Source organism: Colius striatus, chromosome 4 (assembly GCF_028858725.1).
Source record: "Colius striatus isolate bColStr4 chromosome 4, bColStr4.1.hap1, whole genome shotgun sequence".
In the NCBI taxonomy this organism is placed as follows: domain Eukaryota; kingdom Metazoa; phylum Chordata; class Aves; order Coliiformes; family Coliidae; genus Colius; species Colius striatus.
The window spans coordinates 26,322,855-26,611,212 of record NC_084762.1 but is presented as its reverse complement, the minus strand read 5'-3'; positions in this window follow the sequence as shown (position 1 = coordinate 26,611,212).

Genomic DNA, 288,358 nt, shown 5'->3' with positions numbered 1-288,358 from the left:
TACTACCAGATTCAGTTGGAGATAATGTTATTTAAAGGCCAGAGATTATTTCATTATCAAGGTTCAAGGACAAAAGTGGCCTGTGTTTTAAGATGGAATGGAATAATCATTTTATTCTTGATTCAAAACAACTTCTTTACTTTGTACTCAAAGGAAAAAAAACTCGGAAAAAAATGAAAGCATATTATGATATAAAAGCATTAATAAGTGCTCTATTTAGGAGACAATTTACAGCTTTGAGATTCAAGGATGTTAGTAAAAATATTTCTTTGGTAATCCAATAACCTAAGATTGTATAAGTCTTTACTTTTGTTTGAAATACCCTTTGCATGATTTTTAAAGAGAATAACACTAAGAAAAGGACAATATTCCTGCCAGCTTCTGGGTTAAGAAAAAAAGTCTGAGAGGAGAAACATAGTCATTAAGATCATCTTGATAGCTAACTGTTGTGAAAAAATCAAGAGGAAATTGGGGACGTGGATGTTCATTTTGTTAGGAATTTACTTTTTCAAATTGAGCAAGAAAATTGAAATCTATAGTGGAAAATTAAAATGAAAGTGTAACTTCTGACATGGACTGTTTCTGGGCATGGACAAGCAAGGTCCAGAATGGGAAAACTCACCAAACAGTTCACCACCAGCTGCTCCACCAGTGACAGGCTGTGGGCACTGTAAAAAGAAGGGAGGGGGTGCTCATTGTGGGCAACTCACTGTTAAGAGACCCAGAGAGACTCATCTGTCTATTGGATAAGGAGCCACATGATGTGTGCTGCTTGCAGGGAGACAAGATCCCTGATGTGGCTCTGAGAGAGTGTCACGGCTCATCAGGGACGTGGGATTTCCAGGTTCAAGAAGGATTTTAAAACCCTGGGGGAACAAGTTATTTTCTCTAGAGCAAGTTATTTTCTAAGAGGTTGGTGCTGGCAGGAAGGTTTTGTATTTTATGACAATGGAATCTTCTTTGGGGACTGTAATTTGATAGGGCAGAATGGAATACACCTCTCTTACAAGGGCACGGGAATATTTGGGAATAGGCTGGCCAACTTGATCAAGAGGGCTTTAAATTGAAGGACTTGGGGAGCAGGGGGCAAAATGGCAAAGAACGAGCCATCCCATCTAACAAGGAAACGGCAGGGCAGGAAATGCAATGATGAGTGCTCCTCAGACTCACACTAAGATTAGAAGCAGAAGGATGATCATCCTGAGAGAGTATCAAATCTGGGAGGATCCTCTTGTATCTATCCAGGGAAACCTGTATGTTTGAGTAAACCCCTGCATTGCCTATATATCAATGCACACAGCCTGGGGAATAAGCATGAGGAACTGGAGATGTGAGTGCAGATGCAGGGCCATGAGCTTATTGCAGTTACTGAGATGTGGTGGGACAGCTCACATGTCTGGAGCACAGCCATGGAGGCCTATGTATTGTTCAGGAGAGACAAGCTGACAAGATGAGAAGGTGGAGTTGCTCTCTATGTGAGAGAGTGCATTCAGATCTCTCTGGATAAGGATAAGGGGCAGGTTGAATATTTGTGGTTGAAAATTAAGGGGCAGGGTAAGGTAGGTGATGTTGTGGGCGTTTACTACAAGCCACCTGATTAGGAGGAGAAAGTGGATAAGGCCTTCTACAAACAGCTGAGAGCTGCCTCACAATCACAGTCCTCATGTTTTCGGTTGTTGGTGGATTAACCAAAGTTTTCTTTCCCAAGTCAAGTAATCCAGTCATTTTGGCCTGAGGAGCATAATTGGCAAGTGACCTCTGCCTTTCCTTATGTTACTTTTCTCTTCCCTGCACTGCCAAGAGTGGGAGGAGTGAGTGAGTGGCTACACAGTCCTTGTGTCCGGCTGGGACAAAACCACGACACTTCTTCTGGAAAAAAGCTTTCTAATTGTAAGAGTGGGTCTTTAGTTAATACAACCTAGTGTAGAAACTTGCATTTCTGACCTCTTACTGATGGTTTTCAATTGTAAAAATTCCCATTATGAAGTAAATGTAGATTTGCAATGAAATATCATAACACTGATTTTTCCCTTCCTATACTTTGGAATTTAGTATAATGCTTTTTTTCCTGTATATATATGTTCTTGCATTATCTTGGGTAATATTCAAAGAACCTGATATGCCAAGGTTGAAGCTCTAATATAAAACATGCAAATGCACATAGCTTATAATAGTGTTATAGCTCAATCTCTTATACTGGTGCTGGAAGATGAGAGGAAAAAATCAAAAGCAAGTTGGCAGCGTCTCTGGCACTATGGATATCCAGTGGTAGAGCAGCCTTCTAGTGTTTGTCTGCCAGAGAAGCAACAGCTGCTGCTGGTACCACCTGTAGCTTCTGCCCAACCCACGGTCTAGCTGCTGTGGCTCATCTCAGCTGGGGCAAGGGACAGGTAAGGTGGGACAAGTGCTGCCTCTCTCTGTAGTGGGATGCTGGTGCTAACATAAATGAAGTCAAGTTATCCTATCTGAATTGAGATTTGTAAAATGCCTCCTTAAGCTTTTGAGGGGTATTTATGAATGGAATTGTATGACATAGTGTACATTGTAAAACAGAAAATCCCTTTTACCCTTGTGTGACCTTAGTGAAAAACCTAGGGCATTTCAGTCATGTCTGAGTATGGTATGATTTGTACACTTGGCTTCAGTTCCAGTTTACTCCATGGAAAGGCAGTGACTCTGAGGGCTAGCAACCCAGCAGACTTTTTCAGAAGATGCATCATTTAAGGACTGGCAAGGCAGGCTTTGATAGTTTAAGTTGCTTGTGTCATTCACCAGGCATGGGGAATAATTGGCTATTATGCCACTTGGCCTTCCGAAACCCTCAACTCATCAGCAGCAATGTCCTCATTTCTTCCCTTTTACATCACCTGAGGACCCCACACTGGAGCAGGTGGATGTCCAAGGGAGGCTGTGACCCTGTGGGAAGCCCATGCTGGAGCAAGTTCCTGGCAGGACCTGGGAACCTGTGGAGAGAGGAGCCTACGCTGGACCAGATTTTCTGACAGGACTTGTGACACCATGGGGGACCCATGGTGGAGCAGTTTGTTCCTGAAGGACAGTTTTCCCTTTGGATGAGACCCACATTGGAGCAGTTTGTGAAGAACTGCAGTTCATGGGAAGGACCTATGTTGGAGAGGTTCATGAGGGACTGTCTCTCGTGGGGAGGGACCCCACACTGTAACACTGGGAAGTGTGAGGAGGCCTCCCCCTGAGAAGAAGCAGCAGCAAAGTCCATTTGTAATGAACTGACCCACAACCCGGGTCCAGTCAGCTTCTTGATGTCTTTACAGCCCTGTGCCCCTCCATTCCACAGGCTCCTGTTTCATTTGCCAAGGCTGTGTGTTTCATTGCTACCCTGGTAGCTCAACTCTGTCACAGGGCCAGGTTTTGGGAATTACAGGGAGAAGAAATAAACAGAAATGATTATAATAAAGAAAAAAACTCCCCCAAAGGGGCTTTTGTTTATAGAGACTTTACAATTTGACCATATGGTGCATTTTGTATGTAGCAAATACTTTTTTTCCGTGCAATAAATGTTGCTTAAAATCACTAAGATTCAACCTGAGATCTGCCACAATTGCATTATCTTTTCCCATTAAAAATAATTCAGAAAAAGTAAAGACATGGAGCTGCATGAATTTCCCCTGGCAATGAATATATACAGCACAGAGATGCTCTGTGTATGTATCTTGTTGATCTGATGGCTGCTTCTTTACAGTTAAAGCCACTAACAGGCTCACAAAACCTGAAGAAAATATTCCCCAGATCTCCTATCACAATATCATTAGATTTAGTTGTGTGGAAACAACTCCCTGCTAGACTTTGCTATTGGGTCTTTGTTAAAATACTTCAATTTTTATTTCCCCTTCTTCCCCTTGATTTGTTTATTCATTTGTTATTTTGTTAACTTACAGGATTTAACAACTTCCAGTGAATATATAGGACTGACTTGAAGTGATTATTTTTCAAATGAGTTTTCATGCTTGAATGATCCCCTCTTGTCAAGAAGTTCCTTTAGTGCTAAACTTTGTTACTTAAAACGCATTAGAAAAACAACTGGCAAGAAATGACTGCACCCTTCCAAACTGCCGTTGCAAAAATTCTCTTGGCAAATTTGTCGTGGAGTGAAAATGTTAGTATATTTGTGAAAGAATTAAAATGTATAAACCAAACAGGCTCTCTTTTTTTGATGAGTAGGGAAGGATAACATTTAAGACCCTTGTGTCCTGCTAAAGGCCTCCAGGGAGTGAATCCTGTAGCCACCGTTGCATGAGCAACAGGACCTGAATGTGGGAGGGGGAATGCCTCCAAGGAAAAGATGGGGCCAGAACCAGCAGTCATCTCTTTGATTATAAGCAACTAAGAATGGGTCAAGGGAAAAAAAAAAAAAATCCTCTTAATTCTAGAGGTGTAATAGAAGGCAGGAGCACCTAGGCCTTCATTTTCTAGATGCTCAAGCATCTAGTGAGCTCTGTCCACAGGAGGTTGAAGAGGGATGCCAAGGACCCACTGCAATGCCTCAGGGAAAGGATTCTATAAACTATAGAACCACATAAAAATGTAAATGCATTTTGCCTTTTTTTGCCCTTTCACAGTTTCTGGTATTAAACCTTGATATTCAGAGAACTTTTAAAGTGTCTAAAATTAAAAAAAATAAATCAGTGAGTAAGCTTTCCTCTTTTCCCTTCAAAATATGTAAGTTCTTTCAGATCAGCTTCTTTGAGGCCAAAGGCTGAAGCTATTAATATTAGAGGTTTCTTTACACGTAAGATGTTGCACAGGTAAAAATGATTCTGCAAGATTTCTAATGCTAAAGCAAGGAATATTTTACTTTTGAAAGGGAAAACTCTAGCTTAGTGGTGGGATTTGCTACTTGATTCTAATTGTGGCAACAATCATGTTGAAGATACTTTTATTATGGAAATGTTTGAATTTGTGCTTAAAGTTATTTTCTGACTTTTTGACCATCTCTGACATGATTCTTTGTACAATAACACAGGCACCAAAAGTAACTGAAGAAAACAAGAAACAGTTCTAGAAATGACCTTAAGCACCTGAGCCTTTACTGTTGGGGTTTTTTTGCATATTCAGTGTTTATGCACAGAAATATTAATACATTTAACTTGAAATTATTAATGTTTAAAATTAAGTTAATAGTACAAATATACCTTTGGCAATTGTCTCAGAGTAAGATGCTCACAGGTCCTACCTTTTGTTTTCGTCATGGTGGAGATATATAAACATATGAACACACACTTGGTTTCAATATCATGTCTAGTCTTCACCATTTAATTTTTTACCCAGTATGGCAAAACAGAGAGTCGCTGAAGTGCAGAGACATTCCTGCATTCAGAGCATGACCTGCTTAGAAATGTAGTGGCAGGTAGTGCTGGCAGGCTCCCTCTGCAGTAGCCCAGCATTGTCAAAGAAACAGTCATTTTGAGGGTCATTAAACAACCTGGAGATTTGTGCCTTTAGGTGAGACATTATTCTTGATTTCATATCACCTACCTCTAGGTGAATTTGCAAGTTTCCTACTTTGGGCTTTTTAAGAAGAAGACTTCTGTAGGGGCAGACCTAAAGGTCTATCTTGGGAGCTAGATGTTGGCTGCATGGACGTTCTTTCCAACTTTGCTGATGAAGTCAGTCTATGGAAGTAGCAATGATGCACAGTTTTACTGAGAGATCTATATATGGACCCATGTGATGCCTTGAAATATTTTCTGTTTCCGTCCTTATGATCTGAGCATAAAATGTATGTGTGAATATGTACAAGGAAATTAGAAAAAACATTGGAGATGATTGATTGTAAGAGGAAACTGTTATTTGTTCACTGTACAAACTAGAAATTGGAAAGAACAATAGTAACTAAATGAAAAAGGAGTCTGAAGTTTCAAAATGTGTAGTGGGAGATGAGCTTGCTTTTGGTTAAATCTATTTTGTCCATTGTAGCCAAAAAGGCCAGTAATAAAATCTTGAATTATTTGGGGAATTAATCTTCAGCAGAAGTATTAGTTTTGACCAGACATTTGATAGGCTGTAAAATGGTCCTTAATTAAAAAGTGAGGAAACCATAGTAGTGACAATAGGTGGCAGTGTCGCCTTAGAAAAATTCCTCTCTTATTTTTTTCACCTTTGCCTGGATTTTCCACTTTTAAGGGGATGGGAGGGAATAATAACCCACTTTCACTGGGGAGACAGCATCGGAAGTCAGAAGTCAAGACTATTACTAGCTTTTATCTGAGGTTAATTTTCTTCCCAGCTTTTTTTGCTATCATCTTGAGGATTTGTGTGAAGATTTCATACTGGGAATTGACCTTGAATCCTACAATTACCAACACAGACCAAAAAGCAGTTCTTTAATATTTGGTCTGTATGCTGGGATTTGAAAACCCAAGGAGCCCAATCAGCTAGAAATCAATTCAATTGATTAAGGGATGAGTTGAAGTGGTTCAGGATGATCTGCCTGTCTGTCAGCTCTCCTGATGATTCCGTAAGGTTTCATATTTTCTGCTTTGCAAACAGCATTCTTTTCTCCCTTGCTGCAGTGTGAGACCCTTGCAAGCAGCAGCAGTGGGAAATGTCACTAGGCAGATGAACAAAACTACTCACAAAAGTGATAAAACCTGAGAAACAGCCTGCCTTCCAGGCTCACAGGCTTTCACCATCCTTTCAGTTATAAGGCTAAAGAAAAGCAATGGATGCAGTGCTGAACAGGGTTCAAGGTGTCTTGCCTCCTTATGCTACAGCAGATGTTTTCCTGCGTGACCTCTGGCAACTTGCCTAATCTCCCCCTCTGCTGCTTGTTCTGTGCAATGGAGATAGCGGTTTAATTTGCCTGTCTTCAGGCTGAAGCTTGTCTTTCACTCTGCTGTCCTCTGCTAGAGGAGTTCTGGTACTGAATCTGACTTGTTAGTTGTGTAATATGGATAAAATAAGCAGTATTTGCTTAAGAGTTTCCAGGTTTGTGGGGAGCAACAGAAGCAGAGTATAAGTAGCACATGGGTGAAGTCTCTGAATATGAACTGCTTCTGTGGACCAGGACCAGAGATGCCCTGATCCTAAACAGGAAGTCAGCATTTAGATCTCTGACCTAGAATATGGAAAGAGCTAGATTAATTTTTCTCCTCTGCTAGTAAGCATTTGAAGCTTCTAGCTAACAGGAAGGAACAATAATTTCCAGGAAACAGGATATTTGTGGGAAATCACGGCTTGAAATCTACTCATTTTTTGTGTGCAAGAATAACAACTATAATTTACTTCCATGCTTAGGGCACTCAGATGAGCAATAAAAATTGCAGCACAGGTCTTGCCTGCTCAGGCTGATGTAAGGAGTGTCTAGGTAGCAAAAACACCTAGACAGGGTTTAAACTCCTCTTTGTTATTTCTTCTGAGGCAAAGAACTTGGCCTTGGTTGACTTTCCCTGCTAGTTCACAGCATAAGGCTGTATTAGGCTAAGTCCCTTTTTTTTCTTCCAAAACAATGTATGTACTCAAATTCTGCATAGATTGTTTTTCAAAGCTTTTCTATTTTACCACTGGAACAACTGGTACCTTTTTTTTTAGGTACCTCCCAGGTCGGAGGTAGGATCAAGGTACAGTCTCCAACATTACCTTTCAAGTATATGTGAGGCTTTGCTTTCAGTGGGCCACCAGTAATGTATTCTTGGTCCCAGAGCTGTAGTCAGCCCAGATATGGATGCTGCTATAATGGCTGATGCTTGACTACTAGTGAACACCAGCATATTTGGATTTTGAATCCTATGGTGAATTTAGGTGAAAGAGGTCTTGCTCCACTGACTGACCTGAAAGCTGTGAAACGCCACTCCTCCCCTACTGTGAGAAAACCTTTCCTACGTTCCCCTCTCAGGGTCTTGAAGCTGCTCAGTGTGCAAAGAGTCAACAGTCTCACTGTTGACATGATTGGAAATATCACCCTGTGGAAACTTATTTGCTATGCAGCTAGATGAATTCTGGGGAAAAAAATGAGCTTTTCTCTTGCTGAAAAGTAACACTTATTACTTTTGTACTTACAGTTAACCGTGAAAATGCTTGATGTGGCAGATTGGTGTGCCTTGGTGGGGCAAGCTGACACTCTTGTCATGCCCTCTGGAGCTTCTGCCCTCTGGATCCTGCATCATTGATTGTGCTCTGCTCTGTAGGAAAGAAGTATGTATGAATGTCATTGCCTTTAAAATTGTTGCAAAGGTGGCTCATTGGTAGCTCACTGAGGCATGCAAAGAAGAGAAGTCAAGCGTGTCAGCTCTCTGACAGATAACCTAGGATAACAAACACATAACAGATACGGAGAATAAATTTATCTAGCAACTTTGAACAGCAGTGAAATATAGGATGTTGTTAGAAGAAAAGAAACACTTCTTAGCTCAGGAATTTGGGGCAGCAATGTGATATTTTAGATTCAGTATGATCACTATCCAGACTATCAAATTTTTCTCCATGCTTATGAAAACTGCATGTCCTACAGATGGGCCTCCTAACTGTTTACTTTCCTTGTATGTGCCTCCTGTGAAGTCTCCAGAGAGTCTCCAGGGTGATCACTATTGTCAAGAGTCCCTGAAATATGAAAATGTTTAAATCCTACAACACTGAATGCAGCAGGAACTAAGTACCTAAATGTATGCTGGGTATCCAGGTTCTCAGAAGACTATTTTTAAATTAAAAATCCCAGGTATAAATATTCAGGTTTTAATTAGTAGGATAGTACTGTGCAATCTAGTATTATAGTATGGAGTATTATAGTATATAACTCAGGAAATATCAATCTATCACAATTCATACCTTTATTATAATTATATATCAAATATGAATATAGTATGGTATTAATTAATATGAAATATATGGTGAAATTTGCACCAAGCTCCACTAAGTCAGGTAACTGTAAAAATAAGAGATGTCTTCCCTCTATTCCAACCTCAAAAAAGAGGTAGCATAAGATAAACCATGAAAATGGTTAGTCTCTGGATCTTATTTCCTCATTTGCTGCTGTTCAGTCTGTGCTGCTACGTGTTACACTGTGGAGTAGCTACTTGCAGAAGATGAGATTTTTTTCTGAGCTGTGTTCTTGTACAAAACTGCCCCATATGGCTCCTTCTACAGAAATGTTGTCAGCTCTTGAGATGAGTTAGGTACTTGAGCTGGCTGCAGGAAGCTGGATATCTACTTGCATATTCCTGCGGCATGGTACTATGAACAATTTTGTGGTTTTTATTGGACAAGAATCGTGGAATCTTTTTGGTTAGTAATGAACTTTAAGATCACGATGTCCAACCACCTCACACTGCCAAGCCCATCTCTAAACCATGTCTCTCAACATCTCATCTATACAGTTTTTAAATATCTCCAGGGATGGGGACTACATCACCTCCCTGGGCAGCCTGTCCCAGTGTCAATACTCTCAGTGAAAAAGTCTTTCTTAATATCCAATCTAAACCTTCCCTGATGCAACTTGAGGCCATTTTCTCTTGTATTACTTTATTACTTGTTAAGTGGGAGAAGAGATCAACCCCCACCTCAATACAACCTCCTTTCAGATAGTTGTAGAGAGTGATCATGTCTCCCCTCAGCCTCTTCTTCTCTAGGCTAAATATCTCCAGCTCCCTCAGCTGTTTATTCTGTTTGTTTTGTTCTCCAAAACCTTCTCCAGCTTTGTTGCCCATCTCTGGACATGCTCCAGCACCTCATTGTCTTTCTTGTAGTGAGGGGTCCAGAACTTAACACAGTATTGGAGGTGTGGCCTCACCAGCTCCAAGTACAGAACAATCACTTCCCTGGTCTTGCTGGTCACACTGTTTCTGATACAAGCCAGGATGCCATTGGCCTTCTTGGCCACCTGGGTACACTACTGGCTCAAGTTCACCCAGCTGTAGATTAACACCCCCAGGTCCTTTTCTGCCAGCCACTTTTCTATCCAGCTACTCTGCCCCAAGCCTGTAGCATTTCATGGAGTTGTTGTGGCCCAAGTGCAGGACCTGGGCACTTGGTTAACTCAGCCTTGTTAAACCATGAAAAACTCCATGTTAAACTCCTAAAAAAACAGGAGTACAACAGCACAAAGGAGAACTGGCTGAAAAACCTCAGCTCACAACTTTTAGCAATGTGACTGCAAAGAGTAGAAATTATCTGATGATCTGACACTAAACAAATGAGTTATTCCTTCAGTGTTCAGCTCAGTCCTTTATGCCTTCATTCTTTCGCATTATTTTTAAAGAAGAGATTATTCTGGGTTTTTTTTCTTCATAAGAAGTCTGAATTTGTGTTTATCATATCTGTCAGAGCTACCCTGGAGCACTTCTAGCTCTAAAATCTTTTTATATAAAGAAGAACATAACTTTGTTATACTTTCTTCAGTGATATAAACCCCATTGTATGTTTTCTTGCTTTTCTTGTTCTTTTTAAGCTGGAGGAGGAGAATATGGAGAAGCAAACTTTTAATAAAAGGTTACTGAAAACACAAGTATTTTGAGTGCTAGGTAAAAGTATTCATAATACTTTCTTGGCCTAATACTTAGGATGCTGATAAGTGATAGAAGTGTTCCCTCATATAGTTTGTACTGCTAGTTGATAAAGCTTGGAAATCTCCTAAATCTTTTCCTACTTTTAAGAGAAATAGTTTTGTACTTAATGTTTTATTTAAAGCCATGTGCCTTCATCTGTCATCTTCCTTCATTTATCCCTCACTGTGGCCACTGTTACACCATGCTAACTTACTCTACTTGGAGAAGTGAAATAAGGCCAGTATATTCCTGCCTATGTGAAATTACTCCATTGATGTGATTAGTCAACAAAACTATAGACAGTAAACTTTTAACTTATCTATCCATGCATAAAACTTCAGTGACAGATTTGTATATGCTCCTGTATTTCAATAAATTAATGAGGAATAAGATGTTATTAAAAACTAAGTGAATTTTTCCAAAATTGATGTGTAGTATTTTAGCTTACTCTAAGCAAAAGCACAGCTAAACATATAAGCCAAACATAGCCTGTCAAGCTCAGATACTGATTCTTTCAGATCTCCACATATCCCCTTGATTTTCCTCTAATCATCAGGAAATGTGCTTGTAAAATCACTTTCTGCTTAGTATCTGCTTAGCAAAGGTTCTTTCTGTATTAGATTTGTCGATCTCAGGTATTGATTGGCTGTATTCCATAGAAATCTGCCTACAAGGCCTTGCTGTGAGAATTAAAGGAGAGCCTGAGTGCTGGAATAGACATGTCCATTAATATTTAAGAATATTTTCTTCAAGTCCATTATGGCTATATGAAGTAAATAGCTAAAGCTATAATTTGAAGCCTGAAATACAGAATCACAGAATGGTAGGGGTTGGAAGTGGCTTCAAGAGATCACGTAGTCCAACCCCTCTGCTAAAGCAGGTCCACCTAGATCAGGTCACACAGGAATGCAAATATAGTTTCAGGAGTTTCAAATACATTTTAATACAGTTTCAGAAGAAACTGCTATCAAAGCTGAAATGAGTGTACAAGCCAAGTTATGTTGTCTGTCTTCTGCAAACACAATCTTTTCCCTTTCCATGACATCGCTGGGTCCTACTTCTTGTTTGCTTGTGAGATGACATAGGGTGTAATTTCAATCCAAGAAGCTTTTCACATACGATAATCTTCAACATTTTGTAAAAGCAGTGGTGGTAACATTGCAATTGAATTAGCCTGCGTCTAAAAGATAAAATTTAACTAAAAGAGAAATACTGGCTTCTAGTAATTGCCAGCTCAGGCCAAAACTACCAGGAAGTCTTTTCAATTGTTAAATGCAGTATTTGCATATAAAGACAGGGAGGATTTTTTTATTGTTTTGGACAGGCGAACTATTTTCCTGCAACCTAGACCCCATTCTTCTGAATGCTTTTGAAGAAGTAATGGATTATTGTTTCTTTTCCCCCTGCCCCCTATTGGCTGAGAAGAAAACCTGATTTTCTAATGGGCTAAAGTGAGAAAAAAAGAAAGAAACATGATTCAGAAACCAATCTTGCTGTCTGTCAAGCTTGGTAAAACCGTTTAAAGTGGCTTCGTATATGAATGGATGCAGATATCAAATTACTGTTTTGCTCAAAACTTGTTTTTTTTCGCCACCATGTTTTGGAACACTGTAGGGGAGACTTGAATTGATTCTGTAAGCTACATGCAGAACTGGTATAGTAAGTGTAATGGAGTTAATTATACTGTAGTGTACATGCAGTCATTTCAGTTCCACATGTGACCAAGAGGTGAGGTAGTGAAAATGAGTGCTTTATTTTGCAGGATTATTTTAATTTCCTTATTGTAAGTCCAGCTCTCGATATGAGAGTAGGGTTCTTACGTGTTTTCAAAGGCTACTCTCTCCTACAGTTTCCTAAACAACTATTCTTTGAGGCCTTTCTTGAGTACCCATGCAGAAGCAAGGGAAAGCTGATATGAAGTTTAGTTTCCTGTTCAGTAGGGAATAGGAAGGTCAGGATTGGAGGAAGAAGGAGGGATTAGTCGTTGTCACTGTGGCATGAAAGTCCGCTTCTCCATGAAAGAAACTTTTTCTGCTTTGAAGTCATTGGAAGGACTAATGACATGAAGGAGCTGACTGGTGATGTGTAACACCATGCAAATTCCTGTATTTTCAGTTTTACACTGAAGTAATTAATGTATTCCATCACTTCCAGGGAGATGGCAGAATATAGTTGGATATCAGAATGGGATGCATTGGGAACAATAGAACAATTGGATATTGTTCCCAATGCATCCCAAGTACACATAACATTTCATGACGACATCAAGCCCTTTGGTCTGAGCATCGTCTCTGCAGGCCTAAATTCTAGTATGTGTGACTCTTCTTACAGAAGAGTTTGGATGAGGATAACAGTCTACTGGAAGGAATATTTCTGAAGGAGCACATTTTAAGAGTGTTGTGTGTTTATTTTCTCTTTTGTGGAGATAACTGACATCAGTCAGGTAGTTTAAAATCTGCCAGGATCACTTGTGAAGGTAAAAAAAAAAAAAAAAAAAAAGGAAAAGGTCTTTCCCACACCAGTTTTGAGGAAAATCATCTCAAGTGAAAAGTAAAAAGAGACACGACAAGGTAAAGCACACTAGTGATGCTTCTGGCACACCATGATGCTGTAACCAAAGAGATGGATATGCCTGCTGATTGTCACTTTAGTGAGTACAGCCTCTGTTCCCTTCACCTTTTCCTTCTCCATTGAAATGACTGTGTAGTTTACTCCATTTTTATTTTAGAGGTACCAGGAATACTTCACTCTAAACTTTTTGTTGAACAATTTTACTACATATCTGTATGCCTTCTCTTTTGTTTAGGGATGAGACTTTTTTAAATCTCCTAGAGACCACTGCTTCTGGTTTCCTTAAAGTGTGAACTTCTGAACTTACTTTCTCTGAAAGCCTCGCTTCCTTTTCTCTTTAGTACAAATTCCAAATAATTCTTTATTGAATTTAAACTCTTAGTTGGGCCTAAGTTCAAGCAGGCTTATGAGACTGTGCTTCTCATATAAAAGGCTTTAGCAAGGTTTTAGAGGGTTTAAACTTAGCCTACAACAGGGAAAGAAGAATGAATTCTGAAATCCTAATTGCCTCAGCTAAAATTGAGCAGCCAAAGAGTATTTTGAGGGTAAAGCAATCAAAGAAAGATGTCCCTTTGTCTTAAAGAACCATGGATCTGATGGGAACTATAAAAAGATGGCTGCAGTTTCATAAGTTTTTGCTGTTTTTTGCTGACTGATTTTGCCTATCTTTTTGGTTTGTCTGTCTCTTCTGCAGTAGACAAATGCTTCAACTGTTATTGATGATTATTCTTTAAATTCTATTTTCTTCTGCATTTTAATATGTGTTTTAAATAAGGACAGTTCTAATATTTCATCTGAAGCTGCTTTATGCCAATTTGTGCACGAAAATGTTTGCTCCTTCTAGCCCCTGAAACATCCCTTCTTCTGAAATAGAAATATTTCCACTTGATATCTTACTGGAAGTACTTTACCAGTCTTTAGCTATTACCCTATGTTTATCCAGGACACTTTCTGGCAAGACCTGTGAGAGGAATTGCTGATTCTCTGAAGCTTCCAGCAGCCTCATTCTGAGCTCATTGTTCCTGCCTGCAGTGCTCAGCTCTGAGGTATATAGAAGCAGATCTATTGTTCCCAGCACAAGAGAGAACTTTATGAATTGCTCTTGTACCTGGAAACTGGGGTGCTGCACTTGAGAACAAGTCAAGTTTGTACTCAGCAGCTGATCTCTGTCTGGGGGCCATGTCGAAGGTGCCTTTGAACTACTTTCCCATCATTCAGCTGCTAGTTAAACCGGCAAAACTGAAGTATATTTCCTACTGTTGGCACCTTTGCACTCACAATGGCTTTTGAGGCAGAATACTCCTGTTTTCTCTAGTTCTGTTTCCAAATGTATCAGACCAAACTAATTTGCTTTGCTGGGAAATCTTAGCACTGGTTACAAACAGATGTGATGCATGGAACAGACCATAGCTGGGTTATAAGAAGGAATGTAATCTCCTGCTGCTGTCATGATTCCTCAGACTTAATGTTTAGCAATCCAATTACAGCATGTATTCATGCCGATTGCAACTTTATGATTACAAACCATGTCCACAGGCAGAGAGAAACTGAAGTTTTAATGCTGTCCCACTCACTCCCGTAAACGTCAAATATCTTAAAATGTTTGTGTAGCTGCCTAACAAATTGAAAATCTGCAGAACTTTACATTTTTCACTCTGGCTGCCATTGAGTAGATTGTGAATGTGAGATTGAGTTCAGATCCTTCTTACACCTGTTGTGAAGACAGGGGTGATGAGAAGAGATTCCAGAGCTGCACTGGGAATGGTGACACTGTGGGCAGCAGTGACTAATGTGAACACTTCAAAAAGCAAACCTTCTTATCGACACCTGTTATACAGTTCATACCTGCCTAGCATCACTAAGATAATCTTCAACAGAGATGTCTATCCAAAGGCTTCTTCTTTTGCTCCTTCTGAAGGATTTTTTTCCCTGCAGAAAAATTTAATTGTTGGATGGAGAAGACACCTTCATGCAGCATGTGTGTTCCTGGTTGCTGGGGGTGATGAGTCTTGAATCTTGTCCAGTCCCAAGGTTTACTACTGAACCTTGTGTGTGCTGTAGGGTGCCAAATGGGAGTTAGAACATGAACTTTATCAAGGCTACTCTCTAAGTCATCACAGATGCCAAAAAAATCACTTCCTAACCTGGTTTTAGTGAAATCAGCATGGCAAAAGCTGTGAGAATAAAAATTTTTCATTTGAGCTTCATGAGAGCCCCACTTTAGCAAATCCATAACATATTTTCTGCTTCAATAGCATTTTAGGCATGCAATTTATAAGATTTGCTCAATGTATTTAAATTGTTCCCTCAACTAGTTCTAGTACATGAAAGCCAGTGAGGCTAAGATTATGCAAACAAAGCAAGCAATGTATTTGAGTTCCAAGTTATAGAAAAACATGGAAAGAAACTGAAGGAACTATAGAGTGTCTGACTGAAACAAGAGGTCTTTATTTGCTTTCTGGTGTTGATTACCCTTGTACTTTTCTATTTAACCTCTTGTATAGTAACATCAACTGACAGTCTCCCAGTTTTAGGAGATGATATAAGGGCACAGACTGAGTTTATCACACTCTCACTGCCCAAAATCAGGTATCTTTATTTTGTGTGAATCCACTTGTGGGTCAATGTTGGATCAGAGAGAAGCTATGGATGTATGGGAACAAGAGTAAATGAAAAACTGAAGCAAACCATCAAATCTGATTTCTAAGCTGTAACTGATCTTTAATACATGCCTCACCTGTGCTCCTTACTTTTACTGTGAAGTGTCTCACTGTCACTGGTGAATACCCTTTAAATGCAACATATGAACTGGAGTGATGATCACCTCTCCTAGTGATGCTGGCAAAAGGCAAGACTTGCAGGGTGACAAAGTCTTCGTGTAGTCTTTGGTGAAAGCCTCCATTTTCTTTACACTTTGATTCTTTCCCTTTTTTCTCTTCCCAGTCCCTTTTATTGCATTTGAGGATGACAGGAAGAAATAGTACTCTTGGAGCTGCATTTTCCAGTACTTTTGTGAATTAAGAGCTATACAGAGTGGGTAAAAGGAACTGAATCCCAATCTTCCGTCACCTTTATACCCTTTGTAGAGTCACTTTGCACAGGAATCATCAATCTAGATACAGCAACAAGAGACCAGAGTGATGTATTTACAATGTTGCTAATGGGCCTGTGCTGTAATCCCATGGAACTGCTGCTGTACACATTTCCAACATGGCAGTACTGCAGACCTGTTTGCTGGGGTACCTGCTTGATTACCTGCCTTCCCTCTGGGGGCGAGTTTATATCCTGCTGCCTGTTTGTAACATGACAGTTTGGAAATGCCAGAGACTGAAAATTGGATTGAATATGCCAGTCACAGAGTTACAAAAGGGAACCATTTAAAGCTCAAAACATCTCCTGCTTTTCTTCCCCTCTCTCTTTTCTAAAGGTCAAGCTATTTGTGTAGAAACATTAAGCCAGCTGTAGAGAGGTTGCAAGACCATTCCAGCTACACCAAGATGTGATTTTTATCTCCCAGCCTAACAGGCACTGTCAGTCATAATTAGAGCTATATAAATTCCTCGCTGGGATGCAGGCTTCACATGATTAGGAGCTAAACTATGTAGAGTGCTGCTCTTGTCACTCTGTAGTTTCAATTAACAGATTCAGGGATGAAAAACCACAGTGAGAGATGATGACTGAGGTCAAAGAGGTTATCTGTTTTATAGCGGTTGTCATCTTAAAGAAGAAAACACAAACGAAAGCGGCTTTCATTAACCTGACTAGGGAAATGACACAGATAGTATGTCAGCGGGAAAAGCGTGGTCAGGCCACAATCCTTTCCATGACCTTGATTGCTGTTCTAATCGTCCTAATCCCCACTGGGTATGGTAACTATGTGCAGCACAAGCCTGCTATAGCCTAGCTCTGTTTCAGCGGTGAAGTGTGTAAGCACATTATTACTGAGCTGATCAGTGCTCTTGCCAATCAAGAAACTTGTTATTTTAGAGCAAAGCACAAAAAAAGCCAGAAGATGAAATAAATACTGCACAGTGCTATGCAGGGACACAAGTCCACCATTTTAGTCCAGGAAACTGACCCTGGATTTTTTCGTTTTCTTTTAAGGGGCTTTTAAGTTTTGAAGTCTCATCCTGAGAAACTTTCAAGAGATAGAAGGAGGAAAAATAAATAAAAAACATTTACATGTTGGCATTAACTTTGGCAAAATAGGACTGCCTGGAGACTGTCAGCAGTGGCAAGGCACCTATGGACATGCTCTACATTTGGTCTGTTCCTGAGTTCTGGGGAGCTGGGTGAGGTGATGGTCACAGAGAGATGTTATGATGGAACTGGCACACTTTTGGAAACAACACTTGCCATCTTTTTCCTCAGGCTGCCAATAGCAATGGGGCTCTTCGCTGTTCCTCCGGCCCAGTGGTGCTCATTTAGTGCCTGATTACCACACTGCAGCCCCTCAGTCTAAGGGGAAGACTGAGATCATGAAGACATGGGACAGCAACTAGCTTGCCTCCATTTCTGAGCAGAGTTGAGCCAACCTTAGGCTCATAAAGATCTTTCTTCACAAACTTGTACCTTTCTCCTGCAAAACATTAATAATTTTTATCAAAAGGAAAAGGGAGGACATCTAAAAATGCATAGGATGCCATCTCTTATTGCAAACATAATCTGCTGACTCAGTGCTTCTTGCCATAGTTGACTGAAAACACCAGGGCTCATGCAGGAAAAGGAGCCTGTTTCAGAGAATGACTGATTTGAGAGATATAGATCTTCTCCTTGCATTGGAGGGAAAAATAGCACACACCTGAAGTGACATGCTAATTTGTCTATCTTGGTGTGCATACTTGGCCCACATTAGTATAAATTGCTGTACCATGTAAAAAGTCTAAGATTTGAAGGATAATTTCAAGCTGGAGCGCAGAACACATTAAGAGAAATGAGACTGTTGCCCTTGCACAACATGTTGTTAAGTGAGGAAGTTCTCTATATGCAGAGTGCTCTTCAGAAACAGCAATAGTACCTCTTCTGGCCTATGTTCTCTTTGTTTGCTGCTTGCAAGGGTGCATAGAGGAAGACGCAGTTAAGGATTTGGAAATACTTTATAAAAGTCTCAGAATAGATATCTGTTTTTTTTTTTTTCCTCCCTGCCAGCTTGGAAATAAAGTTAGAGAGCTGGCATTCATTATCTACTCTTGCAAACATAAATCTAAGTGTAACTTATCTCAGATGAGAAATCCTAATAAAAGTGGAAAGTGAATGGACTGCTTAGTCAGTAAAATTGCTTTTATAAATATTTACTGAATTGGAGATTAAAAGTGCAGTTGCTACTGTGACCATAGGGGCAGGCAGATAATTCCGAAAATAATCATTCTGTCAGCTTGGGGAATACTTCTAAACTGTTATAGAAGTAATATTTGTAAAATTGTATGCACAATATCTGTGGGGGGAGCATGGAAGGAAGGGTTTTAGCTGGGTTCATGGACCAAGAGGTCCATGGACATAAAGGAATGTACCCTAATATCTTTGATATGACAGTTTGGAATGCTGGGCACACAGACAGTGGCCACGTCTATATGCTTTCCCTGAATGGTGTTTCACAGGATCTCAGGACCATTTGAGTTGGAAAGACCTTTGGAGGTCTCTAATTCAACCTCTTGCTCCCCAGCAGGGTCAGCTCTGAAGTCAGACCAGATTGATCAGGGCTTTATCAAGTTGGGTCTTGAAAACCTCCAAAGATAGACCTTGCACAATCTCAGTGGGCAACCTTTTCCACCTTGTCTGTCTTTTTTGTGAGAAAGTAATTCTGTATCCAGCTGGGCTCTCTCCCGGTACAACTGATGCCCTTTGCCTCTCATCCTCCTACTGTATGCCACTGAAGAGCTTGGCTCCATCTTAATGCCTTCCTTGTAGGTGCTGTGGGATGCCATGAGGTCTCCCCCTCTCTCCAAGCTGTATATGCCTCATTCCTTCAGCCTTTCCCTGCTGGACAAGTCCTCAGCTTCCAGTCCACACCATCTTGGTGGCCTCTGCTGAACTTACTGCAGCTTATCTATACCACTGGAGTCCTGCAAATTGGACACAATGTCTGGATGCAGCCTATTGAGTGCTGTGTAAGAGGAGACAATGATTTTACTCTAAAGTCTCTAGACTCTAGTCTAGGGGCTCTACTCCTCTTAATACAGTCCTGGATACTTTGCTGACCATCTTTGCTGCCAAGGCATGTTGCTGATTCATGTTCAGCCAGGTCAACAGGTGAGTTTTGAAAACCTCTAGAGAAGGAGACTCCACACTCTCTCTCTGGGCAACCTGTGCCAGGGCTCTCTCACTGTCAGAGTAAAGTAGTTTTTCCTTATGTTAAGTTGAATTTATTGTGTTCCAACTTTTGTTCATTACCACTGGACGCTACTCCAAGGTCTTTCCAAAAGAGCTACTCCCCAGCTTGTCTATCCCCAGCCCAAAGTGTTGCAAGGGACTCTTGCTTCCCAAGGGCAGGACTTTGCATCTGTCCTTACTAAATTTCATCCAGTTAGTGTGGTCTCATTCCTCCAGCCTGTCCAGATCCCTCTGAATGGCAGCCTTGCCCTTGGCATTATCAGCAGTTTGATGGCAGACAAATTTAGTGGCTTGTCTGACACATAGGACAGTATTTACATTCTTTTATTCCTATTTATTAAACTTAATTTATTACATTTTTGTGCTGCTGGCTTTCTTACAGTTTCTTTTGAAAGTAATAAATACCAGTGTCCTGGTTTGGGCCAGGATAGGGTTAACTTTGATGAGGAAGTAGGAAGGGGCACAGCATGGGCAGCTGACCCAGGCTGGCCAACAGGTATTTGATACCATACTGACTGTCATGCCCAGTACATATAGACAGGGAGCTAGTCGGGGGCGGGGCTGTGGAACCACAGGTTCAGCTGCCAGTCAAGAGCAGTCATGTCGGTCTGGGGCGGTGAGCAGCTGCGGCACACACCATTCCTTTTGTATATCCCCTCATTTACTGTTAAAACTGTTTTTTCCTGAACTTGTCTTTTCTTATTGTTGTTCTATTAAACTGTTCTATTTCAACCTACACGGGTTTTTCTCCTTTTTCTCTGGTTCCCTTCCTTGTTCTGCTAGGAGAGGGAGGAGTGAACGAGCACTCTCGTGGCTCTTTGTCCCCGTCTGGACAAAACCACGACAACCAGCAAGTTTTCTTGGTGTTACATTATGCGGATGCTACTCCATTACAGAAAAGGAACACAGAGCTGCAATAAGAATTCCTACTTAGGCCCATTGTGGCATGTTGAACTCCTCAAGGCTACTGTCTGAATTGCTTTTCCTTTATTCTCTCTGCTACAAAAGAATCTTCCAGTGAATACAAAACTTCCAAGGAAGGATCAGTCAACATGCTTCTTGGGCATAAAGGTGCAGATAACAGCCTGATCTTATAGAGGAACAAATGCATTCTACTTCTCATGACTGTTTGCATAGCATGGAGCTTCTCTATGGGTAAGGATCTTATGCCTGTCATTTTTACTTCTCTCTTTTTCTTAGCAGACGAGGTGGGAAGGGATGTTCATGTCTTCCAGGAACTGCTTGACTTAAGTATGTGAGCGACAAGGCTATTGCAAATGTCATGCAGTCGGATGCTGTCTGTCTGCTATTTGAGTTGACCTTACAACAGCAAGGAAAAGTAGGTAGTAGTTTCCTGTTCAACAGATTCCTTGCTACACACACAATAACGCTTTGGATATCTCCACATTCAGAAACCACTTGTGGGTTGAATGCCACAGTAGATACGGAGAAGAGCACAGTCCCATCTTCCCCTCAATCTTTTGCTCACTGATATACACTGATCTACATTTAGTGCCATCTCATGCTGTCACAGAGTGACCTTCATGTATGCAGATAGCTCAGAACTTGATTTGTTCACATCTTTCAGTATTAGAGCTCACCTGCATCTATACATGTTAACTTCGCTCCCTGTCACGTGCTTAGAGTGGCCTGGAGTTCCCAGTCTGCACCTCTTTCCTCTGATTGATCTTTAGGGCTATATCCAAGCAGAATGCCTATGAGATAAGGTTATAAAATGAAAGATCCATCTGCTTTCAACATGAATGTTATATCTAAACCACAGTGAGTTTTGATTTCTGTTTTGATTTTTAATGGCAACTAATAACTGAATAAGAAAAATTATTAAAAAAATATATAATTGCTTGCGATTTAAGGGAAGAAATGAGCTGTTCTCTAACAACTTGTCTCTGAACACCTTTACTCCTCCTTTAGTTCTTATTAACAGCTATTCTGTAAAGCCTGTCAGTGCCTAAAGCACCCACTAGTACACAATCCACTTCATGGAATTAACCAGGTCTCCCTGGATATAGTGAGATCTAGATGTATTTTTTCATAAATCTGGTCTTCTTGTGGGGCAATGCAGGGGAAGTGTTAAAACCAAATGATTTAACTGTAGCCTTCTTGGCTGTTAGGAAGGATCAACCATAATATGGGAGAATAGAACTGAAGTTAGAGGTAGAGAGCTGCTTTCATTTCACAAACAGCATCATTAAAAAAAGGAAAAAAAAAAACAACCTAAACATCTGAATTTCATTTTTAGAAAGCTAGAAATATATGTGGCTTTTCTAGCACATTTGCAAGGAATTATATCAAAGAAACACTTTCAAGCAGACAACACAATGGCCTATTAGAGAAACACAATGTCATTTGTAGGTGGCTAGAAGTACAAAGTAGGAAAATGATAACATCACTAAATGCTTTTTGTAAATGGCAAGGATGAGTGTTCACTGAAATGTTTTCTGGCTGAGTAGAGATATAAGTACAGATAGAGGGGGAAGGAGGAGGCAAGAAGACTGTTTTCCCATCAATCCTTTGATCTTTATTCTGACTCAAGCATCCACTATTTGTGGATTTTTTACTGAGGCTTTAACATCATTCAGCTGTGAAAAGATACTAAATGAACACAAGGACAAGTGTCCATATCAGTTTCTCTCCCCCTTCAAAGCAATATTAAAAATGCTATAATCTTACTGTCATTATGGGGGAGAAAAAACCCCAACAGACTCTGTTTTCTGTTGAGCAGTGAGAACATTTTTAGTTGTTATATTCTGATGGCACTATAGCAAATCAAGCACATCTACAAGCTGTGCTGCAAAATGCAGCGTAGCTTGGGGATGTGTCTGCTAATTTTTTTGATTGAAAAATCAAGAGTTATCTGTCATTTTACAGTGCTCTGCACTGACTTATATAGCTGTGGTGTTTAGACAAATGTCTCATCAAGAGTTAACTTGATAAGTGCATCACCTTAGCAACCAGAATATTAACATACTACAGCAGCGAAGTATAGCCAGCTTATATTTTGATTTCAGGCATAGGAGACTGGGATGGTGATATAGGTGGTGTAGTGCTGTGCAGGATGGGGATCAGACGTAATAGTAAAGCTAAAGAAGAACCAAATGTAGTATTTATTGTGTACCTTGGCACTTGTAGTGGCTGGAGTGATTTCCAAGTTAAAAAATAAAAAGATTTCCAAAATTAAAACTAGCATGAGCCAGAATATATGGGCAGATCACTCCACATTCTCTTTCCACATTTTGCCTCACTTTCCTTAATTTTATATTTTATTTCTTCTGGAGGAAAACCTTTTCAGTACTCCTTCTCTTTTTCCTGTCATTTGTGCATTTCATCCAGTATGCAAAACACTACATAAACAGAAAACACTTTTAAAGCAGTAAACATGTAGTAAATGATAGATACCTGGCAGAGTGTAACCTAAGAGAATAATTACAGTACTTCATCTGACTGACTGAAAAATTCTAGTTTAACTTTTAGATGGCTTAGGATTTTTCTACATAAAGATCTGAAATAGTGAGAACACAACTATGAAGTGCAACGTTTTCATCCAGAACAGCCTTGATTCAGTTTGGTTTACTGCTTGATGCAACTGTAAGTGCACTTTTCATTACTTCCTGAATTCCAAAATACCTAAAAAGTATATTAAATGAGATACTGTCTGAACTTAGTTGTACAACTGGATTCCAATGCTAGGCAGACTTTTACTTCCAGTGCAGGTGACCTGTTGTTACCATCTTCAGTTTTGGGCCAGAGATGTGAATGATACCAACCTCCACTTGGTAGCTCCACAGAAAGCTACTTTTACGTCAAATTATTATCTCTAATTTCTAATTCAGATGCAAAACAGCATAAGCATGAGCAAACTCTAGCGTATCTGAGTGTCTGCTCTAAAGCTATATGGAATAGCTCCATAGAACTCCTCTGCTGATCTGTTGTGAAACAGCTTTATGTTTCAGTTTACTTTTGCCCAGATCCTCAGAGCTACTTTGTAAAAAATTCACTCTGGTGTTATATGGTCACAAAATAAAGTCTTTATTTTCCTCTTACAAAACAGGTCTTTGTTTATCCAGACATTATATTCCTTGAGGCTGGAATCATGCCTGTGATTTAATTTAAAGAAAAGGGAAAATGTAACTATATTTTTTTACATTATTGCTTGTTCACTCCAGTCTTAGAGGCAAAAGGCAAGTCTTGAATTCTGTTATTTGAAGTCTGTCTTGGTGCATGCAATAGGCACCTAAACAAAAACTCTGCTAAACAATTATCTTGCGTATGATGGTTACGACATATATTTAATGCTTTTTTGACAGCCTCTTTAATATTGTGTTTAGTGATACCCATAGCACTCCAGTCAGTTTAACAAACCTTCACAAGATTATCAACGAGTTGCAGGTTTTCACACACAAAAGCAGATGGCAAACCAACTAGCAGTTCAAGAGAAAGGCATTGAGAAACTACAGCATTTGCAGAAAGTAAACTTAGTGCAAATGGCCCAGTTTCTCAAGTGATGCAAAGTTCATTGGTCATTGTACTACAAAAAAAATTTAAAGAAGGGAAAAGGACTAGTAACTGTATGGTACAATTGTGATTTAAAAATAAACTGTTCACTATGCACTAAATATCACAAATCTCTACAACAACATCTCTCAGAGTAGTTAAAATGAAAAAAAAAACCCACCAATATCCAAATCTAGATTCTGGTATTTTTTTCTTTAAAACTTTCTGTGCCATAGACTTTCACTTTTTCATAAAGGTGACTTGCCACTTTGCTACCTTTAAAAGCACTGAATGCGAGATCCAGAGGGGCTGCCTGGGTGAGAGAAGTTAGAATAAGGAAGTTTTCACAGTGTGACAGAGAAGCAGCTTGACAGAGAAGGAAATTACTGCTCCTACCAGCATAAAATATCTGGAGACAGATCATAAATTAAGAGTAAAGAAATGTTTTACACAGGTTTTCCAGCTCACCTGATGTCCTAAGACATTTGTAACAACAAACATTTCATTCTGAAAGTAACATAGGCAGATCCTAGAGAAGGCAGTTGAGAGAGAACAGCAAAGTAAGAAAACTCCTCTCATGTTCCTATTTTAAGCAGCCAGGCCACAGCCCTTGGCTATCTTTCCATGTGTCATGGTTTAGGCCCATCTGGGAACAAAAGACCCTGATCAGCCTCAAGTACCAAGAGCCCTTGGAGTGCCCTAAGGACAGGGAGTACTCAGTTGCCACTTAAAATCTGGGGCAAAACAGACAAGACTACTCAATTTGGGGAAGAATGTAGACATTTATTTAATCCATCACCAAACAAAATCACAAACTCTCAAACCATGACAAACAGAAAACATAGCAAAGTGATACAAAGATGAAGAGCACGACCAGCCCTTTAAGACTACCTTTCCCCTATCCCTCCCCTCTTCCTGGGCTCAGGCACCTGATCCCAGTGTCTTTACCTCCTCCTGCCCTGAGTGGCACAGCAAGATGGGGAATGGGGGTTTCAGTCAGTCTTTTCACAATGGCTCCTTTTCACAATGCCACTTGTCTCTCCTCAAGGCAGATGGACTCCTCCCTGCTCCAGCGCAGGGTCCTGCACAGGCCGGGTAGCCCTGCACGGGCTGCTCTGACGTGCATTATCCTGAGGGCTGCAGCTCCTCTCCATCTCCTGTGTGCCTCTCGGTGGCCCGCAGGCTCTCCAGCACGGCCTGCACCATAGTTGCTTCCTCACACAGTCACCTGCCCATATGGGTGCACTCACATGGAGCTGCTGGTGGCTCTCAGTCCTGCCATTGCCCTCCATGCAGGGCACAACCTGTGTTCTTGCCATGGATTGCAGAGGGATCTCTGATCTGGAGCTCCTCTTTCCTTCCTCCTCTGACTGTGGGGTCTATGTGGTCCCCTCTATCCTGTACCACTCCTCTTCTGCTGCAAATTTCCCTTCTTAAATAGTGATGGCAGAAGCACCAGACTGGCCTGGCCAGGCTGGAGGTGAGTCCACCCCAGAGCCAGGGAATGTTTCAGGAACTGCTTACTGGGACCAGCATTGCAGTCCCCTCCCTCTGTTACTAGGCAAAAAATTACTCCACACAAATCCATGACAACGTTATATACATGTAACTTTCTCCATGTAGGGCAAAGTACTATTTGGCATCTGTTGATGTGCAGTGTCTCTGTGAAGCAGTGGCTGTGCTGACTTGTACACTCTGGTAGCAATTTTCCTGGAAGAAAGCTCTCCTGTTTTCATTAGGGTAAAAATAAAGACTAGGGAGAAAAGACCTGAGGGCGTGTAAGGGGTGGATGAAGACAATTGCATTTACCCGCTTGTCAGGATAGGAAGAAGGAGTAGAATTTGAAGGACTGTTGTCTTCAGATTTGAGACTGGCCTTCTGATTTTTAATTCTGGAATCAGTAGTAGTCTTCAGCTAGCCCAGATGCTTTATCTAGTGACAATCAGAACACTAATCTGACAGAAATTCTTTGTCTTATGCTAATGCTGCGAAAATCAGGCAAAGACTAATTGAACCTTTTATTTTGGCTTCAGTTGAAGGCAAATTCCCAGACGTCTTGCACTTTGCATAAAATCAAACAAGGCTGCATTGCTGTTTAAATGGGATAGTTCCTACAAGCATGATGGCACTGTTTTGGGTTTATTTAGAACTTTATTTCATCAATGTAGACACCTTAATCTTCTTTTTCATTTTCTCACCCAATACTCATACCAGAACAGAATAACTGTTTCATTGTTTCTGAAAAACAACAATCTTAATTCTGAGGTTCTAAACAACTGTTCTGCGCATGACCTTTAAATAGGAACAAAATACAGACCAGGATAACTGTGGTTTTATTGGTTTCAGTTTTACAGAAACATTGCAATGGATAGCCTGATATGTTCCTACTATTACACTTCTGTCTTGTAGGAATGTCTGGCTTGCTATGAACCCTGATTCCACATTCTAAAAAGAGCAACTCTTGTTGGAATATCTCACAAGCCAACAGCACAGCTAAATAATGATAAAGAACTGCTGCTGCTCTGTGAGTGTCACTTAGACCTTTTGACAAAGACATATGATAGCTGTCAGAAACTCCTTAGGAGAATAGCATCAGTTCAGAAAACAATGCTGTTGGTTATTTGAAATAGTTTGCTTTACAAAGAAACTGTATGAAGAAGTACTAAAGGCTAAGTGTGCTTTAAATTAGTATATTCTGTTAAATATTATCCCAACATTTCTTGATTGTGAAGTAAAAGAAATTATGGGTCTATATCAAGTTAACTCTGCTGCGAATAGTTGTCTATAAATATAGAATGATGCTCAGGGGAAAGTGAGATAGAAAGGTGCAGAAAATCCTCTTCATTTTATGATAGACTTAAATGTTTTGTTTCCCTAACAAGAAGGAGAATAATTTCTGCAGAATTAGGTGTTACGTAATCAAAGCCAAAATTTAGGAAGTGCCTATAGTTGAAAAAACCCCAGTAGACTAGGTAAGTTGCATAGAACACTGACTGAGTTAATCAGAATTAACAGGACAGTTTGACTGTGTTCTCCTCTTTGTTCAGTAACAGACATACTCTGGAACTGTGGGTGTATATGCTAAAAGCATACCCTGCTGAAATTCATAGCTCTAAACTGATTCATGGATTTTTGATTGCTACTGGTATGGATTTATGAATTTATTATCTGCATTTAATCATACACAAAGAAAGCTTGATCTCTGTGATTCAGAGCTTCAACTTTTCATCATAAATTAAGACTGATACCAAGAATACAAAGCTAAAATTATTGAAATAATAATCTTTTGAGTGTTTGCAAATGATAATGGTTTCCACTCAGATTATCAGCTTTACCAAACATGCTGCTGTGTTAGGTTAATATTTAGTAAAAGAGAATGCTACTTTATATGTCCTTAGTAAACTAGTTTCTTTCAAAAGTGATTTTGCTTATTCTTATTGCCTCCAATTTTATTAATGTCATGGTTTAGCAAGGAGCCACTTCTGTTTGGTAACAGGGGGAGCAGGTTGCAGTGAAGACCCAGTAAAGAGTTTTTGGACTCTGCCCCAGCTCCTGGGTTCAGATCCACCTCCAGCCTGACTGGGCCAATCTGGCGCCTCTGTGATCACTGTCTAGGGACGGGAATTTGAAGTTCTGGCAGGAGGTGGAAGAGTTATGCAAGATGGAGATGACCACACGGATGGACTCCACAGTCAGAGAAGGAGGAAGGAAGGAGGAGCACCCGACCAGAGATCCCTCTGCAAGCCATGGTGAGAATGCAGGCTGTACCCCTGCAACCCATGCAGGGCAATGGAAGGACTGAGAGCCACCAGCAGCTCTGTGTGAGTGCACCCGGATGGGCAGGAGACTGTGTGAGAAGGCGGCCATGGAGCAGACCATGCTGGAGAGCCTGCGTGCTGCAGAGCAGACCCACACGAGAGGCAGAAAGGAGCTGCAGCTTTTGGGATGAATGCATATTGGAGCAGCCTGTGCAGGGCTGCCATGTGTGTGAGGTACCCTGTGGACTTGCAGGGAGGACTGGTGCAGAGCCCACCTGCCCTGAGGAGAGACAAATGGCAGAAGCTATCAGGAATAGACTGAATGAAACCCCCACTTCCTGCCCCCCTGGGCCATTCAAGGGGGGAGGAGGTAAAACACCAGGATCAGGGCTCTGAGCCTGGGAAGAGGGGAGGAGTGGGGAGAAGGTGGTCTTAAAGGAGTGGTCAGACTCTTCATTGTTGTACCACTCTGTGTTGTTTTATTTTGGTTATGTTTTAGGGTTTTAAGGTTATGTTTTAGTTGATATTGCATTAAATTACTTTCTATTTTCTTCCCCAAGTTGAGTAGCCTGGTCTGTTTTGTCCTGGACCTTAAGTGGCAATTAAGCTCTTCCTGCCCTTGGGCAATCCTCAAGTCTTTGGTACTTGAGGCTAATCATGGTCTTTTGTTCCCTGATGGGCCTAAACCATGACAATTGAAAAGAAATAAAAGATATTCTGTCTAATCAGACAGCTATTTCTGGAAATAGTTCTGTTTTCACATCTACTTTCATCTCTAAATGCATGCAGTTGCCACCTAAAGTTCTCATGCATATGACATGGAAGGTGTGTTTGCCCTTCTAAGATATAAGTCTGTAACTGAAAAATATAGTTATGAGTCAAAAAACCATACATTTGGGGCCTAATAACATTCATATTTTCCCTAGAAAAAAATAAATCATTTGCACACACCTTTTATATTTACCATTGCTCTGATTCTCTCTTGTTCTCTCTACAGCATAAGGGAGGTCTCTGTAGTTCTCACTGAATGGAAGAACAGAGGTTTCAATCTTTTTTGCAGTCCAGCTGTGGTGGCAGTAGGTACCTGCCTAAGCTATGGGGACCTCTGCACACAATAGCAGGGAATCAAACAGAGCCAGACCAAGGTTCTGTTTGGTCCCAGTCTGACAGGGCTAAATTGTCAGAGAATAGGACCAAAATAAGCTCAACCTTAAAACATTTTACAAGCATCAATGGTGAATACAGCAGGATAATCCCCTCTTTTGCCCAGCTGGTTATGCTGAGTTTGATGGACTCAGGATGCTCTTTGCCCTCTTGGCTGCCCGGGTACTGCTGACTCATGTTGGGCCTGCTGCTGACCAGTACCCCCAGATCCCTTTCTGCAGCACGGCTCTCCAGCCACTCCTCCTTGCTTCTCCATCCTATCTATGAGATCTGGAATTTGGATTTGTTAAATTTCATCCCATAAATCATAGCCCAGTGCTCCCATCTATATACATCCCTCTGCAAGCTGATTATCAAACTGTGGTTTAGTGTTAGTGCGGTCTCACCTTGAGTACTATGAGCAGCCTGGGACTCATAATCCAAGAAGGTTCTTGAATGCATCCAGAGGAGGGCAATAAAGCTGGTGGAAGGGCTGAAAGGAATGTTCTGTGAGGAGTAACTGAGGACTCTGTCTTGTTAGAGAAAAGGAGGCTGATGGGCAACCTTGTTGCCTCTCTACAGCCTCCTCAGGAGCAGACATAGATAGAGAGATGTTGATCTCTCTGGGATCCAGTGACAGGACATGTGGGAATGGTTCAAAGCTGTGCCAAAGGATGTTTAGACTGGACATTAGGAAGCATTTCCTTACCAAGAAGGTGATCAAACAGTGGAACAAGCTTCCTAGAGAGGTGGTTGATGTCCCAAGCCAATGTTTGAAAGGCATTTGGACACTGCCCTCAATAGCATGCTTTAACTTTTGGTCAGCCCTGAATTGGTGAGGCAGCTGGACTAAGTTGATCATTGTAGGTCTCTTCCAATCAAAATAGTCAACTCTAGTTTAGCCTGACATTTTAGCTTAGGGATTCTATGCATTTATTGTGTCTCAAAGGATTTACCCATGAATTTGCCCATTCATTTCTTTTACATGTGTTGTAAAATTTTAACATCTGCCACATATTATGGTAAATTCTACAGTTTATCTACATGCTATGTGAAGAATCAGGCCATTCTTATTCTCAATTAGGCAACTGATGTCTTTACTGAAGACTTGCAGCCTGTCTATTGGGAGGAGCAGGGAGCAATTGATTCCTATCTATCTATTCCTATCACTATACACTCACTTTACAGACCTGTTATGTCCTTCCACACTTGTCTCTTTTCACAGAATGACAAGTCGAAATTTGTTCCTTTTTTTTTTTTTCATTTGGAAGCTATTACATGTCCATTGTCCTTCTCTGAACCTCCTCTGAAGGAAAAAGGAAGGCCAGTACTGTATATGGTGTTCAGTCATGACCATGTACAATTTGAGAATGATAGTATCCATTTTGCTATTTAATCCTTTCCTAACAATACCTAACATTCCACTCGCTTTTGTGATGACTACTGAATGTTGAGTTGATATTAAACCCAAAAGCACATTCTGATAGCTGGAACCCCATTGTTCTGTATATGAATATAGGACTGACTGTTTTCCTCATGTTGCTTTAACTGTATTAAGCTACTTTATTTCTCAGCAATTTCATGAGTAAGCTCAAACGTGCTTGCTTTTGTTTCAAGACTGAAAGTCAACTGTAGGAGAAAATCAGAGAGGAATCCTTAAGGGCAAAAGAACTGAATTTAAGCTGGTTTTATATTCTGTAATCTCTAAGGGGTGTCATATTAGAAACTCTGCTTTTTATTTTGCCTTTTTTTTTCCTCCCCTCTTAAAACTCTGAACTTTTGTTATGCATCCGTGACACTAAATGATGCCTATGGGTAGCTGTTAATCTTTTGCTGCATATTCATGCATTAAATTTTATGTACTGTTAGAGGTGAAATAGTGTCATTAAGAGTTAGCAGTCTTCCTTTCCAGTGTATTGGATACAAAACACTGAAAAACAAGGAAGGAAAACGAGTATTTGAAAAAGACACAGGATTTAGGCTGTGTTAGCAAAATATCTGCTGAGTATTCAACCTCATCTGCCTCCATCTCCACTCTTTTATAACAACTAGGCCTTCAAAAGTGAGCTCCTATTTGTGTTGAGCCATGCTTTGTAGGACAGCTCTTGTCTAAATGACAAATTTTGTGCCTGTCATGCCAACAAATCTGGAAAAGAAGCTATCATTTTGAGGAAGACAGACATATGAAGTTGCCAAGTGTGTTACTGGGAGTATTCCTACTGTTCTAGAAACTGACCTGTTTTATCAAAGCCCCATCCATGTGTACTTTCAAAGTCTGGGGGAATAAGTGAAAAAGATAAGGAAAGGTAAAATGATTTATTGGCCTCTGGCAGCAGACACATTTTTATAAAATCTCATAAATAGCATACAGACTTTTTTCCCTATTCCTGCTTACAGACATCTGTTCACATTTCCTGGTGGGAATTCTGGGATTTAAATGGCCATCTGTTTCCCACTGTAGAGCTCAACAACAAAGGGAATTTTCTCAACTAACAAATAAGAATCTTTGAGTAAAATAAAGGTACTGTTAGGAACATATGCTACTTTTAACTTTTAACCTTAGTCAATATATTTTTCAGTTTATTTAGATTACACTAATTTACCAAACCAAACTGAATAAAGTGTTCAGCATCTCATGCAGGGAGTTGAAACTCTAAATAAAACTTCAGGTGTACTGCCACTGTGTACATCTGCAGCAACATCTTGCTGAATTCTCCAACCTAGTAAAGACAAAGAAATTCAGTGAAATTGTACTATAGACTTATTTGTTTGAAGAAGACATGGGGAAAAGCACACATGACTTTTTCAGTAGAAAGCAAACCAGGTCCAACCTACCTAGGAAGCAGGAGGCATCTGGAAGCTGTATAGCTGTCTGTGTGTACTGTTCCACTTAAACCTACTGGTCAACATGAAGCATGAGGCTAACAAGGCTAAAGAGTTCCTGACATGTGAGCTTGTCTCTGCAATAATGAGAGTAGACCTCCTTTATGGATACATTTATAGGCACTGTATTGTGTATTAACTTTCCATAACTAGTATGTACTAAATACAATGTTAAAAGGGTCAGTTTTTCCCCCTTCCCCCTCCACACCACAGGCATTCAGAATATTATTGACAGTGCTTCGTGTTGTGTGAATATTACACTTCCAAGATATAATCATTCCCTGAGCACTACTTCAAGGATTAATTCTGGGACTGATCTCCATTTAAAGTATGTAGCATATGCATTTTATGTATTTTTAATGAACTGAAATGAAGTTGGAAATAACTGTCAATACAGAGGAGATTAAACCAGAGAAGATGATCTAGAAGAACTCAAAGTGATAAAAATGGGACATAATACAAGTTCATGAATAAGAATTTCTGACATACAGGAGGCACTTAGTAAATAGACGCTATGTATATACTCATTAAATGGTTAAATGCAATTTGAAGTTCTACCCAGACATTTATTTCCACTAGTCACCTACAAGACACCTGTGAGCCTTGTACTGCATCCTATATTGGGTTTGTTACTGCAATGGAAAAAGATATTCTGAACAAACTAAAGAAGAGATAGAAGGTGAGTCAGAAGAGTGGAGCCTCTGATTTATAGGTGAGACTTAAAATTGAGTGAATATTGGATAAAAGGAGGTTAAGAAGAGATGAGAATGTTGTCCATAAATTCATCAGGAAATAAGAAGCAGGGAGAGTAAGTGGTGAAGTAGTCTGGAAGGTAATGTTGACACAAGAGGAGGTGCAAGGTATTAGGTAACAGGTATAAGGTAGCGATGCAAATAATTTATAAAAGACATTAGCTTCTGGAATAGCTTTTTAGTGAGAGTGGTATGGATAACTTTTGAGAGATTTCAATCAATTTATGAATAGGATTAAATAATGCATTTAATGTCAATGTCCTACAGCAGTTTTATCATGGTTTAATGAAGAGCCACTTTTGCTTGGTAACGGGGAAAATTTGCAGTAAAGACTTGGTAAAGAGTTCTTGGACTCTCTCCCAGCTCTTGGGTTCAGTTCCACCTCTGGCCTGGCTGGGCCAATCTCGTGCCTCTGCCATCACTATTTAGGGATGGGAATTTGAAGTGCTTGGGAAGAAGTGTAGGAATGGTACAACATGGAGGCGACCATGTGGACCCCATAGTCAGAGAAGGAGAAAGGAAGGAGGAGCACTAGACCAGAGACCCCTCTGAAATCCATGGTGAGAACTCAGCTGTACCCCTGTAACCCATGGAGGGCCATGGCAGGACTGAGAGCCACCAGCAGCTCCATGTGAGTGCACCCAGATGGGCAGGAGACTGTGTGAGGAGGTGGCCATGGTGAAGACCATGCTGGACAGCCTGCGCGCCGCAGAGCAGAACCACACGAGAGGCAGAAAGGAGCAGCAGCTTTTGGGATGAACGCATATTGGAGCAGCCTGTGCAGGGCTGCTGTGTGTGTGAGGTACCCTGTGGAGATGCAGGGAGGGTTGGTGCGGAGCCCACCTGCTCTGAAGAGAGACAAATGGCAGAAACTATCAGGAATAGATTGACTGAAACCCTCATTCCCTGTCCCTCTGAGCCATTCAGTGGCGGGGGATGGAGGAGATAAACACACTGGGATCAGGGCTCTGAGCCTGGGAAGAGGGGAGGAGTGGGGAGAAGCTGGTCTTAAAGGGCTGGTTGTGCTCTTCATCGTTGTACCACTCTGTGTTGTGTTGTGTTTGATTGAGATTTGTGTTATCCCTCCAAAGCACCCTGTTGGTAGAAATTTCTGCGTATGGTCTTGTCTCCAGATCTGCTTCAGTTACTGCAGATGCTAGTTCTACCATGATTAAAGGACCACCTTAGAGAAGGGATGTGCCTATTCTACTTGCAAATTGGCATATACCCTAGAGTTTTGAAAGTAGCTATTGACTTCTGAGAAGATAGCTGGGATTTTTTAAAGGCACTGACTCCTTCAAAGATCTGCTTTTTTCTTATGCACAAGACTACTGAGAAATGATTATTCATTTTTAAAACTTGAGCACTGTTATTAATAACTTATTTTCCTCTGTGTTCACACAAAACCTTATTAAAGTACTGAATTATGGCAACTGGTGCCGCTTGTCAAGTCAGAAGACTGTTCATGCTAGTCACTTAAAATCAGTGGATGCTGGCCAGAGGGTCTTGAGAATACACAAAAGACCCTTTAATACCAGTGAATAGAGGATCTTTTGTGTATTCTCAAGACCCTCTGGCCAGCATCCACTGATTTTAAGTAACTGGTATTGGGGCTAGACAATTAGGCACATCCTCTGTCTAGGCTTTTTGATGTTGGGCCTTGGGAAAGGAAATAGGAAAAGTGACCTTTTTACTGCACAGACAACAAACAAAAATATCTAGGAAAGGAAACAGTATGCATCTGTTTCAATAACCAAAACAAGACAATTAGAAAGGAATAAAAAGGCCCAAAAGAATCAAGAGTACCATTAGACGAGACAAGTCCAAGATGCTGCTGGGATCCATGTACATGCACACAGACCCTGACACTGAATTCTGAGTGTTTGCTAGAGATTAACTGTCATTTCAAAACCACTAAAGTTGTCCATGCAAATCCACATTTACTATCCTACTGAGATGCATTTAAAACCCATTAGCAAGATAATATTCATATGCCTCATAGAAAGGACATGAAAAGAGTAGATTTTTAAGGAGATCAGTCCTCACTGATTTTGCTGGGATCTTGCCTAAAAGGAAGGTTAGAGAAAACATTTCACCATCTCAGTCAGTACTGGAGGATGAGGCCAAAAGGATGATCTTTTTGTCAACCAAGACTTGGCAAAGAAGCAAGCCCTTGAATTCCTTCCTCTTGGGGGGACCTAGAAAGCTGCTGCCCCTAGTCAGTTAAGTAGCTTTTTCATTGGAAACCCATTTACTTAGATTTCCAATGCTGGAACGGTGTAGACAAGGACTGTTTCAGGAACAGGTCGGAATATGAAGTCACATGTCTTCACTTAGTTGTGCTTGAAGGCTTCCTAGTATGTTCTGCTGAAATGTCTAGGGCCTGATCTGTTGCTGGTGATCAAAATCTTTTCATTAGTCCAAGTAAGGGAGATTTTACTCTCTCTTACTGGTTTTTTTTTTTTTTGATGCTTCAACTCAACAGAGAGGGAGAGAGAACCTTTTACACTTGTACCAATTTATTTGCTATCACAGTAAGGCCGACCTGTCTCCTTAAACCCAAAGACAGCTTGCCCTCTGCTTTGTGTGTGTGTTCTTTTCAGTACATCACTCGGTATCCTCTGCTCCTAACTACAGTAGTCAGGTTCTATAGGAAACATAGTTTTGTATCTCATTTACCTATTTTATTCTTACGTTCCTTCAGTACTCTTAAGTATGATGCTATCTCAGTGTTATGGTCTCATTTACTTCATATAAACAGCATTTTTGTCCCACTGCTTTAACACTTCTCTGAGAGGAAGTTATTTTATCCATTCAGATATCTTTCTTCCAATTCTTCTTGCTTAGCTGAGTTTCTGATATAAGAAAAAAACCAAACTTTTTTCCCTCAGCCAAACTAAAATCAACTTCAGGAGACATCTGGGCTTTAGTTTTACAAAAATACAAATCACTGTTGGCAGGGCAGCCTGAAAAGCCTCAATTTTTAAGCCTGTAGTTGCCCTGAGCTCAACTTCAGTATGACATCTCCCTCCTCCTTCTCCTCCTTCTCCTCTTCTTCTACCCCTTGGCTGCCACAGCACTCTCTCCAGCCCCTCCGGTGAAGGAATGGGTGGCAGTTTTCTTCTTCCATGACCTGCTTCTTATTGAATGTTGTTTTTTTCTCTCCCATGCTACTTCTTTGCTGGTCTTCTGGCCAGGCATGCCCAGCAGTAAACACTGGCATGCTCATCGCTCAAGGGACAGTGTGCCAAATGGGGTGTCCTTGGTCACTGGAGTCAGAGCCTTTCCTTCACGGTCCAGAGAATATCATGTGATCTGAGAGAAGCTGAGGGGATTAACAAGAGAAACTGCTCAATGCCCTCAGTCAGCAGTGGTGTAGAGTGAGGTACAGAAGGCCCTCACAGAAAGGTAAAGCATAGTACAGAGAACTATGTATGCAGCAATTCCATTTCAAGGGTCCAGTGGAGTGAAAAGAGAATAGCCAGCAGTAAAATGAGTGGGGGAACACTAATGATTTTTTTAAAAAATTAAAATAGTAACAAATCTTGAGGTTTTCTCTCCAGAAATCACTTGTATTTTCCTCTTGCCAATTTGTAAAATTATTTTTGTTACAGTTTCCAGATGGCAACATACTTTTTCTCACTAGTCCTATGTGTTGTTGAAAGCTCCTAAGCTGAGCTAGCAGCTAAGCAGACCACATAGCTGCTCACTCATTCCACCATCTTGGGATAGGGGGCAGAATCTTAAGGCTAAAAGTGAGAAAACCTATTGGTTGAGATACAGGCAATTTAATAGGTGAAGTAAAAGCCATGCACACAAGCAAAACAAAATGAGTTCATTTACCACTTCTCATCGCCAGGCAGATGTTCAGCCATTCCCAGGAGAGCAGGGCTCCATCACACATAACAGTTACTTGGGAAAACAACCACCACTGCTCTGAATATCCCTCTGTATTGGATCTGGGGTGGTGGTGATTTTCCACAGCAGCCCTTGTAGCACTGTGCCTTCTGTTGGTAACTAAAAACATGTACTGATAGCACATCAATGTTTTGGCTACTGCTCGTGCAGCACCAAGGCTGTCCCTCCAGCATTCCTGCCCCTACCTTCACCAGTAGCCATGGGTGGGCAGGATCCTGGGAGAGGCCATGGCCGGGACAGCTGACCCAGGCTGACCAAGGAGATGTTCCATACTGTATGACATCAGCTCAGCAGTGTAAACTCGGGGAGAGGAGCAGCAAGGGGGAGGCATTTGTGATTGATTTTTCCCTTTCAAAGCTACTGTTATGCATATCGAAGACCTGCTTCTCGGGAAGCGGCCGGACATCGCTGTTGATGGGTGTCCTGGGTCAGGCGGGGACAGGACTAATACTCCCAGCCGCCGCCAGGGGGCGTGGCCAGGCTCTCAGGGCAGCGGCCGGGCCGCGGCGGCACTGCGGCAAGCGCGGGAGCTGCAGCTGCCGTTGGGCTGCGCGTTGGGCTGCGGGCGGGGAGCAGCGACACGGGGAAGCGCTCGCTTGCTGGGTCACCTGGCCGGCACTCTAACTACCTACTCCTTGTGGTCTTCTGTTAAATTGTCCTTATCTCAGCCCACAAGGTTCTAGAACTGTGTTGATTTACCTCCTCATCTTGCTGAGGCTGGGAGGAGTGAGTAACTGTGTGGTTTGGTTATTCAGCCAGGGCCAAACCACTACAATGGGAAGTAGAAAGTAACAGCTTTATTTGCATTGCTTTGCTTCTCACATGAGTAGCTTTACTATTTCTGTATTAAACTGCTTCTACCTCAACCCACAAGGCTTCCATCTTATTTTCTCTCCTCCCTGGCTTGTTGAGGAAGAGGTTGCTAGAGCAGTGTGGTGGGCACCTGGTGTCGTCCTCCTTCCCCTGATTTTATATGCTTACCATGATGTCATGTGGTATGAGATAAACCTTTGGTCATTGACATCTACTGTGTCCCCTCTCATCCTCTTGTGTTACCCCAGTGTAAGAAGCAGAGAAAGCATTGATTTCTCAGCATTAACTAAAGCAACCTTGATTTATCAGCACTTGTTTCCAGCACAAATCCAAAATACGGCCCCATACTAGCTACTGAGAAGAAGTTCTGTGCAATTTCATTCCCTATCTTGGCTGTTTGAGAAGCAATGACAAACAGTTTTCTTGGCTTGACTGGCAACAGAATTGGATCTCTGCTTACCAAGAGTGATGTAGTATTTTAAGTTTCACTTGTATTGACCCTATTAATTTTCTTAGCAATTCATAAATATTTATGCCAACATACAAGCTACACAGTTCACTTGGTTCCTTTATAGACAAAGCTGTATTAAATTGGACATGGTTCAGTGATTTGCAGACATCAAATATGCATGTTTTTAACCTCATGTATTTTTGCTGAATAAGTCTCCAAGTAAATATACAAGTGGTTTGCTTTAGCATCTTCCACTTTCTGTTTTCAGTTTAGCAGACTGGCTAGATGTGGACTTGCTGTGGTGTGAACCTTAGTCAAATTCTGATTTGCTTAATGAGAAAATCTGTGCTGTTCCATAGGGAGTCTCCAAGGATTGGAAATGGAACAAATTTTAGGCCTGCAGCAGTTTTTTGCTACTGTTGGAACAGATTACTTCTTTAATCCTATTATCTGTTTATGAGAGGATTTCAGTTGTTTGAAGTCTCATGGAAATATCCAAATTGGGGGCTAGATCCTTAAACACATGAGCAAATGCCACATGTAACCAACTGAGGGTAAGGGTTGTGAATGTGACTCAAAACCTGCACGTGCCTTATCTTTGTTCATTTTAGAATTTAAATCATTGACACTGATCTGAAGAGTTCCTCGTTTATGCAGCACTTGGATTAATATGCCATTCTCACTATCAATAACTTGCTTGATTTGCATGCAGCTTTAGAAAATAATGTAACTTCTCACATATGTGAGCTGCAGACACTGGCTTGTAAAGTGTGTCAAACAGACTTGAAGCTATGTTACAGATGTCATTTTTGGTACTGAGGATAGTATTCTGCATATATACTGCAAAAACAGCAACAGCAGTTCACAGCATCTGCACTCCAGTGGCCTTTCTGCTGTTAGACATGCCTTTATATCTACTCAAACACTTCTTCCATCAGTGATTTTTGCTGGGCTGTGCTCTCACAGACAGGTTTCTGCCACAGATGGTGCTGAGGAATAGCCTTATGAGTTGTACTTTAGAGATTTTTGTTTGGTGTAGGAATCTTGTGCTTACCTACTGGGGCTGAGCTGAAGTGATTAAAACTACACAAAAAGAAGGTGTATCTGGGAATGCAACCCACAGAAACTAGCCTGCTACTGCAGTGGTTTCACAGCTGGCTGCATAAGTGGATATCTTACACAACAAATGTTGCTTTGAGCTCTGTTCCCTGCTGAGCCATGGCATTGATTCCATGGAGACTTGCTTGTGGGTCTGTATTATTAAAGACTTCTGATTAGAAAAATTAAAACAGTAATGTTTTGACTACTTAGAATGTGCCTTTGCAGAAACGAAGGAAATAACAAGGTGAAGGCTAACAGGGAGGGGTAATATACTGGGGACTGCTGTGGTGATCGTTTCTTAGCCAGCTCACGAACTCTGTTATTCTCCTGCTCTGTAAGAGGGATGAAATCCTAAAAAGCAGGGAATTTTGAGAGTGTTTGTCAAGTCTGTGTTTCATAGATTAAAAGTGCTCTTCAGGGGTGGAACTGTGAAATGACTACCCAAAGAAGGCAAAAAAACCCCAAAACGGGGCGGGGGGGGGGGGGTGGGGGGTGGGGTGTAGAAAAAAAGGGGAAAAAAATAGACAAATCTCTTTTCAGGAGCTCAAACTTGCAAACTGTAAGGTGACTGGTGAATATGTCAAAGTCTGTCCATTAAAATTAAATTTTGCAAGATTTCTGTGTAATTATACAGAAGATTTAGGAGAGGCTAGGCTAACAATGAAATTCAGTACAGAGCCTGAAGGAGGCATTAGCCAGGGAAGATGAAGGAGTGAGAACTGATGGTGTATGCTGACTGTCTGATGGACAAGTAAAGAATCAGACACTGCAGATCACTTCAAAACATGAAAATTCAATTTATTTGACTTGTTCATTTTCTTTTACTTGATGTTACTGTGGTGTTATTATAAATAAATTTTAATCTTGTCATTTCCAAGGTCACACATAAAGGCATCATTAGTCTTGACAAGAATCCAGGTCCAGGCATTGAAATGTTTTCTACTTCTCCTTTCACAGATGTTATAGGATGACTTTACAATGGACCATTGCAGAGTGTAGTGGATTCAAATAATTCACTACACCACAACAGATGAAAAACCCAGAAGATTTTCTGACTGTAATCGATAGCAGCTTACATACACTGTTGTCTGAGAGACTGCAGTGCTGTTTTGATATTAACATGAGAAATACTGGGGCTATCAACCTGAGAAAAGACTTCTTGTCAGCCTGCTGCAGAAAAGAACATTATAGACAAAAGAAAAGCTGTCATTTTACAGGGAAACAATCCAATGTTGTTCTTGTTTCTTTTGCACTTGTCATGGTTTAACCTCAGCCAGTAACTAAGCACCATGGAGCCTCTTGCTCACTCCCCTGCTCCCAGTGGGTTGTGGAAGAGAATCAAGGGAAAGAAAATAAAGCTTGTGGGCTGAGATTGAAACAATTTAATATCTAAGAAGAAATACCGTATAATAATTACAATAGTAATATTTAATAATAATAGTAATGAAAAGGAATGTAATAACAATAGGAGAGAAAAATAAAACACAAGGAAAAAAAACCCAACCTAGAACCAATTGCTGCACAATGCAGTTGCTCACCTCCTGTTGACTAATGCCTGAGCAGCAATCTATCGCTCTGGACCAACATCCTCTAGTTTATATACTGGGCATGATGTTCTATGGTATAGAATAGCTCTTTTGGCTAGTTGAGGTCAGCTATCCTGGCAATTCTTCCTCCCAGCTTCTTGTGCCACCTCCAGCCCACTCACTGACAGGTCAGGGGGAGGAATAGAATAGGTCTTGATGCTGTGCAAGCACTGCTCAGCAATAACCAAAGTATCCCTGTGTTATCAACACACTTCTCAACACAAATCTGTACCACAGCCCTGTTCCAGCTACTAAGAAGAAAATGAACTTGATCCTAGCTGAAGCCAGGACAGTAGTGAAGTAGTGAGTTAGTCAGTTTGCCTCTTTTAAGTCATTATTGCCCTTGAACCTATTCTTACTTATGTGTTTAGAACTTGTAAATCTGAAGAACATTGAAACTGTCACTTCCATTAGTGGCAGCTGAAACTTATGCTACTTTCACAGTCAACCTACTTCAGTATTAATTCAGAAAGAATTTTGCACTTTTGGCAGGGGAGATATGGAAAACTTTGAAGGCAGAATTTTAGTAGCTTAGTGTGTCCGGGTTGCTCCTATTCTGTCAGCACAGTGAATGCCTGAAAGTGTAATATAGTAGTTTCTCCTGTCACACATACATATATTCACAAAAGGACATCTGAGTGAAACGGTGAGAGGAAAAGTAGTGGCAATCTATTTGAAAGTGTCATGGTTTAACCTCAGGCAGCAACTGAGCACCATAGACAGTCCATGACTTGGTGGAGTTTGGTAGGGAAGTGATGACATGAATGCTGCATTTGGCCTCTGATCTTTTAATGCAAGCCCCTCTAGACAGACTTCAGCTGTCTTCTGTTCCTTTTCAGTGTGTGTATTTATGTGTGTTTTACTCTTCTTTTACGGTGACTTAGAGAGTTTTTCCTCCCAGGAATGGCAGTCATTACTTCATCCCAGAAAGCCTGAAGGAAGATCCATTGCCATGAATTTCTAGATTTACATACGTGATGCAAGAAAAATCAGATCTAAGGAGAGGAGAGGGAACTCAGAACTAATTAGCTTTTTCTAAAAAGTGTCTTCCAAGGATTCTTAAACTGGATGTACAAAATGATCCATTTTTTGAAAAATGAGGCTTCTGTGAATAGTTACGGCTGGTTGGGGTCTCTAAGCAGTATCGGCCACACTCTTTGATCTTAGAGATGGAGCAACTGGGAAGCCTTGCCAGCTGGAACACAGGGCAAGTGAAGTCCTTCTTTTCCCTGCACTGGGAAGTGGTCTGAGGCAGTAGAGAGGAGCACTTAGACAAAGAAAGACTTAGCATTGCACTTAAGATAGGATTTTTTCCTTTAATTTTCCTGGCAAAACTGAAGCCAGCACATCAAAATATTATTTTTCTGACAGTTTTGGGGCTAATTCACAACTATAGCTCCAATCTTATGACAGTGTAACTTAACTGATGATTTCCAGCAGTATGATAGTAGAAGAGTCTAAGTCATTAAGTGATGTGCTAATAGCATATAATTATGTTTACTTAAGTTTTCAAAAATGTTATGATTCTTTCAGGTAGATGGAGATTCTGGAGTGAGAGTTGCCTGAACATTTTGTACTCTTGTTGTAGATGGTATGATGTACAGTTGAATAATATAATCTACCTACTCTGGTTTGTTTATTACAAATTTCTTTCTCCATACATTGCTGGTTTTAATGCAGTCTCAAGAACTACTTTTTTTTCTCGGTGTTGTGCTCATTGGCTTATGTGCTTTGACTAACTTGTTTGTATCTCTGATCTTGTAATCTGAATGTTTTCCAGTGCAGCCATTTGAATTTAAATTTCCTGAAAGGTCAAGGGTGTGAGGAGTTGCTTCATGGAGAGCAACACAGACTAGCACAGGCTCAGGGTACCTTAGCCTACTGCAGCCTTTGTGTGATTCTGTGTAGAGCAAGATGAATGTGATGTTTCTTGATAGTGTTTCTGACAGTGTACTTCTGATTTTTTTTCTACTTTGGAATCAGAGTTGTGAATATAGGTGTCTGACATTGTTTCTTTTGTGTTTTCTGTTCTTTCTATTCTGCTATCATTTTCAGACTGTTTTGGTTATTCAATCTGTTGAGTTTTCTCTCGCTGACTGAGTCATCCAGGGATTTTAGTTTGAGGAAAATGCTTCAAAACAGCCAGCAATTCTGTAAGGCTTTGAGAGAAGCTGAGGCTTTTTTTGTCCTATCAGAAGAATTTAACATCTCCTGTAGATTGGACTAGAAGCACTGGGATATCCTAGCAAAGGTCGACCTTGACGATAGCAAGCTGGTTGGTATCCCTGTTCCTTCAGCTCTTCCTTAGGGCTCTCACAAAGAGAGAAAACAGTTTGTTGGAAAAAAAGAAAAAGCACAAACAAATCAAAGCAGCTCATCCTAGGAACATGCTGTGTGTGAGTAGGACCACAATCTAGTGGAGATTTTAGTTTTGCTGTTGGGAAGATTTAAACCATTCTTTCCTAAGGAAGCTTATGCTTTCACCTGGATATTACCAGGAATAATTAAGCTAATGATGGATTGCCTTTAAATGGCAGCCATAAATCTGTTGTGAAGCACTCCCCACAGATACAGTAAGATATCTGGTATCTTTTGTAATGAATCCTTTCTTTTTGGTCTCCTTCTGAAACAATTTGTTACACCCTTCATAGCACAACTATCTCTTTGTGGAGCCCAGTCAATATTGTGTAATTTGAGCTATTAACAGTGTAACACAATTTTGTGTTTTCCGTTTACTACTGTGTTAATGTAAACCCAGGAAAATGTGGATTTTCTAAGGGCAGCAGGTTGTTATCCCCACCTTCAGCCTATTTTTTCAAACGTTACAATATTTTTAGCTGCTTCAGATTTCACAGATGATGGTAGCAACAAGGCTTGGTAGGTAGATGGTGAAAAAGCACCCTTCTCCTCATGACTGCCTTTCCCTTTGTTCCTTCCTTCATTAAAAGCAGTTGTGTACATTTTTGTATCCACCTTTTGGTTCTAGGGAAGTAGTTTTTGAATTAATACAAACCAATATTTTCGTAGCTAATGGATTGAGCACTAGACTGAAATTCAACGAATGTGAAGTGGTTTACAGAGAAGCTTTATAATCAGAAGTGGTAAAAATGTTTATTCATTCCTTCTTTCTTGTGTTTGATTTTAGGGAAAATGTGCTCTGCTTTAAAGCAGAGAGAAAGTAAGTGAGTGAATTAGTCATCCCAAGAACTCCCTTTGGGTCCTGGAGGTCAAACTGGTGCATTAATTTACTCATTGTTGCCAACACCAGAAATTTCCACTGGCAAAGTTGTGTGGTTGTCCCCTGTCTTCCAACTGTATAGCCCTGATTATACAAATGAAAGCATTAGCTTTGTAGTATACATGGCTTTATCCATGATGTTTATTTATGCTGTGTGCAATGCTTCCATGTTTTGAAGATTTATCTGCCTATAGGCCTAGGCAGAGAAAGACAGAGATCAAGGAGTATCAGAGGCACACTGTTCCTAAACTGGGACTTCTGATACCTTCAGTAGCTACTGTGAGTACTTACAGGTTTAAATTAGTGCTGAAAAGCTAAATTCAATGCAGTTGGGGTGTCGTTAAAATGTACTAATGGATTTTGGTTTTCATTATGTGGCACCCAGGTGAATGGCTACAGTTCCTATGACCTGTCTTATGTCCTATGTCAGGACAGAGGAGACACAACTTTTTATTTTAACATAATTTATTTGAGCTAGAGCTTGGGATAAAACTTTAATCTCTATCTGCAAAAAGACATCTTGTGAAAAGCAGCTGTTAACTGTTCACATGGGAAGGCCTGTCAGGGTGGAATAGCCTATTTTGAAGTTCTGTTCTGTTACACTTGTGACTACAACTGTGAGTCTGCACAAATACACTTAATTGTTTTCAGTGGGACTGGGGTTTATGGAGAGTAATTTGGCTCAGCAAGTGAAACCGAGGCAATGCAGTGATGTGACAGAATTTATATATACAAACACACCATGCTTCCCTCATCTGTAGCTGTGTTGGCTTTGCAGTGCACACAGGAGCAGAAAGGACTTCAATGAGTCAATTCAGCAAAGATGATTCTGAATAGGACAAAAGGAAATGGGCTCAAGCTGTGCCACGGGAGGCTTAGTTTGGAAATTTGGAATCACTTTTTCACTGAGATAGTTGTTAAGCACTGGAACAGGCTGCCCAGGGAGGTGGTGGAGTCACCATCCCTGTAGGTATTTAAAAGACACATAGATGATATGAGTACTGGAGCATCTTTCTTCTGAGGAAAGGCTGAGGGATCTGGGGCTGTTCAGCCTGGAGAAGACTGAGGGGGAACCTCATTAACACTTACAAGTATTTGAAAGGTATATGTCATGAGGATGAGGTGATGCTTCTTTCTGTAGTGTCCAGTGACAGGAAGAGGGGTAATGGATAAAAGCTGGAACACAAGAAATTCCACCTAAATGTAAGAAAAATCTGTTTCACTGTGAGGGTAAGGGAGCCCTGACACATGCTGCCCAGGGAGGATGTGGAGTATCCTTCTCTGGAGGTTTTCAAAACCCATCTGGAAGCGTTCCTGTGTGACCTGATCTCGGTGAACCTGCTTTAGCAGAGGGGTTGGACTAGATGTTCTTTCAAGGTCCTTTCCAGCCCTTACCATTCTGTGTGTGATTCTGTGTGTATGAGGTGTTGAGGGACCTGTGGTGGACTTGGCAGTGGTTATTGATTGGACTTGATCATCTTAAAGGACTTTTCCAGCTAAAATGATCCTGTGATTCTGTGAATGCTCTTGGAAAGTAGATATGCACAGTGAGCAGATGCCATCTTTACATAGTACAATTGTCTTTCATGGAGATTGAAAGGAAGGTTTACTGACGGAGAAGGTACAGCTAAGTTTTCAGACTGCTTCAGCATTTGTATTTATGCTGTGGAATAAATAATAAAGGGAATGTGCAGGCTGCTGGCACTTCAAGAGGGCAGGAGGTCTCATCCATTTCACACTAGGCACCCTGGGTTTTTGTACTTGCATGTATGGAGTTCAGTTAGAAGCAAAAGTGTATGTGTGATGCTGCTTGTTGTGACTGCAAAGGACAGGTAACATGTTTGTGCTTAAGGGTTCTTTTGGTTGGAGAACTAAGATGAGTTTAGAGTGAAGTGGGAAGGACTCTCTGGGAGCTTACTTTGGAGGAGAGACATGAGGATGATGTTTGTAACTTGTTTTCATGAGCAAGACATTAATTAAGAGTTAAAACGTTGGTACGCAGAAGAAAGCAAATAATATCTTGCTGTTATAGTCTCCAAACTACTATATCTGGAAACTTAAGCATAATTGAGTATTTGGTGGTTTTTATGTTTGTCTGTAGAGGAATTTAACTCAAGAATGTCCTTTCTCTTTTGAAAGTCCTATCAGCTGGCTTCATGCAGAATCTGTAGCTCTCTGTGTTGCTATTTCTTGAAAACTGTCATTGTTGCAGGAAGGATTGTTCTCTGCTTAGACATGGTAGAACAACCAATGGCTGTAGAAATGAGAGGATGTCATCTGCTAACAGTGATTTCTGTAGTATAAGCAGAGTAGTATTTTGAGGGGAAGAATACAGATAGAAAAAAGAAATTCAAGAATGTTATTTCACAAATATTCTGTGGACTCAAAAACACTCTGAAAACATAATAAGTGAAACAATGATTCTTTTTTTACCTTTTCTCAGTTAATACATCCTAGAGTGCTGAGGGAGCTGGCTGATGTGATTGCTAAGCCTCTCTCCATCATTTTTGAACAATCATGGAGGACAGCTGAGGTGCCTGAGGACTGGAGAAAGGCCAATGTCACGCCAGTCTTCAAAAACGGCAGGAAGGACTACCCAGGAAACTACAGGCTGGTCAGCCTCACCTCCATCCCTGGAAAAGTGATGGAACAACTCATCCTGAATGTCATCACTGAATATATGAAGGATAAGATGGTCATCAGGGAAAGTCAACATGGATTCACCAAGGGGAAATCCTGTTTCACTAACCTGATAGCCTTCTATGAGTGCATAACCGGCTGGCTAGATGAGGGGAGAGCAGCGGATGTCATCTGCCTTGACTTCAGCAAGGCTTTTGACACTGTCTCCCATAACATCCTCATCAGAAAGCTCAGGCAGTGTGGCTTGGATGAGTGGACAGTGAGGTGGATCGAGAGCTGGCTGAATGACAGAGCCCAGAGGGTGGTGTTCTGTGGTACAGAGTCGAGTTGGAGGCCTGTGGCCAGTGGAGTTCCACAGGGATCGATTCTGGGGCCAGTCTTGTTCAACATCTTCATCAACGGCCTGAGTGAGGGGACAGAATGTACCCTGAGCAAGTTTGCTGATGACACCAAACTGGGAGGACTGGCTGATTCCCCAGAAGGCTGTGCTGCCATTCAGTGGGATCTCGACTGGCTTGAGAGTTGGTCAGAGAGGAACCTCATGAGGTTCAACAAGGACAAGTTCAGAGTCCTGCATCTGGGAAGGAACAACCCCATGCACCAGCACAGGCTGGGGGTATTGACCTGCTGGAGAGCAGCTCTGCAGAGAGAGACCTGGGAGTCCTCATTGATAAGAAGCTAAACATGAGCCAGCAATGTGCCCTCATGGCCAAGAAGGCCAATGGCATCCTGGGATGCGTCAAGAAGAGTGTGGCCAGCGGGTCAAGGGAGATTCTTCTCCCCCTGTACTCTGCCCTGGTGAGGCCTCATCTGGAGTACTGTGTCTAGTTCTGGGCTTCTCAGCTCAAGAGGGACAGGGAACTGCTGGACAGAGTCCAGCACAGGGCCATCAAGATGATCAGGGGTATAGAACATCTTTCATACGAGGAAAGACTGCAGGACCCGGGGCTGTTTAGTCTGGAGAAGAGGAGACTGAGGGGTGATGTTATTAACATTTATAAATATCTAAAGGGTGGGTGTCAGGAGGTTGGGACATCCCTCTTTTCTATAGTAAATAGTAACCAGCCAGAGGTAATGGGATGAAGCTGGAACACAAAAAGTTCTGCTTAAACATAAGAAAAAACTATTTCACTGTGAGAGTGATGGAGCAGTGGCACAGGCTGCCCAGGGGGGTTGTGGAGTCTCCTTCCTTGGAAGCCTTCAAGACCCGCGTGGACATGTTCCTATGCGACCTGATCTAGGTGAACCTGCTTCTGCAGGGGGTGTAGACTAGATGATCTCTAAAGGTCCCTTCCAACCCCTACTATTCTATGATTCTATGATTCTAAGTAACTCTGGACTTTGAAACTATATGAGAGACAGGTCACAGGCCTTACCTGGCACCAACAACAGTAACCACTTTGTGACGGAGACCACTAGATGAAAGAAGCACAACGGAAGAAGCTCTTCTCTGTCAAAATCCTGCCATATCTTGAGTGGAAGGTATTCCTTCTGTACTGGGGGATGGGCTGGCTAGTTGGAAATGAAAAAGAAGGAACATACTGGTTTGGAATGCTTAGCTCTTGAGGACACTGATGGTGAGACTGGCTTGGTAACCTAATAGTTGGGGCATTCAACAAAAATGAGTGCCTAATATTTGAAATCTTGGAGATTTTCTTGTTTAAATGGTGTAGATCAGAGTCTGTAGAGCTGATTGACTCTGGATTGATAAGGTATCGTACTATTTCCTGTGTTAAAGGAGATTAGATGTTGCTTACTAATTCTATAGAATGTGCAAAGGAAAACAGATTTGCTGTGGTTAAGCTCCAGCCTTGCTTTTATTGAGTCAGATGTCTCTCAACTAACGTTACATTTAATTTAGACTACTGCTGATAATTTCTGTATAGTTTTAATGAACTGTTATGTAGCTGTCTCCTCCCAGTCTATAGTGAAGCTTGCTTGTTTTCTTTTGCACTGAAACAGCAGATGAATGCTCAGGGAAGCACAGAGAGCAATTCACTGGTGTGTTGCCAAAGTATCTGTACAGTTTACAGTTCTTGGTGCATAAAGGAGGAGCTCAGGCTTCCCTGGCAACCTGACACACCCTTTGTATTCTGTTTCAAGAAGATTTACAGATATTGTAGGAAGAGAACAAAACATCTGGAAAGGATGGGAGAAATGGTCTGAAAATTAAAGCTCAGATTGTAACAAAAATTTTTCTTGCTGAGCAAATATGCCCGATGTTAATTTATTTAGAATCCTCTTGCATTTATATACTCCTGAACCGAATTAATTGTAGATGAAAGGTAAATGAATGTAAGCATGTTGAATTTAGAAGTTAATTTAAACAGCATTACACGCATTACTGGGCATAGACAAATGTTTATATTCTGCAAAACTGTGACAGAGTTATTTTATATGAACTGTCAACATTTGTCAGTGTTTAACGTCTGTGCTTTTGCAAACTATAGTCCCTTAAAAGGAGTCAGAAATATGTCTTTTAAAATCTCTGTATGTGAGTACATGTACAAATGTACACGTGTGGTAGGTTTAAGTTAACAAGTCTGCATATGACTTACCTGGTTTTGTTTGGACTGGAGTTAATTTTATTCCTAGTAGCTGGTACAGGCATGTGGTTTGGATTTGTGCTGAGAACAATGTTGATAACACAGGGATGTTTTGTTTATTGCTGAGCAGTGCTTTCACAGAGTCAAGGCTTTTTCTGCTTCTCATCGGTGAGTGGGCTGGAGTGGCACAAGAATCTGGGATGGAGTATGGTTAGGATAGCTGATCCCAAATATCCAAAGGGCTATTCCATACCATAGGGTGTCATGCCCAGTATATAAACTGGGGGAGCTGGCCAGAAGGGTCAGACTGCTGCTCAGGAATCAGTCAGCGAGCAGTGAGTAACAGCATTGTACAGTACTTGGTTTTACATTTTGTTTTGGTGGGGGTTTTTTTGTTTGTTTATCAGTTTTCCTTGGATTTTAGTTATCTCTCTGTTTTTATTATGTTCCTTTTCATTACAGGTATTATTATTATTACATAGTTTGTTATTATTATTGTTATAATCTTTATTTCATTTTAGTTAGTAAACTGTTCTTAGTTCAACCCATGAGTTCTACTTTTTTCCTGATTCTCCTCCATATCCTATTGTAGGGAGAGAGGCCAGGGTCAGCGACTTTTGTAGGGTCAGTGACTGCATGGTGCTCAGTTGCTGGCTGGGGTTAAACCATGACAATGACTAATAATTTAGCGATGAGATTATAGACTTACTTTGCATGTGTAAATAAATGTATTGGTGGATAGCTTTCGTGAAACTCAAGAAGATTGTTGTTACTGTGCTTTGTGCCTAAGCTGGTTTTAGCTATTCCTAGAATCTAGCAGCTGTTTACTGCTTCTTGAAGAAAACAGGAAGCTTTTCTTTTGAAAGTTCAACCTTAATTAGTTCTTCATCCTGAATCATTCAGGGAAATTTGTGACGATTTATCAGATGTACACAGAAAACTGAAAAACTGGAAAAACCTTATTGAACAGAACTTTAAGTATAAAGAGGTGTTATTGAAATGAGACTATACACCATAAATGCAATCTGGTTAAAGCAGTTGATACACAGAAGGTTTGTGAGGTGAGAGAGTGCTTTGTAGTTGGGCCTGCGGCAGTCTGCAGCAGTAATGTCACTCTTCTGCTCAATACAGTCTCAGTAAGTGAATGGGTTTTAGAAGTTATAAAAGTTGCCTCTTTTCCCTAAGTTCTACCTCCTACTTTTAAGAGAAGTTGGGGAAACTGGGAGTTTTAATTCTTTTTGTGCTGCATACATCTTTATTTATGCTCATTAGCTGAACATGACACAAATAAATGTTACAACTTGCATTTTATATCAATTTCTGTTGAAAGAATGATGGTATACAAGCGTGTAGATGTGTGGACGATGCCAAGCACATGAGACTTTTCTGATACTCAAGAACGATGGAGCTGCACAGAATTGTTTTTTAAGTATTATGACTGGTACTTGAAATAGTTCTCTTGCAAAAGAGAAAGTTTATGTATCCAAGAGATACACGGGACTTCTTTATCAAACTGATGCTCTCCGTGTGTATGTGTAGGTTGGAAGAAAGATGATCAGTGGTGACATACTGATGTGGAGCTTTATACTGACATGTATTAATAAACTTTATACTAACTTATTGCAGTAGTATAAAGTTTAACTGTTAAAGCTTCTATCTTTTACAGACAAAACTATCTACACACGCAGCGGTAAAAAGGTCATATTTATCTTCTTATACAATATCTCCGGGGTCCCCCAACTTCCTTGGAGGCAGAAAAGTGAGTGAAACCAGTTCTGCAAGGGACCAAGTGATATTTGAAGTTGTGGAAAGATCAAGGATGAGAAAGACTCAAGGTTTATCAGCCTGAAAGACCATCACCAACTATCACTGGGAGACATCACGCAAATGAAAGGAAGAGAAGGCCTAATTTACATGCGAAATCGGGGACAGGTTGTGTCTTTGTCTAGGCGGATAATATAATCATGTGATTTTGTAACTTTGTATCAAATATAAGTCGAGCAAGTTGCCGAGTCGGGTGCGCACGTTTGTGGTGGAGCGATCCCCCATGCGCCTGGCGCTGAATAAACACACCTTCTTTGTAACTCTTCGAGTTATAGAGTCTGTTGCCGCAAGTCAATACATACAAATCTCAAATCATCACCAGATTTTTTCTAGTGTTATGTAGAGTTAAGATGGATGAACATACGATAATTTAGAATGTTTAAAGAAAACTGTGTATAGTGCAGCAGCATACTTTGCTTGGAGGTTATTTATATAGAACAAAGGCAAAGAGCTCAGCAGTACAAGGGACAGAAAATCTGTAGTGTTGCTGAACGAAACTTGTGAAAAGGAAGCCTCACTAATGCTGAACAAAGCAGTGAATACCAGAGGATTCTAAAAAGTGATCTTGATGACAGAGCCAATGTGCAGCATGAATGTCACTATCAAAAGCTTCTCTCTAAGGTTTTTTCTTTATGCTCTGTTAATGTTTTTCAAGGGCATGATAGTAAAACTTCTGAAGTCATTGCCTGTAATGAAGACTTTGGATCCTGTCTAAATGCTACATTTTATTTCTATGTATTGCATAAGATTTCTTGTACATCCATTTGTTCTTTTGCAGACTTTCAATATTACATGTTTGATTAGGCCTCTAGTTACTGTCTCTGGCTCTTTGAGATGGGGTTGTCTTCTTGGCCTTATGTTGTTTTTGTTGTCAGTTCACAAAGCTGTGTCTAAAATAATTCTGCATTCTTCCAAGATGTTTCATAGACAGAGTAGTCACATGTATTAGAGATCAGATGCTAATTCATTTAGCAAGTGTCTCTTATTTCAAAATGGTAATGAAATCATGTGTCTCTTGGGAGTAAATAAAAAAAAAAGTATTTTCTTCCTGTCACCTCCAAGCCATCCAGCTCTCACCTGCTTCCACTAAATATTTAGAGCTGATACACGTTATTAGAGAGACACATTGACAGACTTGTCAACTGTAGAGTGGAAAGGAGCAGTGTCTAATGCGGTAGACTTTACAACGTAGGAATATCCAAGTTTCTCTTAATTACGACTCATGACATATAGTGTAAAGAATACAGGACATCCAAACCTTCTAGAGTGTAGGAAGATCATAGTGTGCAGCCAGAAAGAAGGTCATGTTTGTAACAAGGTTGGATAAGCCTGAAAGAGTCAAAGACCCCAATATTGTAACAGAGATTACTATAAGTGAATGTTGGTTTTCTACAAGACTGTTCTGGTATCTACTATTAATGGCTGATTTTGGTAATGCTCTGCATGGGCAGAGCAGTTTAACTATTTGTACATTTTTCTAAGACTGGAAGGGAAGTGTTTATTTCTGACATAGAAAAGTGTAAAGTTCAGTTTAAGATGATGACAGCAATTGTAACAAGCAAATCCTGGGTCCAACTTTTCTTTCTTTCCTACCCTATAAAAGCATTCACAGATTGACAAGACATTCCTTCTTCAGATGCTCTTTTACTTACAATGGTGTTAGCTTAGTTATCAAGACCATCAAGACCATCAAGACCATCAAGATAGCTGTTCTCTTTGCTACTTAATGACACTTAGAGTGAGGCCACCCCCCCCACCCCCCTCATGTAAACAATAATAATGTGAGCACAAGTGAACAAGAAAATGGCAGAGCTGACATTTATAATCATAGTAGAGGACCTTTGTCAAGAAGCCCGTTATGAGGTAAAAACAATGATGGTCAAAACAAATTGAAATTATCAGTATCAAAATAAATTGAACTTTCAACCAGATCTTTGAATTGCTGCATCACAAAGTTGAAAAAAATAATGGATCATATTTGATCACATAACTATTCTTAAAAAAAGTTTAAAAAAATTAAAAGTATTTTGTTTGGAGGGCAAAAAGTGGTTTTTTTACTTTTAGTAAGTAAAAAAACCATTAAAATATTCAGTATTTCATCTTTCATACTTTTTAAATATTTTTTTGAATGTGTTTTAAAAACTACTTGACGTATTAGTTCAGTAGTAGATATATGTAATTTTTAAAGAAATACATATATTGAGGCTGCATGCTCAGATTTTTTTACCCATAGATGTATATGATAAAAAAGTTTGGAGCTTGCTGATCTGGAGAACAGACACTGAAACAGTAAATAACAGAAAAGATCATTTGCCTTTATTCATTTGATGTCCTACAACACTCTAGACTGTTGGAGTGGTAGGGGAATTTAAATTTTCCTGTGGTTGACAAATTTGTTTTATGTGGTATGCTTCAGAGTTGAATCAGTTCTGTCATATACAGAACACAGTGTCCTGTGAGGCTGCTGTGACTTAGACATATGTTGTGCAGTGTCTGAGGAATGAATTTAGCTAAAAGCCTACATATGAACTGCTGATCTTAACATCCTTTCTTAGGCTTCAGATTTTCAATGCTAATGGAGAGATTAGTAGTAACCTTGGTGCCTGGGGCAAGGTTGAAATTACCTAAAATGTTTTGGAACACAAACTTTGTCAAGGTCCTCATTATGTTAAACACCACAGTGTAAGTTGGCCAAGGACCCTTGATTAGTCTGTAATGTCCTTCTATTAACAGCTGCTTTTTTCCCCCCAATGATAGATATTTAGCAATACAAAGTATATAATGAAGATTTATTCCTTCTAGAGAGCTATATATGTTCTCTTGTATTTCTGACTATATAGAAATTTTGAACCAATGGTAAGAGGCTAATGACTTGAGAGAGGACTTGTGGAAATTCAAGACTTTGCCAGCTTGAATGTATAATATGGTACTTTTTATTTTGTTTCTACTTGAATTAATGTATAATCATGTATTTAAATGATATCAAACAGTACTCTGTGATAATGAGCTAGCACATTATATTTTGAAAGCATTCAACAAAGAAATGCAATCGAAGTTTTATGTTAACTGAAATAAGTTAACATTTCTGTTTTCATAGTCTTATTTCTGTCTCTTTCTCTATAAAAGTCTAATGCTATTTTTCTGTCTGTGTGAAGTAAATCTAAACTCACATTTATTAAAGGCACAACTTTACATGCACCTAATTTCTATAATTTGAACTGTAGATGCGCAAGTTAGGGCCTGAGATACTAGATTTCCTTGATGCAGTTATAGTTCCAGTGTCTTGAGATACCTTTACCATGAATAATAACGACAAGAACGGGAAACACTGTATTTAGTGATTTTTTTCCTTCTTTTTATATTTGAATGTTTTTTTTCTAACAGTTTCCATCATACTTGATATGCTCTATTCAGAGGAAGTAAGAACACAGACAGAATTCATATCCATAGATAACCACTACTTCAAAAGGAGCTTATTTTAATTAGTATGAATCGAAACTGGGTAAATGGACCAAGAGAATTATGCAAAAACTGTTCTGTACATCAAGTCTTCCATTTTTTTTTCCTCTGTTTAATTTTGGGAGTTACTTTTCCTTATTTGGAATTTCATCTTTGTGTGATCTTCCTGTGTATTTTTCCTCTGGTTGATTGTAAAGGTTATTTACACTGTAAAGAATAAACCCCTTTCCACTTGGTTAGTTATAAATGTGAAATACTTTTCCCTATATCATCGTGATTTAGGTCCATCTGGCAACGAAGCACCATGAAGGTGATGTCACTCCCCTCCACCCCCCCATCCCATATACCCCTACCTTCTGTAGGATGGCAAAGGCCACAGTAAGATGGGAAGAGAAGGGATAACCAAGGGCCCTGTGGATCAAGAAAGGGCAGGAAGGGCTCATTGCCAATTAAGGACTCCAGGCAAAACAGACTCCACTGCTTGACTTAGAGAAGAAAGTAAGTACAGTCTATTCTACTAGCTCTTGGAAACAGAACAGACAGAAAGCAGAAACAGAGCAGGATGATGAGAAAATACAACCATTCCTTTAAGATCTTCCCCCACCACTCCCTTTTTCCTGGGCTCAGCTCACTGCTCCCGATACCTCTACCTCCTCCCACCTCAATGATGAAGGGGGGTAGGGAGTGGGGGATGTGATCACTCTCACAAGGTCTCTGCTGTTTCTCTCTTCTCAGGACAACTTTTTACATTCTTCCCCTCTTCCAATGTGGAGTCTATCCATTGTTACCATTGGTAACAATTCTACATATGAATGCATCATGGGTTTCTATCCACTGTATCCACTTCTTCCATGCAAATGACCTAATATTAATCTCCAGTGGTAGAGGCTGAGGATGGGGTGTGTGTGTCTAGAAAATGTTGCATTGCTGGACTCACTCAGCTTGTCCTAAAAATAATTCAGGTCTTTTCCTGAAAGTAGGAGGAAACCAGAGGAAAAATTGTTGCTATAGTTTACTTGTGTATCACGGAGGTAACTGGTGGGACACTGCTGATTCTGTTGCCTGGAAAATGCACTACCAATATCTTCATCAAGATCTACTGGAGAGTGGAGAGAGAGCAGGAATGAGTATCGGAGGATGTTATAGCTCAACAGCAACCTGGAAGGTTATTTACTTGCCACTCAAACAGTCATTATGTCAAGGAAGATTTTCTACTTGTTAAAAAATCCACTGCTTCCAGCTTTTTAGAAATAGTTATGTATTTTTCAAAGCTGTAGTGAAATTTTTTCTCTGTTGTTATTTGGAAGAAATTGAATCCATTCTTTATTTCAAGACTCATTCTTGTCTCATAATGACTTAGTTTTATTAAGAAACTTTTATTCTACTCTCTTTTGGGGTAAGTTTCTAACAACTTTTTTACAATTGTATGTTCTATTCTATTTTGCTTCAGTTCCTGAAACCACATCTACTTCAAATTTAATTGCAATTTTGAGAGGAGTTTTTCCTAGTTTTGTTGTGGTATTTATATCTAATAAAGGCAAATAGTGGAAGAAACACACAATCAGTTATAGTTACCTAGTGGTACTGTGGAGATGCAATAAAAAAGTTAAACGTTTAGTAGGAAAGAGTGATCAATTTCATTTCTACATCCTTAGAATCTTTGTATAATCAAGTGATTTTTCTGCAGTTAGCATAAAATGACAGTAGTGTCAATGTATTTGTTATAAACATTTTAATTTTACAGGTGATGTTAAATTATTGAGTGTTGAGGAAGGAAATTATAACTCTTTTTTCCCTCCGCTTCTGTGAATTCTCACAGCTACATCAGGAGTGTGGAAGCATGAATATGACTTATTAATGAAATATATTTATTATTAAAGTAACATAGTGCTCAGCTTTTAAGGGAAAGATTATCTGGTTCTCCTTTTCAATATAAAATCCAATTTTTTAAAGCATTGAGATGTAACTTTGGGTTTAAAAGTGAAACAAATCTAGGATGTGTCCTGTATTTTATCCTAATCTTGTGAACCCTTATTTTTACTCAAAATGAAGTGCCACTGAACTGTAATACTGAGTCCTTCACTCTTGCTGTTTCTTTCAGCTTGATTTTCTTCTAATCCATCAGTTCTGTAGTAACTGGGTGTGTTTTTTAAAATTCTTTGCGTTGAAGCAGCAGAATAGGAGCAGATTATCTTTCTTTGGCTCCAGTCTGTTGTTAAGGTTCATGGACTGAAATAATATGAAATTTGGAATAAGAGCAGAGGAGGTACCTCTTACAGAAAATTAAGTCTCATTTATATGGCTTTTAATTTAGTTAAACAAAGCTTTGCTACTAATTCCGAAACAAACTAAAAATTGGGCAGAAAACCATCTTGACACAGATTGTTTGGGATATGGTTTTAGTAAGGTCCACCTGCTGTTGCTTTCTGTCTTGCCTGGTCAAAGAACAAGAGGTTCCGCCTCGAGGATTAACATCCCAAACTGTGTTAATTTTCATTCCCCGAAACTCCCTTCAGCAGTCAAGGCTTCAGACTGCTTCTTGAGAAGCTTTTTGATTAGACCTTCTATGAGGAGCTAGTTAAATATTTTATCTCATCAGAAAAATACCTGAATTGAACAAAAAGTCTGATTTTTGTGGGTAACCGTGGACAGTGACATACCAAACTTTTCAGTTGTACCTCATCATCTGCAAATGAACGATCCTTCTATCAACTGGATGCAAAATTTCTGCCATTATTACCTTACTCTTGACACAGTGGCACAGTTTGATTGTTGTAACTGAGTGGTTGTTAGCAATATCGTTGCCATAGTGACTTGCGGAAACAGGCTCTATAACTCAAAGAGTTATAAAGAAGATGTGCTTATTCAGCGCCGGGCACAGGGGGTGGGGAGGGAGGGGGGTGGGGCTGATAGCTCCACCACAAACGTGCACACCCGACTCAGCAACTTGCTTGACTTATATTTGTTACAAAGTTACAAAATCATATGATGACATTATCCGCCTAGACAAAAGACACAACCTGTCCCCGATTTGGCATGTAAATTAGGTCATCTCTTACTTTCACTTGCGTGGTGTCTCCCGGTGATGGTCTTTGCGGCCTTGGGAGATGAAGGCTGATAAGTCCTGAGGCTTTCTCACCCCTGATCTTTGCACAACTTTAAGATTTCACTTGGTCCCTTGCAGAACCGGTTTCTGCCCTCAAGGAAGTTGGAGGACCCCGGAGGTATTGTGTGAGGAGAGAAGCAGGGCCTTTTTACAGCTTGTGTGAATTTTGTCCTGTCTGATAAATAAGCTTTATACTAATGGGATAAGTTAGTATAAGGTTTATTAGTACATGTTAGTATAAAGCTCTACATCAATCCCCCCTTTTTTATAAAATTAGTAAATTCTTTTACTAGTGATACAGTGATTCCTTATTAAGCATTATACTAAAGTACTTATTCGATTCAAGCTTGTCTTAGCTGGTGTTCTTTCCACTTAAGAGTATGCATCTCCGGTGCTCTGACAACAAAAGAAACATCTGATACAGATAACAAATAGCACAATTATAATAATCAGAATTATTACAACAAAAGTTGTTTCAATCCAGCAAAGTTAGGTAACCATGAAGTTAATTTACTCCATAACTCTGGTCACTTCTCAGGCTTTTTCTGTTCTTGTGGCAAATGCCTTTGGCCAACCTGAAAAGGTGTCAGCACTAACAGGTCCCTTTTCTCTGCCAATTTGATCCATCTCTGGTTTAGGAGTGTCCTTTGGATTAGTTTGGAAACAAAGATCGCATTGGCAAGTTACTTGTTTTACAGTACTGTATAGTATTCCTGGCTATAATTTGCCTAATTAGATGTCTGTGCAGAGCCTCTGCCCCCCAAGTGTCCCATTTTGTTCTTCACTCACTAAAGGCCATAGTAAATAAGTGGGAATGACTAATTTTCCTTGTGGGATAACAGCCCACAATCCTTCCTCATTATATGTGCCCTCTAGATCTGTGATCAATTTCTTATCCTCTTTAGTATAATTTGGCTTACCTTCAAGAGAGATTTGTCCATCTGGAACCAAGGCTCCCTCAAACCTTACCTCTCCTTTTTCAGCCTGTTTTGCCTTTCTGTCCACCAACTCATTTCCTCTTTCCAACTCTGAGCTTACTTTTTGGTGCGCCCTCATATGCATAATAGCCACCTTCTCAGGGAGTTGTATGGCATCAAGTAGTTTTAAAATTTCTTCAGCATGTTTAATGTGCTTCCCTTGAGAGGTTAAAAGACCTCTTTCCTTCTAAATTGCTCCGTGAGCATGGACAACTCCAAAGGCATACTTTGAGTCTGTATAAATGTCAATAGCTCTGCCTTGTGCTAACTCCAAAGCACGAGTAAGGGCTTTTTGTGCCGAGGTTCCTGTAGGTAGTGATCCCAATTCTATTACCTCTTGACTGGTCGTGACTGCATACCCGGCATGTCTTCTCCCTTGTAGAACGTAGCTGCTTCCATCTGTAAACCAGCTTTCCACGTTGTCCAGAGGGGTCTCCTTCAGGTCCAGGTGACTTGAATATACTGCTTCGATGGTCTCTAGGCAATCATGCTGCACTGGTTCTCCTGAGTTTCTGCTAAGAAATGAAGCTGGACTGATAATGTTAGTGACCACAATTTCCGCATCATCCTGTTCCACTGTTATGGCTTGATATTTTAGGAACCTTTAGGGAGAGAGCCAATGTCCCCCTTTTGCTTCTAAAACTGGCAATACTGTGTGAGACGCCAACACTGTCATCTTCTGGCCCAGAGTAAATTTCCAGAGCTGTTTGGAAAAATAAGCAACCGCCCGATGATATGGGCCCAAATCCTGGGTTTTTGTGTGAGAAGAGAAAAAATGGTTTACTCACATCTGGAAGTCCTAAGGCTGGGGCAGGCATCAGAGCCTTCTTTAGCTGATCAAATGTCCGTGCAGCTTCCTTATTCCATTGTAGATATTTTTGCTCTGTGTTCACCATCGCGTATAAAGGCTTAACCAACAGTCCATAATTATAGATCCACAATCGACACCACCCAGTCATTCCCAAAAAGGTTTGCAGTTCCTTTACTGTTTGTGGCCTGGGTGTTTGACAGATGACTTCTTTCCTAGCTTGTCCAAATGTCCTTTGTCCTGCAGTAATTTCATGGCCCAAATAGGTTACTTTCTGTTGGATTGTCTGGGCCTTTTTCTTGGATACTCGATACCCCTGGAGCCCCAAAAAATTTAAAAGACTCACCATCCAGGATAGACAGGCATCCTTTGTTTTGGTAGCGATTAATATATTGTCCACATACTGCAGGAGTTTTCCTTCTTCAGATGGGGCTTCCCATGATTTGAGATCTTTGGCTAGCTGGTTGCCAAATAGCTGGTAGGGCTATTTTTGAATCCTTGAGGTAGCACCATCTGAGGAAGCTGAGTTTTACATCCACTTTTAGGACTTTCCCATTCGAATGCAAATACTTTCTGTCTGGCTTCATGGAGAGGGAGACAAAAGAAGGCATCCTTTAAATCTAAAACAGTAAAACAAGTTAAGTCAGGTGTTAGCACAGTTAACAGGGTGTAAGGATTTGCTACTATGGTGTAGAGGTCCTCAGTTATTCTATCGATTGCCCGCAAATCTTGGACTATCAAATCTTGGATAAGACCCATCCATGGTAATATGGGAGTGTTAAAGCTGGACTCACACTCTCTTAATAGTCCTAACTGTAAGAATTTTTCTATTATCGGTTTAATCCCCTCTCTGTCCTCCCTCCTCAAGGGATACTGTTTAATCCTTACCGGCTGTTGTCCTTTAAGTTTTACCTCCACTGGTAGGGCATTCTTCGCCCTTTCGGGTACATCTGTGGCCCATACTCCTGGATATACTTGGTTCATGATGTCTTTGTTAATATTTCCTTCTGTATCGATATTAGTAACAGGCTCATAATTTGTGTATAATTTTGATCATTCACCTCCAAGCTAATGTGACCATTTTCAAATTTAATCGTGGCTTGTAACTGCTCCAGCAAATCTCTTCCCAAAAGAGCTTTTGGGTCATTAGGTATATACAAAAACCTGTGAATTCCTACTTTCTTTCCCAATTTGTACTTTAAGGGCTCATAAAAGTATGACTTTTCACATTGGCCAGTGGCTCCCATCACCATAACATAATCATTACTTAGTGGTAACAGTTCTTGGTTTAAGACTGAAAATGTCGCCCCTGTATCTATTAGAAATTCTACTTGTTTTTCATTTTTCCCTAGCTTTAGTGTAACCAGTGGATCTGCTAGGGTAGACTCCCCAGGTCCCTGTCAATCGTCCTCTTTTAAGTGGGCTATCGCAGATCTCCCTCTTCGTCCTTCGTAGCTCCCCTTGGACCCCTTAGGGCATTCTTTTTTCCAATGTCCCTTTTTTTTTTACAGTACGCACACTGATCCCTATCCAATCTCAGTAGCTCTCTTCTTTGTGGTCTCTGTTCCAGAGCTGCCACAGTTGCTATTATTCTTTGTTCCATTCTCCTGTCCTTGTCTCCTTCCCTATTCCCAAAGACCTTCCATGTTTCTTTGATTAACCTTTCTATATCCTACATGTCTGCCCCTCTTAATTTTTGCAGTTTTCTTCGGATATCGTCACGACTCCCCTGTGAACAAGGATATTAGCTGTTGCTGGCCTACTTCAGCCGACAGGTCCAGAGGAGTATATTTGCACATAGCAAGTCTTATTCTATCTAAAAATTCTGAAGGGGTTTCAAAAGGACCTTGTCTTATGGCATATAACATTGACCAATTTATAGTTTTAGGAATCGCATTTTCCAACCCATATTTTATCCACTGTTGATATTGTTGCAACTGCTGGTAATCATCACGATCATTTGGATCCCACCCTGGGTCTGTCAAAGGTATACGCTGATCAACTGCCCGTCCCACTAATGTCCCTCCCGTAATTTGGGCCTGTAGTTGTGTTTTTGCAGTTTTCAATACCAACAGCCTTTCTGTTTCGGTCAGTGCATCCAACATGCATCTATGTCTCGCCAGTCTGGATCTAAGGTTTTAAGAATCATATCAAACCTTTTAGTGATGCCTATAGGGTCCTCTCGGTACTCTCTTACTGTTTCTTTCCAGGAATTTAAGTCATTAGTGGTAAAGGGAACCTTTATTTTTGCGGGTCCCATTGGACTCATTGCCTGTCTCAGTGGGACTTGAATTATTGGACCCACTTTACTCCGAGTCCTTGATGTAATGGGGCTGAATCCAAGGCCTTGTGGCTCATTTTTCACTGTTCCTTTATCTGGTATCAGTGGTGTTCCCATATTTATAGTCCCTTCTGGTCCCATGGAAGGACCAGGACCCATTGCTGGGCTAGGTAAAGTTCCTCTGTCATTCATATTTATAATCATTGTTGAAGGAGGGCCCTGGTTGCCAGTAAGCATGCCCATGTTCACTGTCCCATGAGGACCCATATATTCCATTCTCATTTTCTGTTTTATTACTTCTGCCCTTCTTTCATTAGGAGGGGGCATGGAGGGAGGTATATAGCCTTCCAGGCTTTCCAAATCATTTGCCTGATACACCTTATCTCTATTGGTGCAGCGTTGTCTGACACTACAGGACGAACAGCATGTTTTTATTTTTCCCCTGTTTTATCATTCTAGGGCCAGTATCAGGGGATCTTGGGAAGGAGTTAACCCAAAATCCTACTGCCACTCTGGGTAATTTCTCAGAGTGAAAAACATATCCGCATAAGAAGCCTCATCCCATTTTTCTTTCCCTCCTTAAAAACAATATTAACTGTAGGAGGGTATTATAATTCAGAGTTCCATTTTGAGGCCACTTCTCTCCATCTAATTTATAAAGCGGCCACCATTGGTTGCAGTATTTTATAAGTGTTTTTTTACTTTCTGTACCCCTAGTCCCCACAAGATCTTTCCAATGTGCCAATATGCATCCTAATGGACTTTTCTTGACTCTCACACTCTGAGTGCTTTCCATTATTTTCCTATATTCTCAAATTACTCTTTGTAACTCTTTCTCTGAAATGTTTCTCAAAATAGATAATCCAAACTCCCAACCACTAAACACAGTTGTAATCTCAGCTATGTGTTCTTCACACTCAGGACACCAGCATAGATGCTTATCGTAGTCACCACCTCTTCCAATGCTATTACAGTTATATATTTTGGCAAGAAGTACACTTCAGTTTTACCCACCCAGCATGTTCCAAATGGGGGTGTTTTAAACAGGGAATTTCTAATGGGGCAGTGGACGGAGTTCTTCTCCGCTGTATAACTCACACACAAAAGTTAAGTATATTCCCTGTTATTTATATAGTCCCGATCCTCCTGTTTGGGGCGGGATCCTGTCCCCCACCCCCGTGGGAAATATAAAGTTCTCGTTAATGCATTAACACCAGGAAGCTGAAACCACTGGCAAACTTCTCATTCCCATTCCTTATCTCTACCTTGATAGTGTAAAATAGTACTATTAAAATATATTTCTTGGCTCCCTTAGTTCACATAAAAACATATGTAGACAAGTTAACAAACACTACAATTACTTTACACGCTTCATCCATCTCTGGCCGGTCTCCTCGTGGAGATATGGAACCGCGGATAAGGATTCCGCACTTACTTCGCAGTCAGACTGCGTCTCATTCATTCAAACACTCAATTCACACACACATCACAACTTTAACCACGATAATATCCGTTTATCTTAAATACAAATAAGCCCAGGTACTTTGAATGCCACAATACTATTATTATACCAGTTGTTATCCCTTCCTCGGCTGCAAACTAAAACCAAGATGTCATGCGAATTCACCCTGTAACCATCCGAATCTCGACTGGGGCCTCTGAGTTACGAATACCAAGTAACGCCCACCACCAATGCTGACTGGGGCCTCTGAGTTACGAAAAAGCAAGTAACCCCCCCAATGCCGAGATTTTTCCCCACTTATACCTACACAGGGACTCTGTCATGCACCAGACGTCTCTGTGTGACTTACCGATCACCCCAACCACCATCCCTTTTCCCTCTTTCACATACCTTGTCCGCAGGGTAAATGGTCGTTGCCTGCTCCTGCAGTGAGCGGCTGGGAGCGGAGTTCCTCCGAAGAAAAAGACTTGGGCCGTGGCTAGGACATCCGTTCGTCAGTCGCTCCTGCAGCCGAGCAAAGCGCGTCCCATCTGGGGTGCCAAAATGACTTGCGGAAACAGACTCTATAACTCAAAGAGTTATAAAGAAGATATGTTTATTCGGCGCCGGGCGCACGGGGATCGCTTCACCACAAACGTGCACACCCGACTCGGCAACTTGCTTGACTTATATTTGTTACAAAGTTACAAAATCATATGATGACATTATCTGCCTAGACAAAGACACAGCCTGTCCCTGATTTCGCATGTAAATTAAGTATTTTCTTCTTTCTTCTTCCAAAGAAGAAAGGCTATGGTCCCGAAAGAGATTAGAGAAGAATAATATCATATGCAGAGGGACTGTCATTTGCAAATAAGCTAGGGAAATGTCTTACTTCTCTGGACTTGAGAAAGTAAACTCTACTCTTAAAGCAATAGAGAATGCTACTTTTGAAATCTTGATGGATTGCTGTGCTACTATTTGTATTTTCTTAATGCAAATTTTTCCTGGCTAGTATCTACTAACAAAGAGCTGATGTTGATGTCTAGAAGTCTAATTCACAGCCGTTAGTAGCTATCTGAACTCACTGATGGTCAGGAAGAAAGATATTTCTGTTACAAGCCCTGGAAAATCTACACCACAGGAGTATATGTACTGGGTCCAATCAAATCAATGTATACTCAAATCCATTCCCCTCATAAATGACAAGGAGATAATAAATAAGCTGAGTGAGTAGCTACGAAGAGTAAGTAGCTACAAAAAATAAAATAGCAGGGCAAGTGTCTACAATACATATTCCTACTTCCTGTTCATTTGAACTTGTATTTTCTCAGGACATTCCTGAGCCACTTGTGGCTTCTGCATACTTAGACAATCCTTAGTGGATTTCCTTGCATGAATGTGTCCAGACTCTTCTTGGACTTGCATAAATTTTTAATATGCACTGCATCTTTTGCAAGGAGTTCTTCAACTTCTCTCCAATTTAAGAAGTAGATGACTGGGACTGTGAAGATGGATGTGTACCATTTTCAGAGGTGTCCATTTACTGAAAGCCTGAAAAAGTCACTAGTTTAGTGGAAGAACATTCACTTTGCCTTCTGCATACTGCTGACATATATTTTATGTCCAGTATTATGCTCATGTAACACACTAAAGCATCTTTATGCTTTGCATTTCTTTGCTTTCTATAGAGACAGCAGCATATTGTACCATTGAAATAATATTTGGGGCTATTCTTGGTTATGGATAGTGCATATGGATGTTTGAGTCCAAATCTAAGCTAGTTATAAATGCATGCATTTTCTGTTGTCCCATTATGGTGGGAGTGCTCACCTTAATATTTTTTTAAAGTAGTCTCTCTAGTTTGATGAAACAGGTGGTATTTTATTGTGGTTATAATACCAGAAATTAAACTTGAAATATCCCTGGATGATTTAGGTTTTTTTTTTTTTGTTTGTAAGTCATGATTATATCTGAAAATACACAACGAAGCTCTTTGTGAAAAAAAAAAAACAAACCAGACTTATTTCAATTGGAGAAGAACTGCTAAGTATTGCATCTATAATAACAATAAAAATACCTCTTTAAACTGTTCTCTATCATTCAACAAGTGCCCATGCAAGAAGGTGTTATTTCAGAAGTTCCTTTAAAACATGCTGAAATATGCAATAGAATTGTATACTTAGGATTGCTCTAAGTAATTTTTCTGTAGAATTTCTCCTCTTCTCTTCTCTTCTCTTCTCTTCTCTTCTCTTCTCTTCTCTTCTCTTCTCTTCTCTTCTCTTCTCTTCTCTTCTCTTCTTTTTCTGAAGACAGGTCTAACAGTTCATTGCTTCTTAACTGAGCTGAGTTTCTTAACTGAGTTTCTTAACTGTTTCTTAACTCCCTTTCAGGCAGCTGCAGAGAGTGATCATATCTTCTCTCAGCCTCCTGTTCTCTAGACTAAACATCTCCAGCTTCCTTAGCTACTGCTTATTAGACTTGTTTTCCAGACTCTTCACCAGCTTTGTTGCCCGTCTCTGAACATACTCCAGCACCTCTATGTCCTTCTTGTAGTGAAGGGCCCAGAACCAAACACAGTATTTGACATTCTGGCCTCACCAGTATGAACTATAGGTGGGCAATGACTTCCTTGGTCTTGCTAGCTCCACTATTTCTGATACAAGCCAGGATGCCGTTGGCCTTCTTGGCCAGCTGGGCCACACACTGCTGCCTCATGTTCAGTCGGCTGTTGATTAATGCCCCCAGGTCCATTTCTGCTAGATAGCTTTCCAGCCACACTCTGACCCAAGCCTGTAGTGTTGCATCTGGTTGTTGTGGCCCAAGTGCAGGACCCAGCACTCAGCCTTATTGAACCTCATACAATTGCACTTGGCATATTGAGACTGTCCATGTCCCTCTGAAGAGCCTTCCTGCCCTCAAGCAGGTCTACACACCTGCTCGGTTTAGTGTTGTCTGTGAATTTACTGAGGGTGCACTCGATCCTCTCATCCAGTTTATGAATAAAGATGTTAAACAGAACAGGCCCCAACATTGGGCCCTGGGGAACACCACTGATGACCAGCCACCAACTGGATTTAACTCCATTCACCACCACTCTCTGGAACTGGCCATCCAGGCAGTTTTCCAGCTATTTCAGAGTAGATCCATCCAAGCCATGGACAGCGAGTTTCTCCAGAAGGATGCTGTGTGAGACTGTGTCAAAAGCCTTACTAAAGTCCAGGTAGACCACATCCACTTTTTTGCTCATCCATTAAGTGAGTCACCTTGTTATAGAAGGAGATGAGACTGGTCAAGAGGGACCTGTCTTTCATGAATTCATGTTGACTGGGCCTGAACCCTTGGTTATCCTGCATGTGCCTCAGGATGGTGCTCAGGATAATCTGTTCCATAACCTTCTCTGACACTGATGTCAGGCTGACAGGTCTGTGATTCCCAGGTTCCTCTTTCCAGACCTTCTTGTAGATGGGTGTCACATTTGTCATCCTCCAGTCTGCTAGGACCTCTCCAGTGACCCAGAACTGCTGGTAGATGATGGAGATGATTGGCGAGCAATTCTACCACCTCTCTTGGGTGGATTCCATCTGGCCCTATGGACTTGTGTGCATCAGGGTGGAGCAGCTGGTCAAGTATCCCCTTGAACTAAGGAGGTTCTGTTCCCTGTCCCTGTTTTCCAGCACAGGGGGATGGGTGCCCAGAGAACAAATGATTTTGGTGCTGAAGACTGAGGCAAAGAAGTCATTTAGTACCTCAGCCTTTTCCTTAACCTTGTTCACGAAGGTTTACCCTTCATCCATTAAAGGATGAAGATTCCCTTTAGTCCTTCTTTTGTTACTGTTATATTTATAGAAAGTTTTCTTATTATCTTTTACAGCAGTGGCCAGCTTAAGTTCTAGTTGAGCCTGGACTCTTCTAATTTTCTCCCTACATGACCTCACAGCACCCTTGTAGTCTTCTTGGGCCACCTGACCTTTCTTCCAAAGATCGTAAATTCTCTTTTTCCTCCTGAGCTCCAGCAGAAATTCTCTGTTCAGCCAAGACAACCTTCCTTAGTCATCTGCTACTGGGAGTTGTCCAAGTCCCCAGATGCACATGGAAAACTGGCTTCTCAGTTTGAACAGTTTTCAGTTTTAAATGAGGATTTTTCAGTAGTTCATGAAGTTCTCTGGCTAATATTTAGTGACATTTGTTACTGGAAAGACAGTTGAAGCTCAAAGCAGATATTTGCAAAACTAGGTACAATATAACAACGCAGAAGTTGAAGCAGAAAAGAGTTGCGTGGTAATTTTGGTAGTATTTACAGCTTATAGTTGCATGGTAATTTTGGCAGTATTTACAGCTTATAGATACCTGTCATTAAACTGTAGTGAACTCCTTATGCTGCTTTCCCATCAAGAGCTTCTGAAATAGGGATCGGTTAGACTTTCAGTTTGGGTGTTTATTGAGTTTATTTTTATTTAAGAATCTCTACTTTCTTGTGAAAAACTTGGTGATTGGACTGGGTAGTCTCTCTGTACCTCCAAAGTTGTCAGCGTTTCAGGAGGAGTACAGGCTTGAATTCCTTCTGAGAAGACGTTTTGAGGCTTTCTCCCATGACAGAATTAATATCTAAGATGTATAGGAATTGCCATTTATAGGCTGCAAGATTTACCTGCTCGTGGGTTTCCTTTTCTAGCCATCTGTGCTAGAATAAGGCTGTGTCTATCTTTGCAAGTAGTGCAGCAGGTAAAATAATGGACCAAGGAGAGCTTAACTCTTGTCTCTAAGAATAATTAAAAAAAGATTATTTCCTCCAACATTTGTTATTAAAATAATTTCAGAACAATTGACCAACTGAATGAATCTACTGTAAGATAAACAATTTCTGTTGCTGCTAACCATATGACTAGATACTTTCTAGCTTAGAAAGTCACTTCAGTTTTACATTTTTTCTTTTCTGTATGTCCTTTTACATTATTTCTGACTGTTTATCTGCGTTCATTTTTTACAGATGTATTCCCTTCCACATTATAGTTTTTCGACTAGTAATATATATTTGTTCTGTGTTTCTATTTGTGAAGAAATGATCAAAGCATATTCCTTTAAGGACACAAGCTCAATGTTGTCATTTTTCTTTCATGGGATGAGTGTGATGAGGAAAAGAAATCTCTTCACATCCTGCTGTATTCCTTTATGCAAACTTTCTTCTCTTGTTAATAGTTTTTAGTTGTCTCAACAGATGTTGTAGAAAGAAATCAATAAAATAAATGAAATAAAATCGGAACCTTTGTTTTTGAATGGAATAGTGTATATTTCCAAGATTATGTCTTTACATCCACTATTTAGATGATTACATTTAGGCATGTGTCTTCTATATGCGTGGTTGATGAAAACCTTTCTATTATGGGGAGTCTTTCAGACATGAAGCTACTTCAGAGCAGAATAGCACAGTTCTTCAGCTGTATGTGTTCCTTGCATGGTTAGATGTTGGATTTTTTTTAACTTTCCTCTCCATCTCACTCTAAATGATTTGTGGAAAGCTTTACTTGACCTTTTTTCCAGAAGAAAAAAAAGTTGCGTTTTCTTAGTGTTCCTAGGTTACAATGCCTGGTATGTGGAGTACGGTAAAAAGTGAAACAAAGTGTTGTCTTGAAATTGCTTTCCTGTAGTTTGAATTGGCTTCTATGAGGCTTTCAGATTTCTCTTTACTTCTGTTCTGACTGCTGTAAAAGATCATGAAGAACCGAGTGAGAAGATAACTGATGGATTTGTGATCTGCAGTTGTCTGAAGAGCTCCAATTTCTAGCACTGTGTTGTGATGCTAGAGGGATGGATTATTTTTCTTTTTTTTTTCTGTTTCGTTTTTGTCAAAGCACAGATTTCCTTAAAATAAAATGGAATAATATAGTTGTAAGCTCACAAATGACCTATTCCTGAGAATGGGAAAATATGAACTCTTCTTATTTTAGCTCTGGAAATCGTAGACACTCAATCCATATTTCTAAGACAGAAAGTGCTATTAACATTAAAATGCTAGCATCTGATACTACTCAGAGAACTGACTACCTAAAGTGCTCTGGGTTATAAAAAGTGAACAGCATTGCTTCTTGTTGGAGTAATAAATATAAACTGTACTGTGGTTGTCAGAATTCATTGTTATGGACACACTGGACAATTGAATCTGCTCATGTTGACCACTTAGGAGTATATAGAATTATTAAACTGTGAAAAACAATTGTTGTGTTGTGAGTGTTGTCCTGTCACCTCTGTTGTTACTATTTTTTTCTAATATGAGAGCCTCTGTCTTTGTTTTCAAGATAAATCAAGGACTGCAGAAGCACAAGCTCCTAGGGCTCCATGAGGCACTGAAATCCTCAAACAGATATTCCTCACTTTGCTTTGGGGTAGTAGCTAGTAAAATAAATGGCTATTGAGCTATCAATAACAACCTTTCAAAATGCTGTAGTTGGAACAGTTAACATACAAGATCAGTGGAAATGTATTGGAAATCATTCAGAATTCAGCAGATCTGGAGAACCAGAGCTCTGAACAACATAAGCTACTCTAGCGGCTCAACAGAGTTCCTCTGGTGACCAAATGCCCTATTGACCTAGCTAAGGATAGTGCAGGGAAGGAACTAGGTTTCAGGGAGCTTTTATTCCCATGGGTTTTTCTGGTGTGGGAGTTTTCTCTGTTTCCCTGAACACTTTCTATATCTCAGAGAAAACTTGTATCTGGCCATAATTTTACCAGAAAGGAGACACAAGGAAGTAACCTGATATTCAAGGAGTGAATCTGCTATGTTTGGCTATCTGTTATAACAGGTAACAGCAAGGTATTCACTAGCAATGCATCTCTTCGTCAGAAGAACACCCCTAAAAAATTATCTTTTCCAATTCAAGAACTTGTCTTAATTCCAAAGCAGATGTTAGAGGCATAACTAGAACGCCTAGACTTATTTTAGGTACACTGAAGTGGTAGAATAGGTTGAAAGTGTGTAGTATGACACTTTTTAATACTTGTTGAGTTACAACTTGAGGAATGAGCGATGATTGTGGAGGTCTACAGAGAAGTAATAAAGGTGGTAGGATGTCTGAGGAGAATGTGAAGGAGAACAAGATAAAAACACACTTGGAGAAAGCTCAAAATTGGAATGGGGTAAAACCAGAGTAAAAGAAATTACTTTACCTTTATAGTTATATAAAACTGCATGTGAAATATCACAAGGAAGAAGATGATCTTGCTAATCTGGAGATAACAAATACATTTATTTAAAATACATAAAAATTCAAATATTCAAAGACGTATCAACAGCGTTTGTGGAAACGTTGGTCTGTCTGAATTACATTACAGTCTTTAATACTTGAAAGAGAACTAAATCCCCACAGTAGAAAGCTGTTTAAATTCTCTAGGATAGGATTTTAGAAGTTCTGTCAAACTTTATTTTCATCCTAATTAGAACCTGAAGTTAAGAAATATTTTCTAACCTCAACATTTTGACAGTTAAACACCCTTGTGATCTGCTCACATGAAAAATACTCAATGTTTTGTGTTTGTATGCTGTTGGTTATACTGACTACAGTGTCTTATTATCATCTGCTACTATTGCTGCAAAAAGGAGAAGGTTAAGATCATTTTATAAGTATTTACACAGGGAAGAAAACTCAGAAGAGTATTTCAGGAAGCTCTTGGAAGTGTAACAGGAGTCAATATTTCAAAACTAAAACAGAATTGGGTAAAAAGTAAATAAACAGCAGAACAGTAAACTCTTGGAGAAAACAGGGAGACTCATGAAATTTAGTGTCATCCTGACTTACTAATATTTCCTAAACAAAGAACAAGTTACTGGTTAGAATAAAGAAGAATTCAGGAGAAGATTTTCACCTAGTTGTGCAGGATATGTGTGTATCCTTTTATCTGGATAAGAGAAAATCTATCTCAGATACAGTATTTGAGATTTGTAAAACTGATTATATTCCTAGTTCTAATGTGCAAAGAAGGGTGAGAGTGAGGAGAAGGAAAACCAAAGTGAATCTCTGAGATGGCTGACAGACATCCTACTTTAATCTTTAGCTTGTAGGTGAGAGATGGTAACTTAGAGTAGTTTTATATTGATATATTTCTTCAGTGATATTTTCTATCATTGCTAGGTTAAAGATGATCACCTCTGCCCATAGGATTTTAATAAATCTTGTGACTGGAATGAAGTCTTAGCTGTTAATCCCTTGCTTTCCCCTATCTCCTTCCTAAGAGATGCAATATAAACACTGTTGGTTTGCAGTTATCTTGACTTGCTTTCCAGAGACAGATGTTTTTATTTTATTTCTCAGATGTTTAATCCACAGTGTATTAATACTGGTTAGATGTAACAAGACTAAAATTATGCAACCATATTGACATCATTGGAGTGGAAACAACACAAATTTATATACCATAGCTATGTTTAGGTTGAAGAAATCCTTTGTGCTTGAAATATTAAAAGCTTTACTAAGACAAGCTAACCAATCAAGTTCAAGATTTGAACACAATACTAAACAGTTTTATTTTTGTGTGAAACAGCACCTATTTGCATCTTTTAGTTATGCAAAACTATCGTCAATGTTCATTCAAAAATAAGGGAATATTTCTCTGGAAAATATCACTCTACAACACTAACTAATACTCAGGTAATTGAAGGCTGTGGTGTGAGATCATCAAGGATCTAAGAAAACAATGCTTTTTAGTCACTGATGTTCTGCAACTGATGTATGGCACTGCTGCCTAGAAGTGAGGTGATCAGATGTGGGTGGTGCTGTGCTAATGACTGAGTGGGATTTGAGTCTTTTTAGGCCTACAGGATAAGATAAGGAAGGAATGCCGAAGGACAGTGGAAAATTATAGATATGAAGAAGTACATGTGGTGAAGCGGGGATATGGCAAGAGAACAAGGGAGCTGTGGTGGCGGAACAAGAACAGCCTGCTCACTAACAGGATGTTATGACCTTGAGAAACAAATCTTGAGGCTTGTCTTGTCTTATAGATTAATGATCTTTTTGTTAAAAATCAGCTAATTAAGTCAACCTATAAGGAGCTCAGTTTTTGCAATATGTATGTGATGATAATTTTAGTAGCCAATCATTTTGTTACGCGTTGACAGTAAAAAGTATAAATGTCTCGAACATGTACAATAAAATTGGACATTTGCTTGCATCAAGCTATGTCTCCGTCTCTCAATCGCGGCAAATGGTGACCCCGACGTGATTCATGTGAAGACGCTGTCGGAGACAGATTAACGCCTTTACGGTGCCGGCTGCGAGTCCTGCAGAACTGGAGGAGCTGCTGAAACGAAGCGGGAGAGGCCGGCCAATCACCCCCGTCTGGAACGAGAGGTGAGCTGCGGGAAACTGGGAAATGGGGAATCAGATGAGCTCCCCAGAAAGAGACGTATATGACTTGATGAAAGCCCTGCTTGAAAAGCATGGCAAAAAGACTATTTCAGGCCAGGACCTTAAGCTAATTCTAAAGTGGGTCCAGGTAAAAATTCCTACTATTACGGCCTCCTCGATCTTTACCCAAGACGCTTGGGATGAGGTGGGAGTGAAACTTTGGGATGCAGCCACCTCTGGAAACGAGGAGGCTCAGCGGATGCTCCCACGATGGAGGCTAATTTATGAAACGATAAAAGCACAGAGTCAAGAAAAGGAAAAGCCCCCCACGCCCTCTGCACCACCAGCTTCGCAGTCTGTAGCTGTGCCGATTCCGCAAGTCTCCTCACCACCAGTTGCCTGTGCTGTGGGTTGCCCGCCTGAGGATGACCCTCTTGACCCCGGACCCATAGACCCTGAAAAGGAGCCTGATCTATTTCCCCCCGATCCTCATGACGTCTGGGGAGAAATCAAGCGCCAGGCGCTGAAAGAGGGGGAATTAGAAATAGCTCAGACTATAGTGGCTCCTGTAGTCTATCAGGGAAGAGGGGGAGCAGCTCAATGGGAACCCTTATCTTTCTCGGTCATAAAGGAACTGCGCCGTACGATTACGGAGCATGGGCTCTCTTCTCCTTATTTTGTAAGCTTGCTGTCCTCTGTGTTTGATACGTATGTTATGACCCCGCATGACTTGAAATCTCTTGTACGGTTGCTGTTAACTCCAACACAATATACTATGTGGGAATCTCAATGGAGAACGGCATTACAAACGCTATTAGGGGAGTATGTGGGAAATGCTAATGCTGCTCTAGCTGCTTTGACTATGGAACACCTTACTGGGACAGGGCAACACGCAGACCCGGCCGCTCAGGCAAGAAATATTCCCCGAGATGCCTTAGAAGCAATTCGAGAAAGGGCGAGAAGGGCTTTAATGAAAATCCCTGACTCTGAGAAACCTCAAAAGGTTTTTACTAACATTACTCAAGAACCCCGAGAGCCATACATGCAATTTATTGATAGGTTGAAACAGGCTCTAGATCGGCAAATAGATAATGCCGAAGCTCGGGAGATCCTATTGCTGAAATTAGCGGTAGAAAACGCTAACGCTGATTGCAAAAAACTTTTAAAATCGCTCCCGAATCAAAACCCCACGATAGTTGAAATGATAGAGGCTTGTAACAGGATTGGCACGATGGACCATAAATATGAGGCTATGGCCGCCGCTTTTGCAGCTATGCAGGGACCTGGGGGAGGTGAAAAACGAAACTGTTTTGGTTGTGGACAACCAGGGCATATCAAAAGGGATTGTCGTAATAACGGCAGTGGAAAGAAACCCTCAGTGCCTAATGTTTGCCCTAAGTGTCAAAAGGGTCGGCATTTTGCTAATCAGTGTAAATCTAAGTTTGATGTGAATGGGCGTCCCATACAGGGAAACCGGCAGCTGAACACGAATCCGCGGCGCGTGCAGACACAAATTCCGCGACCAGCTCCGGCGCCCTTTCATATGCAGGGGAGAGAGCAGGAGACCGGAGGGTTTCTGACCTCTGCCCAGCAACCACAGGGAGTGCCGGCTTGGACCTGGCAACCTCCCACACAGTAACTTTACTTGATTCCTCTGTTCATCTGTTGTCTACTGAAGTTACTGGCCCTTTACCACCACAGACTCAAGCATTATTAATAGGAAGGTCGTCTGCTACCCTGTCGGGTCTTTTTGTATTGCCAGGAGTAATTGACTCTGATAGTGAATTGGAAATTAAAATCATGGTTTGGACTCCGTTTCCACCTTGTACCGTACCAAAAGATAGTAAAATAGCACAACTGATTTTAATCCCTAAAGTAACTAGCCCTCGGTCTGATGGCCAGCCGAAACAAAGACAGGGAGCTTTTGGCTCTACAGGAGTGCCTGAGATTTTATGGGTCCAATCTATCACCCAGAAGCGCCCCATGTGTCGCTGTACTTTAGTTCGCGGAAATCACCGAGTGGTGTTAAGTGGGATCATTGATACAGGGGCGGATGTTACAGTCATTTCCCAAGCTAAGTGGCCCCCACAGTGGCCACTAGCAAATGTTTCTCAGGCGCTGGCTGGGATAGGGGGCTATGGAACTAGCCGACAAAGCTCTGATTTGATTCAGATTCAGGATTCGAATGGTCAAACAGCTTCTGTTAAACCGTTTGTTTTGCCTGTCCCTATGGTTTTATGGGGACGCGATGTGTTATCTCAATGGGGAATGTTTATTCAAACTACCCAAAAGCCTTTTTAGGTGGGGCCATTGCAGGGCGTGAAACCCTAAAATTAACTTGGAAAACTGATTCTCCTGTTTGGGTCGATCAATGGCCCCTGCCTATAGAAAAACTTCACGCCCTCCAAGAATTAGTTGCAGAACAGCTCTCTGAGGGACATATTGTTCCCTCTACGAGTCCTTGGAATTCACCAATTTTTGTTATCCGAAAACAGACTGGCAAGTGGCGCTTGCTCCATGACTTGAGAAAAATTAATGATGCTATGGAGGACATGGGAGCCCTACAGCCCGGGCTACCATCACCAACCATGATTCCTCGTGATTGGCATTTAACTGTCATTGATCTAAAAGATTGTTTTTTTAATATCCCACTGCATCCAGACGATGCCCCTAAATTTGCCTTTTCAGTCCCTAGCATCAATATGCAAGCTCCTTTACAGAGATACCACTGGGTTGTGCTGCCACAAGGAATGAAAAATAGTCCCACAATATGTCAATGGTTTGTAGCAAAAGTGCTTAGCCCTGTTCGAACTGTAATGCCTGAAGTATTAATGTATCATTATATGGATGATATTCTAGTGGCCGCTCAGCGCCAGGAAATCATGGAGGAAGCCGTAGCCCTTGTCATGGCTGCTGTAAAATCAGCAGACCTCTGTGTCGCGCCAGAAAAGGTACAAAAGTTACCACCTTGGAAATATTTAGGATGGCGTATTAGGGCACAGACTGTTGTTCCCCAGCCTTTGCAGATACGAGCTAATGTAAAAAATTTACACGATATACAGAAGTTGTTGGGAACAATTAATTGGGTGCGGCCTTTACTTGGTATTACAAATGCAGATTTGAATCCGTTGTTCCAACTGCTTAAAGGGGACACAAACTTGTGCGCTCCACGAAGCCTTGACAGTGCAGCTATGGATGCGTTACAAAAGGTTGCCACAGCAATTACCAGCAGACAAGCGCAGCGGTATGCACCTGAGTTGCCTTTTCAACTCATCATTCTAAACCCTGTGCAGCAACCTCATGCGTTAATCTTTCAGTGGGACAACCAGAAACCGGACCCTTTGTTAATTATTGAGTGGATTTTTCTACCCAACCAAGCTACAAAAACTATTTCGACACAGCATGAAATGTTTGCATCCCTTGTTATCAAGGCTCGACAGAGACTGTTAACTTTGACAGGGTCAGATTTTACCCTTATTTGCTTACCAGTAACAGCAGTTTATTTGCAATGGTTATTGCAACAATCGGATGCTTTGGGGACAGCCTTAGTCAACTATGCAGGTCAACTTACTTCGCATCCACCTTCTCATAAACTGTTACACGCTGATTTTCACCTATTGCCGATGCCAAAAAGAAGTGATCAGCCTCTGCAGGCTTTTACTGTTTTTACAGATGGATCGGGAAAAACCCACAAGTCTGTCATTCTTTGGTGGGATGATAAGTCTGGACGTTGGGACTCTGATGTAGAAACTGTACAGGGCTCTCCTCAAATAACAGAATTGTCGGCTGTGGTTCGTGTTTTTCGGAAATGGTCTATTCCTCTCAATGTAATTACTGACTCTGCTTATGTTGCAGGAATTGTTCAACGAGCAGAGGCCTCGGTACTCCGTGATGTCTCTCATGTCGCCTTATTCACTTTGTTACAAGAACTTATCTTTCTTTTGAACTCTCGTCATCATCCTTATTTTATTATGCATGTTAGGTCCCATACCTCCTTACCTGGGTTTATTGCAGAAGGAAACCGACAAGCTGATGTGCTTACGTTACCTGTACAGGTGTTACCTGACCGTTTAGCGCAAGCTCGACTTAGCCATTCTTTTTTTCACCAAAATGCCGGAGGCCTAAAACGACAGTTTAACCTTACGCCTCAGCAGGCTAATAGCATTATTGCCACTTGTCCCGACTGTCAAAGACACTCTTTTCCCTCTATAGCAGGAGGGGTTAATCCCAGGGGTTTGCAAAGCCTTCAATTATGGCAAACAGATGTTACCCATTTTGCTGAATTTGGGCGTTTGAAGTATATTCACTGTTCTATTGATACATTTTCTGGGATGCTGTTTGCTTCTTGTCATGCTGGAGAAAAGACACGAGATGTACGCAAACATCTAATGCGTGCTTTTGCTACCCTGGGAGTACCCTCCCAGATAAAAACAGACGATGGTCCTGCATATATCTCTAAATCTTTGACTGACTTTTTTGTATCCTGGGGAGTTTCACATACCACTGGCATTCCTCACTCCCCCACGGGTCAAGCTCTGATAGAGCGTTCCCATCAAACCCTCAAACGACTTTTACAAAAACAAAAAGGGGGAGTAGGAACTGACACTCCAGAGGAGAGATTACAAAAAGCCTTATACGTTTTTAATTTTTTGAATTGTTCTTTGTTAGATAATAATCCCCCGGTAGTTCGACATTTTAGCACAAACAACCTTTTTGAGCCCAGGGTGAAACCTCCAGTTTTGGTTCGAGATCCAGAATCAGGTAAGATAATGGGACCCTATCCCCTTATTACATGGGGCAGAGGTTATGCTTGTGTCTCCACAGAAAGAGGTCCTCGTTGGATTCCAGCAAAAAGTGTGAGACCCTTCAAAGAGACATTGCAGCAGCAACCGTCAGAAGAAACCTCAGAATTGATGAACAAAGATGAGAACATCACCCCTGAGTAACGGCAGTTTTGGAGGTTATTAAGCATAAAGCCTAGCATTCTGTTTTGATATCATGTTTAAAATGTATAGAAGAATAATTGGGCTTGTTGTGAGTATGGCTGTAAACATTGTGACAGGATTTGATCTGCATGATATTGACCCTCGTACCAATGTGTGGCTTACATGGGCCAATCGCACTGGTACTACAGACTTTTGCCTGTCCCTAGCACAGGTTGGTGATCCATTTAGAACATGCTTAATTGGTTACCCTTATGTAAACTTGGATGATTTTTTAGGTTATGTAAACGACTCTGATTTATCGAATAACCTTAATAACGCCTATCGGCAATGGCGAAGAAACAATGATCAGGGAGAATGTATAAAGAGTAATTATTGGCCTGTGATACAGGGAGCTATGTTTCAACAAGGATTGATCCAGATGCTTAATGTCTCTAACCCATTGCCGTTTCAAGAACTTGCACTTTGGGGATCCTTCCCTCCTCAAGGAGAATGGGAAGACATTTCAAATCGTACAAACTGTACCGGTATGCGCCCCACAATTCTACCTGTAAATGGGACTGGAGTAGTTTATTTTGGTGATGGATGGAAAAGATTTTTAATCCAGAGTGGCGATAAGAAAACATTGGACTCATTAATATATTATCAGAACATCACAGGCAAGTGTGACCATTGGAACATCTCTAGGAATGTAGGGTTTGGGTTTAGTGACGTATCTAATATTCCCGGACAGGTGCGATTGCCAAAAGGGTATTTTTTAATTTGTGGAGATAGAGCCTGGCCGGGAATCCCTGCCCGACCTGTAGGTGGACCATGTTATATTGGGAAACTCACCCTGTTTGCACCTCGTATGAGAGATTTGATTAACCGTTCTCATGATAGAACGAAAAGAGAGCTTCGGTATTTACGACCAGACTGTGATGACCGTGTCCAACTTGGAACTTTGGGAGCAACTGTGGCTCTATCTCTTTTTATGCCTGGTGCTCAGGCTACCGGAAATTGGAATAACATAAGAAAATTGGCGTGTTGGGCTGTTAAGGAATTCAATACGACTTCTGACATTTTGTCAGGATTAGCTCAAGATGTAGATAGTCTGCGACACGCCGTGTTGCAAAATCGGGCCGCTATAGATTTTCTTTTGCTAGCTCACGGACATGGGTGTCAGGAATTTGAAGGAATGTGCTGTATGAATCTGTCCGATCATTCTGTGAGTATCCACAAGCAAATTGCTGAATTAAGGGACAGAATTCATGATGTACAGGAAGGGATAGATGGATTTGATGGATGGCTAGCTTCCTGGGGAATCACGGGATGGCTGAAAGATTTGCTTAAGCAAGGAATTGTAATAGTTATAATTGTTTGTGTAATAATAATCATGATTCCATGTATCTTGCAATGTTTGCAGAAATCATTAACCGCCTCTGTTAATAAGATTTTTTTTGTACGACAAGATTCGACGAAAGGTCCTGATGTGGAGAAGCAGGCTGATTTTAAACCTTGGAAGATGGCTGAAGATTAAAACAAAAAGGGGGAGATGTGGGTGGTGCTGTGCTAATGACTGAGTGGGATTTGAGTCTTTTTAGGCCTACAGGATAAGATAAGGAAGGAATGCCGAAGGACAGTGGAAAATTATAGATATGAAGAAGTACATGTGGTGAAGCGGGGATATGGCAAGAGAACAAGGGAGCTGTGGTGGCGGAACAAGAACAGCCTGCTCACTAACAGGATGTTATGACCTTGAGAAACAAATCTTGAGGCTTGTCTTGTCTTATAGATTAATGATCTTTTTGTTAAAAATCAGCTAATTAAGTCAACCTATAAGGAGCTCAGTTTTTGCAATATGTATGTGATGATAATTTTAGTAGCCAATCATTTTGTTACGCGTTGACAGTAAAAAGTATAAATGTCTCGAACATGTACAATAAAATTGGACATTTGCTTGCATCAAGCTATGTCTCCGTCTCTCAATCGCGGCAATCAGAAGTTCTGTATTCTAACTTGGATATTTTTTCTTCTTCCTCTCTCCTTTCAGATTAAATCCTGCAATAAATTTTTATTGATGTCATTAGTTCTGGTATTACTTGTTAAAACCTTCACGAAAGGTGAACTTGTTCTGAAGTCTGAATTATCTGAATACATATTTCCAATCATTCATCTGATTTAATGTCTGTAATAAACTAAACTTAGTGTTTGTCTTTACAATTCTGGTATTAATGTTTAATTTTCAAGTTTGATTCCTTGACTCCTTGTGCATTTGGTTTCGGCATAGTAATGTTTTGCATTTAGACATCAGCATGGAAGAGTTTACAAGAACTCAATGTTTGCCAGTCAGCTCTTTTTATTTAATTTCTGCCTTCTCTTGTTGTACCTAGTAGATGGAAGTACTTCCTTGCTGCACAATGGTAGCAGGAAGCTACTGTGGTACATGGTAGCAATTCAACCAGTATAGGTGGTCTCTCACAGGAAATATCAGTAGGCCACTCATAATGGGGAAAAAAGAAATATCATGATCGATCTCTACCAAAAGACTATTAATTTTTTTTTCTGCTGAATACTCAGTTTGCTAATTTATGATGCCAGGAGGCAGTGATCATCAGTCTCTTTTGTTGCATACCTACCTCTGCTGTGTTCATTCCCTCCTCTTTTGGACTCAGGTATCTAGCTATAAAACTGAGCTTCCACTAGTGCAGCAGCTTTGCACCTCACTGTGGAACCTGCCCTGAAGAAGAGCAGCAGTGCCGTTCTTGACAGAGGGACTACACTAAACTCAGAATGACGCCGATAGGAAACTTCATACCCCACTGATATTCCAACTTCGATCCAAAGCTATCTTAATGTTTTTTTGAAATTGAAAGGCACACTTGCCATATGTTGAACAGTTAAAAAACCCCGATAAACTGGTGTGGGAGGGTGAGTGGGAAATGAAGGTTGTATAGATAGGGGTTTTTTTAAGCGGTTAACACTGGATTTTGGCACCTTTCACTTACTCATCGAAATGCATTTCACACTTGAAGTACCTACTGACAAAGGTTACTGTATTTGGCACTTTTACTGTACTGTCTTCTGCTTTCTCTGCACTAAGATAGTATAGACTCATTTCTACGCTTCCCTGCATCACTCTACTAGAAATCAAGGCTTAAACTGAATTTCAGGTTTTTAGTTGCTACATCTGGTGTTAGGGAATCTAATGGTTACTAGTTTTTCCTTTTCTCTAAGTAAGTTAACAGCAGCCCTATGCTTTGAATTTATTTTTCTTTAAGAATAGCTGAATTGAACTTATATTTAAGTTTGTATTTCCTCATAGGAAAATATAGGAAGTGTGAGATAGATGAGTAAATGGTGAGCTGGATTGAGAACTGTCTGAATGACAGAGCCTAGAGAGTGCTCCTCTTTCCTATGGGAAGGAGCCATGCTGGAGCAATTCATGAAGAACTGTACCTGTGGGAAGGACCCTGTTGGAGAAGTTCATGGAGGACTGTCTCCCATGGGAAGGAACCCACAGTGTAGCAGTGGGAAGTGTGATGAGACCTCTCCCTGAGAAGAAGCAACAGCAAAGTTCATCTGTAATGAACTGACCCCAACCCCCATCCCCCATCTTCTGTGCCACTTGGGGGGAAGAAAGAGGGGTAGAGGGAGATGTTTTAAGATTTCTCATCTCCCTGCTCAGTTCTAGTTTTTTATTAGTAAATCAAACCATTTCTCCCCAAGTTGAGTCTGTTTTGCCTGTGACACTAATTGCTGAGTGATCTCACTGTCCTTAACTCATGAAACTCTCATTATATTTCTCCCTTGTCCAATTTAGGAGGGGGAGTGATAGAATAACTTGGTGGTCATCTGGCATCCAGCCAGTGCTAAACCATCATAAACATAAATACTTAAAGGGTAAGTGTTGAGAGTCTGGGGCAAGTATTTTTTCTGCAGTGCCCAGTGAATGGACAAGTGGTAACAAGCTGGGATACAGGAAGTTCCCCTTGTACATTGGGAAAACATTCCAATAAGGATTAGAGAGCCCTGGAACAGGCTGCCTGGGGATATTGTGGAATATCCTTCTCTGGAGATTTTAAAAACCCACTTGGATGTGTTCTTGTGCAGCCTGATGGAACAACACATCCAGAGTGTTATCACTGAACATATGAAGGATAAGATGGTTATCAGGGGGAGTCAAGATGTCTTCACCAAGGGGAAATCCTGTTTCACTAACCTGATAGCCTTCTATGAGTGCATAACCGGCTGGCTAGGTGAGGGGAGGGCAACGGATGTCATCTACCTTGACTTCAGCAAGGCTTTTGACACTGTCTCCCATAACATCCTCATCAGAAAGCTCAGGCAGTGTGGCTTGGATGAGTGGACAGTGAGATGGATCGAGAGTTGGCTGAATGACAGAGCCCAGAGGGTGGTGATCAATGGCACAGAATCAAGTGGGAGGCCTGTGGCCGGTGGAGTTCCACAGGGATCGATTCTGGGGCCAGTCTTGTTCAATATCTTCATCAACGACCTGGATGAGGGGACAGAGTGTACCCTGAGCAAGTTTGCTGATGACACCAAACTGGGAGGACTGGCTGATTCCCCAGAAGGCTGTGCTGCCATTCAGTGGGATCTCGACTGGCTTGAGAGTTGGTCAGAGAGGAACCTCAGGAGGTTTAACAAAGACAAGTGTAGAATCCTGCAATTGGGAAGGAAGAGGTCGAACAGGCTGGAGGTCGAAATGCTGAAGAATCCTGATTGATAATAAACTAAATATGAGTCAGCAATGTGCCGGCATGGCCAAGAAGGCCAATGGCATCCTTGGATGCATTGAGTGTGGTCAACAGGTCGAGAGGTTATTCTCCCCCTCTACTCTGCCCTGGTGAGGCCTCATATGGAGTACTGTGTCCAGTTCTGGGCTTCTCAGCTCAAGAGGGACAGGGAACTGCTGGAGAGAGTCCAGCGCAGGGCCACCAAGATGATCAGGGGAATGGAACATCTTTCATATGAGGAAAGGCTGGGGGAACTGGGGCTGTTTAGTCTGGAGAAGAGGAGATTGAGGGGTGAGTGTCAGGAGGTTGGAACATCCCTTTTTTCTATAACAGCTAGTAACAGGACAAGGGGTAATATGATGAAGCTGGAACACAAAAAGTTCCACTTAAACATGAGAAAAAACTATTTCACTGTGAGAGTGATGGAGCAGTGGAACAGGCTGCCCAGGGGGGTTGTGGAGTCTCCTTCCTTGGAAGCCTTCAAGACCCGCGTCGATATGTTCCGATGCGACCTGATCTAGGTGAACCTACTTCTGCAGAGGGGTTGAACTAGATGATCTCTAAAGGTCCCTTCCAACCCCTACCATTCTATGATTCTATGATCAAGGTGAACCTGCTTTAGAAAGGGGATTGGATGAGATGATCTCAAGAAGTCCTTTCCAATCCCTACCATTCTGTGATTCTGTGATGTTTAATTCTTTATCTTGTCCCCTTTTAGCTCTCCCTGAACATGGTCCTTCATATTTTATTCCCACTTGTTACCAAGTAACAGTCAGCTTGTCTTAAACAGGAGGATGTTGCATGTTGTTTGACTGAAGATATTTCCTTTTTTAAAGTTTCTTTCTTGCTAATTATTTCTATTAGGAATTTGACATATGCTGAAAGGAATTTTTGCTTCTTCAATTCACTGTGCAACTTCTTACTTTAATTGGCCATTAGCCCATGTTCCAATGAGCCTTTTCTTCTCACCTCTTCATGCAGTAGGGCATTCAGTCTTTGCAGACTGCTTTGAAGATTTCTTTTATGCTTGTGAGGTTTTTTTTATTAAATTAAATGAAAAATTCTTCCTCATTTATTCTTCACGCTGACACAAAATGCTCTGTGCTCTACTGCATCTGCAACATTCAATGGCACGAGGTGCTGGGAAGTGGTGTGTGTAATGCTCCTTTTAAAGTAACTTTTTTTTTTTCGCTTTTGTTCTTTGCAGGGGTATTTCCAGTGTATGAGATCCTTAAACATAAAATCCCCAAACCAAACCTTCCACTGTCTTGTACACAGTCACCTCTGTTACTGTAGAAATTCTGGCAACTGTAAGCCAAAGAGGATCTGTAGCCCTTAAAGCAAGCAACTATTACCATATTGTTAAAAGTCTTAGTCTTCTACTCTCCTGTCTTTCCTTCTACCCAGAAGTCTGTGAAGTTCAGATGTCTACTAGTTACGGTGCCCCAGGAAATTATGTCAACTTCTAAAATGAACTTCAAAATCAAAGGCTCCTTCTACATCAGCTTTTTCAATCATAGTATTGCAATGTCAGTAACTCATGTCATCACTATGGTTATCTTGCAAAAGGTTGACAAAAGTCTATAGCCTGTAGGCTACAGAAACCACGACTACAGCTGCAAAGTGGTAAGCGTTTGGATCGGGCACTTCAACTCCTCTGTGACAGGATCTGTCCTAGTTGTTCTGTGCCAGTATCTCACGAAATGGCGAAGTTTTTAGAATTTATAGATAAAAAATCAACAGAGTAAAGTCAATCTGGAATCTAATATGAAACAATTCTAGACTTCGTAGATCATGGGAAGATTCAGCATAAAGCTATTATAACCTTTTGAAACAGAATTAAATTTCCATTTCATCTCCAGATCTGTATCATAGGGCTCTCCTGGTCTTGGCAGTTACTCTGTAGGGACATGTAAATAATGCCACAGAAGAACTAATCTTTCTTTTAAATACATAATGGAGGAGTGTCATCTTAGTAACTGTGGTTTTGTGACTGAGACAGATGAAGACTGAAGCAGATCCTTCAGTTGAATAGCATTATCTCTGTGGAAGTGATAAAACCTATCATATCTCGGCAACTTTTTTTAATCAAAATTTATTTAGCTTTGAGGGAGACTTGGGGAGTCTCCTTCAATCAACCACTTATTACATGCAGTTAGTGTGTTCTTAGGAATATACTTAAAAATGTATGCCTAGTGAGGAATATTTAGTGGAGTTATGCCAGTTAAAAACTCAGACCAAGTCAAAATCAGTGACTAGTGAAATGGGCACATCTCTGTTTCAGACATTATTTTCTCAAGAGCAGTAAGCTATATCTGTTGCTGTCACCTCTGAAAGAACAAGTGAAATCTGCTGAGCTGAGTGGTATTTTTGCCACTGCTCTGAATATTTTGACAGTAAGATCTATGTTTTGACTAAGCTTGACTGATCATTCATATTTGTGTAAAATTTTACTTTCCTTATCTATATTTGTGATAGTTTTTTCAAAGTATTTAAGTAATGTGGTGCTATTGGTTTTGACTGGGATAGAGTTAATTTTTTCACAGTAGCGTGTACAGTGCCATGTTTTTGTTATTGCCAAGTACTTACATCATATCAAGGCCTTTTCTGTTTCTCACGCTGCCCTGTCAGTAGGCTGAGGATTCACAAGAAGCTGGGAGGGGACACAGGTGGGGCAGTTGACTCCAGTTGACCACAGAGATATTCTGTACCATATAATGTTGTCCCCCAAAATAGAAGCTGGGGTGACATTTGAGGTGATGGTGTTAGTCTTCACATGTAACTACTATGCATGATGAAGCCCTGCTTTCCTGGACATGGCTGAACATCTCATTTGCTGATGGAAAGTAGTGAATGTGTTTCATGTTTTACTTTGCTTGCATGTTCAGATTTTGCTTTGCCTTTTAAGTAGTGTTTATCTTAATCCATGAGCTCTTACACTTTTATCCTTCTGATTTTTTCCCCTGTCCCACAGTGGGGAGTGAATGAGTAGCTGTATGGTGCTTAGTTGTCCACTGGAGTTTATATCCATGACAGCAACAAGTTCAGAAAATGGATCTGGCTTGCACTGGCAGTGCTTTAAATACTATTGGCCATGGAGAAATTTCTAGCAATGTGGACCAAGACCCCAACACGAGAGAACATGTTCTTGAGAGTTTTGATTTCCTCTTTGTTAAGTTTCTTTCAAGCGAATTGGTGATAGGATCTAGTACAGGTATTACTACTTGAATTAAGCCTTTATTCTAATAAAGTGGATGTCGTTTCCTTACTCCAGCAATGCATGAAAATGCAGTAAGACTTTTGGAAATATAGATATATATAAGTATATACATTTAAAAGCTTGTATTATAAGCATGTATTGGATGACTGTGGGAACTATGTTATGACATTGTATTGTCTTCTGAAAATGATACTACTACTGATGTCAGGCTAGCTTACTTTGTAGTTTGGACACACTCCTTAGTGGCTAGAGAGCTAATGATTTAGAGATCATTTTTTATTTTAAAAGGGCTTGTGTGCATGCTATCAGGAAAGTAGCAGTGGTCTTTTTGTCATCTGGTCTTTTTTCAGGCCTTCACTGAAAGGCCTGAGACACTAAATTACGTTTATGCTAAAGGAACTGACTACCTAACCTTACTTTCTTGAGGTCTTATGTGCAAAAGACTCATTTTTAATGATTTCAAAAAGGACACATATGAACCTGCAGTTAAAAGGTTCTGGCCCAGTCCGCCTATGTTAGTTGAATTTGTAACTGGCCAGCCATAAATGGCAGGATAAACATAAAGTGTTCTAGTTATCACTCTTGCTGGTTCTGGAAGGTGTTCCGTAGTCAGTCTGGAATTTATTATTAAAAATCACTGAATCCTTGATTTAGCTATTTTTTGTGTCATCAGAATGACTGTACTGAAAATACATAGTGGACGGTGTGTTAAGGCTAGTTGGTGATTGTTTTTATTCTATCTGTCTCCATCTGAGCTAACCCTTGCTTTCAGACCTTGGAAACCTGAGAGTATTTCACATGTGTGGGGAGAAAAAAACCCACAACAAACCAATGCTATAGCCAGACTTCCAAATAAGTGTGCAAACAGCTGTGATTCAGTTCATTCCAATGCACAGAAGTACCTTTTGATGCATTTGATAAAACCTGGTAAGGGGAGGAAGGTGATACATCTCACCAATTGTGAGTGTGAATGAAAGAGTTGTATGAATGTGGCATACACATATAATCATGTTCTTCAAATTCATTGCTACCATCTGGAAAATTGTAAATCTGGTTGTGACATTTACTTGAGAGATGAATCTCAGGTCTTTAGAATGATTATGATGATGTTTCTTACAAAACTTCTGGCACAAAAGAAAGAACTGAGGTTTCATTAGGAACAATGCAAGCACTGTGCTCCATCAACCAAAATGTGTAGGTATGGCTGAATGAACCATTCAAAACTGTTTGACAGCACCTTGGGAGTCCAGCTGGCTGTAGAGATGGGCAGAATCTTTTGGGGACAGTCATGTTCAACATCTTCATCAATGACCTGGATGAGGGGATAGAGTATACCTTCGGCTGATGACACCAAACTGGGAGGACTGGATGATTCCCCAGAAGACCGTGCTGCCATTCAGTGGGCTTGAGAGTTGGGCAGAGAGGAACCCCATGAGGTTCAACAAGGCCAAGTGCAGAGTCCTGAATCTGGGGAGGAACCCCATGCACCAGTACAGGCTGGGGCTTGACCTGCTGGAGAGCAGCTCTGCAGAGAGAGAGCTGGGAATTCTGGTTGATAATAAACTGAACATGAGCCAGCAATGTGCCCTTGTGGCCAAGAAGGCCAATGGCATCCTGGGACACATCAGGAAAAGTGTGGCCAGCAGGTCGAGGGAGGTTCTGCTCTTCCTCTACTCTGCCCTGGTAAGACCTCATCTGGAGTCCTGTGTCCAGTGCTGAGCTCCCCAGCTCAAGAGGGACAGAGAACCTCTGGAGAGAGTCCAGCACAGAGACACCAAGATGACACCAGGGGACAGGAGCATCATCCTTATGAGGAAAGACTGTGGGAACTGGGGCTGTTTAGTCTAGAAAAGAGGAGACTGAGGGGGGATATTATTAATATTTACAAATATATAAATAGTGGATGTCAGAAGGTTGGGGCATCCCTTTTTCCTCTTGTATCTAGTGATAGGTCAAAGGGTAATGGACATACGCTGGAACACAAAAAGGTCCATTTAAACATGAGGAAAAAGTACTTTACTATAAAGATGTGGGAACCCTGGTACAGGCTGTCCAGGGAGATTGTGGAGTATCCTTCTGTGGAGATTTTCAAATCCCACCTGGACATGTTCCTGTGTCCTGGTCTAGGTGGACCTGCTTTGGCAGGAGGGTTGGACTAGATGATCTCTAGAGGTCCCTTCCCATCTCTACCATTCTATGATTCTATGATTATTTTGATACTAGCTTGCCTAATCTTTACCTACTTCACTGTCTTCTTTCACTTATGCAGTTAATTTTTCCTCTAAATATTTCAAAGCCTGAAATCCTACTTCTATAACTTTCTAACTTGTGTAATAAAACTTTTGAAGGCTTAGCCTGGAAATGTCACTTTTCTGCTTGAGAAACCTTGATTTTGGAATATCCAGCTGTAGTGTGTAGTAGAAAGATTTATACTTGGTGACAGAGGTAATTACTGAGGCATGGTAAAGCACCTTTACTTCTGAAAATGCTGAAAAATTCAGCGTTTCTAGCAGGTAAGAAAGGAAATATTGTAAGTAAATGAAGTAAGGAATGTTTATGAATTAGATGTGATATAAAGAAATTAATTTTTCGCTCAGCAGTCTGAATTGCTGTGTCTCTTTATTAGAAGCAAGTGTCACAGATGCCCTTGTCAATATTAAATTCTAGCTATAAATGGTATTTCTTATATACACTTTTGAGGCATGATGGAGTCAAAGAATTGAACTAATCTGTAAGTAAGTATCCTCCTTTAAAGATTACATGTGGTACTGTAAGCTGTTGTCCTTAAAGGGAAGAAGCAAATAACGGGTGTCTTCTAGTAGAATTTTTAGAGTAGTCTAGTTGCTTATTGTTCACTTGCCTTCTGCTTCATGAATAATTACATTGTCTTTCCTGCATCTCTGTGACATATTAATCCCACTGGTTTTGCTGCTTGAATCAGAAGGCAAAAGCACTTGTGCTCTTGTTCAACTGTCCTAGAAGGGAAAGCATTGAAAGGCTATGAACTATATTTAACTCTTAGTGTATTATCCTGTTCTAACTGTGGTTTTGGAGAGAGCGTTGTTCTTTAGTGGTTAGATAAACTCTGGGTACAATGCCATTACAACAGCAATGACATTTACTACTTTTTAGGAGTTTTTAATACCAAAACTGAATCAATAATAGCAGTTATCCTTCTGTGTTGTTAGAAGAGATTTGGACAAAGAGATTCACAATAAATGTACTAATGGTAAAATTTAGCTGGTCTTCTAATCTATTTGCAACATAAAATTGTAAGGGAAGGGAGAAGTAAATTTTAATAGGAAGATTTAAAATGAACACATCTCTTTGTTCTCTGAAGGAAAAATATTTTTCTCCTTTTTTCACTTTGGTGTCTAAATTTAGGAAAATGGTTACTTAATCAACTTTTTTTTTTTTTTTAAATAAAATGATTGGCAATAAAAATGTAACACCACTTAAGTGGACGTTATTTCTTTTCCCCCAGCTTTTTTTAATGCATTCTCAATTTCTAAGTTACTCTTCTCCTCATTTTCCAAATTCAGTATTACTGCTCAAATCATTGGTCCTTTGGAATGAAATCAATGACTCATTATTGTTCTGTTTTTAGGTCATCTATGTCGTGTTTGGAGATCAACTTTTCAAATATGGTTGTTGGGGAAGATTTTGATAAGCAGAAACACTTCTAAATGTGAGGAGATGCTTAGGCAAAGCCATTTCGGAATGATGCAAGTAGAATGTATGTGCTATTATCTATCATATTATAGTCAAGCACAAGATATCCGCTGGTGTCTTATTCTATTTGTTTTGAAGTGGATCATGTCATATGTTGTTGAAAAAAAATGTCATGTTGAAAAAAGTGTAACTTTCTCTCCAGAAGTTAAGCAAACTCTATCTCAACTTTTACTTACCTATTGCTACAGTATATTGCACATTGCTAGAAATTTCTCCATGGCCAATAGTATTTAAAGCACTGCCAGTGCAAGCCAGATCCATTTTCTGAACTTGTTGCTGTCGTGGATATAAACTCCAGTGGACAACTAAGCACCATACAGCTACTCATTCACTCCCCACTGTGGGACAGGGGAAAAAATCAGAAGGATAAAAGTGTAAGAGCTCATGGATTAAGATAAACACTACTTAAAAGGCAAAGCAAAATCTGAACATGCAAGCAAAGTAAAACATGAAACACATTCACTACTTTCCATCAGCAAATGAGATGTTCAGCCATGTCCAGGAAAGCAGGGCTTCATCATGCATAGTAGTTACATGTGAAGACTAACACCATCACCTCAAATGTCACCCCAATACATTGTGCTCCATCAATCAAAATGTGTAGGTATGGATGAATGCATCATTCAAAACTGTTTGACAGCACCTTGGGAGTGTGTAAACTAATTTGTTTGCAAGATGACATGAACACTTAACAGACCAAATTTGCCAAAACCTTTGTTGAAAGAATAGCTTGATTCAAGAAAGAAGAAATGGAATTTTAAGCTATTCTAAGAGAACTTATTTTTAACTGCCATAACTGTAAGGTTTTGTAATATCTGGAGCTGTGAGTTTCAGCATCTCCTAATTTCTCAACCCTTATGTGTTGGTTTTTTTTTTTTTTATAATGAGGATAATCAACTTCAAGTTTAGCAGTGTTTTGATCATGTTTATATTTCTCCTTAAATTCACCCTGAATGATTGAAAACTGGTTAAGGAGGAAGAAGTGTTGTAAAAGCTATCAGCACAGCTTTCCTAGTTGGAATTTATAGTCCTCTGTAAGTATGTGCCCAAAGGTCTTATGAAATAGAGGAGTCATGTATGGATGAGCATATTTTTCAAGATCAAGCAAATGAACATGAAAAAGAAAAATCAGAATGTTTTTGAGCCCTTAAAAAGACCTAAATCTGTCTTCCAAATTTGGTGCAAGAGGTAGCAATAGCGATTTATCTGTTGTTCTAGTGGTGATTTTACTACTTCTTTTCGAAGGAACAAGATTTGGCATTAAGGATTTGGGGATAAAACAGGAGAGAGAATGCAAATAACTAGCAAATCATAACCATAATTGATGGTGCTATTTCAATCAATTGGCAAAATTATTTAAACAAAAAGCTTCCTTTTTGCCTTCTTTCCCATTGTTTTTATATGCCATTATTTCTTTGACATTTGTAGGAAGAAAATACAGGATCTAAGTAAGGTGGTTCTATGAAGAGCTTGGACATTTTTCTTGCCTTCAAAATGTGCTATGAAACAACTGAATAGGGCTTCAGTATCAAAATACTCTGCTCTGTCATCTCCAAAGAACAAATTCTGGTTTGCTTTCTTGCTAGAATGAAGATTTTGTATCTTAGGACTTTAACTAGTAGAAGATTCAAGTTAAGTTTTACAAAACTCAAGGGTTAATTAGAAGTGTTGTTTCGAGTTGATGCTTCTTTGAGCTGTACTTTATTCCTCATTAAATATGTAACAGATTTTGGTTTTTTCACTGCTTAAGTTGTAAGTAAACTAAATACTATCTTATGTGTGTATTTTCAAGTTGTCATTAGGGTGTGCCTTTTATCTTCTGTATAGCTTAGCTGAGAAGAACATACTGTATTGTATTTTAAAACTAGTTACAGAACTTGCTACTTGTTCCTGTGTCTTGTGAAGACAAATTGGGATGACTGAATCCATTTCACACAGCAAATAATCCTTATGATTCATATAGTCAAACAACTCAGTCTTGATTTTAGTGTGTGGAGTTACTGGTAGATATCTTCACAGTAATCTATGATGTGAGTCAATATCAGTCTCTGGTTGTTTTTGTCTAATATCTGTGCTAGTTTTATTCTTCTGCCATAATCCAGTCTCTTTCAGAAAAGAGAAATGTTACACTATCCTACTAATGAGAGTGAATGAGTATTCACTCTAAAAACTGGGGATTTGCAAGTGTTGTTTATACATAACTTGTTACTAAAATGCTTCTCTATAAGAACAAACAGTTCTGTGAATCACACATTAAAAGTGCTAGGTAATATTTTGTGGTTTGGAATTCTATTCTGACGTCCATAGCTTTGTTAGATGGCTCACTTTGACTGTCTTGCACAGTTGTAACTTCGCTGTCTTCTGGAAGGACAAGATATTGAAACATTTTAAGGGAAAGTGGCTGTTTACTTCCAAAACATATTTCTGAAAATGCACCCAGGCAAAGTTTGTTTGAATTTTTTTCCCCATTCACCAGAGAATCTTTTCTATTCCTTTGTACCCATGGATTTTTATTTTAGAACAGCAGCTGCTTTTATTGTACCAATCTTGCAAAAAGTCTTAGTTAATCACACTCATGTAACACAGAAATTTCCAGAAAACTTGCTCATAAGTGCTGTAGTACCTTTTAACTGACAACTTTAATATCTTTGTATCTTCCCATTATTCCATTACTGAATAATTGTGAAGTATGCAATCTGCGACTGTGTTGGACCTTGCAGGCTTTCAGTTTCCTCATTCTCTCTTCCCAATTCTCTTCACTTATTTTACATATTTCAACCCATGCACATGATTCTGAATTCCATTTTAACATCGATAGTTGGTATCTTGAGCATTCTTCCCCAGACATCAAAAATCACTCTTGATCGGTAACTCTGCTCCTAGATAGGGAGAGTAAGTCAGTTGTCCCTGACTATTTTGATTTGTATTTAAGAGCTGGGGGACATAACAATGAATTAATGCTAGGCTGAGTAATACTTGCCTTGGATGTGCATTATGGTAAAGAGAAAGAAGGAATTTCTTACTTTCTTTAGAAAGAGCCTGTAAGGTTTTCTGCAGGAAATACTGTTTTCTCTCATCCTCCAATATCAGCATAGCTTTGGAAAAAAATTCCCGTCAAAGTAATAATCAACTGCAAGTATAGCACTGCTCTGAATAGCTCTGTCTACCTAAGGCACAGCAAACAAGATTGTATCCCTGTAGATGGATACAATCTGCCAACTGTCACCATCACGAAAGAAATGGGTAAAAGAAAGATTTCTCCCTTTTTATCTACGTGACATAATTATCCCATATATAAGCAGTACCTGCAGCCCCATAACAGACTGAGCTTCAGATTAGGGTGGAATGAAGAAATAAGGAAGAAACTCATGTCAAAGGTATCATAGAGGGTTTAATGTGCCATTCCAGCCTGACTGAGGCCCTGTCACTGCCTCTGTGCTTTGCACAAGACATGTCATAACACTACCGTGTGGACAAAAGATTACCTAGCAGTTCTAAACTTTTTTGTTTTTTTTTTTTTTTTTAATAGGCACTATACCTATTTGCTAATGCTACGTGAGATTAGAGAATATCCAGAAAAAGAGAACATATGTTTTAGAGAAATATGTCACTTTTCGTAACATGAACAAGACTTAGACAGGCTTGAAAAAAATTTTGCTATGAGAGAGGTAAATAATTAACTTAAATGGGTCTAAGACTATTTAGATGCACGGATCCAATATGTAACCTCTACTCTTCATCAAGTCAATGCAAGCTGACCACTAAAATGTGCTAAGCTCCTAAGGAACATGGATGAAATGCTGAAATATGAACTTGTTACTTTGTTCAGTAGGAACATTAAAATCTTCCTCATCCCAACAGGAGTACTCTATTTCTCAGTGGTCAGGAATGTATAATATATGGGAATGTTCGTATTCATTATTCAGGAAAAGAATGTTTTTTGAAGAGGTCTGAGTTACATCACTACATGGTTTAAAATAGGTATACTTTTGATAAGTATTCCAGGACATACATTTTTGAGAGAACTATCCTACCTACTTCTGCAATGAAGGTAAGTGTATTTATGGAGACACAGACACTAATAAACTAAGATTCCCATTTACACTTTTAAGTAGCATAGGTATAATTCTGGAAAGTCTTATAAGCAAAAGAACTATAAGAAGTATCTTCAAGTGAGAGATACTTTCTGCTCAGCTTATTTCATAGAATACCTGTCAGATTTCCTCCTTTCTTGAGGAGGAAGAGATAGAAAATAAATAGCAAGGACTTAAGATTCTGTCATTCTGTGATTCTGGCTGTTTATATCAGGTTCATTGATGAGATGTAAGTACATGTTTGGTGCATGTTTGTAGAGCAACAGTCAAAGTTATCTGAGAAGATCATATAGTGGAGAGTGGATTAGATTTCACTTCTAGCGTTTTCTGCTGGGCAGCTAGAGTCATTCTTTATGAGGTATGAACTTAATTCTTTTAAATGTTTTTGAAATATTGCAGTTTGCCAAGCCATGCCCAATGCTGGACTTGTAATTCTTTACCTGTGCTGTCATTTTGTGGCCTGACATTTTTCTTAAGAATGATCCTGACATAAGGAGAGTTAGTTTATTCTGGACACAACAGTTATGTGTTCCAGATTAGGAACAGCAAAGAAGATTGTTCTGCTAGGTTAATGTGGCCTGGAAGGCTGCAGGAGACCTTACTCTCTTACTTTCCATAATTTTTATAAACAGATAAGAAAAATATCGATCTACTGTGGAGACAAAAATGAACTTTTGTTTTAGTGTCTCTATGTGTAGAAGGTTTCATATTTCTTCACTGAAAATAAATTGAAGAATTGTGAAATCAGTGATAGATATGACTTTGAAGTATATTCACTGATAATATAGGGCCAAAGTCATGTTTTGTGAAAAGGTAGATAATATCTGTGTACTAACTCTATACACAATTCTACTATAGGAACAAAACTTATGAATTAGCCATATGTCCAAAACTTAGTATTATATCTTGGACAAACTGAACATGAGGATATTGAGGTTAAAACATAGATTTAGGGAGAAAACATAGGAGAAAAGGGAACAGGACTGTTCTCAATACATCTGCAAAAAGAATGATGCAACATAGCAGGAGTGACTGCATGTATACACACGCAGGGTTGCTGCAAACCTGTTTAACTTGCCCCCTCTAAAGCAACGGGCATACTTTTTGATGTGCTAAATAATACAGGTCCATTGAGAGGTAAGATGAACATCAAAATTAATAAATTAATTCATATCCTTGACATAGATTGGATGGATCTATTCTTATAAATGTAAAAATATTGAAAAACCAATCAAGAATCTAAACTTTCTAAAGTTTTTTGACTTGTGAGATAAATGGCTGTGAATGCTATATAAGCTTCAGAGAGCATTTAAATATAAAAAATCTGCCATACTGACATCTGATAATGATTATGTATACTAAAAAATAATGAAATGTTTTCCAAGCAGTTTCTAGGAACTTCCTGATTTTTCCAAGAATGAAAAGTCGGTCTTAGTAAAAACTTGTAATACTCTTAATGAGAGTAATTATGAGAGTCATTCTTTGTAGTCAAGAGCATGGATTCTTCTTTCCATCAAGCCAATTTTCAGTAGTATGCTAATTTTCTCTTCTTTTGTTCCAATGGTTGAGATAAAATAGTGGAAATAGTTTACCAGTGCCAGTCACTTGAAGTCATCGTAACCTGTTTGGTTCTGATGTGTGAGTCTCCTGCTATGTGTGGCATTCAAAATTGACAGATCTCTTTGGAATATGCAGATGAGGAGTTGACAAGATATTAAAACTATAGATTAAACTTTCAAAAGAACATCAGTAGTTCACAATCACTGGCTCTGTCACTTAGGAAAAGACTGAAATTTTACTTTTCCTTTTTGAGTACAGAATCTCTTACATTTAAATACCCTTACCTCTAGCAGTCCTCAACTCTGTGCAGCTGACTGTTTTGGGAGCCAGCAGGAAAATAATCGTCACTGTGGATTACTCAAGAAGTCATGTGATAGTTTTCAAGATGACAAATGGTTTTTCATACTGAATTGAGAGTAGATGTCCTTAGAGGGGAAACTTAAATCATAGAAATACCATATTGTTTTAAAAGTACAAGAAGAAACTACATTATTTCGTAAGAAATCTATTGGTTAAGCATCCACCTTATTTTCTACGATTTAGCTTAATTAAAATGGACATACTGCAATTAAAGCCCTTCCAGTTGTTGTATTTTAGTATTAGATTACTGTGTTCTAGCAATGTGAGTCATAAAGAAACATTACATTGACATAATTGGCTATTAATTGGGCTAAAGCTAAAGGGAGAAGAATGTCTGAGGGCACAAGACTTTTTTCTGGAAAAAAATAACTACAGTGAGGAGCACGTGAAGAATGAGATACCTTGTTACTGCTATTGCAGTTAATACTGCTGTTTTAATTGGTTATATTCATAGCTAAAATGTATGACACTTACTCCAGGGTCTTATTTAACTTGCAGTTATAATGAGCAGGACAATTCTTGAAAGCAATTTTTAGATGAAGGTTTCAATATAGGCACCTTTATGTCATATGAGTTGATCAACAGGAAAATCACTGAATCAAATTTAGCATTGTACCTTCCCTCCAGCTATATTAAAAGAATTATTATACTATAGTGTTTGACTATTCTCTCTAAATGGAAATAAGTTTCTTGGTATTTGCATGATTTAAGCAAAATGATGAAAATAAATTGTGCATAGAACTCAAGACTTTTCATAGGTAAAATAAAAACCAAAGAAAACAAACAAAAATCCCCAGAAGTGGAGATAAAACAAAGCCTCTGGGAAATAATAATTCACCAGTAGATAATATGCCAAAAGTTCTCACAAAAGTTTCCAAGGTAAAATGCATTTGCCATCAGGTTATTAACAGGGTATTTTTTTTTTCTTACTGCACTGTATATATACATTATTCTAAAACCCATTAGCAATAACAGTTGTGTGCATTGTTTCTTGATTGGGGTCTGTGATGGCTGCCTTACTCTTGGCAGGTGAATATATGATTATATAGATCTTGTCTTAAAAGTATTTTGACATATTTATTTTTTAGATGTTTAATCTTTCAGAAGAATGCATAGTTATAAAAAGCTTTATCAAATTTTACGTTTGCTTTGTTTTTTGCATCAAGTCCAGGCTATCCTGACTTATGTGGGTGCATGCACATGTTTGTGGGTGTAAAAAAACCACCCATCATTAGATTTCCCAAATGTTAGGCTTTTATATTTGAACAGCCCAAGCCTTGCTCATAAAAGCTTCTTAGTTTCGTGAAACAAGGTATATTATTGTTCTCAACACCAATTAGTTCCAAATCCATTCTCAGAAAAAGCTGACGCAGTCATGGCATTGTCTCCAGTGACTGAAATGCTCCTATTTTCTGCTCTGACATGATGCTTCTTATGATTTGCTGGCTTAAAGAAAACTGTATTTTGTTCTTTAAAACTATTGTGATGGTGCAAATACAGAATTCCTATAAGTACATCGTGACACTTGTAATTTAATGTATTTCACCTGATTTACCTTAACTTTTAAACATGTTGAGTTTGCATGTGATCAGGAAAAGCTGAGCTGAATCTCTGTTATCTTACTCATTCCTGACTAAAATAAACCAGTGATATTAGTACTTGGTTATGCATTTTATTGTGATACTGTAAAATTGGAGGAAATGGGAGAAAAATATCATTTTGATATACAGGCCTTGATTTGGAGATATCGCAATCCTTAGGTACAAAGTTCACCATTCTCTGTGTAATGTATGGGAAGAGATAAGTAGTGATAACATTTTAAAAAAACCCATAATTTTTAAAATAAGAATTAATTGTAAGCACAATGGTTATGTTGTTACTTAATGCACTACCTGTTTTATCTTCCTGCATTACTGTGATAATCTTGAGATGTAACTGTGGAGTATTTAAAAAACAGTATTTTTAAAGTCAAAGGTTTATTTTTTTTCTTTTTTAACTTATCAAAAAGAAAGTTCTGATGTAACAGAATTTTGTCAATGCACCAACAGAGTCTTAAATTAATACTGTTTAAACTTGCAAGTTAGAGTCTGAAATGCAGAAGTTCAGTTTTCCCTGTTACTCCACTAATGTTTGTATGGATTGAATTTATGTTACTGCTGAATTTACTCTGCAGTTCTTACTCCTTACTCCTTGTAGCACTGATAAGAAAGCTTCGTGTGCTATCTGGGCAGCATAGGTAGTTTACTGTTTTAGTATAAGCCATAATAGAGCAGAATCTCTTTAATCGCAATTAAGGTGGTCAGCAACTTGCAAATGGACCAATTTGCATTTCGATTTTATGAATGTTGAGATCATGTAGAGTAGCTTTAGAAAATTGTCAGTTAGCCATTAGAAGTTAATATTAGTTGTTGAGATGATTTGTTGATTGAGAATGTAGAAAATTGTTATGTTCATTGGTTTTAAACACCTTTGACTTTTGTCCTGCAGTCTCCAGGGGGAGCAAAAGAAAAAAATGGTGAGATATCAGTGGTATTATAAAGCAATTCAAGAGGCAAGGAGAATGCTGTTTATATCATAAGTTATATTGTTTGCCCCTGGAAGATCAGATAAGACCAACAGAGTATCATTCTCCCTTCTGTAATAAGTTATTCAGTCTCTGAATTAGCAAAATCCATTACTACCAAAGCATTTTTTTTTTTTCCTCATTGGAATGCTTGATATTAATTTCCTTGTCCTATTTAAGTGCTTGAGGAGCAGGTAGAGTGCTTATGGGTAAAAATTAATGGGCAGGGCATAGCTAAGCACACGCAGTCCAGGATGCTCCTACAGATTGTTGACAACAACTTCCTGTCGCAGGTGATCGAGGAATCAATGAGGAAGGATGTGCTGCTGGACCTGGTACTGATGAATAAGGAGGGCCTGGTTGGGAATGTGAAGTTTGGAGGCAACCTTGGCTGGAGCGACCATGAGATGGTAGAGTTCAAGATCCTGTGTAAAAGAGGCAGGACACAAAGCAGGGTTGTAACCCTACTTGGACGGATCTCATGGGATATGATTCTAGAAGACAGAGGTGCTCATGAGAGCTGGTCAATCTTCAAGCACCACTTCCTCCAAGCCCAGAATCAGTGTGTCCCAATGCACAAGAAAGGAGGAAAAGGAGGTAGGAGGCCTCCATGGATGAGCAAGGATCTGCTGGGACAACTCAGGCAGAAAGCAGCCATCTATGAGAGGTGGAAACAGAGACTGGCTTCTTGGGAAGAGTATAGGAACATTGCCAGGGCATGCAGGGCTGTAACTAGGAAGGCTAGAGCCCTTCTAGAATTAAATTTAGCCAGGGAAGCTAAGGACAGTAATAAGTAATTTTTCAAGTACATCAGCAGCAGAAGGATGGCGAGGGGTAATGTGGTCCTGCTGCTGAACACTGAGGGTACTCTGGTGACTGAGGATGCAGAGAAGGCCGAAGTACTGAATGTCTTCTTTGCTTCAGTCTTTACGGCCAAGGTCAGCCCTCAGGAAGCCCAGTCTGGCAAGGATAACAGGATGGCCAGGACAGCAGAGGACTTGCCCTGAGTGGAAGAGGTTAAAGACTTGTTGGCCGAGCTTAAGGCTCATAAGTCAACGGGTCCTCATGAGATGCATCCTAGAGTGCTGAGAGAGCTGCCTGATGTGATTGCTAAGCCTCTCTCTATAATTTTTGAACAATCTTTGAGGACAAGTAAGGTGTCTGAGGACTGGAGAAAGGCCAATATTACTCCAGTCTACAAAAAGGGCAGGAAGGACAACCCAGAAAACTACAGGCCAGTCAGCCTCACCTTCATCCCTGGAAAGGTGATGCAATAACTCATCCTGAATGTTATCACTAAGGAAAAGATGGTTGTCAGGGGTAGTCAACATGGCTTCACCAAGGGGAAATCCTTTTTGACTAACCTAATATCCTTCTATGAGTGCATAACTGGCTGGCTAGATGAGGAGAGAGCAGCGGATATCATCTGTTTTGACTTCAGCAAGGCTTTTGACACTGTCTCCCACAACATCCTCATCAGAAAGCTCAGGCAGTGTGGCTTGGAAGAGTGGACAGTGAGGTGGATCGAGAGTTGGCTGAATGACAGAGCCCAGAGGGTGGTGATCAATGACACAGAATCAAGTGGGAGGCCTGTTGCCAGTATTGCCTTGGGGAGGAACTATGCACCAGTGCAGGCTGAGGATCAAACTGCTGAAGGACAGCTCTGCAGAGAGAGATCTGGGAGTCCTGATTGATAATAAGCTAACTGTGAGCTAGTAATGTGCCCTTGTGGCCAAGAAGGCCAATGGCATCCTGGGATGCATCAAGAAGAGTGTGGCCAGCAGGTCAAGGGAGGTTCTTCTCCCTCTCTACTCTGCCTGGTGAGGCCTCATCTGGTGTACTTTGTCCACTTTTGGGCTACTCAGCTTGAGAGGAACAGGGAACTTCTGGAGAGAGTCCAGAGCAGGGCTATCAAGATGATTGGTGACTGGAATATCTCTAATATGAGGAAAGACTGTGGAAACTGAGACTGTTTAGTCTAGAAAAGAGGAGACTGAGGGAAGATCTTATTAACATTTATAATATCTAAATGGTGGGTGTCAGGAGATTGGGGCATCCCTTTTTTCTATAGTAGCTAGTAACAGGACAAGGGGTAATGGGACGAAGCTGGAACACAAAAAGTTTCATTTAAATATGAGAAAAAACTATTTCACTGTGAGACTGACAGAGCAGTGGCACAGGCTGCCCAGAGAGGTTGTGGAGTCTCCTTCCTTGGAGGCCTTCAAGACCTGCATGGACATCTTCCTATGCGACCTGATCTAGGTGAACCTGCCTCTGCAGGGGAATTGGACTAGATGATCTCTGAAGGTCCCTTCCAACCCCTATCATGCTATGATTCTATGATTCTAAGTGTCTAAAAAACGATTCACTCAGCAGTACTTCTACAAAACAGCTGCATATTTTATTGATTATCCTGAATTTGCACAATATTTAAATTGCTGGAGGGCTAGAAAATCTCCTGGTTTGTTTTATTGCTGTCAGAGAGGGTCTGCGCATTGGTCAACATGTGGTGGTCAATTGTGTTGTGCATCACTTGTAGTTTTGGGTATTTTATTTCTCTCTTTTTGTTATATTCCTTTTAATTACAATGATTGCTGGTTTTATATTGTTATTAGAATTTATTTAATTTTAATCATTAGACTGCTCTTATCTCACAAGGTTTTTCCCTTTTCCTAATTCTCCTTCCCTCTCTCGGTGGGGTGAGCAAGTGACTGGATGGTGCTTAATTGCTGACTGGGATTAAACTACAACAGTGTAAAGTATTTGATGCTTAACATCAAGTTATACAAGAAGGATAAAGATGTTTTACAGTCATTGACTATTTTAGTAGTGACTGAACAGGCCCACAACCCTGAGTCAACAAGATAATGCAACAGAAGCCAGGCAGCCATTTCAGTATTTCATAAGCATGTAACTGTCTTCCATACTGCTCTCCCTATGTAGTGATGTAAGTAAGCTTAACATATTCAAAAGTCTGACATGAGAGTATTATAATTCATTAAGATAAATAAATAATTGATTTTTTTATTACAATTTGCTGTAACAAAACAATCTAAATTAAATGGAAAGAAAAAATTATATTTACATACCGAAGTCCAGGATTTAAACTGCTTTTCAAAGAACAGGGAAGATTTAGGATTTACAACAGACAACTATTAAAAGGGAATATAGAGAGATGCAAGCACAGAGATAAGGTATCAGTATAAGTAATAGAACTGTAGCAAATCATTACATGCCATACTGAGTAAACACTGCAGATCGTGCCAAAATATAAATTATTCCATCCAAGCACAACACAGCAGTTCAGCTGGATCTACCAGACGCTCTCTTCTGGATTCACTGGAAGCAGTATCACTGTTATTCCATTGGTGAAAGAAACCTTCTTAATTTCTACTACAAACACTGAAAAAATCTGAGATCCTTCCATGCAAAGCAGCTATTCTGTACAGCTAAAACTTTCTCCTAGACTAGCAGGTCTGGGAAATTTTATCCTGAGTTGAAGACCAGATGCATCAAATTGTCAGTCACTGAGTTACTATTTGACACAAAGAACCATAAACAAGGCACAGCAAAGGAGAGTGGCCGTCAGACTTGATGCCAAAATGCCATTTGACAGGGACTTTGCTCAGTGACTTTTCAATAATTTAAGACATCTCTCATTCCAACAGAGCCTTATGTATCACTATGGTTCTGCACAAGCAGTTACTCGGTGTGTTACATTGAGACACCAGCACAGTCTCTTTCCCCTAGAAAACTGCCCGCTAGTCATGTTGGAGAGCTAGTAGTTGGAAATGATTTCCAGCCAGCCCACCACAACAGAGAGAGAGGATTTTGTTCAGATGTTAAAAGTAATAGCAGATGCACCCTTAAAGCAACTGTCAGTGACAATACACATGGGAGAAAAAGAATTTACAGTATTCATTCATTTGTATTTTGATAGGTCCATGTGAAAGGTGTCTTTGATGAGTTAGCTACTTTGAGCAAGTTTTTCAGCCATACTAGCTCTTGAGCCTAAGGCCTGAGATACCCATACGTTAGCATAAGTGACTGCTGTATAACCTTAAGGTATTTAAAAGTAGAAGGGACCATACTGGAAGTCCCTGGATACAGTTCCTACTTACATGAAGCTAAGTATGCTCTGCTGGGCACTGAGAAATAAAAAGCATTCCTACCTGCCAAAACAAGATACATTGTTTAGAGCTTTTACACTAGATATAATGAGCCACAACATGGGATGAGAGCAGATGGAGTCTGAGCAGTGTACTGTGGCTGTCCACCAGAGTCCATCGCATGCTCCACAAAAACAGGGTTCCCAGCATCTGAAAAGACATAAGATTACTCACTATCTACACTCCTCTTCTTATTTCTAGCTTATTATTAAAGTAATTTTATTTTTATGCTATTTGCTGTTGTGCCTTTCCTTGAGATCCAGAAAAGACCATTGCCGTCCTCCCATGCAGAGCAACAATCAGTTAAGAAACATCACAACTATGTGCAGTACACCACATCCATGATCTCAACTTCTTACAGAGCTTTCTGCTGAGTAACTTGTCGCTGACATAAGAAATCCTGCACTTGGTACATATAGAAAACTACAAACCTATCTCTTTCCAAACATCCCTAAGAATCTCTTTCCAGAAATGATTAGAGACTCCTTGTTTCAGGCTGTTGATGTTTTCTGACACTTCCAAGGTGGGAAAATAAAGTAAATGTATCACACCAACCTTCTGGAGATCAGCAAGTTGCCATCAACCCCCATAAGGTAGGCGTACTCCCTCAGGCAAGAAAAATGCTATTACACATTTGGAATTCTGCTCCCTATGCACAGTCCTCTAGCATTTTTCTAGCACTTGACCAGAGGAGAGTAAGTATCCTTTCCCAACAAAGCTCATTCTACCAGGGTAGAATTAATGAAGTTACAGTGTTCAGAGTACAGACTTTTAGCTTAAAGACTGTTGACAAACAGCTGTACTAAATCTAAATGAGGTCTTGAACCATGCTTCCAACCATGCTTTGTTTTGCCTCCTGTCTTGATACTCAAGTTCCCTCCTTTTTTTCTTTTTTTTTTTTTTCTTTTTTTCCTCCTATCTCCACAAACTTTTTTCAGGACAACATTTCAACCTTGTTAACTTCTTGGTTTGCAAATTCAAATGTGCAGAGAGATTTCTAGGACATTGCTGCGGCATCATCCAAGAGGACAGCAGTAAAACAGCCAGAGGAAATTGGTATAACAATTATTTATTAATTTCTTTAAGCTCTCTTATATCTTACTTTTACAGGAACTCAGCAAAATAGGCCACAAATAGTCCTCCTTTCCTACTTCAATGTTACTATTCCTGTGGATATACTGCTTTGTTTTTTGAATAACATTTTCAGGAAAGCTCATTTGTTTAAATAAATTGAGTTTTATGATTCAACTCTTTTAAACAGTTTGCTCCAATCAATCTTAACCTTCAAATGTTTGTTGCACATACTTTTTGTTTCACTCTTGCATCTCTTTAAAAATCAGTTAGTGTTAAATATGGGCAATACACAGAGGAAACATGCAATGTGTGTACAGGAAAAAAAAGTGACAAGGACAGGGATAGATGGCATCCAGCTGCCCATTAGAATCTTCCCCATTTGAATTTGCAATTCAAAACCAAACAAATCTGCTTCACTTAGAAAAGAGCACATGCAACCTAAGATTTGGAGGAACAAAGCAACAAGGACTGAATGATACTGCAATAAGAAATTCTTCTTTAGCAGTCACAGTAAGACACAAGCAAGGTGTTATATTTACCTTCAACAACTGGAAAAAGTCCTATATGCCTCCAAACCACCACAGGGTACAAGATGTGAACCATTGAAGAAACAGGCAGGTTGTGTACTGTTGTGTTAAGAAAAAGAGAAGCTCAAACAAAAAAAAATTAAATTTTAAAGGCTGTCAGGGAGTGAGAGAGAGGAAGAGAAGGAGGAAGGGAAAGAAGCATGGAAGGGAAGGGAGAGGAAAAAAGAGAATTAATCAGTAATACATATTTCAGAGATTGTGTGAAACTCAATTCAAACATTGTTAGGGAGGTCACAGATGCATTTAAAAGTTATGAATAGAAACTCAGGAACAGAGAAACAGCTCTGAATTCAGAAGAGTCATTTCCATATAAAAAGATGAAATCATGCTTAATAGTGGTGTTCATCAATATAATTGGTTTAATCCAGTACACATCTTTAGGACCAGACCATGCACTTTGACATCATACAGAATTCAATCTTCCATACTTTTTCTGAATAGATGTTGCTTTGATATTTTAGAATTGTTATTTAGTATTATTTAGAAGCATAGTAAACAAGAAGGCAACTAAGTTAAAAATATCAAAACACATTTTCATTTGCAATTACCAATAAGATTTCTACATCAGAAAAGCATGAAACATACATAGCATAGAAACATACATCTGTTCAGGAAAGCATCCTCTTGAAGAAAACAGTACACAAGACCATTCCTAACTTTATGTTTAAACTTGTAACACTGTCTCAATAAGAAGAAGATATAATCTGCTATTTAAGCAGTTACTCACACAGGTATCTAAGGCCATAGTATACCTTCCTTATTTAAACACAGCAGACAAATATGAAAATATCGAGTTTCTGATGTTATGCAAACTGGTATAATGCGTCAAAAAAATACACTGGTATTTAACAGGAACTTCACAAAATTCATTATTTTCTTTCTCCTTCTAATAGCTGGCAGAATGCGGAGTGATCTATGATGCTGAGGTCCAGGGTGAAAGGGAGTTAGAAGGAGGAAGGTAAGAAGGAATGGCATATTTTAAGAAGTCCAAACTTTTGCCACAAAAAAACCCCACAGAAGCCATGCTGGTAGGCATAGTTTTGCTCATGAGCAGATTAAAAGTAAGATTCCCTCTCTTGTGTTACCTCTGGACTATAAACCTTGATTTTATGGCTGACAAACAGCACAGCCTTAACAGGAGAGACAGATTCTTCCACGAACTAGTTTACAGCTTTGTTTTCAAGCATGTTATTCAGATTGAAGTCAAAGGGCTGGAGAGCACAGCCCGACTATTCATTTTGCATGTGAAAAAAAACAAGCAAAGCTTCGACTCCTGCATGTTGAACTGGCATTCCATATGCTAGAGAAAGGAAGAGTCAGTGCCATACACTTTTTCATCCTTCAAATAAGCTTCATAAAGCAGGGATAAACTAACTGTCTATCCCCAAAGTCGTGACTGAGATACTCACAAAAACTTTCTTGGGGCTGTAAAAGCCTCAGCATAGGCAACTTCAGTGCCCAACTGTGCTGTTTTCCTCTCAAAGAAAAATTGACTTTCAGATATATTTCTGATGCACTTTACTCTGTCTGACATGGTGTGCTACCAATATGTTTTATACCATACAGACATTTTACACTTCTTTGGTGTCACATTGGTGATTCAGGATCAATATGTAAACTGATCAGAAATTTGCAAAGAGGGGAATGAAAAAGGGAAATAAACAATATTCCTGAAAAACTCTTTGCAATTTTTGATGAAAGCTTCAACACCATTGAAAAGGCAACTTTTTTGTTTGCTTCCATGATAATCTTGGATTCTGTTATTAAGCACAGTAGGAAGGAAAGTTCTGTATAGATTTCAAAAGAAAATGTTCGTCTGTACAATAAAGCATATTTTTGAGAAATGGTACTTTGTATAATGTGATTACTTTCATAAATTACTAAATTCCTATTTTGGAAGTCATTCCATTTTGAAAGAGGTTGAACAAGACATATTTGTCAATTAAAAATATATTTGCAGAAGATCATACATGACAAGAAGATTTGTATATGTAATTCCCCTGAATCTGTTGCTGCATTAAATTAGAAAGAATTTGTATTTTTGCACGAGAGAATTGTGATTCCAGGATTTGTGAAGTGGTTTTGTTTTTTGTTTTTTCTTTTTTTTTTTTTTTACCTGTTATCTGTCTGCAGTAATTTAGGAAGAAATTTGTAGTTAATTAGGAGGACCTGTACTGTATACTAAATATGAAAAGGAAAGAATGATTGGAAAAGAGGAATTGCCTCAATGTGGAACATTCTGATTCTAGTTCTACAGTTCATATCCATGTAAACAATAAAGTAAGAAAGATCATCTTCTTCAGACTTTTTGTTCTGTAACTGACAGAAGTTTTGTCTCCAAGTTGTTAACACATTTAGTTTCCAATTTTGAAATTAAAGACAACTACAGTTCCAAGTCATACTTATAAAATCATCTGTTTCTACTGCTGCCTTGTTCCCCATCGCAACTTTGCCACCCTAGTCCAGCTTTCTGCTGTTCCTGCGCACATACTGAATGTCTGCTGCACTCCCAGTTGTCTGTTGATTGCCCATCCCTCCTTTTGTTTTGTCCTTACCATAATTCCTTTACTGACTTCTAAATTTCTGGGTGTAATTTTCTTTTATGGTCATCGTTTTGTGTCAGTGTAAGGATTTGCACTGATCCTCTTGCTACTTCAATCTGATTTCCTTTTGTTCATTGTTAATTCCCTAATGTATGGATTTGCAAGTGTTCCCAGATCTTTCCTTCCTTTAGACTATTTTTCTGTTCAATATGTTTATCACTTTCCTGACTTGATATTTGGAGCCCTGACTCTAATTTCACTCTTCCTGAACACATTCCAGTAGCTTTTAATCATTTCTGATGATTCTTGTCTTCCAACTCCATTGTTCTTTCCTTTTGTGATATTTAGTCAGTAACAATCCTCAAGTGTTAAGGCGGATGTTTAAAGTCCACAGGTGTACCTCTAGGATATCACAGTACAAGGACATATCTTTGCATACCTCATTAATTAATTAGCTTAGGTAAATTAAAACAACCCTCTAGAGTTAGGATGGGTTATCTGAGAAGGCAATTAATGTTTCACATTTTTCACTCAAAAGTTTGCATCCTTTGGGAAAGATGAGGAGTGCCTAAATTTTTTCCCTCTTTTACTGGTTCATTAGTGGTATATAGAATGGAAAAAGCCAGCAATAGTTCTGGTGTTGTCGTTTTCAGGCTGGTGAAGAGGAGTATTTGCTGTCATCGACTGACACTGCAATTCCAAATTGCTCCCTTTAAAAAAGTCATCTGTCCAACCTTAATCTATGGCTAGTTGAAACCTTCTCCTATTCATTTCTTGTTGTTATATTGGGTGTTTTAATACATTCTCAATTTGCCTTTTCTGCATCAGTTCACTTTTCTGTCCTTTTTAAAGTCTTGTAAATTTAAAAACTCCTTGTTCTAAAGCATGTTAATGGAAGAAAGAGGATGTCAAGGTCTCTTGACAAGAACTGGGTGACCCTTTTGAATTTAATGTATTTGAATTGTAAATAAATTGTGTTTAAGGAAGGAGAAATTAGCAAGACATCTTACTTTTCAACTGAGTATTTTTCATGTACATGTGGACTTTCTTTCTGAAACAGTGTAAGGGGGTAGAGCGAACCTTATGAGGGTGAAGAGGTTCTACACAGCAATTCTATCACCTTAGAAATGGTGCTGATAGCTAGCCAGCCTTGGCCAAGGGCCCACATTTGTTTGCTCTACTGGTTGCGTAATAAAAGAGTAAAATAATAACAGATTATGTCAATTTTGTAAAATGCCATAAAACAAGACAGCATCTAGCTGTCACTTATCCATTCTCTCTAATTTTAGTTCATTAGCGATTTCATGGTCAGGGTTAATATCTTTGCTAATAAGCATGTCACTTATGGTGAATGCTGAATTTCAGAACTCTGAAGTGGCAACAGCTACTCAAGTCCATACAGTAGTCAGCTGCACAAGTGGTCAGTGTCTTGCACAGGGAAGGTTATCCTGCCATGAACACGGTATTGAACTGTTAAAAAAATGAGTAACAGAAGAAGTTAGACAGCACATCTCTGTTCAGTAATATAAAACCCCAGTTTTTATTTCCCTCAATACTAGTATTATGTATCAAATTATTTCTTAGCTCTATCAAAAAAATGACTGAATCAGGTTTGCTTCATGTGACATAAAAAAAATTAAATGAATAAAAATAGACTCAATTTGAGGAATTGCAAACAAGTTTTTGATCAGCTGGTGAAACAGCAATGTTGAAGTTTGAAGTATGTGAACTGGACAGAAGCATTGACATGTTATACTCTCTACTGAAAAGATCTAGGTTCATGTCTAGGGTAAAATTACACCATTTAATTGTGAGTTTTTGGATTTACTGGTTTCTAAAAGCTCAAAAGACAGCTTCAATGTAGAGGAAAAATCACCTCATTTGTGCCTCTATGAAACATCTGAGGCTGTCAGATTCCATAAAGAGATACTCAAGGTATGTCTACCCCATCAAGTGTTCTAGTGCATGAAGCCATGCCACCAAGCTGCAGCACTGTAGTCATGTTAGTCTTGCACCAAACCCAAGATAATAACCCTGAGGGTGTAATTAACCTAAGTGCAGTGTGGTAAATGTAAAGCTATATTGCTGATGGCTGTGAAATGACTGTGAATTTTCTCTCCCTTTGCTCTGTCTTCACTGCAATCAATAAACTTGACCCTTTTCTTTTTACCTTAAAGGGAAACCCTGGTTAGTGGGCCTGTCACGTTTCTCAGAGAGCTTTATATTTGTACCTGTAGGTGGAGCTCCAAACTCGTCTTCCAAGACATTCACTAATGTTAAAGAACAGGTAAATCGAAAAGGAACACCTTAAAAGACCACTTCTAAATAAAATATCCAAATTTTAAAATTGTGCAGAAGATGATTCTTAAAATTTTATAACTCAATGTTTTCAGTTTTAGTAGTAATGAGAACTGATAGCAGTTTTATTGTTAAAGAAGCATGTTGGTTGTTTCCTTTAGTTGCTCAGACATCACAGTAGAAGCGATAAGTGATTTTTTTTCCAGTTCAGGCACCTTTTTTAGTCTTATAAAATTTTAAATCTTAGACAAAAAAAAAAGATTAAAAAGGATATTTTTCATTTTTTTAAAATTACTGTTCTATTATGAATGTTTAGTGTATTAAACATGAAGCTTTGAGTTGCTTCCTGATAAAAGAATATGTCTGGGATTTGTTCTGCCTCTGAAACTCATCTGATTTTCCTGTGTGAAATATTATAGATGTGGCAAATATTAAAGCCTGGATTGGGTCTCTGGATTTTAGTCCGTCATTCAGTAGGAAGTAATTTCAGAATCACCACTGTCAGAATGGGCAGTGTGAGCTAACTCAGGTTTAAGGGAGGGATTTGAATTCTGTCATGAGAAGAACTAATGCAACCATACTATAGAATGGCTATTGTTAGTAATTCACATTATTAGCTTATTGCTTTCTGTGGAGATTGAGAGAACTGAGAAGATGTTCACTGAATGCTTTGGTGACCTCTTTTTTTGTCATTAATTAGAGGAAATAAAAAGGAGTCTTTCTTTCCTGTTACTATAAAAACTCTGATTTCACCTTGTGTGTTTTCAGGTGACATTCCCTTCTTCCATTCCAACAGAAATTTCAAAAGGAATTCCCTCTCCATATTGACTTTATCCATTCTTCGCCCTGAAAGTAATGGTGAAAATGAGCTGTCAGTGCTCTTGGAAAAACAGAGGTACCTAAATCACCAGTATTAGTGGAGATAAATCAACAGGACATCCCAGGTACAAACTCAACAGTGTAAGTACTTTATAGGAAGATAAATTATTGCCTCCTTTAATGTACTATCATTCCATTTACATATAATACTATGAAACAAAACAATTTCTTCTGGGGCAAATATGTCTCTAAGAACAGGCAGATGAGGTGTTTTAAAGTTGAATAGACTTCATTTTGCAGTGTCTTTTATGTAGTATGTTGGTATTGTCTATTGATTGAATTATGCTGTCTAAAAATTGCCTTATTCTCTGGATCTGTTTTATTTAATTCCTTATTGAAATGTTCTTGCAGTGTTACATTTAGCTGGGTTGAAGACACTTTTGTATCTGGAATAAAGATTTGTTGGAAGCAATGGAAGACTTCCATGGGGATTAGGAACATGGCAAGTAATGGGCTAACTTGAAAGTAATGAACTAAAAATAGAAAAAGTGTATTCAATGTGGTAATGGAGAGAGATAAGATAAAGGCCAGTGTAACTCCAAATAAAGGGAGAAGTGGAAAAAGCCTTAAAGATCCATGAGATCTATGAAGGAAAGTTTTGTCATGTTTTGCAGTGCCTAATTAGATAAGTAAATAATGTGGGTTTTGTTCTGTAGTCTGTAATATGACCATTAGGTATTTGGATAATAAAGAGTAAGAATGCTAAGTGAGTCATTAGCATTGATAATCTTGGTAGATTTGTAACTACATTTGTCCTGAAGTCAAGCAAAAAGCTTCCGATTGCTTGAATGAATTGAAGAGTTACCTGGAGATTTCAGAGATGACTAACAAAATATATGAGGGAAGACTAACATGCTGAAAGATTGAGAGACTGGAAAGACAATTGAGGACTTGACTTCTCAAGCAGAGGAAAGGTGGGTAAGATGTTGTCAGATGATAAAAAGCCCCACCACCTACTCTCGCTAATATTACCATTTTATTTACAGTAACTATAGAGTCTGTAACCCTGCTAAAAAAATGACAGAGATCGCTTGCTACTTAAAATTTTGAAGGACAATACAATATCCTGATTATGACATAAATTGACAGTTTAATGAACAAAACTTAGAATTTTACAATATACACACATAAAAAGCTTATTTTGATGAAACTGCTAGCTGGCCTGGTTTTGAGAGAAGGAGGGGAAATGAGACAGTGAGATTAGCAGGGAATGGCTTTTCCCAACTAATGACTGAAAGTTTGATCCCATAGCTGAAATATAGTGAGATACTTGATTTCACAGGTATGCTGACTTGTTTCTGACTTGGTTTTGACATTAAAGAAAAAAAAAAAAAGCATCCCAGTGCCACTAATGATTTTTTTTTTTTGATGTTGTGGGTTTTTGGTAATTTATATATACAAAGTGCACATGAATATGACTTTCATGTTGAATTGACACAGGCAAAAACTTTCCATGTTATGTGTCTGCCCAAGTCTGTAATTTTAGGGAAGAATTTCAGCCAAAACTGTTCTGGGACTAGCAGATAAACTGAGTAATGCATGCCATCTCAGCTCTGATTTATTCTCCTTTCCCATTCTTTCTTATCTTGCTTTTTCTTTCAGGAGTTCTGTTGTACGATGTTCTGTATTGGAAAGAATTAAAAAACAAGACTTCTTGAACTTCTGAGTGGATATAGCACCTTTTACCATCTCTGGATCACTTTCCTCTGGACTACAAGTTTATGATGAGAAGTCTCATGAATGTCAAAAACACACTGCCCTCTAGATACAATATTCAGCTAATCTTTTTACTCCAACTCCAATTCTTAATTTTGGTCTGTAACTTATATTAAAGATATGCATGTTAGAGATTTGTGACCTATGTTAAAAACCTGGAGACTGATTAAGTCTATTCTAATCTATTCATGTTCATCTGCAGCTTTCCAAAAAGGCTGAGACAGGCAAATAGATCATTCCAGTGTGCTTCATGCTGATAATGCCTGGAAGCAAATGAATGGTCTGGGTGCAAAGCCATGTCAAATCTGTCTTAAGGGACTGGATGCTAGATTGCTAAAATGTCAATTTTACTCTTCCCCTGCAGAATGGATGTTTCTGAGGTACTTGAGGAATGAATGTATTGATATATTAATAAGTTGTGGGAAAAGCAGCTCCAGAACAGTCATAAAACAAAAAATGGTGGGGGAAAAAAAGAGAAAAAAAAAAAAAGAAAGTAGGCAGATCCTGGAAACTAGACATACAAATCAGATGGAGGAAAGAAAAAGGATTTAATAAAAGCATAGTGGAGTTTTCTTGCTCTCAAATAAATATGCCCTTATTTTCAGAGCATGTAATGGATTGATTATAGGAATTTTAATCCTGAATTATTTTCCCCCAGGGTTATGAAGAATAGACAGTTTTTCTTTTTCAATTACTCTCTTTTCATTTTTTTAGCAAATTCAACTAAATGACATACTGGCCATATTCTGCAGACTTATTGTAAGAGTAAGCTTAAAGTGTGTGATTTTTTTGACCCTAGAGTATCATGTTGTAGAAACAGAATTTGAATTTTTTTTTCCTCTTAGTCTCTAATTATTGAATATTGTAGTTTGTCGTTACTGCTTCTTGTAAAGGTGATGTTCTCAAATTGACTTGACATGTTTTGAATTGAGCACTTAACTGCGGTTATTATTTGTCTCCATTTGCATTGTGTTATAATTCCAGATATACTTTCTTAATGTGCTCGGCCCATGTCAATGTTATGTCACAATAATAGCTAACCAATTAAGGATCTATTCCAAAGTCCATAGAAATCACCCAAAAGACTCTCATTCAGCACTGCTGTCACTGCACCACCAAAATAACTACATGTTAAAATATTTACCCTTTAGAAGTTCTTTTTCTATTATATGAATTTAAAATTACAAGTAAAATCCTAGAAAACTTACTAAATATACAATTCATTTAGCTAAGTTTATGAACTTGTCTTTACGTTCTATAGCAAGAAGAGGATTTGTTTGCTATTCATCTCTGCAGTTTGCAAAATAGTCACTGCTGGAATCCTGTTGCAGGGTCTCAGCCCTATGAAATGATATGAAACTTTTCCATTTGTTATACTTGACAGTCATTTTTGCTAATATCTTCCTGTTAAAACTTGTAGCCATAGACCATTGTTTTCTAATGACAAAAGTAATTAGCACTAAAACATGTTAATGACTGTGTTATCAGGTAATGATGTCTTCATTAATGCATGGCTCTAATCTCTGAAATAACTTTGTCAGTAGCTGGTTGAAGGAATACTTAGGGAGAAAGGAATGCTTTAATGTATAAACTGTCCAAATTCATTAACTGCACAGAACTCCATCCTGCCTACCTGCCTCATCTATGGTGAGACTACATCACAAATCTTTAAAGACTAGGCTTGAGCTCCCATGAATTTAAAGTAGCAACCATATTTCTGTATCAGGATTGTATGTGCAAGCATTTGTTGAATTCAACTGTCTTATAGCTGATTAGTGCAGGTTTATTCGAATATCAAAGGAGTACAAAGACTAATGTGTTACAAACATCTTTCTTTCTTTGGATTTTTTTGTAACCCCTTTCCTTTCCTTTCCTTTCCTTTCCTTTCCTTTCCTTTCCTTTCCTTTCCTTTCCTTTCCTTTCCTTTCCTTTCCTTTCCTTTCCTTTCCTTTCCTTTCCTTTCCTTTCCTTTCCTTTCCTTTCCTTTCCTTTCCTTTCCTTTCCTTTCCTTTCCTTTCCCTTTCCCTTTCCCTTTCCCTTTCCCTTTCCCTTTCCCTTTCCCTTTCCCTTTCCCTTTCCCTTTCCCTTTCCCTTTCCCTTTCCCTTTCCCTTTCCCTTTCCCTTTCCCTTTCCCTTTCCCTTTCCCTTTCCCTTTCCCTTTCCCTTTCCCTTTCCCTTTCCCTTTCCCTTTCCCTTTCCCTTTCCCTTTCCCTTTCCCTTTCCCTTTCCCTTTCCCCTTCCCCTTCCCCTTCCCCTTCCCCTTCCCCTTCCCTTCCCCTTTCCCTTTCCCTTTCCCCTTCCCTTTCCCTTTCCCTTTCCCTTTCCCTTTCCCTTTCCCTTTCCCTTTCCCTTTCCCTTTCCCTTTCCCTTTCCCTTTCCCTTTCCCTTTCCCCTTCCCTTTCCCTTTCCCCTTCCCTTTCCCTTTCCCTTTCCCTTTCCCTTTCCCTTTCCCCTTCCCCTTCCCCTTCCCCTTCCCCTTCCCTTTCCCTTTCCCTTTCCCTTTCCCTTTCCCTTTCCCTTTCCCTTTCCCTTTCCCCTTCCCCTTCCCTTTCCATTTCCCTTTCCCTTTCCATTTCCCTTTCCCTTTCCCTTTCCTTTTCATTGAATCAGACTCTCATATCTTGTGACCTGGAGACAAGGAGAAAGAATGAAATCTGGACTCCAAATGCCTTGGAACAGCTTCTAGAATTTTCTTTTCTTCTCTTCCTTTTCCCTTTATTTTTTTTTTTAGTTTAATTTTCCAGGATTATCATGGAGACAGGGATGAGAACTTCAAAAGAAAAATTATTATACTGTTAATTCCATGATTGACAGATAGAAGCAAATCAGGGAACTCTTCATTCAGCTAGTTTTGCTATTCTTTACTAACTTTTTTTTTTTACGGCTCCATAGTGGGATTGTGTGGCCAGGTTTTGGAAGCTTACAGGGGCAGCTTCTTTAAAAAAAAAGGCTGTTAGAAGATTTCACTGTAGCTGATAGGGCCAGTGCCTGTCAGCTCTAAAATGGACCTGCTGCTGACCGAGGCTGAGTTAATTAGCAATTGAGGTAAGGCTTCTATGATTAACAGATTTTAGATGGGGAAAAGATGCTAAACTGCAGCAGCAGAAGAAAGGGAGGTAGAATGACTTAGTGGGCACCTGGCACCCATCCAGGGTTAAACCACTGCAGTTCTTTATACACTTTTACTCTTTTTCCTGTATAACTTTCCAGCTCTTGGCCATTCTCCTTCAAACCCTAATTGTACTTCAAACACTAAAATAAAAGGTATTTTTTTGTATGTAGTTGCCTACATAGTAGGCATTTACTAAGCTGGAACTACATTACAGAACATACATAACTTCTCTAGCTGTAGGAGCTCATTTTCTATATAAAATACTCACAGTTTGCTATTTATGAATAACCATATTTTTTATGCTTAAACTGAATAGTTTTCTATGGTAAGCATCTTTTTGATTGCAATGTGAAAAATGCATATTGATTCCTAACAAATATATACTTTTGAGGATTTGCCATTGTGTTGTAATAGAACACTCAATTTTCTGAAAAGTGGTGCAAGTTTCTATTGTTTCTCCTTCATCACAACATCATAATTGCAATACTTCTCTAACAACAGCAACAAAACGTGTCCTTGTATCTCAGTTATCTTGGGTATGATGATGATAATAAAAAAATGCAATGCTATATTTTCTTTCCTGTACCTTGTATAGGTGGTATTTCCAGAGGTAACCTCGGTGCTGTTGCAATTCTTCACACTTTGGAATGTCACTTGCACTTGACCAAGTAAAACATACAGGAAAGGGAGATTTTTTTTGATAGCTGAAATAATTCAATGAAAAGGTAATGATGGCTACAGCAATGTTATACTGCAGTGACAGATATTTTTTTTTTCCCTTATTTGTTAACTTCATTTCCTCTAAGAATTAATAATGATACCTAGTCACCTGTAGAGGTACTGTGACACAACGAGGCATTCAATTTTAAGTCACACTGGAACTTAGAAATTCTAGTTTTGTAACTCTCCCCATGCTAGTAAGGAGTAAGACAACAGAATAACTAGAAGGGTATTGAAGTGAAAGTAATTAAAACAGATTATAAGTCATGTCTGTTAATGTGCTTTGGAGGATGTGGGACTAGCTGTAAAGATGAGAGAGAGAGTAAAGAAGAAACTCAGTCTGAAATTATACCAGGTTTCTGCTTTAGTAATTGTCATGAAGCACTTCTTCCACTTAAAGTACTTCCATTAAAAAGCTTGATCCTACTGGGAGAACGTTTTATATGAAATAAGCTTGTTATGTGTTTTTCTCTCTTATAGAGAGTTAAAATTTTGTAGTCCCTTGAGACAACTGAAGCTAGGGATTTGAGTGAAACTCACTGATGTTTGCTCATAGTCTGCTGAGAATCTTTTCATCAGTTTCATGATGTTCTAACCTTATAAAAGAGATTCCCTGCAACCTTGTTGGTTAATTCATAGTTGAGAGAGCCTCCTTAAAATACAGTTTCCAGGATCATTAGATCATTCATGGACTGTACTTTTGTTCATGGGGATCAGTGGGAAAAATCATCCTATTCTATGCAGCATTATCAAACTGTTGGAAAAGGTTTTTATAATATAAAATGATTGTGGTTTAAAACAACAGAGATAATCTGTACTATGTATTCAGTCCACAAAAATGGTTGCTTCCTGTCCAGAAAAATGATAGTTATTTAAGAAACCAGAAGAGTGAAGGAGGAAAAGGAGATTTCTGGGAAAATTGGGACAATAACTTGAACTTAAAATTGTAATTATACTGAATGATTTGCTATCAGTTCTGGATCTTCATATAGATTTTTTACAGCTTTGTTTTGCATATATTGTTTTCACTGGCAAAGAAAGAACATTTCTGTTATTTTTATCCTTTGAAAGCTTTTACATTTGGAGAGAAACAAAGCACTCCATACAACACCTTTGCACATTGTGTGATATGGTTTTTAAAAAGTTCTTCCCTGTGGCAAAGATCGGCCATGGAAGGTTCTCTTTTAGAAAGTTTATCACTTGTTTTTTTCCTAAGCAGTCACAGGCTTTTGGACTGTGTCTTGCTGCACTGCATGTGAACGTGCATGTGAACATTTGCAGTCCTCTGAAGACAAACAAATGTATTTTATCCAAGTATTATTGGCTGAAAGTATTCTTATGTAAATAATCAATGTGTATCTGTTTTACTTTTTTTGTGGCTACAGAAGTATGCATTGGCTTAACATCTTGCGAAATGTTACTGTGAATCACCATTTTCTTCTGATGAAAAACCTGTCCTTGTATGTTGTTTTTTAGTAACCTGGTTTTGTGTTAGAAGAGAAATGAAAAAGAGTGAACTCCTGCTCTTATTTCAGACAGCATTTTCCTGGTATTTAGAGCATTTAAACCCAGATATTAGTTTCATAAAGAGATCTAATTACTTTATGTTTCATCCTTTCAGTTATGCAGTTGGTGATTAAAGCAAATGTCGTGCTATTTCTGGTTTGTGATTAGATGACCTAAAATTTCTGAGTAAAAGAAATGACAGAGAAGAGCTATTAAAATGTAACTCTGAGGAGAGTACAAGGTGATGTTTTTTTCACAAGTCAGCTCTAAATTTTTAAGTATCTTCTAAATCCTTTCTCACTTTTTAAAGAAGAAGAAGTATATCTACTAATGCGCACAGAGAGATACTGACCAAATGGATCTAGGCTGTTTAGCAGACTTCACACTTCATTCTCTGTGGTCAGCTCACACAAAATAACACAATGCCTGAGTATCTTCTCTCACTTCACTGTTGAGATAATGAAAATAGTGGATTTTTTTTTTTTCATCTTAAATTTCTTTTGTTCTGGAGCCCTTGTGGAAATTTGTATATCACTTCCCTTATAAGTATCTTTCTGAATAGCTTTGTCCTTTGCAAGAGCTAAATCTGCAGGTCTTCCCTGAGCTAAAAGTACAAATCTGGCTGATCAGCAACTGACAACATAATGTTTTGCATGTACAGGGTATTGAGAAAGTAATACTCATCATAAGAGACTGTCAATGAGCTTTGTAGATGCACCATTCCATTGAAGAGATTATTTGCTTCTCTTGAGTGCTCGACACACTTTGCCATTGCTACTGCTGGAGCAGCTGTACATTTCACCAGACCAGGGTACTTACTACTCTTTAGTCCTTATGGCTGAGATGTCTCTGTCATGAGATGGCAGAGACCCATACTCGATTCCTGTGATTAAGATGGATAAGTGTCTGAGTGAACCTCCAAAACAAGTTGTTAATGTACAGAAAAAGCAAGCTAGTAGTATTAATCAGACTTAATGAGTACAAAATCAAGAGGACAAACATGACAAACTTGAAATGAGAAACTGTCTTTAGCAGTAGATAAATACTTGCAGCTAATCCTCTAATGGACAACATGACAGGAAGACTACTTGATGGTTTTCTCTGTGTACAGCTTTTGTGCTTACCAAGTTCCATGTCTTATGCTTAACAGTTGTGGCACGTGTAACACTCCAGTGCCTTTGTTAGTCTACTATACTGTAACATTCCAATGTCTTTGCTAGACTACCGCGTAGGGAGTCACTGGGGATTTATTTTTATTTGCAGCCTGACATTTAAATATTTTTAGATGATTTTCAAACCTTTTCCTCTTTTTCCAAATGCTCAAAACTGTTGATTTTGCGGTGTATGTGCAACTACATAGTTGTACTTCCTGCTTCTGCTGACATTTTGGAAAACAGTATCTCGTTTTTGTTTTGATTTTTTTCTTACAACTTTATACTAAAAGAGATTATGAATGCTTCATTAATCAACTGTTCAAAGTGTGATTACTCCTTAATAGCTCTCAAAATCTGTCTTTTTTACTACTTACTTCATTAGTGCTTAATTAACAGAGGAGATGAAAACTAAAATCTTCAGCCTACTCAAGGATGAGATACTGCTTTCAGGAGTTCAGAACGTAGTCTATGTTTTGCAAGTGAGTTGCAAAAACGCTGTAAATTTAGACCAATATTTTCCGTATAGACTAGAAATATCACTGCTTTGTGTCAAGAGTAAGAGCAGTAAAATTAGGCCATCAGTTTAATTTGTAATTTATAATTTTGCTGGAGGCAGAAAAAATAGTAAATGCTTGACAACCAGTTAGTAGATTGCACAGTTAAAATCTTCCCTCTCTGCCCAGTCTTCTCATCTAATAAATTACTGTTCTGACTCTCTGCTTGGTATGGCATGATCTACCTAATGCAATGCTATAAAAAGGATGAAAACACCTGTAGGGCTAAAGAAGCTTGGGAGACTTGCATTTTCTTGAGAATTTTGCTTTATTGGTGATATTTGTGGGAAAGTAGCTTGAGAGAGCCAGGCTATGTGAGAAATGATCTAGCCTTAAATAACTGACATCATATTACAATTACCCTTATTTGTTTTCTCTTTATTCAAGATCTCAGAGTTTGATTTTCTGTAATAGAATTAAACAAACTGTTCTGGTTTAGCAAGGAGCAGCTTTTGCTTGGTAACGGGGAGTGGGTTGCAGTGAAGACCCGGTAAAGAGTTTGTGGATTCTCCCCCGGCTCCTGGGCTCACACCCACCTCCGGCCTGGCTGGGCCAATCTGGTGCCTCTGCCATCACTATTTAGGGGACGGGAATTTGAAGTGCTGGCAGGAGATGTATGAGTGATACAAGGTGGAGGCGACCACGTGGGCTCTTCAGGAAGGAAGGAAGGAAGGAAGGAAGGAAGGAAGGAAGGAAGGAGGGAGGTGCAATAGACCAGAGACTCCTCTGCAAGCCGTGGCGAGAATGCAAGCTGTGCCCCTGCAACCTATGGAGATCCATGGCAGGACCGAGAGTTACCAGCAGCTCCATGTGAGTGAGCCCAGACGGGCGAGGGACTGTGTGGGGAGACGGCTGTGGCCCAGGCCGTGTTGGAGAGCCTACACGCCACAGAGCAGCCCCACACGAGAGGCAGAGAGGAGCTGCAGCCTTTGGAATAAATGTGCGTCGGAGCAGCCCGTGCAGGTGTGCCATGCGTGTGAGTTACCCCACGGACTTGCAGGGAGGATGGGTGCGGAGCCCACCTGTCCTGAGGAAGGGCAGAAGCTATCGGGAACAGACTGAAACCCGCAGTCCTTGTCCCCCCGAGCCTTTCGGGGGGGGGGAGGGGGAGGAGGTAAAAACCCCTGGGATCAGGGCTCTGAGCCCGGGAAGAGGGGAGGTGTGGCAAGAAGGTGTTCTTAAAAAGGCTGGTTGGACTCTTCATTGTTGTATTACTCTGTGTTGTTTCATTTTGGTTATGTTTTGGGTTTTAAGGTTATGTTTTAGTTGATGCATTAAATTATTTTCTGTTTTCTTCCCCAAACCGAGTGGCCTGGTCTGTTTTGTCCTGAACCTTAAGTGGCAATTAAGCTCTCCCTGTCCTTCGGCAATTCTCAGCCTATTCGGTACTCGAGGCTAATCGTGGTCTTTGTTCCCTGATGGGCCCAAAGCACGACACAAACTTAGGGAAAACCCAAAGACTTAAGATAAATGGAGGAATCAGCTGTCTGAATCTTAATGATTTAAAAGGGTCAGAATTTTATTTCCTGCTTCAGGATGGTTGATTATTTTAGTACCTGATCCAAATTTAGTGAGTAACACTGAAATTGTGAGTGATGTTTATCCAACTATAAACATCATGAGCTTAGTTGCTTGCAAAAAGGTACATGGTCTTAATCTCTCATGGAAACAACAAATGTTATATATTGAAGTGAAATTCAGAACAACAATGAAATAACTGTCTTTGAATCTCAGTTATAGAGTCTCAACTACATTCATATTTAAAACTTGAAAAGGAAGATCTTTATAAAGGATGTATAAGCAAAGTGGACATATGAACTACTGGAAATGGGTAGTGGTTTAGATTTGGGAAGGAAATAGGAGCATATCTCAACAAATCTGTAATAAGATGTTTAACTTCATTAAAACCTACTGTGGTTACATGTGAAAATACCTTGAAAAATTTGGCTGGAAATTTGAAAGAGCTAATTCTCCAAAGGAAACCAGACAAATGTGTTAGCTGTAGACATGAGCATGTCATCCCCCAGCCCCACTCCACCCCTTCTTAGTTCTTTAAAACAAGCATTTTTATTATAAGAAGAGATCCCCAGGAGAGGGTAAATTTTGAGAGCAATGAAGACAGATTGGAGAAATGGGTTGACAGGTACCTCATAAAATTCATCAAAGGAAAGTGACAAGTTCTGCAGTTAGAGAGGAACAACCCCATGCATCAGTACATACTAGGGGCTGCCCAGCTGGAAAGAACTTTTCAGAAAAGGACCTGATGATCAGGAGCCAGCAATGTGTACTTGCTGCAAAGAGGGCTGTTTATATCCTGGACTGCCTTAGGCAAAGCATTGACAGTAGGTCAAGGAAGGTGATCCTGTCCCTGAGCACTGGTGAGGTCATACTCGCAGTGCTGAGTCCAGTTCTAGTCTCCTCCAGTACAGGAGAGACATGGACATAATGGAGAGAATTCAGAGAAGGGGCATGAAGATTACTGAGAGACTGAAGCATCTCACATATGAAGAAAGACTGAGAGAGATGGGACCGTTCAGTGTGGAGAAGGAATAGGGGAGTCTTGTCAATAAATATAAACACCTTAAGAGAGAGTTCAAAGAGGAGGGAGCCAGGCTCTTCTCAATACTGTGTAGCAACAGGACAAGATACAGTGGGCACAAACTAAACACATGGTATTCTCTCTGAACACTAAGAAATACTTTTCTGGTGTGAGGATGATGAGCAGTGGCACAGGTTGGTTGAGGATCTTGTGGAGTCTCCAATATCCTTGGAGATATTCTGAAGCCATCTGGACATGGTCTTGGGCAACTGGCTCTAGGTGATCCTACTTGAGTAGAGGTTTGGAGCAGATGACCTCCTGAGGTTCATTTCAGCCTCAAACCACCCATAATTTTGTGAAAATTTATGTAGAATGCGTTAGCTGCTGTGGTAGTTTGAGCCTGGCTGGATGCCAGGTGCCTACCACACAGCTTTATCCCCCACCTCCTCAGCAAGCCAGGGAAGGGGAGAAAATAAGATGGGAGTCTCGTGGGTTGAGATAAAAGCAGTTTAAGTAGCAAAGCCGCGCACGCGGGAAGCAAAGCAAAAGCAGATAAAGCTGTTACTCTCTACTTCCCATCAGCAGCGATGTCCGGCCACCTCCCGAGAAGCAGGGCTTCAGTACGCGTAGCGGTTGCTTTTAGAAGGCCAGAAATGAATCTCGCCTCCCCTTCCTGCTCCTCTCCCCCAGTTTACATTACTGAGCTGACGTCATATGGTATGGAGTATCTCCTTGGTCAGCCTGGGTCAGCTGTCCTGGCCATAGTCCCTCCCAAGATCATGCCCACCTACAGCTATTGGTGAAGGTGGGGGAAGTAATGCTGGAGGGACAGCCCTGATGCTGTGCAAGTGGTAGTCATAATATTGATATCAACAGTAAGCACAGCACTGCAGGAGCTGCTGTGGAGAATCACTACCATCCCAGACCCAATACAGCTGCTTATTCTTGAGAGACTTTCTGCCTTCCTGTCTGATTTTTCTTTTCTGAAAACTTTATGCTTTAAAGCTGCATTTTGATTGGAAATGATTGACATGAATAAAGCAATTGCACATCATGGCTGTAGAAGAAACAAGTGTTTTTAAAGTCATTGGAGGTCTGATAGTATAGCACACTTAGGCTAGCTCTTTCTCACGTCACATGAATTGATCATATTTTTCTGTATTTAATTAATACTGTGGGGTTTTATGGGAAGTTTAATCAGTCAGGCTTTGCCAGTTTTCAAAAATAACTCTGGAACAATATTTATGTGATATTAAAGCACTAGGAGTTCCCAGAAAGGCTAATTAAAGCAGAATTATTTGCTAGTTTAAAGCTATATTACTTGTTTATATTTCATTCATGTCTGAGTAGTTAAATATATGTATAAAGGAACATCAAAACAGAAACCTGTGTGTATATTCCATATATCTAACTTATGCAGTGAATTGTTAACCAGAATTAATTTGATATGTGGATTTTTATAAATAAAGGATGAAGTATGTGCACTATACAGGATCACAGGTAATTAAACAGGTATTACTTGGCTTGTTTATCCCCAGTGCCAGAAATATATATTAGCTGATAAAACATGGAATATGGTTCATTATGTACATTCGTTTCAACACAACAGATCAAAATACACAATTTTTTACATTGCTCAATGTTATTAACATTTTCATTACAGATCAAGAGCATGTACTTTGCAGAAGATGAAAAGGGACAAATATCATTTATGGCATTTAAAGTATGACTTCCAGTCCTCAGGATTTTTGGAGTTATTTTATGGGAAGGGATGTTTTTTTGACCTAGAGATGGAACACTAGAAAAACCAATCTCTCCAGTGGGGACAAGAGAAGAATAATGATATATGGTCTGGCACAATGCATTTGGTTTTCTGGAGGAAAACCTATAACTGCCAAATACTTTATTTCCTCATTCTGTAGATGCACCATTCAGTAAGCCATATATTCCTGTCAAGTATTCTCATTTTGCAGCAGGCTAAAAGTGTGGTATTTGATGAACAAGAGTGAGCTTATTCTTAAACGTCTGTCCCATCATCAATAACAGAGTTGTAAAAATAATGGAAGTAGAAAGCTGTCTGTAATATATTTTTATTTGGGTGTTGTTTTGTAGAAAAACCCACTGAAAACTGTGTTGCTACAAGAGATTGCTCAGGTGAGGGTTAGCTTGTGTATGACTGCAAATCCAAAAGGCTCTTGAACTCTTCACTACCCAGAGGAATGAAGTATTTGATGGAAAACCTGGTAAGTTTTACTTTAGGAAGACAAAGATGATGAAGTAAAAAAGAAGTCATGGTGATATACCTGACAATTACAGGATTTTCTTTTTTTTCAGAATCTTTTGATACCTTTTCTTGGAAACATTATAAATAAAGGAAGCACTGCACGTCATTGTTTTATTGAAGCAATGTCTGTATGAATAATGTATACTAACTTGAAAATAGTATTTATATTGACATGATCACTCACGTATGCTTCTTACATTTTGAGAATGACACAGTAAATGTTTCTCAAATATTTACATTTGCATTGAGGAGATGTTGTACTGCAGAAAAGATGTAAAACATTGTATTAATCACAGAGACTCAAATGCGTAATTTTGAGTCTAGCTTGTGTCTTTTCAGTGACAGTGTTGCATGTCACGATTTCAAGTGAGAAATCCTTTCATGAAACTGGTTAATGGTTGCTCTTCACATATTCAGTAAGCTTAGTTGCTCTCTCAGTGCAGTTTAACAAAGTTGTATGGTGTAACTGACTTCAGAAATTTAATGCAAAGTCAATTGAAGAGATTTGGATTCCAGTAACCTTGAACTGTGTCTTCATTTTCTGAACTTGGCAGAAAGCAAGATATTTTCATGATGATTATATGATTCTACAGTGGTCAATGCGTGTAAAATTAATTGCTATAAGAGACCATCATCATGCAGGACACTTTCCTCTTGAGGAAAGATTTGTTTCCTTTATAGTATGATTTAAGGTTTTTTCCTCCTTTTTTTAGTGGTAGAACTCCACATTTCTATCTCAGATCTCCCTGCTGACGTAAATATCTTTTCCAGATTGAAATAAATCTGATCTCTAAGGTAAGGTAAACAAGCATATATCTATCAAGTATTAGGACTTTTATATGAAATCGCAATGGATGTTGCCTTTTTCAGTTTTAATTTAATTTAATTTTATTCTCTGTCAATGACATTTCTATATCAAGTGCCACAGTGGCCAGAAAGGCATGCTATTGACAAGGAGAATTATTTACTGTTGAACAACGGTCCTAGTTGATGACAGGAGAGTGTAAGAAATACTCTCCTCTCTCAGAGTGACGGTATGTCAATCCTCATACTCCATCTTCAATAGTGACATTAGAAGCTGCAGGCTAGGGAAGGCTTGTGTGCTTGAATGTATTCTCTGATCCTTTATCCTTGCACTTTTCCAGTATCTAAAGCTGTATCAGACAGGTTAGAGTCTAATTCTTTTACCACCCGATATATCTGAATTTGTCTAAAATGTGGTTGTTATAAATGATGTATCCCTGAACAGGATTCCAATTAAATTTTGGAATTTATTGAATGAATAAGAGCAAGCAAACAGCACTGGGTGCACTGGGAGTCTCTGCTCTATCAGGACACACACCCGTCACAGCTCAGAGTTTGCATAAAGTAAGGTAGGCCTTATACGTATTCATGACTTTTCCTCAAAGGGGCTGGAAAATGTTAATCATTTCTGGGAAGGGATTGTCTCCTTCTTGTGCATGCTTTGTTCCATCTTGGGGGTCTTTCTCACCCTCTTTAGGTGGTCTTTGGAGAAAGTCAATAGTCTTCCTCACAGTGTCCCCCAGGCAACCTCCGTGTGTATATCTCCACAAAACTGGTTCAAGCTAATCTCACAAAAACACCTGCCAAGCTGCTGTTACAAGAAGCAGAAACACACTCCTTATCAAAACCTGGTTCAAGCTAGTCTTCCAAGACACCTGTCAAGCTGCTGTTACAAAAAGCAAGAACAAGTTACACAAGAACAAATAAAGCTACCAAAAATAACCATCCATATTCATTGATCCACATTGACACGAATCAGGGGAACACATTTTACATGGTTAAATCTGTTATTATTGTCTGCCTTCACAGCTTTCTGAGGCAGCAATGTATACAAATTCTCTGCTTGTGGTACAAAGAAGCACTGTTTTGGTTTATCTCCCAGTGGTTTCATCAAGTGACCACTTCATTCTTGGACTGAAGGACCTACTGAATGGCAGTTGTCTATTGTTTTGCAGATTTATAAACTGTTATCTGATCCTCCCTTAGGCTTCTCCTGTGCAGACTTAGGGGGCTCAGTCTCTTTTCTAAGCCCCTGAGCTCTGCATGCGTATCCAGCTTGGCTCCCTGTGTTCTATTTATGAACACAGCATGTATAAGGTGGAGTCCAACCCTGTGGTGCTGGACAGTCTTGAGGTAACTGGGCTGCTAGTACTGAGTTTCAAGTATTGTTTATATAATATTATAAACAATATCTAAGAGATATATCATTTATATTATATTATAAACAATATATCTCTTAGATCAGAGAAACACTAATGTTATTTTTCACCTCTGTAGAAGTTTCCACAGGGAAATCTGGAAATATTTATATAAATATTAATGAGTTCTATTTTAAAGGATGTTTGTGAGGGTTGCAGTAGGAAAGTATAATACGTTTCTAAGCGGAAAGTCCTGAAATATACTGTACATTAAATGATATTCTGCACTGCATAATTATTTTTCCAAAAACTATTAAATCTGATTTTATTACATTATAGGTTAAAATTGCTTCAATCAAGGCATTACTTTGGGATTTGTTTGTTTGTTTTTTTTTAAACTGTCATCTATTGATTATACCTGTTAAATCTGCAGCGTAAGTCTGATTAAAATGTTATGTTCTGCATATGTCCCCCAAGTATATGGAGTTTTTACTGTTTGTTAAAATAGGAAAGTGATGACATTATTATGAGGTAGCCTGTATAAAGCCTATTTAATATAAAATGATACTGAGTAAATGAAATTTAAAAGTCAGAGAGCAGATAGATTCTTATAAGTATTTTTAGAATTTCTTAGAAATATATATTATCTCCATTATGAATAGAATCTTACCCATATTGTGGTTATTGAGGAGCAATAGCTCTAAATTTACAATTAATCATCCAAATGTTTTTGACAATTTCTTCTTGAAGCTCAGTTAAATTGTTGTCTAAAATCCAGGTTTTGTCCAAAACTCAACTCTCAAGTTTAAATTAAGTTCCTCAGAGAATATTTTTATTCTCGAATGAAAAAAGAAAAACAACCTAGAGTTATCTGTTCTGGAATTATTCATGTTGTCCAGTGTCATGATGGTATAGAGGAGGTTATGTGAAAAAGGAACATCCTCACTGAATATGCTGTTACTACAAACTAACCTCAGTGTATAAACTTTGGAAGAATAGACTTCTTTCTAACTCCAGGAATGTTCACAATATATATGTTGGGGAATATATTGTATTCTTTTTCTCTTTGCATGCCAGATCCAAGAAGAATGGGGTGATAAGGGAAGGACACACCACTGTAGTACTGCAATTCCAAATAAACCTGGTGAGATTATTTGCTGCTGTTGCAAGGTGCTACTTATGTAAAGTGGACACCTGCTTTGTCCAAGAGGCATAGTAGTAATATCAGAGTACATCACAGTATGAAGACACATTTTCTTATGTATTGGAAGCCTTCAAATGGCATCATCCCTTTCAAGTATGCACTTGACTGCTTTTTCATGACTGCTTACACACTGCAGTTTTATTCATAGATCTGTGGATATTGCTTTTTTTGTATTAGTTTACTCACTTCAGGAGGAGTCTTTGTACATATGATTTCAAATTATGGATTGCATCAAATAGGAATCCTCTACTCTGACTTATGAGAGAATACTTGCTTGTCACAGGCAGGGCTAGAAGTGGAATTTGCTGCTTAAATACAGGTAATGAAGAGCTGACCCTCACAATTTCACAGGGGAAGCCATTTGGTCTTGGGAGAGAAGAGGATTGGAAAAGTGCAGAAAGATATCAACTCAGTTTTAAGATATGTACTACATTTAAATTTTCCTACTGACTCAATGCATTAATTGGCTTGTCTCTTGTCTTCTTTTTTTAATATCCCATAATGTGGAAGAGAGAGCCCTTGTGACAAACCACACAAGTCAGTGTGACAGTGGAGAAACAGGAAACTAACAGTTTTCTGAACAGCCCCATAAAAACCCATAACAGAATTCAGTAGAGTAACTTTAGAAATCTAGACCTCTGTTTTTTCTTGCTTGAAATATTTTCTTCAAACAAACTGCAGAGTACTAATTAAAAAAAAAGTTGAAAAAAGATGAAGATAACTGACATAGAGACTTTGGGTGACCTGTGGGGAAAGCCTTAGACTGGGATGGTGGATAGAGAATCCAGTCCCAGCTTTCTCTTCTGCTTTCACTCCACAGATGTTTGAGTTTCTCAATCCTTGTTCCTGACTTGCAGTTTTATGGTGTTAAAGCACAGCACTTACTCATGAGCAGTTTCTGTATGAGGAGAGCCAAGCAGGGTTTTGAAAGCAACGCTAAAACGAGTAACTATTACTTGCCTTCACACAGAGGTGGACTGAAGCGATAAATCTTCCCTCCCATTCCTAACTGATTTTTTTTTTTCTTAGCACTAAACAGTAGGAAAACATTTAGACTCTCTATTGTATGTTAATGTTGTTTGTGTATTTGTACTTATTATTTGTATTCATTCAGTATTTGAAGTTTCTTTTTCCAAGACCCACATTTTCTGTCCCTAATTTTCTGTTTATCAAGTGATTCTCTAATGGGGCAAAAAAGCAGTTTTGACAAAATAACTTTGGTTCTTGGACATCATAATACTGCAGTTGTTATAAAAAGAGAAAGCTATTAGATAACTTTCATATTTTGAAAACCCTTTACTGTGTGTTGTACCTAGTTTCTATTTTGGCTTTTTTTCTTTTTGCTTTAGTGTGTGGTATATGCTTATAAACTAACCAAAGCAGCACATATCTCTACCCACTGTATTCAAATCTAACTGCAACATTCTCACTGGAATTACATGGACAGTCACAAATTTAAAAGTTTTAGGAGAATCTTTGTCCTGAAATAAAAAAGAAGACTTATGTGGAACTAGTAGCCATTTATGTATATAATGGACTGTGTTTAATGTTGTCAGTGTCTCTTTCCAAATAACAGGATAAAAAGCACTTCAGTACAGTCGGTGATAAAGTTGTTATGCACAAGTATAGGACCTAGAACAACTGATATACCATTGCACTCATTGGTTTCTTGTAGGTTTAAAATTTAAAGGAAGTTGAGTGATTGATAAAGCCCTCAGACTCTTTTAAAATTATGATCATGTTCCTTGCTGCTACAATTACTTCTGCCAGTTTGTATCTGCCACGTTTCTGGACAGAACAGTAGCATTACTTAGAGAGCTTTATGAGCAATTTGACAAAACTCATCTATGGGTGGCATATTCCCATTTATTTTCAATTATTGTTTAAAATAAATAAAAGATACTGCAGTATCTCCATCTTTCAGGACTGTGACTTATGTTCCCTAAAATAAAAATATAACAGTATTTTGGGATGCTACTGCAACTGTGAATGTTACTCTAGTCTTCTGTTAGAAGTTATGATCCCCAGAATAGTCAGTACTTCCACCAATCCTGTTACAAAGCAATCATCTCTGGCAGAGGGGTATAATGGACAATCAGAAGATGTATCTCTTTAACTCCTGCAATTTTATATATACCAGTGTCTGTGGGGAGTTTAGTTTATACAGGTTAGTATGGATAAGCAAAAGGTTTGTTGCTCTTTTTGTACCAAAGTCTCAGAGAATATATAGTAAAAGCATGGGGTTTTTTTTGTAGAACGTCTGTATGTGAATAATCTCTGCATCCTTATTTTGCATCAGGAAGAGACAGAGAGTGAAAAGGTGCAAGATTCTTTCTGGAAAGACCTGACAACAAATGGAGTAAGAAAACACAGGTGTTTTAATAAGAATAAAAAGGCAAAACAGATGGCAAGTAAATCTTTCATCCATTCATATGCTGAGAACTGCAGTTTCATGCAGCATGAGATGAATCCTTGATGGACTTCCCACAGCATGCTGTACAGATCCTGTTCATGGAGAGGTTTCTCCTTCCTCACATATCTTGGTGCCTTTTATTTTATCTAACAACCAGAGTCATGCATCTTGACTTGAGAGGCTGAATGTTATTATCACTTGATAACATCCACCAGCATGCAGCGCAAGCTGGTACAGAGCACTCCAGCAGATTCCCTTAGAACGTCTCCTTGTGCTGGCATACAGATTTCTCACGCTAGTTTCTCAGTAGCTACTCATGCTAATGTGTAGATGTCTCCCAAGGTATAAGGATGAATAAGAGCAGACATGGCCTATTCAATACCATGTCTGCAATGTTCACAGTGTAACCTGTAGTGGATGTTGTTTACCAGTTTTAAAAACAATATTTTTAACTAAAGCTGTGTTCAAATTGCATGAGGAGGAGAGACACAAATTCTAGAGAAAAGGAGGAAATTATATTTTTCCTGGATCATTTATAAGTGGACACTTATGAACTTGAAAAGTCATAGTTATGTATTTTTCCATGTCTACTGTGGTGAGTCTTGATATGAAAAATAATGTGTAATTGAAACAGTGCAGGGCTTATTCTTTGATCAAGTAGTTCCTTGGGAAAAAAAAAAAAAAAGTCAGAGACATAGTTCTCTGTTCCCAAATCTATTTTCTGTGATGATGTAATCAGTTTCATTTACTCATGCTGATTCTGAAATAGGAAAATAATTTGTTGGATGACTCTTGCTGTTGTCATCAATATTTAAATGTTTCTTGGAGTTTGTAAAAGAAGCTACTGTTTTGTACTTACAGGAAACTTTCCAATCCTTACTGAAAACTGTATAGGAGGTACTGTAGTTTCAACATGTGAAACCACAATTTGTTCCTGCCTTCTTTTTAGGAAGATACTGCAATCTGTAATCCAAACCCAATTACATTCTGCACCTGTACAGAGGGGAAAATTAATAAGGTGCAACACAGACAATAAAAGAGTTCAATACACTTTGGAAGGAGGATCATTTACCATAATCTCTCATAGATCACTGATTGTTAAACTTCAGTTATGTCTGTTTTGAGTCCAGCAGCTTGACTGAAACACATCTATCAGAACAGGATCCACCATTAACTTCCTTACTTTCATTAGCAATCACATATACATCTCCTGTAAGAGCAAGAAATAGTGTCTGAAATCACAATTTCCCTGCATTCTTGTGTTTTGGTGTGTGGTTTAATAAAAATGGCTTTGGCAATGGATCATTCTCCCCCCAAAACACCTCAATCTTGATTTTTACTTTTTAATGTTTATAAATTGTTCTCTATAAAAGATTATTTACAGTTGATTGTGTAGTGCTTTCATTGGTTGAGAGAAAGTTATTTTTATTCTTTCTGTTGCCTAATGCTTAAAAGCAACATAAGCCATACTTCTGCAGGTGTTGCAGGAAAGCATGAAAACACCTTTCTTCCAAGTGTTCAGTGAACACCTCTTATGTTTCGCTTTTGCCAACAAACTGTGTGCAGTTCTGTGGACTTTACTTTCACCTGAATCTGTCATGTTTCCAAGGCATTTTCAAAGTTTGTGATAGCACCCAGCATTTGAAATTCTATACTAATTTTCAGGAGTGATGTTATATTCCCCTACTGTCAACTATTCTGTTGGATAAACACAGACACTCTTTCATGAAAATATTACTTAGGCAGCAGTTTTCAAAATTCAATGAAACATTGGGCAGAGTAAATCATAGGAGGATCAGTTGAGGCTTAACTAAAATCTTAATCCGCTTTTGAGGTTTCGGCCAAGAACCAGTTAATTGAAAAGCATCTCAGTAAAGGAAGTTTCGTATATATATTTTGACCATTCACATTACTTTTATCAGTTCATATCATCTCTGTAACCGTCAAGAAGTACATGTGTGAAAATTTAATGTTTACATATTAGTTATGTTGGCTGTGTACTCTGTGGTAGATATTTTTGATCTTCAAAATGCCTCAAATGAGGTGCTATTAAGATCTTGCCTATGTGTGTTGTCTGAAATAGCTCGGTACTTCAGATAAAAATGTGCTTTAAAACCAAATTTTATTTAGGAAGTATCTTGCTATCATTTCTTGCTTACCCTCTCCAATTTTAACAAAACTCTGTTTGATATTTTCAGGGATACTTTTACAGGCTTCTACTTTGTTAAGATCATTAAACTCAAGGGGTCTGACTGACTTAGCAGTTAATTTAGCTTGGTCTTTCTGTCTTCTGTTTATAATTCTCTTTTTTCTTACAGATACGTGTGCTTTTCTGTCTTCTGTTTATAATTCTCTTCTTTCTTACAGATACGTGTGCTTTACTTGCATTTTTCAATTTGTGATTTATTTCCCTTTTCACTTTGACAATTATATTCATGTTTGTGAGCTTTCGGGATCATTCTCTTTTTAATGATCATGAATAATTGAATATACTCTGAGTTTTTCTGCTTTCCCATAACAAATTGTATGAGAAAAAAAATCTTGCTGGATTTATTTTGATCTAACACAGTTATATTTAAAGTAAAAATTGAGGAGCTTTTTGTATTTGTTCCTTTCTGTTTGTTCACTTATATACTTGTTTATCAAAGTGCACAAAAGTCTGGTTTTTAGATATTGCATGACAGTTGAAGCTGCATATAGCTGATCCCTCTTGTTTTTATATAGCTATGATATTAAATATCATTAAAATTTTGCACATAGGATTCAATACAGATTGTTTTTCCATAATATTTGATTTTTCACAAACTTATTATTGGTAATTTCAATGTTTTGATAACCATTATAAAATGAGAAAGTTCTGTATCTGTGAACACGTACAGATCCCAAAACCAAAATAAACATAGTGATTATGTTTGTTTTAAGCCAGTTCAATTCCTTTCATTGCAATAGGAAATTGTTTACTTTTCATGTTTGCAGATACACTGTGTTGAAGAGTTATCAGGAGAAATAACAGCAATGTCCCTGTCAGCTGGTGAGGTTAGTCCTCAGAGGCGACTGGAAAAAAATTAAGTGTTGTGACATGGTAGAATCTGAACTGTATTTTTTCTTCCTTTTTTTTTTTCCTTTTTGTATTTTTTCCCTCTACAGTTTTATTTAATACTTGTGTTTATAAACTTTTTCTAGTATCATGCAAAAGACTTTGCAGCTTTTTTCTGAAATTATGTATTTTAAAGACTCTGACAGTCTAGAGGGCACATTCTTTGCACCTTGCTTCCTTGATCTATCTGCTGAATAATGCCTTTATCTATGCAATTGCATTCTTTTCAGTTTTTTTAACATGCTTATACAGGACATTTATCTCTCATCTTCAAACTGCATGTAACAAGGTTGATAAGCATCAGAAAACTATCTGGTATAAAGATCAAAATTGTTCTCAATTTCGTAGAATTAAAAAAAACTAAACATTGGGAAAAACGTTTTAAAAAAAGTGGGATTATATGAAGACAATAAAGATTTGTTTCTTGAGGAGACATATCTTGGAATTCTAAAGTGATATCAATGTTTCAGGCTGTTTAGTTTTTTTTCCTTCTTTTTGTATTTTTGTCACACTGCACCTTACTTTCCCCTGGCATTGTCTTTGCACAGCTTCAGCATTTGAGCTGTGTCCTGGTCAACAAAGTTCAGTTAGGAATCTGATGTCAAATAAAGGCCTTGGCCACTTGTCCTCATAGAGGTAAAGTATAATTTAAAACAGACACAAGATAGCTAAACGTAATCCTTCCAGAGGAAAACTGTTGAGAATTTCAAACTAGCTGCAGAATTACTGACAGTGAGAACGTAACTCCTAGGGATTAAGAAAACTTAAGCTGCATAAGAAACAACATCCACAGAGCAATTTTATGACAGACAAGTACATTTTATAAGATATTACTCAACTAGTGTATTTTTGCATAATTCTTTTCAGTCATATTTCCTTTGAAATATGCACTGTAGTAGTAGTTAAGCAGTTTCTGTTGACTTGTTACTATTTATTGCAAAATCTGTTATGCAACTTAGTACAAAATTTTGAACCATTCTTGATCATGGGTATGTTAAGTCAGGCTCTTATAAGGAATTGAGCATAGTTGAGTTTTTCTACTGACATTTTGAATAAATACTGATCTTCCATGTTTTTGTCAGTAAGATTAGTCTCTGTGGGATGTTGCTAAATTTGTTCTTTGTTCTATGTAAAAAAATATTAAAATTAAGGAATAAATTATGCCAACTTCCTTATGCACAAGAGAAGAAGCATTGAGGTGACACAAATATTATCTGCACAGACATTTCCCCTGTGCAAAGAAAGGGACAAAAGCTGCAAGTGGGTTTGCCTCTGGAGGTAATGCCTCTGTGATTAATGTACTGGAGAAGAGGAAGAAGTTGCTGTGCAAGTGAGAATGCTAGAAAAACATCTCTGCAGACATCAAGGTCAGTGGAAAGGAGTGGCAGGATGTGCCCAGGCAGTGGATTAGAGACTCCCCTATGACCTGTGGTGCAGTCCATGGTGAGGCAAGTCATCTCTCTGCAGCCCATGGAGGACCACGGTGTAGCAGAGATCAACCTACAGCCCGTGGAAGACCTCATGTCAGAGTGGGTAGATGCCCAAGGGAAGCTATAACTCCATGGGAAGTCCGCATTGGAGCAAGCTCCTGGCAGGACCTGGAACCCATGGAGAAAGGAGCCCACACCTGACCAGATTTGCTGTCAGGAATTGTGACTCCATAGGGAACCCATATTGAAGTAGTTCATTCCTCAAGGACTGTTTTCCCTATGGATGAGATCCACTCTGGAGCAGTTTGTGAAGAACTGTAGTCTGTGGGAAGGGTCCACATTGGAGAAGTTCATGGAACACTATCTCCTGTAGGAGAGATCCCAGACTGTAGCAGTAGGAAGTTTGAGGAGGCCCCCTCCTGAGAAGAAGTGGTGGCAAAGACCATCTGTGATGAACTGACTATAACCCCCATTCCTCATCTCCCTACACTGCTGCAGGGAGATGGTAGAAAGATAGAAATTTGGGAAGAATGGAGAGGGGGTAGGGGGGGTGATATTTTAAGGTTCAATTTTTATTTCTTATTTCCCTACTCTATTTTGTTTGATTATCCCCAAGTTGAGTCTGTTTTGGCCATGACAGTGATTGCTGAGTGATCTCCCCGTCCTTATCTTGACTTGTGAACTCTTTGTTAAATTTCACTCTCTTCTGTCCAGTTTAGAAGGAGTGACAGAATGCCTTTGGTGGACACCTGGTGCCTAGCCAGGGTTAAACTACCACAAAGATTCAAAACATTGCTGCAACTGGTTGATTCCAGAGTTGTATTTTGTAAGCAGGATGGTTATTTTATTGCTAAAATCAATAGAAGACATATCTATGAAACTACTTGCTGTGGATGTCAATGATGGATAGTGGAAATGCACTATGCTGTGGAATAGCCTTGTTTTTCACTGTGTACATGAACACGGAATAGTCACAGTGTCTTAAATTTAACTTCCTACATTGGGATCCCATGGCAGGCATAGGATTTGGGACCTTTGCAGTCAATGAAGACAATCTTCTCCAAATGTAGCTTGAAGAATGTAAATTAGTTGCTTCATAAACTAACAACAAAACTATGGATGAGTAGTCTCTAGCTATGACAGAGTTATGTAGTTTTCTTCTGTGATAGTTTTACGGTGGCGTAGATAAGTATTACATTTTTATTTATTATCTACAGTAGAGAAATAAGAGAAGCTTGTGTTTTTACTTATACAGTCTTATATGCTTATACGGAGAAGTGCAATATTATTTTAGTAATGGTTACATTATTTGTAGCTGTTCCTGGACTTATGTTTTCTCTATATTATTCCAATATGTACATCAGAAAATATATATTTCTTATGCTAGGTCACTTTTTTGGTCTAAGAAGTTATTTATGATGAATATCTTTGAATATATTCTGTGCTTTAAATAGTTGTGTATAAGGAAAAATAAAAATAAAGTTTCCTCTGGGAAATGCTGCTATTATAAAAAACCTGATTTAGAAGCTATTTTTTCTCTGACATTACCCTTAGGCAGTATCAGTTGTATTTATTGATATTTGCATCTGGCATGTCTAAATCAGAAGCTGTATCAGAACTGAGGCAGGATATTTTAAAATATTTCAGATCCTAGTGAGCAAGCAGATTCTATTTTAAATTATCTCTACCACTGTCAACATTATTTCAGTGCTGGAGATCGCTTTATTTATTTTTGTACAATATCTGTACATTCTGCCCAGTACACATCAAAAATATTATTTGAACAAGGTCAAAAATAGCAAGATAAGAGGTTTAAAAAAAATCATTTCTGTTGGTTTTGACAAAATATATTTTCTGTATTTGTACTACAAGAAGCTGAGGGTCTTATCCTATTACTTTCACTTGAATCTTCTTTGTATCACATAAAATGAACATACTGTGTGTCAAGAGGCTTGTTCTCAACACTTGGTGGAATGGGAAGCAGATGATCATAGAATCATCTTGATTGAAGATGACTTTTAAGTATATAGCCTTTATTATGTTAGAATCATTTTGGTTGGAAAAGACCTTTAAGATCAAGTCGAGCCACTAACCTCACACTGCCAAGCCCATCACTAAACCATGTCCCTCAGCACCCCCTCTATGAGTCTTTTGAACATCTCTAGGGATGGTGACTCTACCACCTCCATGGGCAACCAGTTCTAATGCTTAATAACCCTCTTGTAAAAAACTTCTTCCTAATCTCCAATCTAAACCAACCATGGCACACCTTGAGCCCATTTCTTCTTATCCGAACACTTGAGAGACCAGCCCCCACCTCACTACAACCTTCCTTCTGGTAGATGGAGAGACTGATTGTGTCCCCTCAGCCTCCTCTTCTCCAAACTGAACAACCCCAGCTCTCATAGCTATAACTCGTAAGATTTTTTTCTCCAGACCTTTCACCAGCTTTGTTGCCCATCTCTGGACAAACTCCAGCACCTCAGTGGTTTTTTTTTTTGCAGTGAGGGGCCCAGAACTGAACAAAATACTTGAGGTTCAGCCTCACCAGAGTCGAGTACAGGGGGACAATCTACTTCCCTTGTTCTGCTGGTCACCCTATTTTTAATACAAGCCAGGATGTCATTAGCCTTCTTGGACACCTGGGCACACCACTGGATGATATTCAGATGGCTCGCAACCTCGAGGTCTGTTTCTGCCAGATAGCTTTTCAGCTACACTCTGCCTCAAGCCTGTAGTGTTGCCTGAAGTTGTTGTAGCCTAAGTGCAGGACCCAGAACTTGGCCTTAATGAACTTCACACAATTGTACTCAGCCTGTCCATGTCCCTCTGAAGAACCTTCCTGCCCTCAAGCAGGTCTACACACATGCCCAGCTTGGTGTCTTCTGTGAATTTACTGAGGGTGCACTCAATTCTTTCATCCAGATCATTGATAAAGATGCTAAACAAAACAGACAGCAGCATTGAGCCCTGGGGAACACCTCTGGTAACGATCTGTCAACTGGGTTTAACTCCATTCCCTACAAGGCCATCCAAATAATTTCCCATCCATCACAGAGTAGATCTATCCAAGCCATGGGCAGACAATTTCTCCAGGAGGATGCTGTGGGAGACTGTGTCAAAGGCCTTACTGAAGTCTAGGAAGTCCACATTCACAGGCTTTTACTCATCTAATAAGTGGGTCACTTTGTTGTAGAAGGAGATCAAGTGTGTCAAACACAATCTACCTTTTATGAAGCCATGATGACTGGGTCTGAGCCCTTGGTTGTCCTGTATGTGCCTCATGATGGCACTCAGAACAACCTGTTGCATAACTTTCCCTGGCACTGAGGTCAGACTGACAGGCCTGATAACAAATGGAAGGGCAGCATGTGTGTATGATGACATCTGTTTTATCTTCTGACAACAGCTATTTTTAAGGAAGTGTAGAAGCTCTTGTTAGTAAGAGGAGACAACATGGCTTTGGTGAAAGGAGTGTTTGCTTTTGTTTTCAATCAAACAAATGAAAGATTAATAAAAGACATCTTCTAGGCAAACAGGCTTATTCTGAACTTCTTAATAATGTGTTTTATAGCTACAAAAGGTGTTAAAAATGCTTAAAGACAAATAAAGGGCAAGCCTGTTTATCTGCATCTGCAGCTTTAGTTCTAGGGCTATGTGTAGTGGCCTGAATAAAGCTGGCTGTCTTAGAGGTAGACTTCTGCAGAGAGTGCCAGGAGAGATGTTACTGAGCACATTGAAAAAACTACTGGGAAGCTTATTGCTTAGCTTGGTGACTATCGTGTTTGCTACCACTGTTTGGAAAGCTTTTCTTTATTGAAGTTAAGTGCTCTGTATGCTGCTTTGTTTGGTAATAGTACGTTATGTTCTTCTGTCTGAATTCTCTGGATTGTCATCTTAAGTATCCAAAATGGTGTCAGCCATGAAAAGGGCCGAGGGGATAGAGTGCATGCTTAGCAAGTTTGCAAGCTGGGTGGAAAGATGGATCTGCTTGAGAGTAGGAAAGCTTTAGAGAGAGATCTAGATAGGCTGGTCCAAGGCCAAGGTCTGCATAGCTGGTCCAAGGCCACTGTCATGAGTTTCAATGAGACCAAGTTCCAGGTCCTGCACTTGGGCCACAACAACTCCCAGCAGTGCTACAGGCTTGGGGAGGAGTGGCTTGAAAGCTGCCGGACAGAGAGGGACCTGGGAATGTTGATTGACAGCAGCTGAACTTGAATCAGCAGTGTGCTCAGGCAAAGAAGAGTTCTAGAGCAGTGCTAGATTTTATTGCAAATACTGGAAGAGGATAAGAAGAGAAAGGAAAGAAAGGATGACAGGATTGAAAGGTTGAATTGGTTATATTGCTTTAAGAAAGGGTTGTACTCATGTTCTCATGTCAGGCTTTGTTGTTCTGTAAGCACAAAAGTTTCCAGTCAAAATATGGATTTCAAACTAAAAGTATTACAATGCTCCAAGTAAAATAACTCAGATTCAAATTAAATGGAAAAGTTTTTACCATTTTATCTTCAAGAGAAATTCCTTCTCATCAAATGTCTGCAGGTGCTCCAGTAGGTATCTGAGCTATCTTCTACGAACCATCTTCCTATTTACACACTTAAAGAGTGAGAAGCATGGAAAATAATCAGTGCTCTTCATGGAGTTTGTTTGCTGTGTGCTTTCCCCAGATGTTTCTCTGTGTGAGGAAAAAGTGGGTAGAGCTCAGTTTGGAAAGGAAAAGGATATAAAATGCTGCTTTGCTAGCTTACCTGGAAGATATTTAGAGGTTCCAGCTGTTGTAATGAATGGGAACCACTCATGATCCTACCTAAGAAATGGCTTAGCACCATTGTGCTGAGCCAACTTGGTTCTGTCTCTGTGAGATTGGATAAGTGTACCACATTCCTAGTTTAGAGGATAAGCTTCATCTTAATGTAAATGACATTCGTCCCCTCTAGGCAATAAACCTGCTAGAATAACAGTCAGACAGAGCCAACCTGTATTGCAAGAGGAAATGTTCATTGCAAGAATAAGGAGAAGCTTTCCTACATGTCTACAAAACTTCTGAACTTTCAGTATGAGAGAGGTCAGAAGTTGCTGAACTCATCACAGGCATTCAAACAAAAATAGGCAAGATGTACAGCTAGCTTCAGTAGACCTGTGGTGTGTGGGAAATGGAGTCATCTCACTTGTAGTAGCACTTGCGCTGTTGCCTATTCTCAATTATAGAAGCAGCATGGGTTTTCACCTGTGGGCAAATAATTGGAAATGGGGGGTTGATATCAACAGCATATCAGAAGGAGTTGTTAATCTTAATTTTTCAACACGTTATTTTTGAAATAACAGCAGAATTACACACAAAATTAAAAATTATTTATCTCTCTCCAAGGAAGACCAGAAGAGAAGATCCTTTCCTCTACCCCTAGAAAGCTGCTGTATATTATACTAGAAAGTGTTTATGTTCACAGACAGTACAGTCTGAGCACCAGGGAAATGTCAGTAAATAGCAAAAACAGTAATCAGTGAACTGCCTAAAAGAGTCCTCTCTCATTTATTCTGGATGTTTGAAGTTATTTTCATATGAAATAAATCTGTTTTAGTAGTGAAACCTTTATGCAATGCCTCAGACAATAGCTGTAACTGAAAAAACTTGTAGGCTGCTGGAAAAGATTCTGCTGTTTGTGTAGAGAATAAAAGACATACTTCAGTAAAATATTCAAGAAGTGACAGATATAGTTTATTACTGAGTTTTGTGAACACACAAAATAGATCCCTGCAGAGATGGAGAATGAGATGGAGGGAAATCCACAAAACTGATTATGCTGAAACTGGTGCAGCAAAGGCACGTTTGAGAAGACAAGGGGTAAGTACTTGAGAAAGTCTGTGTACTTGTACACTTGTGTGCTAAAACAGTGGAGACCTAATCTCCAGAGCTTTGGGTGACTGAAATCTTATCTGGTTTTGATTCTGTCATTGTGTCCCTAATCATATGTGAGAGAGGTATTTTGCAAGGGTGAAGTTGTTCTCATACGTTTATACAAATACTTGAACTCTCCAACCAAAAGTCAGAGCAGTTAAAGTTTTGCTATTAAGGGATTACATGTAATAAATGCATCATTAGGCTATACTTCCCTTTCTCAACATTCTTAGCATTATTAAAAATCAAGGGACAGAGCCTGTGCATTTATGCATGCTTAAGTGTGACAGCAAGTCATTTGGAAAGTCTGCTTTTCACTCTAAATGTTTTTCTACTACTGCATACAGTCCTATCCTCTCCTGTTCTTCCTCTGCATAGCTCACTGATGTTATTCTCTCATTCGCCATGCCCTTGATGAAAAAGAAGCACTTATGGTTAAAAAAGGAAATATTTCTTGTTTCATTAGGATCTCTTTAGTTTGCCCTATTAACTGGTTGAAGGGGACTTTCGTCCTTCATCTGACTCCATCTTCTCATTTCTCTTAAAGGCTTTTTCCTGTCACAACTAGTTTCTGCAGCCTTTAGCTTTAGAATTGGAGTCAGGCATATTGACATCTAGAGTGCCCTACTGCTCTCTGCCTTGTGAGACCTCTTTTATTCCACTGCAGTAAACCAGCCCATCTCCCAGAGTGCTAACAGGAAACTTGCCTTCATTTGGCCCTCTCTTGCCTTGCTTTCTTCTCAGTATAGTGTTTTATTATTTGATTAAATGTAATTCTTAATTGTTATGTGTTAAGTGAGATAAATTTTATATTTTGAAGAAAATGCAGAGATAAAGAATCTTCAAGCCTTTTACAGCACAAATGTATCAGATCTGTCTGACAGATGGTCTTGAAAACAATGTTTGAGGGAGGAAGAAGTACTCGTTGATGTAATGGTCAGTAATGATCTTCAGTGTTTTTTGTTTTGGTTTGGTTTGTTTTTGTTTTTTTTTTTTATCTCTACTACTAAGCCAGAACTGATTCAGGCTGATAACATACACATTGTTCTTTGCTTGGTGATCTGATAAATAAATTCATGACTAATTCCAGTGCTAGGTGAGGTCAGCCATGACTCTGTGCAGCCATGGCAAGCCTTGAAAAGCTCCAAGGATGGGGATTCCCAACCTGAGTGGTAGACACAGTAGATGCTGAGGTTTGCTGCCACTACAGTTACTGATACTAACTGTCATCTTTGAAACAAGATAGTACGACTCTGATTCACAAGCTTTTTCCTGGGAGGACCAAACTTGATGAAACTTCTGCAGTGTTTCATCTCCGTTGGTTTTAGGATATGTGTAATGGCTTCCCCTTTTTTAAAGTGCAGCTTTGTTTGCAGTTAATCAGTTACTCCTTACAATCCCTTTGATTGCTTTTATTATTATTGCTCAGTCACTTGACCTTCAAACAGTGTAATCACCCTTGTGAGTTTGAACTTCAACCAGTTCATCAGCATGTGTCTCACTAAACAAACACATGATTTCAGTCACCCAGTGAGCTCTGGGTAATCCTTGTGGTCAGCATCTGTGTCCTTGTAGTCAGCATCCCCATATCTTATGCAAATGAAATGAAAGTGCAGGAATTCAGTACTATACCTGACTTCTGCATTGCATCCAAATTGGAGAGGCTAAGAATTCCTACTACTGAAAACAAATGAACAAACAAAACATCAGTGCAGCTAAAGTAGACAAGAATTAAAACTAGTAAATTTGAGTGTAAAATTGGTAACAAGAAAAAACAAATGCAGCCAATCACCATAAACCCCTTTTCTCACTGCCATTAATAACATAAAGAGGAATTATTTTTTATCTAGAAGACCTAGACATGGACAAGGTTCATTGCACTATTGTAACAATATGCTACAGAACAAGGAAGTATTCCCTGACAACAGCAGTTACACATATACAGACAGACTGAAACCCTGAAACCAACCACTAGTGGGGATTTCAGTGAATTTCTAAAGACCCGTGCAGCACAGCAAATACGTTTCACACAGATAGTAAGCAGTAGTAAGTCTAACCCAAACCTCTGAGAACAACAAATCTCATATTAACTCCAAAAGACAGATTTTGGTGTTTTGACCTTTTTTGTAGAGCTGGCTGGTAGAAGTCAAACAAAGCTGTTTCAAGCAGTAGTAGAATTAACATCCATAGGTTTTCCATGGATTTGTCCCCATCCCCTAGTTTTTCTTTCTTGTCTTCACTGTAGCCTCCTACCTAACCTTTGGCTGTGGTTACAAACTAACCACATTGTGGTTGATGATGCTGACATTTGATTACAAAAAGATCTAATTTATACATTATTATTGAATAATCCACCCAGACACCTATTTTTTTTAATGAAACTTGTAAGAATGTAATGAATGTGTTTAAGACTTCTTTTCTGTCCCTTCTGTCCAAGAGTGCAGTGTGCAGTGCCTCACCATAAGGTCAATCTGAATGAAAAAATATCTTAAAAAGCTTCATATGAGCATCATGCTGAAGTATGCTCTAGTAGTCTAAAAGTATGGTACAAGGTCTTTGGGAAATGAAGGTGATTAGTGGTGCCACATTTTACAAGGTGTTAGTAACCTCACAAAAGTGCATCTACAGGCACTCAAAGCAAAAGTCAAAGGCAGAGCAGCAGCTGATTGCTAAAACGGAACAAGATTATCTCTTTAATTAATAGAAGACTGTAAACAGAGATAACTGAGAGCAAATCTGCCATCTAGCAAATTGATTTTTCATACATGTAGATTTGCATTAATATGTTGTTGGACAACAACAGTCTGGATTTTTACTAATATTTGAATTTTCTGTAGTAATCCTTAGTATGTATTTACTACTAAAAATGGAAGGAGCTGGGAGCAAGATAAACCAATCATTGCACACACTTACTGTTATCATAATCAAAAAAGTCAAAGTTTGCTCAAACCCCAGTGACCTCTTTATGTAATGTAGAATATTTGCAGTAGTTCATTAGATCTACTTGTTACAATTTGAAATACCCATAGTGTTTTTAACTTTTGAACACATTGTCTGCAATTCATTTCTTTCTGCAAACCTAAATCTGTAGTGAAAACCAAATAAAACAAATATAAAGAAAACTTGCATAAGGCATACTTTTCATATCTAATAGGAAAAATGAAGTAATAACTTTCACTTTAAAATAAACAAGTGACATAACCAGAGTCTGTGGTCTGATGTAACATTCTAGAAATGTGGTGTGTTTCTCAAGCTGTTTGAGTAACTGTAAGACAATTGGTAATTGCTACACATTTAAAAACAACAATATAATGCAAAAGATGATCAGACTTTAATGTAAAATGAATAGCAAACACTGATCACTAAAAAAATTCCTCCTTCACTTTGAGACTAGATCATGCAAACTCTCTTGGGCTTCATGACTAAAATATATATTCTTGTAGCAGAGGAAATCCAGAGTAACTTTCATTAAGTAATGGTTCATATATTCTTTGAAATTGCACAGACTGATTTCAAGCAAATGAAAAAATCCCAATGCTTGCCTCAACCCTCCCCAACTAAAGTGCTTTTCGTTAAGGAGTCATATATAAGCCAGGGCTTTGTTTTCAAAATTTTAATTCACACTGTTATGTTTATGTAACATAAAGTTTATTCAACTCATCCATTATCTGAATAATACCCTGCATTTCACCGTGGATGTGAGTAAGGCTGCCTAGAACAATTTCAAATTGTGGCTTGCTTATAATGTTGCTTTTTTGGCTTCTTTGTTCTATTCTTTAATTCTTCTAAATGTATCTTGTTCTGATTTCCTGGACTTAGTTTTTGTTTCTCTGTTTTCTATTGTTACAATGCAGGCATTTTGTACTATCTTTTTGAAGTATAGTATTACAATAATTGACTCAATTGTAAGTCTTTCAGTACTTGCTTTTGATATGATGTACAAAATTATTTCCCTTTTGAAATTCAGTAAGTTAAAACTCTACAGAGCTTAATAAAACATTGATGAAAAAATGTTTTATCAGACTAGCAATATTTTCTACCATCTTCAGTTTTGAAACAGGTGATAAATCAGTAAATATAACTCTTGTATTTCCTAAATATCTTTGTGAAACACAAAGGATAAATACAAGCTCTATCCAGTTGAAATAGTGGTTACTTATTAATGATTATTCCTTGTATAAACAAATGTGACCAATATAAATTTTCGAGTTTTATTCTTTTAAATTGGAACATGTATTTCATGTCCTTTAAAAAAATGCCATAATGTTTGTATTGGACTCACTGCTTGCTCATTTTGGTCTGTTACTATTGCTATTCTCTTTCTTTCCCCCTACTTTTTTTCCCCCCCTTTTTTTTTTCCTTCCCTTCTTTTTTTCCTTCACCTCTTTTTAAACTTCACCTCCATTTTCCTTCTCTTCTTTTTCATGGTTTTCTTGGTTTCCCTTGTTTCCTTCCTTTTCCCATAACTATTCAGTTCCTGGATTAAAAAAAACCAAAACAATGATACACCCTAGTGGAAAATGGATTATGAGATGGCATATCTGAAGAGAGTGCAGAATTTCATTTGGTTTTCTGATATGTAAGAGACTTTTCCTTTCTTTACATAACAAAAATGTGCAGAAGTCTCACAAAATCGTGAAGGGGAATAATGAAATGGAGGGCTCAATAAAAAGACGTTACTAAAAGAAAGGTGATTTATATGATTTGATTGATTTTTTTGAGAGTTAGTATGACCTTACCAGCTAGCATTTTTGAAAATAAAATATTATTTCTAGCATATTGTTTCTTCTTCCTGAGATGTTTTCTTTTGTGTTTTATCACCATTCAATTAATGCAAATATTTTGCATAAAAAAAGTAATCTCTAAGTTAAAAAAAGAAAAATAAAGAGGAAAAGTAGTGAAGAATAGGGCAGAAGGAGAATATTTCAATTTCAAGGTAGTATAAAATCTGTAATTTGGCAGTTTCTTAAGTTGGCTGGAAAAACTGTTCTCCACCAGCTCAACTCTTTTCCTCCTTTTTTTTTTTTCCTCTTGTCTTTTTATAAAATAAAACGGAATCTTACATTGTCTGTAAATCCAAGCTGCTATTCAGCTACATTTGACAAAACAGTAGGTCCACTCTTTGGCATAGGAGGAGATAACTTTTCCATTGCCAAAGGAGAGATTCTTACTTTCAGTTTTAATCCTCTATAATCCCCCTACCACCTCCATGAAAAAGTGCACAGAATAATTTAGATACTTTTCCAGGCTCAGAAGGGCTGAAGGTGGATTTGAGATTTAATTTAATTTCATTTTTCCTCATAACTTTGTTCTGAAAGCATGAATGATAATTGAGTTGAGTGAGCCTGCTCAGTACTGCACCATGAGTGTGGAAAGGCAGTCCCTTCTATGGAAGATAAATGGCTAAAAAACTGTAGACTATGGAACTTAGATTTAAGGCTGATGATTTTTGGACATGATTAGCAATACCTCAATTTTGATCTATCAAGCTACCAATTGCACCAGTAATTGAATGGAAGTAAAGTTATACCAAAAGCATGTCCAAGGTGTGTTGAAGTCTTTATGAAAACTACTTCTGGCATAGTTATCCTTTCCCTAGCCAAAGTTAGAAGATAAGTAACAGCTAATCATCCACTTTGTCAGGTTTGTGGGTTTTTCTTAAGATTTTATCTTGGATTACCTATTAGGTGTATTATGGATAGTCACCTACCTGTAGAAAGTGGAATAGCTTGATGGCTGATATGGAAAGGCACACCAAGAACAAAGAAATGGAATGGTCACGAGATACTCAAAGGTGGAGTGAGTTTGCAGAAGAGATAACTCAATATTAATCAGTATACATATGGAAAATGAAGATGAGAAGATAGTTTGGAGAGCATTATTCTATGAGCCCGTGAGTGAGTCAGGTGTGACTGGAAGATAGCCTTTGATGTCAGTGTTTTAAATGAACTGTAAGGAAAAGAAAATTCAAGCAGATTGAGAGGAAGTTAATACAGATGGGATTAGTCTTGAACCACCTTCTATCAAGAAGTTGAACATGTAGCTTTGTATGGTTTGCCTGGACTCCCTCAGTGTGCAATAAAACTCTGGAACAATTAATCCTATATTTTTTAAACACCCATCTTAAAAGGAAGCCAGGTTTTTTTTTTGGAGATTCATATTTCTCCATTTTCATGAAGAAGGATGCCTTAAGTGATGGTCTCAAAAGAACTTCTTAGCCTGTAGACAGCTGTAGCTAAGAGTTTCTCATCCAGAAGAAGGGTTAAGGACTGTAGTAATGCCAAAAAAACACAGAGACAGGGGAATATTGGTGAGATTACTGACTTGGCCAGAAAGTTGAGTTCAGTCGTCACCAGCTGATGCTTGCCTGTAGATGCAAGTATCTGACCTTCTAGCCACAAAATGATCAAGTTTAAACCATAATTCCAAAGACAGAACCAATTATTATACAGCCTGGAGCATGTGGCATTCTCTAGAGGCTTCCCAGCTTCTGATAGGATTAGGCATCCTTGCTTCAGTTAATCTGAAGAGTCCATTTCTGCATTCAATAACTGGTCTTTATCCATTTTTAAGTAGCTAAGATCTCACCACTATTTCTGACAGCTGTTCCAAGGGAAATAACGATCTATTTATTGATTTCTTGCAAATCACCTGACTCTAAGATTCTCTTTCAAAACAAATCATTAGAGGCCATAGAAATCATAAATAATACACAGAGTGTTCATGCAATTCTGTTGAATAATTACTATGAAGAATAAAAATAGAATTTTGCCTAAAACTAGAGAAATATGTGTAATTAAGTTTTCCATATACTTAATTTTCTCTACTGTTACTTAAAATGTTTGTCTTTTAGAGAGGATTTAATTCCCTGGGCCTTTTGAAGTCTTTTTAATTTTCTATCCTGAAGCTTAAAACATTCCCTTCATCATGCCTTTTCTTCCCTTCAAAAGAAATGGAAATTATTCTTTCCTAATTTTAGGATTTATTTTTTTTTAAAATGTCACTACCATGTCACATAACAGAAGATCAGACTATGCTGTATTAAATTTGTATTCAATGCACGTAGTTAATGAGAACACATCCAGAAACTCCTCAAAAAATCTGCAAGTCTGGAATTAATTTTTTTGTTTTGGGAGAAAAATTCCTACTGTAGCACAGTTTAAAAATCTACCTGCCTTTCTGTGCAGAGACAAGAATTGTATTTATTCTGAGAGTTTTATTCAGGACGTTCCGGAAGAAACACATGGAGAAAGGAATGAGGCTTCACTAAGCCTTCATTTTCAGTTGTCACCTGGGATGACTGTTTATGCATAACAAATTTATATCCTCATTCTCATCTTGAGCTTTTCCATTTTTTGAGCAGACTTTCCCAGTCCTTTCTCTTGTAATCAGTGCCTAGCCCACTCTCTCAAGGATGCTTCCCCAAGTAAAGATAAAAAAGATATTTAAAAAATTGCTGTATGCTCTTGACATTAGGAATCTTGACCTCCAGTTTTCAGATCCTCTAGGGCTTTCCCTCTAAATTCATTACCTTCTGTACCATTGGAAAGCTTTATCCCATCAGTGACTTCTACTTGCAAATATATTATCTCATGACTAAGCTAATGACAATTGAATTAAGTCTAGTTGAAGTTAGTAGGAATTCTCATGCACATGGCAAATGCTAAAGGGTAGATAATTTTGTGTTTGCAAACAAGGACTACAAATCAAAAGCAAATGTTTGTCAAAAGTGCTTGAGAATTTGTTCTGGTTTTATATTAAATGTTTGGTCTTTAACGTGAAACAGAGCCAACAAATTAAAGAATTTAAAAGAACATATAATGAATATTTGAAGTAGCACTTGCCAATAGATATAAACATGTATTTTTAAAGTGACACACTAATTTTCAAGAATCTAGAAGATTCAACACTGAGACATAATGAATCTAAAATATTGATTTAAAGCTGTTTCCAGTTCAAATATAAATCAATGTTCTTTGAGCCAATTTGTATGAAAGCTTTTGAGGAAAACATTTTGTGTATGTTCATTGCTGAATTTTTCTAAATGAGTAAAATGTCTTGTTTATATCTTATCTATACTTCTAATATTATCCTACTACGTATATTAGGAAGCTAACCTTTGAAGACTACTGAGTTTTAAAGCATTTCAAGACTATTGGTTATTTTAACATCAGAAAATAGTTAATGAAATATAAATCATTCATTCTATATTCTTTCATCAAAATTCTCTTAAAAGCAATGTTTTCTTCACAATATTAGGAAGAAAAGCATACTCACAGACTCTACAGGAAATAATTGTGCAATACTTTGAATTTTTTAAACAGTAAATACAAATGATTTTGCTTCAGAGAACATTTTATTGGGTCCATTTTACTGTCAGAAGAATTAGAAATTAAGTATTGTTTTGACGTAAAGACCTAAGGCTCCACAGATCTTCCCTTGTTTCCTTTATCCAGCTGAGTACATGGATTTTTGCTTTTTTTGTTAACTGTTTGTACCTTGTTTCTGGTATTTGATGTTATCTGGTAAGGTAAGTCCTGATTTTGTGGTTGCTGTTTTAAGAAAATGCAGAACTTCGTAAGTTTAAGTTTGAAGTTTCTTGCTAGGTCTTAAGACTTGTCTGTTTTTCTGAACTTGTGTTTAAACTTAGCTCTTTAAAACACAGCTTTCCACCTCATTGGAAATGTGCCTGGACATCCAAATAAAAAACTACAAACCTAAAAAATCCCCAAAGAAAACAAAACTCAATATATGTTCAAAAACCCCACTAATGTAGAATCAGTATACCAGTCCACTTGTTCAGCCAGGATAATTAGCATTGCTATGTAAGATGAAAATTTCCTGTATATAATTCCAGAGCACAATTTGTTTAGATCTGGCTCTGTTTCACAGGTAGGAGTAGCTCAGCCTCTGTGGTACATGGGCTGGCACGTTGAGATTCTATACTGAGACAGGGAGAATGTGTTTGTAGGAGCTTTCTAAAGTACTTATACTGCAAAACAGATCTTGTGTCAGCTCATCTAGAACACTGGCTGCTTATGAAGCAAGAAAGTCTTCAGTCAATCCGTCTAGTTAATTAAATGAACTATTTTATTAATAGCTAAGAGTGAAACTCAAGTAATAAAAAGTAATAAAACACCAGTTGGAGAAATTGTTTGCTATATGGGGAACTTTTCAAAGTTCATCTAATTTGAATATTTAAGCAGAAATCGGAGGTGACAGTTGTAGATTTGATTAAGGAGTGGAATGAATAGGAGATAGTTTGAAACATATAGAGAAAGCTCAGGTCATGCATTGCAGGTTTTTGCTGCAGTATATGGGCACTTTCTGCATTTTTTATTAATATTCTGAAATGAAGCAGTAGTAGAAAATTAACAAGTAAGAAATAAAGCATAAAATAGAACAATGTAAAAATTATTAAAACCAGTGTTTACTAGGTATCAGTATTGTATAAGTATGTACATTTGTGCATACAGACACACATATTTGTGTTACATATGTATAAAAGAATCTGAGAACCATAGAAATGTAAATGGTTACCAATGACTGTTTCATAAAACTCCAGTTCTGTTAAGAGCATTGTGTGTGTATGAAGTTGCATGGAGTGTTTGGTTGTATGATCAATGTAATACTGAAAAAAAATTATAAATTTGCTTTTACAGTAGCAGTAGACTGTCAAGGTGCCACAGAATCTGCCACTACCTGGTTAAACACTGCAGATTCCAAACAGCAGATCAGATGTGGCAAAACTCCCCCTGTTATTTCAGTGTTTCTCAGCATCTCTTCTTTTTTTAGTATTAAATCATGGTTTAAATGTACATGCATTTATGTTGTTAAATAATTCAAATAAAAAAATATACTTAGACTCTCTTAGAAATCTACTGATGGCAATGAAATTAATGTTAACTTCAGTAAACATTTGGGCCATGCTTTACATTAAGAAACACTAAAAATTAAGTCTGAGTCAGCTCATATTTATTGAACTAATTCCTAATGCTGTTACTGGTTCATTGAGAAATACAGTTTTGCTCAAGATATTTCCCCAGGAATTTTCAATCTTGGTTTAGAATCCTGTAATTTCATCCCACTTTTCCACTCCTCCGCCTCAAAAAAAAAAAGTTCAAAAATCAGACTCTACATTCATGACCACAATCTGTTAAATTTTACTATGTATCTCACTGGCATGTAATTTCCAACATTTAATCTAATAATTGTAGTTTCATTTGAAGTTTAGAAGGAAAATATTTTTATCAGCATCAAATCATAGAATCATAGAATGGTAGAGGTTGGAAGAGGCTGCCTGGCAAGTAGGCTTTAAAGACATACCTACAGATGATCTGTTTACTGTGGCTTGGCACTAGAAAAGTAGAAGCAGTTTCCATATCAGCAGTGGTGCAAATTCTTTTTAACTATTTGAATTTCTTGACAAAAGATTTGTGGCAGACAAGTTTCAATGCATGGAAGATCTACAGGAATGCCTTGGCTACTAGACTAGGTAACTGTGCAGGGTTATGTGAACAATCAAGAGTTGGTACAAACCATTATTCATATAGGCCAGATTTAGTCATCCATGCAGTACTTCAGATCATTTTGTATCCAATAAAATCCCCAGCATAACGACTGTAGAATTTAAAAGTTCCTGGTGAAAGTTAAATTGAGTAAAATAACTTAGGAATATGTCTGAGGAAGACAAGACTTTGGCACATTGTAAGGTTCATTTCTAAAATCTTTATAACACAGATCAGGTTTCAGAATATTGGGCAGGCTTGTCATTGTCACCCATCAGCTATCTTATGCACTATATTAATATCTGTTAGGTCCATTTATTCTGCACTTAAGTGTTACTTTATTTGAAAGATCAATCTGTGGTGAAGCATTATCTCACGTGCAGCATAATATACATCTATTTCTGAATACCGTTGAAGCACTCACATTGAGATCATGGTGAATTTCTACCCTATGAAAGTCTGCACTTGATTAAATTAGCATTTTCCTGACAGCTTTATCACTTTCAGAATCTATGACTGCTACTTCTGATAAATGCTCTCCTGCTGAGAGTGAGAAATACTTTTAGCAAACTGTATTGTGAATGGTTCTGTGCCAAATGCAACACATGGAAGGTGTTCAAACCAGTTTTATAGCAATCTGAAGAGATCTATTTTACTTACCATCAGATTTAACTCGCCTACCATTGTTACATTGGTTTGGTAATTATATGCACAGAGTATTGGGCTGATTAGTCACAACAGACCTTTTCTTTTCATTTTAATGTTCAACATGCAATGACGACTTGTAAAAGCCAGCTCTGATGACCGTGAGAAACAGCAGTAATGAATGGTGAACAGCACTGAACAAATGTTATATTTTTAAGTGGAAGTCAAGGATGTGATGGCTGGTAGCTTCTTGATTATTGTTGGCCTTTTGTTCTACATCTAATAACAATACAAACAATATTTTCTGTTGATGTGTTCAGAACATGAATTTAGTTAGCAACCTTACTCTAGATAAGATAAAAAAATTGTAAATAACAACTGAACATATTGTTTCACAGTCTTGTTTTAGATCACAGCGCATAAAAGAGGTGCACACACCTATGTGATAATTCAAAGATTTGTAATTCTTACAGTTGGCAGGTTAATAGCCATCAGGACTCTGGGTTCACTAGTAGGCTCCAGTTGTCCTGATCAGCCTGTAAACCTCAAGTCTATCCAAGACACATCGGTTGTTCATCAGCAATCACCTGGCTCTCAGGGCTTTTGCAGGAGGACACGGATGCAGAAAAGGATGGCTACAGGTTGGTCAGGACAACTGAAGGCTGATGGTACGTGTAGGCCTCAATGATGAGATGGGGTCTTTAGAGTTAATTCAGGTAACACAGAAATCAGGGCAAAAGTGTCCCATGGACTTCAGTGGATACTGAGACAGGTATACCCTTCTGTGCTTCCTTACTTAGCCCTTTTAAAGAATACATGGTCCCTCTCACTACTTGTCTCTTTGTTAATTTCAATGACCAGTATTTCTGAAAGAGGGATGGTCTGCATTTTATCTTTGTTCAAACAAATGAGCTATGACCTCTTTTTAAATTTAGCTTGTACTTAAATATCATATCATAATTACAGACTTTAAGATCATTAACTCCAGCCACTAAAGTCACTCTGCCAAGTCCATCACTAAATTAAACCATATCACTCAGCACCTCATCTATGAGTCTTCTGAATATCTCTAGGGATGGTGACTCCATCAACTCCCAGGGCAGTCAATTCTAATGCTTAATAACTCTCTTGTAAAAAACTTCTTCCTAATCTCCAATCTAAACCTACCATGGTGCAAATTGAGCTCATTTCCTCATGTATTATCATTCACTTTCATCAAACAGGATCTCCCCTTGGTGAATTCATGTTGACTCCCCCTGACAACCATCTTTTCATTCATATGTTTAGTGACAACACTGAGGATGAGTTGTTCCATCACCTTTTCAGGGATGAAGGTGAGACTGACAGGCCTGTAGTTTTCTGAGTTTCCTGCCCTTTTTGAAGACTGGAGTGACATTGGCCTGCCTCAAGTCCTCAGGCATCTCGCCTGTCCTCCATGATTGTTCAAAAATTATGGAAAGCAGCTTAGCAACCACATCAGACAACTTCCTCAACACTCTAAGATGCATCCCAGCAGGACTCATTGATTTATGAGCCGTAAGCTTGCCCAACAATTCTTTAACCTCTTCCTCATCCAATGGCAAGTCCTCTGTTGTCCAGATCGTCCTACTGTCCTTTCTGGACTGGGCTACCTGAGGGCTGGCCTTGACTGTAAAGACTGAAGCAAAGAAGGCATATTAAACTATGTGGTTAAAATCTTATATTGCAGTAGGTCCATGAACATTGCTTTTTGTAATAAGCCAGAACTTTGAAAATATTGCCATGCAGAGAAGGAAGGCTAAAAGAATTCTGTGTTGCTTCAAATAGTTCACTGCATGTAATGATACTGTTCTCAATTAAGATAGTTGATAAAAATTGTCTTTGGCAGATGACAGATGCTGAGTAATTTTTTGGTAAACAATTTACTTTAATCTAACATACACTGGGGAGTAATTAGCATTCTTAGTGGCTCGAAATACTAAATGCTTAATAGAACATAGTTTTCTTATTGCTCTCCATGTGACTGTAGTTAATCCGTTTAGTTATTCCACAGGGTTTAACTACATATGTTTGGTAGCTTGTATAGAGTGTAGATACATTACTTTCTCAGGACTTTAGTCCTCAAACAACTTCAAGATGTATGAATTGGTCCTGGATGACATTCAAAGTACTGTTAGTTGGGTTTGGAGAATTGTTCTTCATGCAGTGACTGTGAAATCCTGGATCAAATCCTTGTTTGTAAACCAGATTCTACTCCTTTTGATGTTATTTTTATTGATTGTCAAATATTCTTTCATGCAGTTGTATGAGTAAGGAGAATCTTATTCATGGTATGATCTTAAATTCAATTTTAGCTCTTTCATGAGTTGGCTTTGTCCTTTAATATTTAAATTTGAAGGCCTATAATTGGATGGAAAAGGTCATGTTCGTTAATCAAATCATGAAAGAATAGTTGCGCAAGGAACCGTTTAAAGTCATTGTAAAAGTCTTGTAAAACTTTAACCATAAAGTTTCTACAATGTGAACAGGTGCAGTTGACTGAGATGCTTATAGGAGGTACAACAGGTTGCACATGAGCTGATAAGAGCCAAGAGAAGAGTTCATGAGCGGGCCACTAGAGGAAGACTACTGACTTCATCCCAGCGACCACCCTACGACCACTAGGAGGCAGAAGAAGACCCCCTAGTAACAAGACTGGCACATGCACAGAGTCTCCCCGCTGCCCAGGGCTGTTTTTACTTATTTGCCGCTTGCTTAATAAATTTGATCCTTGAGTCACTTAAATTGGCCTGTGAACTTTGTAACAGCAATCTATAACAGTATATTGCATTTAAACAATATTTATTCAGTTTCCTATGGTGGTGAAAACTTCAAATGTACTCCCTTCTGATGCCAGCAAAACTCTCTTACTGATGTTATTGCCTAGTTGGAATAATATTTAGTAAACTATCTATGGAGTATTTTGCAAAATCATCTATCGAGACTTTTTGGGATTTCACAGAAGTGATTTGAAGCCTCAGTTTGTTGTTGCCATCTCTTGATTACAAGTGCACAGTTCACATTCCAAAGTTATCGAGACTAAGACTCAGAACTAGTTTCCTGGAAAAATTTTTGTAAAGCACTATAAAACTTCAAATTTATAATTGTTCTGCTGCTGTTCATCATTGAACATTCATGCTCATGTATTTTTAATACATTTATCTTTTTTATATGGTCTCTGAACAACTACTGGCTGCTGCTTATTTTGATTCTGTATATTATTTCAAGAAATAATTGTGATCTTGGGCTCCTGACTTACTTTGACTGTAAACGATTTTCAAACAGAAGAGTGATCAGCGTGAATTCAGTGAGCTGACTCTATTTTGATAGTTGTATTCCATGGATATTTTGCTCTTCATTTTTTGCACATAGGTGGCTAAAATTTCCATTGGCTTTGTTTTAGACAACTTTAAAACTGAATGTATAAAGTGTTATTATGGTCTTCATATGGTCTGGGTACCTCCAGCCTCATTTTAACAGTATCATTATTTATTTTATAATCACAGAGTCTATTCTCCAGAGATTTGTGTTTCTTTACATTGCAAAACATTCTATCTCAAATCATAGCCACACAACAAAATAATGAAAAGAGTCTTTATGTTTCCAATCTTGTATTGCTTACAAAACTACTATCTAAGTCTCAAAGTCACTAACTGGCTTATTGTCTGCCTAAAGAAAATATGTTATGAACCCTGATCTTTATATCCAGAATGAAATTAGTCAATTTGTTGTTAATCTTAAATCAAGTGTGATTGTTGTTTTTAGTGGTGGTCAGTTTATTGACAGATTAGCCAAACAATTTTCAAGGCATCAACACTGATTTGGAGATTCCACTCTTAGCATGAGGAATGCAATATGACTTGTTAGAGAGATAGATGTTACAAAAAATAGAAATTCTGTGTAACTGATTGTGAATTCATAAATTATTCCTAAGTGAGAGACTCACTTGCCATTAACCTGTGAAGGACTGCATTTTGTCTTTTGAAAGACTTAGAGTCTTTTACAAACTTTGTAGAAACAAGTAAAGGACTTGTAAAAACAAAACCTTTACAAACTTGAACTGGAAATGATCCTTATTATAACTTTCACTTGTAGATTTTTTCAAGACTGATATTTCTAGAAACATAATAATTTGTAAATACAGCTGTGTATGTTGCTCTATATATTTGCATTTCAGACAGAATTATTTTTTTCTATCATACATTAAAAAATACATTCCAGTCTTTTTGAGTCTAGTTTAGGTAGTTTTTAAACTTGTGACTGAAAGAGATAAATCAGAGTGACTTTATCTTCTAGATCCTACATGGAAATGTTTAAACCCCTCACTTAGATAATACCCATCCTCCATAAAGACAGATATTTTTGTAGAAATAGGTTCTCCTTACTATCACAGTGTTATTACTATGATTTAAAAATGATAAATGATAAAACTGTTAATTTTGGGACATTTATAAAAATGGGATAAGCATCATGATGTGCATGGGTGTAACTTTGTACACTTAGATTAATGAAATCACCATCTCTGGTGAGGTGTTTATAAGAAGTAACTCAAGATTTTTGTGCATTAAAGAGTGTACCCATTTAAATATTCACATTATCTTCTTCTTGTAGTGTCACCTGTGTTGTTGACAACTGATGTGGCATGTCTTCCACAGAGAAGGAATAGGAGGAGAAGGAAGGAAAATGATGAATCATAGAGACTTCCTTCTTATCACACTACTTTTCCAAAACCTGTCTCCTGGTGAAGAAGAGAGCAATCTTGTAAACCTCTAAGCAATGAATTTGAGGTTTGCATGAAAAGGTTTGTAGAGAGAGAAGCTTTCGTATTTACAGTGGCCTTGGTACACGATGTTCTATTGTATAGTCTGAGTATCAATAGCTATTAATAATTGGCATTTTAATACTCAAAATGACATCTGGAGAATCATGTGAGGCAATGTTACAATTTTATGACTGTACAAAACATGGGTGGTAATGCATTCTCTTGGTCAAAATTTTTTCCTCATCTTGAATGTTGACCGCCTTTTTAATTACTTAACTCTAAAAATATCTTACCATAGCATTGAATTCACTAATGTCACAATGTTTAAGTGATCAACACAGGTGTTGGATATTTTTCTGTTGGTGTTAATCCTGTGATAACCTTTGTACTTATGACTTTCATAATTAGAATTCTTTCTTTTTCTTGTTTTTTATGATAAACATTTCATTACTAAGATTTGAAAATAAAATGGAATGAAATGCATTATCCAAAAGGGCAAATGTGAGCTTTTCGGGTCAGCAAAGACTATTATAATGTTAAAAGATGTTTTTTCTGTGTGGTTTCAGAATTTTTGTATACGTGGTGTAGGAAGTGATAAAAGCTTAATAAGCTAGGATGTCAGAGAACAGTAGATGTTTTACCCGCTTGTATGATATAATGTTCAAGTATTACTTCAATTATATCTCTAGGTCTATGAGAATGTAAAATACTCTGTGGCAATTAAAAATCTTATGAAAAAAAGCCCCACAAATCAACAATAAAAAAGAGGCTTAGAGTTTATTGCATCTAATGTTGTCTTGAAAAATATGTATTGGAAGTATATTATTTTAACTTATTAATTAATGTGTAGAACAAAATAGAATTCCAGTATTCATGGAAAAAATGCAGTAATGTAAACCTGATGTCTCAGAGAAAATTAGAAAACCTTTCACTGCTAGTTAACTGTTTGAAATGGGACTGAATGTATTTTGTGTTAGACTGGGTGGCAATCTGTCCAATGTATAGGGTTGCTAGCATGCAGATAACATCAGTGTAATTGACAGCAGATGTAAACCTGTAGATTCCCTCCTGAAGTGTCTTCATAAAGCCTTTTAGCAAGAATATTTCTGTGTCACAAATTGTTCTATAAATAAAGCTCATATCAAATGTTAGAAGCTGTTAAACTCCAGAACTCAAAGTGATGACTTAAATAAGAATTCTTTGTTTTAAAAAGAAATTAAATCAAAGCACACACATGACATCAAGATATCCACCCAATTAGAGTGAATATTACCGTATTTTACTAGAACATACTTCATGATGTATAATTCTTAAAGATGTATTGATTTGATCAAATTGCAATCAGTGGCTAATTGTACTTAGATTAGGGAGAACTGGAAGATTGATTTACAAGAAGGAGTAGATCAATTGAACTGGTTAATCAAATATCCATAGCTATATTAGATTTAATCCCAAACAAAGCAGATAGTTATTTACAAATAAGAGAAGATGTCTTGCTAGTTAAAATAATTCTGGTTTAAAAGACTGTTTAAGTATCAAATTTTTCTTTTGGACTAAGGAATTAACTATGGGAATCACAGAATCATAGAATATTAAGGACTGGAAAAGACCTCAAAAGCTCATCTAGTCCAACCACCCTGCCAGAGCGGGACCACCTAGAGTAGGTCATACAGGAACTCATCCAGTTCTGAATATCCCCAGAGAAGGAGACTCAACAACCCATCTGTGTAGCCCGTTGCAGTGCTCTGTCATCCTCACAGTGAAGAAATTATTCTTTGTGTTTCTTTGGAACCTCTTATGTTCCAACTTTTACTCATTGGTCTTTGTCCTATCATTGCCCATCATTGAGAGGAGCCTGTCCTCCTGACACTCACCTTCTATGCATTTGTAAACATTAATGAGATCACCCTTCAGTCTCCTTCAAGCTAAAGTTCCCCAGCTCCCTCAGGCTTTCATCATAAGGGAGATGTTCCACTCCATCATCTTTGTGGCTCTGCACCAAACTCTCTTCAGCAGATGCCTGTCCTTCTTGAACTGAGGGGCCCTGAGCTGGACACAATATTCCAGATACAGTCTCACAAGGGCAGAGTAGAGGGGAGTAGAATCTCTCTTTACCCACTCACCACACCTCTTCTAATACAGCCCAGGATGCCATTGGCCTTCTTGGCCATGAGGGTACATTGCTTACTCACGGTCATCCTGCTGTTGGTGACAGAAAAATACCCTATATATTAAAAACTGGAAACCACAGTATTTGTGGAAGCAGTCTTACCCTGGGATGAAGGTGACCAAAGTGATGTTTTGTGAATCCTGTATTTCTGTTACATTGGTTTGGAAAAAAATGCTGAACTTTTTGGCATGGGAAACAGATAAAAGTAAAATACAACCCTGTTAATCTTGGACTCCAATTTAGTATATTTCCTCACATGACACATACTATATGTGCAATATATTCTTAGATACAAAATCACAATTAACTCAATGGGATACAATATCGACAGATATATGGAAAACAACTCTATAGTCACCTATTTAGCCATAGAGGCTTTTTAGGCATGTGAGCAGTGTCGTTCTTACTACTTATAATTGCTGTTTTAGTATCTGGGATCCAGAGAAGTCATTAGCTTTGCATACAAAGATATGTGATACAAAACTATTAGTAGCAAAATCATTTTACTGACCCATCTGATAGCTGAAATAGATAAGCTAGACAAAAAGAGTAGTTCAAAATAGAGGAGTAATATTCTTAGTGAACAGTAAATCTCTGTTATGTCACTACTCTTAAAGAATCTTTGTTATAGCTATGTTCTATCTATAATGATAGAATACATCAGGAGTTTTCCAAAAGACAGTAGTCCAATCTGAAACATGTGGTCTGCAAAATTTTTACTTAATGCCTCCTAGTTAGTTTCAATGACTACTCAGCACTTAAATAGCAAGTCTCAAGCACACTCTGGAGAAGACTCCAGGACTCTGATTCTTATAAAATTGACCTATGTTCTTTTAGCTAAATAAGTAGAAAAGCATGAAGAAATACTGTGAAAAGTCACTGTGCTTTGGAAAAGAAACAAAAAAGCTACATCTGCAAAACCAAGAAATCCACTCATATAAAATAGGTCACAAGAATTGAAATGCACGTTGTAATATTGTATAACTGATAATGTGTACTATTTCAGGCTATATTAAGTAGTTAACTAGTAATTATATCTAGATTAGAGAGTACTCCTCTATAAAGAGGTTATTTGTATTTAATCTGCACTGATTAATCATATAGCTTGAACTATTTTTAGAAGAATTAGATGTCTCACAAAGAAAATTATCTGGCATAAAAATAAAATAAAAACTTGTGACTTGCCATAGGAGAGAAGGGTTTTTTTGTTAAACTGGATTTGTTATGAAAATTTACAGAGATTACAGATTACATTAGTTGTGACTGGTTTTGGTTCAACTGTACATGATGACAACCACTCTATACAAGATTTGATGTGCAGTAATCTGATAGAATTACTGCATGTTGATTTGTATTCTTCATTTGTTCTACAGATTCTGGACTGCACACCAAGAGGAAGGATTCAGGTACTTACATGCTATTATTTGTTTCATTTGTCTAACAAGAGCAGCACAACAGAAGGCAGAACTAGACTAAGACTGCACCATGTTAGTGCCACGGCTCTCACCATGCAAAAGGAAAGCAGACTTACTGAAAACTTTACTGATTCATCCCTAAATTACAGTGCTTTGATTACTTACAATGAGAGATGTGGGGCTGTTTTGCTGCCCTTGCATTGACTTTTTTGACCACTTGAACATATGCTTAAGCTGTCACTGGCTTGCGTCTGAAATCATGCCTGCTTATTCCTGTAACATAGGCAGTCATTCTTCTGTTTCCTGTAAATCCTCACTCCAGACTACCTTCTCTTCTAGTAACACTGCAAATTTCCTTCTTCCTATCTTTTATTATATATGAATTGCAATACAGTCTTCAGAAAATCTACAGGTCAATTCTGATAACCCTTGTTACTGCTATGTGTTTTTATGGACAGCGATGAAACCAGTGTGGAAAAAGACTGAAGACTTTATCTGGATAAAGGGCTTTTCTAAAACACTGAAGTTTAGTGACAGACATATAGTAGCATCTTCTTCAAAAAGATTGAATATTTTTTAATATTGTACCTTATCACTCAGTGACTGCAATTACAGTGTAACACTTGGCAATTACAGTTCAATTACACTTTCGTTATGATTTATACCAGTAATTACTCTATATCTAGCCAGAGAGTCAATTATATGAGCCAGAATATTTCAAAGTAAATTTGGTAGTTTGTGATCCTCAACTTTGAAAAAGTGAGTGGGAAAATACAAACCGAGACAGTGAGAATAAATTAGTCTCTAGCTCATATTAACTGATCTGAGGTTTGACCAATAAATTTTAATCATTTAATATAAACCCTATGGCAGGCTTTTTGCACTACTATCATAGTGTATTTAGAATGTCACTACAAACACTATGTTGTCATGTAAGCACTGGTTAGAACATGTATGTTGCTATATTTGAGCATATAAGGGTTTTTTTTTAAAAGGTACAAGATAGTTATTTGTGTAGGTAAATGTGTTATTTCTGGATTTTTGTTAAACAGCTACTGTTAGGTTTGAAAACATGAGAGCAAACTTTTTTGCTTTCAGTCTGTTCTTTTTCAAGGAAGATGAGACTCTTCTAGAGATGTCACCTGCCTACAGCACTGAATAGTAGAAATTAACAGTTTATCTTCTCTCTTGGATTAGTCAGAATTTTTTAATAGAGCACTGCCTGGGCTCTGCAAACCAAGTAAAAAATGACAATAGACCACAGGACTGGAAATCAGTAGTATTGACTCCTAATCTAGTATCTGCAATATTATTTAATCTGTTTGCTTTATAATTCTTGTCTTTTTCTATGTACCTATGTTTTCTTTCTCCCATGAAGAGGACTTTGTTAGATCAGATTTGTAAAGCACTTGAATGCAAAAAATGCCCCTTAAATATTTAGGGTTGTACTATGGCTGCTACTTGCACTAATCGCCGTTCTTCACTGTGTGTTTAAACAAACAAAAAGAATACTTTTTCATCTTGAGGAAGTTAAATTTATTGTTATCTATGACACTTAGCAACTTAAAATATATTAAAAGACGGGAATACTTTGAAATTGTTAATCTACTGAGGAGGTAGGTATTGATTTCATTAAAGTATCTTCAAGGTGTATGGTAGATTAACACCTGGAATCTGGAAACATTTTGCAACTGTGGAATATATAGTCTGTCTGGTGGCACAGTGAGGAAGAAATTATTTTCAGAGACTATTGTCTTCCAACATTGCTTACAGGGTGACGTGTACACTGAGCATTGCTGTGATCTCTGAGGACACAGAGAAATGAGTCTCATTGTATTATTAAAACTAGATTCTAAAATTCTATACAATTTATAAAAAATATTTCTTATTTCTTATATAGCTGGTTTTCATGGTTTGTGTTAAAATAAAACAGTGGTATAAAAAGTTAACAGATTAGCTTTAATAGTATGCAGCAAACCATGTAAATATGAATGGATACCCTAGGGTACTGGCTCTAAATCAATTCATCAGAGATTCCTAATAAGGAAACAATTAATTTGAGATGGGAAAAGATATCACTTGCCTTCCAGAGCTGACAAGTTGCATTTCCACTTACTCCCCCCTACTACTTCCTTCCCTCCTCTTGGCAAAGTTGAGTTTGTACTCACAGCCACGTGTGTCAGGCTTACCATCTGTCAGAGTCTTGGTGCTGTCTGAAGAGGTATTACACAAACACACATACCTAAGCAGCTTGACTAGAACAGATTGTGTGATGTGCACACAATAGTTTTATTCAAAACTATTTGCATTTTATGTTGTGCTTTTCAAAAGTAACAATGACTTTGGGAAGGAAAAAAGCCCAGTCAAACAACCAACAAACCCATTCCCCAGTAAGCATCACAGTATCACAGTTCTTGGTAAAGGCAACAAGAGTATGGAGGAGAATTTGATGTTACAATTTAGGTAGTAATGAGACCATTGTTATTTCAAAGCTTACAATATGATAACATATAAATCTAGAGACTATGTCCTATAAATATGATGTGATAATTGAGTACAAAATAGGGTTGTGAAGAATTAATGCTAATCTTCTGGGCAAATACAATTGCCTCGTGGAGCTGTGCATTATATAGTTAAAGCTGCTATGCTGAAATTACTTGTATAGTGGTATAGTAATGAGTTCAAGTATTCCCCAGCTGAGCTGGAAGTAGGCATGCACATGACCTGAGCCAACCTTTTCTATATCAGAACCAAGAGTGACTTTGGCAGGCAAAATGACTGTAATTGACTGCTCTCAGCACCTTAGCAGATGTGCTCAGCATGCATTAGTATCAGCCTATTTTGTCTCTATGCAGTAGCACAGTACTGAAAGCCACTGGAGGTTTTTCTTGACTAAGGTTTCCAAATTGACCACTGGGTTTATTTCCACTGCTAAGAAATATGTCATTCTCCCATACATCTTTCTACAACATTCTTCGTAGCCTAGCTAGTATTTTGTGTGCTGAATTGGAAAGATCCTGAAATGGAAATCTGGTATGTGTTGGATTAGATAGGTTCACTTCTACATTTGTACTGTTTAAGAGTGGTTCAGAATGATTAAGATGATACTAGGTGATGTGGTTGATGAGACCACTCTGCCTGAAAGGGTAGAATGGCCCTCGAAAGGATTTGCTTGGTAAGGGTTAATCGTTTCTGGGAACCTGCCTGAAAGGGTTGGCTCCTTGAAGCGTAGGAACCTGCCTGAAAGGGTTGGCTCCTTGAAGCGTAGGAACCTGCCTGAAAGGGTTGGTTTCATGAGAACAAAGCCCTGGTTTTACCAAGCACATTCTGTGTTTAGAGTAAGCGATAGTAACAGTACCAGATGTCTTGTAGTCACGGAACATGCATTAAAGATATGTGGTAAACAACATCATAAATTTTGTAAAATAATACTTGATTGTTTTGTAGCATATAGAAACTGCACATATTCATATTGTTTGTTGATGTGAACCGATGATCTTTGCGATATGTACTGACTATAAAAGAGCCTATGAAGAAGTAATAAACTATCACTTGCCCTAAGAGCAGTGGTCCGCCTGTCCTTCATCGTCCTGGAAAGAGCTGGTCTCTGACATGTGGTGGTGGAGTTTTTTTTTTTAATACAAAAGGATGATCATAATATACTCCTTAAGGAATTTATTTTCTATGGAAGTCTTTTTTTATTCTGTCATCTGATACAGCCTTCATAGTAGTAGTTATGAAAAGCTGGAAGTTGTACTTGGGCAATATTTTGGTAATTTTTGTTCATGGTGAACCTGCTTCTGTGGGGGGGGTTGGACTAGATGATCTCTAAAAGTCCCTTCCAACCCCTACCATTCTATGATTCTATGATTCTATGTAGTCTTAACAAGTGTGTTTCTGTGTAGTTACAGATCCTTATAGTTATTTGCAGCATTCTTATGTTGTTTAAAACAAATTGGTAGGAAGGAACTAGCTCCAAATAGTAAATTTCCAGAAGCAATACATTTTATAGTGAGTAATGTATAAGGTGTTAAGATTTGAAGTCTCTGAATCCCTTTTTTCATTTAGGAATCCGTTATTACTTCCGCACCAAACAGTATGCTGGAGTGTTTTTCTTTTTGTCTGCCTTAACTAAAGCTATGAACAAAAGATAATTGAAAATGCATTGCTAGAGAGATAGCCTTTGAGTATTCCCAGATCAAGAGATAAAGCCTGTCATCAACCACATAGTAGACGAAAAAGGAACATTTTCAGAGATGTTCAGCAAAACTAGGAAGAAAACGTCCAACAATTTACTTCATTAGTAACAACACTGAGTGAAATCCCAATAAAGATCAGACTGTAACCTGTATTTGTAAAAATTCACAGTAAATGAGTGCAGTATAAGACATTTCCTGGATAGTTTGCTAAATGGTAGCACGAATATCAGAGGCTCCACTCATAATGCCCAATATGCTGATCAGATTTCCTGTCACAGATAAGGAAAAGGCATTGACTCTTGTCTTTATCTGCTGTCTCTGTACCAGTGTTAATCTGAATCAGATTAATAGATGCAGAAAAATAATGTTACAGAAGCATCAAACCTACTGTAGTGGCTGGATCTGTGACGCTGGTTTCAGTTTCAGTGCTGTCATGGAGACTGTTTCCTCCATGTGCTGTCTTATGAGGGTAGAACTGGTTTTTAGCCTTTGAGCTAGCTTTTTAATATTGAAGTTGATTAAATGCTAGATCATAAAAGATAACCAATTTATATCAGACTAAATGAATTATTTAACGTTGTGAGAACTCACTCTTGACTCACTCAGGAACTTTGACCTTCAGGACAGAGAACTTCTAGAGAGAGTGCAGCACAGGAACACCAAGATGATCAGGGGACTGGAGCATCTTTCTCAAGAGAAAAGGCTGTGGGATCTGGGACTGTTTAACCTGGAGGAGTCTGAGGGCAGATCTCATTAATACTTACAAGGATTTAAACGATGTATGTTAAAGGGACGAGGCATCCCTTTATTTTGTAGTGTCCAGCAATAGGGACGATGGGAGGAAGCTGGAATTCAAAAAGCTCCACTTAAAGAAAGACTGCTTAACTGTGAGGGTGACAAATCACTGGCACAAGCTGCCCGGGGAGGGTGTGGAGTCTTCTCCTCTGGAGGTTTTCAAGACCCACCTGGATGCATTCTATGATTCTATTAGCTTAACTAGAGGTGTGAGAATAAAAACTGGGTTCTTTCTACTTTCTGCTCAGTGTCTAATTTCTCAGTTCCTTTCTCATATGTAGTTAACACTTTACTATTACCCTCAGAGGTTGTGAGAGCGGAGTGCATTGGTGTATTAGTAATGCAGATACCTGGGTAAATGTTAGTTAAATCACAGTATGTCTTCACAAAGGCCTCTTATGGCTTATTTGAATCCTACAAGTGCTACGCTGTGAAAGGGAGAAGAGAGTTTTCAGGAGATAAAACTGTTTTGACCAGATCTATCTAGAGATTAAGATCAAACCAATGATGCAGAAGAATGGATCCAAAAGCCAACATGGCAGTTTTCAGAAATAAAATATATTTAAAGGCTTATTTAGACGCAGGACGAAATTTCATATCTTTGGAAATATCAGATCAGTTCCAACTGTTGCTGCTGGCTGTCTTTATCTTCAGAGATGATTTTGATATTTTAAACATAAGATGATGATACATTTTTTTTTCAGCATTTTGATCTTCAGCAGAAACATACTTTTGTTGATACATACTTCCTTGCTTAGAAACTAATAAAACAAACCTTAAAAAGAATCTCACAGCCTCAAACCTCTCAGAACTTTTGAGGACTTTAATATTTAGATATATCTAATCATAGTTGGTTGCCATTATTTTTACAGTATAGAATCATAGAATGGTAGGGGTTGGACCTTTAGAGATCATCTAGTCCAACTCCCCTGCAGAAGCAGGTTCACCTAGATCAGGTTGCATAGGAACATGTCCAGGCGGGTCTTGAATACCTCCAAGGAAGGAGACTCCACAACCCCTCTGGGCAGCCTGTTCCACTGCTCCGTCATCCTCACAGTGAAAAAGTTTTTTCTTATATTTAAGTGGAACTTTTTGTGTTTCAGCTTCATCCCATTACTCCTTATCCTGTTGCTAGCAACATATATACTAGCTACATATATATAATATAGTAGTTCCCAGCCTGGTATGTGTTGGAGAAACTTCTCTTTCTTGTAGTATCCTGATCTTTACCAAATTCAAGGCTAAAGAAACTAAAAAATACATTTTAGTTTTGAGAGAAGAATAAAAACAGAAAGACCACTTGGACATATTCTACAACTGTGTTCGAATACAGCTTTAGTGAAAAGAGAACTTTATTTTCTACAAATGGAGTGTAGAGAAGAATTCTCATATATGTTCCAAATGAGATTTCAGACCCCTAGGCTACACAGCATTCCAAAGCCTTGCAGTCACTACCAGACCTTGAGAAATGATTGAAGATCTTGACATTTCGTAAATGAGCAAAAAGAGATCTAAACTGCATAGCCTACTTACATCTCTCACCAAAGTGAAAGCAAAAGCAGATATATGCCATGTGGATTCTCTTGACATAAGTATGAGAACATCAGTGTTCAATGTATTTTATTAATGGTTGGGAAACAGAATAACTAAAGTAATAACATTTCCTGACAATGTACAATTATCCCTCGGATGTGGAAAAATGTTCAGATTAAGGAAGAGTTTTTAGAAGCTTTAGACTCTATATGTAAACCTCAATTTTTATGTTCACTTCTACCAGCTTTCCTAGTTCTTCTGTCTAATGCAATGCACTTCAAAAGCACTCTAAATCAGAGCTTTCTGGTTGAGAGGTCTAATGAAGTCAATACATTAGGACTCATAGCAGGACAAAAGTTTAAAAAAGAAAGAAAATAAAAGTAAAAAAGTAAAGTTCTCTGCAGGTAGAACTGGGAGTTTTAACTCAATGTGGAAGGTTAATATTCCCCTGCAAACGACAGTGAATTCAACTAGCTGGGATTCAACAATCTGGGAAGTATTGTAATCTCTCCTGTGACTGGGAAACCAAGAAGTAAACACTGTACTGGTGATATAAAACAAGGGAGTATAACAGCTTTTACTGATGGCAGAAAATTCATTCTCACACTCAGGAGGTGTCTGGGAGCTGACAGCATCTGTGTCAGGTCAGGTATTGCAGAGATCTGCACATTTCCGTTTTCTTTAATATAATGCTACTCGGTGCTTTAAAAAAATTCCAGCTATCTATTTATTGAAGGAAACTAAAGGACCTATATAGTAAAGGTTAATATATTGGTAATATAAGGAAACATCAGATTATATAGGTATAATGCTCATAACAGATCAGCGGTAGCAGTTCTTTAACTTACACATAGCTCACAGGTAACCCCTACAACCCCTTTCTTATTGTGGATATTTAGGATTTATGAAAAACGTGTAAATAATTTCCTAAAAGAAGGAATCTACAAGAACTCTTCCTATACTGACAAACACAATGCTTCTGGCTGAAGATTTCACCTAGCTACAAATTGGTAAGTATTCACAGGAAATCACAGAATGGTAGGGTAGAAGTAGAATGAGTATAAATAGAATAGGTAGGAATTGCAATGTTTGCTTGCTTTGTTTGTTCTTCTACTGAACATTGCTGGAGCGCAGGGCTAGACAGATCTTGGGCTGTGTTTTGTATGACTACTCTTTGACTCCTGTATTGCATCTGCTAGGCTTAGACTCATTGGGCTGCTGGCCAGAGGGTTTCACCAGGTATATATTAGCATCTAATTCTGCACAGTAGGACATGATAAGCAGGCTGAAGCTGAGACTCCTACATGTGTGGTATATACTACTCGGGGGGTTTTCTTTGGACTAGGTTTAATCTTATCTTCTGGACTGAATATCCCTATCATGTACGCAATCATGACATATTTGATTCCGTATTAGGGAATAGTGGCTTGTGTACTCCTGAAGCAGAGCTTGCAGTTTGATTTCCTGTAGAGGTAACCTAATTTGTGCTCACCCAATCCATTCAATGTGCTGTACCAATGCACAGTAAGTGGATATAGCAAGAGGCTTGTTTTGAATTTGCACCAATAGAACTGAAATATTAATATGTCTTTATTCAGCTTTGTCATGTTTTCTTGCAGACAGACGCTTCTTTCCATTTGTATAGCAGTTGATAATGGCTACTATTTTTTAGTAACTCTTTTCTGGTATAGGGGACTAGTCTGATACCCTAGTCAAACAGGCCTAGTAATTAGTATTATTAATGTGTGTGTTTAATAGGCATGTCTGCAGAAATGAGGGAATTAGATGTGTTGGGTCTTGTTATAGAGCAAGTTGGTATCTAGTCTGCTGAAGTTCATCCTTTTGCTTAGTGACACAGAAGAAAGGATTTTACTATGACAGAACTCCTAACTGAAGAGTTGAGAACAAATTCAACAGCATTATGATGTGAATGTTTTCTTCTTGTATTTGTGCGTTACATCCCTGTCACGTAACAGAGATAGCAGTCTGATAATGGCGATACAGATGCTACAGAGTAGATCTGTGGAAGTTCATTTACATTTAGATGGAACAGTGTTGCAATCCCAAGGCAGGCGGTGTAAGGCAATGACAGAAGCAGGACCTTCATGGAGGCACTGAAATGTAGAAAAAAAAAGTGTGAGGCCATGAATACTGGGGAAGTAAGGGCTAGAGCAAATTTTGTTTGGCTTCCATACAAGTAGGGGAGGTTGGAATTTCCTTGTGGCATTGTAGAGAAGACTGGTTTGGGAATTTGACTGATAATCAGTGGTTGTGGCACTAGGAGGAAGAATGTAGATGAAGCTGTTTTGAGGAAAAGAGATGGTTGGTCATGTCTTGCCTTTCCCAGCAACTCCTGGTGAGTTTTTATAGACATTGAGGCTCCATTACAAAACTAGTCCATAGGATCTCATCACACTGCAAGTATTGACATCATGCTTATGTGGCTGAAAGGCTTAAACGGACAAATATCTTACTTGTGACTTCTGTTCTTTGGTCTTTCCCAGCTATCTTTGTCCTTTTGAAGTAAGGTTCAGAGGAGATTTAATTATGGAAATAATGGGGAGAAGGCATACTGTGTTTTTAGAATCTGTAGAGCAACACCTGATGTAATTAACTGGATATAATGGAAACAACCATGAAGTAATGTTTTTTGTATTTTTTTTCCACTCACAATTGCATTAAAAAGGAAAAGCCGGCATTTACAATCCTTCCATCAATGACAGAATAGAAAATATGAGATTCAGTCCAGGACTAAGTATTTTGAATTTGAAAAAACAGTGTCATGTATGTAATTGAATATCAACCATTCAGATAGAGATGAAAATTCCACATTCCTATTTTTTTCCCTTCTTTTTAAAAAAATAATGAAGTTTTGTTTCATTCTCAATTTTTAGAGAATCACAGATGTTTTAAGAGAGCCATCTTTGGCAGTACATTATTATCTATTGTAAGCCAACTTAGATTGTTTTGGTGCAAAAAAAGTGAATTCAGATTCGGTAGTTGTTTCCAGGCTTTTTTTCATAGCATAAAAGAGTGTTAGATTTAACAGAGGGTTAACTATGTGAGATGATAAGTATCACAAGACACCTCAAAACGCTTCCTACTAAACACTTCACTGCCAAAATGAACAAAAACCTTCACCATGCAAAGAAGTCAGTGAGAGCTGAGAGTTTCCTCTGATGATAAGTCTGGTAAATTTTAGATTTGAGATTTCTCAAAATGCATTATACTCTGGGTCTGGACTGTCAAGATCTCATCTTGGATTTAATTAAGCTAGGTATGTAGATCTTAATCCATACTTTACATTAGGTTTATATTAATTTGAAAAGGAGTAAGAAGTTCTCCAGTTGTAAGGTGTTCAGGTGGATATGAGTAAGAGTCTTCAGTTACCACACTTATTTATTTGTATGTAATAAATCCTCCTAATGTTAATTCAACTGCACAGACAGAATTTGCAGCAGTATCTAGGATGTAGTTCTAGAATAACTTTGTGGGATTTATTTAAATGCAAAAATGACACATATCACTGGCTTAATCTAAATAATACCTTGTTTCTAAAAGCTTTTCCATATTAGACTATTACACTCTAATGATTATAGCTGAACTTTACATACAAATACATTCATAATTTATGAGTGAAAGAATAAGTCAAGCATACATAAGTTTGAGCTAATTCTAGCCTTTGAAAAACAACTACTTGCAAACTTATTACCTCCTGTGATGCAAGAATAACTCATCTTTTGCAATAATGCTCCTTTGAATGAGGTAAGATTATACTCATACGCTGTATCAGACAAAACCATATGTAAATACTGAGGCTTTGCTCTGGACTTCTATATGGATTATGACCATATGGTAGTGTCTTCCTTTTACAATACGTGATAATCAGCTGAATATTTCATGCATAATAACACAGTGTGTCTGTGTAATGGAGCAGAATTATATACTTTTCTTTAGCTGTACAATTTTGCCTTGTTACTGAAATTGAGCTAGCTGTTAGTACAGTCACACATTTTGGGAAAGTACTTGTGGATGTTTGCACATGATGGAAGCTTTAGAACTTTTGAGGTAGGTATTGTTCTTCTAGGAATCATAGAATCATAGAATGGTAGGGGTTGGCAGGGACCTTTAGAGATCATCTAGTCCAACCCCCCTGCAGAAACAGGGTCACCTAGATCAGGTCACATAGGAACATGTCCAGGTGGGTCGTGAAGACCTCCAAGGAAGGAGACTCCACAACCCCTCTGGGCAGCCTGTTCCACTGCTCTGTCACCCTCACAGTGAAACAGTTTTTTCTTATGTTTAAGTGGAACTTTTTGTGTTTCAGTTTCATCCCATTACCCCTTGTCCTGTTACTTTCTACTCTAGAAAAAAGGGATGTCCCAACCTCCTGACACTCATCCTTTAGATATTTATAAATATTAATAAGATCACCCCTCAATCTCCTCTTCTCCAGACTAAACAGCCCCAGTTTCCACAGCCTTTCATCGTATGAAAGATGTTCCAGCCCCCTGATCATCTTGGTGGCCCTGCACTGGACTCTCTCCAGCACTTCCCTGTCCCTCTTGAGCTGAGGAGCCCAGAACTGGACACAGTACTCCAGATGAGGCCTCATCATAGCAGAGTAGAGAGGGAGAAGAACCTCTTTTGACCTGCTGGCCACACTCTTCTTGATGCATCCCAGGATGCCATTGACCTTCTTGGCCATGAGGGCACATTACTGGCTCATGGTTAGTTTATTATCAATCAGGACTCCCAAGTGTCTCTCTGCAGAGCTTCTCTTCAGCTGTTCGAGCCCCAACCTGTACTGGTGCATGGGATTGTTTCTTCCCAGATGCAGGACTCTGCACTTGTCCTTGTTGAACTTCATGAGATTCCTCTCTGCCCAACTCTCAAGTCGGTCGAGATCCCACTGAATGGTAGCACAGCCTTCTGGGGAATCAGCCAGTCCTCCCAGTTTGGTGTTATCAGGGAACCTGTTGAGGGTACATTCTGTCCCCTCATCCAGGTCATTGATGAAGATGTTGGACAAGACTGGCCCCAGAACCCACCCCGGTGGAACTCCACTAGTCAGGGGCCTCCAACTCGATTCTTTGCCGTTGATCACCACCCTCTGGGCTTTGTCATTCAGCCAGCTCTCGATCCACCTCACTGTCCACTCATCCAAGCCACACTGCCTGAGCTTTCTGATGAGGATGTTACGGGAGACAGTGTCAAAAGCCTTGCTGAAGTCAAAGTAGATGACAATCGCTGCTCTCCTCTCATCTAGCCAGCTGATTATGCACTCGTAGAAGGCTATCAGATTAGTGAAACAGGATTTCCCCTTGGTGAAGCCATGTTGACTGCCCCTGATAACCATCTCATCCTTCATATGTTCAGTGATAACATTCAGGATGAGTTGTTCCATTACTTTTCCAGGGACGGAGGTTGGACTGACTGGCCTGTAGTTTCCTGGGTCGTCCTTCTTTCCCTTTTTGAAGACTGGTGTGACATTGGCCTTTCTCCAGTCCTCAGGCACCTCACCTGTCTTCCATGATTGTTCAAAAATTATGGAGAGAGGCTTAGCAATCACATCAGTCAGCTCTCTCAGCACTCTAAGATGCATCCCATCAGGACCCATTGACCTATGAGCCTTAAGCTTGGCCCACCTTTAACCTCTTCCTCTTCCACCCAGGGCAAGTCCTCTGCTGTCCTGACTATCCTGTTGTCTTTACTGGACTGGGCTTCCCAAGGGTCATACTTTGCCATAAAGACTGAAGCAAAGAAGGCATTCAGTACTTCAGCCTTCTCTGCATCCTCAGACACCAGGGCACCCTCTGTGTTCAGCAGCTGGCCCACATTACCCCTTATCATCCTGCTGATGTACTTGAAAAATGCCTTATTGCTGTCCATAACATCCTGGCTAAATTTAATTCTAGAAGGGCTCTTGGCTTTCCAGTTGCACCCCTACATGCCCTGGCAATGTTCCTACACTCTTCCCAAGAAGCCAGCCTCTGTTTCCACCTCTCATAGATGGCTGCTTTCTGCCTGAGCTGTCCCAGCAGATCCTTGCTCATCCATGGAGGCCTCCTACATCCTTTTGCTCCTTTCTTGTGCATTGGGACACACTGATCCTGGGCTTGGAGGAAGTGGTGCTTGAAGATTGACCAGCTCTCATTGGCACTTCTACCATCTAGAATCATACCCCATGAGATCCGTTCAAGTAGATCTTTGAAGAGGCCAAAGTTGGCTCACCTGAAATCCAGGGTCATGGTCCTGCCCTGTGTTCTGCCTCTTCCACATAGGATCTTGAACTCTACCATCTTATGATCACTGCAGCCGAGGTTGCCTCCAACCTTCACATCCCCAACCAGGCCCTCCTTTTCTTCAGTACCAGGTCCAGCAGCACATCCCTACTTGTTGGTTCCTCGATCATCTGCGACAGGAAGTTGTCGTCAAAAATCTGTAGGAACCTTCTGGACGGTCTGTGCTTGGCTGTGTGGCTATCCCAGCAAATATCAGGGTGATTGAAGTCCCCCATGGGGACCAGAGACTGTGATTGTGAGGCAGCTCTCAGCTGTTCTTAGAAGGCCTCATCCACATCCTCCTCCTGATCAGGTGGCCGATAGCAAACTCCTACAACAATATCACCTGCCTTGCCCTGCCCATTAATTTTTACCCATAAGCACTCTACCTGCTCCTCATCCCCACCCAGGCATAGTTCAGTACACATTACTTGCTCCCTCACATAGAGATCAACTCCACCTCCACGTCTTTTTAGTCTGTCTTTCCTGAAGAATACATAACCCTCCATGGCTCTGCTCCAGTCATGGCAGCTGTCTCACCACATCTCTGTGACCACAATGAGGTCATAGCCCAGCATGAGATTCCTTCCTGTCACTATTTAAATTATAAAAGAAAGATAAACATAATGGAAACACAGTAGTCCCCGTTAAAGCTGCAACTGCCCTTTTATGAAATAATAGATTTTAAATATTTAATCCTAATAAATTTTGTATTTCTTTGTAGAAAATAGCATCTTGCACCTAAATGTGAGGAAAATTTTGAGCTAAATAACATGGAAAACTTGAAAAATTATTGCTTGAACAGGACTATTAGGAAAAGAGGATACAAATTCTTTAAAAAAGTTACTATAAGTATCTTTTTACCCCACTCTTCATCAAAAGAGTGACTGAATTGGACATACTGCTATTGCTTTCACTAACATGATGAACTTAGGAAATACGGAAACCATTTAGCTGATAGAATCATTTTGATTGGAAAATACCAAGTCCAACCACTAATCTAACACTGCCAAGTCCACCACTAAACAATGTCTCTCAGCATCTCATCTATGCATCTTTTCATATATCCCTAGGAATAGTGAGTCCACCACCTCCCTGGGCAGCCTGTGCCAATGTTTAAAACCCTCTCAGTGAAAAAGGTCTTCTTAGGCTCCAATCTAAACCTTCCCTAGCACAACATGAACTAGAAATGTTGAAGTGGCTCTGAAGTCTATTACTTCACACATTCACATTTATAAAGAAAGAGTGGACATCACTGTTCCATGTAATACAATATGTCAAGAATCATGAATGACAATTCTTTTTAAGTAAGTGGGGAAAAAGTGCTAATGCTCTTGATCTCCTTCATTATAGCACATGTGACACAATGGGTTGTGTGAACTAGAAGAAAGGCCTTTGCCTGAAGAGAAAAGTAGTAAAGGAGGCAGGAGTGAAACCATTGCGGGATGGGGGGGGGGGGGGGGAGAGGTCAGGGGGAGGGGGAAAGAAAGTAAAGAATGAAAAGAGCAGAAAGAAATGAAGTAAGTAAAAGATGAAAAGGAAGAATAGTAAAAACACACCAATACAAAAAGAAGACATTAACCCCAAAATATCACCTCTGGCTTATGAGAACAGTGTTTCTGGAAGCTGAGAGAGTATGAACAGCAATATATATCACTATGTGCTATATACTTGCCTTTTTATGCTCCTGCAGTTTTTGGTCCTAGCTGTTGGTGGGACAAGACATGGGACTATATGGCTTTGTGCAATGACCCAGGAAGGCCATTCTTATATTCCTGTTATATTTTGGAAAAGTAGTAAAACAATGTAAGGCTGAAGACAAAAATAGAGGCAACATTATGATGAGAAAAATTAGTCCTCCTCATATGATTTCACATTTTATGCCTGAGCATGTGATTTGGAAACCAGTCTAAGAAATTGCAATGCCAGAGTCTAACTCTGGTCTAGCCTCAAGCAAATTATATCATGAATGATAAATGCAGAACAAACCAGCTGCACCCAAGATACTGAGAGGATGTTTATGTCAGAGGTTATGTGAAGTATGTGTTGCACACCATACAAATAGTATTAATATGATTCTATTATTCTCAGCTGAACTCATGATAAAATTGTGCTGTGTTGGTGGGAAGGCTTCTGAGAGTCTGCTGTTATGATCTACCTGCCACGAAAGGAAAGTGAGGCACCATTGCATCAAGTGGAGTTCAGTTGCCTCTATTTCTACAGTCAATCATCCTTTCATAAAATGCAGTTTTATATTGGCCTTTGTTAAAAATATTTCTGGAGTTAATTTCTGTTTGCTGTTGGATGGATCAAATGTCATTGAAGATAAGGAATTAAAAAATTTTCTTGCGAGAAGATATGTCTGTTCTTCTACTGTCTTTTACGCATATCTTGATGTGTAGGCAGAAGTTCTTGCATCTGTAAGAAGTACAGTTCTTTAACACATACAGCATTTATTTGTATACGTTATATATATTTTAATTCAAGAAAATCAGTAATAAATGTCATCCATATATACACACACATATGCAGGTTAGTATTTGTATTTATTTGTGGAAGATGATAATTCTGTCCAATCTATATTACTCTGTAGGATCCTACTAGGTTACTCTTCTAGGTAAGTGCTGCACTTGGGGAGGAACAAACCTTGGTGTCCTGGTGGACACCAAGCAGAACATGAGCCAGCAATGAGCCCTGTGACAAAGATGAATAGTGAAGAGAGGAAGCAAGGAGTTATCAGCCAGCCTCTTTTCAGTGGTGCCCGGTGATGGGACAAGAGGTAATGTGAACAAATTGAAAAGCAGGAGCTTCTGTCTGAACAGGAAACACTTTTTCACTGTGAGGGTGACAGAGTGCTGACATAGGTTGCCCGGGGAGGTTGTGGAGTCTTTGGAAACATTCAGAAGCTATCTGGACATGGTCCTGGGCAACTATCCCAGTACACCATGTTTAACAGGTGAAAAAAAGCAGTTATGAATGGGAGTAAGTTGGCTGTGATTATTTGGAACAGTGTTCACATTTCTTCTGATCCAAAGGAAGATACACACACTCATGCTTTCTCTCATTACTGTGGTACATCAAAAAGTAATGGAATAACTTGCAGCAGTTTACTGCAATAAACTCTGATTTTTATAAGTCTAAAGTGGTGATTTATTACAGGGGAAAAGAAAAAATAAATTTTTCTGTAAGCTTAATTCAAGGATGGGAAAAGAATGCAGATCATAAAGTCAAATTTATTTTTGAACAAGTATAAAAATTCTATACATGATTTTACCTTTAAGGAGGATGAATCAGCCTGAAGACTCATTAATTTTCAAGGGTCATTAGGCAGATAATGGAACTCATTCACTAAAACATTTATTCTTGTCTTATAGATGCATGTGCCTATCTCTGAACAAGATCCACTGTAGAAGGAAAAAAAAGGTTCTTTTGCATAGAGGTAAGGTGGAAAAGTGGCAGAGAAATAACACAGGGAGAGAGATAAGGTTGAAGGTAGAGTGGAATATATAAACAGAAAAACAACCAAACAAAAAATTACCATGTCACTATGAACAAAAAAATGAAAATCTACTGGAGGCTTACACTTCTTTTTTCCAGGTAAAAACATGGAGATGCAATTCCAAACTGACAGTCTAGCTTTAAAAAATGCATTTTTGTTTTTTTGGAAATCCCAGGGTGATATTTAACTAGCTCTTTTTTTTGTGTATAACTATGGAAAACTTGACACTGATTTGTGTCCCTTGTCTGTCCACCTCCTCTGTCAAGGCTTCAGCATACTTCCACAGTGGAAGAGGCAAGCCTGTGAATGTGTAGTTTACAAAAGCTGACATTTCAACAATCAGAAGACTTCTCAATGGAAAGCAATGGATACACTTATTTTGGGTTTTGAAAATATAAATGAAACAATGTTGGGAATCTGACATGAAAAGTAAAATCTAAACAGTAACAGACCAATATTGTTTATACTTTAGAAGTTAATATAGACTTAATTTGGTTTTTTTTAATGCAAAAAACCCTTGAAGTGCTTTATTTGCTGACAAAAATTTGAGAAGACAAAAGGTTGCAGAAAAATATTATTTAAAAATTTCTTTATATGCAGCACTTTTCATTACTTGGAAACAAATGATCCATAAACTTTTACTCAATCAAAAGTTATACAGTAGATTAGTCTCTCCTGCATTTTTTCTGATGTTCATAATTTCCCCAGCTACTTAGACCGGAGAGTACATTTTAGTTTCAACAACACATTGAGGAACTAGAAGAAAACACAAGGCAGTGTAGGACTGACTCTATGAGGTATTATCAAAATGTACTGTGTATTCATAGAGGATAGATATACAGTACATGCCTTCTCCAGTTTTGTGTTAGGATCTGTTTGAGAAGTATTTTTTCTATTTATTTTAATCTTTTTCCATGATCACCTAGCCAGGAGAGGATGAGAAAGGCTTTAAAAAAAGCAGGTTGTTAAACTAAGACTTGTACAGTCTGTCTGATTTTATTCAAGAATTTATGCATGCATGAAAAGATCAATCATTTCCATTTTACGAAGGATCAGGAAGACAGTCTACTATAAAATTTGTGCCATAAATAATTGCTTAATGTGAAAATATTCTGCTATGCAAAAATGTGGATAGCTTGATTTTTTTTTTCCAAACCTCTCAGATGCTGGAATTTGCTGGAGTTTGTTGGATTTTGGGGGTTTTTTGATGCTTTTTTTTCACATAGGTCATGTAATTCATATGTAATAAAACTTGTGTATGAGCTCATTCATACTGACCAGATATTTCCAAAATTACAGAACTATAAAAATACCTAAAGCATTTGCCATGGAGTTTAATCTGTGTGCAGTGTCTTTATTCAAAGGAAGAGAGATGTCTGAGTGGTGGTCCATTTTTTCATTAGCATACTGAACTTTTTACTTTAAACTGAAAAGCTTTGTTTTTTTGATTTAAAAGACAGAAAAAAACCCCCCAAATTTTTGTTGTAATATTTTTTCTAGTTCTTTCTAAGCAGTTCTGTTCATAACCAGGTATTTCAAAACTCTGTGTTGGTATCTTTAATTTCTGAACACACTGATACCAGAAAATATTGACAATTGATCTCCTCTATATGAAGGTTCTCAGAAATAGATTACTATCTGAAACTGATCTATGAATTATAAGCTCTCAGTGCTTGCCCTTTGCTCCAAATTCTAATGAGATTACTTTTTAGTGCTAGGACCTTAACTTTATTGTTATGGGCATATACGCTGTTGTGCATTATCAAATAAGTTGTAACAACTGACTGAATTTGCAAATGACAACAACCAGCCATTGTATATAGATTTAGCTATGTAGATTATTACACTGTATGTGTAAACAAGGTGTATGAACAACTCTACTGATTGTCAATAAGAGAAAAACTCTCAAGCTTATTAGCAATTAGATAAAAAGCAGCTTGGTCAATTAAGTTTAAAAAAATATTCCTATTCGATTTTCCTTTTTCACTTCATATTGTGCTTTGGGATGATTCATGCTCACTTAATATATGGAGATGTCAGTTAAACTGGCCAGACTATTACTTTGCCTCTTGTTTAAAGAAAAGCATATTCTTTCTGTCCTCCAAAAGGTGAAGGGATACAAAAGGAAGGATATTCCTATGTTCTATGTGGACAGTAGTATAGCTGGACAGTATATATATATATAAATATATATATATATATAGGAACTATACAGTGGTAAAACAGAACAGAAGTTTTACATTAATACTAAAATGGATATATATGGTTTTAGATGAAAAATAGTGTAGGTGTGTATTTTCGAAGCTAATAGGATTACTGTATTCTGCAGGATGAGAGTCCCAAAATTGATTCTAAATCACTACCTTTTTCTTATTGACAGGAACTTGCAAAAGTATCTGAGGGTTCTGAGCACCCAGTCTGATACAAGTTGTAAAGAGAACAGGTCCTGTAGTCTTTTGCTATGATTTCTTCTAGCATTGGCTATTTAGAAATTGGTCAAAGTGACTTTGCAGTAGAGTAATATGTGGCAATATTCTATTAGTAAAAGCATTATTGTAGTGCCCAATATTTAGAGCTGTAGAAGATCTAAAACAAGGCAGGATTTTTTCAGTCCTCAAATGCTTTATGCTTAGTTTAAATATTAGAACTTGAATGTTTTTGTTGTCGATGTAAACTCCAAGTCCAAACTTGTGTCCTAAGGTCTTGGTGAAGCTCCTCCATACCAGTGTACCCAGACCTCAGTTTTGCAGCTCTGCTGGTGATGAGCAAGGCTTCTCTGGTTTTGTGGAATTTGTGTAGATTTTCTTATATTTTTCTCAGAGCTTTAAGTTCTTATGATGTAAGTCTCCATCATCTTCCCCACAAATGAATCTGGACCATTGTCAATTTAACCTTTATATTTAGAAATTTGAATCTAATATATTAATTTTAACATTGAGTTTCAGATTCCAAGTGTGAACATGTTGGTAGAGGTCACTGAAAAAATGAAATTTCTGTTCCTAAAAGTGTAAGTAACATGCTATCGTGAAACTGATTTTTTCTTGTATTTTCCAATGATTAGGTTATGGGTTCTGTCAGAGAAAATATTTGACATCTGCAACTGAGAGCAATATTTTAATGGATAACAGTACCAAGGCCTCCTTTTTTGAATTTGTATAGCGAGAGAAGTATGTAAAAATAAGACTATTTTAAGTTCTGTTTTTTTAATACTTTACAGAAAAAGTGTGTTATCTCACATAAAATGAAACAGGGAGTACACTGAAGTCCTGAGTTTAAAATATGGTAAATTCAATTTGTGAGTTTCACCATCTGTCAGAAAAATTTTATTCAGAATAATTTCTCAGAGTAGGAAAAAATGATGCTAAGATGGTAGACGAATAATGAGAGGTGATGATCAAAGGAACTTTATTGTTATCAAGTAGAACTTTTGGCCTTACTGTAACTTATGTATGAGGATTTTTATGTTGAAACTTCACAGTTGTATGCAACCTTAATGAGGAACATACTCTAAAGAGATTGGATAACATCATTGGCTCCATTTGGCAATGAAAATTGCAACATAGAAAAATAAAGGGAGAAAAAATGTGCCTGAAGACTCATGTTTAAAAGCAACCTCTAAAACAACATTCCATAAATGACTTGGATTTGGGAGAAAGTATATGCCTTTAAAAATATTTATAAGCACTTCAAAAGTAATATTGGAAGCACATGGTTTGAAAAAGCACAGGAAACAATTTTGGGAGCAGTAGCTCTCCCATAGTGAGTTTGTATGGCCAGGTTTTGGTAGCATGGGGCTACAGGGGTAGGTTCCTTAAACAAAGATCTGCCAGAAGCTTCCCCTGTAGCTGATAGGGCTGATGCAAGTTGTATCTAAGATGGACCCACCGGTGACCAAGGCCAAGCAAATTAGTGATGGAAGTAACACCTCTGTGAGTAACATATTGGAGAAGGGGAAGAAGTTTCTGCACAGTTGCTAAGCTGCAGCAGCAGAAGAGAGTGAGAATACGAGAACAATATCTCTACAGACACCCAGGTCAGTGCAGAAGGAGGTGTGCAAAGCACTGGAGTAGAAATTCCGCTGTGACCTGTGGTGAAGACCATGGTGAGGCAGGCCCTGACCCTGCAGCCCATGGAAGACCCCATGCCAGAGCAGATGGATGCCCAAAGGAGTCTGTGACTCCATGGAAAGCTCATGCTGGATAAAGATCCTGGCAGAACCTGGGAACTCATGGGGAGAGGAGTTCACGTCAGATCAGATGTGCTGTCAGGACTTGTGATCCCATGGAGCATCCATGCTGGAGTGATTGGTACCTTAGGGACTGTTTCTCCCATGGATGAGACCCACTTTGGGGCAGTTTGTGAAGATTGTAAACCATGGGAAGGACCCACGTTGGAGAATTTAATGGAGAACTATCTCCTGTGGGAGGTACTCCATATTGTAGCAGTTGGAAGTATGAGGAAGCCTTCCCCTGAGAAGAAGCAGTAAAATTAAAAAGTAAAATTAAAACAAGTGCTACAGTAGTTATTTTTTTTAATCAGCAATTTTCTACAACCCTTTTTCTGTGTGATCTCTTCTGACTATTAAAAACAAAGGCCAAAAAGTGTCAACTTATGCTGTTCTTAGAATGGAAGCACTCAGATTCAATGACAGTCTTCCTGCTGCTAACATTCATTAGATGGTGGAAGCATGATTAATGGTGAAAGAATAACTTCTTTGTCTGAAAAAAGAAATCTATATTTTATTCTTAATCAAAGTTTATTGAGTTCCATTTTGGAAGGTGATACCCAAGACTTGTTTTCATAAAATGCTCCCTGAATTTTAAATGTTTAAGTTCCATTTAAGTACTATCATTCCTCTTCTGACATTTGGGTTTGGATTAAAACTGTTCCAAAGCTTGTCCTACAGCTACTTGTCAAGTGCTCAGACTGTAGAAGTAAGGGAATCTTGTCACATTACATCTAATTCTTCTGGTTTTGCCTGCCAGCCTGTGACAAGATTGATGCAGAGCACAAAGTTCTGAGTTACAGTTATAAAGATAATAATATATTTCTCAACATAGTTTCCTGACTCTGAAACAAATGGGACTTTTTCTGACAGTGTAGACAACGGTATTGCATTGTTCCCTACTGGAGCCCAATTCTGAGAGATGCTAAGCATTTAGTATTCCAAGATAATGTAATGAACATTGAAAACTTTCTTTCAGAGGTTTTTCATGTCTGAGGATTTTGACCAATAATTCTCCTATGTATGCATTTGTTGGTCAATAGATTTTAGCTAATTGCTAAGTGATGAACATGTGATGTCTGTGGTAGACTTTTAAATAATACAGTTCCATGACTACTATCTCTACTTACTATTCTATGTCATGCGTTCAGTGTTGTAGAAGTAATGCATACATGAGGTTATTTCTTCTTTTTTTTCTTTCCCTTTATGTTTCTCTAAACCTCTGAACACTCACATTCATTTTGTAAAAATATTGTATTGATAAACGCAAATGAATTTTAACTGACTACTCCTAGTGTATGTAAAAATACAGTGACATGGCCAGCTCAGAATGGAGCCTCAGAAGAAAGTGCAAAGCTGGAAGTGGGCAGGGGGCAGGCCTAGAGATGAAGCTAGGTTTTTTAATAGAGTTTTCAAAAATGACCGTAGTTCAAATCTCAGTTTTGAGAGGTTTAAAGGGAGTACTACAACTAGTCTGTTTGGAGATTAGTTATTTATAACACCTTAAAATTGCATTTTATCACCTGTGACTGAGTGTAACTCACTATTGTCTGCTTTATGAGAGCCTGGGCAACATGATGGAAAACTTCAGTGAAGGATATTCTCTTTTTTAATAAACCTTTGACATGGCAGCAGAATTCTGCAGTGGAATTCCCAGCATTTAGGTTAATTACAAAATAAATAGGAAAACTGCTTCAATCAGCCGTAGATGAGGAATGGAGAAGCTACACAATCCAACTAACACCCTCACCCCCCTGCTTCAATATTTATACTTTCTCATTGAAAAGTACTTAATGATAATGCAATGTTGTGTTAAACAGTCCCTCCCACCAAAGCATAGTATTTCCCTCTTCCTGCCTCTGCAGATCCCAAGTTTTTGTGAGTGGCAGAGTAATTGAATTGAATTTCTTATGGCATTCAATCCACTGGATAGGTTCTCTAATGTCTGATATACTGTACATGGAAGTTGAAGATTTTATCCAGGTGAATTTTCTGCTGTCTTGTTATAAGAGTATACTTGATATCATGACCTTTTTTTTTTTTTTTTCCTAGATTTAGGAATTTACCCTGAAGTTATTAAATTCCTGCAGGAATTGAATATCATCACAATATCTGTTTTGTTTGTTTGTGTTTAGAAAATTATTGATGGTAGACAAGAGGATAAGTGTGTGCACATACAGATAATAGGTCTCTGCAAGATTTATCTTCTTAGACATTAGGTTAGAGAGTAAGTGACTGATGAGAATTTGCAATTCTTTAATGCTTATTCTTACAAGTCAGAGAATGAGCTGGCTGATGGGCAGATGGTACAGATGGCCACAACTGCACATGCAACTCTAATCTGTGCATATTAGTTTGGTTATGTCAAGGGATAAATCAGTGAAGTTGTTATTTCCTACCTGTTGGAAAAATAATATAGCCTTGGTCCTATAATCTCAGTTGCATGTATGTGAGACAACCACTGACTTCCTTGGGAATATTCACTAGGGAAATTTGTCTGCCTCTCTCTCTCCTTAGAGAGCTTAATAGGAAATGGTTTGGCATTGAAAATCAACCTGTTTATGAATTGGACACTTGAAGCATTATCCTGATATTATTATTTTTTTGTGTGGATATGGTTGTTATGATGCAGATGAATAGACAAGTTAATGAAGCCTGTTCATAGAATCATAGAATCATAGAATGGTAGGGGTTGGAAGGGACCTTTAGAGATCATCTAGTCCAACCCCCCTGCAGAAGAAGGTTCACCTAGATCAGGTTGCTGTTATAGTAATAAACACTATAGTGTTATAGTAATATAGTAATATAGTAATATAGTAATATAGTAATATAGTAATAATTATAGTAATAAACACTATTTAATTTGCTAAAAGCTATAAATTGTATTTTTAATCTTTCAAAGGAACTGCAAGTAATTTTTCCTTGTTCTCTCTATCTTCTTACTTTGTCACACTTCTGCAAACTGTTTAGAGAACAATTTGTCTTTAAATATCCAGTTCAAGCAATGTAGAATAAAACAAGACAGTAGAATCCAAGAGGGACTTAGAGTCTGTATAAACCCACTAAAATTGTAGTTGTTATAAATTGTGGTGCATCACACTACTCCAGATGTAATCATGTAGCTTTTAACAGAAATAGTTAATGCTAAAACGTACTCTCTATGGGCTAAGCCAACCAAACTGTTTAGATTCACTAAACTGTTTCTTCCACACAGATTTCACAGTATAATGTTTCTGTTCCCTGCAGGTAACCAAAGGTTCACTTGAAAAGTATACAAAATTCATATACTAGTAAAGTTAGTGAAAATATCGCTATTAGCATTGAAGAGAATAATACTGAGAAATTTGAAATTCCTTCCTTTCTAGTTTTAATCTTCTTTTAAATTAAAGAGATTGCATATCAAAAGAACTTCAGAAGATCAAAAAAAGTCTGCCTGTACTTACTCCAGTGTTAAATTTTCAATGTTTTATTCTGAAGGCTGTTGTTTATTGGAGCCGCTTTGAAAGGTAAAATCAGTTGAGAGATATGTATAAAGATGGTGTACTTTACTCCTTGAGACATCTTTTGTTACAGCTATGTGCTGGTCCATTTCCTTCTCATCTAATACAATTTCTCTTGTCTGCCCAGAGAGGATTACCATGATTATTCAATATTGTTTGAATTACCAAATCAATATTTAAAATATATTGGTCTTGGCTATTTCCAATATCCAGTAGAACTTTCAGTACATATTACACATTTTCAGATAAATACATTAAAACATTTAAGCCACTGGAATTATAAAGATCAAATTATATTAGTTAGAAATTAGATGTTTTTTTTTTTTAATAAAGCAAACCCTTTGTGATGAACTAATTAACTGTATAACATACTATTCATATAGTCTTTATGCTACTTTTCCATTCATAGTCTAATAAGGGCTTTTGCTGGAACAGATTTTTGTCTAGGTCTCTCCTATATAGTGAAAGTATGAAATACTTTTTGAATATTAAAACACTATTAGTACATGGCAAGTGTATTCCACTTTAGGTTTTTGAAATGAGGGAAAACAGTAGTAGACACACATGATGTTTTATCAAATACTGGTACTTTCAGTCCAAAATTTAAAGTGTGTTTCTGTTTCAAAAACTGTTTTTAAAATATCAGTCTTTCTTAAAAGACTCTGATATTCATATGCATGTATACTTTGTGTTAAGAGCTGAACCTGTTTCTTTGCTATTACAGTCTTCTTGAGCATTAGATACAGGGTGTTTAAATATAATACTCTGAGTTTGAAAAATTGGTACATATTACAGTTGCAAATGTTATTAAACATTTATTTCAGTGTTCCTTAGTTTTGTGTCTGTTTTCACGTTTGAATTTATGTGATCAAATATTTGTCATGAGTAAAAAATAGCAGTTTTTAATTGAGTGGATTCATAACTATCTTTGCTACAGTGGTTCTGTAGAGGTCAAATTGCAGCACTCAAAAATCCTGTTGGGAGCCTTATTATTGGTATCAGCTAGCTGTGGTTGCTTGTGGTTACTGTCTGGACCACTAAGTTGCCAGAAACTCAGTTCATCTTCGTTTCAAAGCATAAGACATGTATTTCCAATATACAGTGAGATGCTGTGTAAAAACTTGACCATTCATGTTTGAGAATGACAGATTCAAATTGTCATAGGTGCCAGGCTGAACAGGAGAAGGAAAGAGAGTGCTACTATGGAAGGAGATGAGAAATACATGACTTACATCTAGTGGAACAAAGATGGAGAAATTATATGTTAAATTCTCTGATTGGTCAATGTGTGAATTACTGAGGAAGAAAAATTCCTTAAGCAAAATGACAAAGTTAGGAGGTAAATGGATAAAAATTGAGCATGAATACATATTAAACTGGAAATAAGGAGAAGTTTTCTAATGAGAAAACAAGAATAATATTTACAAAAAAGTGAATTAAGTTTAAATATCTGACATGATTTATACAATTTTGTTGTCATGGGCTTTGGTATTACTTTCCCCTGTGTGTTTGCAATTACAAACTTTGCTGAGCAGCTCCTTTGTTGTCTCTCCTGAACTTGTACAGGATATAGCACAGTAGGACACCGGTCTGTCTGGAGACTTCAAGGTCTTGAAAATATCAACGTGGACAGAATCTCAATGATATATTCAATTCTGGTAGTAAATCAAATGTATCTTATGTCTTGTTTTGTAGCAACATCTGTATAAGATTTAGAAATGAGTTTAGCAATAAATAACAAATAGCATGAAGAAAAATCACTACAAAGGATTAAAATGTCCCAGATGGAATATTCAGCTGGATGAATGGGTGAGAAAAAAAATTACTGGTGAGTAAAAGAATTAGAATATAAAGTCACAAAGTTTTCAAGGAGTCCTATTCTGTTGCTTAAGCAGTGGTTCATTGTTTTTTCTCAGAGTAATATAGCGTGGATGTATCTAAGTACTAATGCAGTTTCTGAAAAGAAAGTTTGCCTTAGATGGGATAAATGGCATACACAAAAATAAGCTTTTCTTTAAAAAAAACTTTTCTTAAATGTAATATCACAATAAATTAAAAATTATTATGTATTTTGTCATGTGGGAAAAGGCAGAAGCCATAGGCTGTGGTAAGGCTTATTGGTTGTTCCAGGATTGAGTACTTCCTACACAACTGTGTCAATAAAATAAAAAAATATAAAAAACGTTGAGACTTTGTAAAGAAAAATAGAATTTCTTAGTAAAAATATTACCAAGTTCTATTTGTTTGAGAAATGTCACATGCATACATAGGTGTTGTGGTTCATGCTGGATGTCTGGAGTATTGTGGCTAGCTCTACTTAGAGAGCTACACAGCAGTGATATTGACATCACCTATCACTAAATAGTTAAGATTTCCTAATTACTTTCTGTCTCAAGTCTTTTTATTTACCTAAGAGTGTAAAACTGCCAAAAGTGAAAAAGAAGTATTCCCCTAAAACTTACAGCATCTTTCACTTCTCATGCTTTTCTTTTTAAATGCTTAATTGTGGTACAGTTTACTGACTACAACCACTCACTTCACACTGGTAGCAGATTAGGTAACCTGAAACCCTGGATCAGCTAAGAACACATTTTTCTTTCAAATTCAACTGATTCTCTTTCATGTTTCATTCTCATCTTTTACTTTAGACTGCTCTTCTTCCTTATATCTTTCATCTTCATTTATTTCTTTCTTACTGACTCTGGACTGGTGGTTTTTGTTGCCCAGGAGTTCTGGTAGACAGCAAACTAAACATGAGACAACAATGTAACCTCGTGGCCAAGAAGGCCAGTGACATCCTGGAGTGAATCAAAAAGAGTGAGGCCAGCAGGTTGAGGGAGGTTCTCTTCCTCCTCTACTCTGACCTGCTGAGGCCTCATCTGGAGTCCCAGCTGGTTCCCAGCTCAAGAGGGACAGAGAACTTCTGGACTGATCAGAGGGCTGGAACATCTGTCATGAGGAAAGGCTGCGAGAACTGGAACTCTTTAGCCTGGAGAAGACTGAAGAAGGACCTCATTACTGCTTATAGATACCTAAAAGAGTGTGTGTCATGAGAATGGGATGTCATTTTCTTCTGTAACAACCAGAAACTTCTTTCCTGAGGGTGAGGGACCCTTGGCACAGGATACCCAGAGAGGTTATGGAATCTCCTCTGAAGGTTTCCAAACCTGCCTTGATGCATTCCTGTGGAACATGATCGAGACGAACCTGCTTTAGCAGTGGGGTTGGACTAGATGATCTCTAGAGGTCCCTTTCAATCTCTACCATTCTATGATTCTGTAATTTATTTCTTTTTCCTTTGGTGTTAGCTTTTGTCTCCTGGCTTTACCATTTATTATTTTTAATGTTCATCTCAGTTCCTTTTGTTGTCAGTCTATCTTCCTTTATTTTGTTTTTCATAAACTTCCTGATAACTTCTCTTTTGCTCCTGATATCTCCAGATAGTGTGTCTTTTGCAGGATTTCCATTTTTCTGCTGATTAATGATATTTTAATACAGTTGAGTATTGTTTTAAAAGTGAATAATTTAATTTGGCAAAAACTGCACTTCTATGCAACATAAAACCTTTGTGACTGATGTAAAATTGAGTGAACACTTTTGGACCTTTAATTTAAAAGGTGGTTCCACATTAAGATTTGCTGAAATATATCTCAAATGTTTCTCAGTTTGGATTCATTGGGGATGTGGAAGCCTCTATAAAAGCAATTTTGAGGAAGCATATGACTCTTTTCAGAAGCATGTTGCAGTCATAAAATTTATTAAGTAATCTTACATGTCTTATCAACATTTATAAACATCTAAAGGGTGGATGTCAGGAGGTTGGGACATCCCTTTTTTCTATAGTAGCTAGCAACAGGACAAGGGGTAATGGGATGAAGCTGGAACACAAAAAGTTCCACTTAAATATAAGAAAAAACTATTTCAGTGTGAGGGTGGCAGAGCAGTGGCACAGGCTGCCCAGAGGGGTTGTGGAGTCTCCTTCCTTGGAGGTCTTCAAGACCTGGCTGGACATGTGAACCTGCTTCTGCAGGGGGGTAGACTAGATGATCTCTAAAGGTCCCTTCCAACCCCTACCATTCTATGATTCTATGTCTAATACAAATAAACAACAAACAAAGAATTTAAAATGTATTTTTTCTGTTCTATCCTGCTGAAGCTGTTCTGTGTTAATAATTATATTATACTCCACGACATAACATGTGAATGATTGTTTCTGCAGTCAGGAAGATGTGTGTTCCAGTCCCTATTCCAATGATTGTTTTGTTAGATGCCATAAAGTGAAACAGGTTAAAAGAAATGGAGACAGGTCTGCTCCAGAACAGTTTACATTTTAAAGTCTAGAGAATTACAGAATCACAGAATACCAGGGGTTGTAAGGGACTTCTGAAAATCATCTAGTCCAACTCCTCTGCCAGAGCAGGACCACCTACTACATCAGGTCACACAGGTGTGTGTACAGGTGGGTTTTGAAGACCTCCAAAGAAGGAGACTATACACCTTCCCTGGGCAGCCTGTGCCAGGGCTCCCTCACCATCACAGGATCCCTTAAGCAGAACATTTTCGTTTCAACTTTTGTCCATTACTCCTAGTCCTATCACTGGGCTAATGCTGGAAAATACTCTGAAGGTGCACAGTGAGGATGTGAAGCATGGTCTACACAGGAATTGTCTAACAACATGTTCATAAAGTAGAAAGAACATTATAATTGTCTTCCTTGAAATTTTAGATACAGTTCTTAGGTGTGCAGATGTATCTCTTTTTTCACTTAGCCCTAAAATTTAACCAGAAACGTTGAACATGTAATGAATTTTTTTTTCCTTAAACTTATCAAAATGTATGGTTTCAAATGCAAAGTACTATATCATGTCTTACTTTTTACTTTCCCTGAAACATATTTTCACTACTTTTGCCACTGAATTGAAAAACTCAGTCGTCTGTGGATCCATAATCTAGACCAAAAAGATCAGTCTAATCATCATATTTGTCAAATTCGTCAACTGATGTGTCAGAAGCAACTCTGCTTCCTTCATTAGAGATTTAGCTATGCATTACATCAAACTCAGATGTCAGGAAAGAAAACTAACCTCCTTTAACAACAGCATTTGGCTAGTAAATGGCTTTTAAATCTTTAAAATACATGTAAAATCTTGACTGAGAAACCCCAATGTGCATCCAGTAAATCCAGCAAGATAATTTTTTTAGTGGTTATTTTCTTATTTATCAGAGAGAACAATTTTGGAAAGCTTGACCTTGCTATTAAACTGTGCGACCACATTTTTCTGCCTCCTATTATAAATATACACACATTTTATATTTCTATAAAATATAAATGCTCAAGTCTTTTTTTAGCTAGATTGTTGATGGCATGAGCCATAAACTATCAAGCTATGTTCATGGATCAGTGAGCACTCCATGACTGAAGATGTATGAAAGTCTGCTGAGAGAGCACATCACACCCTACTCTCATTCTAACATCATTCAGTTGTTTTTGAAAGGTGAGAGATTTCTATTTCCCATACCATCCCTTTTTATTATTTTTAATGCCAGCTTTCTGAACTTCCTTTTTTCCCCCCACCCTTTGTCATTGTTCTGTTTTATTTGCAAGAATACGTGACTATGTCAAAGTAAGAATATGAAAAATGTGGTAGTGAGAGGATATTGATACAGATTACATAGTGAGCTGCTCTTACTACCTTCTGAGCCTGTCTCCAAATCCAAGTAACATTTTAAACATTTTATACTTCCTGTATTTTTAAATAAAAAGGGAAGGATTGGCTTGTGTAAAATCTGGGAGACTGTAAATTAGCAGAAATTATATTGCTAGTGTATAATATCCGTGTTATCCGGAACATGGGATTGCATGAACCTTTCTTCCTCAGCAAAGCCCAGGGAATTTCTCACTGCCCAAACCGTACCAGCAAGGCCTTTGTTTATGCAGCCAGGTAGATTGAAATAACTGCCTGTATTATGATATATTTAAATTGGTAACCAGAATATCAGAACACATTTGGATACATTTTTGTCTTATGGCTTCCTCTTGATTTTCACTCTAGATGCTTGATTTTTCTGGACACAAGACAGTACTAAATTGCAGGGGTTCGTCATTATGTGAGATGGGAGTGACCAGACACCAATATGATGTGCATCGACTCCAAATTTATTGTCACATAATCATTACTTATATACTTTTTCCAAATGCTGTATACATGCTACAGTTCATGACAATTAGTTAATACTAAGGATCACAAGCTATGCATAAGGCCTCAAAGTTTCATTTTTGTAACAACTTAAACACCAACCTCATTGTGTTAAAACATCACCCTTATTGTACTTAAAACATCAACCTTCTTGTGCTTAAAATATCACCCCATCTATTTGTCCTTCAGTTAGTTTTCTCTCACGTTAGACTATGGTTATGCTTATCTTACATTTTACTTAACTTTATACTATTGTTAGTTACAAATATTGCAATTTGTTAGTCACGTACATGTGATCACACAATGCTTAATTAAATACTCTATCCAGTCTTCTTGTTTTGACCTTGCCTCTTTTACAGTCTGTAGTTTTAACTTCCTCCTTGCTCAAGCTTGCTGTCACATAGGCATTCTTTTGTTTTCTTTTTCTGCTGCCGAAGGCGATTCAAAGATGAACTGCTAACTTTCTCCATCTTTTTCTAACTCCATAACATTCATTGTAGCCCAGGCCCCAACACTAAATTATGTCTTCTTTTCAGGTGTATCTTTTGAACATGTACAGAAAATGTGATTTCCTTATCTGTTGTGCTTTAATATATTTCTGAATCACACAGGATTATGTAAATTATCTGTGTTTAAAAAAAGTCTATAAAAGTGAAAGTTATCATTATTTTCAAAAGTAAAATACAGAATAATTGACATTAATATAATTGTGATCTTTTATTTAGACATACATAAACCACAAAAGTGATGTGTGATTCATATTCAGTACTTAATCTCAGATGAACAAAGTGCTAAACACTCACAGTTGGAATTTTACTTAACTCTTCCTACTTTAAGAGGATTTTGGATCAAAGTTCCATATAACATCTGTTACTTCTTAAAAGAAACTATTGCTCTGAGTTTCAAAAAGAGGAAAGATTTCCTTCCTCTGGTGAAGGGGATGGAGAAAAGGAGAAAGAAGGCATATTTAGAGTTTCAGAAGGTGATACTTTGGAGCAATCATTGAAAGCACGGAGTTTTGTAGTGATGGAGAACTTCAACTAGAGCAGTATCTGTTCGGAAAGGATTTAGCCTACAGAAAATTTTTTCAAGCTGCTGGTAAGAATTTTCTCATATAAAAGTTGGAGAAAGTCTCCAGACTTTTCTGTCATGGCTAAATACTCATTTCAGGCTTACTCTTACTTTTTCAAGTGGACAATTAAAAAATATTTTTATATATTTTATCTTAGAAAAGGCAGGTAGAAAAACATGGAATAATTAAACCCATGAAAGAGCTCAACTCAATAAAGTCAAATTTAACAAATTCTAAAAAAATAAAATTAAATTAAAAAATAACCCTGTGAGAAGCAAGCACATGGATAAATAGGGTTTAGAGGAGCTGATACTTCCACAAAGAATATTAAAGGTACTAATTCAAACTCTTCAACTCCAGAGAAAAGAAAAGATAGCATACAGAAAGGGAAACTATGTGAAACTGTAAATCATGCACATGAAGGAAGAACATATAAAAAAACCTTGAAAGATTGAGGCATAAGTGGAAACCCAGTTGTCAGGGCAACAAGTTTTATAGAGGCTCAACTCTATTTGTTTCCACAGATGCCTTTCCTTGGACTGGTGCTACTTCATTTATTAATTTTCAAGTTGGATATGGAAAAAAGGAGTCTGTTTATTAAATTCACAGATTACGTCTCAGAAGAAAGTACGCTGGAAGACAGCATTAGACTTCAAGGTGATGTTGACAACTTACAGAAATGTCAAAAAGTATGGTGAAATTCATTAAGGTCAGCACAAAGAAGTTTTCTAGATATAAAGAGAACTAATGGAGAAAGCAGCATACTTTAGTATGTAAGAGGAAACATATGGGGATTCAAGTAGTTGCAGCACAATATTATATCTAACTATTAGGGTAAACTACTAGATAGATAGGAAAGCCAATGTTAGTGTATTTTGCATGGATAAGCTGTTGAACTTCTGTCTGTAGAGGTTTTTTTAAGAGTAGATCCTACAGCCTTCAGTGAGAAATGTTGCTGATTCTGCTTTTATTTGGAGAACAGCTATGGTTTCCTTTGTGCTTATATACTTCGATCTTATTTCACTTATAAATTTCTAACTTTATTTTAATTTAGCACTGGAAATATTGTGCTTTATGATATTATGTATCTGCTGACAGTATGTTGAGGGATTTGTCCTGTTGAGCCTTCCAATATCCTGCAGCAAGTGCTACACGTCGTACAAGTCCTCTGTAACTGGAAGACTCAGCCTCAGACCCAAGCTTTCAGAAGAGGTTTTTTAGGGTCACAGTGGGCTCTGACTAAAGTTTAGGTCTAAGGGTTTTTTATAATTGAAAGCTAACAGTCAGGGTCTGAAGACAAATTTTGAGGTTGACCAATCTTTTGTGTGAGCAGAGCTTTTAAAAATGTTAATATAACTCTTGTTTTACCCTTTTTCTGCATCTTTTTCCTTGAATGAATATACACTGTTTTGCAAGGTGCACTTATTCTGTGTGACTTAGTTTGAAGCAGCAGACAGATGCTTCTTGCTCTTTGATGACAGATATTTAGCAGGCTGAGGGCTATCAAGGCAAGATTCTTCCAACATCATTGGTACTTATCTGTCTCATCTGAGCTGCTGAGCTAGTGGTTCATGGTGCACTGCTCTGTGAAGCAGTAATTATTTATTGATTTATTTCACTTCAGAAAACCTTCCACTTTTCTTCTCTGAGATGAAAAAGGATTTTTAAAAGCAGAATGTCAGGGAAAATATCTGAATGATAACTTTAGGATAAGACAGAGCAAATGGGCCCTATCTCTAGTACTGGACAAAGGGTGAGGCACCAGACTATTCTGAAGCAAGTTCTTCAGTGGACCCCTTTAAAGAGAGAGAGACAAAAGCCAGTTTTGATTCATTTGGGAGAGAGGTAGCTATTGAGTCTTTGTAGAGGGCCAAGAAGTGAGGTGGGGGAGATGTAGATGAAGAAGAGTGAACAGAGTTGATGTTTGATGATGATAAAAGAAATGTCCTGTTAAAAGAAATTCAGCTCCAGAAGCACAGCTGGTCAGAACTGCAGGAAGGGTAAGTAGGCATGAGGAGCAGAGCAAGAACTTGCTTAGCCTGACATTGGTTGCTGTAGTACCACATTAGAATGCTGCTAATGCTGGTACTGGTCTGTAGTGGGTAGTTTCTCTTAACATGTAGTTTTGCTACTGCTGTCAGTCCTCAAAGCATTTGATGGTGATTGTCATTGGATTGCTTGGAGTTTACTTCTTCCATGTCTGCTGGACATGTCTATCAGGGCAGTCATCACTTCCACTCTCCTTCTGTGAAGAGCTTGAATATAATTCTTGCTTGAGTTGGATGGCCACTCCTGATTTGGTAATCGGAACAGCACCCAGAGGCAGCAGTACAAGTGAATGAGTAGCTACTGCTGCAGCCCGAAGTCATAGGCTGGTTACAATTGAAAGAAGGATGAAGACGCTGGGTTTGGGAGCACACTGGGCCATATTGAAGAGAGTGACAGGGGCTGTAAAAGATATAAAGATTAGATAGGGAGATACAGAGGACACTGTTACAGACTGCTAAAGAAGATAAATTAATTCCACATATGCTCTATAGTTTTGTTTCAAATCCCTATTGAGCGTATCTGAAGGGGATAAAAACATGGTCACATACAGCCTAAGGCAGTGACATTGTCTGCAGAGCACACGAGAATGGAGGCCACTTCCTTGAGAAATGTTTCCTTTCTGCCATAACTGAAATAATGATATCAAAGAGCTTGTTGCTTTTTTATTTTGGGAGTATGAAATCTCTGTGCTGCTTTGAGAATAACAGTATGACCTTGCTGAAATGGTTAGAAAGTAGGCCAGGAAACATGGAAGACATCATACTCTAAAACAACTACAAGAAAGATGATTCAATTTTTGCTGAGGACAATCTGCATACCTGTCTTAAAAGAACTATGGATATTAGAGTATCAATATACTGTTTCAGATGAATGGCCTTTCATTTGGTGCCCTCTCACATCACATACTCTTAACATGTTAAGTGATATGGTATGACACACTAAGGATTCAAAGGTAATCAAGAAAATTTACATGAAAATCATTTCAGTAATCCCATTTTATGGTCTGTTAGGGAGAAAGCTGAGACACAGTGAGCCTCTTCCAACAGCATCACTGAGAAAGCAACAATACTAAAGTAATTCCTTATGTAAATCTCAATGAGTGTTTTTCTGGAGAGTTTCACAGGATGGCAACTTGATGTCAGTGAACTCCCCAACAAGTATCTGTGTTTTGTTTGTCCAGGAACAAGGAGGCAGGAGTATTTTTGCAGAGAAAGAGACTTTGGTGTTGGTCTTTACTGATGAGCAGTCCAGACATTGCTATTATTGGGTGTTGACAGCAGCAGAGAGAAAAATATGAATAGCATTACATGTGGCTACTTGTCCTACCTTTAGGAGGAGACTTTGAACGCTGCTGCAGTATAAGAGATAGGGAAGGAACAACAAAAGACATTATGGTGTGTGGGAAGAGGTGGATATTTGGTTAGAATCATAGAATGGTAGGTTGGAAAGGACCTTTAGAGATCATCTAGTCCACCCCCGCCTGCAGAAACAGGTCAACCTAGTTCAATTCTTGTTTATTAATGTACATTGGAATGGATTCTGCTCTCAGCAGTGATTCAGGAAGCTCTTTTCCATGTTTCTTGCCCACAAACCAGTGCATGTTTGGAATGTCTCTTAAATCACTGCAGAAAGCTGGGGTCTGACGTACAACATGCCTACTGCCAGGGAGTATGAAAAGCATTTCCTCAGAATGCATCCTGAGGACTGCCAGAGATTGTGAGAAGTATTTCAAAGGAAGAACCATCCTTTAGTGCAAATAATGATCTCGAAACACAGTGTCTTTAGGTCATTTTTGTCTGTGCAAGCAAGGAGTGAGAGTTAGGAACCATTTGTCTTTGCACAAGAGGGAACAGGAAGAGAGAGTCCTAAAGGTAAACAAGTATCGTATTGGTAAATACCACTAATCAAGAAGTGGCAAAGACTCCAGATTCCTAGTATCTTACTACATATATTTAGTGGGTTTTTTTGTCTGTGTAAAATTAGCAAATGGATTTCAATATTGATCATCTTCTGTGACCAGCAGGTTGATCTCTAAACACTGAATTAGCTTTGAAGGTGGATGGTATCTTGAGCCTATCACTTCTGGCTCCTCCACTGACTCTGAAAGTGCTCATTAGTACTTTTCTGTGATGTCCTATTTGTGAAGCAATCCAGGTTGAGCCTTTCATGACTTCTCAGTAATACTTCATTCCTCTATTCTGGCACTTTTAGTCATAGTAACTTTCAGCACAGCAGACAGGATCCCTCTGGATAAGTGTTGGGAAAGTTAGCCTTAGGGCAAGTGTATCATTGGAATACAAAGCACTAAGGAGTCTTAAAAATACCGGTCTTCGATTCTGTCCTCATGTATGCCCAGTTTCCTTTTTTAGCATGACCAGAACAAATGAAACATTCTAAAATTATTTGTGTTCCCTTTGTGGAGAATGATCAGGCCTTTTTTTTTTAAATTTTCAATAATGTACATCTTTTTTTCCAAATCAGAATGCAAACTAGATGTTTTTGTTTGGATGGTTGGTTTTTGTTGGTTTTTGGTTTGTTTGTTTGGGGGGTTTTTTTGGGTTTTTTTGGGGTTTTTTTTGTGAAAGACATATTGTGTTTTTCATCTGGGTCTATAAATAGTGTTTTAATAGCTTGCATAGTTTTCCTTTAGGGGCCATTCTTTCTTTCATCTATTGTCTGTTGTTAATGCTAAGGGTTGTAAAGACTGTGTTTTTCTTCTCTGAAATATCTACTTTCTTGAAAATGTTTAACATCAAGAGATATCTTACTGGTACCCCAAGGCCTACTTCATAAGCAGAAGAACAGAAAACTAAAACGTAATGAAACCTATTATTAATGCCTCACTTAAACAGCAGTCATGCTGATTTTGCCCTAATTATTATATGTTAGCCACCTCTTGCCATACTGACTGGGAAGAACGTTTGTTTAAGTTCTTGTGAGGGCTTAAAATGCTTTGAATGCTTTATTTTCATTTTCCCCTCTACTTTTCTAAGCACAGTTTTGAAACATACAGAGTCTACCAATTGCTTAGTAATGCAGTATTTCTGTTAACACTCATTCAATTACTGCACCCTGACTAGAATAAATTATCACTCTTATAAAGACAGATCTGACCTAGATTTGCTGTTTTGAGGATGTGTGACCAGGACAGTAGTTTGGATCAGATCTCAGCTTTTCTATTTTTGTTGAAAATACCTCTGTGGATGCACTGATGTTTTATTTCCCTCTTTTATGGTATCATCATGCTGGTGGGCCAAAATTAGAATAGCTGAAGGATTGATAAATATAGGTCTTGATACTTACTTATTACTTCCAGCCGTTTTCAAAGGTGACCATTTTGAAGAAGACGTTCTTCTAAGCCTTATAATATATTCTCTTTGCTTATTGGTGATGTCACAGATCTCCGTGTCAGTGAGTATCACATGCCTACTTTTTAGGTTAATGTCATTTATGAAAGCATGGAACAGAATTTCCCTCAAGATTGATTCTTTTAGTATTCCACTAATGACTTTTTGTTTGTTTAATTTTTTTTCTCCTCAATATGGTCTAATTCAGTTTGACTGTTAAATGTTTTTATTTTATTCTTCCTTTTCTGACATCTTTTTCAGAGCTTTCCTTTGTGACCTTTCTTATTTTTTTCTATTCCATTTTCCATTCCTTTAAGTTTGGAGTTTTGAGTATTACAAATCCCAGATACTCAGGTATTAAGGTGGATATTAATCCTCTTTTAAAACTACTTCATTTTGCTTAGATTTTGAGTTTGAGAACTTCAACAGCTTTAACTTAAAAGGAATTCCAGACCTGATTTCCACTGAAGTCCTTCAACCTTTAACTATCATTCTCAGTTTCATGGCTTAATAGTGTAGTGCTGTGTGTGTGAAGTTAAACAGATATTCTGAAAAATTAACCAGGTTGCAGATGTCTACTGACCTTCACAGGAGACCTAATACATTATCCTTACCTTTATCCATCAAATGACTAAAGGATGTAACATTCAAGTAGTGTATTGGGAACTTCGTGAAGTTATCAAAGTAATTGTTCATCCATTTTACAATGTTAGAATCATTCTTTTCTTCTTCCAATGAGGTATAGTTTTTATGTCCTCATTTAATGGAGTTTTAAATATCATCTGCATATTTCTTGACACCAAAAAGACACTGTTGTAGCTGCCTAATTTCTTGTGTGACAGAGTCTGGAGATTTTTACTTAGGGGAGTAGTAAAGTGCTAACTGAAGAGCTCTCCCATTTCTGCGATGTCTTTGGAAAGAGGAAGTCACCAAGATTCTCCATGAATTCCATAAAAACCAAGGCAGAATGCAGTGTACATATCTGTCTAGCTTTTCCTGTGATTTGAGTGAAATTACAATCTTTTAAATAAAGTGTTTATAACAATGATGTGAACTTTGGCAACCTAGGCTGTTCAAGGCTTAGGCTCAGGGATTATGCATTATGATACTGGTCATGAAGCATGCACCAATATTTCTTTAACCAGAACTGTAAATATATTCATGCATTCAGGTGGCATAGAAGTGACATAGCTCAATGTTCAATACAGGTTTCTATCAGATGAAGATCTCAAACAGTGTATCATCACGGTAGCTTTATTGCTACTCAATTTCAAAGCTTGACAATTCAGTCTGATCCAAAGACTCTGAAGGTCGATGACATGTGAGAACAGGCAGCTGACAGAAACACAACAGCTTCCTTGAAAAGTGTGTGCACTTTTGGTTTGTTACCAAAGAAAATACATCTCCCCTGACACTAGCACAGTTGTTGGCAGTCTCAAGGGTTCTGATTTACACCTTTTTCCACAAAGAAGATCTCTCTGTGTAGAGAGACAATAAGCCAGCAGAGCAGTATGTGAAAGTCTCTCCTGCCATGACTTGCACTGTAGTTACTTTGAGGAGAGATGAATTCAGTGTGCACATCAGTCCATCTTTGTGCTAAGAAGTAGATCTCCAACTTTAGGTAGCATTCCCCTCTGACCTCCCTAGCAATGTTGCTCTACTGAGCAGTGGTCTGTTTGTGTACATGCATATTTGTCACGTTTAGGCCCATCAAGGAACAAAAGACCACAATTAGCCTCAAGTACCAAAGACCTGAGGTTTGCTAAAGGTCAGGGAGAGCTTAATTGCCACTTAAGGTCCAGGACAAAACAGACCAGGCTACTCGGCTTGGGGAAGAAAACAGAAAATAACTTAATGCAACACCAATTAAAGCATAACCATAAAACCCCAAAACATAACCAAAGTAAAACAACACAGAGTGGTACAACGATGAAGTGTCCAACCAGCCCCTTAAGACCACCTTCTCCCCACTCCCCTCCTCTTCCCAGGCTCAGAGTCCTGATCCCGATATTTTTATTTCCTTCCCCCCTGAAGAGCCCAGGGGTGCAGCGAATGGGGATTTCAGTCAGTCTATTCCTGATAGCTTCTGCCATTTGTTTCCCCTCAGGGCAGATGGACTCCACACCAGTCCTCCCTGCATGTCTGTGGGGTACCTCACACACATGGCAGCCCTGCACAGGCCGCTCTGATGCGCATTCATCCCAAAAGCTGCAGCTCATTTCTGCCTCTTGTGTGTGGCTGCTCTGTGACACACAGGCTCTCCAGCATGGCCTGTGCCATGGCAGCCACCTCACACAGTCTCTCACTTGTCCAGCTGCACTCACACGGAGCTGCTGGTGGCTCTCAGTCCTGCCATTGCCCTCCATAGGTTGCAGGGGTACAGCTTGCATTCTCACCATGGCTTGCAGAAGGATCTCTGGTCTGGTGCTCCTCCTTCCTTCCTCCTTCTCTGATGGTCGCCTCCATCTTGTATCACTCTTACGACTCCTGCAAGCACTTCAAATTCCCATCTCTAAAGAGTGACGGCAGAGGCACCAGATTGGTCCAGCCGGATTGGAGGTGGGTCTGAACCAAGGAGCCAGGGAGGAGTCCAAAAACTCTTTACTGGGTCTTCACTGCAACCCACTCCCCCTGTTACCAAGCAAAAGCTGCTCCTTGCTAAACCATGAAAATATAAAAAATAATAACGGATTATGAGTATTTAAAAAACCTTTTTTGCTGACTTACAGTGACTCAACGTGTCAAGTTATATTCAAATCACATTAAAGATCTACTTGGATGGATCTCATGGGGTATGATTCTAGAAGACAGAAGTGACAATGAGAGCTGGTCAATCTTCAAGCGTCACTTTCTCCAAGCCCAGGATCAGTGTGTCCCAGCGTGCAAGAAAGGAGTAAAAGGAGGTAGGAGGCCTCCATGGGTGAGCAAGGATCTGCTGGGACAGCTCAGGCAGAAAGCAGCCATCTATGAGAGGTGGAAACAGGGGCTGGCTTCTTGGGAACAGTATAGGAACATTGCCAGAGCATGCAGGGGTGCAACTAGGAAGGCTAGAGCCCTTCTAGAATTAAATTTAGCCAGGGATGTTAAACACAGTAATAAGGCATTTTTCAAGTACATAAGCAACAGAAGGATGGCGAGGAGGAATGTGGACCTGCTGCTGAACACTGAGGGTACCTTGGTATCTGAGGACGCAGAGAAGGCCGAAGTACTGAATGTCTTCTTTGCTTCAGTCTTTACAGCCGTTGGGAAGCCCAGTCCAGTAAGGATAACAGGATGGCCAGGACAGCAGAGGACTTGCCCTGGGTGGAAGAGGAAGAGGTTAAAGACTTGTTGGCCAAGCTTAAGGCTCATAAGTCAATAAGTCCTGATGGGATGCATCCTAGAGTGCTGAGGGAGCTGGCTGATGTGATTGCTAAGCCTCTCTCCATCATTTTTGAACAATCATGGAGGACAGCTGAGGTGCCTGAGGACTGGAGAAAGGCCAATGTCACGCCATTCTTCAAAAAGGGCAGGAAGGATGGCCTAGAAAACTACAGGTCAGCCTCACCTCCATCACTGGTAAGGTGATGGAACAACTCACCCTGAATGTTAACACTGAAAATATGAAGGAAAAGATGGTTATCAGGGGAAGTCAACATGGATTCACCAAGGGGAAATCCTATTTGACCAACCTGATAGCCTTCTATGAGTGCATAATCAGCTGGCTAGATGAGGGGAGAGCCATGATGTCATCTACCCTGACTACAGCAAGACTTTTGACATTGTCCTTCATAACATCCTCATCAGAAAGCTCAGGCAGTGTGGCTTGGATGAGTGGACAATGAGGTGGATCGTGAGCTGGCTGAATAACAGAGCCCAGAGGGTGGTGATCAATGGCATAGAGTCGAGTTGGAGGCCCCTGACTAGTGGAATTCCACAGGGATGGGTTCTGGGGCCAGTCTTGTTCAACATCTTCATCAACGACCTGGATGAGGGGACAGAATGTACCCTCAGCAAGTTCGCTGATGACACCAAACTGGGAGGACTGGCTGATTCCCCAGAAGGCTGTGCTGCCATTCAGTGGGATCTCAACCGACTTGAGAGTTGGGCAGAGAGGAACTTCATGAGGTTCAACAAGGACAAGTGCAGAGTCCTGCATCTGGGAAGGAACAACCCCATACACCAGTACAGACTGGGGGTCAAACAGCTGAAGAGCAGCTCTGCAGAGAGAGACCTGGGAGTCCTGATTGATAATAAGCTAACCATGAGCCAGCAGTGACAGAGAAGGACAGTGGCATCCTGGGATGCATTGAATGTGGCTAGCAGGTCAAAGGAGATTCTTCTCCCCCTCTACTCTGCCATGGTGAGACTTCATCTGGAGTACTGTGTCCAGTTCTGGGCTCCTCAGCTCAAGAGGGACAGGGAACTGCTGGAGAGAGTCCAGTGCAGGGCCACCAAGATGATCAGTGGGCTGGAACATATTTCATACGAGGAAAGACTGTGGGAATTGGGGCTGTTTAGTCTGGAGGAGACTGAGGTGAGATCTTTATTAACATTTACAAATATCTAAATGGTGGGTGTCGGGAGGTTGGGACATCCCTTTTTTCTATAGTAGCTATTAACAGGACAAGGGGTAATGGGTTGAAGCTGGAACACAAAAAGTTCCACTTAAATATAAGAAAAAACTATTTCACTGTGAGGGTGACAGAGCAGTGGCACAGGCTGCCCAGAGGGGTTGTGGAGTCTCCTTCCTTGGAGATCTTCAAGACCCGCCTGGACATGTTCCTATGCAACCTGATCTAAGTGAACCTGCTTCTGCAGGGGGGTTGGACTAGATGATCTCTAAAGGTCCCTTCCAACCTCTAGCATTCTATGATTCTATGATATGTCATACAGTGTGTGATATGATAATAACATAATAGGATAGACAGAATTCATCTTGATAGGACAGAAATGGATAGGTTTAGTAAAAAAAGTATAGCTTTTTTTTTTCCTCTCCCTCACTTGCTGTTAAAGTTTTTGTCCTCTGATTCAAGGCAAGCGAGCTGCTTGTAGATTAAAATCAAAGAAAAGAAACAAGCAGATTTGAAAGTCTGGTAAATAATTTGGAGTATGAAAAAGATTTATGTATATTTAATAAACAATTTAATAGTATATTAAAAGGATTCTTATCATAATCTTGACAGAATAGAAGTGTATTTTGTGTATCCTTCCAACCCCTTCCATTCTATTATTCTATGATCCTGTCAATCTTATCTATCAAAATCAGTACATTTCCAAGGTGAAAAAGGTGACTTGAGGTTGGTAAACTTTTCTTCTTCATCAAAATATCCTGTATCTGTAACATTATGAAATAAATGCTGTTTGGTCATCTAACTCCAATTAAAAGTCTGTGTGCTTCTGACCTGTTAACTACAGAAAAAGTACCTTGCCTGTGACTAGTATGGTCAGTAGTTTCAAGGGAAAAGAGGTGTGTTTTACACTTTATTCCCTCTCCTGCTCTGGCTAGTACTGCCATCCAATTACTAATTACACTGAAATATCTGTAAATTGTCCATAAAATAGTGCTCAAATAGACTTTATGAAAAAAAACCCCATGTTAAATAACACACTGGAAATTCCTAGAGCATTCTGTTGATTATGCATAAAGTTATTAGTTGTTACTTTTAATCCCAAGAACACTGCATCTTGTTGACTCACATTATTTAATAAACTGCTATATTTCTTTCGGGGCGCTTATAATTGTCTGAATAGCCTTCATGATTGCATTTTATTACTTCATTTATGTGTAGAGCTGCAAGCATTCTTAATGTCCATCATGAAATGTGAGATAGGAATTGCTGAATAAAATACTTGTGCAAACACAAAATGAACATTTCAAATAAAACCAGATAGTTAACCTTTCTTTTTTTGCAGTCCTGTTAATTTGTGGCCATTCAGAAGACTGATGTTTTTCTTCTTTTCTGAGCAACAACTTATGACAATCAGAAGTTTTGCAACTAGGTATAAATACATTTCAGTGAGCATGTTAACATCAGAAATGCTTTGAGGCTTTTCATAAGTAGCCATTGAACATTTTTGTATCAGGTCCATTTTGAGCAGAAATTCAGTGGTGAAAGGACTTATTCTCAGAGATTTAAAACTAAATGCAAATTTTAGTGCATTCTTGGACTGACAAAATGGAAAGATGGTATTGACTTGAAATAGATGAACAAAACAAAAAAGATTTCATTATTTTTTAACCAAAAAAAACAAAAGAAAATAAAAGATCAATGAAAATGCCATAAACTTAGCCTCTTCTTATTTATAGTCTAAAGATATATGTTCATAAAAACTGTCAATAATGTGGTTTGTTTGTTTGTTTTCAGTGATTATTAGGTGTTTCTTAGTTAGTCACTACTCTGTCAGGAAAGTCACTCATGCACTGAGGAGTAACACAGCTGTGTCAACTGGTAGGTCAGTTATAAAACCCAAGCAGTGGCAAAGTAGTGAGTTTACAAATAAACATTAAATAAATGTGATATGAAAACTCAAAATTAATTTCCAGAAATAAAAGAAATACTGGTGGTGACATCCATTCTGACTTCAGAGAAGCTATGTGCTTTTTTTTTTTTTAGTGAATCTTCTGATTATTCCCATTTCTTAGACATTATTTAAGTTTTCAAGTAGTTTTGTTACTCATAAATTGTATTTTTTTTGGTAGGAAATGATGTGTATAATACTGTTAGAATCTCTGGTTTTATCCTTTTTTTTTTTTAAAATAGTTTCCTCTTCTTTTTACTTCATGAAGGCTTTCAATACAGGGGGAAGAACTGGCTAATTTGCCAACTTCTGTTTGAGTGTGATCAAAAATCCACCAAATTGAGAGGATTTCCACTGAATTCTCTACATACTGAATCATGCTTCTAAATCTGTGAAGATTTATCACAACATAATCACAGAATCATATAATCTTAAGGGCTGGAAGGGACCTCGAAAGATTATCTCGTCCAACCCCCCTGCCAGAGCAGTGCCATCTAGAGTAGGTCACTGGAACTCGTCCAGGTGGGTTTTGAATGTCCCTAGGGAAGGAGATTCCACAACCCACCTGGGCAGCCCGTGACAGGGCTCCCTGACCCTCACAGTGAAGAAGGTTTTTCCTTGTGTGTCTTTGGAACCTCTTATGTTCCAGCTTACACATATTGCCCCTTATCCTATCATTGGATGTCACTGAGAACAGCCTGGCTCCATCCTCCTGACACCCACCCTCTACATATTTGTAAACATTAACGAGGTTACCCCTCAGTTCTCCTCTTCTCCTCAGTCAGCGACTTCCCCCCTTTTAGTATTGTCAGCAAACTTGCTGACAATGCGCTCCGTTCCCTCATCAAGGTCATTAATAAATATATTGAACAGTACTGGTCACAGCACTAACCCCTGAGGGACTCCACTAGATACAGCCCTCCAACTATACCCTGCCCCATTGATCACAGCTCTCTGCCTTCTTCCCTTCAATCAGTTAACAGTCCATCTAACTGTCTGATCATCCAGCCCACACTTTCTTGGTTTTGTTGCCAGGATGCGGTGGGAGACGGTGTCAAATGCTTTCCTGAATTCCAGAGAAACCCCATCCATTGCACTAAATCCACCATCTATCCACCTGGTTACACATTCATAAAAAGCTATCAGGTTGGTCAAACATGACTTACCTTTCGTAAAACCATGTTGACTGCTCCTAATCACCCTCTTGTCCTTTCAATGCCTGGAGACAGCACTCAGGATAAGTTGTTCCATCACCTTTCCAGGGATGGAGATGAGGCTGACCAATCTGTAGTTACTGGGGTCCTCCTTCTTGTCCTTTTTGAAGACTGGAGTGACATTTTTCTTTCCTCCAGTCCTCAGGCACCTCTCCTGTTCTCCACGACTTACTGGAGATGATGGAGAGTGGTTTAGCAATGACTTCTGCCAGCTCCCTCAGCACCTGCAGGTACATCCCATAGGGACCCATGGATTTATGTATATCCAGACTACTCAATTGATCCTTAATTCAGTCCTTATCAATCAAACAAAAATCTTCCTTTAACCTGACTTCCTCTGGAGTCTGGGGCTCCTGAGGACAGTCTCCAATGTTATAGACAGAGGCAAAGAAGACATTCAATAACTCTGCCTTCTCTGTCTCCTCTGTCACCAGGGCACCCGCCTCATTCAACAGTGGGCCTACATTGCCTCTAGTGTTATTTTTGTCCACAATGTATTTGAAGAAGCCTTTTTTGTTGTCTTTGACCTCCCTTGCAAGGCACAACTCCAACAAGGCTTTAGCTTTCCTAGTTGCCTCCCTATATCCTTTGATGACAGCCTTATGTTGATCCCAAGTGGCCATCCCTTCCTTCCATGATCTATAGACTCTCATAAAATCTGTAGACTCTCTCAATACTCTCTCTATAAGAAAATAACTAAATTGAGAACAAAAGATGTATTTCACATCTATGGATGTATTTTCCATAAAGAATAATTGCATCTGTAGTTTAATTGCAGAGCAGTTAAAGTGTGATTATAGTGTTATTCTATCAAACTAAACGGGATGTTTACATCTGTCTTTTTCAGTAGTAGAGTTTTGTGAGATAAGTGGACTGTATGAAAATAGTTGAAAAGAAAAAATAGGAAAAAAATTGAGAAAATATAAAAGAAATACTTTACTGCAGCTGCTTGTATTGTTTTATGGGTGAGGCTAACTAGAATTTAAAGACTAACATCTTGAAATTAATTCAGTTATTTTACTGTGTGCTGAGTGTTTGTAAAGACTTTAGAGGGAAAGTCTCCTTTAATAGATATATCACAAGCAGGAAAGATGCTGTGCATGAAACTGCCAAGAGATGATTTGGAAAAGCACAGCTTGAGCTTTTTCAGAGCCCTACCTGAAGTTGTTTGCTTGTCTGTGAGATATAAATGGGCTCTGGGTAGTAATGGGTTTGGTCCTGAAGAGTAATGTGTGTTCAGTGGTTGAGAAATTAAGGCATTGTCTAGAAAATTTATCTCGTGTGCTGCCAGGCTTCCAAGTACACAGAGGATTTTGGGAACAACCTGATAGAAACTCCCCAGTGACATGTTAGAGGATGATTAAGGGATGAATAAAGACACAAGAGGCCAAACTGTGCTCCTGATTACTCCTATGGGGATTTGCCAAGACATCTCTGTGCAGGGTTTTGTGGACAGAATCAAATTTGCTCTGCCTGTGTTGCCAGGTGTACTCAAGATCATTCTGCACTAAAAGCTGTGATTCTGCGGGTTTTAAGATGAGGTCTTAAGCCTGAGGTGAATTAATATTTGAGGCTTCAGAAGTTTCTGGGTGTTTGTTGTTGTTGTTGCTGCTCTTTGAATTGTTGACACCTGCTTAAGGTTAAAGTATTCCAAATTAAGTCTTAAGCATGCTGCTTCTTAAAATTAAAAAAAACCAAAAAAACCCCAATACATATGTATATGTTTTGTTCACCTTTGTTTCCTAACTCTTAATGAAAGGTTCTATTGTAATATTATAATTACTGTACAAAGGAAGAAATACTTATATTTCCTCTTAAGTTATGCTAAGAGATATATTCCTGGAACAGTTACAAAATGTCTGTAGGCAAAATACAATAATTAGTGGATTATCCATAGCTTGTTTTTCATTACAAGTTTTATTCATAGCACTGCACATTCTGCACATTACTTATTCCAAATTTACAGTGATATGTAAGATAAAGGACATTGAAATAGTTAAACTTTGCTATTACTGTAATCTGTCACTTCTATCTGTTGGTCATTTTATATCACTACAAGATTTTAGATAAGTTTATAGCCTTGACAGATACAGTCATTTGGGAACTTCTTTAGCTGATGTAGATGAGTAATAGGTTTATTAAGACTGAAATGAAACAATATCCCTCAGGATCTGAATGCTCTCATTTATTAAGTGATTACAACTAGCCAAGACATGTTGCTAAGTTTCTATGAACTTTAACCAATGCATTTTCATAGAATCATAGAATGGTAGGGGTTATACAAGAATGCATAAGAAGTGGGTTTTGAAAACCCCCGGAGAAGGAGACTCCACAACCTCCCTGGACAGTCTATGTTAGTGCTCCCTCACTCTCACAGTAAAGAAGTTTTCCCTTGTGTTTAAGTGGAACATTTTATGTTCCAGCTTTTGCCCATTACCCCTTGTCATATCACTGGATATCCACCCTTTAGGTACTTGTAAGTGTTGATGAGATTTCCCCTCAGTCTTCTCTTTTCCAGGTTAAACAATCCCAGATCTCATAGCCTTTCATCTTAAGAAAGATGCTCCAGTCCCCTGATCATCTTGGTGGCCCTTTGCTGGACTTTCCAGAAGTTCTCTATTGCGCTTGAGCTGGGGAGCCCAGAAATGGACATAGACTCCAGATAAGGCCTCATCAGGACAAAGTAGAGAGAGAGGACAACCTCCCTCGACCTACTGGACACACTCTTCTTGATGCACACTATTCTTGGCCACGAGGGCATATTGCTGGCTCGTGGTCAGTTCAGGACTCCCAGGTCTCTCTCTGCAGAGCTGCTCCTCAGCAGATCAACTCCCAGACTGTACTGGTGCATGGGGTTGTTTGTCCCCAGGTGAAGGAGACTGCATTTGCCCTTGTTGAACATCATGAGGTTTCAAATAAAACTCCATAATCTCAAAGCAAGGATAGGATGAGCAGTGGCCTGGCATTGAAGAAGCTGTTTCCAGAGTAGTGGCAATGAGGAAAATAAAATTCTCAGTCACAAGACTGAGATGAGAAGTCCTGCATGAGAAGAAATAAGTTCTGTGTATTCACCTCTCAGTTTATAGATAAGAAAGGGTTGGCTTATTGTTCTTTGAAGATGAGGACAGACAAGAGTAAAGTGGAAAACAGGGGAGAAATGAAGGGAAAAGGCAGGAAATCTGTGACTTTAGTGTTCACGTTAATCAGGACTCAAAAAAGGTGATTTTTAATGCCAGACTCTGCCATCAGCTTCAGTAGTCACTGTTTTCTTTCAGCTTCTCTGCTTCCTCAGTGCTGTCTGCTCTGCAAGAAGAGAACTCCTCTGAGGCTCAATTGAGTTCAATTACTGAATACATAGTAAAGAAGGAGAACTAGTAACAGGGACGTGACAGGTTAAGAAAGGTCAGATGAGTGAGCAGAGAAAAATAAGTCTCAGTTGTGAAAGTGCTAATACAAATTAGGAAATTCAGGTGCTGTGACAAAAATTTTGGAAAAGAGTGTTGACAGAGGGTGAAATTGAAAACCTAAGCAATTAGCACAGGAACTGAGAAAAAGAGAAAAAAAAAAGGTGAAAGAAGAGACTTATGGAAAAGAATATTACTAGGGTTTGAAAGGAAGGAGAGACTTATGAGAAGGAATATTACCAGCGTTTCATTACCAAGAGTAATGAACAGAGAATTAGGAAAAAGAGGAAAATCAACAAAGAAAACTGAGTGAAAGTAATAAGTTAGAAAAAAAAAAATCACACAAATCTCAAATTTGGTTAAATAATTTTATTTTAAAAATTCTTTTGAACAGTAGCAAGAGCAACATGTAGCGTCCTTTGTTTGGTATATAAAGCCCTTCAAGGTCTTTAGAACAAATGATTCAAAGAAGATAAACTGGGAAGGGAAGGATTCACAATCCATTTATCATTAGAGAAATATGAGAAGTGGAAATAACTTTCCTATTTTTCTAAGATACCTATGTTTTATTGTAGATATCCTGACTTTTGGTACCTGTAAAATGCCTTTGAGTGTGTTATTCATCTCATTAGTGTTTTAATTGTCCTCTTGGAAACATGTAATTTGGCAAAATTAAAATTTTGTCACTGATATGAATGGGAAACATTTGATATGACAATGAAAGCTTCAATGCTTCTGGGAAAATGCATCATGAAAAGTGAAAAACTGTGAAAAATGTTAATGCCAAGTCTGATGATGGTAACCGATTTTGGTATATTTGAAAATAGTGTTGTAGAGCTGACCTAGCTGAGACCAGGGGCTGCTTAGTCTTGAAATCCTTTCCTGCCTTCAAACTATCTTCAACATAAATTCTTGTCTCATGGTTGCCATGGCTTATCATATAACTAATAAACAAATAAGTAGACAAAATCATAAATTTGGACATTTCTGTGATATTATTTTTGATTGAAGAGTACTCTTATTTCTTAATTTCACAGTGAAGATTACATTCTTCTTTAGGAGTTCTTTGTCCTTTTTTTTTTTTTGCTACTATTAAAGCTGTTTTCAAACCAGAGCAGAAGTCACTTTTTTCTTTTTTAAAGTTTATCTTTTTCTTCACAGCTGCCTATTTATTTGACAACTGTTTGAGTACCTGTCCAAGTATTTTTTTGTTTGTACAATCTGTTGCTGGCTATGAATTTCCATCTTAGGCTCATTATGTAGCTGTTTGAAGTAAAGACAGTTCTGCCTGTCAGTGGATAAGGTATTTCTAGAAGTATCAGTTTCAAACCCTGGTATGAAATAATGCTTACAGAAAGAACAATTTATAGCAAAATAAAATACAGATGAAGACTGCAAAAGCTTTTATCTCTGAGCTAACAAACTTGTTCTACTCTCATGCCTTCTTAAAAAAACAGTGGTGATCCTATGTTTTGGTAAACATTTTAATGTGATTGCATTAAAAGCATGATGGTAGTTGGTCTGAATGACTGGTAAATTTAGGCAAATAAATTTCCACAACTATGCTTAAATTATTGTGATTTGATCAATAATTCTTACTTTCGACTTTCAGTGTTACTTTTGGAACAATTTTTATAATCTGTGCTCACACAGTAGACATTGATATCCATATGGTGCATGAATAGTATTAAAACTGAGATATGCCACATGAAAGGCAAATCTGAGCCAAAGCCAGAATACTTAGTGAGAAATGTAATTGTTTAGCTCATGATTCAGAAAAAAATAAATTATGAAGACCCTTAATTTGCACTCATTTTTTTAAAATGTCATGTGTTAATGAAATGTCAGCAATTATAGTGCAAAGATACAAGCCATTCAACAGTAGTTTTAGCACCCCTGCTTGGTTCTTTAGTTAATTCATTTGAATAGCACATGTATCTAATGACTTCAATATCAGATTTACTATGGAACAAATGATTCATGCACGTCTCTGCACTAGATCTCCCTGTCTTTGCGAATGAAGTATAGTAGCACAATTCTTGCTAAGAAATCAATTTATCTACAACTACACAGAGTTTGCTTTTAGCAAAGTTTTCAAGACTGCTTTCAAAAAGCTAATGTATTCATTGAAATGAATGGATTTAGTTCTACTATCTGACAGTTTAATAATGATATCATAGTATTTCATGTTTTATTTAATATTTTTAGCATTAACATTTCTACTGATTGTCTTTTGTAATCATCCTGTGAAGTGTTTTCCTGAAATATCTACCAGGTAAAGTTATTTTTTTGGGTTTTTTTTTTGTTTTTAAATTTTATTTTCTTTTAAGATAGATTTACTTTCTTTTGCTGTTCACAGTAATTCATACAAATTTAAAAGTTATTTTCAACTTTCAAAACAGCAGGTGCATTTCTGGAATACTATGGTATGTTAGCCAGACCATCTCTACTTACTCTGCAACAAGGAAAAGAAGTTTATTTTCTTTTATCCTGTTACTAATCTTGAAGAGACAACGGATGCTTTATTCTCACCTTACAAATCAGTCAATTTTCTAAAGTGCCCGCATTAGGTGACATGTCCCCTTAGCAGCAGCTGTGTTTGCTTCTTTCAATCATACTCAGGAGTGCTCCTAAGTGATACTGAATACTGGTTTACATATGAAAATATGGTCAGATCTGTAACTCCATTGGCAAGTCAGTACAGTACTTGAGGGGTTTTGGAGAGAAGAGATAACAGTTAAAATGTCACATTATGAAGTTGCAAGTATTAGCCAGCGGTGAGGCTTTCTGATGTTACCAGTAACATGTCTTTCAAGGGTAGGAACTTTGAGGTTTTTTTTTTTTCTAGCAGTATTGACTTCTAAAATACTCTTACATGTCTATGAAAACAGATTTGAAATAATAGTAATTTTCACCCCCTTTTTCCTCTGGGAGAATTGAATCCTGCTTGTTTTCTATTAATTCATCCTTCCTGTGTCACAAACATACCTCTTCTTCAGGTATGTTTTTATGGCAAATATGTGGAAGAAGGAGGCATGCTTGTTTAAGCTTCACCAGTTTCTGTTGGTGCAAAAGCACAGATGAGTTTGCTAAAAGTAAATGATATACCTGTAGGTTTGACTTCTGTGAAGCATGCTTCTTTAATCCAACACATACAGTTTAGGCCTAAATTTCTTTTCTAACTGGTCTCCAATTGTGAGTTCAGAAAACTCTCATAGGTCATGTGTCATATTGGCTGGCCCTAAGTGGATATCTAGTATAACCCAGAGTATCTCAAATATAAGAGATCTGTTCTTCGGCACTTGGCCTGTGCCTGCTGTACTCCGCTTCTGAGATTGCCGTGTTTCACTTTTCTCATCAGTAGCAGGTAACTGCTTTACACAATAAGAGAAATCAGTGATGCTGAGACTTGTCATTTTTTGGGTTTAGCAAGATTTACATACTGGAATAACGAAGTTTACATATAGCTGGTTATTAGGTCACATTCCAAGTGAGTGCCTCTGGTGTAAGGACTAATTTGAATTAGACAAGAAAGAGCACATTTTCCTTCTACTGGCATAATGTTGTTTGTAAGAATCCAAAGTACTATGTAGCTTAAACCTGTTAGCAATGTGGACCATCTTCCCACCTGAGGAAATAAAATCTCCATATAGTGGCTTTTGGTGGTACTTATACTAAAAAATCTTCCTCAACTCTCTGAACTTTTTTCCAGCTTGTTTTGGTATGCTTTCATTGGTCAGCATCTTTTACCACATCACACTTGACTTTCCTAGATTTGCATTAAGTCCTTTGTGTTATCTCCATGTATATCTGACCTCATTTGTCTTCATGTCCTAGTAATTTTTAAAGTCTAAAGATTATTTATCTTTTGCAGTATTTCTCTTAATCTCTCACATTATTTTCATGCTACTTCTTATTCATATAATGGTTTTTCTTACACAGGCTAACCTTCATCTAAGTCCATCTTCAAATTCATTATGCATAATACAATAAGAACTGAAAAAAAATCTCATGTATATAAATTAGTATCATTAAAAGACTGTACTTGTGATGTCATGCTTTCAGTCTCTCCTGTGTAAGTCATTGCATTTCTGAAATGTTGACCATTGCAAGCAGTAGAGAACAAATGAAAACGGTCAAAACCTGAGAAATGACTGACTAAAGCCTCTAAATCCATATCTAAACATATACAAAAATGTCCTAATTTTGGAAGGTAAGGAACCATGCTTGAAGTCACTGAAGCATAAAACTATTTCAATTTCAGGCTTATTTGATTTAATGCCCTCTCACTGTTAGGGAGTGAGGGGTTTAGGATCCCAATTTTTATGTTTCTAAAATGCTGATGTTGAGCACACTTATCAAAACATCAAAAGAACATTATGGAGCAATATTTTAACAACTAATACTTTAGCTATCTTCAATGACACTAAACAAACAAGTTTTTTGTTACTATTCATTTGGTACATAATAATTAAACAGTGCCTGGCTATGTTTGTCTGGTATTGAGGTTCCTGCACCAGGGAGCAGCACGTTCACTTTGATACCTCAAGGCGCATGGGGTTGAGTCTTCTAACAACCACAGGCTGTATAGGCAGCTGTAGTTTAATCTGCCAACAGATGCCATTTGGTTTTGCAGCAAGTGTGACTGGGATACCTCTAGAGAGAAACCAGGATTTTTATTAGTTGTCTAGCACCGGACATCAGATAAGAAAACGATGGACCTCTCCTTTGCTCCTGGCCTGTGGAAAGGCTGTATAGGCATCAACTTCTGCTTGCCTTCCACAGCTTCCAGCTTGCCCTTGACACTTTCATCTCATCCTTCATTATGGATTTACACAAAATTAGTGTAGATGGCTAATGAGTTTAAACTCAACTATGATTCTATGATAACTGTGCATTCATGTCAGTATTTGATAGGCATCTATATGTATCCTTGTGTTCATATTTTCAATGCCTGTGTGATGTGATGACTTATCAGTGATTTGTGGTATACTTAGTGGTCGTAAAATGAAGGAAAAATATATGGAAAAGGACTTTACAGTTGATTTCTCATGCTTGGAAATCCATAAAAAATTTTATGTGAGTCTACGTATTTTTTTCTTTTTTGGAGATATTTCTGATTGGGAAAATTAGATTTGGCAGCTTTTTAATTTTTTTTTTTTAATAAAAGTTAGGCTGAAAATGTGATATGAAACAAGTTCTGTGTTCTAGGGAGCTATTTATTCCCACTCTGTATGCAACAATGAAATTGCAATAAGTTTATCAAAACAGGAAGTAAGTGAATAGCAAGTGTAAAAAATAAGGGAAAAGGAAAAATTTTCCCTTTTTTTAATAAAAGAACTTAGCAGGAACTGGAATAACCTGATGTCTTGAAGTCAACTTGGCTCATTATTCTGTATGTAGGTGAAAATAGCTCAGACTATACTTTACATGAGCACATTTTACTTGCAGAAACAATTAATAGACCCATGTGAGTTTTACATTTGGAACACATGCCCTATTCTGACAGCTTTTAAAATGCTATTTTAATAAAATTTTTGGTATTAATTTAGCTGTAAATTAGCTAGTACTCTTCACAGTTTTAGTTCTTATACAATCTCTTGGGCTGAAATTTGGACTATTTTAATATTTTGCTGCAAAGAGTTTAAGTACGGTAAATATCATTTATTTCTGGAGCTCTCACTATGGTAGTACCTAAATGCTCAAAATGTGTTTAAAAGGAATTAATGTACTAAATTTTCAGTCTGATCAAAACTACTGACAAAGTATCAGAAGCATTTTCTGGTTTTTTCCTTACAATTCATCTACTTTTAAGGAGTTTAGGCCTTACTGAGTAGATCAGATAATAATTTTTCATCTAGATTGCTTCAAAGACAGATGTGCATTATTCAGTGACCACAGAACCACAGTTTGGAAGGGACCCTGGTGATAGTCTATCTCATATGCTCAAAGCAGAATCAACTAAGTCAGGTTGCTCAGGACTGTGTCCAGTTGACTTTTTAATCTCTAATGATGGAGACACCTAAGTGTCTTTGAGCAATCTCTTCCTTTGTTCAATCACCCTTACAGTAAAACACATAACAAAACCCATTTCTGTTATACTTAAATGGAAGTTCTTGTTGTTTTTTTTTTTTTTTTTTAATTTTTTATTTTGTTTTATACCCAGCAGCTCTTGTCAAGAGCACCACAGAGGAAAGTTGCTTCATCTTCTTTGTTACCCACCATCAGGTCTTTATGCACAATGATAAGATCCCCCACAAGTCTTCTCTTCTTCAGGCTAAACAATCCCAGATCCCTCACTCTCTACTTATCTATCAGATACTCTGATAAGTCTTAAATATCTTATATGGCCCTTTACTGGATTTAGTCCAGTATGTCCAACTCTCTCTTGGGAGCATAGACCTGGTCAGAGTAGCATTACCAGGGCTGAGTAGAGGGGTAGGATCACCTCCCTGGACCTGCTGGCAACATTCTAATGCAGCCCAGAATCTTTTTGGACTTTTCTATAAAGTCATGTTGGTGGTTCATGTTCAATTTGCCATCTACCAAGATGCCAGATTCTTTTCTGCAAAGCTGCTTTTTGCTCCAACTCCTTGGCCCCCAGCCTGTGCTGGTGCCAGAGGTTATTCCTCACCAGGTACATGACTTTGTATTTACCCATGTTGAAGTTAATGAAGTTTCTCTCTCTCTTCATTTCTCCAGCACGTTCAGAACACTGATCTGGTGTATTAGCCAGTCCTCCCAGTTTTGAATCATATACAGACTTGCAAACACAGAGTACACTTTGTCCCGTTCTCTAGATTATTTCAGAAGGTATTAAACAGTCTTAGTTCTAGTATCAACTATTGAGGTACACCACCGATGACTGGCCTCCAGCTGGACTTTTGTAATGCTGATCACAGCACTCTGAACTCAGTAGGTTATCCACTTCTCAGCACATCTCACTGACCACTTACCTGGCCTGTGATTCAAGTTTACCTTGAAGGATTTTACGTGAGAAATAATAAATAAATTAATTAATAAATAAACATCTACTGTACTTCTCTCATCCACCTAACCAGTCTACTCATCATATACGGAAAGTAGGTTTCTTGAGCCAGATTTCTCCTTCATAAAGCCTTGTTGACTGCTCCCAATTACCTTTATATCTCTCTCATGTTTGGCATTAGCTTTCAGAATCATTTGCTCCAACACCTTCCCAGCAATCAAAGTGAAGACGATTAAGTGATATCTGCTGTCTTCCAGTCTTGGGAACCTCTTCCAGTTGCCATCATCTTTCAAAGATAATTCAGAGTTGTTTTGCAGTGATATTGACCAACTCTTAAACACTTGTAGATGCTATCAGGTCCTAAGGGTTTCTGTATGTCCAATTTGATTAAATTTTCCCTAACATGTTTCTACTACACAGTGTGTAAGTATTCATTACTGCAGACTTTTCCACTGGTCTCAGAGACCTGAGATTCCTGAAAGCAAGTCCTACTAGTAAAGATCAAAGCAAAATAGCAAATCAGCAACTTGACCTTTTCCACTTATTTTTGCAGCAGCACTCCTGCCCCATTCAGCAGTAGGTTCAGTTTTTCCCCATCATCCTTTTGCTGCTAATGTATATTTACAGCATTAAAAATAATATTTCTAAATTTGATATGGAGGTCTTACCAGTCAGCTTCCCCTCTTCTTGTGCTTCTGTTACATCTCATGTTCATTTCTGCTGATGTTACACTAATAGATTAATTAAATTTGGACCATGTTGCATGTTACAAAGTCTTTTTTTTTTTATTCCTGACTTTTTGGTAATTTGAATGGCCTGCTATAAGCTTCTCATGGTTTTCTGTGGAGCCATTTCTAGTAATGGGGAAGAGACTGTAAAGATAGTACCTGTAAGAAGTTGCTCAAAATGCTCTCCAGCCCTGTGTCAGACCCACTTCTGGGGCTGAGCCAATTAGTCACCTCCATGATCATTTTTTAAGAAGAAGAAGCTGTAAGAGGAGGGTTTGTCCTGTTCCTTCTTGTTCTTTCCGTCCTTCTTTTCTGGTTGATGGTGATGCAAGGAATTGGAAGAGATTGAGAAGTGACCATGCAGACCCCAAGCTCAGTGAGGGAAGGAGGTGTGCTGGAGCTGAGATTCCTCTGCATCCTATGAAGAGGACTGGTAAAGCAGAGATTGTTTGAACTTCATAAAAGACTCTACTCTACGAGTGGTGACTATGCCCAGAGGAGGTCGTATCCCATGGGAGAAACCCTGTGTTCATAGAAGCCGTAGCTGTTGAGAAGATCCCATGGCAGAGAAGTTCTTTAAGGACTGTGTCTTGTGGGAGGGATCCTGTATTGGAGAAGGGGAAGAATACAAGGAATTGTACTCCTCTGAGAAAAAAGAAGTGGTAGAGACCATCTGTGAGAGACTGGCCACATCCTCCACTCCCCACCACTCTGAGCCACTGAAAGGGGAGGAAGTAGAGATGCCAGGAGCAGTGAGCTGGGCCCAGTAAGAAAGGAGAGATGGTGGAGGGAGTTCTTAAAGTGCTGGTTGTACTTTTCTCATCATCCTACTCTCTCTTTGCTTTTTGTTCCATTCTGTTTCTTGTAGGCAGTAGAATAAACTTTCCTACTTTCCTGTGTAAGTTGAGTACTGGAGTCTATTTTGCCCAGAATTGTAATAGGCAGTGAGCCCTCCCTGCCCTTGTCTTAATCCACAACAACCTTGGTTATCTTTTTTCCTCCCATTTTGCTGGGGCCTTTGCTGTCCTAAGGAGGGTGGGGTGGATGGGAGGCAGTGACCGACTGTTGTGGTGCTTCCTTGCTGGCTGGGCAAGACCACGACAAAGCTCTTCCTCTTCCTTCTGGCAATGCAGAACTGGAATGTAAGTCTGAAAGATTATGCAAATCCTACTGGACAGATAAAGGTTCTGTCAGTATTGTCTCTCTACTAAAGTATGAGATCCTTTGCTAAAATGTTTACCAATCAGTTACTACTGTCCCATAATCAAGTTTGAATAAATAAGACTGTGAGCAATCTGCTTCAGCACCTGAGATTTGTGCATACACTGCTCATTATGTTTTAAATAAGAGTCTTATTCTTTTGAGAACTTGATTTATTTAATTTGTGTTCCTTCTTCCAGTTCTCTTTGCTTCATTTGCTTCCTGCATGTTTTTCCATTTCCAGGCAGCACCCAGTGCCTGTGGAACCTGTTGGCAACAGAACATGGTCAGGTCTGCAAAACTTAGTGTTACTTAGCAAGTTAGAGCTCTGCCATAAAAGTAATTTTGGCTGTAGATGCCTTCTCCAAATATGAGTGAGAACCTTCTCTGTAGCACTGAAAGGAGCATTTGTGTCTGCCTTGTGCTTCCTGCCAGACTGCAGTAGATGGAGTACATGTAGGGAAGATACATCATGTTGACTATAACACAGAGTCAAAATTGTGTGGCTTGCAACTCATCTGCATACAGTTGGAGAACAAAAGCCCTTCACTGTCTCTAGTCAACTTCATTCACACTTCTTTCACACAAGAATAGAAACTGTAATACCAAGTTGTTTTCCTAGAAAATGTGTGGTATTTGGATAATCTTTTTGTAGTGATATAATTCTCTTGTCTTGTTTTCCTTTTGAAAGGTAGACTACAAGGAAGAAAGAAATCCATGCCTTGAGAGGGAAATATGGCTTGCCAAAATGGGTTCTCTGATGCTGTTCTAGGTAAATACCAGTCACCAATCATAGTTGAAACAGCTGTATGAAATGGACCGTGTTGAATTCCCCTACCTTCCCTGGTTCTTGTTGTATTAGTCATTTATCAATATTTACCACATATATGTATCTGGAGACTTGCTTTCTAAGCTGATATGTTACTGATGCATCTGGTGATCTATGCCTGTAAGTTTTTTCACTGTGGAGGAAATAAATTAAATCTTGTCATTCTAACAGTCAATAACAAAAGTTTTACAGGACTCATATTAGCCAGGATTTTGTATTCTTTCTTTCATGGAGCCAGCTATCTTTAGTAACCTCTGGAAACATTGCTTCCTTCCACTTCTGAGTGTTCACTTGTATACCACTGGACAATTTCTATTGCTGTTAGCTGTTACTATCACTAATCTTGTAGGTCTCTATTAATTTTTTCTGAGCCACGATCACCCCAGAGTTGTACCACTGGAATATCTGGTTTGTAGACAGGAAAGTGGGAGGAAGTTTTCATCCTTTTCCACAACATACCCAGAAAGGAGCTTGGTAACTGGTGAGCTCATTTGGCTCAATGCCAAAGCTGCTTAGCAGTATAGTTGGGAGGCTGTGAAAATGTGAGACATCAGGAAATCATTAGTATTATGTATATCAGAGCTCTTTATGGAGTCAGCGTTGTGCTGGAGAGGTTTCAGATACTGTAGAGTCAGCGTTCCAACATAAGACTCTCCTTGCAAAAGATTTTCATCTTACTCTAATACCTGATTGCATTGAAATAGAGTTATTACAGTATATTTCATGAACTGTGCACTTCATGAGCAATGAAATATTAATTTTAAAATTGCAAGAACGTCATCTTAACTTCATATCTTTGCCACCTTAAATCCTGGCATTTGCCTATGGAGAGAGACAAATTGGATTTAGTAGTAGCTGGCAGAGGAAGATGTGAAAGTAAGAAGAACAAAGTTAGATAATAGGGAAGTTTAGGGATTAATATAAACCTTTCCAGCATTCTCATCCATTACTCAGTGAAAGATAAAATAGTATATTGTGCACAAAACTTGAATACACTAAACAGTTTCCTGGGTAAGAATTGTGCTAATATAAATATATTTCAAGTGACACATGATCTGGAAACATTGCTCTGTATGTCTAGGACAGACAAATTAATTCTCAACTTAAGGAATGGGAACAAACATCAGCTGTATCTCCAGCCATGGATACATAGTTAAAGAAATAAAATGACTTGCTAAGGGTTTCCAAGGTGTCAGTGAACATCATCTATTTTGATTCAAAAAGGTAGTTGTCAAGTTGTTGTGTTCTCCAGATGATTTATCGAGTACAAGCAAGTGTCCAAATCACATCCTCAATGCTTGTAGTTGCATTGTCATGGGCAGAATGACCATTCCTAACATTGAGAGCACCACATCAGTTTTTAAGATGGATCTGGAAACCTGCCTAGATTATACATCTGTTTGGGTGCTTTCCACATCAGAGAGAAAGTAAACAGATTGAAAAAAGCTTTTAAAACTATTATATGCCAATTTATTATACATATGCAATTATAATCAATAATTATTGCTTTCTTCCCCACGTTTCTCTTCCCCACACATTCACTCTACCATCTTTTTTTTTTTGTGCCAACACAGGTATCAGCTGAGGAATGGATGACTTTACATATATGCACATGAGTGGAAGAGCTTGAAACTGTGATGCACCGGAAAACTTCAGGCATAGCACTGCTGACCCAGCTGTAAAACCAATTGCTTGCCAGAGCAAAGGGCAAAGCTCAGGGTTTACAAATTGCACTGTCAGCAAGTTTGCTGACAATACTAAACTGGGGGCAGTGGTTGACACACCAGAAGGTTGTGCTGCTGTCCCACAAGATCTGGACAGACTAGAGGGTTGGGTAGAGAGAAATAGAATGAAATTCAACAAGGGCAAAGGTAGAGTCTTGCATCTGGGAAAGAATAACCCCATGTAGTAGTACAGACTGGGGAATGTACCGTTAGAGACCTGTGTAGGTGAAAAGGACCTGGGGATCTGGGTGGGCAGCAGGATGACTAAGAGCCAGCAATGTGCCCTCTTATCCAAGAAGGCCAATGGCATCTTGAGGTGTATTAGAAGGGGTGTGGGCCAAGAGAGGTTCTCCTACCCCTCTACTCTGCCCTTGTGAGACCACATCTGGAATATTGTGTCCAGTTCTGGGCCCCTCAGTTCAAGAAGCTGCTGGAGAGAATTCAGTGCAGGACCACCAAGATAATGGAGTGGAGCATTTTCCTTATGATGAAAAGCTGAGGGAGCTGGGGCTCTTTAGCTTGGAGAAGAACAGACTGAGAGTTGACCTCATTAATGTTTATAAATACATAAAGGGTGGGTGTCAGCAGGATGTAGCCAGGCTCTTCTCAATGACGTCCAATGATAGGACAAAGGGCAACAAGTATAAGCAGGAACATAAGAGATTCCAAAGAAACACGAGGAAAAACGTCTTTACTGTGAGGGTGACGGAGCACTGGAACAGGCTGACTGGATGGGTTATGGAGTCTCCTTCCCTGCGGACATTCAAGACCCATCTGGATGAGTTCCTGTGTGACCTACTCTAGATGGTCCTGCTCTGGCAGGAGGGTTGAACTAGATGATCTTTCAAGGTTCCTTCCAGCCCTTAGCATTCTGTAATTCTGTGATTCTCTGACTCTGTTAGCTTGTCAATTAATACATTACTGCCTTTTCCCGTGGTCCAACTTATATATTTTATTGCTATTGATGTGTCTGTTTTTTCAAACCTATATGACTTTTCTTTCTTTCCTCCCTCATCTATATCCTCCTAATTTGCTTTGTTGTTGTTGGGATTTTTTGGATGCTGAGTTTTAAGAAGTGATCAATGCTTTTCACCCAAGCTATTTTACATTCCTGTCATGAGTGTAGGAATGCTGTCAAAAGCAAGTTTTTATACTGTGTTGTATTTATATAAAAAGCGTAAGTGTAGGTGTTTAAATAGGTCATCTTGTGATTACATTGCTTTGTATAGAATACTCCTGATGGACTGTACTATGTAGATCCTGCCTCTTCCCTAATTTTCTCCACATCTGCAAAAGATGGCCTTTTAAATATCCATTTAAAGTCTTAAGTTCCTTTCACTTTTCAATACAAGCAGTTATTCATATTTGTGGTGAGTTTGTGGGATAATGGAGATAGACATACGGGAGGAGTGGAGTTACTGATGGTCCTACCCATAGCAGCACTCATTTCAGAATTGTTCTATTTGGATGTTTTAAGGGAAAGGCAGCATTTACATCCCAGTTTCATATGCCCCTGTAAATTTTATATATGCAACAGTTATGCTATGTTTACAAGATTATATGCATTTGTGTGTATGTGTGTGTGCAAACTAGATTCTAGTCTTTGAATATTTGAGATTCTACTCAACTGCCTAGAATGGATCAACTGGATTAATTCATCCTAAAATAAGGGGCAGTGTTCCTGTTGTCATAAGCTGTGGTGGGTTGATGCTGTCTGGACATCAGGAGCCCATCAAGTCGTTCTACCACTCCCCTCTTCAACTGGACAAGGGAAAAATGTAACAAACTTCTCCAGTATGGATCCCTTACATGGAGTACAGTCCTTTGGAAGCAGACTGATCCAGTATAGGTGCCCTGTGGGGTTACAAGTCTCACCAACAAATCTGATCTGGCGCTGAGACCCGGCTCCAACACAGGCTTTCTACAGGGTCATAGCCTCCTTTGGGCATCTACCCACTCCAGTGTGCAATCTTCCCAGACTGCAGGTGGATCTCTGCTCCCCTGTGGCCTCCATGGTTGCAGGGGTAGGACCTGCCTCACCATGGGCTATACCACGGGCTACAGGGAAATCACTGCTCTGGGCCTGGAGCACCTCATCTGTCTCCTTCACTGACCTTGTTGTCTGTATAGATGTTTCTCTCACATATTCTCACACGTGTCTCCAGCTGCTGTTCTGAATCAGGTTGTTTTGTTCCTCACTTTGTCAATATTTTAATCATAGATGCAATTTCACTATTGCTGATTGCCTTGGCCTTGGCTAACCGTGGGTCCATCTTGAAGACAGCTGACACTGGCTCTACCTGGTTGATGTGGCTTTGGCCCACTCTGGAAAAAGGACCACGAGCTCACTCTTCTGGCAGGATGGGGAAGAGGAAAGTATATATCCCCAAGTACATGGAGGGCTCACTTGCCACTTACGGTCCTGGGAGAAACAGATGAGACTACTTGACTTGGGGAAGAAAACAATAACACAATTTAATCTGCCACCAACTAAAAATACAATAAACAGAAAACAACATAGGAATGGATGATGACAAAGAGGACAACCAGACCTTTAAGACCACCTTACCCCTATCTCTCCCCTCTTCTTGGGCTCAGAGCCCTGATCCCCATATCTTTACCTGCACCACTCCATAATGGCTAAAAGGTGGGCAGGGAATGGGGGTTCCAGTCAGTCTTTTCCCAGCAGCTCCTGTCTCTTGTCTCTCCTCAGGGCAGCTAGGCTCCTGGTTGGTCCTACCTGTTCCAGCGCAGGATTCCTTACAGACCGGGCAGCCCTGCACAGGCCGCTCCAACATGCCTTCGTCCAGAGAGCTGCAGCTCTTCTCCGCCTCCTGTATGGATCTCCTTCTCAGTCAACCCTGACCTCAGTCAACCCTGACCTCAGCTCAGTCTGCTTCATGGTTGCCTTCTCACAGTCTCTTGCTCCTCTGGACATGGTCACTCCTCCACTGTGGGTTCCTCCCAGAACTTCTGGTGACTATCAGTCCTGCCATTAACCTCTGTGGGTCGCAGAGGAACAGTTGCTCTCTCACTGAGGAGTTCTCTCACTGAGAACTTCAGGGAGTTCTCCGGTCCTGCACACCTCCTCCTTTCCTTCTTCACTGATTGCACAATCCACTTGGTTGCCTCCATCTTGTTCCACTTCTTCCACCTCCCCTTCCACTGCAGATTTATCTTCTTAAATATTGATGGCAAAGGCTCCAGACTGGCCCAGCAAGACTGGAGATGTGTCCAACTCAGAGTGAGGAGAAGTTTTGGGAACTGTTTTCAGGGGAAGCACTGCAGACGCTTTCCTTGTTACACACAAACCCAACACATGACACAGTAAATGCTTCTGGCATCTCACAGAAGCCATCCTTGTAACCCTCCCACTACCAAAACTTTGCCTTGTAAACCCAATACCTAACACTGTGTTGTGTCCTAGCTCTGTATATGTAATAGATGAATGAGAAGAAATTATCTGTAAATGCAGAATAATGAATACGAATGAAATAGTGTTGTTCTGAATGATTTCTGGGAGTTTCTAGCTCCAGAGCAAACATAACTAGAGAGCTCAAAATGTTTAAAACATTGCATGATGCAAGTTCTGTTTTCATCAGGATCCATTGATATCTTGAGGAAGTTGCACCTGTGCCTTTGTAATATATGGATCATCCTTCTTTGCTTCTGAAGAGCAAAGAATTCCTTTCGTTCAAGAGTCTGTAGTTGTGGTTTAAGCTCAGTCAGCACCAAAACACCAGTACAGCCACTCTCTCACTGCCCTACACACCTCTACCTTTTGTAGGATGGCAGAGGCCCCAGCAAGATGGGAGAAGAGATAACCAAAGGCCTTGTGGATCAAGACAAAGGCAGGGAAGGCTAGCTGCAAATTATGATTCTGGGCAAAACAGGCTCAAATACTTAACTTATTGAAGAAAACAAGAATAGTTCAATCTATTACCATCTAGAAACAAAACAGAAAGCAAAGCTAGAGAAGGATAATGACGAAAATATAACCATCACTTTAAGATCTCCTTCCCTCGACCCTCCCTTCTTCCCAGGTGTCATGGTTTTGTGTGAAGCCATTTCTGGCAATGAGGAAGGGTCTGTAAATATGGCTTCTGTAAGAAGTCCCTTGAAACTTTCCCCAGCTCTGAGTCAGAATAAGTCGAATACTGGAGTCTGTTTTGCCTGGAACTGTAATTGTCAGCCAGCCTTCCCTGCCCTTGTTTCAATCCACAACAACCTTGTTTATCTTTTTCCTCCCATTCTGCAGGGGCCTCTGCCATCCTAAGGAGGGTGGGGGTGGATGGGGGCAGTGAGCAAGAGACTCTTGTGGTGCTTCATTGCTAGCTGGGCAAAACCACAACACCAGGCTCAGCTTCCTGCTCCCCATGTCTCTACCTCCTACCCCTCAGCAGCACAAGGGGGCAGGTAATGGGAGACGCGGTCAGTCCATCACAGATGGTCTCTGTTGCTTTTTTCTTCTCAGAGGAGGAGGACTCCTCACATTCTTCCACTCCTTCAAAGTGGTGTCTCTCTCACAGGATACGGTCCCTAAGGAACCTCTCCAGCATGAGTCCTTCCCAAATGCTCATCACAAACTCCTCCTGCATGAGTCTCATCCATGGCAGCAGAAATCCAGGCACATTCTGCTCCAATGCCACACTAACAAAGTCATAGCCTCCTTCCAGGCAGAGTCATCCCTCCATAAGCTGCCAATAGATTTGAATTTTGCCACTCCTCTCCACAGGTTGCAGTGGGACAGCTGCCATCTTACCGTGGGATGCAGGAGGGTCTCTGCTCCAGGACATTTCCTCTTCCATTACTGACCTTGGAGTCTGCATGGTCACTTCTCTCTCTACTTCAACTTCTTCCATCATGTCTCAGAAAGAAGAACTCTCTTCTTCTGACTTCTTAAGAAGTGATGGCAGAGGTGCCCAATTTGCTCAGCTTCAGAGATGGGTCTGATTTAGAGCCAGGGAAAGTTTCAAGAAACTTTCAGGAATCACTGTTACAGCCCCTTCCCTGTTACCAGAAACAGCTCCACACAAGCTCAACATACCTATGTGGTTGTTGACGGGAAAATCTGTGTCATGGAAAAAGAAAAATCATGCTTTTTTGGGGTGTTCCTTCTCCAGATCTCATAGTCAGCAAGATCTTGAACAGTGGGGTATGCCTGGAGCACCATATTTGAAACCACTCAAGGATGTATAAAACCTTCTGAGGATTTGTCTAATTAATTTTTAAACTCACTTTTGTGTTTGTCTCTTACATTCTATAGTAGTATGACCTTTTTTTTCTGTAAAGAAGAAATTTTGTTTCTTTGCTTTAAATCTGTTATGTGATGACTTCATTGATCATTGCTAGATGTTTGTCTCATAAAAAATGGTAAAAGTCATTCCTGATTTAGTTTTTCCACATCTTTCAACATTTCATTGACTTCTAGTATATTCCTTTCTGTATTTTTTAAAAAATTAAACTACGTAGTTTTCCACACATCAGATTACACTTCTTTATTTTTCTTTTTTTTGCTCTTCTAGTTCTTTTGTATATTTTTTTTATGAGACGATCTGAATTAGGTGTATCATGGCTTAAGCCGTAGTAAAATAACACTGTTGATTCCAATTCCTTTTAAAGCTACTGCAAATGTTTTATTTACCCTTCTTTGCTGGAGCTTTGAGTTTTCAAAAAGCTCAGAATGACAACATATCTTTCTCAATTGGTATCAGTAGAATCCACCACCGTGGATGCAGTAGTAATGTTATTTTTCCATATGTGTCAGTATGTGCCTTTATATGTTGAGTTTCATCTGCTCCTGCATTTATCAATATATTATTACTCAGGCTCATCAGTATTGCTAGAGCCTTTGCAATTTTTGCATACATCTTATATTTTGATGATCCTTAATAATTTATATCTTCATTTCATAAGTCAATCCTTTACCCAGATCACTTTTAAAGATGTTGAAGAGAGCAGTTTCATATGTGATCCTCTTGGTAACTGCACTTCTGCCTCCACAGAGAGAAGTAGTCATATAATTCTACCTTACAATTCCTTTCTTTTAATAAATTAAATGATGAGAGGCCTTTCCTTTAGCTCTAAACAGCATAAAGAAACATTCGTGCCTGGAGCATTAAACCTTTTTGAAAATTCAAGTACAATGGTATTGGTTGATTGTTTATAAAAGATATTTATTTAAAACTTCTCAATACTCTCCTTCAAAGGAGTACATAGAATATGCTTGGTGAATCCAATACTGGGCACCTGTATGCGTGTCCTAAAGAATTTGCAAACACTGCTTTTGTGGATAAACTTAAATTGTAAAATATTGCTCAGTTCATTAAAAAATTAAATATATTGATGTACCTAAATAGATATACATAGAGGTATAAATAGGATTTTTAGTTTAAAGAATAGTTGTCTTATTTAGGAGGGCTAGAAGGCATAATTTACTCTTCCATTTATTGATGAATTCTTTGCCGTGAGTTAGGTTGAAAGCCCGTCTTTTAACTTCTAGATAGAAGATAATCATTGAAGGACATTTTGCTAGCAGGCGTTTCTGATCTGTTGACATTAGGTTACTCAAATAATGATAATATTCCAATTACATTACTCAAGGCATGTAAAACTGTTAGTAATGTAAGCATAATATAAATTGGACTCTTCTCATGCACTGTCCCACCTGCTTACATCTTAGGGAATGAATAATTTCCTTTTTTTTATTCTGTAGGATGTTCTGTGGCTGAATAACATGCAGTAAGAATAAATGGCATACACCTTGTACTAGATTTTACTTAACCGAGCTTCAGTGCTAAGGTACCAAGCATATGGCAGTCAACTGCTACTTAAAGAGAACACTTTGATTAATATGTATCTTTTCCAATTCATTGCACAACGTACCGGATCTGTTGTGACTGAAACAACTTTTATTTCAATGTCTCTTATGTTCACTGTTAATTTTCCAACCTTTCAGCCTGCTTCATGTACTAGCAATTTCTTCTGGGAGTGGCAATTCCTCAGAGACGGCTGAGATTGAAAGGTACTGCCTTTCCTCTTAAGTTAAATCTTGATTTAAAGCTTGACATCTTGAGAGCCTTCTGGTGGACATCTGTGTGTAAGGTAAGGAATTCATGGAGATATATAGAATCTTCAGCATAAATGGCAATCTGTCATTTATGGACAATCTATGCACTGAATTGACTTTAGAAGCAAAATGAAAAAAAGAATCAACAAACACAACAACTCACCTGTAGATTTGTCTCATCCTATATTTGACAGAAAGGAAACATCCAAATTAACCTGGTTTCCATACATGCTCTGTGTAATTAGTAAAGGGAGAATTGCCTTAGTCTCTGACAGTATCTCAAATGTAAATGAGCATGCAGTGATATTGGTGTGGTTTTCTTTTACCGCCAAAATGTTGTTTGAAATCACTATGAAATAGAGTTTGCATCTGTGATTGTAGCTTCTAAGCTGTGACTTGCTGCAGTTTTAATACCTAATGCTTAAGCCAAAACCCACTCAAGTCAGTAGAAGCCTTTATTCCCTTTTACAGGTTTTTTGTTTTACTTCTTATGTTGCAAGTTTGGGGGTGTTTTTTGTAAAATTGTGTCCAAAATTATGTTTATTCATTACTGAAAGACTGTGTTTTGGTTTCTGATTTCTTGTATTTCATCACTGAGTTTCAGTGTTTGGTGATTTAGCAAATAATCTCCCTAAAAGTAAGTTATTGTAAGAAATCATACTTCCATTTGTCCTATGAAGAGTTTAGTTTCTGTAGTGGAAGTTTTTTTGGTAGTGCAAAAAAAGAACATATAATATAGAATTTGAGGATAGAATCAGCTATCCTCAGAATGATTTACTGCTTTTAAAAAATTTTTAACCTGTGGAAAAATCCAAAGAATGCTTTAACTTCACATATTACCTATACCTACACTTGGAGAGAAATGGGGAAAAAGATGGAAATGTCTTACTAAGCAGGACTGGGAATAGTGTTAAAAAGGCAATTTCAGCTGTGCAGCAGGCATGCTGACATATGTTACAAATAATGAAACAATCCTAATATGGTATTGTCTGACTTTGTTCAACTAGGGAAACAAAAAAATGAAAATAAATTTTAAAAAACCCTAGTGCAAGATAGAGTGTGAAAAATATTCATATATAACCACAACAGATTATTTTTACAGATCTAGACATAAACCAGTATGAATAGATATGAAAACACATGACAATATTTAGCCTTAATGAAACTTAAGAATCAGGTGGGATCCCAGTTTACATGGAGCCAAATCTCTATTTCTTTCTATCATGTCCTTCATTTTGTGAATTGTAATTTTTTTGTTCCTAAATAAATTTAACTTTATACTAATTTGGTGACTCTGGATTATTGATGCTAATCACTAGTCCATATAAAGGTAATGCTTGTAGGGACAGCAGGTAAAAACAATACTTTAATATTCAGTGGGGAAATAAGACTCATACAGCAACTCTGATTGGAATAATAGTTTTCTTTTTTTCTCTGCCATGCCTCATATTTGATATCGTACTTTGGAATGATGACCTCTTGAAAGAAATGATCTGCTGTGGAAAAGCCAATAAGAATGTGATATAACAAAGCAGAAAAATTCATTAATTTTGTCTTTTATCTCTAAAAGATTATTAAAAGGAATGCAGTGATTGCCTCTTGGTTTTGAATTTTTTTTCTTCTATTGAACTACCTAATAATGTTTACTCAGTAAGTGTTGGATGCTTGCAGGTTCATGATGGGGAGTGACTACACAATACCATAAACTCATTTCACCTCTGTGCTAAGCCCTTGTGGGCATAGATTGTGCATGCAGAATGCATAGTCTGGATTTCATTTGATATTAGTATTGATCTTCTTAAGGCAGGCTGAATATGTTTAGGCTTGTTATGAAGACTGTTGAACTGCAGATCCTTTCCTATGTATCTCTGAAAAACTATATGCTGCTCGGAGGAGAGGACAGGCCTACAATGAAAATCAATGAAGAACAGAATGTGTTTTTCTTCTAACATGAGGCTCAGTAAACTGCATTTAATAACATTAAACAACACTGTGATGGGTTTGTGTGGAGCCTCTTTTGCTTGGTAACGGAAGGGGGCTGCAGTGCTGATCCCTATAAGCCATTCTCAAAACATCCTCCAGCTCTGAACTTGTACTTACCTTTGGCCCCAGTGAACCAATCTGCATCTTTGCTGTCACTGTTTAAGAAAGGAAATTTTTAGTGTGTAGGAGGAGGTGGAAGGATGGGACAAAATGGAAGCAATTTTTGAGCACCCAGTATCAGAGGGGGCAAATGTTGAGGACCTCATGTCGTAGGGGCTGATTATTGTGGACTCCACATCACAGGAGATGGAGAGGAGCTGCAGCCCTTGGAAAGTAGGCATGTTGGAGCAGCCTGTGGAGGGCTGCTCAACCTGTGAGGAACCCCATGCTGGAGCAGAGGGAACCAGCTAGGAGCCTGCCTGCCTTGAAAAGAGAGAAGTGGCAGGAGCTATCAGAAACAGAGTAACTTCTCTCCATCAGAGAGAGAGAAGGCAAAGACATCGGGATCAGAGGTCTGAGCCTCGGAAGAGCGGAGGGTGGGGGAAAGGGGATCTTAAAGGGCTAGTTGTGCCCTTTATCATTGCCCTAATCTGTACTGCTTTTGATTGTGTATACTTTCTGTTTATTGTGTTTTACTTGGTTGTAGATTAATTGTTTTATTGTTTTCTTCCCAAAATTGAGTAGTCCCATCTGTTTTGCCTGGAACTGTAAGTGGCAAGTGAGTCCTCTCTGTCCTTAGGGACTTCCAAAGGCCTCCAGTATTTTTCTTTTTCCTGTCTTTCCAGGAGGGGAAGCAGTGGGCGATTGTGGTTCTTTGTGCCTGACTGGGCCAAAACCAGGACAGACGTAATATTAGAAGTGTGATTAATGACATCACGTAGCAGGTACCTTTTAGTTTCATGTCATATTAAGGGTACGCACCTTTTCAAATTATGTTTATGTTTCTTTCCTGTAGGTGAGGATCAGATTAGGTTAAAATAGTGTCTTTTTCTGCCCTTAAGGTGTATAAATCCATTAATCCTGTTATTCTCTAGTCATATATGGTCTAGGGTTTCTGGCTGAGCAGAAATGTTCAGAACACAGGCAGATAGGTTATGGTTGATTTAAAGGAAAATGAGGATTCTCATCAGTAGTTGTCATGGGAACTTTACGGCTTTGATGCCACAGGACTGAATTTAGGGAACTTCTGTGTTTTTTGTGGGTGTACTCAAAAATGAGGTGGGTTCAGTGGTGACAGAAGATACAGAGAAGGCAGTTACCGAATACCTTCTTTGCCTCTGCTATACTGCTGCAGACTGTCCTCAGTAGTCCCAAACTCCAGAGAAACTCAGGTTAAAGGAGGTGTTTAGTTTGGTTGATGAGGATAGTTGAGTAGTCTGGATGTACATAAATACGTGGGCCCTGATGGGATGCACCTGCCGGTGCTGAGTGAGCTGGTAGAAGTCATTGCTAAACCACTCTCCATCATCTCCAGTAAGTCGTGGAGAACAAGAGAGGTGCCTGAGGACTGGAGGAGAGCAAGTGTCACTCCAGACTTCAAAAAAGGCAAGAAGGAGGAGCTAGATAACAATAGACCTGGAAAGGTGATGGAACAACTTATCCTGGGTGCTGTCTCCAGGCATTGAAAGGACAAGAGGGTGATTAGGAGCAGTCAACCCTTTACAAAAGGGAAGTCAAGTTTGACCAACCTGATAGCTTTTTATGAAGATATAACCAGGTGGATAGATGGTGGTAGTACAGTGAATAGGGTTTCTCTGGATTTCAGGGAAGCATTTGACACCATCTCCCACAGCATCCTGGCAGCAAAAGTGAGAAAGTGTGATTATGGTGTGGATTGCTAACCGATTGAAGGGAAGAAGGCAGAGAGTTGTGCTCAATGGGGCAGGATCTGGTTGGAGGCCTCTGTCTAGTGGAGTCCCTCAGGTGTCAGTGCTGGGACCAGTACTGTTCAATATATTCATTAATGACCTTTATGAGGGAACAGAGGGCACTGTCAGCAAGTTTGCTGACAATACTAAACCAGGGGGAGTGGCTGACACACCAGAAGGCTGTGCTGCCATTCAACAAAACCTGGACATACTGAAGAGTTGGGCAGAGAGAAATCGAATGAAATTCAACAAGGGCAAGTGTAGAGACTTGCATCTGGGAAAGAATAACCCCACGTATCAGTACAGACTGGGGAATGTACTGTTACAGAACTGTGTAGGTGAAAAGGACCTGGGAGTCTTGGTGGGCAGCAGGATGACTAAGAGCCAGTAATGTGCCCTTGTGGCCAAGAAGGCCAATGGCATCTTGAGATGTATTAGAAGGGGTGTGGGCCAAGAGAGGTTCTCCTGCCCCTCTACTCTACTACTCTACCCTTGTGAGACCACATCTGGAATATTGTATCCAGTTCTGGGCCCCTCAGTTTAAGGACAGGAAGCTGCTGGAGAGAGTTCAGCACAGGGCCACCAAGATAATGAAGGGAGTGGAGCATCTTCCTTATGATGAAAGCCTGAAGGAGTTGGGGCTCTTTAGCTTGGAGAAGAACAGACTGAGAATTGACCTCATTAATGTTTACAAATATATGAAGGGTGGATGTCAGGAGGATGGAGCCAGGCTCTTCTCAATGATGTCCAATGACAGGACAAGGGGCAACAAGTATAAGCAGGAACATAAGAGATTCCAAAGAAACACGAGGAAAAACTTCTTCACAGTGAAAGTGATGGAGCACTGGAACAGGCTGGCTGGATGGGTTATGGAGTCTCCTTCTCTGGAGATATTTAAAACCCATCTGGATGAGTTCTTGTGTGACCTACTCTAGATGGTCCTGCTCTGGCAGGAGGATTGGACTGGATGATCTTTTGAGGTCCCTTCCAGCCTTTGAGATCCCAAGACTCTGTCCTTCAGGAAGCTGCTCAGCAATGGATTTCCATTTAGATCATCAATGTCTCTGAAATACAATCTGCTTTCTGGAGGCAGTGCAGTATATGGCAGCCATGAATTCTGGAGATATGTTGTCAGACACTTTTGGTGTTAGCAGTATCTACTCATTCCCCACTTAGCCTTCAGAAGGCTTTGAGAATCCTTCCTAGTGACTTGTCTGAAACTCAGATTCAGGTCAGGCATGGTGTTCATGTTTAGGTCCTGTTGAACACAAATAATTTCTATGAAAAGTTAGTCCTATTCATAAATAACAGCCCCTAGACACACTGCTCTTGTTCATGTCTTTACCCCAGAATGTGTTTTTCATGTTCAAATTCAATCAATCTTGCTGAATTTTAAATCCATGATTCATTGTTCACAGGCATGGAAAAAAGATTGTTCTGTTCTTTGCAGTTGTCTTTTGTACTTGAAGCTATTATTGTCATCCTCTCACTGCCTTTCTTTAGTTGTCTTTTCTTTGTTCTTTCCCCTTTTCTCTCCTAACTGCCTGTACACACACGAGTACAAGGTTTATCTTCTCTTCATGCAACTGCTGACTATATTCTGAAGAGTTGCTATCCAAGTGTCGTGGTTTTGCCCAGGTAGCACAGCAGCACCACATAGACTCATAGAATCATAGAATGGTAGCGGCTGGGAGGGAACTTTAGAGATCATCTAGTCCAACTCCCCTGTAGAAGCAGGTTCACCTAGATCAGGTCATATAGGAAGATGCCCATGCAGGTCTTGAAGGCCTCCAAGGAAGGAGACTCCACAACCCCTCTGGGCAGCCTGTTCCACTGCTCCATCACTCTCATGGTGAAATAGTTTTTTCTTATGTTTAATCGGAACTTTTTGCGTTCCAGCTTCATCCCATTACCCCTTGTCCTGTTAATAGCTACTATAGAAAAAAGGGATGTCCTGACCTCCTGACACTCACTCTTTAGATATTTATAAATGTTAATAAGATCACTACTCAATCTCCTCTTCTCCACACTAAACAGCTCCAGTTCCTGCAGCCTTTCCTCATATGAAAGATGTTCCATACCCTTGATCGCCTTGGTGGCCCTGCGCTGGACTCTCTCCAGCACTTCCCTGTCCCTCTTGAGCTAAGGAGCCCAGAACTGGACACAGTACTCCAGATGAGGCCTCACCAGGGCAGAGTAGAGAAGAAGAACCCCTTTCGACCTGCTGACCACACTCTTCTTGATGCATCCCAGGATGCCATTGGCCTTCTTGGACACGAGGGCATATTACTGGCTCATGTTTAGTTTATTATCAATCAGGACTCCCAGGTCTCTGTCTGCAGAGCTGCTCTTCATCTGTTCGACCCCCAGCCTGTACTGGTGCATGGGATTGTTCCTTCCCAGATGCAGGACTCTGCACTTGTCCTTGTTGAACTTCATGAGGTTCCTCTCTGCCCAACTCTCAAGTCAGTCGAGATCCCACTGAATGGCAGCACAGACTTCTGGGGAATCAGCCAGTCCTCCCAGTTTGGTGTCATCAGCAAACTTGCTGAGGGTACATTCTGAGGGCTGAATGTACATTCTGTTTACATTCTGTACATTCTGTAAACAGAGTTTAATTTTTTAAATACCTAACAGAATTTAAAATCTTTTCATGAACAATTGAATGTGAAAAATATCCTGGAAATCCTTTGCAAGAATTTAGTTACATGTCATGGCAGGTTTAACCAAGACAACATTCTCTAATTTCCTTGTCAGGTGCCACATTTCCTTTCTACTTGTTGTCAATTATTTGTAATGAAAGTCATTAAAGTATGTGTTACTGCCTCTGTTAAACTCACAGAGTAGAACAGTAAATACAATATTTAGGACACTTCTTTTAAGCTTCTGCATCCCCCAAGAAGTGAGACACTGTTGTGTTGATCTGCAGTGTTGATTCCTACATGACTTTTTAAAATAATACCATTCATATATAAATTTTGTTGCACCTTGGAGTTCTTATAACTTGAAAGACCAACTTTATTATTATTGCTATTCTAACTAGTCTCTAGGTGTTTGAGTCTTTTGTAGCTAATGCTAATCTTCCAAAGTTGGGAACTGTTTTCTTATTGTGATGTGTTAATGTCAATGTAATAACAACGACAGCAGGGAGCCTAGATTCACGTTCTTGTAGACATTAACAAGAATTTAAAGTATTTTTTCCTAGAGAGATAATTATTAGTATTTTCAGTGTTCTTTTGTGTCTTAATTATTTACCAAAGGACCTTAGGTATCACCAATTCACCTCATAGTGTTTCTGGTAAATCCTCTAAGTCAGCCTTCATACATCTCTCCAACCTCAAAGGGAACAAACCAAGATACATGGTTCAGCACCAGTAACCAGCTCTTCACATCTCTGCGGTAGATTTGCTAGGAAGGCTATATCCTATACAACTCCCAAACTGTAATTGTCAGATACACTATTTATGCAGGTTTTCAGCCCCGTATGTGCAGCCTCAGCCTCCTGTTTTTAGGGTCTGGGGAAGGTTCCTGTGAAGGTAAATGCCTGTTTCAAAGCAATGCATTAACTCACACCTATGTCCACTAAATGCACCTTTTCCCTCTGTTATTGGTCACTCTGGGGTTGCATTCAGACAAGACACTTTTTGCTGCTATAAAAATGATAATTGTTTTTGTTTCTTAGGGAAAGGCTTCTTACATATGTCTCTATCTGCTGAGGCCTTGTTATCTGAAAGTTCTTTTCCAGGGTGCGTTTCTACACGTATAAAAGCAGGGACACAACCCCTCCCTGAACTTCCTGTTTGTTCATCTGTACACAACTTCTAATAATGCACATAAGGTTTGCATTTTGATATGTTATTAGAGCACGTGTTTGAAGAATGTAAATTAGTCATTTATTTGTCTAAAATTTTATTCCATTCAACTATTCTTCTATGCAAATGGATACAGTTCTTCTATTTATCAAAGCTTTACTAGTTTCCCTAATTCTCAGAGTGGAAGCAAGGAATAGTACAAAGAGTATGAGACTAAATAAGCAAGAAAGCATCACTGTTTGCCCATAGGCGGACATGCACTACTGCTTTATACTAGGTATGGACATAATTTGTTTCAGGTCCTCCTGAAGGCAAAGGAGCTTAAGAAGAGAGAAGGTATTAATATATTGTTAGGATGCGGAGCTTTTGTGTGGGTTTATGACTACATTGCTAACTGCACCTTGTCAGTTCTACAGGTGTGTATTTACTAGGAGGGAGAAGATTCCTTCTTCTCAATTCTCTGAAGTGACAGGCATAGCAGAAATGCATGAAGAGAAAAATTCCTGTATTTTCTAAGCACTGTATTGTAGCTCTTGATGGCTTCCAGGATAGATTGTAAGACAATATATATAGTCTGTCTATATACTTGTAAACTGTTACCTGTAGATCTATCACTGGTGGAGTACTGATTTATTTCACACATACACTTCATTTTTTAGATACATTGAAGTAAGTTACTCCTGAAAAGCAAGATATATGATACTGCAGTTATCAAACCAAAGATATCAAAAATTATGAGTAAGTTTTAAACTGTTGCCCTGTCTCTGCTTTGAGATAGTTGCAGTGGCAAGGATAAATTATGACGGTTGCATTTTTTTATTTCTGAGTTTAACAGGATACCAACTCCCTGCCATAAAGCCTTTTGTTTGATTGGTTTTTTTGTGATTTGTGTCCTCTTTAACCATAAAATAAAGTTCTGTTTCTTGATGTTGCTTAGATTTAAATCTGCATAACATTCCTTATGAAGATAGATACTGCAAAATATCAGTTATTGATAATTATATTTCTAAGAATCTTGTACAGAATGTAAAAATGACAGAAAACTCAGGAAATGGAGCTTGAAAATTAAGATGTTCATACAAGTGTAACAAGAAATTGAACATATGACTAGCAGTAGAGTAACTCCAGTTCTACATTTGTGGTAGAAGTCAACCACTACGTGTGTGCTGTCCTGAATATTGCATTGCTTTAGTATTTGAAAGCAAAGTCCTTGAACAGGTCACACATTTAAATGGGATTTGAGCACAAAACTCATATCCATGTGACGTAAACTGAATGCTCTTGTATTTTTTAACTGAAAAGGAGGAAATAATTTAAGAATAATTCTGGATATTAATGCATTTTTTTAACCCCGTAACCTGTTAGTTCTTACTGCTGGGTGAACAAGCAAACCCATTGTCGTGGTTTAGGCCCATCAGGGAACAAAGACCACGATTAGTACCGAAGAGGCTGAGAATTGCTCAAGGGCAGGGAGAGCGTAATTGCCACTTAAGGTTCAGGACAAAATAGACCAGGCCACTCAGTTTGGGGAAGAAAACAGAAAAATAATTTAAGGCAACATCAACTAAAACATACCCCCAAAAACCCAAAACATAACCAAAATGAAACAACACAGAGTAATACATCAATGAACCAGCCTTTTTAAGAACACCTTCTTGCCACCCCTCCCCTCTTCCCGGGCTCAGAGCCCTGATCCCGGGGTTTTTACCCTGTCCCCCCCTGAACGGTTCGGGGGGGCAGGCAGTGGGGGTTTCAGTTCGTCTGTTCCCGGTAGCTTCTGCCGTTTGTCCCTCCTCAGGACGGGTGAACTCCACAGCAGTCCTCCCTGCAAGTCTGTGGGGTAACTCACACGCATGGCAGACCTGCACGGGCTGCTCCGACCTGCACGGGCTGCTCCGACGCGCACTTATCCCAAAGGCTGCAGCTCCTCTCTGCCTCTTGTGTGGGGCTGCTCTGCGGCGTGCAGGCTCTCCAACACGACCTGGGCCATGGCCGCCTCCCCACACAGTCCCTCACCCGTCCGGGCTCACTCCCACGGAGCTGCTGGTAACTCTCGGTCCTGCCATGGATCTCCATAGGTTGCATTGGGCACAGCTGCATTCTCGCCACGGCTTGCAGAGGAGTCTCTGGTCTATTGCTTCTCCTTCCTTTCTCCTTCTCTGGCTGAAGGGCCCGCGCAGTCGCGCCCATCTTGTATCACTCTCACACCTCCTGCCAGCACTTCAAATTCCCATCCCCTAAATAGTGATGGCAGAGGCGCCAGATTGGCCCAGTCGGGCCGGAGGTGGGTGTGAACCCAGGAGCCGGGGGAGAATCCGCAAACTCTTTACTGGGCCTTCACTGCAACCCGCTCCCCCTGTTACTAAGCCAAAAGCTGCTCCTTGCTAAACCAGAACACCCATAGATTTAAAAAAAAAAAAAAAAAAATCCTAATTTTTGTAAAAAATATAAGACGATGTAAAAATTTGTAGCTTTCTTCTTCCTGGTGATTTATCTCAAGGAAATTGTACAGTAGTACACACAAGAATACCACTAAAAAAATTGGTCACATCCTATGTTTAAACTTCAGTCAGAACATGTGGAGTACAGCCTGGGAATATGGCACAAAACTGGAAACATTTACCTTGAAGTCATGTAAAACATGCCTCTTAGGCAAGATAAATTAAATCAAAACACATAAAAATATCAATGGGCTAAATATATACTATGATTCCAGTGCAAAACCCTTAAAGGAGTTATTTTTCATAACTCAGAAAATATTCCATATTTATAAGCAGCTAAGAAAATGTTCTGATTTCTAGGAAACAGTAAGTTCTTAGGAATCTTACGAGTTAGAAAGTTACAAAACTGCTACCATCTTAATGCTTGAGGGCTTTATAAAAAGGATTTTTGATTTTGGGAGTGGTTTTTGTGTGATTACCTATAGGACATTTGGGGATGGAAGAAACGGGTAGCTTCTGTACAGTTGTAGTATGGCTGTTTCCAAATCCACAGACTTCTTCCAGTGTTCGGAAAAACATTAAAGCTGCTGGGTTTTTTTTGCAGTCTGGCCCTGTAGTAAAGCATCTCTGATATGAATACTAAATGAAAACTTATCCTTTATTTTCTCTTCGAAAACTAAATCTTGAGGTTATTCATGATGTTTAGCAGCATTTAGAAAATTTGTTGGACCATGCTTTAAAAAGTTTGTATCCTAACTTGTTTTCAGTTGTCTTCTTCAAGATGCACCTGTAGTCTCAGGAGCATATGCAGATGTGATGGTTTCAAGGAAGGTGTTTTATTAGAACTGATGGGCTTGTTCCTGTTTTTTAGTGGAGTTTCTTTTCTTTACAAAACAATGAGTGTATTGCTGGGGTCATTTGTTAGTTATAATATTAATTGCATGTTTATCTCTAAATGCTCCTAATTAGAACGGGGTTAATCTTGTATTATTTCATAACAGTTAGTAAACCAGTTGTTGATATAACTTTGCAAATAGTTACCTGTTTTACAGAGAACTGCTTCTATCTGATGAGGAAAATTTGATGTTTTATTAAAGCATATCTCACAGACTTGAAATACAATGCATTTCGCACTGTTAGTAGTTAAAAAAGAAGAATTAACTATGAAATCAAAGATAATTTAAATCCCACTTTAGCCTACTGTGTCCTGTAAAAAGCCAAGTGTTCTTTTATCCAATTAAATCTTATTAAACCTTCCACTGGTAACATGAAAATATCAATATTATCACTGATTTTTACAAACATCCTGGTGGTTAGGGTGATTAATTGATACTAGTGTTTTGGATTTTGGGTTTTGTATTTTTTTAAAATTTAATTTATTTTTTACTACACCACTCCATTTTAGCATTATAGCATGACTGGCTACAAAACTAAGGAGCAAATGCTTGTCTCTAATGGAAAAAAATGCATAGAGCATAGAGGACTTTAATCTTATTGGTTATATTAAGGTTTCTTGGAATTGTAGCAGAGCAGGTATAAAGATCTCTCAAAGGTGCAATTTCTGTCTAATCAAGATCTTTGTTAATTGATTTAACCTGATAAACTAACCTGATATCCTTCTATGAGTGCATAACTGGCTGGCTAGATGAGGGGAGAGCAGTGGATGTTATTTACCTTGACTTCAGCAAGGCTTTTAACACTGTCTCCCACAACATCCTCATCAGAAAGCTCAGGCAGTGTGGCTTGGATAAGTGGACAGCAAGGTGGATCAAGAGATGGCTGAATAACTGTAGTGGGTCTGGGACGGTAGTGATTTTCCACAGCAGCTCCTGCAGTGCTGTGCTTACTGTTGATATCAATATTATGACTACCGCTTGCACAACATCAGGGCTGTTCCTCCAGCATTCCTTCCCCCACCTTCACCAATAGCTGTAGGTGGGCATGATCTTGGGAGGGACTATGGCCAGAACAGCTGACCCAGGCTGACCAAGGAGATATTCCATACCATATGACGTCAGCTCAGTAATATAAACTGGGGGAGAGGAGCAGGAAGGGGAGGCGAGATTCATTTCTGGCATTCCCAAAGCAACCGCTACGCGTACTGAAGCCCTGCTTCTCGGGAGGTGGCCGGACATCGCTGCTGATGGGAAGTAGAGAGTAACAGCTATATTTGCTTCTGCTTTGCTTCCCGCGCGCGCGGCTTTGCTGCTTCTTTATTAAACTGCTTTTATCTCAACCCACGAGACTCCCATCTTATTTTCTCCCCTTCCCTGGCTTGCTGAGGAGGTGGGGGATAAAGTGGTGTGGTGGGCACCTGGCATCCAGCCAGGCTCAAACTACCACAATAACAGAGCCCAGAGGGTGGTGATCAATGGCACAGAGTCGAGTTGGAGGCCTGTGGCCAGTGGAGTTCCACGGGGATGGGTTCTGAGGCCAGTCTTGTTCAACATCTTCATCAATGACCTGGATGAGGGGACATAATGTACCCTCAGCAAGTTTGCTGATGACACCAAACTGGGAGGACTGGCTGATTCCCCAGAAGGCTGTGCTGCCGTTCAGTGGGATCTCGACTGACTTGAGAATTGGGCAGACAGGAACCTCATGAAGTTCAACAAGGACGAGTGTAGCGTCCTGCACCTGGGAAGGAACAACCCCATGCACCAGTACAGGCTGGGGGTCGAACAGCTGAAGAACAGCTCTGCAGACAGAGACCTGGGAGTCCTGATTGATAATAAACTAAACATGAGTCAGTAATATGCCCTCATGGCCAAGAAGGCCAATGGCATCCTGGGATGCATCAAGAAGAGTGTGGTCAGCAGGTCGAAAGAGGTTCTTCTCCTTCTCTACTCTGCCCTGGTGAGGCCTCATCTGGAGTACAGTGTCCAGTTCTGGGCTCCTTAGCTCAAGAGGGACAGGGAAGTGCTGGAGAGAGTCCAGCACAGGGCCACCAAGGCGATCAAGGGTATGGAACATCTTTCATATGAGGAAAGGCTGTGGAAACTGGGACTATTTAGTCTAGAAAAGAGGACACTGAGGGGAGATCTTATTAACATTTACAAATATCTAAATGGTGGATGTCAGGAGGTTCAGACATTCCTTTTTTCTATGTTAGCTAGTAATAGGACAAGGGGTAATGGGATGAAGCTGGAACACAAAAAGTTCCACTTCAACATAAGAAAAAACTATTTCACTATGAGGGTGACAGAGATGTGGCACAGGCTGCCCAGAGGGGTTGTGGAGTCTCCTTCCTTGGAGGTCTTCAGGACCTGCATGGACATGTTCCTATGCGACCTGATCTAGGTGAACCTGCTTCTGCAGGAGGTTTGGACTAGGTGATCTTTAAAGTTCCCTACCATTCTATGATTTTATGATTTTACTGTGAGGGTGAGGGAGCCCTGGCACAAATTGCCCAGGGATGATGCGGAGTCTCCTTCCTTGGAGGTCTTCAAGAGCCATCTAGATAGGTTCCTGTGAGACTTGATCTAGTTAGACCTGCTTCTGCAGGTGGGTTTGACTAGATGATCTCTAAACATCCCTTCTTAACTCTATCATTCCATGATTCTATGATTCTAAGTTTATTCTGTTTTATCAGCCTAAGGAATTTGATCTTCATTTCAAATCTACTTCCATACATCCATATCTGAGTATTTAAAAGTTTTGCCAGGAAAATGTTTTTGCATTAGGAAAAAATGGCGGAATCAATCAGTAAAGAGTCATTATAATTTATCAAATTGCTTCCACTATGGAATTGAATGCTGAATACAGAGAATATTAATAGAAAGTAGACAACTTCATCCAGGAGAATAATTTTTTCACTAATGTCATGGTACTCTTTCTAGTAGAATTAAAGATCATAGATTAAATAAGTTATTTGCATTTATAATCTTCTACCCAATAAGTAGCATCAGTGATGTTTTACAATAATTGCTAGAGCAGAAATTTGCACGTACTTCAGCAATACTTATTCTTCTTGTAGCAATTGTTGAGAAGTGCAAAGATAAAATCAGGTCTAAAGTAGGTGTTGCAAAGACCAAGTGAGTTCTGAAAGAGGTTCCTAACACTTTAACAATTTAAGTCTTTATCAAACCATGTAATCCTCATCCATTCAAATGTGTCCATCTTGTACCCTTTCACATGATACATGCCATATCCTCATATCCTCTGTGAAGTCAAAATTCATGAAAGTTTTCTTATGAAAACTTTCAGTTCTTCTTCCGGAGAACTGCACAAGCCTTCAGTTTGGAAAAAAAAAGTACAGAGCAGACAGAAAGAAGATAAGAACACTAAGTACACTTTAGAGGAAGATATGATTGGTACATGTATATCTACAGTAGAAAGACTCAGAACTCATCACATGAAAACTATGTTCTTGGCATTACCACTTATAATTAGTCATTAAATATCCCATATATCTCTAGCTTTGAAATGTTGGAGGAATTTGATACTTGATCACCCTAGAGTCAAAAGGATTTTAGTAGGGAAAAGGGGGATGATATATGCATATGTTCATGGCTAAGAACCTGAGAACTCTTGATGCTTGCAGAGCTTGGGAATCTGTGACAATACTTTTTCACAGAGGTTGAAGAAACTTTGCAGGCTAGATTTTATTGTCCAGTCCAGTATAGTACTTCACAGGTATCTTCATTAGGAGAATCTGTCTACTCCTCCTATATGTCTGCTCTGAATAGTCGTGTCTGTGTTCTGCACAACAATTTCAGACCAGTACTTCACAATCTGTATAGATTACTTCAGGCAAAGACGACACCATCCTTAAGCAGCAAATTAAAGAAGTGGTGTAATGAATATCCTCTCCTATGCAGTGGAGGATAAAATGGGAGGTAGTTATGCAGATTTATGGGGATTTAATTCCCTTTTATATCTAAAGAGCTTTGAGCTCTTCAACAGGGAGCCCTATGGCTGTGCAATTTTCTATACTGATGGTTACTGAATTAAAAAAAAAAAACATTGCTTGGGCCTAAAGGCTGTCTCCTGTGCTTTATTCCATGAGAGACTAGGCTGTAGCAATAGTTGGGTTACTAGGCAACTTCACACTCAGAATAAGTGGCAAAAAGACTCCTACAGCTCTGTTTGTAGGATTGTGAATTTCATTGAAGGGAGTGGGAAAAAGGAAAGAAGAAGGGTACAAGCTATATGAGATGCTGTATGATGAGATGGCATATGATTCCTCTGTTCCCTGTTTTCAGAGTCTGGGGTAAATACGGACTACAGAAAATAACAGCTTAGCCTCAAAGCTATAGTTAACTCCCCTTGATTTTAGCTGTGACTTACTATTCATTGGCCTTCCCCTTAAAAAGGTTTTTCCTGGTATCTGAAGAGTGGGAAAAGTGTCTGTGTGACACTACTGGAGACAGAAATCTGTGGATGTTTGCATATCAGAATCTCTAACCAGCCAGGCCTGAACAAAGTCTGGAAAAAATTAATTGCGTAAAGAAAAAACAGCAGAAAACATCCTCAGAGCAGCTGAGGTTATTTCTATGTTGTTCTTCATTCAGAGCATTTTCCTCTGACAGCAAGCTATCGATTGCTTGTTCACTTTTTAGCTCTGTCAAGAAGTGGTTGCTTTTACACTCATTTGATCCAATGCCGAAGATCCCCCTGCCTCATTGTAACCAAAATAGCTACAAAGTGCGCTTTGATACCCACCATTGTTACTGTGATGGTAGCCAAGTGACTACTTTATTATGTTTCACAGAGATAGCTATCACACTTTGCTATTTCCTGATGCTAAACTGCAGTCAACTGGAAATCAATCCTCAGTGTTCAGTTTTGCTAGGATGTCTACAAACACAGGAGAGGCATCTGATCTGTTCTGCCTGTTTATTACTTGAATCTCAATTGTCTCGCCATTTGTTCTTTTCATTTTTGTTGCAGGATTCATCCAAGTTTGTAAATTTTAAACTATGGACTGTACATTACATATGAGACTCTTCTATTTATGTATTTTTGTCATGCCTCTTGTGAGGCAACCCACCCTTCTTGACTGAAAAAAGCATAACTGAACTGTTAAGACTTACGAGTATACTTGGAGTATATGTAAAGGTTTCTTTGCATTATTTCTATGAGCTATTTTTGTAACTGAGTTATTGGTGTTCATCAAGTAAAAATTTAAAGCCCTGTGAGGTACTTCACCTAGTATTTTATTTCATAATGTGATAAGTGTGAGATACTAGGATGTGTTACACAGCAAACAATTACTTTTCATCTCCTATTTCCATGTATCTTTAAGTAATATAAACTACTCAAACATAAAGATATATTCAAATATTATGACTGTCTCCATTCGCTGCCTCTTTTTCTGTGTTATTAAAAAATGCAACATTTAATGAAGAAATTTAGTCATTGTTGTTTGGAGTTTTTTAAAATTCTGTTCTTTTTTTATTATTATTTTAATAACTAGCAGTGTGATATAACTTTGCAAAAAACTTGAGGCTGTTGGCCTAAACCTATAGCTGATTCATTCATAGATCATTCTGATCTGGACTGAAATATTTTTTCCCTGAAATTCTTAACCTACTTTTGCATAAGATCCTTGGGTTTTTTTTATTGTACTCTTGCTTAATTTTATTACTAGAAGGAAAGAAGTAAAAGAAAGTCAAAGATGATGAGTCCTCTTGAGAAAATCATTACTCTAGTTGAGATATCAAAGTCAAAGGGGTATATTAAGGAGGTAAAAGTAGCCTGTTGAAATACATCCAACTAATATTTGTTTCAAGAAACTATCTTTCTAGGTCAGCATTGTTCATTCACTAAATGACCCTTTTGGGGAAAAATAACTGCCACCTTTTAAGCTCCAGAATAAATATATCTGTCTTTTCATATAATTACCAAGTCTTCTATGAGCAATGCAGTGAAAAATACATACAGAGTAAACTAGTTGTTTCTTGTAGAAATAAAAGCTATAAAAATGTATTCATTAGTGAATACATTGCTCTCAAATGATGAATTCTCATCCAGAATTATTTTGCATGCAGGAGAGGAGTGTGTTTTTTTTGCCAGAGTCTCTGCATTATTGTCTGCCATTTCCTTTAAAACCATTGTTTAAAAATCACATAATGGATAGAAATTTTCAAGTGTGGTGTTGCCTTAATTTTAAAGATAGGAATTCAGCCATTTTTGAAATGTGAATATAAATTGCCTCCTTTATGCTCAAATTCAATCTTTCTGAAATCAGTAGCTTCAAAATCAACTTGATGCTGAATAAGCAGGAAGCTTGGGTGCTGCTAATCCATACTCCAATTTTCTCTCCCTGTATCCTCTGAATTAACATTGCCTGTGGCTGAAAAAGTGTACAAATGTAAAGAAAAGCTTGGACTAGGAACAAATAATGTAAAAGTCTGATAGGATCAAGATTCAAGTTTTTAAGGTGAACTTTATCTCAAGGAAAAAAACATGTAGTTTCTTCAAAAAAACCTTCTTCATTTTGTCATTGCACAGCAGTGTTGGTTCTTCTGACATCTAATCTTAGCTTTTCCCATCTAATGAATCAATTTACCTGTCCTTTTCAACTTGTCATCGTTTTCTTTTTTTTTTTTTTCCCTCCAAACTTCTTAACATAAGGAAAGCACTAACAAGAAAATCTCCATTAGAATATGACCATGTAAGTAGTTTGTGCTGTGTTTTTTGAACCTTTTTACTGGCAACATCATATGGACTTTGACCTTCTTGTCTCCTTTTCCTTGTCTCCTCTGTTATACTACTTAAGCTTAACTCCTCAGGTCTTGGTGTAGCTTTTTTTTTTTTTTTTTTTTTCTATGGCCTAAGAATACTTCCCATCTCTTAATTCAAATATTTCTTGAAGACATGTCTCTCTCCTGAGAGTCAGAAAGGGTCCATTGTTCTAAGTAGGTCATCACCACTGTGTAAATTGATAAAAATAAAACATAGCAAAGTGAGGTGAATAGATAGGATCTGAAGAATGTCTGGTTTTTAAAAATGCCATTTCTTAGGTTAAAGTTTATTTCTTGTAAAAAGCCTATGTGATAAACAGAAGGAATTGCAGAATATTCTTCCATTCATACTTCTGTGAACAAGAGAGTGTGGATGTCCATCATAATAGATAAGTTTTGAGTAGTTAGAGAAATTTAGCTTTGCTTTCCTGGTGCAGTGAAGGAGGCTATGATTCGCATGACTTCAGAAAAATAATCTCTCAAAAATCCTGCAGCATTGAAGTTACAGCAATTGGTTTACATATTATTTGGTTCTGACTATGAAGTCTAGTTTAAGATTGATCTGTTAGGGTATTACCCTTATTTTCATGGATATGTTTGTAGAACGTGGGGAGAGCACAGTGCTGCGTAAGTCCCAAGAGGAGTTCTTGAATAATCTAGCACTTAAGTCAAACATTTTGTTTAGTTGTTTCACTATCAGTTTGGGAGCTTAGGTTTAGGCACAGAAGTCAGAAAACATGGGTCTAAATTGTGCCTAAACTAGGAAAAGGGAAGGAGTAGGCTTAGAAAAATCTGATATGAATTTGAAATGTCTCTGGTCCTAAAAAGACTCTCCTAAAAGGAGGCAAAAGATCATTGAAAATGAATTTGGTCTATTTCCCTGCCTAAGGCATATTCTTTTATACCCACTTTATTTCTGACAAATGTATCAGTTTTAAATGACACCAGCCCCCCCGAATAAGGTCAGCAAATTTTTCAATCTGTATTCTGGTATTTTAAAGTAAAGATTTAACCTTTAGCTATTGGAAGTGTTATCCAGTTTCAAATCTTTCCCAGTTTGGATCTCTTACTGTTTGCAGTAGTGATCATTTTTCACTGTCCACAACATGTTCTAGAATTAAGAGATTTCAGACAGTGTCAAATGTTAAATATAACTAGTCATGCATGTCATTCTTAATACAACACACATTCATATTTTTTAAAAATTTGAAAGCTATTGCCATAGTTTTTCCTCCTGTAGGATAAGTAACCCCATTTCTTTGGGTTTTTTCCTCTATATTCTTCCAGTCATTTGTCTTGTTTTTCACTAGACCTTCTCTGCTTTCTTCTAACAGTGTTCCTTTCTGGGGCTGAGCAGAAGGGATCAAGCTCTTTACATGTCTGGCTGCTTCTTCTTATTGCTATATGTGTCATTGGGAAATGTTCATAAGAATCAAATGAAGCTGAGCTGTACCATATTATTTGTTCTTGTTAACCCGTTATTCATGACAGTTAATGATAAATTCTGGGGCTTGGAAATACTGCTCCACACTGATACAATGTAAGAAAAGTTATACAGTGTGTGATTTCGTATTAGAACTTCCAATTATGTTATTAATTTTTGTCAAGTAAATTAAGACAAAGTCAGCATTATGCAGTAGGTTTTCAGGTTTAAGTAGCTTCATAAGTCAGCATCTGATCAATAGCAGTAAGAAATGGTGCTAATTCTCCACTGGTGACAAGCAGGACTGGTCATGGTTGGAAGACATGTGTTAAATATTAACATTTAAGATGGAGTTTTAACATTTTGGATAATACAGAGTAATTCTTATTGCCTTTAGTGTGTCAGGATGGTATATTCTTTGAAGAAAACAGAAGGTCGACTTTCTGGTGCCAAATGTTTCTTTGGAAATGATAAATATCAAGTAATTCAGAAAATAAATCTATATCCTAATCTATATTAGGGGGAAAAAAAATCACCTGTTTCCTTACTGGGGACCAGGGAATTTCCTGTCATGGCACGTCATTTTGTTGATTTTGAGTGGATGTTAAACTGCAAATAGACTCTACCTAACCTCTGTAAAGCCATTTTGCATTTTTTTCTCATGGTTTTATTGGACAGGACTTGACAGGACATCTCAAACATGTGTCTTTATCATACAGTTAGTCTTCATTTAAAAATTGTTTTTTGAGTTTGACCTGAACTGAATTACTTATATTTCTTTTAAAGGATATTGAACAAAGAAGACAATAAATGCAACTGCTTTTTTTTTTTTGTCAGAATACCAGAGAGAACATTGGCATTTGCAGTGACATTGAATGTTGTGAAAAACTCACCAGAGAACCAATGCATAGAATTGTCCCATGATCTCGATTCAATCCTGTATAAGTGATTGATAATGTGATGGGTTTGTATTTATGTACTAAGGTATATGGTCTAGTCATTATAACTGGAAGTGTAAAAAATGTCTCTCAGAGAGGCTATATATGCCACAATACTTTGGGAGATTTCAGACGTTACAGAAAGGATTTTGCCCAGTTGTCAAGCAGAAGAACAGAATTTCTTTGGTCCTTGCTAGTAGGACTCTGCTGTTCTGACCACTGCTCTGACCACTCTGCTCTAAGTTACCTTTGAATCTTGAGTTTTATCAGATAGAAATTATGAGGTATATGAACAATGTTTGTATTCATTAAATAGAGTTGTGAAAAGGTGTAGGAATAGAAGAGTGTACTAGTTTTGGCCAGGAAAGGGAATGTGGACTGGTAGGGAAAAAAAAAAAAGAAGAGTGAGTTAGCAACAGAAACATCTCTTATTCTAAAAGAAGAATGTGCAAGTATTTAAAATGTGAAGTAACAAAGATTAAATATAAACCATTCTGTATCTTTACCTTCAGTATTAACCATAAGATTCATAAAAAATGATTAATAAAGAAACTTGATTGTCTATTCTGTTTCAATTGTTTTTGTTTTTTTCACTGTTCCAGTGCAATAAAATGGCTGAAATGTCACTCAACTGACAGTTTCAGGATGTTTTCCTTCTGCTTTTACAGAGTTGGAGGAAATAGTGTTTGTGATTCTAAGTTAAACTTTACAGAAACTTCTCTTGGGTGCATGCAAGTTTATGACACCATGAATACTCACCATCAGAGGAATTCACCAGGATTCACCATGGAGAAACATATTATTCTCCCAGTGCCTCTGAGACTTTCTGATAGTTTTAGAAATTAACTTTTGCTAGATTGCTCTTTTATTTCACACTCACTTTTTAAACAATGGTTACATCACTGTTCACATCTATCACTTGCTGCCCTTTGAAAATACACTTCTCAGAAGCTCTGAAGCATTCTTATCCCACTGTTTATGTCTGGAAATAGGTTCTCCCCAAAAGATCTTTTTGCTATAAAAATCATACTTATTTGGAAAACAATTAGAATTATTTTAGAATTATGGTACTAAATGAGGTGAATTAAAGTTTCATATAAATGTCCTGTATTTTATGCCACACTTTTTTCTTTTTTTTTTTTTTTAAATCTGTGTATATTGTTTGTCATCTGATTAGACACTTTAAAAATATATTGTTTTGATTGCATTTGTTCTACTTTTTGTACTCAAGTTCATACTAACATGTCATAATGAGCCTACTGGCCTTAAAATTTACAGCACCATCACTGATAGTACCATCACTGATTATCCTTCTTTTTGTTAACAGCTGATATTTCTCATTCTTGATTGTAGTTAAAAAAAAAAAAATCAAAGTTTCAAAAAAAAGCCTGTTTGCTTGACTGACAATAAATCTTAGTGACATAAGAAGGTTTAAAGACTGAGAACAATTTTAAAAAAACAGAAAATATTTACCTGTCCTCTTTTTTTATCTTCCACTTATTCTAAAAATACATTGATAAAAAATAGGTTCAAAAAGTTGTTTATACCTCTTGTCAAAATGGTAAACATTCAATTATGATCCAGGACAATTACCAACAATCTTAATCTATTTCACAAAACAGTCAGCACCATTCCCTCTGATAGATGGTAGTTAATGTGCTCATGAACATCCATTCATATACATTACAGCTTCTTTTATTGCTCCTCGTTCCTAGCTTCCAGCAATCTAATTAATTTGATAATGTAAGACTTGACAGGTGGATTTAATTTTCTGGACCACTGAGAGGAAGACATGAGATTACAGTCAGGGAATAAAAATATCGTAAAGATTTTTATTTAACATGGTTGTTTTGGTTGTTTTTCTTGTAAACATTTAAGGATATTTTACTGGTTTGGAACAAACAGGGACAAGAGATTTAGGCTGTTCATAGGGTCAGGTTGTGTGATTAGTAGGACCAACACATGTTTTCAAAAGAATAATTTTCCTGTGCATTTTTTATCTCTTAAGATTTTTACTATAAAAATATTTTCTGAAAGACAAGTATAATGCTAGAGTAATTTATCATACACTGGCAAGAGTCTTGAAAGCTGGAGACCTTTGTTTAAATGGATGCTTCTCTGAAAAGGAGGCTTAAGAACTTTAGAAAACATACCTAAATAGTCCAACAGTTATGGAAGCACTAAAACTTAGTTAAAAAAACTGCTGTTCTCTCTCCCATCCATGACAATATCATCATTTTTGTGTGGATGTCCTTGAATGTCTTACAGTGCTAGAATGAAAAACTGTATAGTTCTACCTGTTTTCCTCTCACTGCTTTAACAGTGGATTGTGTTGTAGTTGCAAATGGATTTTAACTAAGATATGCCTGAGAGGCAAGGAAGTATTTCCTGCTTGCTGAAGAAAATTTGGACATGACATAGATCATGTGGCAGACTCATAAAATGGTAATGTTGGGAGGAAGAGAGGCAATTTCTGATGTATTTCACTTTTCACTAAACCATCTTTCCCCACTATATCCATACCAGGCAGAATTAAAAAATGGTAGATTTTATCCAGCTTTATATTACTTACAGAAACCTAGATTCAAAATTACTTGATAAGCAAATGTTTCTGAGGCAGTCCTATCTTTGTTCCAGTCTCTTATTATAAGTAAAGCTCACGTGGTAGTCTACATAGTTTATGACTGAAGTAAAAATAATTAAGAGGGAAATACTACTTTTAGAAAGCAGTATAGTATTTAAAAAGGAAATAAATGATAGCAACGTTCATATAAGATTTGAATTCATCAGCCTTGTCCCTTGATTGGTGACCTGGTTGCTTGTCCATTGTATAAAGTTGAGTATCTCAGCCTCAGACAACCTTGGAATCTCTTGGCCAGTCCTAGAGAGAAGGAGGCAGTAGTCCTGGAGCAAATTGTTATCATGACTTAAAGAGTCAGTTAGGTAGAAGAGTGGGGCTTTTCTAAGCACTACCATGAGAAAATGCAGTGAAAGTTAATTCTCAAATTTTCAGACTTCTGTATAGAGAAATAGATTAGGTATGCAATTCTGTAAATTTAGAGGATGCAAATTAACATTTCTGAGTTCCTTAAAATATGTATCTTTTAGCTGACTCTTAGTGAACAGAGGCCTGTGCAATGGTGACCCCCTGATGTCAGTAGGTAGTTGCATTGGGATCAAGGCATCACCTTTCATGGGTGGCTGCAATATCTGACAAAGGAAATTATGTTCAATGCAATTATAGAATCATTTGGGTTGGAAAACCTCCTTATGATCATTGAGTCCAATTGTTAACCCAGGATACCATGTCTACTACTAAACCACGTCCTACATCTACACAACTTTTAAATACTTCCAGGGATGATGACTCAACTGCTTCCCTGGGCAGTTGTTTCCAATATTTGACAACCATTTTGGTGAAGGAATTTCTCCTAATATCCTATGTAAACCTCCTGTGGTGTAACTTGAGGTCATTATGTCTTTTCCTGCGATTTGTTACTTGGGAGAAGAGACCAACTCCTACCTCAACAGATAACATTTCAGGTCACTGTAGAGGGTGATCATGTCTCCCCTCAGCCTCCTTTTCTCCAGACTAGATAGCCCCAGTTCCTTCAAATTCTCCACTTTGTCCCTCACCTACCACCCTATGATGGGATGAGAAGGAGAAAAGATAATCAAGGGCCTTGTAGGTAGAAACAGGAAAAGTGAGAGCTTGTTTACTAATTATTGACCTGGACAGAACAGACTTGACTACTCAACTTAGGGAAGAAAGTAAGAACAGTTTAACCCACCATAAACTAGAAACAAAATAGTGAGGTTGATTGTTAACTGGTTGAAGGGAAGAAGGCAGAGAGCTGTGATCAATGTCTAGTTGGAGGCCTCTGTCTAGTGGAGTCCTTCAGGGGTCAGTGCTGGGACCAGTACTGTTCAATATATTCATTAATGACCTTGATGAGGGAACAGAGGGCACTGTCAGCAAGTTTGCTGATGATACTAAACCAGGGGCAGTGGCTGACACACCAGAAGGCTGTGTTGCCATTCAAGGAGATCTGGACATGCTGAAGAGTTGGGTAGAGAGAAATCTAATGAAATTCAACAAGGGCAAGTGTAGAGTCTTGCATCTGGGAAAGAATAACCCCATGTACCAGCACAGGCTGGGGAATGAACTGTTAGTGTAGGAGAAAGGGACCTGGGAGTCTTGGTGGGCAACAGGATGAACATGAGCCATCAACGTGCCCTTGTGGCCAAGCAGGCCAATGGCATCCTGGGGTGTAATAGAAGGGCTGTGGTTAGTAGGTTGAGATAGGTTCTCCTCCTCCTCTGCTCTGCCCTTGTGAGACCACATCTGGAATACTGTGTCCAGTTCTAGGCCCCTCAGTTCAAGAAGGGCAGGGAGTTGCTGGAGAGAGTTCAGCACAGGGCTACAAAGGTGATGAAGGTAGTGGAGCATCTTCTTTATGATGAAAGGCTGAGGGAGTTGGGGCTCTTTAGCTTGAAAAAATGGAGGCTGAGGGGTGACCTCATTAATATTTACATATATGTGAAGGGTGGATGTCAGAAGGATGTGGCCAGGCTGTTCTTAGTGATGTCCAATGATAGGACAAGGGGCAACAGGTATAAGGTGGAAAATTATAGGTTCCTAAGAGATACAAGAAAGAATTTCTTCACTGTGAGGGTGACAGAGCACTGGAACAGGCTGCCCAGATGGGTTATGGAGTCTCCTTCTCTGGAGACATTCAAACCCCATCTGGATGAGTTCCTCTGTGACTAGGACAGTCTTTTTTGGCAGGGAGGTTAGACTAGATGATCTTTCAAGGTCAGTTCCAACCCTTGAGATTCTGTGATACTACCCTATCACAGAGTCACAACCTCCTTCTGGGAGCAACCACTCCCTCTACTGTGGAGTCTTCAATAAGCTGCCAGCAGATCTCAGCTCCACCATTACTCTCCATGGGTTGCACAGGGACTGCTGCCATTTCACCATGGGATACATGGGATCTCACCAGGTACACCTCCTCCCCTCTTCTCTCACTGTCCTTGGCTCTGCATGGTCATTTCTCTGTAATTTTACTCCTTCCAACACCTCCATATTCTGTTTTTGTCTTCTCTGTAAAAAGTGATCCCAAATGCCCAGCTATCTCAGCCTCAGATGAGGAAGTTTTAAGAACCTTCTCATACCATTTTAGGCCCTTCCCTTTTCCCAGAAAGGACTCCACAAAAACCCAACACATCTAGGAAATAATGTTTTGCACACTGAAACTCATTTCAGTATAAGATGCTAGTATTCATTTATAAAGTAATATAGCTACAATAATATCTAGAATTATTTTGACAAATGAAAGAAAAAGGTACATTTTCACAAATTAATGGAGCCATACTTTGGAACACTGAATAAGGAAATTTTCAATGATCTGAAAAACAAATATGTTCAGGAAGGACTTATTTTCCTTTCAGGAAAAAAAAGGTTTGCATAATGAAATATCAGTTCATTGAAATCAAGGCTTTGGTTAGGTAAACATTATTTAAACAAGTGTTTTCCATTTAAAAAATGGCTATTTAATAAATTTTATCCTTTCCAAAGTCAATGTTCCCTTTGAAGTCTCTTTTAACTTTTGAAAAGATAGTTAAAAAATTATGTAGAAATCAGAACACTTCAGAGTGACCACTACTAAATACTTGTATTACACTGAGTTATTTCTCACTTGGAATTTTGGTTCATGGTCATATTTCATATTTCAGGTTTTCAGCACCTGTTATGAAAAAGCAAGTTTAAACTCAATGAGCACAATGAAGACGTGTCTTTTAGTTTTTAAAACAAATCACTCATTATACATTTAAAACATTATTTCAAAATGTAAGTGTAGGTTTGTTGCTTTGCATTGTAAAAAATATTTCTAGCAGATAAAGTTGTAGAGGCTTTGTGTCTCTGAAAATCATGTTTTGAGTGTCTGTAGTGGTTTATCCCTGGCTGACAATAACCAAACCACATAGTGACTCACTCCTCCCCACCTCAGCAGGATGGGGAGAAGAATCAAGAGAGTTCTAGAACCTTTTGGGTTGAGATAAGGACAATTTAACAGAACAGCACAAGGAGCAGGCAGTTAGAATGCGGGCCAAGGTGCCCAGCACCCCGCCCGCAGCCCGACGCGCAGCCCGACCGGCAGCTGCAGCTCCCGCGCTTGCCGTAGCGCCCCCTGGCGGCGGCTGCAGATCCCTGCCTGACCCGGAACAGTGTCTAAAAAGCAATTGAAATCTAGGCAGTCAGATTTGAAAACTGCATACATACTGTATAAACGGGAAAACTTTTCTGCTCACAGATGCGTCAAAGCCAAGAGAATATAAAGGAATAAAGTGCAGTTGATTAGTGAACATTACTGTAGCCCATCCACATCCACTCTCTGTTCATGAATTTGTCATAGACTAAAGGAAAAAAAAGCCTTTGTAAAAAATGTCACCAGCTTGTAAAGCCATAATCATTTTTTTTTCTGTGTTCAGGTCAGATAAAACTTCTACTCTGTAATTTATAACTACTCTGTATCAGAATCTCACCACCAACACATACAAAATGGTTAATTGACTCAGGAAGTCAACTGTATATTGAAGAAAGTGTCCTGGTACCCTTATATTCATTTTTTTAAATTGACCTGGCTCTGTTTGTTATACTACTTGTTGCCCCAGGTATTTTAGTTAAATATTAATCTATTATTAAATATTAATCCAAAGCAAAATTTCAAACTGAAACACACATTTGATCAGTGACTCTGCATGTAGTGCCACTTAATCATTTTTGAATGCATGTTCAGCATTTAACATTTCTACTGTCAACTTCATCTCTGTTCTCACTTTCATTCTTCCCTCTGTGTTTTTTAAATAAATTGTTTTGTGAAATTACTTGATGACAGTCTTTTTTTGAAAAACTGAAATACCTGGCCTTGATGTATAGTCTTAGATATTTTGACTTATTGTCACCCGAGTTTGGGCAAGATTTCTGTAACTGTAATAGAATGTATCGGAATTAATTCCTTTAATGCAATATTCTCCTGCTTTATAAGAAGCAGTTAAATGGCTGTCCTTGTAAACTGAAGACTGTGGTTTTCTAATCCCATGAATCCCAGAATAACTTTATTTCCTGAACAACAGGAAGAAATGTTTTTTTGTAGAGATAACCAAGAATGACTGACCTACAGATAAGTATAGAATAATTTACTTCAGTAATTTCAGGAGGCTAAGAGGATCTAATTCAGAGAGGAAAAGTCTTGCTAAAGAAAATCAGCATTTCTTGGAGCTCTTCCTTTCTTAACTATAGCAAGTAGCAGATAGAAAGACTACTGAGTGACATGCAGGATGAGGCAGCTGTCTGAAAAAAAGACTGCCTGAGTAAATCAGAGTATACATTTTTCTGCTGGCACAAGGTTAGGTAGAAATAACAGTTACCTCTCTCCTGTTGAGAGGTAGCAGTAAGGATGTATGGAAAATGAATCTAGTAGAAACTCAGAAGTTTGCTAGGTCTACACTTGGCAAAAGAAGGCAGTGCAATTATTTCATTGGGCCATCTGCTCTTGGACAAATAAAAAGAGTTCATCAGAAGCCATCCCTGGAAAATTGTTTGGCAAGTGTTGTCTTCATTGGGATTGTGTAGCAATGATTTGATAGATGGAGACTACATGGATGACTTCTGTGAGAAACTGCCAGAAGCTTGCCCTATATCTGAGAAAGCTAATGCCAGACAGCTGCAAGTTGGACCAACCACTGGCCAAGACTGAGACAATCAGAGCTGGTAGTAGTGATTCTGTGATAATGTATCTAAAAAGGAGGAAAAAGCTCAACTGTGCAACTGCAGTTGAACAGAGAAGTGAGACTGTGTGTCTCACATAGTCTCACTATGTGATACCAACTCTGCAGATAGCAAGTACTATCTCAAGAAACATTCTGACTCCTCTAAGTTTGCTAAAAGCAAAGATTTGTAGCAAAAAATAGATCATGCATCTTTCCAGAGTAGAAATCTAATGTTTTTTTTGTCTTCAACCTATCTAGATAGCTATAGATTGTGAATATTAATGTTATAAATATGAATAAACAGTGTCAACTATTACTTTACCATTCCACCAAATAGCAGGATTAGCATGTGTAGTGGTTTAGCCCTGACTAGGTGCCAGGTGCCCACCAAGTTGTTCTATCACTTCGCCTCCTAAACTGGACAGGGGAGAGAAACACAAGAGGTTTGTGCGTCGAAATAAGGACAGAGAGATTTTCAGCAATTAACATCAAGGGCAAAACAGACTTAGCTTGAGGAGAAATGATTTGATTTATTAATGAACAATCAAAACAAAACAGGGAGATGAGAAATAAATCTGAATCTTAAAACACTTTCCTCCACTCTTCATTCTTCCCTGGTCTCTCCCTCCTTCCCCTGGTGACAGTCCCTCATGAACTTCTCCACCGTGGGTCCTTCCCATGGGCTACAGTTCCTCACGAACTGCTCCAGCATGAGGCTTCCCTTGGGGAAAGCTCCTCAAACCCTGCCCCAATGTGGGTCATCCACTGGGAGAACAGTCCTTCAGGTATCGACTACCCCAGCCTGAGTCCCTCACAGGATCACAAGTCCTGAAAGAAAACCTGCTCCTTTATTCCCACAGGCTCCCAGGTCCTGCCAGGAACTTGCTCCAGGGTGGGCTCCCTATGGAGTCACAGCCTCCTTCAAGCCTCCACCCACTCCAGCGCTGGGGTCCTCCATGGACTGTGAGTGGATCTCTGCCCCTCAGTGGTCTTCATGGACTGCACGGGGACAACCTGCCTCACCATGGCCCTCACCACAGGTCGCTGGGGAGTCTTTTTTCCAGGACTGGAGGAAAGTCTGATAACTCTTTACTGTATCTGCACTGCAGCCCCCTCCCCTTATTACCACGTAAAAGCAACTCCTTGCTAAACAATGACACTCTACTAACTATAGTATTTTTTTTTTCAGTAAAGCCAAAATATATTAAGTTCAAGCATGTGAACTTGCTTCTATGAAGTTCATTTTAACATCATTGAAACAGGACTTTTAAGCAACCACTCTCTCACTGACTACCACCCAGGTCAGAACAAAGTGGTTTCCTGGGTGATCATATCAATCCATCCTGAGTGTCAGTTTCTGGTTTCACAGACAATTATTATGAAATTAGGAAGCTAATAAAATTCTTTGTAAAACAAAATAATCTGAAAAGGTGTGTCCATTTCCTTTTATTTTGGTTTCTGATTTTTGTAGACATGAGTACTTAAAAATTGTGACCAAATTTGATTGTACAGTTTACCTGTAGGTTATTTGACTTATGTAAGTTATTTGCTTTTTGTTAATTGTGCTTTGTTTTTGTAACCTAATTTGCATGTCAATAAATTAATTGGCAGCAGAAACCTCTCCAACAGAAAACTAATCACTGGTAAGTGTTGCCTGGCTCACAGTGGATTCTAAATAATGTATATACCTGACTGTGCATAAGTAGCCTTGTTACATATAAATCAGTATTGTGACAGGAAAAATGATCATTCTCCAAGTGTTTGTGCAAATAAAAAGGAATCTCACAATTGGAAATGGAGGATGCAGCACTTCTGCAGTGACTGCCTGACGTTGGCCACTTGATGTGTTTTCTGCTGGTTCTGGATAGCTGCTGCTTTTTCGTGGTTTGGACTGCCTATGTGGTGTTTGGTTGTGTGGTTTTCATTTATTTTTTTCTCTCACTATCTGTCTTGAATCATTTTTATTACTTTTTATATATTATACCTCTCACTGGCTGCTATCTAATTTCAATTTTGAAAGTACCCTAGTACTCTCTGATGAGTATTAGAGTACTCTGTCTTTGCATGTAGCTCTTCATTCTACTTTAGACAATATCCCAGTATAAATTTTATTTCAATAGACTTACTCTTGATTTATACTATTATAATTGAGCAAAGAACGTGCAGTTGTGAAAGGTCAGGGTGTAGACTCTCCAAGCAAATATCTGATAAGTGGAAAGGAAAGTTAGAATGTTTGGCAGAGTCTAGATTGGTTTGTTTATTTCCTAGCTGAGGTTCAGTAGGATTTGTGAATCAAGAGTTGTACTGCATTCTTTGAAATTTTATTTACAAATTTTGGGGTGGATTTCTGGACCTGTGGAGCAATAGCTGGAAATTCACCATGAGGGCGACTAGCACACAATGCAACTACACATACATGTGCATAGAAGTTTATTATTGTTTATTCTCCTTTCAGACTACAATGTTAACCCTAACTAACAGATTGTTCCAAGAAGTTTTCAAGTCTTTGTTGGTGCCTATTTCTTTATACTTTTCTCACAACAACTACAAGAAAAGTTTAGAGAACACTCTTTGGGAGCATCAGTTTTGTTCAGCAAGCATGTCCAGAGGAAACCACAGAGAAAAACCATCAGCCTCAGCATTAGGTTAATACCTCTCACATACAACTTATACTTGTCTGGGAAACCAGTTCTCGGCCACTTGTCCAATGCATAGAAGATGAATCAACTTAAGTTACCTGTCATGACTGGCTTGAGATTGAGATGAGGTATATTGGTAATTTCAGCTAGGAGGTCACAGACATCTCACTTTGGTGGAATTTCGTGCTCATAGGGTGGTTAGAGGAATGGGAGCATTCATCACCTAAGACAAATGTCTGAAAATCAACCCTTTTGTTTTCGTGCAAACTGGAACAGTAATTTTCATGTAGTCCAGGCTACTGTCAGATAAGAAATGGCAGCTGCCTCCAGCAATCCATTTGGCTGTAATGCCTCAGTTTTAGTGTGCTTTCTAATTTGGATACAGCAGTGAGAGTTAGATCAGTGTCTGAGCCAATTCTTTGGTCTTGGGCCCAATTCAAATATAAGATGTAAACATATTCAGAAAATTGAACCATAAAGGAATAGATTTGCTCAATAGATCTGTGTGTCAAAAAATGAGTAGAGTAATCCTAAACTGGTTCTCTAAAAATGAATTGCCTTTTTGTTCCAAAATGATATGATTTCAATAAGATTACCAGTGTAAAAGCTTTCTACTGAACTTTGAAACATCAGTATTGCAATATTTGTTGTTGATTGCTTACATTCCTTTTTGATCTGTTTCCCTCCAGCTTCAATATATACACAAATCTGTCAGGAATCATGTTTCCTGTGCTATTCCTTTGCTTTACTTTTTTTTTCTGTCTTGAAGTATTAAAAATGCATTGCATCTAAAATCACTACTGCCTTTTAAATGGGTATGAAATCCTAGGAAAAAAGCTTCATATTATTTGTGGACTGTCTTCTCCCTGTGAAAAATAAAGATGAGATTTTGCAGTCTTTTCCTTTGGAATTGAATTAGGGATTAGAATAATGAGCATGGGCATTGCATACTATAAAATATCTTGGTCAAAACTAAGTCAAAACTGGAGAAACAACCGGGAAAAACAAATTAATCAGCAAAGGGAAAAAATTACACTGGAAATTCTCCCTACTCAAAAATATTTTATTTTTATTTCTTAATCATAATAAGTTAACAATGTGTTCTTTCTATGTAAATATATATTAAAACATGGATTAGTTTGTGGATCTTCTTGTGTTATACTCAGATAAATCCAAGGGCAGTATTTGGACTGCAACTGAAAGGTCTTTCTCAGCCTACCTCTGTTGCCTCTGCTTATGGGTGTAAATAATCTGCACAGGAGATTATTCAGGCTATAACCCTTCAAACATCATGGCTGAATTGGCAGGCATGCTGATGAAGGTGTTATCATTGCTGGAGTCATATGCCTTTCCTTTGCTTTCTGCACCTGCTTGGTGCTGAGACAAGGCCAGGGACTTCACTGCTTTCTTATGTGGTTCTTTCAGGAGGCTCAGGGGGTGATGGTATTATCTTTTTTTCAGCTTTGGGCTGACACAATTAACCAAGCATGGTCTTAAATAACTTTAAAAATGTGAAGGATATTGAGCTTTTCTTTCTGTAGTTTTTGTCTCTTCTGAACAAAATTCTGTTCATAGGGCTTCCAGAGCTGTTGGTTGACCTATGTGAAAAGCTATAAGATCTCTGCCCTCCTTTCTGCTAAAAGTCTTCAACACTCGACAGCTTCTTGATAGGCAATCCCCTAAGGTGCTCAGTCATGGAGAATTACCAAGAGCAAATGAGCAAATGAACGGCATAAAGGAATGAAATAAACATGTTTTGTCACTTTGCCCTCAGAAGGTATTTAGCTGACCAGTATTTTTATAAATAATAAGCTTTAGTATTGCCTAAAAATCAATATTTGCAGGAGGATTATTATTTCTCTATTATTCAGCCATTTTAACTTATTTTACAGAAAATAACTCAAATGTTATGACATATGTCAACAGAAAAGCAATGACTTCTGTCATAAAGTGTCTCATGTTCCATCACACATCAGTATGTATTATTAATAACTGTAGTAGACTTCTTATGGAAAAATTTTCCATAACTGAATTACTTTGTGGGAGCAGGGAAGAGAAGGCTTAATACTGCATATTCTGCTATTGTCAATCTTTTCCTGAATGAAGTAAGATATAAAAGATCTTGACACAAATAACTCCATCAGTTTTTTCCTAAGCTAGAGTAAATACAAACCATGTCAAGGCCCATGTAATGACTCTGCCCTCAGGGCATTGGAGGTCAGGAATCAAATGCAGGCACAGGGATGGTTATGATGGATGTTTTCCTAATGTTTGGCCACTTTCTTAAACAAATGCACGTTGAATATGAACACAGGCTAATGACAGCTCGGAAACTGGAAAGACAGAAGCAGTGTAAAAAGTGATTTTCATTGTTATTGTGGCATTTTAACAGAAGATCAAAGTGGTAAAATCAGAAAAGGGGAGGAAAAGTCAAATGAGAAAAAAGGAACATGTGTGGGGGCCTTGAGTCTACCCCTTAATGTCATCATCACTCTGGCTGAGACTATGGTTGACAATGTTTATAGTAAGCCAGGAATCACTTTGATGAATGGGACAGCTTGATGAGTTCATTGCAGCATGGAGACCTAGAAGATCCATACGCTAGTGCTCTCTTTCGTATAAAGGCAGGGGCTACCACAGTTCTCCCTGCATTGCACGTTTGCTATAGGTGCAAAAATGCTCTAGTGAGTTCTAGTATGGAAGTTAAAGGTGAAAAGAAGACATGCTAAAAGTTTTGTCTTATTCATCAGCTTCTTTTGCACACATTTGGAAACTTCATAAGCTCTGTCATTCTCCATTCTCAGTCTTTAGCTGAGAAAAACTTGATACTTAAGTATCAAGAGTAGAGGACTGAAGTGTCATAACAGTGGAAAAAGAGAAAATTGTTACATTGCTTGCTTCTTACATTATTAAGGCTGGATGACTTCAATTACAAAGTAGCTGCAGTTAGCTATTAGTAAGTGCCCTTCTTAGATTTTGATCAGAACTGTAGGAGACTGTAAACTTAATTAGACTTATCAGTGTTCACTATTATGACCTTAATTGTTGGAGTTGTTTGGGTTTTTTTTCTACATAGAAACATTTTTTTTTTTCATTATAATCTTGTTACTGGATAATTTATTTTGCAATGAAAGCAACAGGAAACTAATATTCTGCCTTTACAAATCTCTCATGAGGACACAAACATAATGTGTTTAAAGATTATATGTTGAATGAAATTCCTCCAAAATATTGTGAACAAATGTAGATGACACCTGTATTTTTCTTTATAATTGTCAGTAGAACGTGAAACAAGGAAGTGGGTTTTTAAACACTGGAAGCACTAGTTGTACACTTAATTTAATCATTAGTATTCTATATTGAAACTTGAATGAAAAAATCTAATGAAATCTTTCCATACACTACTGTGTACACTACTGCGAAACATTTATCATTTTGGTAACTCTAGTGCTGTAGAGAAATTCTAACTCTAGAAGTCAAAATACAATGTATAAACTGATGCACTATGATAAAACCCCTAAATTTCTTTTGCATTACTGAAAAAAATAGTTTCTAATTGTGTTGATTTTGAGGTTTGAAACTTCCTAATTTTACTGACAGTTTTCAATTGTAAATATGTGAAGCTGTAAATTACAACTCACAGAGTGTTTGAAAATTAAGCAGATGTTCCAGTTTTGCCAACAAACAAGCATGCCATCTCAAGAGGTCTGTTTTATTGGTGATTAATGAAAGGGTTTTTTTGTTAATAATTCCAATAAATTGGAGACAAAGATCTAGTTTTGTTTTAGGTGGTATGTGTTAGTATAGACAACTGTCAGTCAGCCGATAGATATCTTCAAAGAAAAGTGCTTCAATTCTATGTATCTTTATATATTTTAACTCTTGCTCTGAAATATTCAAGAGTTTCAGAAAATTGCACTTACAATACCATTCAAAATCACAGTTCCAAGACATTTGGGGTCAAAGCAATTGCTTACAACTAATAACTGCAGTGGCATACTAGTTTCCAAGGTATAGATGAAATACCAACAGGTAGATATAGTTCATTGATTCTACTTTCTTCAGGCAGGAGTCTGGTATTTTCAAAAGTCAACTCGATACATGGAGTCACTGTGAGGGGAGTGCAGTATTTCTGTAATCAATGTTTGATAAAAAAATAGCCTTTATATTCCCTTCTTGTTAATTTTCTATGTTGCCTTTGCCATTGTCTTAGAGCAATCGCCATGTTCCAGCCTTTGTCTTGGCTACATGAATTACCTAGGAACTAAGTTTAAACATATTTTGTGGAAAAGATGTTTGTGTCACATTCAGGCATCACAGCAACTTCCTGTGCCAAACTGCCATTCGCTGCGTAGAATCATAGAATCACAGAATCATCAAATCATTACAGTTGGAAAAGACCTTTAAGATCATCGAGTCCAACCAGTCACCTCACACTACCAAGTCCATCACTAAGCTAAACAGTATCCCTTAGCACCTCATCTATGCATCTTTCAAATATCTCCAGGGATGGTGACTCCACCACCTCCCTGGACATCCCCTTCCAATGCTTAATAATCATCTTGATGAAAAAGTTCTTACTGTCCAATCTAAACTTCCCCCGGTGCAACTTGAATCCATTTCCTTTTGTCCTATCATTCATTACTAGAGAGAAAAGATTGACCCCCCACCTCACTACAACTCCCCTTCATATCTCCTCTCAGCCTTCTCTTCGCTAGGCCAAACATCCCCAATTGCCTCAACTGCTCCTCAAATGACTTGTTCTCTAGAAACTTCACCAGCTTCATTAGCCACTTCTGAACATGCTCCAGCACCTCAATGTCCTCCTTGTAGTGAAGGGCCCAGAGCTGGACCTCATATTAGAGGTGCAGCCTCACCAGTGCCTAGTACAGGGGAACAATCACTTCCTTGTGCTGCTGGCCACACTATTTCTGATACAGAGCAGGATGCCATTTGCCTTCTTGGACACCTGGGCACACTGTGGCTCATGTTAGGATAGGACTCCTCTAGCCAAGGCAGCAATTCAGTGAGATCTGTCTTTAAGTGTAATACTTCTAAATATATTTGTAAAGGTATATTGAAGTGTAGGCACATTTCATTTCATTTTTTGCTTCGAGTTTGTTTTTGCCTTTGACTTTTTTTTTTTTTTTACAGTAAAACTTTGTATAGCCTGTTTTCCTGGCCTGACTTTGCTCTAGTAAAATGTAATTCGGACTACTACAAAACTTGTTGGGCAGTTTGTAGGAATCTGACATGTGCCTCTTGCGAAAAGTAGGAGCAGTCCATTATTCAGACCTTTTCACATTCTTCCATCGCTTGTACTTCCCTTGGCTGCATATTAAGGCCCTGTGAGGGAGATACAGGATAGCATAGGGAAATAAATGCTGAGTTTGAATAGCTTTAGTGGTGGCTATTGAAGAATTTATTTGGGATGATAAAAACCTGTCATTTTCTGGCAGTATTTTCTAGCTATGAAGAACAAGAAGATTTTCCACTCTTTCTATAAAAGAGAACTAGAAAACATATGCACAAGCTAACACAACAGAGAGAAGTAGGTATCTGTTTTGGGAGAACCAGGTAAGAACCAGAAAGCTGTTTTAGGAGTTAACAAATTACTTAAGTAATTAGTCTAAGCTATAAATATTTGTGTGGTATCTGTTGTTAAACTTTTGTCTTTGGACAAATCTACCTTCATGTGTCTAAGTGGCAAAGACCAAAGACAGACAGAATGGACTAGCTTTTTAAAAGAGTATATGAAAAAATAGGAGTGCAATAAAAATGGACAAATGCCAAATTAGAAGTAAGCTCATAAGAATCTCTTAGCAAAATCTGAAATGGTTAATTAAATTCAGTCATGTAATGTTGAGCTAAATTCTCTGTTTTTTCACAGTTCTTAACTTTGCTGCTATATGGGGAGAATTTATCAGGTGCCTGAAAGGGTGACCATTCCTTTCCTCCATTACAATTATGTAAGATTGAAAGACAAAAAAATAGATAGGCCAGGGTGTGTGTTGCCTTTGACAGCTGCTTTGATGTAAGGCCAATAAAATGTCTCTGAACCAAAATGTTTGTCCGTGTGCTTGAGTTTGGCAAGGAAAGAGTAAAAATCTGGCCAGGCAATAACTAGGTAGAAAACAAATTTATTGCACAAAAAATTTCATCGCTTTGCACATTCCACTGAAGTCCTTTGAGGCTGTATTAAAACAATTAGTAGTAGACATATTAATTCAAACAGCTTTGTAATCCATTGCCTCAAGATCTGGGGGAGATGTGGAGGAAAGCATGAAGGAAATAGGTCAGGCTGTTTCTTCACTAAATTACTAGACTGAAATATTTGTGTCAAATACTTATAAGAATGTATTTGTATCATTGCACCATTTATCTTGTTGCAAGGCATTCGGGACAGATATGTTTCCATCCTGACAAGATTCATGCTGTTGCCAACTCTTACAGGTCTTCCTTTTGCCTAAATGCTGTAGCAAAAATGACTGTCTATAGAAAGTACAGTTTATTACTGAAGAGGCCTTTTGTTCCGTTTGGGTTTTTTGCTATTTCCGTGACTACTTTCTGTCCCAAAGGATGCTTTTCTTGGGTTTATTTTTTGGTTTTGGAACTTTTCTATTTCCTGTCTGTAGGATGGTGCTAATACAGGTCCTGTATTACTATCATCAGACTGAAATCTAAAGCTATCAAAAATTATGTTTAAAACAATTCAGGCTCTACATACTATTCTGCCATATTTGTTACCTTTCACATACAGTCATTCATGTCTAAGCAGCAAATTCAGACAAATGTTGCTTATTCAAGCTGCATGCAAAATGAGGGTAAAAATTGAGTGAAACAATTGCTTAAGAAAGAAGAGAAAAACCCATGAACCTTTTATCTGATCAAGAAGTATACCACAAAATAAGACTAAGGTTTTAGATACCCAGAAGATGTTTGCTAACTGATGTTAACCTCTTTAGCATCATGCATTATTTTCAATAAAATAGACACAGAAGAAATTATGAAAATCGGTATTTCTCAGAGTTTGCATGATCAATTATACAATAAAAATATTTTTTAAAGAATAAATAGTGTTAAAAGTAAACTTTATAATTTGTTGCCTTACCTCTTAATTAATTATTCTATATATTTTTTTATTCACACACAGTACAAAATGCAACAAGCTATTTTAGTGTATCTTCTTTGCCCTGCAACCTGCCTGCTTCTCTGGCTGCTGCTTTTGCCTTCTGTTTCAAAATGCCTTTGCAAACAAACCCTACAGTCGTTCTTCCTGGGTCACTACAAAACAGGCAGCCACAGCCACAGTTAAACCACAATTAACTATCCTCAGAAATTCTCGTGTTAGCCCTTTGCCTACCTATGGCTTTTTCATTTAAAAGTAGATTATTTTAATTACATAATAAACAATATGCTTTATATATTGGAAAATTATTCTTTTTAATGGGACCTAAATTCAAACAAATAGAGCAGCCTTGACAGTATTTGTGACAATATATGAATCTATATCAATAGAAAACTCCTCACATACAACATATATAAATACAAACATTCAACTTTCATGCTTTCAAATTTTTCCTTGGTATTATCTAACAGTAAGAAAATTTTTAAAAACCCCAAATGGCAATAAAGTGGATTTTTTTCACAACTGATAATGAAACTATTGATTTTATATCCCACAGAGCTCTCAAAATTGCATCTTCATATTTTCTTAGAAGCAGAATAATTATATCTGTGTCTGATATGCCAGCTATTGTGAAATGGAACCAGTTATATGTACTCTCTCCTGTGTCATACTTACTGTTTATAGCCTCTATTATTTGAAATTTGCACGAGATTTCTGATTAAGGCTCCTTATCATAAACATCCACAGTGGTTTTTGAAAGGATCCTTTGAAACAATATCTTGAATGTTTACTGAAAAAAGCTGGTAATATCTGAGGTCTGCATTTTTTTGTTTCTGATCCTTCTTGAGATGAAAAATGACCTTTAAATTGAATGTTTTGTTGATTTTTTTCCTGTGATTGGCTGGATAGATGGCAAGACTCATCTGTAAAGCACCAGACCAGAAAGGTAATAGGAAAGACTTCGGCAATTTTGTTGGGCAGCAACTTCATTCAAACCATAAGGCTTAGGAGCAAGCTAAAGAAGTATCTCTCTCCTTAATCATGGTTCCACTTTCTTTCATCGCTTTGATTTTTCCTTTGAGTGATAGGCACATTTCATTGTTTTCCTCTCCCTTCTTCTTACATTCTCAAAGAGAATGTATGAAGAGAATCACATGTTTCCGTTCATCTCTGTAGGCCTCTCAAAATCATGTGAAGGCATGATTTCCTGTGGATGAGTGAACAAATTTACTGTGTATATTTAATATCATTCTCCAGTAGAATCCTGCTCGATCTGTAAGGGTAGGAAGGTAAGATTAGTAAGAGTAAAGGAAGTAAAAGAATAAAGAGTAAAAAATAACAGTGTTGGATTTTCTTTCTCATAGTTTCAGGCTAGATGTCTCAATGTCTGATTCACTACACTTTGAAGCAGGTAATTGCTTTCCCAAATGTGATGCACTATTAGGTGTACCATTGGCTGCTTCTCTGAAAAAGACTCAGAAAGGCAAATATCAGAAGAGAGAAGAGAAAAGGAGGATTACTTTCCTCCTAGCAAAATTCTGAATTTGTCTCTTGAATTTTTACTCACTTGGTTGACATTAAGAGTTTCCTTGCTTTGTATGTTCTTCAGTCCTTTTTTTCCCCTCATTGCTCACACCATGACATGCAGCTCTTCCCTTCCTTCTCCCTTTCTCAGTCTCAATGGACAATTAAATGTTTAGTGTAGCTTTTGGGAAAAACAATCTTAACTGAAAGCAAGAATCCTCATAATTTATGACAACTGTCAAAACATGAAGCACAGTGGTTTTAAAAGTCTTTGCTGATAAAAGCTCCCACTTACAGTAAACTTTAAACCTGTGTGAGTGGTACAGTGCCTTTCTGAGTTTTGCTTTCATGCTTTTACGTGCTTGAGGGGTGTTGCAAATCAGAGGAGCTTATATATATATATATATGTATAGGAAGATATGATCCATGCTAGAGACTAGGCCGTCACTTTGCATCATTTATGGATAAATTTCAGCTTATTATTAAATGTGAAAGACTATAAATACTACACAGAAAATATTTTGGTGAACTCAATTGACTTTTTAAAACCATTTTTTTATTCTTGATAATAATTTACTTTTGCAAATGACTTATGGCCATCATAACAGGTTGGGCATGACATGCACTGAGGTTTCTGTAGTCAAAACCAGATGTCAACCTCTGCTGCTAAAGTCATTACAGGTCACATGAAAAAAACCTGCATATTTATTTTAGAGTGAAAATAGAATAAGCACTTTGTTAGAAAGGTTATTCAATAATGAAAGGAGAACTTGTTTTCTGTTTTTTGTTTCCATTTATTTTAAATCTTTTTATAGAAAAAGTAGCAAAGGCAACTGGTGAGATGGAGGCATGAATCTTGTTCTCCAGATTAGTCTTATAACCATGTCAGTAGGCTGGAATGTTGGAAGAAATAGCCCATCAGGAAAGAGAAAGATTTAAAAGCAATTCAGATATGTGGAAATTGCTTTAGCCACTAGGGCATTATGTCAAAGAACAACCTACACTAATCAAATCAGTTTGTATATCTTGAGCAGTCACAATCTCCTTAACTGGCATCTTTGATGTTAAAATTACTCAGTACATACATAAAATATGTAGTTAATAAGCATAGCTGATGGCCATAAGTAATCATAATTTAAAAAATATTTTTGTGCAAACTTACTGATCTCAAGCTAGGAAATAGGGATAGAGGTATTCTCCCTCTTTTATTTCTTCTTCTTCTCCATCCATTTTATGAAAAGTATTTTGGTCTGAATAAGCAGCTGGACCAAGACCCTAATGGCTGAATGCACAGAGCAGCCTCATCCTGGCTCACAAGTTGGTAGGAAAAGATAGGATGAGTTCCAGACAGTGAAGCTCTTAAAAGTGTCAAACTCCTGACAAGTGGTTTCAGTGCCTGATCCTACTGCATGTGAAGTGATGCTTTAATTTGCAATTGAATGACAAAGTCCTCAAATCATCCTTATCTCCTAAGTAACTGAAGAATAACTGGAATGTAAAAACACATTATGATTCTTCTGTGTAATTTTGCACCTTTGGAAAGGAATTTTTTATCATTACATGGGTCTCTGGCATATTTTTATTAGCACTGAGCTGCAAAATATGAGACATACACCTAGATTATGTGCTTGTATTTACAGATGAAATTGAAGATTAAAAAGAGAATTCATATTTCATCTGTGTCAATTCTACAGATTCACTCTGCCATTGATCTTTACAATTCATAATAGTTTCTTTCAAGCCCTGATGAGAAAATAAAATATAACCATTCTTTGTGTTATTTGTTGCTATCCATACCAGAGGAAGAGATGATTTTATAGCAGAAATTAATCTGATGAAGTAATTAGAGTAAATTAAAAAAAAATCTAAGATGAGAAACTTTGAAGGGGGAGACAGAGGCAGAATATTTTCTCCTGTCTGATATACTTCTATGTTTCTTGGAATTGGACAATAGTGATTTTGGGAGCACTTCCTGCCCTGTTAGAACTTAAAAGCAGAGCTGGAAGCCTTTCAAAACAGGGATTTCTCTCTTTTGGGAGTTTGAAGAATAGGCACTGTTCACTGAATATTTAATTTGTAAAAATGAGATTAGGAACTAGCTGGCACTGTTACACAATTATCTGTACATGCAGTGAGCTAGATGCCCTGATAGGCTATGAATACTTTGTGCCTCTTTGGCTAAGCAAGGAAGCATTCATGATTGCTTGCTTTCTTTTTCCCAGAGTGTCTGAAAGAAACCAAGACATACCGATCTGTTCTCTGCATTATTTATAAGGTCATATTACAAGTTACTGTAAGGATATAGCACACACAGAAATAAGACTCACAAAGAATGAAGAGAAAGGTGAGAAAGTATCAGGGCCAGGAGAATTCTGAGATCCTTTTCTGTAACAGAGCTATAATGGTGATGCACCATACCCTGATGCACCTCAAATCTCAAGTTGTGGTTGGATGCATCAAAGGATGCATTTAAAGGACTGTTTTGGCAGTACAAGCATAAAAACCCCTGATCTTTCTGGATCATGAACTGAGGAACAGATCCCACATTGAACTCTGTGGATTTGGGCCAGAAAAAAGCATTAATTGTTTCTAAGCTGTTTTGACTTCTTATTTTTTATCCCTTTCTAGAACTGGCCATTGTCCTATCTCTGCACATGATGTTCATACTGGCCTCCATTCTGAGATTGCAGAACCCCCAATATGTTCCAGATGAGTCCTCTTTCCCTTTTCTGAAATTCCTCCTCAAGAGTGAAACAACAATAGGACTTGATTTTAGTGGATAACAATAAATTATATACAGAAATGGATATCCTCCTTTTTGCTGCTTTTAACAAGCAACTGTAATCAATTTACAGTACATTGTATTACTTTGTGACCATAAGACTGCCATGCTGATGTTTATCTGCGTTCCTTAGGGAACTTGGTCTACAAGTCATCCCCTGTTCTGCAAATCTGTATCTAAGGGTTGTTTTGTGTGCTGTTGAGACTGGAGTTTTCTCCTTTGCAGGAACAAAGGAGAAAAACTCCTGGATGAGGGCATTATTTTCATGTCTGTGCTGCATTGGTGTACTCACACTGGAACATGAAAATGAGCCAAAAGTTAAAAATGTTTTAAGGTCGATATTTGTTTGGGTCTTTGTCTTCAGGCTTTTAATTCTTTTGCTTTAAATTCATGACTGCTGTGAACCAGACTGTGAGCATGCATCATCTCTAAAACATTGGTCAGGGCAGCATTGCAAAGGAACAGGAACCACTTTGTGATCTTAGGGACATTTATACCCTCTGTATTCCAGGTATTGCAAGGCATGGGGTTAGAGTTTCACTGTAGAGTAAGTAAGACTTCAATTCCTCAAGCCTAGGAACTTCCTTTTGGAAATGCTCTGAAGCATGACTAGTTCAGGATCCTGCCTATGGAAATGCAAGCATGCCTTTGTAAAATGCCTTCTCTCTACACTAACTATAGCTGTGAATTTGACTCTGCCTTATTCAGTGATAGATAATGGTTAGCATGTGGGGATTTGATAATCCAGCTGAGAACTGCACTTTCTGAGTTACTGTTCAAATTTTTGTTCTTTTCCTTTTCATGCTGTACAATTCATTTTATTGTTTGTCAGGGTTAGAGGTACCTCAAATCTGCAAGTCATGGAAACTAAAAAAAATAAAATTAATATCTGAATTCTCTATTGTTTATTGGAGAGCAAGCAGTATAATATTTGTGTCATGGGAATGATAGTTCTGCACATAGCTGCCACAGCACATTCTCTTTGGTAAATGTGGGTGGTAGAAAAGTATGAAATAAACTTCAGTATTTTGTTAACCATGGACACATAATCCTTCAGAATGAGAAGTTTCTGAAAAATGAACAATGGGGACTTTGGAAAACAAATGACTCATGCAATTGCACACTCAATTTTAGAGAAAGTACTGCACAGATCTTTGTCTCATCATTATAGGACACAGATTAATGCCAGCATCTTCAAATGATGGAAAGGAGTTTTGTGAGGAATTGATTACAAAGTTGCTATGATGTCTTGTTCTCAAGACAAATGGGATAGGAGACAGTGTCTCCCCTCCACCACAGTGGTAACATCAGAAGGATGATAATCTGGCCTTAGACCAGCTTTTCTGGGGCAAGACCAAATTCCCTGTGACTATCCTGTGCTGTGTTTTCCACCCCACTCTGGGGTGACTTGGGGAAAAGGTCATTCTGACTTGGATTCATCCCTTTCTGACAAAGTTAATAAACCAGTTAAAGTTTATGTCTTGGTGTTACTGTATCTTTGAACAGGATTTACCTCCTAGATGCACGGTCAATTGAGTCAAGTTTAAAGAATGTGGATGAAGTTAATTAATAAAATTCAGGAATTCAGTCTAACTACAAAAGTGTCCTCAATCTGGGTGCTCTAGATTAGGCTCTACTAGAGCATACTTCGTGCAAGTCACTTCCTGGAAGACTGTATCCCTGTGCAAGGCACCCATGGTTTAGTGTAGGATTGAATGATCTGACCACCTCTACAAATGTGCTATAGGAGAACTTGAGTATAAATGGAGATAGACATACCGTGCATGGGTGAAAAAGATACTAGTTACTATTTTTTGAGCTCTTTATTCATCTTTTGATGCTTTTCTGAGACTGTGAGTTGCCGTATGTGCAATAGTTGCTGTAGTACTATAAACATCAAGAAACTTTTTTCTCCAAAAAATTAAAATTTTTTAATCTTTGCTCCTGAAAATCTATAGTTTTGAAAAATCAAAGGCCAGTGAAGGTATAATACAAAGATCCTGAACAGTTTATGAATTTTTATGAACTTTTTCTCAGTAAGAGACAGTGATCTGAAAGCTGCAAAGGTGGTAAACAGCAGTGTCTCCAGATTTGTGTTTCTTTATGAGCAGCATTGATTTATATCGAGAATTTCAATCCAGCTTCAGTAGGGTTGTATGCTCCTCTTGTCGTTAAGTAATGACTTTCTTATCACAGTGGTCCAGAAGAGCACTCTCTAGTAGTTTCAATAGCCTCTGAGATGGTCGGTCAGCAGACAGCAGTGCCTGTCCTGGGTAGTTCTGCTGTCAGCTTGGATGTTTTGGCTTGTTTCTCATCAGAGCAGGTTGAAACTGCCTAAATCTATTGGGGAGCTCTCATAAGATAGTGCTGTGGTTATGGACAGAGATCTTAAGATAGCCTCAATGCATGACATTTTTTTCCCGTGTTGCCATTTAAGGATGTCTTGCTAAAATTTGACCACTGCTGCGGTAGTGATGTTTCTCTCATTTACTTTTCAACAGGAGTGGGAGTGACATGTTACAGATCTGTTCACTTCTGTTGTCAAAAACTAGGTCACTCAGAAGTGACAGATCTGGCCAGTGGAAAGATTGGGGAAAAAATGCAAGGGAATTAATTTCTGATAGGATGCTCAGTATAGGGCAGTAACATATATAAATATGCACAATCAAGATATAATGTAAAAATAAATAATTTGGGGGTTTATATGATAGTGTATTCAAAACTCTGCTTCTATTTAATAAACAAGAATATTTAATGCATCCAGTTACATTTTAAGGGGCTTTTACAAGAAGCAGTTGGATCTACATCAGTGCTTTGGTGTTCTGTGCTGTTGCACACATACCTGGCTTAGCAAAGGAGCCGAATGAGGCAGGTACATCCCTGACTAACTACTCACCTCCAAGTAATTTCTACACAATGTGAGATCCACTATCCTATCCACAGGAGAAATCCAGACTTTTTCTTGTGTAGGAGAAGATGTTGTGGAGAACATAGAGGAAAAAGATGATGACGGTTTAAAAAAGACAAAAATTTAATCTCAGTGAGCTTTATATCCATCCCTGGGGTTTCCACTCTCACGAAAATTGCTTGGCTCTCACTTTCCAGGCTGTATATTCTTCAGATGCTTGCTTGCTTGATCTCAAGGCCAGGCTGTAACAACACGGCTTTTCTGAACTACTTGAGTATTTGTCCACCTTGTCTAAAATGCAGCAATTATTATAGAATATAATTACAGTAGTATAATTATGCAGCCTGAGAAGGGAATATGAAATTCTGCTCTGGATTCAATGTTAGGTTCACTTTTTTATTTACTAGTACTATTACACATCACATCAGATTTTACTTGTGGGTTGGGTAGTTAATAGTGGCTTCTCGGGTTGTCCTCTCACATTTATAATCAGTTGTCAGGTCTCTTGTCAAGTCCAAGGAACGTAAGATTTAGTTTTTGGGAGATCTCAGTTGTATTTCTGTGTTTGCACTGGCTTGGATACCGAATTTATGAAAGTTATCTTCTGTCTCTCTGATTTCCCTCCCCTACCATCTTTATATGTCTTACAAGTCACCTGTGACATGGATTTTTACTCTTTGGCCATTTCTGGCTGTGAGAGGTGTTCCCCATTAATGAAAGAAGGGACCTCTAGATATGACAGCATGGGCTGCTGTGATGGTGTGCTCCCTTCTTTTCTGCTTAAAGCGATAGACGCCAATTGTGTTCATGATGGCTGCATCTGGTTTAAATTGGAGAGGCAGATAACACCACAATAATTAAACTATATATAGATATATATAAACTATATCTATATCTATATATATATATACTATATAACTATATACCTATATAGTATATATATAACTATATATCTAATCTATATATATATATAAATATTTTATATATAGATATAAACTATATATAGATATAGATATATATAAATAAATAGACTAAATCTGGCTTAAATATTGAAGGCTAAGTTTAGAATGTGCCAACTAAAATATGACTGATGTGCAAGTATAAGTCAATCATCTTTCTCCATGAGTAGTGGACAGGCCAGAGTCCTTTGAGCTCTCCTCCACAGCAGTGGGATGCACACTGGGACCTCCTCTTGTGTAGGGATATCTCTCAAGGTAACTTCTCGAGGCCAAGACAGTCCTTATTGCATCAGATACTCAGTAAGTGAATTGGGAATGAGCACACTGAGATTTTGAAATCTTAGCTAAGGGTTATAACAGGATTGATTGTCCACCTATAATCCTTTAGACATAAACCATTGACTGTCTGCATCCAGCTGCACCTAAACTCTCCTCTGTGAAGGAGTTTAGAAAGCAAGAGGGTCCTTTCTGAAACTCACGACTCAACAATAGAGTCTTCCTGCCAGTTTTGTCTGACCTTGCTCTATAAGCAGCAAATAATCAAGTGTACCTTGCCATGGAATTTTGTTAAACCACTGTTGCATTTACTATCAAACTGTCAACTATCAAATGTTGCTTTATCATAGAATCATAGAATGGTAGGGGTTGGAAGGGACCTTTAGAGATCATCTAGTCCAACCCCCCTGCAGAAGCAGGGTCACCTAGATCATGTCGCATAGGAACATGTCCAGGCGGGTCTTGAAGACCTCCAAGGAAGGAGCCTCCACAACCCCTCTGGGCAGCCTTTGCCACTGCTACATCACCCTCAGAGTGAAATAGTTTTTTCTTATATTTAAGTGAAACTTTTTGTGTTCCAGCCTCAATACCTTACATCAATAAATATCTTGCTGATTCTTTCTTATGAGTGAAGTGTGTCATTCCATCTACAACAGCTGCCACAGCACAGGTAAAATCTTGTGGAAGGTGGCTGGAATGGCTCCCCTTTCAACATGGAGCTTTTACTGTGCCTCTTGCTGAGAGTTACATGTGCACATTGGTCAGTTTAATGAGATCTGGTCCTAGCTGCTCTTACCTCCTAGGAACTAAAGTATTATAAAGAACCATCACAGTTTTTTTCCTCCGAGAGCTTAAAAATGTGTTTCTTTAACACTTCAAAACCTGATAAAAGTGTCCATTCTTATGACTTTGGTGCGTTGGATGAGGTTTTCTGCTAGACTTGAAAAGATGTTTGGAAAAGGCTCTTTTTGGAATTTAGCTTTGCAGGATTATTTTAATCATAATGCAGCTTTCAAGGCACACTGGTTGTATTTATTATTTTGAATTATATTTAATGTTTTCTGTTTTCCACTTGTGTATACTTATTTTTACCATGTGTTTTGCTCTCTACTTAAAGTGTCTGGGATGCTTTTCAAGACAAGTGATACATAAATAAAGTGTATTATTACTTTAATAAGCTCCATCAGGACAGCAATGAGAAAAGTCCATATGTTCATATTGTCTTTTTAATCCTTGATATTGCCAAGATTAGCTGTTTGGAGACAAAGGTGAAGTGAAAAAGAGGTTCCATGTGGGAGAGAGAAACTGCTTCTCTCTCCCATATGCCCACTGAAGAAATCCATCCCTGAAGGCATTAAAATAGATGCAATAAGATTGTATTTTAGGATGATGTCCAGTCTTTCTCTTCCTGTCTCTTGCAACTTTGTGGAAACATTAATGAACAACAGTTATGAGTTTGGCTCATAGGAGTTGCTTCAGGACACTGGTGAGACTTAAGCCTATCATTTTTGATGGCAATACAGCCATGCAGGAAAACATGTAGCAAGCTGTGCCCAAAATGTTTGTCATGTGCATACAAGCAGGAGAGTGTCCACTGTGCCTTGCATTCAACACTTGAACTAACCACTTCTGAAAAGTCAGAAATGTTTCATTAGATGATATTCTTCTGTAGCAATTTATTGTTGCAGCAAACCTCAGTAATTCTGAAAGTAAAATGATCCTTAAAATAAAAAATAGCAAACTAATGTGTAAAAGACAAGAAGAAAAAAAAGCAAAAAGTACTATTTCAAGCTATGAATACCAGCAGAAAAGGCAGAAGTCTTTTGAGAAATGCTGTTTTTCTATTATTTTGAGCTGTAAGTAGAAAGTTGTAGTGGTATAAAGCTGGAGGTAGCAGACCGCAGAAGAACATACATTAGCCAGGATCTAAGCAGTCCTGCAGTTAAATCCCAAGTCCGTAGTGGCTGGCAGTGCTGGAGTATCTTCAGACAGACACATCATGGCTGCTCTCCCTTTTTATTTTTGGGCTGGTGACTGTTTCAGAGTCTGCATTTTTAAGAAGCATAGTAGAATGTGAGCAAGATCTGAACTGATGTCTACACTTGACCAGAACTCAAATAGTTACTCTGATGTTTAACGATTGTTAACTATAACCATGAAGGTATTTTTCTAAGGAGACAATCTATGATTCCTATTTTAAGTTTCTGACTTGGTCTGGGGTCCTTTTTCACTTACATTGCTGTCAATCAGCCCAAACATTGATACTTTGTACACAGTGCTTTTTTTGCACATTATAAAACTAGGAAACTAGATAGAGCTACTTAAATTTTATCAAAATATATGTTATTGCATATTGCATTTTGAAAATCAGCCACTTTTTTTCACGTAAACAAGCCTACAACAATTCTGTACTACAGGGGAACATTTTCCTTGTAGTTTTATTTGTAGGCTTTCTTTTTTTTTTTTTTTCTTTTGCAGTTATCAGATTTTTTTTTCACAGTAATTCTTCAGTATTTATTGTGTACTGGGTACTTAAGACATTTAGTTGCTGTTGCAAACTGAGAAATCCACTCTACTTGAATCAGGGAACATAACATGTTTTTCTTTCTAGAAGATAGAGTCCTGTTTGGAAATGCACAACTAGTCTCCTGCAGAAGAAGGTCAGCTTGCCTGCCTGTTTCAGAGTTTGGCTGCCCACAAGCGAGGAAAATCCAATGGTCTCTTAACGCTGAGACCAGCAATGACATACCATGGCTATTTCCTAGCATGGGAGCCTCCTTTCCTCAACTAAACTCCCCTTAATGTTTCAGGAATTTGGGAGAAAGATCGGAAATGCAGGGTCTCACATGACTATGTCCTATGGCTGGGACCTGGGCCAGTTCTCAGTTAAATTTACTCACAGCTTCAATGAAAGGTAGAATTCTACATTTAGGTAGCATAGTTCTATATTACAGAGCTTGGTTTGTGAAATATGGGATTTTTTGCAGTGGTTAAAACATTGGGTTTAGTTATAGTTTGATTTGTTTTCCTTAAGTTTAGAAAATATAGGGAGGCTGAATAATTGTTCTGACTAATATATAATGTTATTTTTCAGGTACAAGATTTCTTTTAGCACTGTGTCTTTAAAATTAATTGCTCACATTGTCTTTCTGCCTACATGCCTTTAAACCAAACAATGATTTAACTGTAAAAAGCTGGATCTGATGTATCTCATGCACCAGAATATTTGTATCATTGCAGTAAGTTATTATTGGCTGGTGAAATTGTCCAAATGCAGAACAAAAGCTAGTCATCACTCTGAGTTTGCATTTGAGGTGTAAGCTAAAACTGGTAGATACAGGCAGATAGGAAAGACAAATGGTGGTATTAGTTAAGATGATAGTCAGGACCTTCAGCACCGCTCATAGCTTAACCATCATCATGTTATACAGGCATTGAGAAAGACGATGCTCAAGGCAGATTTGGAAAACAACAATAAAACAGGTTACAGATGTTTCTGAGATGCTGAAATGAGTAATGGGATGGAGCACAAATGTAATTGTTTAAAAACTGAACCAGAATTTGGTAGAGACTGGCAGGAGTTCAGTACTGCTCAGCCATCCTATTCATTTTTGATGATGCAAAATGGGAGATATGCGTTATCCAAAGGACCAGTTGCTATGTGCTCTCCTTCTGCAGCCTCCAGATGCTGTCTAAATTGTGCCACTTTGTAACAAGTAGCTGTAGGACATATAAACTGTCTTTATGCCCAGAGGAGAAAGAAATATAGAGAAAAGACAGGAAAAATATGTTAGGAAAAGAAACATACTGTATTCTCTTCAAAATATTGGTGGAGATGGGAGGAAGAAGGTAGACGGGAAGAAGTAGGGAAGGGAAGTTGTCACATACCTGTGATGTATATAGCTAAGTAACAAGTTTCCTGCACCTGAAAATGCTTCATTGTGTGTGTTTTGCAGACAATGTTTTGTAATGACATAACATCTTGCGGGTCATCACAGTGTTGTCCTCTGTGGCACAAAGGTTTATCTTTGTCTCATCTTTGTCTTTTTTTCTTTTCTTTCTGTTAGAATTAAAAGTCATTCAATTTGAAGGGATGAGCTTATTTTTGTGAGTGCAAAAACAATACTGTAAATTAAATCTTTCCTGGGGCTCCTTTTCACACAAGGTTCATCAGGCATTGCTACCTGAATCAGTATGTCAAAGGGACAGTCACCTCCAGATGACAACTTGCCATGTTCTTATGACAAATAGTATTGTGCCATGGGAGCTTCGGAAGCCAAATTTAGCAGTATTCCTGGCAATGTTTTACGAAATGTTGCTATAGCAACTAAACCTTCACGGCCAGATAATAGCATAGTCTTTGTTTTAAAAGAAACTAAAATACCCATAAAACGTTTCTCTTCCTTGGTCCCACACCTACATGTGCTACACACTGTATTATCTACTACCTGTCTACCTACATTATCAGATATTTAGACTTTTTTTTTTTTTAATCTGAACAAGAAGAATGGATGTAGATACCTTAAAAAAAGAGTCATATTCCTTCTCCTAGTGAATTTCCCTCTCCATCTTGCTCTGCGTCCCTGCAGTTGCTGTTCTGGTTAGTCACTTTTTATTTTTCATTTCCCAGGTGCCACACGGTGGTGTTCCTGACTCCACATTGCTCAAAGGCCTGAACTGGCTGAGAGGAGTTACAGATGCAGTCTGCTTACCAAACCTGATTTTGGAGGGAGAGCTAGCACTCATTTCTGAAATGAAGTTGAACCATGCTGAGGGTTGGGGGATGTGCTTTTTTTACCAGGGCTCAACTACCAAGTCAGATATAGGAAGAAAAAGCTGAATAAAGGTAACTGATAAAAATCCTCAGTATTGTGCGTATATGCATACAGAGACATATTTAACCTCTTTTACACTTGATTACAGCATGAATTTTGCATGCTGACTTTGTTTTGGTAGCTACTACGCCACCTCGTTTTCTCTGTTTTATCAGTACAAGACTCATGCAGGTTCACAGCTCAGTAAACTCCTGGGAGCAAAGACAGCATGCTTTTCTCTCAGTCTGTGATAAAAATGCAGAGAAGCAAGGCAGAGGGAGGGGAGATGAACCTTCTTAATATAAGGAGGGGTCAGTACAGAATCAGGAGCTGCCTTGGTGGCCCCAGACAGGATACCCAGACTGGAAGACAGCCAGCAGTGGTGTTGGTCTGGTGTGGATCCAAAGATTCCTTTTCCTGATATGAAAAATTCTGTATCTAACTGAATATCATCACTTGTATCAAGCATACAGCTCATGGAAATTGACAGGAATTATTTAATTGACTTTTGCATACCTTGAATATCATCCTGTGAACTGTAACATTGTGCCACGTTTAGCCATGTATGTCTAAGAGTTCACCTCCCACTGAAAGTTTCTGATAGCTTTACTGAGAATTAGAGTGGGCATTTAGATATATGTCTTGCATTTAAATTATGGGAAGCCACCCTTTTAATTAATCATTATAAAAACATTTGAATTTAAGAAGTAAAAGGATAATTACTTGTGTTCTGCTTTGATGATTTTTTTTAAAGTATCTTTGGACTTGTATAGTGTATGGCACTGATATGCAATCTAAAAGACGAGCTCTACTAAAGTCCATGTACATACCACAGTATGAACTTTTTAGGGCTGGCTGTGTATTCTGTAATATATTATTACTAGCATAACTTTTAATTTAAAGCTTTATCTTTTCTGCATTCATATATCTTTGAATTATTTATGTGATATATGTAAATCTTCCATAAAGCCATAAACTGATTATTGGAGAAAACATCTATGGCTTTAAAAATACATTAATTTAGTGTTCAATTTCTGGACAAATCCAATAGTGTTATGTGATTGCATCCCCTGAATTTGAAGAAGCATGATTAGTTTCTCTCAGATTACTATTTCTGCTAAAGCCTGTTAGTCATTGTGTGTAATCTCTATCAAGAGTTTTTCCATATGTACAGACTGGTAGAGACTTGGATAATTTACTTCCCTTGTTCATCTCCTCAGAACGGATTAAAAAATTAATATTTGACTGATTCTAAATCAGAAGGTAGTGTGGACGATCAAATAAACTGCAAATAGTTAATTAGTCACAAAAGATGGATTCTATAACTCATTAAGAATGCATAACTACATACAAGCAAAACAAGTTTACAAAAATGTGCCTGCCAATGTGTCCTGATACAATCAGGATTGTTTTCTGTGCTGGCTCACAGCTGACTTCCAATGTCATTTTAAGATCTCAGTGCAAGTTTTTACACAGATCTTCGATGTTTTCCTCTGTTAGATAAGAATTACATATTTATTTATGCCTGAGAGGACTCCTTAGAAGCACAAGGATCCATATATACTCTTTCCAGCCTAGCAGGGTGTACCCTTAGCTCATCCTGAAGCATAGCTCATGGCCTGTTTGCACATATCACTTTATGTTCATGTCCTGCTGCCAAGGGGACAGAACATCCAAAAGTTTGCTGGTTTTACCACATCCTCTGGTAACAGACAACTTAAATAATAAAACATATTGAGTGTTTTGCTTACATGAAGATAAAGCATTGAAAACAAAAGGTTACAAATAAAACAATTTTAGTGCTTTTTTTTCTGTGTGCCTCATCAGTTGTTGTGACATACTTCACTGGGAATGCAGGTCTTGAGGTTAGCAGTAGGAGATCTGGCCATCCAGGTCTCTCACATATATTCTGTCCTCTGAGTACTGAGTCACTTTTCTCTGTTTTCCTGCCTAGATATACTACACTCAATTTCTCCTTGATTCACTGCAAATGGAGTATTGAAAGCTGGGAGAGAAGGAAGGTAGAAGGATAATAGTCAGAAGAAGATATGTTGTCTTTGCTGGTTTCAGTTTTTTACTGTTTGCTCTCTTGATACACCTGCCTAGCTGCATATCTTTGTGTTTTAACTTGTAATTAACTTGTAACTATTTTTTGTGCTTATATGGTCTTGCATAATTTCTTACACTTTTTGTATTATAAGTAGTACATGCTGAAAACATCTATTCTCCATAACATCTGTGCAGTTGATGATCTCTCATGCCATGCTAGTTTTCTGAAAGAGATCACACAAAGGCATTTTAATGAGTGTATTTAGAACAGATGGAGAACATTGACGTTTGATATATCCATGTAATTGAAAGCCACATGGCTTTGTATGTTATTTATTTTTGCAGTTTGTGCTCCAGTCAGCATTTTTACCTTAGTTCCCTTGCTCTCATTTTCTGGAAGAGCAAAGCACTGTATCAGATGTTTGCAAAAACTGAGAATAAGGAGTTTGTATGTGATTGTGTGTGTGCTAATAGCTTTCAAAATGTAATGGTATAGGAAGAAATGTAATCCTTTCTGCATGGAATAAGGTATTTTCAGACAGTTCCCAGATGACTACATTTAATTATGCCATAGCTGAGCTTTGGTTATCACATCCTGTCTCTCTTCCTGCATTTCCGAGAAAACACTAAGTAAATTCACATAAAGTACTTCAGCCATTAGCACACACAAAAGATAACTATAAATTCTCTGGTCAGTTGACTCTGTTCTCTAATGGAGATGTTTTCAGGATCCTATAGGTGACTGTCACTGTCATATACAGGCAGCAGGAATGAATCTTCAGTTAAACTGTGAATGCTAATTTAGAAAGTGATTCAGTTCAATGAATTAACTAAAAGCTGTAAAAAAGGAGAGCTATGGTTTCTGTGAGGAAAGACTTCCTATCATTTTCCTGTATAACTCACTATTAGATGAACCATTAGTCATGGGACATAAACTGTGAGACGCTTGTTTTAAGATTTAGAAAATCTGAATTAATCTTTTTTTTTTCTTTTTTTCTTTTTTTTCTTTTTTTTGAGTAGTAACAGTAATAACTTAGGAAGTCTGTTTTTCCACAAAAATGTGTTGTGAAAGGAAGCTAACCATACATATCTAACCTCTGGGAAAAGTGTGGAAGCTGAATGACTAAACTGAGGCTGTGAACTCACACAAATGTACTTAGCTATCTCATTTGGGATCTCAAGATGTTAATGTTTAATCTGAGTGACTACTGTATGAACCAGATAAGTGTGGCATCCAGAGAAGAAAAGAATGCAATCTGTCCAAAAACCACAGTACTAAGCAACTTAAGCTACAGGAACACATTTATTGGTTTCAGTGATAGGATTAGTGTATATGATCCTTGCAAAGCAATTACATATCAACAGTTTAAAATCTTGGGATTCTGCAGGAAGCTGAATGTCATACACACGTGTATATGGATATTAGAAATATGCCTTATATTATGGCAAGTTGGACAAAAAACTGTGTATATGTGTTTGTATATGTAACTATATATGCAGAGGCACAGATCCACACAAGTGGACATTTAAATGTTTTGATCAATGTAATATCGTTTTGAGTTTCCTTGATGACTGTGTGGGACTAAAAGTTAAATTTCAGGTTTGTATTGCCTTAAATGTACTCTCTTCAACTAGGGTACTTTATTATTCCCTAAGACTGTGCCTCCAGCTATTGGCCATCTTAATAACTTCAATTTGAGAGGGGATATCATTCACAATCATATTATCTTTTCTTGTATGGAGTTCAGCATTACTGTTTGGTGACGTGTAAACAAAGCTTCAAGTTTTATTTTCTATTAACAAAGTTGAAATTAGTTAATATAAAACAAAGCTAGTAAGCCAGAGCATGCCAATATTAATTTTTCTTTATTGTTTCTGTGATTGGAATGAATGAGAATGTCCATTATCATCAATTTGTTTTTCACTTTTTCCCCAGTGAAAAATATTATTCAATCCATTTTGTTTGACATTGAAAATGTCTGTGATTAGTACAAAAAACAAGTGAAGGGGAGGTCAGGCTTAGGACATTGTGCTTATAATGTTGGGCTTTTTTTGTTTCCAGAGAAAAGTCATCTAGCAACAATAGAAGGTAGGTCAAGAAGACTGCATTAGTATGTTGGTGACTAATGTTCCTGGTTTAAAAACAACCACTGATTTCTACAAGTTTAATGGTAAGTATTTGTAACCGTTTAACATTCATTGGAGTTTATGAGAATGCTTGAAATAAATTTAGCTCATTTATGATGATGTAAGTCAATGTTCGCTTCCACTATAAGGATTTTGTCAAAAAGATTATTCTGAGTTCTTTATTTATCTTTGGTATCAATCTCAAACTGTGCCCAGGTCTTTTTCTCTTGCACGTTCAACTACAGCCGCAAGTCCCCCTGAGAGCAGACTTCACTAGCACATTGTGACAGGGTAGTCTGACCAAAACCCAAGCCTGCTGGGATGAATTCAAGTGTTACTGTGCTGCTGCTTTTCTGAAATAGATGAAATACAGTGTCCTTCTCCTTTAGTAATAGAGAACCTATTCCATCACACAAAGTCTTAGTTAACGTCTGATGTAAAGGCTCATTGCAATCCAGATGCTTGCAAATAACTGAGCTCTGAAGCTTTTTCACATATATTCATTTTAAGTGAAGAAAAATTGTTGCAGCTCGATGTAGGAGGCTAGGTTTGTGCTATTGGTCTAGGAATGGTTTTGTGAAAACAAAATGAGAGATGAATAGGATCTTGTCCTCATTTTATTCAAAGCACAGAGGTTCAGATAGGAATAAGAGGGAGAAGGAAAATCAAAGTGTTCAGCTTTTGACTTAGTCTGGGTTATATCTTTTAAAAAATTGAATTTTAGTAATTTGCTATGGCAAGATTGAAACTAATATATTCTGTGAGAATTTGAGAGAAAAAGATATATTTTAGAAAAGTTGTTTAGTCTCCTTGTATCTCTCCCTCTCCTGATAATATTGTAACCTTTGAGCCTTTTAGCTTGCATCTGTACTTTACAAATGAAACTTTTTGCTCATTCTTATTCTAATGGTGGTCAACTCCAGCATCAATCTTTGGAGCACCAAACATAAAACCTGACCTGGTTAATTCTATCGTTGCTAGTATCACAAGAAAAAAAAAATCTAGTTTTTTAATATTTTAAAATATGTTTTATTAGTAAATCATTGTTCCATGCTGTATACCCTTCATGCAGATTGAACACCCTTGCAAAGAAAGTGAGGGGTACTGAGTGGAGAGTTCAAAAATAATTGAGATGAATGTCTCTGAAGTAAATGCATTGCCTGATGGAAGAGTGATATATTTAGGACAGAGTCACTAGTTTCAAGTGAATGTAGGAGAATAAATGATCTGCTTATACTATTGATATCTTTCTGACAGGAACATATGTCATACCTAGTTTATAGAAAACATCTCCAACGTATTTCACTCAAAGCTTGTTTGTGTCAGATAGCAGTAGTCAGAAAGCCAGGCTTTGGAGGAGTTTGTGAAGAACTGCCTGCTAGGCTGAGAAGTTTTAGAGATATAAAAGGTGACAGATACCACATAAACATATGCAACTGAAAATAAACCAATTATGCCTTATACGCAGACTCAAGCAGTGTAACTTCTTGGTATCACTGCTGTTTCTTACATTTATGAACAACTGAAGAATGTGTCAAATTTAGTAATGCATCAAAAGTGTTTGGTTATGGGATGGTGGGAAGTACTTTTAGTGACCTTCGAGTCAAGAAAGTGGAGACACTGGAACCTTTGAAAGTTGGAGATATGAACAATGTATTCAGGTGAAAATCTAGGCAATGAGGGTTTAGAAATCATTGTACCTTTTTGCTGTCTGTAATGTAAAATTTGTTGAGAATTTTCAGCGTGGGTGTTGGTAGAACAGAGTTAGGGTATTTCAGTCTGATACTTGAGATAGGGAAACGAGAATGAGGTAATCAAAAAACCCTCAAACCACCCACCAAAAGAAAGGTGAGATTTCTAGGATTACTTCATTCTCTTCACTTTAATGATTAATGCGGCAGTTATCCAGAGCTCCCAGTGAACTTCAAGACTCCAACACTCTCCTTAGCACTTCTCCAAATACCAGCTTTCATTTCCAAACTCTAAACTAGCATGACAAAGTAAAAGAATTTTCTTCATGTTGTTCCTCATAATTTCCCCACTTTTGGGGTTTATTGATCCTTAGAATGTGTTCAATGTTAGGGACAACAATCCCTAACTTGTCCCTGAAATGTTTGCAATAATTCCATCACAAGAAAACACTGGTAGAGCAGCTATTCAGTCTTTCCTGCAACTATCTTTCCTTTGTGGGAAGATTCTATCCTCAAATGAAGTCATTATGTTATTGTGCCAACCGTCAGGCTTTGTTTAGTCTAAAAAGATATTGTATGATAATTCTGCAATCCTGTTTTCTTCAACTTCACATTTGAATGATGTTGTAATAAAAAGCAGTTATTTTTGATGATTACTTTTGCTAGCTATAATTTTACTGTCAGAGTTGCATTCAAAGAGTTGTATCAGAATAGAATTAAAGATGTTCTTTTAAAATAAGTGTGAAAAAATACAATTGTTCTTACTTAGATCAAATATTGTCAGGCTCTTTGTTTTAAGCTAAGATGGACTACTACTCAATTTATTTGTTTAAAAACTTCTTATATTATAAAAGTGAAAATACTACCTACCTTAAACTTACTACCTTAGAGAAAATTGGAAAGATTTACTAGAATGCATCAGTTTGCACAAAAAAAAAAAAAAAAGGAAGAGTTTCATTTCTGAGAGAATATTTTACAAGATATAAATAAAGAAGTAAAGAAGCTTCAGAATTAAGGACAACTTGCCCATTGCTATTGTTTAAGCAGTCCTTATGGTTCTTTTAGTAAATGTAGATGTAGGCAAGATGACTTATGAATTTAAGTGTCTGCTTCAGTTCTTTTTTTAGGGGAAATATATTCATGCCTCAGTTGTAGAACTATTTTTAAAAAAATAATTTACAGAAATACTTTCCTTTTTATATAGTGACAAGGAAGAACAAATAAAGAAGTGGGTCATGCAAAGTGGTAACAAATAATTTGCTTTTCTATTTGCTTCATTTGTTTCGGTACTAATTACACTATTGCATTTAGCTTCCAAAATTAAAACAACTAAAAAAACCCACAAGAGAGTCTCTAAGATAGCCTGGGACGCATGGTAAATAAAGTTTAAGAAAGAATCAGCTTGGAGAAACGTTCCTTTAAGAATAAAGTAATTCAGAATTTATTATTCCTTAAATAAAAAAAAAAAAAGAGAAAGATCAAACTCACCTACTGCAAAGAATAAGGAAATGGATTACATGAAATCTGAAGTCAAGAAGAGTATTTGCTTGAATATGCATTACTGTAAATCTGTAGTATTTGTTCATCTGGGATGAGATTTCAGGATTTCTCAAATTGCCAGTTTTGCTCTCGATCTCTACATTGAGTACATTTTGACTGAAATTCTCAAGGGATCTCCACGTGTTTTATCTTCATAGCCTAGTGAAAAATTTTGAACAAAATGGGTTTTCCACACTGTCTCTCCCACTGTGAAGGCAGTACATAGCACAGGGTCCTCCATTCAGTGTATTGTGAAAATTATGCATCAGATCCCTAATAAAATAAATTATTAAATAACTTTGAATTAAAAAAAAAAAAAAAACCTCAAACTGGGATTTTAAACCAAAACAAAATGGAAACACTGAACATTTTCACTGAAATGGCTCCATTTTACATCACTAACAAATTAGAATGTATGACATTCTGTTGATTATACTATATTGGACTAGGTGCTAGGCTGATATAAATTACTATTAAGTATTTGCAGCACCTACAGATCTACACTGTCACTTATGGGAAAAAAAAAAAAAATCAAAAGTTAACTGGAAAGTGAATCCAGAATGGGAGAAGAAATTAAGAGGAAAATTTTAAGTCTACAGCACAATAAATTATATCCTCCACAGTGCAAATGATCTGAAATGAAGATGAAAATAAAAATTTACTTTGTCCCAGATCTATACATGTGGCTAAACGCCAAATACTCACCTGAGCTTTGCAAATCAGTAGTTCTATGTATTTCAAGTGCATACCAGAACCACTGACACTTCTTCCCACTTCATTCACAAGGTACACAGAGAGCTGATATTTGTCCTGATAATACTGTAGAAGAGTTTAGAAGTCTTCTTAATGAAATTTGTAACTCTTACACAATTCAAAAGACAAGAATTACAAAGACAAGTATGTACAAGAAGTAAGTTTCTATTAAATAAAATTGGATGGAGAGTAAAATATTGAGGCCAGTCAGCAGGTTCTCAAAGAGAATTAGACATTCCATGGAAGAAAATCATAATGCATCCATGACCTAAAAGATACCACTTCAGGACCTCCTTATGAACTCCTCCATCATGAACTCAGCTATACTCTGTATTCTGTTGGATAAGGAGAGGTTTTGGTGTGATCTGATGTAGCTATGTGATTTCAGTGTGATCCATGATGTAGTATTTCTGACTAAATTGTTTGGAAGCACTAAAAAAAGAAATTTGGTATGTTGTCAGTGAACCTGACAACCAAGTTGACAAGGTAGGATGTTTGTCAGTTTGATTTGTATCATATTGGAAAGCAAATCTGCTGAAAAACATGTTGTGACAGTTGGCCTACATAATATCAGAAGAAGATGATTTTTTGGTAAGGTTATTCTGGCAAAATTGATTGACATAAATAAATTCCTAATTTATAATGTATGCAGGCACTTTTGAGGATTGCTGAGTGGCTTTCTATTAACACAGCTCCTTGCCTGTCAGCCTCTATGGGAGAGGAGATTGCCGAAAACTGCAGAAGAGGCTGGTGGTACTGATTTGAAAATATGGCATGCCCTCTGATTTTCAGATGACACCTGAAGAATTAAGTTGTTAGCTGTTAACTGAAATTTTTTCTAAGTAACATGCTTCTGTGAAGAATGGATGTAAAATCACTGCGAGACTTGGAGGGGGTTTGATGTTTTCTGGAGAAGGCTGAATCACATATTATGTGGACCTTGACAGACACCTGCTTCTTGCAATGTCTGTTTTCTATGCAAAGCAGTTCTCTTTCTAACAGTGTGACATAATTCAGCTAGTTTATGCCACAGTTGCTCAAATATGCAACTCTTGACATCTTTGTTTCCCAATCAAAGATATCAATAACAATGAAAATGAACATAATTACGTTTCAATTATTCATGGCCAGTCTATTAGTTATACTAAGTAGTCTTTATTTCCTGCAGTGTAGCTTTCATTATAGGCTACGTTTAATCATCATATGTTGCTAAGAGCATACATAGCACAATAACTTGCATGAGTTTTAAATTAAATTTAAACAGCTCTCCATATTGAGAGCTGTTTATACTCCCATTGTCCTGACTGGATGAGAATATTACAATTGAATTAAAAAAATATATAATGATATAATCTCTTTCAAGCTGCATGCAACCTCTCTTAATTAAGCCTCATATTTTCCATGCTGTCTTAAAGAAATTGCCTAATATACTGATTTCTAAACTACAAGAATCTATTGAGGTAGCTTAGGACATTGGTTTAGCAGCAGCTGGGAAAAGTCTCTGCTTTTAGTCAGATCTGATTGGAATTCGTCATAGATATGTGTTTACTGTCAGAGAGAGAAAAATATTCTTTAATCAAATGCAGGTTAGGTTTTGGCTTTTTTTTTTCTGTCAGCACGATACCAACACATGGATGTTGATGGGCGTTCATGTAATATTCCACATTATTTTTTTTTCCCAGTACAAAGTTCTATTTTCACAGTAAGACACTTATGAAACATCTCATGAACTTCAACTATGGGAAATTAACTACTTGAACCATAAACTAAATTTATATATTATTGGCCTGCAGTGAACAAAGAGAAGATTTTAATGCAAAACCAGTACATTTTGTATGTACATAATCAATTTGATACATAACTGACTGCATAAGTATACCCACATTCCTTTTTTTAATGCAAAGCATAGGAAGCAGTTTAGCATAGTTATAATTATGTCCCTGCTGGCTTAATTGTCACCTAGCTCTCTGTGGGGCATACTGGAATTGTTTAGAGCTGCTGAGTCTTATATTAGAACAAAATCAAAAAGATATGGGGCTGTGCGAAACACCTGCTATGAATATAATTCATCGCAAATATCAGTACAACAAGAGTCCTAATATATCATGAATCATGTAGCAATTTCTCTTCAGTGCATGGATTCAAGTTAAACCTGACTGATGCACACTCAGATTTATGAATTCTTTAAAGAATCAGTTAGTTGGAACTCATTTGCAATTGAAATAAAGTGTTATTTGAAAGTTATTCTGTAAAAAGGGGGAAAAAAAATGAAGAGCTTTCCTGATGAAGAGACAGACAAATAATGAATCCTCTAGTGGAAACAGCATAAGAGCTTACAAATAAATAGTGTTTATTATCACAAACAAAAGCAACAGTGACAGGACAGTGACATTACTTTGCAGTGACAAATTAATTGATTTTTAAAAGCACTGGATAGTTTAACAAGGAAGAAATCAAAATTGTTTCATTAGCAGCCTGTATTAATGTGCTTTTCTTCTTGTTCTTTTTAGCTTCCTGCATGGAAAGGCCACCTTTTGCTCTAATAGAAAAAATAATCTTTCAGGGTTTCATTTTAAATTACTTTACAGGGAATTATTCCAGAAAAACAGATGTGGAACCTGTTTACCCTGTTCACCTGTTATCTGTATGGTTCAATATATACTACAGATGAAGATATTCCTACTGTTTTCTGATTTAAAATGTGGGGGAACAAGTGGTGAGTAGTAAAGTTGTTATGTGCCAGTGGTGAATGCACAGAAGAATGAACATTGAACTCAAGAGTCTGCCATTGACTTTCAGTCCACTTTTGTAGAAAGCATTTCATCACTGTTTTCTTACCTTACCCTCTTTCCAAACACACCAGCATTGTGTAAGTAAACCAAAGCACCTTCAGTGACTGGGTAATTGCTCAGTGAATAGAGCTTACCAGTATCCTTTCAGTGCTTTGAATCAAGATTGACAAAAGCTCTGCATCACAGTAAGATTTGTCACACTGTATCTATTCAATAAATTGGATGGCTAATTTACTTTACTTACTCCTATGGCAAACAGAAATTCTAAATTATTTCCCCACTGCCAATATTATACATTTATTCACTGTAGGATAAATTGCTGTATGGAGATGTCTCTCCCCACTGTCTACATAAGGTACCTAGACAATTAGCTCAGACAAAATATGTAATCTTTAGACTTTGCAGGAGATGAATACCATTCTCAGTTCAAGTGAAGCAGCTCTGATGTTTTGAGTGCTCCTTTGGAATTTGATTTTTTTTTTTGTGGTTGTAGGACACTTTGATCACTGCAAACCGAGGTTTCCATATTGCCAGAGGTGAAGATATATGCTCATTCTGCCTAGAGAAAGTCTCTTTACCTGGTGTAATCTCACCAGTTTTTGTAAGAATGCACTGCAATGGTATGGAGAATGGAGACCTGAAATGCAGTGAGGCTTTCCAGAGGACAAAAACTCTTTAGCTGATGAATTTCTAGAGGCTGAAAGCATTATTAACTTCAGGACCATAATTCATTGGTAAAAATTAGTTTTATCTATGAGATAAAAATTTTCATTTTTTAGAACATCTGTTCCTTCTGTCAGGATTTACATAGGAGCTTTATGCCTTTTACTTTCCCAGTAACATCACTCAACACAATCATTTCAAAAAAGTCTAACTCGTCTTTTAGATTTAGTCTTTATTAATGTGTTTGCTCTGGTTTGCCTTAGCTTATATTAATTTTTAGTACACTACTTTCCTTTTATTGTATTTAAGCCTTAAATCAATAAAACCCATAACAGCTATGTCATCTGAGATTGGAGGACCTGTCCAATTTTACTGTCGTCTTTGATGACATGATCTAAACCATAAGGTACTGCCATCATTATAGCCATAAGGAAATTTTAATTTTTGTTTTTACGGTATGATAAGTTTATTTCTTTGGAGAATGATTATTAAATAATTCAACGTGGTAATGTGGATTGACAAGCTTAATTTTGCAGTATTACATTTAATTATACAGAAAATAATCTATTTTATTAGAATTCTAAGGATAACATAAAGTACTTCTAACTTTGATATCTGCTGTAACTCTTGATGAAACATAAAACTTAACAGTTTTAGTAGGCCTTTTATATCTTTAAAGAAACACTAGAGCTCAGAAGAATTTTTTGAGCTATTTGTATAAGCCGAAGCATTTTTTAGAATTCTAGAAGACAATTGATTTCTGAATAAGGAAAAAAAAAAATCAGTGAAATGTATGCTTTAACAAATACACTAAGTGGTCCTTTTGGGGTTAAAAGTCAATTGACAGCTATTGGGAAAAACAGTATTGAAAAAGATTGTTAAGAAGTTTCTCAAACAAAACTTCTGACATCACTTGACATCCTTTCCCTCTTTTATTGTTTGAACTTGAACATTGGAGAAAATTAATGAGAAATTCATCCAGTCAGGAAAAAGAAACAACCATTTGACAAATATTTCACAGTCCTGTGGCATGGCAAGGTGTCCCCAAGACTTTTGGGGAAATTTGGTCATAAATGCGAAGATTTCTGTGAAGGAATGAGGAAGTAATAGGCAGTTTAGTATGTCTAGTGCACTGTAGGCTCATCCTATCAAATCACTTCATTAAATCACTTTTGAGAGTGCAGAGTTGGATATTGGGTACAGAACGCAAATCTGGATTTGAGATAGAACACTACATAAGCAATGCAGCATTTGAAAGAAGGATTTTGCTCTAGGTTAGTGCTAGGAAGCAGAAGGCCTAGGTCTGAATCCATTTAATCTTTCTCAAAATTTGGGACTTTTTATACTTATATTTTACTTAAGGTCTGT